Raw genomic sequence first — 288,358 nt, 5'->3', positions numbered from 1 at the left:
GGACCAGCCCGCACGCTGCGACTGGGGTGGCCCTGGCTGATATGCTGATGGGACGGAGACTTTGGACTCACCTTAGCATGGTCTTCCCTGACATAGGTGGGAAGGTGTGCCACAACCAAGACCTGCAAGGGCTCAGGCCCTTTGTACCATGTGATGCAATGTATGTCCAAAACTTTGCAGACGGCACCCAGAGGATCTCTGGGATCATAATTCACCAGACAGGGCCAGTTTCCTGACAAGTGCAAATCCAGGATTGAGAGATGCGTAAGCATGTGGATCCCATTAGGTCCAGGCGACCAATTGTTCGTAAAATTCCTCATCACCAAAAAGTTCTTGTTCAGCCAAACCTGATGCCTGAGCGGCCTAGATCAGTATCCTAAGGGATCAAGATGCTGACATGAGAGAGGTCGTCTCCGACGGAGAGTCCACAGTGCAACAACCTCCGGCAGAGATTCTGATTCAGCGTTCCAGTCGGAAGCGACATTTGCCTTCCCGGTACACATCCACCAATCCTACGCCGCGAGTGCATGACGCACAGCCCGAGACGAAGTGAGTCCGGCACCCTCTATCACCATACTCATTGGAGGACTCTTTGGGCTTTGGAGGAGGGAGGGGTGTCCTAACCTGCGCATGACTTACGAAGTGGCAATTATAAACTCCCCGTGAGCGTCACTGAATATGAGCTTCACTGAACATGAGTGGAAGTAGGACTCCCTTCATGGCCTGCTAAACCCTCCAGGATGAGTGGACTTGGTTGTGAGGATAAAAAGTTTCAAATCGGGGGCAGCACGGTGACCTAGTGGTTAGCACAGCTGCCTCACACGCTGAGGTCCCAAGTTCGATCCCGGCTCTGGGTCACTGTTCGTGTGGAGTTTGCACATTCTCCACGTGTCTGCATGGGTTTCGCCCCCACAACCCAAAAATGTGCAGAGTAGGTGGATTGGCCACGCTAAATTACCCCTTAATTGGAAAAATAATTGGGTAATCTAAATTTTTTTAAAAGTTGAAAATCTGAAACAGGAATGCGACCCACCTCAAACCCACTCATTGATTTTAACAGAGTCAGGGGATGATGGTAATTTGTTCTCAGGTGGTAGGCCAGTGGTTGAAACTTTTTAAGGAGGCAAAATGTTTTCACTTTCACAAGACAATTATTTTAACCTATGCTGTCTGAGTTTTCTAGGCCTTGGTAAACTCAACAGGTAAATCAAGCGAGAATGAATAGACCCATAAAGTAAGATGGGGTGGGGATTGGGGGAGGGATCGACAAAAGATGTAACAAAGCTAAACATAATGTCATGTGAGAGTATCTTTAAGACATGGGTGTTTAAGCAATGTACCTTTGAGAAAACTGATGTCAGAGAGTGGGTGGAACTGGGCTTTAGATCAGCATTTTTGCAGTTTTTAGTTTCAGTTTGAAAAGAGCTTGGGAGTGTCTGTGTTTGCAGTGAGCTGGATCTCTGCCATGAAAGACTATCTCTGGATCATTTGGGTGATTTAAACTCATAATAGTAAAGCCTTTAACCTGATGTGATTCTGTTTAAAGGTGTTAAGTCTCTTGGAAGTTTGAAGGAACATTTTGAGGAATTATTTACTGTTGCAATATTTTCGGAGTTATCTTTGAAGTAAGGGGTGTTAAGAGATCCAATGTTTATTTAACATGTTAAGTTGAGTTCATGGAATAAACATTGTTTTGTGTTTAAAAACCCACGTGTCCATAATTGTAATCCCACACCTCGGGAACAAGCCGTGTGCTAGGAAAAGCAATAAATACATTAAAGGGGGAGGCTGGTTGAACTCCATGATACATTTTGGTGTTCTGAAAATGCCTCGCACATAACAATAAGCAAAGGACAGACGAAAGTAAGGGAGGATATAAATGCATGTAAAAAAATTGGTAAAATAAAGTGTGAAGCACTTCTATCGAGAAATTAACAAAACCTCTGTAAAGCAATGTATATAGTATCCATGAGAGTGGCAATAATACCTTGAGAAGGACCAGTTGTTGAGATATAGTAAGGGGAAAATCAGAAATGGGAATGAAGCATTGCAGGATATAACAGGTTTAGAAAAAAGATAGAGAGGGAAATGGGGAAGGTGGGCAGCTGTATTTAACAGAGATAATTTAATGGCAGTGGAAGAAAGAGATGCAGTCATCAGCAAGACATAAACAGAACCCCTGTGAATACAGATACAAGATAATAAAGTATCAATTATATGAATAGGATTATTACAAAGAACAAAGAAAAGTACAGCACAGGAACAGGCCCTTCGGCCCTCTAAGCCCGTGCCGACCATGCTGCCCGACTAAACTGCAATCTTCTACACTTCCTGGGTCCGGATCCCTCGATTCCCATCCTATTCATGCATTTGTCAAGATGCCCCTTATATGTCACTATTGTGCCTGCTTCCACCACATCCTCCGGCAGCGAGTTCCAGGCACCCACTACCCTCTGTGTAAAATACTTGCCTCGTACAGCTCCGCTGAACCTTGCCCCTCGCACCCTAAACCTATGCCCCCTAGTAATTGACTCCTCTACCCTGGGGAAAAGCCTCTGACTATCCACTCTGTCTATGCCCCTCATAATTTTGTAGACCTCTGCAACATGGCTTCATTGGCCGAGGCATTGAGTATAAGAATTGGCAAGTCATGTTCCAGCTGTATAGAACCTTAGTTAGGCCACACTTGGAGTATAGTGTTCAATTCTGGTCGCCACACTACCAGAAGGATGTGGAGGCTTTAGAGAGGGTGCAGAAGAGATTTACCAGGATGTTGCCTGGTATGGAGGGCATTAGCTATGAGGAGCGGTTTAATTAACTCGGTTTGTTCTCACTGGAACGACGGAGGTTGAGGAGCGACCTGAAAAGAAGCTTTGCACGAGTCAAGGAGACACAGCCGGAGTGAGACACATCCAGAGTGGGAATTTGGAACTTGGTAACTTGGTAATTTGGTGCGGTGAGGTAATTCGGTGCAGAGTGGGAGAAGGTGGTTTTTATCTACTGTTTTGTTCTCTCTCTTTCTTCTGGCCTGTAGCTTTCAATCTGCAGGGAGAGAACCAAAGAGCATCTGAGACCCTCGGAAGGTAAGTAAGTGATTTTTATTCATTTTTACTTTTATTATCTTTTCAAATTGTGTGTGGGGGGGGAGGAAACTGAAGTGACATCACAGAAAAGCTGTGACCTGATTGGCTTGTTGGGAATCTACACTAAATTAAAAAAATTAAGCATTGTTAAACTAATTAAACATAATTACTTATTACTTCATTATAATTTAGAGGGGTATCTAAGCCAGAGATCGGAGAGTACTGTATTTAGCTTTCACATTTATAGTAGAAATCTAGTGCTGGGAAACATATAGTTAATAGTGACTTTTTAAAAAACGTTTAAATTTAATTTACTAAATAATTGACGAAATGTCAATTAGAGGGGTGCAGTGCTCCGACTGTGAGATGTGGCAGGTCCGGGAGGCTTCCTGCAGAAAGTGCACCCAACTGGAGCTCCTCACAGACCGCATGGTTCGGTTGGAGCAGCAGTTGGATGCACTTTGGAGCATGCAGGTGGCAGAAAGCGTCATAGATAGCAGTTATATAAATGTGGTCACACCCAAGGTGCAGGCAGAGAAATGGGTGACCACCAGAAAGGGCAGGCAGTCAGTGAAGGAATCCCCTGTGGTTGTCCCCCTCTCGAACAGGTGTATCCCTTTGGATACTGTCGGGGGGGATAGCCTATCAGGGGAAAACAGCTGCAGCCAGAGCAGTGGCATCACAGCTGGCTCTGATGTTCAAAAGGGAGGATCAAAGTATAGAAGAGCAATAGTCATAGGGGACTCTATAGTCAGAGGCACAGATAGATGCTTCTGTGGACGTGAAAGAGACTCCAGGATGGTATGTTGCCTCCCTGGTGCCAGGATCCAGGATGTCTCCAAACGGGTAGTGGGCATCCTGAAGGGTAGGGCAAACAGGCAGAGGTCGTTGTACATATTGGTACTAACGACATAGGCTGGAAGGGTGATGAGGTCCTGCAGCAGGAGCTCAGGGAGCTAGGCCGAAAGTTAAAAGACAGGATCTCTAGGGTTGTAATCTCGGGATTACTCGCTGTGCCACGTGCCAGTGAGGCTGGAAATAGGAAGATAGAGCAGTTAAACACGTGGCTAAACAGCTGGTGTAGGTGGGAGGGTTTCCGTTATCTGGACCACTGGGAGCTCTTCCGGGGCAAGTGTGACCTGTATAAGAAGGACGGGTTGCATCTAAACTGGAGAGGCATAAATATCCTGGCTGCGAGGTTTGCTAGTGTCACACGGGAGGGTTTAAACTAGTATGGCAGGGGGGTGGGCACCGGAGCAATAGGTCAGAAGGTGAAAGCATTGAGGAAGAACTAGGGAACAGGGCCAGTATGGCTCTGAGGCAGAGCTGACAGGGAGAAGTTGCTGAACACAGCGGGTCTGGTGGCCTGAAGTGCATATGTTTTAATGCAAAAAGTATTACGGGTAAGGCAGATGAACTTAGAGCTTGGATTAGTACTTGGAACTATGATGTTGTTGCCATTACAGAGACCAGGTTGAGGGAAGGACAGGATTGGCAGCTAAATGTTCCAGGATTTAGATGTTTCAATTTGGATAGAGGGGGATGTAAAGGGGGTGGCGGAGTTGCATTACTGGTTCGGGAGAATATCACAGCTATACTACGGGAGGGCACCACAGAGGGCAGTGAGGCTATATGGGTAGAGATCAGGAATAAGAAGGGTGCAGTCACAATGTTGGGGGTTTACTACAGGCCTCCCAACAGCCAGCAGGAGATAGAGGAGCAGATAGGTAGACAGATTTTGGAAAAGAGTAAAAACAACAGGGTTGTTGTAATGGGAGACTTCAAATTCCCCAATATTGACTGGGACTCACTTAGTGCCAGGGGCTTAGACGGGGCAGAGTTTGTAAGGATAATCCAGGAGGGCTTCTTAAAACAATATGTAGACAGTCCAACTAGGGAAGGGGCTGTACTGGACTTGGTATTGGTGAATGAGCCCGGCCAGGTGGTAGAAGTTTCAATAGGGGAGCATTTCGGGAACAGTGACCACAATTCAGTTAAGTTTTAAAGTGCTGGTGGACAAGGATAAGAGTGGCCCTCGGGTGAATGTGCTAAATTGGGGGAAGGCTAATTATAACAATATTAGGCGGGAACTGAAGAGCCTAGATTGGGGGCAGATGTTTGAGGGTAAATCTTCATCTGACATGTGGGAGGCTTTCAAGTGTCAGGTGAAAGGAATTCAGGTCCGGCATGTTCCTGTGAGGAAGAAAGATAAATATGGCAAATTTCAGGAACCTTGGATAACGAGGGATATTGTAGGCCTCGTCAAAAAGAAAAATGAGGCATTTGTCAGGGCTAGAAGGCTGGGAACAGAAGAAGCCTGTGTGGAATATAAGGAAAGTAGGAAGGAACCTAAGCAAGGAGTCAGGAGGGCTAGAAGGGGGCACAAAAAGTAATTGGCAAATAGGGTTAAGGAAAATCCCAAGACTTTTTACACGTACATAAAAAGCAAGAGAGTAGCCAGGGAAAGGATTGGCCCACTGAAGGATAGGCAAGGGAATCTATGTGTGGAGCCAGAGGAAATGGGCGAGGTACTAAATGAATACTTTGCATTAGTATTCACCAAAGAGAAGGAATTGGTGGATGTTGAGTCTGGAGAAGGGTGTGTAGATAGCTTGGGGCACATTGAGATCCAAAAAGACGAGGTGTTGAGCGTCTTGAAAAATATTAATGTTGATAAGTCCCCAGAGCCTGATGGAATCTACCCCAGATTACTGAAGGAGGCTAGAGAGGAAATTGCTGAGGCCTTGACAGAAATCTTTGGATCCTCACTGTCTTCAGGTGATGTCCCGGAGGACTGGAGAATAGCCAATGTTGTTCCTTTGTTTAAGAAGGGTAGCAAGGATAATCCAGGGAACTACAGGCCGGTGAGCCTTACGTCAGTGGTAGGGAAATTACTGGAGAAAATTCTTCGAGACAGGATCTACTCCCATTTGGAAGCAAATGGATGTATTAGTGAGAGGCAGCATGGTTTTGTGAAGGGGAGGTCATGTCTCACTAACTTGATAGAGTTTTTCGAAGAGGTCACAAAGATGATTGATGCAGGTAGGGCAGTGGATGTTGTCTATATGGACTTCAGTAAGGCCTTTGACAAGATCCCTCATGGTAGACTGGTACAAAAGGTGAAGTCACACGGGATCAGGGGTGAGCTGGCAAGGTGGATACAGAACTGGCTAGGTCATAGAAGGCAGAAAGTAGCAATGGAAGGGTGCTTTTCTAATTGGAGGGCTGTGACTAGTGGTGTTCCGCAGGGATCAGTGCTGGGACCTTTGCTGTTCGTAGTATATATAAATGATTTGGAGGAAAATGTAACTGGTCTAATTAGTAAATTTGCAGACGACACAAAGGTTGGTGGAATTGCGGAAAGCGATGAGGACTGTCAGAGGATACAGTAGGATTTAGATCGTTTGGAGACTTGGGCGGAGAGAGGGCAGACGGAGTTTAATCCGGATAAATGTGAGGTAATGCATTTTGGAAGGTCTAATGCAGGTAAGGAATATACAGTGAATGGTAGACCCCTCAAGAGTATTGAAAGTCAGAGAGATCTAGGTGTACAGGTCCACAGGTCACTGAAAGGGGCAACACAGGTGGAGAAGTTGGTCAAGAAGGCATAGGGCATGCTTGCCTTCATTGGCCGGGGCATTGAGTATAAGAATTGGCAAGTCATGTTCCAGCTGTATAGGACCTTAGTTAGGCCACACTTGGAGTATAGTGTTCAATTCTGGTCGCCACACTACCAGAAGGATGTGGTGGCTTTAGAGAGGGTGCAGAAGAGATTTACCAGGATGTTGCCTGGTATGGAGGGCATTAGCTATGAGGAGTGGTTGAAATAACTTGGTTTGTTCTCACTGGAACAACGGAGGTTGAGGGGCGACCTGATAGAGGTCTACAAAATTATGAGGAGCATAGACAGAGTGGATAGTCAGAGGCTTTTCCCCAGGGTAGAGGGGTCAATTACTAGGGGGCATAGGTTTAAGTTGCGAGGGGCAAGGTTTAGAGGAGCTGTACGAGACAGGTTTTTTACACAGAGGGTAGTGGGTGCCAGGAACCTGCTGCGGGAGGAGGTGGTGGAAGCAGGGACGATAGTGACATTTAAGGGGCATCTTAACAAATACATGAATAGGATGGGAATAGAGGGATACGGATTCAGGAAGTGTAGAAGATTGTAGTTTAGCTGAGAAGCATGGTCGGCACGGGCCTGGAGGGCTGAAGGGCCTGTTCCTGTGCTGTACTTTTCTTAGTTCTTTGTATGCCTTCTTGACTACCTTCTCCACCTGTGTTGCCCCTTTCAGTGACCTGTGGATCTGTACACCTCGATCTCTCTGACTTTCAATACTCGAGGGTTCTACCATTCACTGTATATTCCCTACCTGCATTAGACCTTCCAAAATGCATTACCTCACATTTGTCTGGATTCAACTCCACCTGCCATCTCTCCGCCCAAGTCTACAAACAATCTAAATCCTGCTGTATGCTCTGACAGTCCTCATCGCTATGTGCAATTCCACCAACCTTTGTGTTGTCTGCAAACGTACTAATCAGACCAGTTACATTTTCCTCCAAATCATTTATATTTACTACGAACAGCAAAGCTCCCAGCACTGATCCCTGCGGAACACCACAAGTCACAGCCCTCCAATTAGAATAGCACCCTTCCATTGCTACTCTCTGCCTTCTATGACCTTGCCAGTTCTGTATCCACCTTGCCAGCTCACCCCTGATCCCGTGTGACTTCACCTTTTGTACCAGTCTACCATGAAGGACCTTGTCAAAGGCCTTACTGAAGTCCATATAGACAACATCCACTGCCCTACCTGCATCAATCATCTTTGTGGCCTCTTCGGAAAACTCTATCAAGTTAGTGAGACACGATCTCCCCTTCACAAAACCATGCTGCCTCTCACTAATATGTCCATTTGCTTCCAAATGGGAGTAGGTCCTGTCTTGAAGAATTCTCTCCAGTAATTTCCCTACCACAGGCTCACCAGCCTGTAGTTCCCTGGATTATCCTTGCTACCCTTCTTAAACAAAGGAACAACATTGGCTATTCTCCAGTCCTCTGGGACATCACCTGAAGACAGTGAGGATCCAAAGATTTCTGTCAAGGCCCCAGCAATTTCATCTCTAGCCTCCTTCAGTATTCTGGGGTAGATCCCATCAGGCCCTGGGGACTTATCTACCTTGATATTTTTCAAGACGCCCAACACCTCATCTTTTTGGATCTCAACGTGACACAGGCTATCCACACGCCCTTCTCCAGACTCAACATCCACCAATTCCTTCTCTTTGGTGAATAATGATGCAACGTATTCATTTAGTACCTCGCCCATTTCCTCTGGCTCCACACATGGATTCCCTTGCCTATTCTTCAGTGGGCCAATCCTTTCCCTGGCTACCCTCTTGTTTTTTATGTACGTGTAAACAGCCTTGGGATTTTCCTTAACCCTATTTGCCAACTTTTCGTGACCTCTTCTAGCCCTCCTTACTCCTTGCTTAAGTTCCTTCCTACTTTCCTTATATTCCACACAGGCTTCTTCTGTTCCCAGCCTTCTAGACCTGACAAATGCCGCCTTTTTCTTTTTGACGAGGCCTACAATATCTCTCGTTATCCAAGGTGCCCGAAATTTGCTGTATTTATCCTTCTTCCTCACAGGAGCATGCCGGTTCTGAATTCCTTTCAACTGACATTTGAAAGCCTCCCACAGGTCAGATGTTGATTTAACCTCAAACATCCGCCCCAATCTAGGTTCTTCAGTTCCCGCCTAATATTGTTATAATTAGCCTTCCCCATATTTAGCACATTCATCCTAGGACCACTCTTATCCTTGTCCACCAGCACTTTAAAACTTAACTGAAATGTGGTCACTGTTCCCGAAATGCTCCCCTACTGAATCTTCTACCACCTGGCCGGGCTCATTCACCAATACCAAGTCCAGTACAGCCCCTTCCGTAGTTGGACTGTCTACATATTGTTTTAAGAAGCCCTCCTGGATGCTCCTTACAAACTCTGCCCCGTCTTAGCCCCTGGCACTAAGTGAGTCCCAGTCAATATTGGGGAAGTTGAAGACTCCCATCACAACAACCCTGTTGTTTTTACTCTTTTCCAAAATTTGTCTACCTATCTGCTCCTCTATCTCCCGCTGGCTGTTGGGAGGCCTGTAGTAAACCCCCAACATTGTGACTACAACCTTCTTATTCTTGATCTCTACCCATATCGCCTCACTTCCCTCCCGTAGTACAGCTGTGATATTCTCCCTAACCAGTAGCGCAACTCCACCACCCCTTTTACATCCCCCTCTATCCCACATTGAAACATCTAAATCCTGGAACGTTTAGCTGCCAATCCTGTCCTTCCCTCAACCAGGTCACTGTAATGGCAACAACATCATAGTTCCAAGTACTAATCCAAGCTCTAAGTTCATCTGCCTTACCCGTAATACTTCTTGCATTAAAACATATGCACTTCAGGCCACCAGACTCGCTGTGTTCAGCAACTTCTCCCTGTCTGGTCTGCCTCAGAGCCATACTGGCCCTATTCCCTAGTTCTCCCTCAATGCTTTCACCTTCTGACCTATTGCTCCGGTGCCCACCCCCCTGCCATACTAATTTAAAGCCTCCCGTGTGACACCAGCAAACCTCGCGGCCAGGATATTTATGCCTCTCCAGTTTAGATGCAACCCGTCCTTCTTATACAGGTCACACCTGCCCCAGAAGAGCTCCCAGTGGTCCAGATAACGGAAACCCTCCCTCCTACACCAGCTGTTTAGCCACGTGTTTAGCTGCTCTATCTTCCTATTTCTCGCCTCACTGGCACGTGGCACAGGGAGTAATCCCGAGATTACAACCCGAGAGGTCCTGTCTTTTAACTTTCTGCCTAGCTCCCTGAACTCCTGCTGCAGGACCTCATGCCCCTTCCTGCCTATGGCGTTCGTACCAATATGTACAACGACCTCTGCCTGTTTGCCCACCCCCTTCAAGATGCCCGCTACCCGTTCGGAGACATCCTGGACCCTGGCACCAGGGAGGAAACATACCATCCTGGAGTCGCTTTCACCTTCTGACCTATTGCTCCGGTGCCCACCCCCCTGCCATACTAATTTAAAGCCTCCCGTGTGACACCAGCAAACCTCGCGGCCAGGATATTTATGCCTCTCCAGTTTAGATGCAACCCGTCCTTCTTATACAGGTCACACCTGCCCCAGAAGAGCTCCCAGTGGTCCAGATAACGGAAACCCTCCCTCCTACACCAGCTGTTTAGCCACGTGTTTAGCTGCTCTATCTTCCTATTTCTAGCCTCACTGGCACGTGGCACAGGGAGTTATCCCGAGATTACAACCAGAGAGGTCCTGTCTTTTAACTTTCTGCCTAGCTCCCTGAACTCCTGCTGCAGGACCTCATGCCCCTTCCTGCCTATGTCGTTAGTACCAATATGTACAACGACCTCTGCCTGTTTGCCCACCCCCTTCAAGATGCCCGCTACCCGTTTGGAGACATCCTGGACCCTGGCACCAGGAAGGCAACATACCATCCTGGAGTCTCTTTCACGTCCACAGAAGCGCCTATCTGTGCCGCTGACTATAGAGTCTCCTATGACTATTGCACTTCTACGCTTTGACCCTCCCTTCTGAACATCAGAGCCACCCGTGGTGCCACTGCTCAGGCTGCTGCTGTTTTCCCCTGATAGGCTATCCCCCCCAACAGTATCCAAAGGGGTATACCTGTTCGAGAGGGGGACAACCACAGGGGATTCCTTCACTGACTGCCTGCCCTTTCTGGTGGTCACCCATTTCTCTGCCTGCATCTTGGGTGTGACCACATTTATATAACTGCTATCTATGATGCTTTCCGCCACCTGCATGCTCCTAAGTGCATCCAACTGTTCCTCCAACCAAACCATGCGGCCTGTGAGGAGCTCCAGTTGGGTGCACTTTCTGCAGATGAAGCCACCCGGGACGCTGGAAGCCTCCTGGACCTGCCACATCTGCCCGTCAGAGCACTGCACCCCTCTAATTAACATTGCGTCAATTAATGAGTAAATTAAATTTAAAAGTTTATTTTAAAGTTACTGTTAACTGTATGTTTCCTAGCACTAGATTTCTACTATAAATGTGAAAACTAAATACAGTACTCTCCGATCTCTGGCTTAGATACCCCTCTAAATTATAATGAAGTAATAAGTAATTATGTTTAATTAGTTTAACAATGCTTAATTTTTTTAATTTAGTGCAGATTCCCAACCTAGCCAATCAGGTCACAGCTTTTCTGGTAATGTCACTTCAGTCCTCCCCCCCCCCCCCCCCCCCCCACACACACAATTCTGAAAAGGTAATAAAAGTAAAAAGGAATAAAAATCACTTACTTACCTTCCGAGGGTCTCAGATGCTCCCTGGTTCTCTCCCTGCGGATTAAAAGTTACAGGCCAGAAGAAAGAGAGAGAACAAAACAATCGGGAAAAAGCACCTTCTCCCACTCTGCACCAAATTACCTCACTGCACCAAATTACCAATTTCCAAATTCCCACTCTGGATATGTCTCACTCCGGCTGTGTGTCATTGACTTGCACAAAGCCTAGTTAGCGGAAGGGAGGTGGAGATAAATATTCATATAGGGGTACCGACCACCTACCTAGTGAAAGGTAGAAGTACAAATATGTAAACAAGCTGGGAAGTGAGTAAGACACATAGAAGAATAATCATGGGGGATTTCAACTACCCAAAAATTAATTAACCAGAAGCGATAAGTAGAGGGGATAAAGGAATAGAGTTCCTATAATATGTAGAGGGGCTGGTTAGCTAGATGGCTATAACGTAGTACTGAAAAATGTCATCAGAACTGATGTGTTGGGTACTCTGCTAAACAGACCAACCAACACGGTTGCGAGTGGTACAACTCAGTTTTATTGCTAACATTTATTTACAGTGGTAAACTGGTTACTGAGGTTCGATCATAACCCTAGAATCTGTGGACCTATTCCTAATACTATCTTGTAGTGGCACTCAGCACATGGTGGATGTCTGAGTGGCTTGCTATGAGCTCTGTGCCCTGAGCTGTCTCCTGCTGGAATCCCAGGAAGTGTCGTGTTCCCTGTTTTGTACTGTGTATGCTCTTGCCTGTGATTGGCTGTGGTGTTGTGTGTGTGTTGATTGGTCCGTTGATCTGTCCATCAGTATGTATGTGCTATGATGTTCACCTGAATATCATGACAAGAACAGGTTAATTCTCCATACTAGTTGCAGTAGTTTTTGTGCCCTACCTCTTTATCTTGGACCATAGTAGTATCATGTGTTACGGCCAGTTGAGGAGGAGTGAACTGGCTCCCCTTTATTCAACCGCCTCAGTTGGTCGCAACAAAGGTTTGTTTATTTCTTTTCCCTGCAGATGCCTTTTCCAATCCAAATGTACTTACTTTTTAAAAAGCAGTCAATTGGATTGGATTGGATTGGATTTGTTTATTGTCACGTGTACTGAGGTACAGTGAAAAGTATTTTTCTGCGAGCAGCTCAACAGATCATTAAGTACATGAGAAGAAAAGGGAATAAAAGAAAATACATAATAGGGCAACACAACATATACAATGTAACTACATAAGCACTGGCATCGGATGAAGCATACAGGGTGTAGTGTTAATGAGGTCAGTCCATAAGAGGGTCATTTAGGAGTCTGGTGACAGTGGGGAAGAAGCTGTTTTTGAGTCTGTTCGTGCGTGTTCTCAGACTTCTGTATCTCCTGCCCGATGGAAGAAGTTGGAAGAGTGAGTAAGCCGGGTGGGAAGGATCTTTGATTATGCTGCCCGCTTTCCCCAGGCAGCGGGAGGTATAGATGGAGCCAATGGATGGGAGGCAGGTTCGTGTGATGGACTGGACGGTGTTCACGACTCTCTGAAGTTTCTTGTGGTCCTGGGCCGAGCAGTTGCCATACCAGGCTGTGATGCAGCCTGATAGGATGCTTTCTATGGTGCATCTGTAAAAGTTGCTAAGAGTTAATGTGGACATGCCGTATTTCCTTAGTTTCCTGAGGCAGTATAGGCGCTGTTGTGCTTTCATAGATTATCATAGAATTTACAGTGCAGAAGGAGGCCATTCGGCCCATCGAGTCTGCACCAGCTCTTGGAAAGAGCACCCTACCCAAGGTCAACACCTCCACCCTATCCCCATAACCCAGTAACCCCACCCAACACTAAGGGCAATTTTGGACACTAAGGGCAATTTATCATGGCCAATCCACCTAACCTGCACATCTTTGGACTGTGGGAGGAAACCGGAGCACCCGGAGGAAACCCACGCACACACAGGGAGGATGTGCAGACTCCGCACAGACAGTGACCCAAGCCGGAATCGAACCTGGGACCCTGGAGCTGTGAAGGAATTGTGCTATCCACAATGCTACCGTGCTTTCTTGGTGGTAGCGTCGACGTGGGTGGACCAGGACAGATTTTTGGAGATGTGCACCCCTAAAAATTTGAAACTGCTAACCATCTCCACCTCGGCCCCGTTGATGCTGATAGGCGTGTGTACAGTACTTTGCTTCCTGAAGTCAATTACCAGCTCTTTAGTTTTGCTGGCATTGAGGGAGAGAGTGTTGTCGCTACACCACTCCACTAGGTTCTCTATCTCCCTCCTGTATTCGGACTCGTCGTTATTCGAGATCCGGCCCACTATGGTCGTATCGTCAGGAAACTTGTCGATGGAGTTGGAACCAAGTTTTGCCATGCAGTCGTGTGTGTACAGGGAGTAGAGTAGGGGGCTAAGTACGCAGCCTTGCGGGGCGCCGGTGTTGAGGACTATTGTGGAGGAGGTGTTGTTGTTCATTCTTACTGATTGTGGTCTGTTGGTCAGAAAATCGAGGATCCAGTTGCAGAGTGGGGAGCCAAGTCCTAGGTTTTGGAGCTTTGATATGAGCTTGGCTGGGATTATGATGTTGAAGGCGGAGCTGTAGTCAATAAATATGAGTCTAATGTAAGAGTCCTTGTTTTCGAGATGCTCTAGGGATGAGTGTAGGGCCAGGGAAATGGTGTCTGATGTAGACCGGTTGCAGCGGTATGCGAATTGCAGTGGATCAAGGCGTTCTGGGAGTATGGAGGTGATGCGCTTCATGATCAACCTCTCGAAGCACTTCATTACGACTGAAGTCAGGGGCACTGGTCGGTAGTCATTGAGGCACGTTGCCTGGTTCTTCTTTGGTACCAGTATGATGGTGGACTTCTTGAAGCAGGTGGGGACCTCGGAGTGGAGTAGGGACAGGTTAAAGATGTCCGTGAATACCTCTGCCAGCTGGTCCGCACAGACTCTGAGTGCATGACCAGGGATCCCGTCCGGGCCCGTCGCCTTCCGAGGGTTCACTTTCAGGAAGGCCAATCTGACTTCGGAAGCTGTGATGGTGGGTATGGGTGAATTATGTGCTGCTGGGGCACTCAACAGGGGAATGTTGGTTACCTGCTCGAGCCGATCTTAGAATGCATTGAGTTCATCGGGGAGGGGTGCGCTGCTGCCAGAGATACTGTTTGGCTTCGCTTTGTAGCCCGTTATGTTGTTTAGTCCTTGCCACAACCGCTGAGACTCTGTCTGTGACTCTAGCTTGGTTTGATATTCTCTCTTGGCATCTCGGATGGCTTTGCGGAGGTCGTACCTGGATTTCTTGTATAGGTCAGGGTCGTCTGCCTTGAACGCCTCAGATCTGTCCTTCAGTAGGGAGTCAATCTCACGATTGCGCCATGGTTTCCGGTTGGGGAACGCACGTACTGCTTTCTTTGACACGCAGTCATCCACACATTTGCTGATGAAGTCTGTGACGGTGGTGGCATACTCATTTAAGTTGGTTGCTGAGTTGTTAAATATGGATCAGTCCACTGTCTCTAAGCAGTCACGTAAGAGCTCTTCTGTCTCCTCGGACCCGCACCGCACTTCTTAGCGGGATTCTCCCGCTTGAGTTCCTGCTTGTATGCCGGGAGAAGGAGCACCGACTTATGGTCTGATTTCCCAAAGTGCGGTCGGGGGATGGAACGGTAGGCGCCCTTGATTTTTGAGTAGCAGTGGTCAAGAGTGTTGTCGCCCCTGGTGGGACAGGAGATGTGCTGGTGGAATTTTGGCAGTACACTCTTGAGGTTGGCCTTGTTGAAGTCTCCGGCCACGATGACCAAGGCCTCCGGGTGTTCTATTTCGTAGTTGTTTATTACTGTGTATAGTTCGTCCAGCGCCTTCCTCGCTTCTGCCTGGGGTGGGATGTAGACCGCTGTGATAATGGCTGAAGTGAACTCACGTGGAAGATAATATGGGCGGCACTTCAGGTTTCCTGGAATCAGGTTTCCTCGAGCCAAAAATATTTATTAGTTACAGAGCCGAAAAAATATAATTAACACACACATACACACACACATGGCGTAGATTGTTGAACATTGCAGTTGTTTGAAATCTTGGAGTTGAATTGAAGTTTAAGTAACTGCACCTTGCTGGAGTCAAGTTAAGCTTCAGAGTGAGAGAGTAAGTGAGCAAGAAAGGGACAGGGAGAGATTCCTGACTGCTCAATTCAAATTTCAGATTGCACCTCTTCCAGGTGACTCTGATTTTTCTGTTTCTGGCTTGGAAAAAACTACTCTTAAACCTCCCATCTGTACATTCCAAGAAGGAATTCAGTTAACATGTATTTCAGTTATTGTTGTAGAACAAGTTAACGGATTGGGATAACATGTGGGAGGCATTGAAGGCGGTAGTAAGGTGGAATGTATTTTGATTCAGGCACATAGGGAGCCAGTGAAACAGGAGGAGATGCTGAGATTAGTTCAGGACATCCTGAGGGTAGACCAGAGGTATTCAGTGGCGCCAGAGGAGACGTTGCTAAAGGAGAGACATGGGTTTCAGATGGAGTTTGGGCTCGTGTCCATGGGAAAGGCGGTAGGGTAATTGCGGAGGGCCGGAGGGGCGGTTTATGAGTACTGGGAAAAAGCAAGCAGGATATTGGCGCATCAGTTGAGGAAGCAGATAGCAATGAGAGCTGTGGTGTTGGGTGCTCTGGTGCACAGATGAGCCAACACAGTTGTATGTGGTACAACTCTATTTTATTATAACTCTTATAATACAGTTCGTTCTGGATACTCTGCACGTGCTGTCTCCCTGAGTGTGTTTGGCAATAGATGTGTCCTGGTTCTCCTCTGCAGCTAATACTGACCACCGGGGGTCGTGTCTGTGCTTTTATATCTTTCTGTCATTGGTTGTGCTGTTGTGTGTTCTGATTTGTCTGTTGGTGTGTCTATCATGATGTGTGTGTTTGAATATCATGACATCCCCCCTTTTTACAAAGATAAGTGCCTACGTGGTTATAAATATAATTGTGTCGTGAGTGCATCTAAGAGTGTGTGTGTGTGTTGTGTACAGCGTGTGTTTATGACGTAACTATTTACATGGGGCGATGTCGGGTGCGTCACACTAACAAGGTTGTACCATAACAAAACTTGGATGCGAGAGAAAAAAAAAAACTTGAACATTGGTCCGGTCAGACGATATCTGGAACAATAAACAACAACAGGTTATAATACAGAAGCGTTTGACTTTTTGAACGTATGAACAGCGTTATAAGTCCAGTCTAATGGGTGACCGCCTCAAGAATGGGCTGGTCCTCAAGCCGGTTCAGCTGTGGAGATTTGGGGTCACACTGGTTCACCTTGGACTGTTGGAGGTGATGCTGTTGCCGAAGTCTCTACTTTACCATTTGTTGTACTTCGTGTAGTGCTTGGTTTTTTCATTCGTGCAAATATAACATTCAACATCTTTGTTAGTGGTGCCCTGGCTGTGGTTTGGTTCTGGTGGCGATGGAAGGGGCATGATCCGTGGCATCTCCACGAAGTCATCCTTGGGAACCAGTGGAGGGTCCGGCGTGTGCGTACGGTGCAGTTGCGAGCGTGGAAGGCGGCACAAAGCCCGCTGATTGCGTCTACGCACCAATCCATCCGCCCTGCATGCCAGGAACAAGGTGGAGTCTGTTTTCTTTTTATGTTTGTGGTGGACGGCATCTTGTAGCCGATGGGTCGTTGCCATCGAAGTAGCACCATCACTAATATCATGCAAGGCGATGACTGTGCCAGATGTGGAAGTTGGCCGAGACCGTGTACGCTGGTTCCGGCCACCTGCTGTGCCGGAAGGGCGACTCCGCAGAGAAACGTCGAAGCATGTCGCCTTGGAGAGAGAATTGTTGCTCGCATCAACGTCTGGCGATGGCGGGAATTGGTGTGTCCATCTTGGACCGCCGGTGCTGGTTGCCACTGCCGACCCAGTGGGACTGCCACGCGATCCATTCCCTGTCGCCGTGGCATCTGCCGTCACCCTGAGCGTGCCATCACCGAGGCCGCGACACCGCCCGTCCGGAGCAAGGTCTGGCGTGCGCAAATCAGAGTCGGCGCTTGGCTGCTCCCCATCTGGAGTCCGGTCTGCCTTCCGTCGATGCCCCCCGTCCGGAATCCCAACAGGTTCACTGGAGGCAGCCGAGATTCCCTGAAGCTGCACTTCTGGAGTCGGAACATGCAGGAATGCACCAACCAGTGGAGAGGCTCGAGCCATCGAGGGTGGAAGCGGTGCGCCGCCACCGCAGTCGTCAGTGGTCCCACCGTGATCGTCGAGTGCCTCGGTACGCACTAGGCGAGGTCTGTCACCTTGCACCTTTTGCATGGGAAGTGGGATGCTGTCGTCACTCGTCTCACATCCCGTGGATAGATCGTCATTAGCAGCTTGCTGTTCACTAGGGTTAGGTAAATTGTCAGAGTTTTCATCTGGTGGTGCACACCATGTCGGTGGACTGTCATTGTCTTGCCATTGTCCTTCATTTGGGCTTTTCTTCTTTGGAACTTTAAATCTTCCCCCAGACATTGCAGAACCTTGTTTATTACCCCCAAATTCTCCCATATGTATGGTCTCGAATATAGGATCCACTGTTTCTATCGACATTGTACCATTTTCCAAAGAACATTCCGTTTCACTTTTCTTCTCAGGTACCTCATATGTAACTTTGTTTAATGTACATGCCTTCATGGTCTCTGGGTCTGATTTTGCTGGGACTGGCATGGTCACAGTCTCTCTTTTACTGTTCTCAATTGCCCACATTATACTCCCCATACATAACTGCTTAATCACTGGGGTTAGTGTGGTACAATGGATAATCGGGTCGACCTGATCTGCATCTTCACCATTAGTGGAAAGCACACTTGGTTCACTTGAAACTGCTGTGGGTTTTAAATTCGTTATCTGGCTACTCGATGTCGGTGTCCTCAGGATTCTTGCTCCAATGTTCTGCTCAATAATCAGTGGAGTGTGTATAGGTTCAATGCAATTAATGTTCCCCTCAAGGTTTGAAGAGTCATTACTGACTAACTGCTGGTCTCCGAAGTTGGGATTTTGCGGCATTGTGTTGAAGGGAGACATTTGTCCCTGCTGTAGATATGATTCAGGTTGTGTTATTTCCATTACCTGAGGATCAATGTCTTGTCCATTTTTTCGATCCGTACTAAAACACTGGCAATTCTCAGTCTGCTCCTTGCAAGTTAAACATTCAATTAATTTCGTTAGCAAATCCTCAGCATCCTTCTGTGGCCGTGCAGCATTATTAATCTCTGTTCGGCTACAATGATCCTGAAGGTCAGCGCATAAACCTTTTTTCTTCGGGCTTGGACGAGGCGATTCCTTTGGCTTGTCTTCAGTTGGGCTTGAACAGTCTTCAGCGCTGTGCCCTTCATTGTAGCATGAGAGACCGTCATGGTCATGCTGCTGTGTAGTGGAGCATGGTAGGCTGTTATAGCCTTCTTGCTGTTCACGTGAGCATGGCAGACTTGCATCGTCTGCCGCTGGTTGGTCAGGAGAGGTTGCTAGACCCTCATGGTCTTGTTCCTGCAAGGACTGCGCTCTGGAGTCTTGCGTTCCTTCCATCGTGGAGTCCGTCCACGAGCTCTCTGTGGAGGCTTGTGACACTGGAGTCACTTCTTGTTCGTGCAAGGACTGCGCTCTGGAGTCTTGCGTTGCTTCTATCGTGGAGGCTGTCCACGAGCTCTCTGTGGAGGCTTGTGACACTGGAGTCACTTCTTGTCCGTGCAAGGACTGCGCTCTGGAGTCTTGCATTTCTGCAATTGTGGAGTCTGTCCACGAGCTTGCTGTGGAAGCTTGTGACACTGGAGTCACTTCTGGTTCATGCGAGGACTGCACTCTGGAGTCTTGCATGTCTTCTTTCATAGAGTCGGGAACGTTGAGCGGGACGTGGACCACGCTCTGTGTGGCAGCAGGGCACTCTCCGTGTGCTTGCACCGCTCCCTGTCTGTTAATGTCAGGCTGCAGCATCATCCGGTACTGATAAGTTGGAACGTCATATCTGCTGGATTGAAGATCCTCAAATCCGAAAAATGAATCCGCATCTGCGTCGGATTCAATGTGGGGGCCGCCAATGTGCAACACGAAAGGTTCGTCCGAGTCATAGTCATATAGGACCACGGAGCTATCATTGGGCTCGCGAGGTCCGGAAACACTGTAAAAATCGTCATCGAAGTATTCAAGGTCGGAATCATCGGCTTGTGCGTAGGTAACTGCTTGTCGGAGGGTTCTTCGGAGGTCAAATTCATCTCCTGGGTCAATTTGCGGCACTGTGCTGTCATTCCAGGTGAGGGAAGGTTGTTTTACAGCTTTAACAGATTTTTGTTTTTTTGATTTGGGACATTTCCCTTTTAAATTGGATTTGGGACATTTCCCTTTTAAATTGGTGCAGTCTGGGGCCTCTGACATCCTGACGCTCGGTATGTAGCACGTAGGAAGCGACTGCGCATGCTCAGATCGCTGTTCCTTTACCGATGGCCGTTTTCTTGACTGCGCATGCGCAGCATCTCGCGCATGCGCAAACGAAACTTCCGGTTCTGCGCACTTCTCGCGCAACTGTGCTAGCGTTATACCTTTAGCAAGATGGCCGCCGACCTCGACCCAGCCTTCTCTCAGGCCCGGGATTTCGGGCTCCGGGATCCCAGCCACGAGGTGAGTACTGCAGCTTTTCTTACCTTTAAGTGCCCATTGGATTGCGTATTCTTCACAGTACTTGGAGAATTTGCCCAGGACTGCCTGGTAATCGTACCTTTGCTGCCTCCTGAAGAACCTGAACCTTCTGAATATTTCTCTTGCCCTTGCACCGGCGACGGTGAGGAGAAATTCAATTTTTTCCCTATCATCCAGGTCTTTGAGTTCAGCTGCCACCAGGAACAATTCGAAATTTTGCCGGAATCGCCGCCAGTTTTCGTGGAGGTCGCCGTGGCACTGGAGCGCCTGCGGAACCGGGAGCTCGTACATCATGCCTGGGCACTGCTGGTTGTCTGTGTACACTGAGGTATGCCGGCAGGTATCGATCCACTCCTGTACCATGTGGTGTTGGGTGCTCTGGTGCACAGATGAGCCAACACAGTTGTATGTGGTACAGCTCTATTTTATTATAACTCTTATAATACAGTTCGTTCTGGATACTCTGCACGTGCTGTCTCCCTGAGTGTGTTTGGCAATAGATGTGTCCTGGTTCTCCTCTGCAGCTAATACTGACCACCGGGGGTCGTGTCTGTGCTTTTATATCTTTCTGTCATTGGTTGTGGTGTTGTGTGTTCTGATTTGTCTGTTAGTGTGTCTATCATGATGTGTGTGTTTGAATATCATGACAAGAGCGATTGAAAGGGTGAGGGATGAGAAAGGCACAGTGGTGTCAGAGCCAGATGGGCTGAATGGGGTCTTTCTTTGAGGTTTCTAGCAAAGGCTGTATGAGTCAGCGCCTCCAACCGGGAAGGAGGGAATGAGGCGATTCTTGGACGGTCTGGAGTTCCCAAGAGGGAAGGAGGAGAAGGTGCAGGGATTGGGCTGAGGGAGGTGATGGACTGTGTCAGTTCAATGCAGAAGGGGAAGGCACTGGAAACAGATGGGTTTCCAGCCGAGGTTTACAAGAAGTTTGGGTCGGAGCTGGGGCCTCTGCTTGTTGGATGATAGTGAGTCGCTGGTAACGGAGGGAACTCCTCCCATTTTGTCGCAGAGGTCCATATCACTTCAAAGAAGGACAAAGAGCAAGACCAAGAGCAGTGTCCGATTTCACTGTTAAATGTGGATACAAAGTTGTTGGTAAAGGGTTGATGTCGTGGATAGAGGGTTGTGTGTGGGTGTGACAGGAGAGGACCAGACAGGGTTTGTAAAAGTGCGACAGCAGTCGGCGAATGTATGCAGGCTACTCAACATTATTTTGATGCCCTCAGAGAGGCAGGAAGTGGAAGTGGTGAGGGCATTGGACGCGGAGAAAATATTTGACTGGATTGACCGGGCATATCTGGTGGAGGTGTTGGGTGGGTTTGGGCAGGGATTTGCGAATTGGGTTACACCAGGAGGCGAGGCAGGGTTTCCTGCCCTCCCAGCTGCTTTTTGCTCTTGGTATAGAGCCGCTGGCAATGGCGCTTAGGGCGTCAGGGGGTGGAGGGGGATTGAGCGGGGTGTGGTTGAACACAAGGTCTCTTTGTATGCAGACAACGTCCTGTTGTACATTTCCGACTCGGTGGAGAGTTTTGATAGGCTCCTCGGGATCCGGGCAAGTTTGGCCGTTTCTCATGATATAAACTGAATATGGGGAAAAGCGAGGTGTAGCCGATGTGGAGAAGGTCAGACGCAAGTGGGAGACAGAAATGGGATGGAGTTGGGGACGGGGTATGGAGGGAGGGAAGCCCTGCAGAGAGTGAATGCTTCCTCATCGTGTGTGAGCTTAAGCTTCATCCAGTTTAATTTGGTCCACAGAGCCCACATGAAGGTCTCGAAGATGAGCCGGTTAGGTGCCGGCAGTATGTGGCAGGGCCGGCGAACCATGTGCATATGTTTTGGGCGTGTCTGTGCTTGAGGGGATTTTGGAAGGGGTTAGTGGATGTAATGTCCAAAATGCTGGGCGTAGATGTGGCTCCAAGTCCGGAGATGGCGATATTTGGAGCGTCAGGAGATCCGGGAGTTTATGTAGGGAGAGAGGCCGATGTCTTGGCTTTTGCCTCCCTGATAGCAGAGAGTTGGATTTTGTTGAGTTGGCAGGACTCAGAGCTGCCAAAGATGAGGGTATGGGTGAGTGACCTGGCAGAATATTTGTACCTGGAAAAAGTTACGTTCGCCATATGTGGAGCAGAAGAGGGATTCGCCCTGAGGTGGAAGCCATTTACCGACTGTCATGATATCCACATCAGCATATCATGGTGCAATCACACACACACTGATGGACAGGCAGTTGGACCAAACAGCACACACATAACATTGCAGCCAATCACCAGTGAGAGCACACGCACTATAAAACAGGGAACACAACAGTTCCCGCTCATTCTACCAGGAGATAGCTCAGAGCACAGAGTTCACAGTGTGCCACTCAGAAATAGACCATGTGCTGAGTGCCTCACTAAGATAGTGATAGGGCTGGGTCCACAGGTTAGCTGGTGAAGCACGTACCCAAGCCAGTAGTTAGTTGTTACCGTTGTGTAGACAGTAAAACAGAGTTGTACCATCTACAGCCGTGTTGGGTCATTTGTGCATCAGAACACCCAACATGACATGATACCAGTAGTGGACGCAAACCAGCGTTTATGAGACCTACCTGCACCCTTTCAGAAAACAGCCATCCTGCTCTATGGAAAACATCAGCCCGCCACAGCCGCTCCGAATCGCGGGAAATCCCGGCGTGAACTGGAAGCTGTTTAAACAGCGCTTCCAGCTATTCCTCGAAGCCACAGACAGGGAGAATGCATCGGAGACCAGGAAGATCGCCCTTCTCTCCACGGCAGGGCAACACGCCATCCACATCTATAACTCCTTGGCATTCGCGGAGGGCGAGGACAAGACAAAATATAAGACGCTGCTTCTGAAGTTCGATGAACACTTCAGCGTGGAAGTCAATGAGAGCTTCGAGAGGTACCTATTCCAGAAGCGCCTGCAGGGTAAGGATGAGCCTTTCCAATCTTACCTAACACATCTCCATATCCTCGCGCAGTCCTGCGGCTATGGGGCCACCTCCGACTCCATGATACGGGATCAGATAGTTTGTGGGGTCATCCCGGACACCCTACGCCAGCAGCTCCTTAAAATAAAGCGCCTCACCCTAGCGACTGCCATCGAGACCTGCGTCCTCCATGACATCGCGACCAGCCGGTACTCCCAAATCCAGGCGGCTGAAACGGCACGGCACGGCACGGGTCCCACGAGGCAGAGCGGGTCCAGTCGATCGAGTTCCTCCCGGCTCACGGCCCGGATGAGGGCGGCCATTTTGCGCGTTTTCCGAGGCCTCCCGCGCTTGTATGCGCCAAAAGAGGGGACGTTGACGCAGAGGTACGTGATGCGCAGGCGCGCTCTACACAGGACCGCACCGCGCATGCGCGGTGGCGCAACGAACGCCATGATGTCACGACGTGCGGCAACTGTGGCTCCGCCCACATAAAGCGGCAATGTCCGGCCAAAGTGCGACAATGCCTTCGATGTGGCAGGATGGGCCACTATGCTGCCTGCTGTCGAGCAGCTCAACCTGCCAACTGCCAAAAATTCCGCCAGCTTCTCAGGGACGTGCGGGCGATTCAGCCCTCCTACACTGAGTCATATCCAGATAGTATGCAGACCAGCGATACCGAAGACAGGGAGCCCTTCCCCGTTGCGGTAATCCACAAGAACCGGATGTCCCCAAGTCGGAACCACCAGCCGCTGCCAGTGCACAGCATTGATCCGGGCGATGAGTGGTGTGCCACCCTAACGGTCAACCCAAATTCGTCTCCCACCTGAGAGACTTGACTTATGATCCTGTTAGCACATTGGACTCACTGAATTGTTTTACAGTACTGTTAACGAGTTTTTTTTCTTGTCGTTCATTGTTCCAGAAGTTTCCTCTCGTCGTTTGTTAATTGCATTTGTTCTGTTATTGGTGCAACGTTGTTGTTCTGTTGCACCTGACACCTTCCTCTGTATATAGTTTAGCCCCATGTCCATGTTGTAAATATTGCACACACATACTCAGATGCACTCAGTACACATTTCTATTTATTATCATATAGGCACATATCCTTTGTGAAAGGGGGAGATGTCATGATATCCACATCAGCATATCATGGTGCAATCACACACACACTGATGGACAGGCAGTTGGACCAACCAGCACACACATAACATCGCAGCCAATCACCAGTGAGAGTACACGCACTATAAAACAGGGAACACCACAGTTCCAGCTCATTCTACCAGGAGATAGCTCAGAGCACAGAGCTCACAGCGCGCCACTCAGACATAGACCATGTGCTGAGTGCCTCACTAAGATAGTGATAGGGCTGGGTCCACAGGTTAGCTGGTGAAGCACGTGCCCAAGCCAGTAGTTAGTTGTTACCGTTGATTAGACAATAAAACAGAGTTGTACCATCTACAGCCGTGTTGGATCATTTGTGCATCAGAACACCCAACACGACACCGAGTTCTTTAAAGTGAATTGAGGCATCAGCTGGGAGGGGAGGGGGGGCGGGGGGGGGGGGGGGGGGGTGAGTTATGGATGTTTTGTTTTGTTTTGTTTTGGTGGGTATGAGGCGAAGGGAATAAAAGAGGCCAGCTTGGGGTGACAGGGAGGTGGAGAGTTGGAGGGTAGGTTGTTAGTTTTGTTACTGGTTGCCAAGGTTTGGCTTTTGTATATATGAAAAATGGCTTCAATAAAAATATTTATTTCAAAAAACCAGAGTTAAGTTGTCCACCTGAAGAAAACTCTTAGTAGCTTCCAGAGCCATCCTGTTATATCACTATAAACCTGGTGTCTTTGTTTTAAGATATTCTGTAACCCAAATTCGCTGTCTAACGTTTCAAAAATCCCAGACTCGAGGCTCCAATTTATGTTACGACACTCTGGGCTAGTTCGCGGTCAATTGATGCTTTCTCCAGTGCACTCAATTCACAATGTGAGTGTGGTTTAAAGTCTCTGGATTACAGCATGTAATGATCTTCTTTGCAGCTTGGCAGTATCTTACTCACAGTCTCTGACCCCACCACTAGCTGTTCTTAGAGAGGGTCATCAGAATCTGGTCTCTGCTTGCACATGAGCCTGTTTTCAGAGAGAGGGTTATCAGCTGCTGGGTTCTGTATGCACAGTCAGTTCACCAGAGAGAATTATCAGACTTTGGACTCTATTTCACACCTTCTTTGAAGTGAGAGAGAATTCATCACTTCCTTGAGAGAGGGAGTTAGAGCAACACCAACATGGCTTCAGAACCAAAAGTGAAATGAACCTCAGTTATATATCACTAAGAAACATGTCAGAACCAATTATCACTGGCTTTTGGGCAAAGCACAGCATTTTGAGCCAGTTCATTGGCCACCAGCCAAGTCCATCAATCCGAGTCATCAGTGTTGACAGTCTAAAACAGCCTTCTGGGATCTGCTTGTTTGTATTAAAGGCAGGAGGCCATGGCTTCCTTAAAGTCTCAGATCCTTTAAACATCAATGAATCAAAATAGTAATAACAAAAATAAAAGAAAAGGAGAAATATATGGGAATAGACAGGAACAAACAGGAGGGCCCTTGCACCGTCTCCAACAAGAGAGGATTTAACCATTTCCCTTTGACATTCAATAGGATTACCATCACTGAATCCCCCACTATCAACATCCTGGGGGTTACCATTGACCAGAAACTGAACTGAACTATAAATACTGTGGCTCCCTGTGGAATGTAGGCCCATATCACTATTGAACATGGATGTGAAAGTATTGGCTAAGTTGTTGGCGGGGAGGATGGAGGAGTGTCCCCCCGGAGTGGTGGCAGAAGATCAAACAGGCTTTGTGAAGGGCAGGCAGCTCGCGAGTAATATAAGACGGCTGTTGAATGTGGTGATGGTACCAGAGGTGGTGGTGTCCATGTACACGGCATTTGATCAGGCGGAGTGGCGGTACTTAGAACATAGAACATAGAACGATACAGCGCAGTACAGGCCCTTCGGCCCACGATGTTGCACCAAAACAAAAGCCATCTAACCTACACTATGCCATTATCATCCATATGCTTATCCAATAAACTTTTAAATGCCCTCAATGTTGGCGAGTTCACTACTGCTGCAGGTAGGGCATTCCACGGCCTCACCACTCTTTGCCTCTGACCTCTGTCCTATATCTATTACCCCTCAGTTTAAAGCTATGTCCCCTCGTGCCAGCCATTTCCATCCGCAGGAGAAGGCTCTCACTGTCCACCCTATCTAACCCCCTGATCATTTTGTATGCCTCTATTAAGTCTCCTCTTAACCTTCTTCTCTCCAACGAAAACAACCTCAAGTCCATCAGCCTTTCCTCATAAGATTTTCCCTCCATACCAGGCAACATCCTGGTAAATCTCCTCTGCACCCGCTCCAAAGCCTCCACGTCCTTCCTATAATGCGGTGACCAGGACTGTACGCAATACTCCAAATGCGGCCGTACCAGAGTTCTGTACAGCTGCAACATGACCTCCTGACTCCGGAACTCAATCCCTCTACCAATAAAGGCCAACACTCCATAGGCCTTCTTCACAACCCTATCAACCTGGGTGGCAACTTTCAGGGATCTATGTACATGGACACCTAGATCCCTCTGCTCATCCACACTTCCAAGAACTTTACCATTAGCCAAATATTCCGCATTCCTGTTATTCCTTCCAAAGTGAATCACCTCACACCTCTCTACATTAAACTCCATTTGCCACCTCTCAGCCCAGCTCTGCAGCTTATCTATGTCCCTCTGTAACCTGCTACATCCTTCCACACTGTCGACAACACCACCGACTTTAGTGTCGTCTGCAAATTTACTCACCCACCCTTCTGCGCCTTCCTCTAGGTCATTGATAAAAATGACAAACAGCAACGGCCCCAGAACAGATCCTTGTGGTACGCCACTTGTAACTGAACTCCATTCTGAACATTTCCCATCAACCACCACCCTCTGTCTTCTTTCAGCTAGCCAATTTCTGATCCACATTTCTAAATCACCCTCAATCCCCAGCCTCCGTATTTTCTGCAATAGCCTACCGTGGAGAACCTTATCAAACGCTTTACTGAAATCCATATACACCACATCAACTGCTCTACCCTCGTCTACCTGTTCAGTCACCTTCTCAAAGAACTCAATAAGGTTTGTGAGGCATGACCTACCCTTCACAAAGCCATGCTGACTATCCCTAATCATATTATTCCTATCTAGATGATTATAAATCTTGTCTCTTATAATCCCCTCCAAGACTTTACCCACTACAGACTTGTTCGAGGTTTTTGGAAGGTTTGGGTTTGGGCTGAGACTTGTGGCATGAGTATGGTTGCTATATGTGGCACCAATGACGAGGGTGAGGATGAATGATATGAACTCACGAAGCTTTGACTTACACAGGGGTACGAGGCAAGGGTGCCCATTGGCGATGGCTCTCAGGGGGTCGGCAGAGTGGCGAGGGATTATGAGGGGATCGAGGGAGCATTGGGTATCGCTCTATGCCGATGACATCTTGCTGTATGTTTCAGATCCGTTGGAGAGTATGGGAAGGATTATGGGCCTGCTGGGAAGGTTTGGAGGGTTCACAGAATACAAGCTGAATGTAGGGGAAAGCAAGGTATTCCCGGTGAATGACCTAGCACACCGGGCTCATTTAGGGGGGATGCCATTTACGGTAGCGAGGGATAGGTTTAGGTATGTGGGGATTCAGGTAGCGAGGGAATGGACTCGGCTCCTTAAGTGGAATTTAACGAAGCTGGTTGGGGAGGCTAGGAAGGATCTTAAGAGGTGGGATACACTGAACTTAACACTGGCGGGGAGGGTCCAAGTGGTGAAAATTAATATTCTGCCGAGGTTCCTGTTTATCTTTCAAACTCTCCCGAGCTTTATACCAAAGGCCTTTTTTCAGAAAGTGGACACAATAATTTCTGACTTTGTATGGGCGGGGAAAATGCTGAAGGTGGGGAGGAGCCTGCTACAGAGGCAGAGGCAGCAGGGGGGGATGGCATTGCCGAACTTGCTTCATTATTATTGGGCGGCGAATGTGGACAAGGTGCGGTGGTGGTGGGAAGGAGAAAGGGTTAGAGTGGGTTAGGATGGAGGAGGAATCTTATAAGGGGTCTTGTTTGAGGGCTATGATGACAGCAGTGTTGCCAATGGCTCCGAGTAGATATTCAAGGAGCCCGGTGGTGCAGTCCACAGTGAAGATATGGAATTAGTTGAGGAAGCATTTTAGGGTTGAAGGGATGTCGGTGCTAATGCTGTGCGAGAATCATGGGTTTGATCCGGGGGGGATGGATTGTGTATACTGGAGGTGTAGGGAAGTGGGGCTGGTCAAGGTGAGGGATCTGTATTTGGAGGAAGGGTTCGCCAGTCTGGAGGAGCTAAGGGAGAGGGTAGAGCTGCCGAGGGGAGTGAGTTCAGGTGCCTGCAAGTTAAGGACTTTGCTCGAAAGGTCTGGAGGGGGTTCCCTAGGTTGACGGGATACACCCTGCTGGAGCGACTGCTGCTTCCGGATGCGGAATGGGAGGGAAAATTTGGAGACATATACAAGTGACTGGGAGAGCAGGGAGGCAAGCGGGTGATGAAGATCAAGGAGAAATGGGAAGCAGAGTTGGGACGGGAGATCAATTGGGGAGTATGGAGTGAGGCACTGCGTAGGGTAAACGGGACCTCCTCTTGTGCAAGGATGAGCCTGATACAGTTTATGGTGGTGCACAAGGTGCATATGATTTGGGCAAGAATGAGTGGGTTCTTTCAAGGGGCTAGCAGATGAATGTCAGAGGTGTGGCGGGGGCCAGCGAATCATGCGCACATGTTTTGGGGTTGTGAAAAATTGGGAAGATTCTGGGGGGTAGTGTTCGCAGTCTTAGACAGGATAGTGGAGGAGGAGTTTGACCCGGACCCTTTGGTGGCGATATTTGAGGTTTCAGAGAAGCCGGAGCTCATGAAGAGGAGGAAGGCCGTTGTCTTGGCCTTCGCCTCTCTGACTGCACGGTGCCGAATTTTACTGGAGTGGCGGTCGGCATCACCATCGGGGGTAGCGGCTTGGTTGGGTGTCCTGTACGGCTTCCTGTGATTAGAGAAGATAAAGTATGAGCTAAGGGGCTCTTCAGGGGGGTTTGAGGAAAGGTGGGGGATGTTTGTGACCGTGTTTGAGGGGATGTTCTTCGCGGGGAGGGGGCAGGTGAAAAAAGGGAAAAATCTGTACATACTGTAAAGTTGATTGTTGGGAAGTATGTTTCCCAGGATGTTTATTCGCTGTAACCTGTTTTGATACATGTTTGTAATAAAATACATTTTAAAAAGTAAATAAATACTGTGGCTACAAGAGGCCAGGTTAAAGGCGAGGAATCCTATGGCAAGTAACTCACCTCCTGAATACCAAAGTCTGTTCACCATCTGCAAGGCACAAGTCAGGAGTGTGATGGAATACTCTCCCTTTGCCTGAAGGAGTGCAGCTCCATAAACAATCAGGAATTTTGACATCATCCAGGACAAAGCAGCCCACTTTCACAAACATTCAATCTCTCCACCACCAACAAACAGTGGCAGCCGTGTGTACCATTTACAAGATTCCTTGCACCAAGGAACCTTCCAAACCGATGACCACCCCATCAAGGCAAGGGCAGCAGATACCCCATCAAGGCAAGGGCAGCAGATACATGGGAATACCACCTCCTGGAGGTTCCCCTCCGAGTAACTCACAATCCTGACTTGGAAATATATGGCTGTTCCTTCACTGTCGCTGGGTCAAAATCCTGGAATTCCCTCCTTTAATAAGGACATGGGGAGTCCACACCAAGTGAAGTAAAGAACAAAGATTTATTTACAGTACGGTATTTATACTGCCCAGTCGATCCCTACTGGGTTCCTCTCTGCAGGTTGGTGGCTTTCTGCCGGCCTGTTATACAGTGGGTAATAGAGATCCCCTGCCCCTAGCAGGGGAGCTTGTACTCCGCCAGAATCATGGGGAAGACAATCATTCACACCCCATAAGTCCCAAGCGGGATATTACACCTCCTTAACAGTATTGGAGGTGTACCTACACCTCAGGGACTGCAGCAGTAACACACTATCACATCCTCAAGGGCAACTAGGAATGGGCAATAAATGTAGGTCTAGCCAGCGACAACCACATTCCATAAATTAATTTTTAAAAAGGCAGGATGTGACTAGTAGCTGACATAGGTGGCATTGTAAACGGTGTAGATGGAAGCAGAGAGATATTTATAATAATAATCTTTATTATTGTCACAAGTAGGCTTACATTAACACTGCAACGAAGTTACTGTGAAAATCCCCTAGTCGCCACATTCCGGCACCAGTTCGGGTACAAAGAGGGAGAATTCAGAATGTCCAATTCACCTAACAAGCACGTCTTTCAGGACTTGTGGGAGGAAACCGGAACACCCGGAGGAAACCCATGCAGACACAGGGAGAACATGCAGACTCCACACAGACAGTGATCCAAGCGGGAATCGAACCTGGGACCCTGGCACTGTTAAGTAACAGTGCTAACCACTGTGTTATCGTGCTGCTCATAATAGATTAGGTGAACATTTGAGAATTTGACTTTAGACTAACCACTTTGAACAGAAAAATGATAGAGTAGAGTGCTTGGTGACCAAGATGAGTGCATTGCATGGAAAACTTCTTCAGTGAAATAGATAAGCTGGGAAGGTGTTGAGCAGTGAAATTAAGAGCTCTAGACTTAACCAGATGAGAGGTTGTTGTGCAAGTACTTCTCTCAGAGCATGCTATCAACAATTGACAAGTGATTGCTAACTTTTTAAAAGGCACTTTAACTGTCTAACATCTCACTCATCTTTAGCTTTACTTCCCTGATGCCTGCTTTCACTAAGACATGGCAGCAGTATATGCAGTTATAACCTGCACCTCTGGTGAGAGGCAAGAGCAGAAGCAACATTACCAACATGAACACGAAAGGAAACAGAAGCAACAAAAGCAGCAGCAGCTTCTGCTTTCCACTCCAAGGACAGAGGTAATAGACACCAAGACCCAGCTGGAAAGAGACAGGATCCCCTATATAGGGCTTAAAGGCAATGGATCAGCACGTCTTTCAGGACTTGTGGGAGGAAACTGGAACACCCAGAGGAAACCCATGCAGACGGGGAAAACATGCAGACTCGCATAGACAGTGACCCAAGCGGGAATCAAACCTGGGACCTTGGTACTGTGAAGCAACAATGCACACCATTGTGCTACCATGCTGCCCAACTTGAGGGCGGCCCTGCAGCACCACCTATCCCCCTCCCTCATTATCCCCAACCCCTCCACAGTCTTTGCTTCTTGACAAGATGTGTCCTCTCTTCTCCAAGAACAGAAAGCAGAGATACCTTGGTATTGGTAATGCCTCATGAAAAGTGGAGGGTAGGACACCATTTGTGGAAGGTGAACTGAGGCATGGGTGCAAAAGGGCAACAGGCTGAGGATCAGTGAGTGTTGGCTGCTCAGATGAAGATGTGAGCTATCTGTCGAGAGAGGAATGACTGCAACTGTGCAACTTGTGTTGTCCTAAGGAGTGCTTTATCAAAACGTATTCTTTTACAGCATATGGGCATCGCTGGCTAGGTCAGCACTTGTTGCCCATCCCAAGTTGTCTTTGATAAGGAGGTAGTGAGCCACATCCTTGAACTGCTGCAGTCTACATGCTGTAGGTATACCTATGTTGCTATTAGGGAGGGAGTTCCAAGATTTTGACTCAGCGACAGTGAAGGAACAACAATATATTTCCAAGTCAGGATGGTGTGTGACTTGAAGGGGAACTTGCAGGTGGTGGTGTCCCCATGTTTCTTTTCTCCTTGTACTTCTCGGTAATAGAGGTTGTGGTTTTGGAAGGTGTAGCCACAGGGGCGTTGGTGAATTGCTGTTGTGCATCTTGTAGATGATATGCACTGTGTCAACGGTGAACGGAGTGAATGCTTATGTTGGTGGATGGAGTGTCAATCAAGAGGGCTTCTTTGTCCTGGATGGTTTGAGTTCCTTGTGTGTTGTAGCAGCTGCACTCAGCAAGGCAAGTGGAGAGTATTCTATTACATTTGTGACTTGTGTACTTATATACAGGCTTTGGAAAGCCAGGAGGAGTTACCCATTGCAGAATTCCCAACCTCGCACCTATTCTTGAAGCCACAATATTCATATGGTTGGTCCAGTTCAGTTTCTGGTTTACGGCAGCACAGTGGGTAGTAATGTTGCTTCACAGAACCCAACCTGAGCGTCAGTAAACAGGTTATATCTGGAAAGTGCCACTTGATAGCATTGTCAATCATACCTTCCATCACTTTGCTGATGATTGAAAATCAACTATTGAGGTGATAATTTGCCAGGTTGGATTTGTCCTGCTTTTTGTGGGCAGGACAAACCTGGGCAAATTTCCACATTGCCAGGTAGATGCCAGTGTTGCTGCTGTTCTTAAACAGCTTAGCTAGGGGCATGGCTAGTCCTGGAGCACAAATCTTCAGGACTACTGCTGGAAAGGGGCTGGTTTAGCACACGGGCTAAATAGCTAGCTTTTAAAGCAGCCCAAGGCAGGCCAGCAGCACGGTTCAAATCCTGTACCAGCCTCCCCGAACAGGTGCCGGAATGTGGCGACTAGGGGCTTTTCACAGTAACTTCATTTGAAGCCTACTTGTGACGATAAGCAAATTTCATTTCATTTCATTCATATTGTTATGGCCCATAGCCTTTGTAGTATTCAGCACCTTCAGCTGTTTCTTGATATCACATGGAATTAATCAGATTGGCTTAAAATTGGCTTCTGTGATGCTGGGGACCTCAGAAAGATAATCCACCTGGTACTTCTGTCTAAAGATAGTTGCAAATGCTTCAGCAATGTCTTTTTCACTGATGTGCTGGGCTCCCCATCATTGAGGATGAGGATATTTGTGGAGCCTCCTCTTCTGGTTAGTTAATTAGCCAACATTTGAAAGTTGCACAAAATGTGATGAAACGGGTAGCGGAGAAGAAATCCAAAGTTTGCAGTTTTGCCAGTGGAGATAAAGTTTTAGTGTTGTTACGCGTGGTAGGTGAGCCTTTAAAAGCAAGCTTTTGTGGACCTTATCAGATTGAAAGGAAATTAAGTGAGGTGAATTATGTGGTAAAAACACCAGATAGAAGGAAGACTCACCGAGTGTGTCATGTGAATATGCATAAAAGGTACTTTGAAAGGGAAGGAGAGAAAATTGAATGTATCCTAATGTGCTCATGTTTGAAGGTTGGTTAAGTCTTTTGGGTGTCAAAAGGACAGCTGGAATGATTACTTAGTCTTTGGGTGTTATCTTTGAATTAATGGGTGTTAAGATATTCAATGGTTGTTTTAAAAAAGGTTAACTTGAATTGATAGAATAAACATTGTTTTGTTTTAAAAAACACTTGTCCATTTATGCTGTATCACACCTGTAGAGTGTGCCGTGTGCTCCCCACACCATAATCTATTAAAAGTTGTGGGTCAGTTGAACTCCATGCTACACTTTGGGATTCTCTAAACTCTGACCCATAACAATTGGAGGCTCGTCCGGGATAAAAGCCTATCGATTGGATTGGCTTAACAAACTTAAAGACAGTGAGGGGTGAGCATATTGTGGTTGCTTTTCAGGTGTGGTATTTTAGTTTAAGTGGGGAGTGTGTTGTGGACAATGGCTCTTTCAGAGGCTCAGAGGTTTTTGGGGGTGGACACGGGAACACGCAGTACCTTACGGACAGAGACGAAAAGCAGACTGTTAGATTTGGCAAAAACATTGCAGTTCACATTGCCTGGCAAAATGCGAAAAGGTGAGGTACTTACCGCGGTAGCTGAGCATTTACATTTGCCTGAGATACATTCTGACTCATTAAAAATGGCAAAGCTCCAGTTGCAGATTAAACAACTTGAACATGAAAAAGAATTAAAGCAACTTGAACATGAAAAAGAATTAAAGCAGCTTGAATATGAAAAAGAATTAAAGCAGTTTGACGATGCAATGAGAGAAAAAGAAAGACTAGCCCTGGCAGAACAAAAAGAAAAAGAAAGAATAGCCGTAGCAGAACAAAAAGAAATAGAAAGGGAGCTACAGATCAGGGAAAAAGATAAAGAGAGAGAGTTTGAACTTCGGAAAATGGCCATGATACATGACAGTCGGTTAAAATTGGCAGATGTAAAGGGAAACGTACAGTTGGCTGAGATTGATGAGGATAGTGAGACAGAGTATCATAGTCGAAGAAGGGGTGGGAATCTATTTAAATATGTCCAAGCATTGCCAAGGTTTGACAAGAAGAAGGTAGAAGCCTTTTTCATTTAATTTGAGAAGGTAGCTAAACAAATGAAATAGCGACAGGACATGTGGGTATTACTGATTCAAACAAAGCTGGTAGGTAGAGCTAGTGAAGTGTTTGCATCATGACCGGAGGAGGTATCTGAAACGTATGAAGAGGTGAAAAAAATCTATCTTAGGTGCATATGAACTAGTGTCTGAAGCTTACAGACAAAGGTTTAGAAATTTAAGGAAATAACCTGGTCAAACATACATGGAGTTTGAAAGGCTCACACAGAGTAATTTTGATCGGTGGATAAGGGCTTTGAAAATAGACAAAACGTATGAAGCTCTCAGAGAAATTATACTTTTGAAGGAGTTTAAAAATTCAATTCCTTATGCAGTGAGAACTCATGTGGAAGAGCAGAGGGTTAAAACTGCGAGATTAGCAGCAGGAATGGCAGATGATTATGAATTAGTTCATAAATCAAAGCTTGGTTTCCGACTTCAGTTTTAGTGTGAGGGATAGAAACTGGGGACATGAGAAATACTCAAGTGATAAAGGTAAAAGTGATCTGATGGGAGATAATACGGAGAGTGTACCTCAGATTAAAAAAGAAATCCAGGAGGGTGGAAGAGAAATTAAAAGTTTCAAATGTGTTCACTGTAATAAACTAGGACATGTAAAGTCACAGTGTTGGTGGTTGAAGAAAAGCACTGGGAAGGCTGATGTGGTAAAACAGGATAAGACAGTGGGGTTTGTTAGAATGGTAAAGGAAAGCCCAAGGGAAGCGAAGGAGGTGCAAAAGGTTGTACAGCCTGATCAAGAGGTGATTGATAAGAAGGTGCCAGATGTCTTTAAAGAATTTACTTGTGTGGGTAAAGTTTACTCATGTGTATCAGATAAAGAAGTCACAATTTTAAGAGATACAAGAGCTAGTCAATCTTTAATGGAAAGAGGAATTATGTAGTTTGGGAAGAATGTTGTCAGAAAAGGTGGTAATATGTGGAATTCAGGGTGAGAGGAGTAGCATTCCATTATATAAGGTAAGGTTGGAAAGTCCAATGAAGAGTGGTCAAGTGGTAGTAGGAGGAAGAGAAACTATCTTGTCCAGGTATACAGTTTATCTTGGGTAGTGATAGAGCTGGATCGCAAGTGGGAATGATGCCTACTGTCGTTGATAAGCCAGTGGAAAATCAGACAACTGAAGTGTTGAAGGATGAATATCCTGGGATTTTTCCGGATTGTGTAGTAGTAAGGTCGCAAAGTCACAGGTTAAGACAAGAGGAGAAATCAAAGAGTGAAGATGAAGTTGAAGTGCAATTATCAGAAACGATTTTTGATCAGATGGTTGAAAAAGAACAAGAACAGGTGGAGGATGAGACGGATATTTTTAGTTCAGGAAAATTGGTGGAGTTAAACCAGAAAGATGTAGAAATAAAACAGATGTTTCAGGAAGCATATACGGAAGAGGAATCTGAGTGTTTACCAGAGTGTTATTACCGTAAAAGTGATGTCTTGATGAGAAAATGGAGACCTGTACATATGCAGGCGGATGAAAAGTGGGCAGAAGTTCATCAAGTAGTATTGCCGGTAGGGTATAGAAAGGAGGTGTTGCGAGTTGCACATGAGGTACCAGTGGGAGGTCATTTGGGGATAAGGAAAACTCAAGCTAAAATCCAGAAACATTTTTATTGGCCTGATGTAGGTAAAGATGTAGTTAAATTTTGTCAATCATGTCACACATGTCAAGTGACAGGGAAACCTCAAGCAGTGATAAAACCAGCACCCTTAATACCCATTCCAGCATTTGAGGAAACTTTTACAAGGGTCCTAATTGATTGCGTAGGACCGCTTCCTAAAACAAAAAGTGGGAGTCAATATCTTTTGACTATAATGGATGTGTCTACTGGGTTTCCAGATGCCATTCCAGTACGTAATATTACAGCTAAAAAGATTGTGGAGGGGTTCTTTACTAGATATGGACTACCCACAGAAATACAATCGGATCAAGGATCAAATTTTACCTCAAAGTTATTCAAAGAAGTTATGGATAGCTTAGGAATAAAACAATTTAAATCAACTGCGTCCCATCCAGAATCGCAGGGAGCGTTAGAAAGGTGGCATCAGACATTACAGACAATGCTAAGGGCTTATTGTCAAGATTATCCAGAGGATTGGGATAAAGGAATTCCATTTGTACTGTTTGCAATGAGGGATGCACCTAATGAGTCAACCAAATTTAGTCCTTTTGAGCTAATTTTTTGTCATGAGGTAAGAGAAGCACGGTATCATTGTGGATAGCACAAATGCTTCACAGCTCCAGGGTCCCAGGTTCGATTCCGGCTTGGGTCACTGTCTGTGCGGAGTCTGCACATCCTCCCCGTGTGTGCGTGGGTTTCCTCCGGGTGCTCCGGTTTCCTCCCACAGTCCAAAGATGTGCGGGTTAGGTGGATTGGCCATGATAAATTGCCTATAGTGTCCAAAATTGCCCTTAGTGTAGGGTGGGGTTACTGGGTTATGGGGATAGGGCGGAGGTGTGGACCTTGGGTAGGGTGCTCTTTCCAAGAGCCGGTGCAGACTCGATGGGCCGAATGGCCTCCTTCTGCACTGTAAATTCTATGATAATCTATGAACCACTTAAATTGATTAAGGAAAAATTGGTGGGTGAGAAATCGGAAATTACATTATTGGATTACGTGTCAAATTTTAGGAAACGATTAAATAGAGTAGGTGAATTGGATAGACAACATTTGAAAGTTGCACAAAATGTGATGAAACGGGTAGCGGACAAGAAATCCAAAGTTTGTAGTTTCGCCAGTGGAGATAAAGTTTTAGTGTTGTTATCAGTGGTAGGTGTGCCTTTAAAAGCTAGGTTTTGTGGACCTGATCAGATTGAAAGGAAATTAAGTGAGGTGAATTATGTGGTAAAAACACCAGATAGAAGGAAGACTCATCGAGTGTGTCATGTGAATATGCTTAAAAGCTACTTTGAAAGGGAAGGAGAGAAAAAGGAGGTTTTAATGATTCTAACTCAAAGTGATGAACCAAATCCAGATGACTGTGAATTTGACATACCTCAAATTAAATTGGAAAATGAGGATATCCTTAAAAATTGGGATAAATTGTTAAGTTACCTTCCAGAGGAAAAACAAACTGACATGAAAGAGTTATTGATATCACATGGGCAAGTTTGTAGAGATACATTGGGAAGTACTAAAATGGCTACACATGATGTAGATGTGGGAAATGCTGCTCCTATCAAACAACATCCATATGGACTTAATCCTTTAAAATTGGCACAGGTTAACAAAGAGATTGAGAGTATGCTTAAAAGTGGCACAATTGAAGTGGGTTGCAGCCAATGGAGCTCACCCATAGTGATGGTACCTAAACCAGATGGTACCGAACGGTTGTGTGTGGACTACAGAAAGGTGAATGCAGTTACAAGAACGGACTCTTATCCTATCCCATGTTTGGAGGAATGCATTGAGAAAGTGGGACAATCCGCTTTTATTTCCAAATTGGATTTACTTAAAGGTTACTGGCAGGTACCTTTATCCGAAAGGGTGAAGGAGATTTCAGCTTTTGTGACTCCAGATCGTCTCTACCAATTCAGTTATGCCATTTGACATGAAAAACGCCCCAGCCACATTTCAACGGGTAACTAATACAGTTGTTTCAGGATTACCCAATTGTGCGGTATACATCGACGATCTGGTAATTTCAGCCAGACATGAAAAGAACATTTACAACATCTGATGGAGTTATTCGATCGACTTCAGGAGGCACGTTTGGTGATAAACCTAGCCAGAGATGAATTTGGAAAGGCCCAAATCACTTTCATAGAACATAGAAAATTACAGCGCTGAACAGGCCCTTCGGTGTTGCGCCGACCTGTGAAACCACTCTATAGCCCATCTACACTATTCCCTTATCATCCATATGTCTATCCAATGACCATTTGAATGCCCTTAGTGTTGGTCCACTACTGTTGCAGGCAGGGCATTCCACGCCCTTACTACTCTCTGAGTAAAGAACCTACCTCTAACATTTGTCTTATATCTATCTCCCCTCAATTTAAAGCTATGTCCCCTCATGCGAGACATCACCATCCGAGGAAAAAGGCTCTCACTGTCCACCCTATCCAATCCTCTGATCATCTTGTATGCCTCAATTAAGTCACCTCTTAACCTTCTTCTCTCGAACGAAAACAGCCTCAAGTCCCTCAGCCTTTCCTCATAAGATCTTCCCTCCATACCAGGCAACATTCTGGTAAATCTCCTCTGCACCCTTTCCAATGCTTCCACATCCTTCCTATAATGCGGTGACCAGAATTGCGTGCAATACTCCAAATGCAGCCGCACCAGAGTTTTGTACAGCTGCAACATGACCTCATGGCTCCGAAACACAATCCCTCTACCAATAAAAGCTAACACACCGTACGCCTTCTTAACAACCCTCTCAACCTGGGTGACAACTTTCAGGGATCTATGTACATAGACACCGAGATCTCTCTGCTCATCCACAGTCAAGAATCTTACCATTAGCCCAGTACTCTGTCTTCCTGTTATTCATTCCAAAATGAATCATCTCACACTTTTCTGCATTAAACTCCATTTGCCACCTCTCAGCCCAGCGCTGCAGCTTATCTATGTCCCTCTGTAACTAACATCCTTCCGCACTCTCCACAACTCCACCGACTTTAGTGTCATCTGCAAATTTACTCACCCATCCTTCTACGCCCACCTCCAGGTCATTTATAAAAATGACAAACAGCAGTGGCCCCAAAACAGATCCTTGTGGTACACCACTAGTAACTGGACTCCAGTCTGAACATTTCCCATTAACCACCACCCTTTGTCTTCTTCCAGCTAGCCAATTTCTGATCCAAACTGCTAAATGACCCTGAATCCCATTCCTCCGTATTTTCTGCAGTAGCCTATGAAACGCTTTACTGAAATCCATATACACCACATCAACTGCTTTACCCTCATCCACCTGTTTGGTCACCTTCTCAAAGAACTCAATAAGGTTTGTGAGGCACGACCTACCCTTCACAAAACCGTGTTGACTATCTCTAATCAAATTATTCCTTTCCAGATGATTATACATCCTATCTCTTATAAACCTTTCCAATATTTTGCCCACAACAGAAGTAAGGCTCACTGGTCTATAGTTACCGGGGTTGTCTCTACTTCCCTTCTTGAACAAGGGGACATTTGCTATCCTCCAGTCTTCTGGCACTATTCCTGTAGACAAAGATGATTTAAAGATCAAAGCCAAAGGCTCAGCAATCTCCTCTCTAGCTTCCCAGAGAATCCTAGGATAAATCCCATCTGGCCCAGGGGACTGATTTATTTTCACACTTTCCAGAATTGCTAACACCTCCTCCTTATGAACCTCAAGCCCTTCTAGTCTAGTAGCCTGAATCTCAGTATTTTCCTCGGCAACATTGTCATTTTCCTGTGTGAATACTGATGGAAAATATTAATTTAGCACCTCTCCTATCTCCTCGGACTCCAAGCACAACTTCCCACTACTGTCCTTGACTGGCCCTACTCTTACCCTAGTCATTCGTTTATTCCTGACATATCTATAGAAAGCTTTAGGGTTATCCTTGATCCTACCTGCCAAAGACTTCTCATGTCCCCTCCTGGCTCTTCTTAGCTCTCTCTTTAGGTCCTTCCTTGCTAACTTGTAACTCTCGAGAGCCCTAACTGAACCTTCATGTCTCATCTTTCCATAAGCCTCCTTCTTCCTCTTGACAAGTGTTTTGACTGCTTTAGTAAACCACGGTTCCCTTGCTTGACCACTTCTTCCCTGCCTGACAGGTACGTACTTATCAAGGACACGCAGTAGCTGTTCCTTGAACAAGCTCCACATTTCCATTGTGCCCATCCCCTGCAGTTTTCCTCTCCATCCGATGCATCCTCCGTCATGCCTCATCGCATCATAATTGCCTTTCCCCCAGATATAACTCTTGCCCTGCGGTATATACCTATCCCTTTCCATCACTAAAGTAAACGTAATCGAATTGTGGTCACTATCACCAAAGTGCTCACCTACCTCCATATCTAACACCTGTCCTGGTTCATTACCCAGTACCAAATCCAATATGGCCTCGCCTCTCGTTGGCCTATCTACATACTGTGTCAGGAAACCCTCCTGCACACATTGAACAAAAACGGACCCATCTAAAGTACTCGAACTATAGCGTTTCCAGTCAATATTTGGAAAGTTAAAGTCCCCCATAACAACTACCCTGTTGCTTTCGCTCCTATCCAGAATCATCTTTGCAATCCTTTTCTCTACATCTCTGGAACTTTTCGGAGGCCTATAGAAAACCCCTAACAGGGTGACCTCTCCTTTCCTGTTTCTAACCTCAGCCCATACTACCTCAGTAGACGAGTCCTCATCAAACGTCCTTTCTGCCACCATAATACTATCCTTGACTAACAATGCCACCCCTCCCCCTCTTTTACCACCTTCCCTGCGCTTACTGAAATATCTGAACCCCGGCACCTGCAACAACCATTCGTGTCCCTGCTCTATCCATGTCTCCGAAATGGCCACAACATCAAAGTCCCAGGTAACAACCCATGCCGCAAGTTCACCGACCTTATTCCGGATGCTCCTGGCATCGGAGTTTCAGACACCCTCAAGACGAAGGGAAGTAATGCAATTTCTTGGCATGAGTGGATTTGATCGAACCTTTGTGCAAAAGATTTGTAGTGTGGTTGCTTCACTGATGGACTTTCTGATGAAACGTCAAAACTTTCAATGGACAGCGGACTTTCAACAGGCATTTGACTGCCTGAAAGCTGTGGTAACCGATGCTCCTGTATTGGAGAATTGTAAGGAACTCTGTGATCAGATTGAACTGAAGTATCTAACTTTAAAAAGAAATGCCGAGGCATAGAGGAATGGATTGATCATGCAGAGACTTTCTTGTTCAAAGAGACTGTCAATCGAGAAGGATTTCGGTTGGAGGAAGAAGAATGAAAAAAAATAAAAAAATGGACTATAATATATCTGTTTGCGTGTGTTGTTTTTTTTTGAACCGTTAAGTGTTTTTACTGTGTGCATTTCTTAATTGATGATGCAAAGGTGAAAAATGAAACCATCTTGAAGTTGATGGTTTATTTTTTTTTCTTGGGGGAAGGTGCCTTGTGAGAGTACCTTTAAGAAATGGATGTTTAAGCAATGTACCTTTAAGAAATGGAGCTGATCATATTACTGAAGTGATGTCAGAGGGTGGGGGGAGCTGAGCTCACTTCTGCTTTTTGAGTTTCAGTTTGAGAGAGCAGCTTGGGTGTGTGTGTGTGTGTGTTTCCAGTGAGCTGCATGAAGAAAACAAAGGGGCAGTAGCTGAAGTAACCAAAAGTAGCAGCACGGTTGAACCCTTTCTCACTATATATATTGAATGTAACCTAATGTGTTCATGTTTGAAGGTTGGTTAAGTCTTTTGGATGTTAAAAGGACAGCTGAAACGATTCCTTAGTCTTTGGGGATTATCTTTGAATTAATGGGTGTTAAGATATTCAATGGTTGTTTTAAAAAGGTTAACTTGAGTTGATAGCATAAACATTGTTTTGTTTTAAAAAACACTTGTCCATTTATGCTGTATCACACCTGTAGAGTGCGCCATGTGCTCCTCACACCACAATCTATTAAAAGTGGTGGGTCAGTTGAACACCATACTGCACTTTGGGGTTCTCTAAACTCTGAGCCATAACAAGTGTTGTTGCTAACTTTTGGTTGGCCCTTAATTTGGCTCTATTTAATCACGTTTGCTCAAGAGTTGCCAGGTATCTTTTGACAACGCCACAAGGCTCAGAACCGAATACTAATCAATGACTCGATACACCAGTTGGTAAGGTCAAAAGCAATCCTCATTTATTTACACACAATCAAATCTACTCATGCATAAACTCTACAAACTAAACTACCACTATTACTAAGGCCTATACTTAGCTTCGGGCGCCCACTCAGTCAGAGGAACAATGGCAGTTGCTCGGTTCTGAGGCTGCTGGGTTGAGCTGTTTACAGGGTAGCAACTAGGAGCGTCTATCCCGTAGTGTGCGTTGACTTGGAACTTACTTGGTCTGCTGTAGCTGCTCGGCTGGTCTCTCTCTTCGCTGAGAGCCAAAGCCAAAGGAGGAAGATTCTCCCTTGGGTGATACCTCTTATACTGCAAAGGGCTTTGTGCTCTTTTGGGCGGGCCTTGAACTCGGCCTCAACTAATTGGGTCTTTCCCAGTCGTTGGTATCGATTTTCCTCCAATAGAGGGGTGGTTCCCTGATCACTGGGCTTGTCCTGGTGACTGTCTTAGCTTCTTCTGATTCCGGGGAGTCTGTCCTAACATTGTGTCTCCCTTTTGTCCCCGGAGATGGCTCATTAGCATGTAAATCGTTTGGTAGTTTCTGTCCTGTCTGAGCGTTTAAGGTTCTAATCAACAGACAGAGCTTGCACCAGCTTGTTTCTTAGCATTGTCCAATTTTCCCTGCAGTCTTTGCAAGTGTCCATTTTGTAATCGGGACGTGGCCATCCCAGATGGCTACAGCGTACTTGCTGCAGTTGCAGTCGAGCAGTTATGTCTTTCATGAGTCTGTTGCTCAGTCAGTAGTGGTGCTACCGAGTCACTCTTGGTGATGGACATTGAAGTCCCCCACCCAGAGTACAATCTGTCCCCTTGCCACCCTCAGTGATTCTTCCAATTGATGTGGAGATACCGGCATTAGACTGAGGTGAGCACAGTAAGAAGTCTTATAACACCAGGTTAGAGTTTCAAACACTAGCTTTCGGAGTACGAAGTTGGTAGTAATCAGCCGAACGTTTCCTTGCCCGTGTTTGACCTGACGCCATGGCATTTCATGAGATCCAGAGTCAATTTGAAGACTCTCAGGCAACTCTATCCTGACTGTATACCACTGTATCACCATCTCTGGTGGGTCTGTCCTCCTGGTGGGACAGGACATATCCGGGGGTGGTGGCAGTGGTGCCTGGAACATAGTCTGTAAGACATGGTTTAGTGAATATGACTCTGTCATGCTCTTGCTTAACTAGTTTGTGGGACAGTTTTCCAAATTTCGGAACAGGTCCCAGTTGAAGAGTCAACAGGACTGAATATACAGTTTCATCTGCGGTGCCTTGGTCGATGCCAGGTGGTCCACCCAGTTTCATTCCTTTTCGACACTGTGGCAGTTTCATACAACTAACTGGCTTGCTAGGTTATTTCTGAGGCCATTTAAAACTCAACCATATTGCTGTGAGTCTGGAGTGACATGTAGACCAGACCAAGTACGAACAGTAGATTTCCTTCCCTGAAGGACATTAATGAAGCAGATGCAACAATCAATCATGGTTTCATGGTCACCAATACTGAGATGAACTTTACAATTCCCAATTCTGTTAATTGAATTTAAATTCCGTCAGCTAATGTGGTGGAATTTGAACCTGTGGCCACAGAGCATTAGCCTGGGCCCCATGATTACCACTCCAGTGATATTACCACTGCACCAGTGCCTTTCTACTTCCCGCTATGCAGGAGCATACTGTTAAAGTCAGATTGTGAAGCTTGGTACCTAATAGTGTTAGTGTTAGTCACTCACCTTTCATGCCCTTCTGAGGTGTTGGATCCTCTTGGTGCATTGTCTCCAGGTTGGAGGAGTCACACTTCTACTGATTTTCTCAGCCCTTAACTATGCCTCCTTGGTTGGAGAGGCTGTCTTTTTGCTTCCAGCCTCTCTTGATTGTTACGTTGGTTTCCCTTGACCTACAGCAAAGTCTGATCTCCAACCATCTCGGATTTCTCAGCCACTGGGTCAAGACCTCACTCCGCTTGGACTGTGTGGTGGTTGGTGTGCAATGACCACCCCACGTTAAAAGAATCTTCCAACGCAATCCAACCCCACCCAACCTTCTGGACAACAGCAACAGCAACAGACTTGAGCGTCGCACTGCCATTATAGCTCAGTAATCCAACGACACATGATCGACATCGCCGCCTTCAGCGAGACATGACGGGCAGGAGAAGGCAAGTTTAAAGAGCAAGATGGTAATTTGTAGGGGCCAGTACCAAATGGCACCAGGCTGTGGTCTCCTCGGCAAGACCGATAGATGCCGGGTAAGCTTTAGACCCAGCGGCAGCCCGGCTAAGTGGATTCTTAAACTCACTTAGTCATGCAAGACTGAATCCCACCACAAGATCCCGACGTCTTGCAAGATCTGATTAGACCTGGCCAGACACAACCGCCGTCAGAAATCTCGGGCCAGGCCTCTCCCAGGATCCACTGGCAAGCAACCAGCCAAAGCTGCAGAATGCCCACTGCACCTTGTCTGGCTTAAAAGCCACCATTATCATCACTTGTGAGGAGATGCTCAGGCTCTCGACCAGGAAATTCCAAGACTGGTTTGACAAGAATAATCCGGAGATCCTTGACCGCAAACGCAAGGCGTTCCTGAACTGGCAGCTCCACCAAAACTCGAGTGAAAGGAAACAAGCCTACAGGCAGCCAAAGGCAGATGTACAACAAAGAACATATGACCTGAAGAACAGATGATGGCTGGAAAGTGCAGGAGACTCAGCAACTTGCCGACAACCACAGTGTGAACAGCTTCTTCAGCACAATTAAAATCATCTACGTCCAACTACCCAGGGACCCACCACACTGAGAGACAAAAATAGAGAGGTGCTCATCAAAGACAGAGAGGCAGTCAATGCCCGCTGGAGAGAGCACTTCGAGGACCTCCTCAACCAAGACACTGCCTTCAACACAAATACCCTTGACACCATCCCGCAACACGCTATCGCCAGTATTTCAGCGCAACCCCAGCTCGCCGTGAGGTCGAAAAAGCCATCTGACAGCTGAAAAACAACAAGGCCTCTGGCATAGATGGAATCCCCGCAGAAGTATTAAAATGTGGCAGAGAGACACTCTTGACAAAATCCACCCTTGTCTGGAAAGAAGAGAGCATGCTGGGTGATCTCAGAGATGTCTTAATTGTGACCATCTTCAAGAAAGGAGACAGGTCTGACTGCAGAAATTACAGAGGGATTTCCCTACACCCCAGCCCGAGAAGGTCATAGCGAGAATACTCCTCAGCCACCTCCTCCCAGTGGCCGAAGAGCTCCTCCCTGAGTCAAAGTGCGGCTTCCGCCCATCAAAAGGCTCAATGGACATGATTTTCAGCGTGCGACAAATACAGGAAAAGTGCAGGGAGCAGCATCAACGTCAGTACATGGCCGTCAGGAATCCTGTGGGAGGCAAGTCGCGCAAAGGCCTTTGACTCTGTCAACCATGAGGATTGTGGACAATCTTCCTCAAATTCGGCTGCCCGTAGAAATCCGTCACTATTCTCCACCTGCCCCATGATGACATGCAAGCCGAGATCCTCACCAACCGAACGACCACAGACCCAATACATGCGCAAATTGGAGTCAAACAGGGTTGTGTCATTGCACCAATGCTCTTCTCCACCTTCATTGCAGCAATACGCCACCCTTTCACCCTGAAGTTCTCCGTTGGAGTGGAGCTAACCTACTGGACAAGCGGGAAACTGTTCAACCTCTGAAATGTCCAGGCCAGTACCAAGACCACCCACCCAATGCCATTGAGCTGCAGTACTAGACGATGCCTGTGTGTGTGCACAGTAAGAGTCCGAGCTACAAACCATCGTCGACGCATTCACCGAGCCATATGAGAGAATGGGTCTCAGACTAAACATCCAGAAAACAAAGGCCCTCTACCAGCTTATTCCTGCCACACAAAAGTACCCCCCAACCATCGGGATCCAAGGTGAGCTCCTGGACAATGTGGATCATTTCCCAAACCTTGGGAGCCTCCTCTCGGTGCGAGCAGACATTGATGATGAAATCCAGCATCAACTCCAATGAGCCAGTGCAGTCTTCGGACGTCTGAAGAGTGTTTGAAGACCAAGACCTCAAATCCAGCATCAAGCTCATGGTCTACAGAGCAGCCGTCGTCCCAGCACTCCTGTATGCATCAAAAACATGGACGGTATAGAGCAGACACCTCAAATCCCTGGAGTGATATCACTAACGTTGCCTCCGCAAAGTCCTGCAAATCCACTAGCAGGATACACGTACCAATGTGAGCGTCCTCTCTGATGTGTTGGGTGTTCTGGATCACATACAGGTCACCAACACTTGAAATAGTGCGACACTATTTTATTGAATCATTAACTGTTTAAACATACTCAGACTGTGGGTTAATACGATACTAGCTTTAACTAAAGACCTTTGCCTTGTGCTAACCAGTCGATGCACTCAGCACATGGTGAATGTCTGTGTTATAGGCTGTGAGCTCTGTCCTCCTAGCTAGCTGCAACTCGAATGACCGGGAACTCTCATGCCCCCTGTCTTTATAGTGCGTGTGCTCTCACTGGTGATTGGCTGCAGTGTTGTGTGTGTTGATTGGTCCCACTGTGTGTCCATCAGTGTGTGTCTGCACCATGATATACTGGTGTATATTATGACATCCCCCCTTTTATAAAAAATGTCCTTGCATGGCAATAAATAGTGTGTGGTGAATGTTCCTGACTAGGTGTGTGCAAAATATTTACAGGACTATGTACATGAAAACTAAGCTTTTTACATGGGAATGTGCAGAAAAACAGTGTGTCACAAGAATAACGAGATGAACACTACATACAAACCACTTGAACGATTAAACGGAAGAACAGAACAAATCAGAAAGTCCATAAGTCCACAAAGTTCACAAATTAAGTCTCTGAGGTGGGCGACGAATTCTGGTTGACCGCCTTAAGGGTGGGTCGGGAGCCGCCGGCTGAGGAGCGGGCTGGACTGCGTCAGAGTGAGGAGGATGCAGAGTGACCGGAATCTCTGCATAGTACAGGTCAGGGTCAACAGGAGGGCGTGGCAATGGTGGAGGATCACGTAGCAAGCGCGGAACGAGACGAGGGCACGTCGATTGCGGCGCAGAATGGAGCCATTCAGTAGACGAACCAGGAACGAGCGAGGAGCCACCTGCCGAAGAACCACAGCGATTGCAGACCAGCCGCCATCTGGAAGATGGATGCGGACATTGTCATCTGGAGCCAGAGCAGGGAGAGCAGCTGCACGGGAGTCATGAGCCGCCTTGTGCTGTGCCCGAGACAGCGGCATTCGTTGAAGGACCGGGACGTGGTTGAGGTCTGGGACATGAATGGCACCGTCATCCTCAGGGTGCAACCCATGAGCAGCTGGGCTGGCGACAGGCCAGTGGACAGTGGGGCCGAGCAATAGGCCAGCAGGGCGAGGTAGAAATCGGACCCAGCATCGGCAGCCTTGCAGTTTGACTATGTGGACGCCCTTCTCGGCTTTGCCGTTAGATTGGGGGTACAGGGGACTGGATGTCACATGCACAAAGTTGTACCTCCTGGCAAAGTTGGACCATTCCTGGCTTGCAAAGCAGGGGCCATTGTCCGACATCACAGTGAGTGGGATGCCGTGTCGAGCAAAGGTGTCCTTACAGGCACGGATGACTGCAGACGATGTGATGTCGTGTAAACATACCACCTCCGGGTAGTTTGAAAAGTAATCTACAATCAGGACATAGTCCCTGCCCAGCACGTGGAACAGGTAGATGCCCACCTTGGTCCAAGGGGATGTGACCAGCTCATGGGGCTGTAGGGTCTCACAGTGGTTGGGCCGGCTGGAAGCGTTGACAAGTGGGGCAGTTGAGCACTGTGTTGGCGATGTCGTCATTGATGCCGGGCCAGGACTTCCGGGTGCGGCTATGCAGAGCTAGGTCGCATATTCGGTAGCTCCCGCTTGGGACGGACTTTTGGGCTCTTTTGCAGGGCCCCCACGGCATTTGTTTGACATTTCCCGGTGTGGCAAGAGGACTGCAACACTCCCCTGACGGTGTCCCCCAGGAGTGTTGTGTCTTTTGGCTGCCAGGCCCGGCAGAAGCAGTGGAAGATTTGGCTGCAACAGGATAAACAGCATTTGCAGCAGTTTGCAGCATGCAAGCGGGGGAAGGGCAAGCTTAAAGCTGCAAACAGTCCTGAGGACCTTTATCAAAAGTGAATTCTAACAGCAGAGGGAACAACTGTGAAAAGATCTCACTAGGGCCACTGAAGAAGCGGGGACGAGGCTTCCGGTGGCGGCCACGGAGGAGTAGGTCACGCATTCGGCAGCTCCCGTCTGGAACGGACACTTAGACCTTTTTCAGGAGTTTCCACGGACAATTTGGGGCAGATTGGTGAAGCGAACACTGCCAAAAGGATTCCCTCTCGAGACTTTTGGGCTCTTTTCAGGGCCCCAAGGGCACTTTTTCGACGTTTCCCGATGTGGGAAGGAGTTAATAATAGTTCCCCGTCAGTATATGGCTTTAACTAGGAGCGGGGTGACAAAAAAGGTGGTGGTGGACCAGAAGAAGGGAGGGAAGAAGGACAAAATGGCGGCGGGCGGAGACCAGGCAGCATGGAGGCAGTGGGCGGAGGAGCAACAGGAGGGTATCCAGCGCTGCCTCAGAGAGATTAAAAAGGACCTGCTAGAGCTGATGAAGGCTTCTATTGATAAGCTGCTGGAGACACAGACGGCCCAGGGGGTGGCGATCCGAGAGGCTCAACAAAAGATCTCTGTCAATGAGGACGAGATCTTAGTCCTGGCGGTGAAGGTGGAGGCGCACGAGGCACTCCACAAGAAATGGCAGGAGCGGTTCGAGGAGATGGAGAATCGGTCGAGGCGGAAGAATCTGCGGATTCTGGGCCTCCCGGAGGGGCTGGAGGGGCCGGACGTGGGGGCCGATGTGGTCACCATGTTAAACTCGCTGATGGGAGTGGGGTCCTTCCAGGGGCCCCTGGAGCTGGAAGGGGCCCATAGAGTGTTGGCGAGGAGGCCCAAGGTTAACGAGCTTCCGCGGGCGGTGCTGGTGCGGTTCCATCGGTTCGTCGATCGGGAGTGTGTGCTCAGGTGGGCCAAGAAGGAGAGGAGCAGCAGGTGGGAGAACGCGGAGGTTCGGATATATCAGGACCGGAGTGCGGAGGTGGCGAAGAGGAGGGCCGGGTACAATCGAGCGAAGGCGGTGCTGCACAGGAAGTGGGTGAAGTTTGGCATGTTGCAGCCGGCGCGATTGTGGGTTACCTACAAGGACCGGCACCATTACTTTGAGTCTCCAGAGGAGGCATGGGCCTTTGTTCAGGTCGAGAAGCTGGACACAGACTGAGGGTCAGGATGGGCGATTGGGGACTGCGGTGGATATGTTATGCCTATTTTTGGTTCAGGCGGGGGGGGGGCCTTTGCATTGTTTTGGGTTTCTTTTTCTCTGTGTTTTTCTCTTTCGGGTTGGGGAGGGTGGATGGGGTGGGTTGGGCACTGTTTTGGTTGGTGGCGGGGCCTGGTAGGTGGAGAGGTGGAATTGAGTTGCTGCTGCTAAGATCAAGGAGGAGCTGGAGCGAGTGGGGTGGGTCAAGACGGGGGTATGCCGCTGTGGGGAACGGGCCGGGTGTGGGGTGCAGGCGCGTGGCTGGCCGAGGAGGGGTCATGGCTAGTCGACGGGGGAGGGGGGGCGGGTAGCCCCCTAATCCGGCTGATAACCTGGAATGTAAGGGGACTGAATGGGCCGGTTAAGCGGGCCCGCGTGTTCGCGCACCTGAAGGGGCTCAAGGCGGATGTGGTTATGCTCCAGGAGACACACCTGAAGGTGGCAGACTAGGTAAGACTGAGGAAAGGGTGGGTAGGTCAGGTGTTTCACTCGGGGCTAGATGCCAAAAATCGAGGGTGGGAAAGATCTTGCGATCTTGGTGGGAAAGAAGGTGATATTCGAGGCGTCGAGCATTGTGGCAGATAATGGCGGTAGGTACATAATGGTAAGTGGTAAGTTGCAGGGAGAGAGGGTGGTACTGGTCAATGTGTATGCTCCGAACTGGGACGATGTGGGTTTTATGCGGCGTATTTTGGGTCGGATCCCAGACTTGGAAGTGGGGGGCCTGGTAATGGGGGGAGTCTTTAACATGGTGTTGGATCCTGCACTGGATCGCTCCAGGTCTAGGACGGGTAGGAAGCCGGCGGCGGCTAGAGTGTTGAGGAGATTTATGGACCAAATGGGAGGGGTGGACCCTTGGAGATTTGCAAGGCCGGGGGCGAGGGAATTTTCATTCTTCTCACATGTCCAGAAGGCTTATTCTCGAATCGACTTTTTCATTTTGAGTAGGGCGCTGAAAGCGAGAGTAGAGGATACCGAGTATTCAGCAATAGCCATTTCGGACCACGCCCCGCATTGGGTGGACTTGGAGATGGGGGAGGAGAGGGACCAGCGCCCGCTGTGGCGCTTGGAGGTGGGGCTGTTGGCGGACGAGGAGGTGAGCGAGCGGGTCCGAGGAAGTATAGAGAGGTACTTGGAGACCAACGACAACGGGGAGGTCCGAGTGGGGATGGTATGGGAGGCACTGAAGGCGGTGGTGAGGGGAGAGCTGATCTCCATCAGGGCCCACAGGAGTGGGGGGGAGAGGGAGAGGCTGGTGGGGGAGATGGTGAGGGTAGACAGGAGGTATGCGGAAGAACCTGAGGAAGGATTGTTGAGGAAGAGGCGCAGCCTCCAGGCCGAATTCGACCTGGTGACCACCAGGAAGGCGGAGGTGCAGCGGAGGAAGGCCCAGGGGGCGGTCTACGAGTATGGGGAAAAGGCAAGCCGGATGCTGACGCATCAGCTTCGGAGGCGGGACGCAGCTAGGGAGATGGGGGGAGTTAAGGACGGGAGGGAGCGTGGTGCGGAGTGGGGTTGGCATCAATGGGGTCTTCAGGGACTTTTACGAGGAATTGTACCGATCCGAGCCCCCACGGGAGGAGGGAGGGATGGGCCGTTTCCTGGACCAATTGAGGTTTCCAAAGGTGGAAGAGGGACTGGTGGCGGGACTGGGGGCCTCGATTGGGCTGGAGGAGCTGATCAAATGGATAGGAAGCAGGCAGGCGGGGAAGGCAGCGGGGCCGGACGGTTTCCCGGTCGAGTTCTATAAAAAATATATGGATCTGTTGGGCCCGCTGTTAGTTAGGACCTTTAATGAGGCAAGGGGGGGGGGGCTTTACCCCCGCGATGTCCCGGGCACTGATCTCCTTGATCCTGAAGCGGGACAAGGATCCCCTGCAATGTGGGTCTTACAGACCGATTTCCTTGCTGAATGTAGATTCCAAGGTGCTGGCGAAGGTCTTAGCCACGAGGATTGAGGATTGTGTGCCGCAGATCATCCATGAAGACCAGACGGGGTTTGTGAAGGGGAGACAGTTGAACGCGAATATGCGGAGGCTTTTGAACGTTATCATGATGCCGGCGAGGGAGGGGGAGGCGGAGATAGTGGTGGCGATGGACGCTGAGAAAGCCTTCGATAGGGTAGAGTGGGGGTACCTGTGGGAGGTGCTGAAGAGGTTCGGGTTTGGGGAGGGGTTTGTCAGGTGGGTTAGGCTGTTGTACGAGGTCCCGATGGCGAGTGTGGCCACAAATAGGAGGAGGTCCAAGTACTTTCGGTTGCACCGAGGGACAAGACAGGGGTGTCCCCTGTCCCCCCTGCTCTTCGCACTGGCGATTGAACCCCTGGCTATGGCACTGAGAGAGTCGAGGAACTGGAGGGGGTTGGTGCGGGGTGGGGAGGAGCACAGGGTGTCGCTTTATGCAGACGACCTGCTGCTGTATGTGCCGGACCCGGTGGGAGGAATGCCAGGGGTAATGAGGATGCTTAGGGAATTCGGGGACTTTTCGGGGTACAAGCTCAATATGGGGAAGAGCGAGCTGTTCGTAGTTCAGCTAGGGGACCAGGAGAGGGGGATTGGCGAGCTCCCACTAAAAAGGGCGGAGAGGAGTTTCAGATATTTGGGGGTCCAGGTGGCCAGGAGCTGGGGGGCCATGCATAGGCTTAACTTTACAAGGCTGGTGGAGCAAATGGAGGAGGAGTTCAAGAGGTGGGACGCGTTGCCGCTGTCCCTGGCGGGTAGGGTGCAGTCAATCAAAATGACGGTGCTCCCAAGGTTTTTGTTCCTGTTCCAGTGCCTCCCCGTGTTTATCCCGAAGGCTTTTTTCAGGCGGGTTAACAGGAGTATAATGGGGTTTGTGTGGGCGGGAGGGACTCCGAGGGTGAGAAGGGTGTTCCTGGAGCGGAGTAGAGATAGGGAGGGGCTGGCGCTGCCCAACCTCCGTGGGTACTGTCGTGCGGCTCAACCCATGGATCCTGCACATCCCCGACAATCTCGCAGACAAGTCAGGACCGTCCAGCCCACGCATCAAGACTTCCAGTTAAGCGATGCAGATGACCAGGATGCCTTCCGCGTTTCCGTCATCGATGTCAACAAGGTCAATGCCACCAATCCAGCCGATGAGTGGTGTGCCACCCTGACAGTCAACCGATCGCGCGTCACCTTCCGTCTGGACACCGGCGCATCCGCCAACCTGATTGCATATTCTGAATTCCAGGCCATGAAGGTCAAACCACCCATCACGCCATCCCGGCTCAAGATGGTTGATTATAACGGGAACGTCATCCCGTCCATAGGATCTTGCCAGCTACAGATAACTTACAAGACGCACACTGCCACACTCCCCTTCGAAGTTGTCGGCTCATCAAAAGACTCGTTACTGGGCGCACAGGCGTGTAAGGTCCTTCACCTGGTACAGCGCATTATGTCTCTCTCTCCAGATGAGATTTCCGACTTCCCGGATGCTGAGTTCCACGCAAATCTCCATTCCCTCCTTGCTCACAACCAGGAGGTTTTTGAAGGCATGGGGACATTGCCATACACGCACAAGATTCGACTCAAACCGGACGCCATCCCTGTCGTTCACGCACCTCGCAGGGTTCCTGCGCCACTCAAAGACCGCCTCAAGTTGCAACTGCAGGCTCTTCAGGACCAAGGGTTCCTATCCAGGGTCACGGAGCCCACGCCATGGGTCAGCTCCATGGTCTGTGTGAAGAAGCCCTCTGGCGAGCTCCGCATATGTATAGATCCTAAAGATCTGAATAACAATATCATGCGGGAACACTATCCCATCCCGAAACGAGAGGAACTCACCAGCGAGATGGCGCAAGCCAAAATATTTACCAAATTGGATGCGTCCAAAGGATTTTGGCAGATCCAATTGGACCCGGCCAGCCGAAGGCTATGCACGTTCAACACCCCTTTTGGCAGATTCTGCTACAACCGGATGCCATTCGGCATCATTTCAGCATCTGAAGTTTTCCACCGCATTATGGAGCAGATGATGGAAGGCATCGAAGGGGTATGTGTATATGTGGACGATATCATCATTTGGTCCACCACTCCGCAGGAACACAGGCAGCGTCTACGACGCGTCTTCACCCGCATACGACAAAATGGCCTGCTTCTCAACCGCGCCAAGTGTGCCTTCGGACAGACTGAGCTGAAATTCCTCGGGGACCACATCTCACAATCAGGAGTCCGTCCCGATGCAGACAAAGTTAGCGCCATCACAGCCATGCCACGGCCGGCTGACAAGAAGGCTGTCCTAAGATTCTTGGGCATGGTCAACTTCCTTGGGAAGTTCATTCCCAACCTGGCTTCTCATACAACGAATATGCGCCATCTCGTAAAAAAATCAACAGAATTCCACTGGCAACAATCGCATCAGCTGGAATGGGAGGAGCTCAAGCACAAACTGGTCACGGCACCAGTGTTGGCGTTCTTTGACACGGCTCGCCCTACAAAGATCTCAACGGATGCCAGCCAATCTGGTATTGGAGCGGTACTCCTGCAAAAAGACAGCACGTCGTCATGGGCCCCGGTTGCATATGCCTCACGAGCCATGACCCCTACCGAACAGCGCTACGCGCAAATAGAAAAAGAATGCCTGGGCTTGTTAACTGGACTGGACAAGTTCCACGACTATGTGTATGGTCTTCCACGATTTACGGTTGAAACTGACCACCGCCCCCTGGTCAACATCATTAACAAAGACCTGAACGACATGACCCCTCGCCTCGCATCTTACTTAAACTCAGGAGGTATGATTTCGAACTGATCTACTCTCCGGGGAAGGATCTCATCGTGGCGGACACGCTCTCCCGAGCAGTGAGCACACCACCAGATGCGGAGGGGTTTGTGCATCAAATTGAGGCACACGTGACTCTGACAGCAGCAAATCTGCCAGCTGATGACCCAAGTCTGGCCCACATACGCGCAGAGACGGCGACTGACCCCCTTCTACAGCGAGTGATGCGCCACATGGCGGAAGGGTGGCTCAAAGGGCAGTGCCCCCAGTTTTATAATGTGCGAGATGACCTTACCAACATAGACGGGGTCCTTATGAAATTAGACAGGATTTTTATTCCGCACAGCATGCGCCAGATGATACTTAATCAACTACACGAAGGCCACTTGGGCGTCGAAAAATGCAGACAAAGGGCCCGAGAGGCGGTATATTGGCCGGGTATTAATGAAGACATAGCCAACATGGTGCTCAATTGCACAACCTGTCAGAGGTTTCAGCCGGCGCAACCTCTGGAGACGCTTCTACCACACGAGTTGATGATGTCCCCCTGGGCGAAGGTGGGTGTTGGCCTATTTCACGCGCTCGGCAGAGATTACATCATTATTATAGATTACTTCTCAAACTACCCGGAAGTCATGCCTCTACATGATCTGACGTCGTCCGCAGTCATTGGGGCCTGCAAGGAAACATTTGCTCGCCATGGCATTCCAAGGACTGTCATGTCAGACAATGGACCCTGTTTCGCCAGCCGTGAATGGTCGTCCTTTGCCGCAGCATATGGTTTCACTCATGTGACATTCAGCCCCCTACACCCACAGTCGAATGGGAAGGCTGAGAAGGGCGTCCACATTGCCAAGCGGCTCCTGTGCAAGGCGGCTGCTGCCGGATCGGACTTTAACCTCGCCTTGCTGGCCTATCGATCGGCCCCCCTTTCCACGGGTCTCTCGCCAGCGCAGCTCCTGATGGGTCGCTCCCTCAGGACGACGGTACCATCCATCCTGGCACCAACAACGGTTCTTAATAACATGCAAATGCAGCGTGATCGCCAGAAAAGTCAGTACGACACACGAGCGACGGACCTGCCCCCCCTGTCCTCCGGAGACAAAGTACGCGTCCATCAACCATATGGTGGCTGGTCAGCACCGGCCGAAGTCCTCCGACGTGTGGCTCCCCGCTCGTTCCTGATTCGCATGCCGGATGGTTCAGTGCGTCGCCGCAATCGGCATGCCCTTCGCCGACTTCCACGCTCGCAGCCACACAGTACACACACGCCAGAGGATGACTTTGTGGAGCTGCCGCAGATCACGCCCTCTCCATCGCCACCCATGGCCACGCTTGCACATCAGCCGGTGGTTCTTGACCCACCCTTGAGGCGGTCAACCCGAACTCGTCGCAAGCCCATTAGAACCTGTTGTTGTTTATCGTTCCAGATATCGTCTGACTGGACCACTGTTCAAGTTTTTTTTCTCGTTCGCATTCATGTTCTGTTATGGTACAACCTTGTTGATGTGATGCACCCGACATCACCCCATGTAAATAGTGACATCATATGCACATGCTGTACACACCACACACACTCTTAGATGCACTCACGACACGATTATATTTATTACCACGTAGGCACACATCTTTGTAAAAAGGGGGGATGTCATGATATTCAAACACACACATCATGATGGACACACCAACAGACAAATCAGAACACACAACACCACAACCAATCACACACAAAGACAGGAACCATATAAAAGCACGAATACGACACCTGGTGGTCAGTAGGTCTGGGGACAAGGACACGGACATGACCTGTTTTAACATCACAAACAGGGAATCCCCACGCGCAGAGTATCAAGACAAAACTGTACATAGAAAGTTTAAATAAAATAGCGTTCTACCATATACAACTGTGTTGGCTCATCTGTGTGTCAGAACGCCCAACACCACAGGTACTACTGGGCCGCCAATGCGACAATGGTGCGCAAGTGGGTGATGGAGGGGGAGGGGGCTGCATGGAAGAAGCTGGAGACGGCGTCCTGTGTGGGTACGAGTCTGGGGGCGCTGGCAACGGCGCCGCTGCCGCTCCCTCCAAGGAGGTATACCACGAGCCCGGTGGTGGTGGCGGCCCTCAAAATTTGGGGGCAGTGGAGGTGGCACAGGGGGGGAAGTTAGGGCCTCGGCGTGGACCTCATTACGGGGGGAACCACCGGTTCACCCCAGGAAGAACAGGCGGAGGGTTTTCGGGGTGGCACAGGGCAGGCATACGAAAGTTAGGGGACCTGTTTGTGGACGGGACGTTCGCGAGCTTGGGTGAGCCCATAGGCTCGCAACATCTGCGCATGTAGTGCGCGCCGCAAAATATTTGCACATTTTAGGAGGCAATAAGTTGGGTTACGGTTAGGGTTAGGGGTGTGCAAAAAGTGTCAAAATATCTTTTTTTATTTTTGTTGATTTTTAAAAAAAAATATTTTTTTAATTTTTAAAATTTTTGTATAATTTTTTTTTTTAATTTTAATTTTTTTTAGGATCTTTACTCACAGAGAGTTGGTATTGTGGTTTGTAACAAGTGTTTGGGTTTGTAACAAGTTTTTGGATTTGTAACAAGTGTTAGGGTTGGGTGAGCTGGGTGAGCTGGAGGAGAAGTACGGGCTCCCCCCGGGGAACACCTTCAGGTACTTACAGGTAAGGGCGTTTGCCAGACGGCAGGTGGTGGAATTCCCACGGCTATTGCCACACACAGTACAGGACAGGGTGCTCTCGGGGTGGTGGGTGGGATTGGGGAAGATCTCGGAAACTTACCATGTGATGCAGGAGGAGGAGGAGGCCTCGGTGGTGGAGTTGAAAGGTAAGTGGGAGGAGGAGTTGGGAGAGGAGATCGAAGAGGGGACGTGGGCAGATGCCCTAGGGAGGGTGAACTCTTCCTCTTCATGCGCGAGGCTCAGCGTCATACAGTTTAAGGTGCTGCACAGGGCACACATGACCGGGACAAGGATGAGCAGGTTCTTTGGGGGTGAGGACAGGTGTGTTAGGTGCTCAGGGAGCCCAGCAAATCACACCCATATGTTCTGGGCATGCCCAGCGCTGGAGGAATTTTGGAAGGGCGTAGCGAGGACGGTGTCGAGGGTGGGAGGATCCAGGGTCAAACCCGGGCTGGGGGCTCGCAATATTTGGGGTGGCAGAGGAGCCGGGAGTGCAGGAGGCGAAAGAGGCTGGAATTCTGGCCTTTGCGTCCCTGGTAGCCCGGCGGAGGATTCTCCTTCAGTGAAAAGATACGAGGCCCCCAAGTGTGGAATCCTGGATCAGCGATATGGCAGGGTTCATTAAATTGGAGAGGGTGAAATTCGCCTTGAGAGGGTCGGCACAAGGGTTCTTTAGGTGGTGGCAACCGTTCTTAGACTTTCTGGCAGAACGCTAGACATTGGTCAATGGCAGCAGCAGCTCGGAGGGTGGGGGGGGGGTTACTTTATTTTTGTTTATGTTCTTTACACTGGAAGGGTCTGACGGGGTGTATACACCTGTTGTCTTAAGTCGGGGTGTTAATGTTAATTTATTATTTAGGTACGGGGGGGAGGGGTTTGGGGGGTTGCTTTTTTAGATTGTGTTTTGTACTTACCCCTGTTGGGTTCTTTTTTCTTTCTCATTTTGTTATTGATATTTTATGAAAACCTTTAATAAAAATTATTATATATTTTTTTAATTGATGCCGGGTCAGTACACGGCCTCTCGGGCCCGTCGGCGGCACCTTTCCACGCCAAGATGGCCCTCGTGTCGCAGTTCCAGAACGAGTTGGCGCATGCTATGCGGGATGACAATGCGGTCCAGTTTCAGGAGAACACCATCTACTACTGCCAGATCATCTCTGACGTTATAGAACTGCGTGCATTGCCCCTTGAGCCACCCGTCTGTTAGGTGGCGCATGACACACTGTAGCAAAGGGTCAGCCGCCGCCTCGCGGCGAATTTGGACGAGGCATTCATCCGTGGCAGGTAGATTGGAGGCCACGAAGGCCACATGGGCGTCAACCTGGCAGACGAATCCCGCTGGGTCACATGGAGTGTTGACTGCCCTGGAGAGAGCCTCGGCAATGTTGAGGTCTTTGCCTGGGGTGTATACAGCTGGAAGTCGTATCGTCGGAGCTTGAGCAGAATACGCTGGAGGCGAGGGGCCATGTCGTTCAAGTCTTTCTGTATTATATTGACCAGCGGGCGATGGTCGGTCTCGACGGTGAATTGAGGAAGGCCGTACACATAATCGTGAAACTTGATGACACCGGTCAAAAGGCCCAGGCACTCCTTTTATATCTGCACGTAGCGGTGCTCCGTGTGAGTCATGGCGCGTGACGCATATGCAATGGGGGCCCATGCTGAGGCCACATCGCGTTGCAGGAGCACTGCCCCAATGCTGGATTGGCTGGCATCGGTCATAATTTTTGTCTCTTTCGCTGGATCATAGATTATCATGGAATTTACAATGCAGAAGGAGGCCATTTGGCCCATCGAGTCTGCACCGGCTCTTGGAAAGAGCACCCTACCCAAGGTCAACACCTCCACCCTATCCCCATAACCCAGTAACCCCACACAACACTAAGGGCAATTTTGGACACTAAGGGCAATTTATCATGGCCAATCCACCTAACCTGCACATCTTTGGACTGTGGGAGGAAATCGGAGCACCCGGAGGAAACCCACGCACACACGGGGAGGATGTGCAGACTCAGCACAGTCAGTGACCCAAGCCAGAATCGAACCTGGGACTCTGGAGCTGTGAAGCAATTGTGCTATCAACAATGCTACCGTGCTTCAAAGAAGGCTAAGACGGGGGCCATGGTGAGTTTGGTTTTGAGTTCTCTCCATTCGCGCTTGTGGGCAGGGAGCCATTGGAAGTCTGTTGTCTTCCTGACCAGGTTTCTGAGAGCCGTGGTACGAGAGGTGAGGTTAGGGATGAACATCCCTAAAAAATTGACCATGCCCAGAAATCGGAGGACCGCCTTCTTGTCCTCTGGCGTTTTCATGGCTGTGATAGCAGCCACCTTGTCCGCATCCGGCTGCACACCCAACTGGGAGATGTGGTCCCCTAGGAACTTGAGTTCTGTCTGACCAAATGAGCATTTGGCTCTGTTGAGGCGTAGGCCCTGCTCACATATGCGTTTGAACACTCGCTGGAGGCGACTGACATGCTCCTGCGGGGTGGTGGACGCGAACACCTTCAATGCCTTCCATTATTTGTTCCATGATCCTGTGGAATACTTCTGAAGCCGATATGATCCCAAACGGCATCCTGTTGTAACAATATCTGCCAAAGGGGGTATTAAAGGTACACAGTTTCCTGCTGGATTTGTTGAGCTGGATTTGCCAGAATCCTTTCGAGGTGTCGAGTTTGGTGAAGAGCTTGGCGGGAGCCATCTCACATGTGATCTCTTCGCGCTTGGGAATTGGATTATGCTCCCTCATGATATTGCGATTCAGATCCTTGGGATCAATGCAAATTCTCAGCTCGCCGGAAGGCTTTTTTACACACCCCATGGAACTGACCCAGTCGGTTGGTTCCGTAACTCTGGAGATCACTCCTTGGTCCTGGAGGTCCTGCAGCTGCTGCTTGAGGTGGTCCTTAAAGGGTGCTGGGACTCTGCGAGGTGCATGCACCACAGGCATGGCATTCTGTTTGAGTAGGATCTTGTAAGTATATGGGAGCGTGCCCATGCCTTAGAAGACGTCGCGGTGCTGGTCGACGATGGCATTGAGTTGCGCCCTGAAGTCAGTGTCCTGGAAGGCATATGTGTCATCAGGAGTGAGAGAGTGAACTCTCTGAACGAGTTTCAACAGCTTGCATGCCTGTGCGCCAAGCAGGGAGTCCTTCGAGGAGCCCACGATCTCGAAAGGAAGGATGGCTTTGCGTGACCTGTGCGTCACTTCAAGTTGGCATGAGCCGCTAGCAGGAATGATGTTGCCATTATAATCCAATAGCTGACAGGCTGATGGAAGGATGGCTGGTTTGACACAAAGGCTTTGGAAATCAGACCACGCCATGGGATTAGCGGAGGCACCATTGTCCAGGCGGAATCATATTTGGGACCGGTTGACCATCAGGGTGGCACACGACTTATCGTCTGGATCGATGCTGTATACCGACAGCAGCTGGTGTCTTTGCTTCGGGGACAGCCTGTTTTTCGTTACGACACCAACTCGAAAAGGCGCCTTCGGATCCTCGGAGTCACTGCTGTGGGAGGTCCACATCGGACTCGGTGACCGTGGGTTGAATTGCCCAAACATTCCCGCGAGGCTGGCTGAAGCGATATGAATTGGCAGGCTGAGCTGCTCGACAGAAGGCAGCATAGTGGCCAAGTGTGCCACATCGTAGGTATTGTCGAGATTTTGCAGGGCATTGCCGCTTTAAATGGGCGGAGCCACATTTGCTGCACGTCGTGACGTCGGCACATTCGCTGCTCCACCGCACATAAGCGGTGCGGGCGTGCGTGCTGCGTGCCTGCGCATTACGTTCCTCAACTTCACCGTCCCCTCGTTTGGTGCATACAAGCGCAGGAGTCCGCAAAAAGCGCGCGAAATGGCCGCCCTCATCTAGGCTGAGGCCCTGGAGGTGCTCAATCACTTGGACCCGTTCCGCCTCATGGGGACCTTGGCTGGTCATTTCAGCCGCTTGTATATGGGAATACCGACTCGTGGCGTTTTTGTGTACGACACAGGTCTCGATGGCGGTCGCTAGGGTGAGTTGCTTTACTTTGAGGAGCTGCTGACGTAGGGAGTCTGACTGAACACCGAAAACGATCTGGTCGCGTATCATGGAGTCGGAGGTGGGCCCGTAGCTGCAAGACTGCGCAAGGATGCGGAGGTGCGTGATAAAGGATTAGAAAGATTCATCCTTAGCCTGCAAACGCTGCTGGAACACGTAGCGTTCAAAACTTTCATTCACCTCTACGCTGCAGTGAGTGTCAAACCTGAGGAGGACCGTCTTGAACTTTGTTTTATCTTCATCATCCGCAAAGGTGAGAGTGTTGAAAATGTGGATGGCATGGTCCCCGGCTGTGGAGAGGAGAAGAGCAATCTTCCTGGTATCCGAGGTGCCCTCCCTGTCTGTGGCTTTGAGGAAGAGCTGGAAGCGCTGTTTGAAAATCTTCCAGTTGGCCCCGAGGTTGCCGGCGATGCGGAGCGGCGGCGGTGGGCTGATGTTGTCCATGTTGCAGGATGACGGAATGCTGGTGGAACACAGATCACTTGCAGGTAGGTCTAAGAAGTGCTAATATCCCACCACTCCTGGTATCATGATGTGTTGGGTGTTCTGGATCACATACAGGTCACCAACACTTGAAATATTGCAACACTATTTTATTGAATCATTAACTGTTTAAACATACTCAGACTGTGGGTTAATACGATACTAGCTTTAACTAAAGACCTTTGCCTTGTCCTAACCAGTCAATGCACTCAGCACATGGTGAATGTCTGTGTTACAGGCTGTGAGCTCTGTCCTCCTAGCTAGCTGCAACTCGAATGAGCAGGAACTCTGATGCCCCCTGTCTTTATAATGCGTGTGCTCTCACTGGTGATTGGCTGCGGTGTTGTGTGTGTTGATTGGTCCCACTGTGTGTCCACCAGTGTGTGTCTGCACCATGATATACTGGTGTATATTATGACACTCTCCCAGGCCAATACCCCGAATATCGGGGCACTGGTTACGCTCAATAAGCTGTGATGGGCCAGCCACATTTCCTGCATGCCCGACACAAGACTCCCGAAACAAGTACTCTACTCCGTGCTGCGTAAAGGCATGTGATCACTAGGAAGGCAGAGGAAACGCTATAAGGACACTCTAAAAGCCTAAATAAGTGCAACATCCCCATCGACATGTGGGAATTGCTTGCCTTAGAACACACAAACTAGAGGAGCATCTGCGAAGGCACTACTCAAGTCGAGTCACAGGGTGGAGCACACGGAAGCCAAGCTTAAACAGCAGAAGGTGAGCGCAGAATCCAGAGCATCCCACCCACCTACCTCATCAAACACGACCTGCCAAACCTGTGGCAGAGTCTGCGGATCCAGGATTGGATTATAAAGCCACCGCAGAACTCACCTCCCCAGAGTGGAAGCAAGTCACCCCCAACACTGAGGGACTGCTCAAGGAGGTCTCCTTCAAGTGTTACCCCAGATCCATTGAGCACTACCCGTCTCCCTCAATTGTTGCCCGGCCTCCCTCGACTGTTACCCTGGTCTCACTCATATCAAGCCTGGTCTCCCCCTAGTCAAGCCTGCTGTCCCCTGAGTCAGAACTGGTATCTCTGAGGCAGAGCCGGTACCCCCAATTCAGACCCCGGTACTCCCAATTCAGATGCCGGTCCCCGAGACAACCCTCTGAATACGTGGAGCTGCTCCATGAGCGTTGTGTTCACTGTGATATTATCAGAATTATCAGAACTGTCAGGGTTAAGGAAGTGTCAAGAGTAGCCACTAGATGGAGCTACAGTTACAACTATATCAGGCAGTGATGCTGAGCCTTGTGGGTGAGTATGTGCAGGAGTTAGCTAGAGAGTCAGAAGTACAGATAGTGTAAGTGAGTGCAGATCATAGTTTAAATCTGTAGTGAGATTAGCTGTAAATGAGTGTAGTTTAAATGTTATTAATCAACTGTGTATTCTTCAGGAGTATGTGTTGAATCCAAGTTAGTAGTGTTAATACATTTATAGCTGTTTAAGTTAAAGCTATTGTGTAGTCTTTGTGAACGCTACGCCAACCATCCTGAAATAAGCAACACAAAGAACACCACACTCACCTCTGAGATCCCCTCGGATGTGTGCTACCAGATGCATGCCTTTTGAAGTCAGTTGTGATTCATGCCATTCTGACAGCATGCCGCCTTTGATGGATTTTTTGACGGGTGTATGATTCCGGTGTATGGGCCTGATAATGAGATGCAAATGTACTATAATGAGGTTCTCAATGAATGGCAGGAAATGCGGCCCACCACTGAACCCTCATCAGGGGATCAAGAGGTCGACAGCAGCAAGCTTTCAGACCAACGTAAAGCATGACTTTAGACTGCTTGCGATATTTTCTGATCCCATCGATGAACTCACCCGACATGAACAGGAGTGGAAAATCACAGGCAGCACGGTGGCGCAGTGGGTTAGCCCTGCTGCCTCACGGCGCCAAGGTCCCAGATTTGATCCTGGCTCTGGGTCACTGTCCGTGTGGAGTTTGCACATTCTCCCCGTGTTTGCGTGGGTTTTGCCCCCACAACCCAAAGATGTGCAGGGTAGGTGGATTGGCCACACTAAATTGCCCCATAATTGGAAAAAATGAATTGGGTACTCTACATTTATTTTTTAAAAAGGAGTGGAAAATCCCGGCCTCTGTTCTGCATCTCCAAAGATGCTGCCAGACTTGCTGAGTATTTCCAGCATTTTCTGTTTTTACATCAGTGTATTTGTTATATATTTATTAGCAAAACTAACATTTTACAGAAGTTTGATAATGGATCTTGCTCTTCTAAGAACATAGACTGCATTAGCAGCAAACTGTTCAGATTTTTAATGTTATGAGATACATTAGGAATTAATATAAAAGAGGGGTATTGGTCTTTGACTTACCAACTTTGTTCCTAGTCGGCTTTTCGATATTCCAGGCATCATTCTAAGTGCTTACAAATTATAATTTTCATTTAATCAAATAACACCTTCATCGTGTTGAACCACTTCATGGATAACATTTGTGCCAGAATCCCTGTGAATATGGACTAGGATGCATGTATTTTTATGTTCCAGAAAGTTTGCTGACTCTTGCTAAATTGCTTTTAACAAGATTTTCACTGAAAATTGAACAATGTCCACAATTGAGTGGAAACAAATTGAATACATACTGGCAGGATAAGAACACACCAATTGATTTGGTGTGTTTTCAAGTTATGTGCCAGATTTTCTGGAATATTGCAAGAAAATATTGCCTGAGGTAAAAAGGATCAATGGCTCAATCAATATTGTCACGTTTTGATTGTCAGTCCCTGATACCACCTTCCTCGGAGACTGCACAAAGGAAAAAGTGTAAAATATTGGATTGGATTTGTTTATTGTCACGTGTACCGAGGTACAGTGAAAATTGATATTGACTCTTGCTAAAATGTCCAATTTAACATCCAAAGAGCTTCAATCTAGGTATCAAGCACAGGAGGACTCCATCAAAGCAGCACAAGAGAGAACAGATGGTTGACAATCGCAGAATGGCATGAATCCAAAGGAAGAGGATTTTGCATCCAAAAAGTTACTGGGCTATAAGCCATATGCCCTCAGTTATGCAGATGGGTGAGACTTTACACATTGCCTCACAGACCAGTTGCACATTCTGGCACCTTTTTTGGAAAGACAGTTTCATTATTAGCAGGTGATGTGACAGCATATGCATCATCGACTGAACCCAGAACATTCAGTACTAAATCGAACATGTGACGCAAGTGCCATTTGTCTTGCTGTTGCTGCTACATTGACTGTGAGAAACTAGATATCAGGCCACGCTTACCTGACAAGTGCATCTGTCAGTGAGATGACAACTGAGACATGGGTGTCTGGATGATATCAGCTGAGTCTCCATTAATGCCTCAAGATAACTTGAGACAGCGCACAAAATACTGCTATTAGGGAACAGAAGGTCTTGCAGTACTGAACTCATACTTACCCAGAGTTTACTAAAGGTTCAAAGCTGCCATCAAATCCAGACACCTGACTACCTTTGTGATGATTTACTTCTGCAAGGTATCATGGCATGAAAACACTTTCCTGTGCTGAAATTCATGAATCAATGTTGGAAATATTACAATGTCATTTTGCTATGATTTCAGAGTTATAGAAAGAAGAATTTATATTTTATAATACTCATCAGGGGCACAAAAGTGTCCCAGAGTACTTTACAAGATGGCAGACACTGGCTAGACAGAAAGGTCAAGAGCAGAGACATAGGCACGGGTAAGCGAAGGGCCAATGACGGGATGCGCTGGAAGATTCTGGCCTTAGAATGACAGTAAACAAGCCAAGAATGATAAATCAGATTATGAATTTGTACAAGTATATAAAAGTTAGCAGAGTAGCTAAAGTAAATATTGGTCTCTTAGAAGTAGAGGCAAGGGAAAGTTTCATTGAGAGTGAGGGAATGGCAGGGACATTGAACAAATATCTTGTGCCTTTCTTCACTGGAGAAGACACAAATTAAATACCAAAAATTGACGGTAAGCAAGGGACTAATAAGAGTAAGGAACTATAACATAATTAACACCAGCAGATAAGCCATATTAGAGAAACGTAAGAGACTAAACATTGGCAAATTCCAACTTATACCCTAGATTTCTAAACAGGGTCCAGGAGAGGGGGTGCATATAATGTCAAACACTGGTGCCCGGGGGATGGGGTAGCGGGGTTGGTGTTGCAAACAACATCCTGATTGAGCAGCCAGACTTAACAGACCAGCTTTGCAAAGAAAATTGGAATTGTCAGCTTGACAGCTCTGATTTTAAAAAAAAGTATTTCGGGTCAATTTCATTGAGTTGCTATGTTGCTGCTTCAAATTTACTTCAAATTAACTTTTTTGAAAAGCCTGTCAGAAAACTGCAATGCTGTTGGAAGGTCAGCAGCAGCAGTTTCTATTTGCAGAAACTGTGACGAGAGTGCTCTCTGTTGAATGCTTGAAAAGTGGTAAGTGTCTGGAATAATTCTGAAACTGATTGGATGTATGGGGGTGCTGGTGGAAGTTGGGATGAGGGGGTGGGGTGGATGGTGGTGACGGGTAGGGTGGAGTGGTTGGGGTTGGACGTCGAGATGGAGTGGGTAGGTTGGGTGGTTGGTGGGGTAGGGTGTGGTAGTAGGTTGGACAGTCGTTTTTTAAATTTTAGTGCCACAAAATTGAATACTGCACATTTCTCAAAATTCTCTTTTCAATTTAAACCAGCATATGCTCTAAAGTAGACACAATTCTGATGATGTGCTGTCTTAATGTAACAGAGGCTTGAGAATCTTGGTCTTTATCAAAATAAATGTCAGAAACAGAAGCTAGTGTATTAACTCACTATCGCCCATTATATCAGTCTTTCAAAGTCTGGGAATTAAATTACTATTTGTCACTAGGAGATTGTTTAAAGAAAGGTTTTACAAATTTCTATTCCATCCTAGGTTCACTCCAGATAGTCTGTAAACTCACAAAGTGCAGCACAATATTTATGACAGCTTCTGGGGGAAGAGGAAACAATCCACATGTTGGGTTAAGGCTGTACTGAATATATGTATTATATCTCATTATTTTCTGAAAAATTCAGATCAAAAATTCAATCTATATTTTTCCTGAGCTGCTAGTACATGTCTGACTGACAAACCCTGGGGATAATGTCATTACCAAGAAATGGGCAGATACCATTTATGGTATATTGTGCCAGAGAACTCAGAATGGTAAGGTGGTATTAGCTACAGAGTTGAATTGTTTTGTAAATATCGTGATTTCTTTGTAGCTGCGTTCCCAGCAATTGATTGTTATGATTATCCTTGGAGAATCAGCTTTGGGCCTCCAATTTTACCATTGTTACAGTCACTCTGCTTATTGTATGCAGGTGTAATGAACTAAAAGCAGCACCTTTCATAATGTCCAAACTCACTTGACAGCCAATTCAGTAATTTAGACTTGTAGTCACTGGTATAATAAAGGCAATGTTATCAAATGGTAGATCAAATCAAGCAAGCTCAAGGGGCTGAATGGTTTGCTCCTGTTCTTCTTCTGTATGTTTATATGTTTGTATGCCATTCTGTATGGCTGGGTTGAGCTGCACTAGATGGCCTTTCATTAGCTTGCGAACAGTGAGTGGAGTCATGGCTGGAGCATTGTTTATTTTGTTGCTAATGGGAGTTTACTGTGAGCAGGATTTGAGAGGTGAAGTTGCCAGGACAGGAATGCAATATGGGCTCATAATGAATCAGTAAGATATTTTACACTGCACATGATTCTCGAGTCTTTTTCATTGACTTTGATCTTGACCTTTTGCCTACCTACCTATTATCCCACTCTATCTTGATTCCAGCACGATTCCAACAGATTGGACATTAGCACATGATAAAATTGTGTTGCAAAATAGATATTGAAAATATTTTGTAGTGAGAAGCAATCATCAGTCTTCTCACTTGCAGTCGAAGAAAAGACATATACACTTATGAACCATTCAGTCTTTGCCCTCTGGCCTCTTAAAAGTTGTGTCGCATAGAGACATTTGAGGGCTCCAACGCTTCTCACTGACACTTCAGTGAAGACCTATGTTGTTCAATCATTTATTTTGTTGCTTCGGAGTAATTTGATCTTTTGATCCCGTAATATTACTGGTAAAATAGAATCCAATTTGAACACTTGTGTGAAATAATTCCATTGAACAATACCATGAACCCAGGCAATGTAAGTTTTCTATTTCTTCTATAGAATGGAAAAGACTTTGTGCAGTTTATCTGGGTTTCAAGTAATGACTCTTTTCCTAGAATATGAATTTATTGTCACCATGTCAACATGGAGAGGTGGTGGCATAGTGACTCTTAACTGCCTCCTCAAGGGCATTCAGGGATGGGCAATAAATGCTGGCTCAGTCAGCAACCTCCACATCCCATGAACGAATAAAAAACAAAATGGTGCAATGTGCAGAACATATTAATAAGGGCTGAGGCAGTCATTAAAACCAATGTTTTCATCTGCACTAACTAATGGGACATTTTCCTATCAAATTAACAACAATGCTGTTAAAGTACAATTTGTATTTTCTGGTGTATGTAATAGTTACAGTGGGATCTTCTACAGGGTGCACACAAATTAACAATGCATTACATTATTGCTGCTCTTAATATTAATGACCCATGCTATATATATATATATATATATCGGGCTGGGTTAGCACAGAGCTAAATCGCTGGCTTTTAAAGCAGACCAAGGCAGGCCAGCAGCACAGTTCAATTCCCGTACCAGCCTCCCCGAACAGGCGCCGGAATGTGGTGACTAGGGGCTTTTCACAGTAACTTCATTTGAAGCCTACTTCTGACAATAAGCGATTTTCATTTTCATAACCAAATGCTAACAATGGGCACTATCATTTTCCAAGGACTCTTCTGTGATTATTTGGTGAATTGATCAATGAATCTTGAAAGGGGAATAAATATTGGGCATGATTGAGGGAGAGGGTTAGCGGGGTGCAAATAAGGGGCCTGGAAACAGGAGAACTATCAGGGTCTATGATTTCTCTCCCTGGCCTTGGTTCTAAAAAGGGTAGCTGCAGAGATAGTGGTTGCACTGGTTTATGACATTTTAAAGTTCACTAGATTCCAACACGATTCCAACTGATTGGACATTAGCAAATCAGTAATAACGAGGCTATTCAAGATATGTGGGGGAGAGCAAACAGGGAACTATAGGCCAGTTAGCCTGACATCAGTTGTTGGGAAGATAGTCAAATCCATTATTAAGGAATTCTTAATGCAATTAACATATCATAATATGATCTGTCAGAATCAACATGGTTTTATGAAAGGGAAATTATGTTTGACAAATGCGCTCAGGTATTTGAGGATGTAACTAATAAATGGAGCAGGCAGATGGAGTATAATTGGATTTCCAAAGGAATTCAATAGTGTGCCTTACAGAAGGCATGATTAGGAACTCAGAATTGGAGCTAATATATTAATATGGATGGAGGATTGATTAATAGAGAGAAGCAAAGAATAGGGATAAGTGGCACATTTTCTTTGCAGGGTATGCCTAGTGGAGTGCCACAAGGATCAGTGGGGCCTCAGCTATTTATAATATATATCAATGACCTCGATGAAGGGACTGAGTGTAAGGTATTGAAGTTTGCTGACAACTCAAATCAGAATTTCTTATACAAAGATGGAACTTCTAAATGTTAATTTTCAGGGAGAGTTGAATGTACTCCTACAAGGAACACAGGAAGTTAGTACTCAGGTATAGCAAGCAATTAGCAAGGCAAATCACATTTTGGACTTTATTGCGAAGGAATCAGAGTATAAGAACAAGAAAGTCTTGCTGCAAATATATAGCATTTATGTGAGACCATACCTTGATTACTACGCTGTTTTGGTCTTCATATCTAAGGATGTACTTACGTTGGAGACAGTACAGAAAATTGCAGTTAATGAGGTTAGTTCCTGGGATGCTTTTCTAATTGGAGGGCTGTGATTAGTGGTGTTGCTTTTCTAATTGGAGGGCTGTGGCTAGTGGTGTTCCGCAGGGATCAATGCTGGGACCTTTGCTGTTTGTAGTATATATAAATGATTTGGAGGAAAATGTAACTGGTCTGATTAGTAAGTTTGCGGACGACACAAATGGTTGGGGGAATTGCACATAGCGATGAGGACTGTCAGAGGATACAGCAGGATTTAGATCGTTTGGAGACTTGGGCGGAGAGATGGCCGATGGAGTTTAATCCAGACAAATGTGAGGTAATGCATTTTGGAAGGTCTAATGCAGGTAGGGAATATACAGTGAATGGTAGAATCCTCAAGAGTATTGAAAGTCAGAGAGATCTAGGTGTACAGGTCCATAGGTCACTGAAAGGGGCAACACAGGTGGAGAAGGTAGTCAAGAAGGCATACGGCATGCTTGCCTTCATTGGCCAGGGCATTGAGTATAAGAATTGGCAAGTCATGTTGCAGCTGTATAGAACCTTAGTTAGGCCACACTTGGAGTATAGTGTTCAATTCTGGTCGCCACACTATCAGAAGGATGTGGAGGCTTTAGAGAGGGTGCAGAAGAGATTTACCAGAATGTTGCCTGGTATGGAGGGCATTAGCTATGAGGAGAGGTTGAATAAACTCGGTTTGTTCTCACTGGAACGACGGAGGTTGAGGGGCGACCTGATAGAGGTCTACAAAATTATGAGGGGCATAGACAGAGTGGATAGTCAGAGGCTTTTCCCCAGGGTAGAAGGGTCAATTACTAGGGGGCATAGGTTTAAGGTGCGAGGGGCAAGGTTTAGAGGAGATGTACGAGGCAATTTTTTTACACAGAGGGTAGTGGGTGCCTAGAACTCGCTACCGGAGGAGGTGGTGGAAGCAGGGACAATAGTGACATTTAAGGGGCACCTTGACAAATACATGAATAGAGGGATATGGACCCAGGAAGTGTAGAAGATTGTAGTTTAGTTGGGCAGCATGGTCGGCACGGGCTTGGAGGGCCGAAGGGCCTGTTCCTGTGCTGTACTTTTCTTTGTTCTTTGTTCTTTGTTTGAAAAGGCTGCCCTATCATGTAATACTGAATAAATTGAGCCCATATTCACTAAACTTTCAATGAGAGGTGATCTCATCACAATATTCAAGATTCTGGAGGGGTTTGACAAGCTGAACACTGAAAGATTATTTCCTGTGGCTAGGATAATGGGGGTACTCTCAAGATAAGGGATTGATCTTTTAGGATTGAGATGAGGTTATTTATTTATTTAGAGGGATTCATCTTTTGAATTTTCTATGCTTGACGGTTGAGAAATTCAAGGCTGAGGGTTCAGATTTTTGGTTATTGGGGAATCAAAAGATATGGGGAGCTTCAGGAAAAGTGGAGTTGAAACAGAAGATGAACCATCATCATGTTGAATGGTGCGATGAATGTAGGAAATGTTTAGATATTATATTTTATATTTTGTTGTAGTAATGTCATTAAAAACCGTGGGCGAAATTCTCCACTCCCGCACCGGTTGGGAGAATCGCCTGGGCCGCCAAAATTACCCCGGACGCCGGTCCGACGCCCTCCAATGATTCTCCCAAGCGGCGGGAACGGCCGCGTCGAGTTCCACGTTCCGCAGGCCGGAGAATCGCCGGAGACACCCAAAATGACGATTAGCGGCACCCCCGCTAATCTCAGGCCCGGATGGGCCGAGCGGCCACGCCAAAACGGCGGGTTCTCCCCCGGCGCCGTCCACACCTGGTCGCTGCTGTCGGGAACAGCGCGGGAACACTGGGGGGGCGGCCTGCGGGGGGAGGGGGGGGATCCTGTACCTCAAATGTGGGATGGCCCGCGATCGGTGCCCACCGATCGTCGGGCCGTCCTCTCTGAAGGGGGACCTCCTTCCTTCCGCGACCCCGCAAGATCCGTCCACCATCTTCTTTCAGGGCGGACTCGGAGAGGACGGCAACCACGCATGCGCGGGTTGGCGCCGGCCAACCCGCGCATGCGTGGGTGACGTCAGTTATGCGGTGCCGGCCGCGTCATGTATGTGGCGCCGCCTTTACTCGGCGACAAGGCCTGGCGCGTGTAGATGACGCGGCCCGATCCTAGCCCATTATCGGGCCCTGAATCGGTCAGGATAGGGGCCTTTTCGCGCTGTCGTGAACCTCAACGGCGTTCACGACGGCGTGGGCATTTCGGCGCGGGAGTGGAGAATCCCGCCCCCTGTGTTCAAATACATATAAGCAGTTTGTGTGCTTTAGGAGTCATAAAGGTGAGGTAATCATAGATTTTAATCATTTACTTGTTTCCAGAGAGGTGGCTAATGGAATATTGTTTATGTTTAGGAGGTTCCCTGGGGTGTGGATAATTCATCAGGGATTGTGTTTAGCCCTAGCTAAGCAGGTCATGGACATCTTATTGGGAAGATATTGGAGAATGCCTTCTGTTTGGGATACAGATAATGTAATTAATGGGAAGAGCCAGGTCCATCTGTAGTTTTGTAGTTTGCATAGGAATTGAGTCTGACAAGACAGAAAGATTTTCAGGTTCTTCCTGAAATGGTCTCTCTCCAAAGGTCTGCACAGCGAAGCAAGTACTTTGATGTTAATTTTATTTTTAGTGGCATTTAAACTGTATTGGGTTGCTTATTTTGAATATATAGTAGCAGGTGTAGATAGAGCATTAACGTTTATTTCCCTGTTATTTAAGAACTACTTTAACTGTTTATTGGAAAGCTATTACTGTGTTGCTAATGTGACTAATTCTATATTTAAATTAAAGTTTGGTTGAACATAAAAAATACTTATTGGTCAGTGCTATAGCTCTTGTGGTTTAATAGTCTTCCAACTTGCAAATTGTTGGGATTCTCGTAGAGGAGTCCTAACAATGGTGAAGCAGGCTAGCCGAGCCATATGCTTCACTCCTGATCCTATTCCCTATGTTCTTAGATTCTCAATGATACAAGGCAGGAGGCTATTCAGCCCATTGGTTCTTTGGTAGAGCTAGATAAATGGTGGTACACCCCAACTCTTTCCCCATAGCCCTGCAAATCTTTTCTTTCAGTACTTATTCAATTTAGTTTGAAAGCTACTATGGGACCACCCTGTCTGCCAGTGCATTCTAGATCACGATAACTTCCTGTGTAAAATATATTTCCTCATGTTGCTTCTGGTTCTTCTGTGAATTATCTTAGATCTGAAATTTTTGGTTACTCACCCTTCTGCATTCATGATTTGGAATACACCTTTCAAATCTCCTCTTCATCTACTTTACTTTAAGGAGAACAATCTTAACTTCTCCATCTTTCACAGAACTGAAGTCCCTCATCCTTAGTAAATCTGTTTTGCACTTCTTCGAAGGCCTTGACCTCCTTTCTAAAGTATGGTGTCCAGAATGAAGCACAATACTCCAGCTGAGGCCGAAGCAATATTTTGTAAAAGTCCTCTATCAATTTGTATTTTCTCAAAATTACATCCTAGTTAGATGCATATTACCCGGTCTTTATAATATCGCTTTTTGATATCTCATATCAGCTTTGGGTAGCTACATTAGGGAATGGCTCTGATTTTGCTCGAGCAGAGATTTTGGTTCTTTGCTTTATCTAGCCTCTGAGTTCCCTCAAAAGCTTCTCCAATTCAGACTGCCTCAACAACTGCTCATCTCCCAGTTGCTCAAAATCTTCTCCTGAGACTGTGTCCCACTGGATTCATAAGGGGCTGCATTCTAGCATCTCATCACCAGCACAATTCCAGGTCACCAGGTACTCTTAGCAGACCACATTTCACGAGCATTCCTTTGCCCCATCTGCCATCTTTACTGAGCTAACATTACCCTGGGCCTCTCTGACATCCAATCTTAGCAGCATGGAACTATGGTACACAGGCCTTCTCTGAGCCCTCAGCTCCTTAAAGGTAACCATAGCACTTCAGCTATATCCAGCCTGCCACTTTCTCCTATGCCTGCTCCTGACTGTTTGCTAAATTGCTATTCACTGACCCTTGAACCAATCTGTGTGAATTACTAAAATATTCAGAACGGCTGTCCCTCGGCAGAATTGAATGTAACAATCATTGGAACATTCCGTGCCTTGAATGTTACAATTTTCAGTTAAACAACTGCCACTCTCAGCAGGTGATAATTTACAAGAATATGGGGACAAATAAAGTTAAAAAAAGATATCATCGCAACATGGATAGAGCATTGATTAGCTAACAGGAAGCTGAGAACAGTGATAAATGGGTTATTTTTAGACTGGCAAGCTGTTACTAGTGGAGTGCCACAGGCTTCAGTGTTGGTTCCTCCACTATTTACAATCTATATCAATGACTTGCTTGAAAATTCTGAATATGTGAGTTAAATTTAATGATGATACTAAGATAGCTAGGAAGTTGTCAAGAGGACACAAAAAGTCTACAAAGAGATTTAGACAGGTTAAGTGAGTGGGCAAACTTTTGGCAGATGGAGTATAATGTGGGAAAATGTGAACTTGTGTACCTCGCTGTTGAGGCACTATCAATTACGGTCAGATAAGAGTAGAGAGTAGTCGAGGCTTTATTACGCAGAGATGTGGAGCCTCCCGCAGCTGCCGCCAAACCGGAGAGCCCACACATTTATACTCCGCCTACTGGGCGGAGCCAGCAGGCAGGGATCTACCCCCGTACCTGTAGTACAGGGGCCTTACCGTAATACCCTTGTATGCAGTATATACAATACAACAGTGGTGACTACCACATTCACCTCTGTTAAAAATGTATCCAGCGGGGGAGGTGGAAAACTATTTACATACAGGTTGTTTAAAATTTAAGGACGAGATTACAAATTTGGATGATCAGGCGCCTTGATCCGTCGTTGCGAGCACCGCAGTTTTGGTGGCGATTCAGGCGTCGGTCGGTCGTCGGTGACTCCGGGAAGCGTGTCAACCTCATCTTCATCCCCGGGTGGGACGAAGGCGAGGACGGACTGTCCTGGAGCGGGGGCTGTGGTGGAGTGCGCCGGGCGGAGGGAGGGTGGCGCCGGGGCAGAGTGGGGGGGGGGGGGGCCAGCTGGCGCCAGGTCCCTGAGGGAGACTGTGTCTTGGCGGCCGTCGGGGTACGCTACGTAGGCGTATGCGGGTTCGCGTGGAGTAGCTGTACCTTCTCAACCAACGGGTCCGCCTTGTGGAGCCGCATATGCTTGCGGAGGAGAACGGGTCCTGGAGCTGCCAGCCACGTTGGGAGCGAAACCCCGGAGGTGGACTTCCTGGGGAAGGCAAAGAGACGTTCATGGGAGTTTTGTTAGTCGCAGTGCACAGGAGCGATCGAATGGAGTGAAGGGCGTCAGGGAGGACCTCCAGCCAGTGGGAGGCTGGGAGATTTCTGGGCCGTAGGGCCAGCTGGACGGCCTTCCAGACCGTCCAATTCTCCCGCTCCACCTGCCCCTTTCCCCGGGGGTTGTAGCTGGTCGTCCTGCTCGAGGCAATGCCCCTGTTGAGCAAGTACTGGCGCAGCTCATCGCTCATGAATGAGGATCCCCAGTCTCTATGGATGTAGGCGGGGAAACCGAACAGAGTGAAGATGGTGTTGAGAGCTTTGATGACGGTGGGAGACGCGGGGCCTGGGATGGCGAAGGGGAATCTTGAATATTCGTCGACCACATTAAGAAAGTATGTGTTGCGATCGGTGGAGGGGAGGGGCCCTTTGAAGTCCACGCTGAGGCTTTCAAAGGGGCGGGAGGCCTTCACCAGGCGCGCACGGTCTGGCCGGTAGAAGTGTGGTTTACACTCCGTGCAGACCTGGCAGTTTCTGGTGATAGCCCTGACTTCCTCGATGGAGTAGGGCAGATTGCGGGCCTTTATGAAGTGATAAAAGCGGGTGACCCCTGGGTGACATAGATCGTCGTGCAGGGTCCGGAGTTGGTCCACTTGTGCGCTGGCACATGTACCTCGGGATAGGGCATCGGGGGGGGGCTCGTTGAGCTTACCGGGGCGATATAAAATCTCATAATTGTAGGTGGAGAGCTCGATCCTCCACCTCAAGATCTTATCATTTTTGATCTTGCCCCGCTGTGTTGTTAAACATGAAGGCCACCGACCGTTGGTCAGTGAGGAGAGTGAATCTCCTGCCGGCCAGGTAATGCCTCCAATGCCGCACAGCTTCAACGATAGCTTGGGCCTCCTTTTCGACTGAGGAGTACCGAATTTCGAAGGCATGGAGGGTGCGGGAAAAGAATGCCACGGGCTTGCCTGCCTGGTTGAGGGTGGGGGCCAGAGTGACATCTGATGCATCGCTCTCGACTTGGAAGGGGAGCATCTCGTCGACCGCATGCATCGCGGTCTTGGTGATGTCAGCCTTGATACAGTTGAAGGCCTGGTGAGCCTTGGCCGTCAGGGGAAAAACTGTGGAGTGGATGAGTGGGCGGGCCTTGTCCGCATAGTTAGGGTCCCACAGGGTGTAGTACGAGAAGAACCCCAGACATCGTTTGAGGGCTTTGGGGCAGTGGGGAAGGGGGAATTCCATGAGGGGACGCATGCGATCGGGGTCGGGCCCTAGAACTCCATTCTGAACCACATCGCCGAGGATAGCTAATAGGTTCGTGCTGAACGCGCACTTCTCCTTGTTGTAGGTTAGGTTTGGCGGTGTGAAGGAATTTGGAAAGGTTAGTGTCGTGGTCCTGCTGGTCGTGGCCGCAGATGGTGACGTTATCCAGGTACGGGAAAGTGGCCCGCAGTCCATACCGGTCAACCGTTCGGTCAATCTCCTGTTGGAAGACCGAGACCCCGTTAGTGACGCCGAAGGAAACCCGAAGGAAGTGGTAAAGATGGCCGTCCGCTTCAAACGCACTGTACTGGCGTTCTGCCTTGCGAATGGGGAGCTGGTGGTAGGCAGATTTCAGGTCCACTGTCGAGAAGACCCCGTACTGTGCAATCTGATTGACCATTGGGCAGCACGGTGGCATTGTGGATAGCACAATTGCTTCACAGCTCCAGGGTCCCAGGTTCGATTCCGACTTGGGTCACTGTCTGTGCGGAGTCTGCACATCCTCCCCGTGTCTGCGTGGGTTTCCTCCGGGTGCTCCGGTTTCCTCCCACAGTCCAAAGATGTGCAGGTTAGGTGGATTGGCCATGATAAATTGCCCTTAGTGTCCAAAATTGCCCTTAGTGTTGGGTGGGGTTACTGGGTTTTGGGGATAGGGTAGAGGTGTTGATCTTGGGTAGGGTGCTCTTTCCAAGAGCCGGTGCAGACTCGATGGGCCGAATGGCCTCCTTCTGCACTGTAAATTCTATGATCTGTATCAGATATGCGTGGGAGGGGGTACGCGTCGAGCTGCATGTACATATCGATGGTCTGACTGTAGTCAACGACTGTCCTGTTTTTCTCCACAGTTTTCACCACTGCCACTTGGGCTCTCCAGGGGCTGTTGCTGGCCTCGATATTACCTTCCCGCAGCAGGCGCTGGACCTCAGACCTGATGAAGGTCCTGTCTTGGGCACTGTACTGTCTGCTCCTGGTGGAGGCGGGTTTGCAATCCGGGGTGAGATTCGCAAACAGGGAAGATGGGTCGACCTTAAGGGTCTTGAGGCTGCATACAGTAAGTGGTGGTAGGGGCCAGCCAAATTTCAGGGTTAGGCTCTTCTAGAGGTTGCACTGAAAGTCCAGGCCGAGTAGCAAGGCAGCGCAGAGGTTGGGGAGGATGTAGAGCCAGAAGCCGCTGAACTCTACGCACTGGATGATGAGGGTGGCGGTGCAATACAGACGGATCGCCATGGAGTGAGATCCGGAGGACAGAGAGATTCTCTGGTTGATGGGGTGTACCGTGAGGGAGCAGCGTTTTACCGTATCGGGGTGAATGAAGCTCTCAGTGCTCCCGGAGTCCAGAAGGCAGGATATCTTGTGCCCGTCGACCTTAAGTGTCCTCGACGCGGTCGCGGGGTCGTGATGGAGGCCAGACGTGGCTGGTCAGCGGCGGTTGCAGGCGATGAGCGGCCCGATGAGGTGCCCAACGAGCAGGGGTCCTGAGGCGGGGAAGATGGCGATGCCCACGGGCCGCACGTGTCCTGAGGCAGGCAAGATGGCGGCGCCCATGGACCGCACGTGTTGTGAGGCGAGCAAGATGGCGGTGCCCACGGCCTGCACATGTTGTGGGGGGAGCAAGATGGCAGCGCACACGGACCGCACATGGTCTGAGGCGAGGAAGATGGCGGCGCCCGTGGGTCGCACATGGGGGGTGCCGGGACAATAGCGGCGACCGAGCGGGCCTGGCACACAGCAGCGAAATGTCCTTTCTTCCCGCAGGCCTTACAAAGCGCGCTCCGTACCGGGCAACGCTGTCGGGGGTGTTTTGAGTGTCCGCAGAAGTAGCACTTAGGTCCCCCCGGGTTGGTTGGCTGCTGCGTGGTGCAGGCTGGGGTTGGCTGGGGGAGGTCGCTGATGGGTTCCATGGTGGGGTGTTCGCTGGCGGGATCCACGATGCCCAGGAGGGGTGGGCCGTGCGGTCAGGGGCACACGTCTGTATATTGCGTGAGGCGACTGTGAGCGAGAGCACTAGTTTCTTGGTCGCCGCGAGGTTGAGGGTAGCCCCTTCTAAGAGGCGCTGGCGGATGTAGGCCGACCCTATGCCCGTAATGAACGCGTCTCTTAAGTAGCAGGTCAGAATGCTCAGCGGCTGAAACGGCCTGGCAATCATAGTCTCTCACTAGGACATGCAGGGTACGCCAGAAATCTTGCACAGAGGAGTTGGTGCCGCGTGGACAGGAGGTGCCTGGCGTAGATTTTGTTAGCCTGCTGAGTGTAGTTCTCCTTCAGTAGCGCCATGGCTTCAGCGTAGGTTGGTGCGTCCCAGGTGAGGGGAAAGATATCGGAGCTCAGCCGCGTGTAAAGGATTTGGAGCTTCTGTGCCTCTGAGGGTGGGTCTGTCGCAGATCCAATGTATGCTTCAAAGCGAGCTAGCCAATGTGCGAAGGCCGACTTGGCATTGTCTGCTTGAGGGTGCAGCTGCAGGTAATCAGGATTGATGCGGAGATCCATCGTTGTAAAATTTCTGCGTAATAAATTGATGCACTATCAATTACGACAAGAGTAGAGAGTAATCGAGGCTTTATTACGCAGAGATGTGGAGTTTCCTGCAGCTGCTGGCGAAATGGCTGCAGCTCGGAGAGCCCACACATTTATACTCCGACTACTGGGCGGAGGCAGCAGGCAGGGATCTACCCCCGTACCTGTAGTACAGGGGCCTTACCGTAATACCCTCGTATGCAGTATATACAATACAACAGTGGTGACTACCACAGCTGTTTCCTGCCCAAATGCTAATTCTCTATCTATGCCAATATACCTCCTCCAACACCATGGGCTCTTCTCTTATGACTTAATCTTTTTTGTGAGGTACCTTGTTGAATACCCTCTGGAAGTCCAAATGCAACACATCTACTGAGCGGTAGGGTAGCACAGTGGTCAGCACTGTTGCTTCACAGTGCCAGGACCCGGGATCAATTCCTGGCTTGGATCACTGCCTGTGCGGAATCTGCACGTTCTCCCCTTCTCTGTGTGGGTTTCCTCCGGGTGCTCCGGATTCCTCCCACAGTCCAAAGATGTGCGGGTTAGGGGGTTTGGCCACGCCACATTGCCCCTTAGTGCCCAAAGATTAGGTGGGGTTACTGGGTTACGGGGATAGGGTGGAAATGTAGACTTAAGTAGGGTGCTCTTTCAAGGGCCGATGTAAACTCAATGGGCCGAATGGTTTTCTTTACACTGTAAATTCTATGATACTGGTTGAGACTTGCTCAAAAAACGCAAAGAAATTAGTCCGACACAATCTCCCTTTCATGAAGCCATGCTGACTCTGCCTGGCAGTAAGTTAAAAAAAAAGTTGATACAGAGAGGTCTGAGTGTCCTGTCACATGAATTGAATCACAAAAGTTACTATGCAGGTTCAGCAAGTAATTAGGAATGCAAATGAAATGTTGGTATTTATTGCAGGGGGAATCAAGTTTAAACATAGGGAAGCGTTGCTAAATCTGTACAGGGCTTTAGTTGAACAGCATCTGGAGTACTGTGTATAGTTTTGGCTCCTTACTTAGAAAGGATATAATTGCATTAGAAGTAGTTCAGGGCAAGTTCACTCGGCTAATTCCTGGGATCAAGGGTTCTTTTACGAGAAAAGGTTGAGCAGGTTAAGCCTATATCCATTGGAATTTAGAAGAATGAGAGTAGATCTTATTGAAACATGTAAGGGCCTGAGAGGTCTTGACAGGGTGGATGCTGAGAATGTTTCCTCTTTTTTGGGAGTCTAGAATTAGGCAACACTAGGCTGAGAATTCTCTTCCCAAAAGAGCAGTGGAGGCTGGCTCAGTGAATATATTCAAGGTTGAGTTAGATAAATTTTGATCAACAAGGGAGTCAAAGGTTAGGGAGGCAGACAGGAAAGTGGAATTGAGGCCATAATCAGATCAGCCATGATCATATCAAATGGCAGAGCAGGCTCAAGGGGCTGAATGGCCCACTCCTACTCCTAATTCTTGTGTTCTTGTGTAACGTCATGGCCCAGTGTATCCCTCACTCTACCAGAAACACCAAGCCAGGGGATCAACCCTGGTTCAGTAAGAAGTGTAGGAAAGAATGCCTACAACAGGCATACGCAGGAATGAGGTGTCAACCTGGTGAAGCTACAATGCACGATTATATGTATGTCACATAGCAGAAGCAGCATGCTATGAACATAATCAATCAATCCCACAACCAATAGATCATATCCACATTCTGCAGATATATTACATTCAGTCATGAACAATTAAACAGTTCACTGGAGGTGGAAGCTCCTAAAACATTCCCATCCTCCATGATGGTAACGCCTAGGATGTTAATGCATTGACAAGGCTAAAGCGTTTACAAGCATCTTCAGTCGGAAGTGCCAAGTGGGTGATCCATCTTGGCCTCCTTCTGAGTTCCCCAGCATTATGGATGGCAGTTTTTAGTCAATTCACTTCACTTCACATGATATCAAGAAATGGATGAATGCACTGAATAAATCAAAGGCTATTGGACTTTACTACATCCCAACTATGGTATTGATCATAGAAAGATCATAGAATTTACAGTGCAGAAGGAGGCCATTCGGCCCTTCGAGTCTGCACCAGCTCTTGGAAAGAGCGCCCTACTTAAGCCCACACCTCTATCTATCCCCGTAACCCAGCAACCCCATCTAACCTAAGGGCAATTTACCATGTCCAATCCACCTACCCCACACATCTTTGGACTGTGGGAGGAAACCAGAGCACCCGGAGGAAACCCACGCAGACACGGGGAGAACATGCAGACTCCGCACAGACAGTGACCCAAGCCAGGAATCGAACCTGGGACCCTGGAGCTGTGAAGTAACTGTGCTAACCACTGTGCTACCGTGCCGCCCACATTGAGGACTTGTGTTCCAGACCAAGCTATGTCCTTAGCCAAGCTGTTCTAGTACAGCGATAACACTGGCATCTACTTGACGAAAATGAAAAATTGCCCAAGTATGTTCTGTTCACAAAAAAGCAAGACAATCCATTCTGGCCAATTATCATTAGTACACAATCAATCAACTGTGCTATATCAATCAAGTGGCATATTTTGGACACAACCTGTTCACTATTCGTTGGTTTAGATTCCACCAGGAGTACCAGCTATAGGGCGCGATTCAGCAGACAAATGTGAAAGTCCACTTTTGGGTGAGTTTAGAGGGGTGTTTCTTGGCAGCTATAGTGCTGAGAAGCACCCTGCTATTCAATGCCACTTTGCCTTTAATTTTGGCCTTGGGGAGTTTCTCCCCACCGAGGCCGCACTTAGAGGGACCCCCCGCCCTCCAGTTGGCAAGGTCCCTACCCTGACCCCTTGCACTGCAGCCTGGCAGTGCCCCAGGCACCCTATCAGTTCCACCTGGGCACCCGAGCAGTGCCACCCTGGCACTTCCAGGGTGCCAGGCTAGAAGTGCCCAGGTGCTGAGGGAGTGCCAGGGTACTACCCTGTCCTGTTCCCGACCACCGGGGGTCTCTAATGCCCAGCAAGAGCCCCCAATGTGCTGTTATGTCTGGTCCATGCTTGTGTGGACTAATACTAAACCACATCCTGGCAAGGTCTCACAGGCGTGACCGTTGAGACCCTGGCGCCGGGTGAATCTGGCGTCCAGGTAGTTAAATCAGCCATCAGACTCATTTCAATATCCAGATCACGCCAGGCAGAGTGAGTCGGGGTGACTTGCAATCGGCCTGGCCCAGAGAGCTCTCACACGATTCACCTGTTGCACACAGATCCACGCCGGGCACAAAGGAGTCACTGATTTGTGCCTTTAGACTTTCTTACAGGCTAGTTTAATCAAAAGAGTTGAACCCCAGAAGTGAGATGAGAGTGACTGCCCATGACATCAAGGTAGCAATTGACCAAGTTATCAAGGAGCCCTAGCAAAACAGAAGTCAGTGGGAACCTGGAGCAAATTCTCCACTGGTTGGAATCATACCTAGCGCAAAGGAAGATGGTTGTGGTTGCAGGAAGCCAATCATCTCATCCCAGAACATCGCTGCAGGAGGTCTTCAGGATAGTGTCCTATGGTCAATCATCAATAACCTGTTGTCCATCGGAATCCTCCAGCAGTAACATCCTGGCGGTTATCATTGACCAGAAACTTAACTGGAGCTACAAGAACAGGCCAGAGGCTGAGAATTCTTCCAGGGATAACTCACCTCCTGACTCTCCAAACCCTGTCCACTATCTGCAAGAACCAAATCAAGACTGTGATAGAATCTTCTCTGCTTGCCTGGATGAGTGCAGCTCAAACAACATTTGTTCTTTATTGAATAATTAATGCATTTTATACAGGACCTGTGTGGTTCAAGCTTGAAACTGTAAATTCCATCAGCTGATTAGGCTGTGTGATGTCTGGATAGAGGCCTTTCATGGTGTCTCAGGGTATACAGGTGCCCATAATCATTCTTCACTATGTCAGTGGGCCATGCGGGAAGTGACCAGGAGCACAATCCACTTGCTAAGCAGTGGAAGATGCTCTGCCAATCAATTTTGCAAACCATAAAATAGTTTATTTATATAAAATACACAAATGAACTGTATGCAATAAGCACCATGAGTATAATTAATGTCCCTATGTTCCTTTACTATGGAAAATGATAAAGATGCAAATAACTAAATTTGAACATTATATATCTTCTCTAGTTATGCTTTTTAAATTATTCATGTGGTAAGAGCATCGCTAATTGTCCTTGAGAAAGTGGTGATGAGCAGCCTTGAACTACTGTAGTCCATCCAGTGGACAGTTTGTTGCAAAGGGCAGTTTTGACCCAGCATCAATGAAGGAATGGCAATTTAGTTCCAAGTCAGGACGCCCACCAGATGCGGAAAGCCTCAAGCGTACCAGTGGACACCATGTACTCCCTCTTCAAGGACACCTGAATGCTGACATAGGCGTCTAAGAGAGAGAGAGAGAGACAGGCAGTCAGGCCAAATTACCCCCTCAACCGCTCGCTGCTTGGACCTGTTGAGAGCCTATTCTTACTTATAACTTTTTTGAAGAAAATGTAATCAATTGATTGCCCATTTAAAAGAGCCACTAATACCCCAATCTAAGAAAAACAAACAAAATTTTAAAGGAGGTATAATAAATTAAAATAACATCCCCAGAGTTATTCTGTAGGCCAACTGCCTGTTGATAACCTATTATTATTTATAAACTTTTGTGGTTCCACTTCGGGAAAGTGTGTTCTTATTTACAGGAACACAAGTGAATCCTCAGTTAACCCCCACCACCTTTATACAATTTAACATAATTAATATATTAAAAACCTTTACTGAATATAACTGTGTGTATTCATGGCAAGAAAATGATCCAGTTTGACTATAATGCCCAAAGTTAAGAAATTGAATTGAACTGAATTTGATTTATTGTCATGTGTACAGAGGTACAGGAAAAGTAGTGTTCTGCGTACAGTCCAGGCAGATCGTTCCATACATGAAAAAAACATAGCACCTGGATAAATACACAATGTAGTGAGCATATGGAGCGCAGTACTACTCAGTAGAGAAGATGTTTGAAGAGATCAGTTCAGTCCATAAGAGGGCCATTAACAGCGGGGAAGAAGTTGTTTCTGAAACAACCTACAGAGAATATACAGTGCAGGTCATTTGGCACAACCAGTCCCATCTCCTTCATATGCTTATCTAGCTACCCTATAAATGCACCTTTTTGTCTCAACCATTTCTTATGGTAGAAAGTTCCACATTATTACTAATCTTCAGGTAAAGAGGTTTTGCTTATCCCAATTTTATTTGATCTTATACTGATGGCCTCTCCTTTTGCTCTTCCCCATAACTTAAATTTATAAAGTGCCTATCATGATTTTTTTTTAATTCAAGCAATGTGGGTTTTGCTGGATAGGCCAGCATTGATTTCCCATCCCCAATTGCCCTTGAGAAGATGCTGGTAAGCTGCTGCCTTGAATTGCTGCAGTCCATGTGGTTCAGGTACAACACAGTAGTTAGGGAGGAAGTTCCAAGATTTTGACCCAGCGATAGTGAAGGAACGCCGATATATTTCCATGTCAAGGTGGTGAGTGGCTTCGAGAGGAACTTCCAGGTGTGATATTCTCATGTCTGCTGTCTTTGTTCTTCTAGATGGTAGTGATCTTGGGTTTGAAAGGTGCTGCCTATGGAGCCTTGGTGGGTTCCTTCAGTGCATCTTGTCGATCATACACATTGCTGCAACTGTGCGTTACCTGTGGAGGGAGTCTGGCACATCAATGCAAAAGGTAAGGTTGAAGCATTTGTTGCATTCTTCAGCAAGAAATGCCAACTAGATGATTCATCTTGGTCTTCTCCAGAGGACCCCAGCATCACATGTGTCAATCTGCAACCAATTTGATTCACATCATGCAATATCAAGAAATGCCTGAAGGATACAGCAAAGGCTATGGGCCCTGACAATATTCTGCCAATAGTACTGAAGACATGTGCTCCAGAACTTGCCACATCCCTAGCCAAGCTTTTCCAATACAGCTACAACACTGGCATCTATCTGGCAATGTGAAAAATTGCCCGGGTTAGTCCTCTACACAAAAAGCAGGGCAAATCGAACCTAGCCCGACCCTCAATCATCAGTAAAGTAATGGGTCATCAACAGTGCTATCAAGCGGCAATTTCTAAGCAATAACCTACTCACTGACGCTCAATTTGGGTTCCACCACAGCAGAGATCTCCATTGGAAATCCCTCTAGGGAGTGTTATGACATCCTGGGCTAGTGCGTGGTCCATTCCAGCCCCACAGGCCTCCCGAGTCCCAACATGTGAATTAACCAATAATTTGTATGTAGTTTTGGAGATCTTTGACCCTTGACTGCTCCAATGACTTACAGGCACCAGATTTGTAGGTGAAACACAAAACACTCATGCAATAATAATAGAACAGCAGCCAACTAACATATTACTTCCCCCCCCCTTTATCGTCCCACCCTTTACCCAAACACACACAGAGGAAAGGGAAAGAGGTAAAATGATAGAGATTAAAATGGAAGAAAGCGAGATGAGTGTCCTTGTTGCTGATGCTGAGATCGTTGAGGCCAGCTATCTTCTTGGGACATTGAGTGCTGAATCCACCAGTTGTTTTTTTGGATCTTCTGGCTGGACACTCAGGCCAGTCTCTCAGGCTGTGGGATTTCCTCTCGGGAGTCACTTTAACTTGTGTTAACCTGGGCCTTCACACGGAAGATGCACTTCAGGCTGTTCAATTTCTTATTTGTTGCCAGCTTCAGCAGACTGACCAGCTTATCTCAGTTCAACAGAATATCAGAGAGGCAGCTTCCACGAGGCCTTAGTGATCTGGTAACCATATAGGTAAAGGAAGCCGGAAAGTCCCCCCCCCCCCCCCCCCCACCTATCCCACCCCCCCCCCCCCCCCCAGCTCTGCCTTCAGGCTTTAAACACTCACCAGTTGGGGAGAGAGAGAAAAACACTGGCTGCACCGTTTACCTGGAGTGAGCCCAGCTGAGGTATTAGGGAGAGAGTTCCACCCTTTCTGCAAGAGACATTTCATAGATTAATCATAGAATTTACAGTGCCGAAGGAGGCCATTCGTCCCGTCGAGTCTGCACCAGCCCTTGGAAAAAGCACCCATCTCAAGCACACACCTCCTCCACCCCATCCCCTTAACCCAGTAACCCCAATTAACCTTTTTGGACACTAAGGGCAATTTATCATGGCCAATCGACCTAACCCCCACATCTTTGGACTGTGGGAGGAAACCCGGGCACCCGGAGGAAACCCACACACACATGGGGAGAACATGCAGACTCCATACAGACAGTGACCCAAGCCGGAAATCGAACCTGGGACCCTAGAGCTGTGAAGCAACTGTGCTAACCACTATGCTACCGTGCTGTCCAAAGAGTTTAAAAGAGTTATTCTCAGCTCTGAGTTCAAGTCGAAAATGAAAGCATAAACACTCAGTCTCACAGGTAAGGGACATTTTGGAACGATCAGCACAATCAGCATCGATGATCTTTAAGTCCCAGGAATTTAAAGTAACTGGTTGGTGGCCAGCCAAGTCCATCAAGATGAGTTACCATTGGACCAAACAAAGCAGCATCCCTCACCGGGAGGGTGTCTTGAGGTCAGACCCACTAGCACATCTGCCGGGGGTGTCCAGTTTGTTTTTAAAATGGTCAGACCCACTAGCAGTCCATCTGAAAGGCATGAGTCCCAGCAACCGTCCAGGCACGCAAGTTTGTATAAAAGCAAAGAATAATAGAAAATAAAGGGAATACACAAAGACAATCAGGTTTAAACAGGAGGATCCTTACAGGAGGAGTCCATTCCCTTAAAATCAGGGACCTGGGGTGGAGGGTGTTGCACGCAGCGGTCTCATATAATCGTAGGCTGCATTGATTCACGAACTGCCCTTTATGGGCCTTGTGGAGTCTGTGGACCATACGTATATAGGTTGCTTTAGGCTGCACTCGCTTTTAAGTTATTTTAAAAAACCTTTTGTTAGTTTTGTTTGCACTATAGCCCCATGCTCCTGATCTACGGACACCCCATGCGGAAAAGGGCAGAGACGGAGGAGAGCCTCCTCATGAACCTGCTCCTAGCCAAACTTGCCATCAACAGATCCAGGCAGCGAGCGCCAAGGGCATCATCCAACTCAACTGTCAGCCTCTCTACCACAACTATATTCATTGCCAGATGTCCCTACAGAGGTCACATGCGGTGCCCACTGGCACCCTCGAGGCCTTCTGTGTCTACTGGGCACCGCAAGGACAAGGGTGCCTTATGGACTCTTAATCACATTTTAGTTTTGGTGATTTAAGTTTCATTTGTAATTTGTATTTGTTTAAGGCTGTATCTCTTTCAGGAGCTGCTCCTTTTACTTTATCCTTCAGTTCGTTTGATTTAGTTTAATTTGTTTCAGAGAAAATAGTTCAGTCCCAACCACACTTCAAGGAGCTGTTTCCTCTATGGGCTGCTGTTGCACACCCTTCACTTGACCTCGCCCATCAGCTGGACATGCCTTGGCATGCCTTGTTGCCATCTGGCAATGGTGATCTCCAGTGGAGGTCCCCTTACGGAGGAGTTCTCCCCCTTAACATCAGGGACCTGGGTTGGAGGGTGTTGCATGCAGCAGTTCCATGCAACTATAGGTTGCATCAATTCCAACCAATGAACCCCAATGCTCGATCAAGAGTTTACATCACACAGGATGCTCTGAAGTGACCCCCCAAAGCAAGGCTTCATGGTTAAGTCTATGATCACTTACACCTCACATGTCATGATGAGGGCCTTATTTTAGGTGCCCCTGAGGATGCAGACAGAGATCCCATGCATCCACCCAACAGCTCTTTCACCCAGTGCAAGAGGAGGGAGGGCGGGAGGGTTAACCTTGGGATGGGATTTGGAGAATGGCTGTGCTTCCCCCCCCCCCTTCCGTTCTACCCGTTGTTGGCTTCGAATAGGTCTTGGAACAGGCTGATGAATGGACCCCAAGCTTTGTGGAAGCCATTGTCCGATCCTCAGATTGTGTATATGATCTTCTCCAGATGGGGAAATTCCAATTGGTCTGCCAGACAGTCTGCAGCTGTATGTAGTTCGGCTGATCGCCAGCCGAGCAGGATTCTCCAGCGGGTGATTGGGAAGCAAATGCAAGGGCGTCGGCCCTCTACCCCATATGATGCTCTGGCTGGTCCAATACCCCGAAGACTGCCAATCTTGGGGCGTTATCCTCACCCCAACACCCTTAGACATCGCCTCAAAGAAGGCTGTCCAAAACCCGATGAGTCTGGGGCAGGCCCAGAACATGCTCATTCGGGTTCTTGGCAGGTGGGCTCTGTGCACCATGTTAAGCTGCATGAGGCTTAGCCTTTGCAGGAGGAGGTGGAGTTGGCCCTGTTCAGTGCTTCGTTCCAGAGTCCCCACCATACTTCTGTCGCTAATTCTTCCTCCCATTTCTCCCTTGTTCCGTCCAGTGGGGAATGTGTCCTTTCTAGAAGTCATCTGTATATGTCCCCGCAGTTCCCTTTTTCCATACTGTCCACATCCAATAGCTTCTCCAACATTATGTCTCTTGGGGCCCTAGGGTGCCACATCGTATCCTTGAGGAGAACGTTTTTGATCTGTAAATGTCGGAGTTCCTGTCCATTCAGTAGTTCCAGTCTCTCCGTCAGCTCTTCTAAGGTTGCACATCTGTCCCCTCTGTAGAAGTCCCTAACCGCTGGAGTGCCCATATCCTGTCTCTACCTCTTAAAGGTGACATCAAGCATGGCTGGTGGAAACCTGTGATTGCCACAGATGGGGGCCATGGTGGACACCTTGGTTAGACCGAAGTGCTGTCTCATCTGGTTCTAGGTTCTTAGTGTTGCTACTACCACTGGGCTGGTTGAGTGTTTTGTGGTGGGGATGGGAGCTCTGTCGTGGCGAGGGCTCAGATGGTCATTCCCATGCAGGAGGATACTTCCATCCTCATCCATTCCATGTTTGGTTCCTTTACCCATCTCCTCACTCTCTTGGCTGTGACTGCCTAGTGGTAATATTGCAAGTTCGGAAGGGCCAGGTCTCCCATGCTTCTTCTACGTTTCAGTATTGTCTTAGGGATTCTTGGATTCTCTCCCCCCCCACCTCCCACACACTCGCACAAACACCCTAATCATTTTGTCTATTTTTTTGGAAAAAGGGATGAAGATCGGTAGGGATCTAAACAGGAAGAGGAACCTGGGCATTACGTTCATATTGACCGCCTGCACTCTTCCAGTCTGGGAAAGGAGAAGTGCATCCCATCTCTGTAGGACCTTTTTTACTTCCTCCACCATACTGGTCAGATTCCCCTTGTGGATCCGTGTCCAATTGTGAGCTATCTGGATCCCTAGGTAGCAGAATTTGTTTTGGGTTATTTTAAATGGGAGAACTTCCATCTCGTGTTTTGCAGGGCGATTGCCAGCGGTTCAATTGCCAGGGCGAACAGGAGCGGGGACAGTGGGCATCCCTGCCTTGTGCCTTTGTGCAACTGGGAGTATTCAGAGCTGGTGGTGTTGGTCCGAACACTCTCCTTGGGGGGGTGTACAGGAGTTTCACCCATGAGATGAACCCTGTCCCCAGCCCAAACCACTCCAATACCTCAATGAGGTACTTCCACTCTAATCTGTCGATGGCCTTTTGTGTCCAGGGAGACGATCACCTCTGGTGTTCTCCTCCCAGATGGAGTCAGTATCACATTTAGCTGTCGTCTGATGTTCGCAGTTAGCTGTCTACTCTTGACAAAGCCTGTCTAGTCCGCTGCGACCATCTCTGGTACGCAGTTCTCCAGTCTCCTGTCCAGGACTTCAGCGAGTATTTTTGCATCTACAGAGAGCAACAAAATGGGTATGTATGATTCTCATTCAGATGGGTCTTTGTCTTTTTTGGGTATCAGCGGTATGGTGGCCTGTGTTAGCGTTGGAGGCAGGCAGCCCCTTGCTGCGTCTGCGAACATCTCCTGCATGTGCAGGGCGAGAGCTGGTGCAAATTTTATGTTGAACCGGTGCTTCCAGCTGCCCCGTCTGTTCTATTGGTGCTTCCATGCTCCCCCGTCTGTCATCCCCATGACTGGCTTGTCCAGTCCATCGAGGAACCGTTTCATTCCTGAGTCCCCGTTGGGGGGCTCAAAGGTGTAGTCCCCAGTAGAGGCCCTCAAATGCTTTGATGACCTTTTTTGGTTTGGCTAGCAATCCGTCTCTGCTGTCCTTTACCTGTGCGACTTCCCTCGTGGCTGCCTGCTTTCTCAGCTGGTGAGCCAGCAGGCGGCTGGCCTTCTCTCCATGTTCATAAAAGGTCCTCCGTGCCTGGCGGAGTTGGTGCGCTGCCTTCCTGCTTGATTCACCTGAGGAAGGACCAGTGCTCCGAAAGCTAGAGATTCGAAACAAACCTGTTGGACTTTAACCTGGTGTTGTAAGACTTCTTACTGTTCCTGCTTGATAGCAGCTTAAAGTCCAATTGTAGCTTCTTCCTCTCTGCCAGACGCTCTACAGTTGGGGCCTCGGAGTACCGTTGGTCGACCTCCAGGATGGAGTCGATCAGTTGCTGCCTAGCTGCCCTCTCTTCCCTGTCTCTATGAGCCTTGTAGGCTATAATTTCTCCCCTAATCACTGCCTTTAGTGCCTCCCAGAACGTGGAAGGTGAGACTTCCCCATTTTGCTTATTCGTAACGTACTCGCCGATAGACAGTGATGTTTTCTGGTCGAAAACCTTGTCGGCCAAGAGGGCTGTGTCCAACCTCCATGGGTGGTATTGGGCATGGCTCGTCTCCAACCTCACGTCCACATTAAGTGGAGCATGGTCGGTGATTACAGTCACGGTGTTCCGCCCTGACTATTTCTGGAAGCACCGATTTCCCCACTGCAAAGAAGTTGATGCAGGTGTAGACCTTATGTACCAGTGAGAAGAACGAGAGTTCCTTCTCACCTGGCTGCAGGAACTGCCATGGGTCCACTGCCCCCATCTGTTCCATCAACGTTCCCAGTTCCCTAGCCATGTCTGTCGTTTTCCCCGTTATGGGGTTTGATCGGTCCATCAATGGGTCATGTACACAGTTAAGGTCCCTCCCCATGATCAGTCAGTGCGAATCTATGTCGGGGATTTCCACCATGGTCTTCTTTATAAATTCCGTGTCGTCCCAGTTGGGCTTGTTTACCAGGATTACAAGTGCCCCGTCTAGGACACCGCTGACCATGACATACTGTCCCCCGTGACCGTCTTTCTCGCCGTGAACACCATCCTCTTACTTACCAATATTGCTACCTCCCTAGCGCTCTTCCCATAGCAGGAATGGTAAGTCTTCTCCAACCAGCCCTTCCTTGCCCGCAGTCGGTCCTTCTCGCTCAGGTGCGTCTCCTGGAGGAAGACTATAGGGGATGTTTAGCACAGGGCTAAATCGCTGGCTTTGAAAGCAGACCAAGGCAGGCCAGCAGCACGGTTCAATTCCCGTAACAGCCTCCCCGAACAGGCGCCGGAATGTGGCGACTAGGGGCTTTTCACAGTAACTTGATTTTCATTTTCATGTCGGCTTTTAAACTTCTCAGGTGGATGAAGACTCTGGATCTGTTCACTGGGCCATTAAGTTACCTAACGTTCCAGGTGACTATCCTGGTGGGGGATTTCTGACCCCCCTTCCTGCAGGATCACCTTCTGGATGCTCCCCTGCACTCCGGGGTGTCCCTTTGTTAGGGGGGCATCCAAAATGGCCGTGGTCGCCGTTCTCACCATGAGGCCAGGCCCCTGTACTTCAGGTTTCCCTTTGTCCAGGGGCCACCCAACATGGCCGCCAAATGTGTGTATGCCATGTGGGTGAGCCCCTGTACTCAGGGGTTTCACTTTGTTTAGGGACCCTCCAAAGTGGCTGCTTACTGTGCCATCTTGTTCCATCAACCCAAACCTGACCTGCTGAAGCCAGTTTGGAGCCCTTCCGTTCCTTATTATTATGCTCTCCCCATGGTCCCCCTTCTCCCCTCTGTCCCCTTTCTACCCTCCCCTGCCCCCCACATGCCCCCCATCTTCCCCTCCCCTATCCCTGTGGTTTCCCCCCCCCCCAACCCCAACCAGGCACTTCCTTCCGCTGGAAGATGCTCCGCCGCCCCCCTCTCTTTCCATCTCCTGGCGCCAGCTATCCCTGCTAGTGTGGTGGCCCCCCTCCCGGTGCTGATCTTTCCCCCTTCTTGTGCCCGATCAATTGCCATCAACTCTTGACTCCTCTTCATCCTTGTCTGCGCTCCGCTACCCTCGACCCTTCCTTCCTGTGGGCTAGTGCTCTTGCTCAAAGCGAAGCAGCACCATCCAGCGCAAAGGTTGTTCATGTCCATAACTTTTCTTTTCTCTCCCTGCGTCTTCATCGCTGCTTTGTCTGCCTTTTGGCTAGGCCGTACCTCCGCACAAACTCGTCCACCTCTGCCTGGGTGGTGAAATAATGTTCTTTATTATGGAATGTCACCCAGACCTTTGCTGGGAATAACATCCCAAATTTTATACCGTTCGTGTAGAGGGCCGATTTCATTTGGTTAACCTCGGCCCCAATGTCATGGTACACCTGCATTCCGTGTCATTCCCAATTGCTCGCTTTGGTCTGCCGAGCCCAACACAGGATATTCTCCTGAACCTGGTACCTGTGTAAATTGGCGATTATCGCCCTTGGCTGCTCCCCGGCCTTGGGCTTCGGTCGGAGTGACCCTTTCAATCTCTGGTGGCTTGGGGAAGTTGTCCCTTCCGACCAAGTTGCCCAGCATCTGGGCCACATAGTCAGTCGGGTCTCTGCCCTCGATCCCTTCTGGCAGGCCCACTATTCGAATAATTTGCCGCCAAGACCGATTCTTCTGGTCGACTTCCCCCTTCAGGCTCCCTTTTGTCACCGCAACCTTTTTATCTCTGCTTCCAGAGCGACGATCCTGTCCTTTTGGTTGGTCGACACCTTTTCGAGCTCCTGGATTGTGTTTCCCTGAATCTCTAGCTTCTTCCCCCTTCCATCGAGCGCCGTCTGCATGGCGACCAGCGCCTCTGCCACTTTGACCACCACCTGGATCTCCACTTTGATCTCTTCCAAGGAATGTCTTCCATCCTTCTACAGGTGCGGGGGGTGGGGGTGGGGGGGAGCGTGGAAGCCCATTGTCCGGGTCATTGGTCTCCCTCTCTGACGGCTGGCTGGAGACTCCTTGCCTTGTGGGTCCGCCAACTCGCTTGCTCGCAGCTCCTGCCCTTTTCAACCACTTCTGGCTCCCCTGCGGCCTCTTGAGCTATTGCTTGCTGGATATTTGCTCAGGCTAACTTTGGCAAAAAATGCCTGTTTTAATGTATTCTGGAGGAAACCCACCTGATGTGCGGCTGCTCAGCACTTCCCCATCACCAGAAGCCCGCCCCTGCCACTCTCACACTCCACAGGGATGAAGCATCAGGGGTTTATGGAGCATGGCACCATGAAATTACAGGGTGGATCATCTGGTGGTGAACAAAGTGATGTTTATTTACAAGTGTCTATTTATAGTGGTGAGCTATGTTAAATAGTGCCTATGTTCACACGTTCCCCTTAGGTGCCTCCAGTTTCTTACTTTTCCTCACCCTCACACTATGTCTAGGTATCTGCCCAGGATCCACAGCTGAGGTTGAGGCGGTCTGTTGCCATCCACGCGCTGTTGCCTGAGATGACTTTGGGGGCCTGGACCTTAAGGATCCGGGCGTACCTTTGAGCAGCACAGGTGTTGCAGTGCTGCCCTTCTCGGTGTGTAAGGCTGGAGGTGTGTCGCTCACAGGGAGGGGGGTGTCCACTGGGCTGGACATCCCCGGGATCCCTTGGGTGCAGAGCTGCGGGTTGTCATTAATATATCGTGGGGGATAAATCGTGAGGAATGACAGTTTGTCTTTCTGGTTCTGATTTTTGCCCCCACTTCACTAACAGCACAGGCACGGTCAGGCTCCTCACCGGCCAGCTCAAGGACTCTTTCCTCATGCCAGTTCCAGAGCTCCTGCATGACACTGGGTGGCTGTGCCCCCTCCCGTGGTTGCGCTCAGGTTTGTCCTGTGGAGACACAGATGGGGAGAGTGCAGGCGGGAGTCCTGCCAGTTCAGCTAGTTGAGGAGTGGCATTCGTGGGACTGGAGTGGGAGCAATCCGCGAGGTGGCTGGCTGAAAGATCACCTTAGAGGTGCGAGTGATGGGTGAGAGGATGCAGTGAGAGACTGAAGATGGCAGACTTACCCTGGCCGCTCAGAGGTCATTCATCTTCTTCCTGCCCTGCTGCCCTATCCTCTTCTGGAGAGTGCTGGCACTCCCGGACAGGGGTGGAAAACCTGATGGTGGGCCACCTTCCAGATTGCGGGTACAGGACTTCCCGTCTCTGCTGCACACCATTAGGGATCTGGTTGGGGTCCCTCCATGAAATGCAGTGCTGGCTTTCCTGCTACCACTCCCTCTCATGGATCTGAAACAAGTGCTGAGCAATGCTGGGGAAGGGTTCAAATGGAGCTCCCCAGTTATTGCAATGATTAGGTTTCCCCGGGGGCGAGTGAATCAGCGGGAGGGCACCAAGTGTACTGTGTGATTCTCCTGGGGAGAAAAACCTTTAAGAGGCGTAAGATTCCATGAGAAATCCTGCTGACCAAGCCACTCCATTTTTCTCACCGGGCCTGATACTTGTCAAATGTTTGGTAAGGTTTCACCCCATAGCTTGTAATGCTTTTAATTATGGACAGTAGTGCAAAGTTACTGAAGGAAACTTCTAAATCTTTTTGACCTATTATATAAAGCACTAGTGAGAAATCAGGTATTCTATGACTGTACACAATCTGCTGATTGATACTTTTATGTTTGATATTTATATTCTTAATAAAATTAGTTTTCAGCACAATTTCTTCACATTTTATACTCCACTGATTTTGGAGAGGTCAAGAATTAATGGGAGAACCCACGCTGTTTCCCATGTACAAAGCAACAATAAAAATGTTCATTGTGCACTCCGGCACATTATGTCCTAGATAATGTGTGCATAAGGTTACACTTCAATTCATAAGGAGCCAGGGCTTGTATCTGGAAATTGACTTTTGCATGAGGCTGGTGTAGAAATTATCAGAAGAAAATGGAATTTTAACAATTTAGTGCATAGAATCACAAAAAAAAAGCCATGAAGTTTATGTGGCATAGAGGCAGAGAGTGCTGGAAATACTCAGCAGGTCAGGCAGCATCTGTGGAGGGGAAACTGAATTAATAGCTGGAATTTTATGTACCTTCCCCACCGAGGAGGGGGCTGGCAGGCAAGGAGGTGGTGCTAAATCAGATGGCATGGTGGAGGGATGCCATATCTGTCACCTACCTGGCTCTGCCAGACCTTTGTCAGCAGCAGTACATTTTTAAATTCAGAATTTCACCAAAACATTTAACAGAATCAAAACTTCTCACTCCAAAAAAAGCGACATAAAGCTATCCAAGTGTATAAACAGGCCTGAGACTAAAAGTGCAAATATGTCAAGGGTTTACCCTTGTCTAGCATATGACAGTCTAATTGGGAACTGTTTTCTCCTGAGATGAAAAGACAGGGTCACATCTGATGGGCTCAATATTAACTGCAGAATAAGCAATATTTCCTGCATCAATTATAATTTCATCATCTAGCATTGAAGCAAACAACTTCTTAACTCCCAATCTTGTTCTATGACAAAGTCCTTCTTTAGCATTCAAATTTCGTAGCACTATTACAACTGTCCCTTTCGTGAATCTAAGTTTGTGCTGTTGCATGCCAATTAGACTGTGTAGAACCTCGGGAAGGCAAAAGAAAAAGCCTATAATGTGGCAAAGAGTAGTGGGAAGTCAGAAGATTGGGAAGACTACAAAAACAAACAGAGGATAACAAAGAGAGAAATAAGGAGAGGATCAAATATGAAGGTAGGCTAGCCAGTAACATTAGGAATGAGAGTAAAAGTTTCTTTAAATACATTAAAAACAAACGGGAGGCAAAAGTAGACATTGGGCCGCTCCAAAATGACGCTGGTAATCTAGTGATGGGAGACAAGGAAATAGCTGAGGAACTAAATAAATACTTTGCGTCAGTCTTCACAGTAGAAGACATGAGTAATATCCCAACAATTCAAGAGAGTCAGGGGGCAGAGTTGAATATGGTAGCCATCACAAAGGAGAAAGTGCTAGAGAAATTAAGAGGTCTAAAAATTGATAAATCTCCGGGCCCAGATGGGCTACATCCTAGAGTTCTGAAGGAGATCACTGAAGAAATAGTGGAGGCGTTAGTTATGATCTTTCAAAAGTCACTGGAGTCAGGGAAAGTCCCAGAGGATTGGAAAATCGCTGTTGTAACCCCCCTGTTCAAGGGAACAAGAAAAAAGATGGAAAATTATAGGCCAATTAGCCTAACCTCGGTTGTTGGCAAGATTCTAGAATCCATCGTTAAGGATGAGATTTCTAAATTCTTGGAAGTGCAGGGTAGGATTAGGACAAGTCAGCATGGATTTAGTAAGGGGAGGTCGTGCCTGACAAACCTGTTAAGAGTTCTTTGAAGAGATAACAAATAGGTTAGACCAAGGAGAGCCAATGGATGTTATCTATCTTGACTTCCAAAAGGCCTTTGATAAGGTGCCTCACAGGAGACTGCTGAGTAAAATAAGGGCCCATGGTATTCGAGGCAAGGTAGTAACGTGGATTGACGATTGGCTGGCAGGCAGAAGGCAGAGAGTTGGGATAAAAGGTTCTTTTTCGGAATGGCAACCAGTGACAAGCGGTGTCCTGCAGGGTTCAGTGTTGGGGCCACTGCTGTTCTCTTTATATATTAACGCTCTAGATGACGGGACTGGGGGTATTCTGGCTAAGTTTGCCGATAATAGGTGGAGGGGCAGGTAGTATTGAGGAGGTGGGAGGCTGCAGAAAGATTTAGACAGTTTAGGAGAGTGGTCCAAGAAATGGCTGATGAAATTCAACGTGGGCAAGTGCGAGGTCTTGCACTTTGGAAAAAAGAATAGAGGCATGGACTATTTTCTAAACGGTGACAAAATTCATTAATGCTGAAGTGCAAAGGGACTTGGGAGTCCTAGTCCAGGATTCTCTAAAGGTAAACTTGCAGATTGAGTCTGTAATTAAGAAAGAAAATGCAATGTTGTCATTTATCTCAAGAGACTTGGAATATAAAAGCAGGGATGTACTTCTGAAGCTTTAAAAGCACTAGTTAGGCCCCAGTTAGAATACTGTGAGCAATTTTAGGCCCAACACCTCAGGAAGGACATACTGGCACTGGAGCGGGTCCAGCGGAGATTCACACGGATGATCCCAGGAATGGTAGGCCTAACATACGATGAACGTCTGAGGATCCTGGGATTATATTCATTGGAGTTTAGGAGGTTGAGGGGAGATCTAATAGAAACTTACAGGATAATTAATGGCTTAGATAGGGTGGACGTAGGGAAGTTGTTTCCATTAGCAGGGGAGACAAGGACCCGGGGGCACAGCCTTAGAATAAAAGGGAGTCACTTTAGAACAGAGATTAGGAGAAATTTCTTCACCCAGAGTGGTGGGTCTGTGGATTTCATTGCCACAGAGGGCGGTGGAGGCCGGGACGTTGAGTGTCTTTAAGACAGAAGTTGATAAATTCTTGATTTCTCGAGGAATTAAGGGCTATGGAGAGCGGGTAAATGGAGTTGAAATCAGCCATTATTGAATGGTGGAGTGGACTTGATGGGCCGAATGGCCTTACTTCCGCTCCTATGTCTTATGGTCTAAGGGATAGACTTTTTTGCAAGTTCTTCTTCAACTGAGTCAATGGTAATATAGTCTTTCAATTCATCTGCCAGATGTTCATTCAAATCCAGTGAACCTTCATTCTTAACAGAAAGAATAGCTTTGGAATAATAATTTTAACAAATTAATTGTTCCCACCATTGTGCCACACTTAACCAATTCTATCATCTCATCCAACCCTTCCCTGCCATCTCGGGCAGCACGGTAGCATTGTGGATAGCACAATTGCTTCACAGCTCGAGGGTCCCAAGTTCGATTCCGGCTTGGGCCACTGTCTGTGCGGAGTTTGCGCATCCTCCCCGTGTGTGTGTGGGTTTCCTACGGGTGCTCCGGTTTCCACCCACAGTCCAAAGATGTGCAGGTTAGGTGGATTGGCCATGATAAATTGCCCTTAGTGTCCAAAACTGCCCTTAGTATTGGGTGGGGTTACTGGGTTATGGGGATAGGGTGGAGGTGATGACCTTGGGTAGGGTGCTCTTTCCAAGAGCCGGTGCAGACTCGATGGGCCAAATGGCCTCCTTCTGCACTGTAAATTCTATGATAATCTCGCCAGTCCTTCCCATTTTATCCTTCTTTTGCCAACTTCATTCCATTCCTTCTATTCCTCCATGCCATCCTCATCTCTCTCGTGCTATTCCAACCCATTAATCTCATTCAGCTCTCACAGAATCAATCTCTCTAGCCACGATAATTTTGTTATGTTCCCCTTACCTTCTGCTGTTTTTGTTCTCCACCAATGCACCCCCCTTCCAACTGTGCCATCACCATTATAAAATGTTTGGCATATGCAAAAGGTCATCTGGACTCAAAACGCTAGCTCTTTTCTCTTCCGACAGATGCTGCCAGGCCTGCTGAGATTTTCCAGCATTTTCTCTTTTGGTTTCAGATTCCAGCATCGGCAGTAATTTGGTTTTATCAAATTATTATAGATTTTTTCTCCTAATCCTTTCCACTCATTGTGAAAACTTTGTGATTGGCGCAGCTCCACAGAAGAAGTAGGACAGTCACAGGAAATAAATTAGCATTTTACACTTTCAATGTTAAATTTTATATTTGACGCACATTAACATTGATAAAATTCAGTGTAGTTTTTTAATTTACCGTAATTATTTATTTTTAGATGTCACAAAACTTGGGAGCATTGTGAACCATGAGAATAGTGATAAGCGCAAAGAGACTTTAGACAGGTTGGTCGAATGAGGAATATGTGGCAGATAAGTAACTATAGACCGGTTAGCTTAACTTCTGTAGTGGGGAAAATGCTTGAATCTATCATCAAGGAAGTAATAGTGAGTCATCTGGATAGAAATTGTCCCATTGGGCAGACACAGCATGGGTTCATGGAAGGCAATTCATTAATTTGCTGGAATTCTTTGAGGACATTACCAGCGCAATGGACAACGGGGAACCGGTGGATGTGGTGCATCTGGATTTCCAGAAGGCATTCGACAAGGTGCTGTACAAAGGTTGTTGCAGAGATAAAGGTGCACAGCATTACGGGTAATGTATTAGCATGGATAGAGGATTGGTTAACTAACAGAAAGCAAAGAGTGGGGATAAATGGGTGTTTTTCTGGTGGGCGATCAGTGATTAGTGGTGTGCCTTAGGACTCAGTGTTGGGACCGCAATTGTTTACAATTTACATAGATGATTTGGAATTGAGGACCAATTGTAATGTGTCAAAGTTCGCAGATGACACAAAGATGAGTGCTAGAGCAAAATGTGCAGAGGACACTGAAAGTCTGCAGAGGGATATAGATAGTTTAATTGAATGGGCAAGGGTCTGGCAGATAGAGCACAATGTTGGTAAATGTGAGGTCAACCATTTTGGTAGGAATAACAGCAAAATGGACTATTATTTAAATGGTACAAAATTGCAGCATGCTGCTGTGCAGAGGGACCTGGGTGACCTTGTGCATGAATCTCAAAAAGTTGGTTTGCAGGTGCAGCAAGTAATTACATAGAACAGTACAGCAGCAGCACAGAACAGGCCCTTCGGCCCTCGATGTTGTGCCAAGCAAAGGCAAATGGAATTTTGTCCTTCATTGCTAGAGGGATGGAGCTTAAAAACAGGGAGGTTATGTTGCAGCTGTATAGGTTGCTGGTGAGGCCACACCTGGCTAGCACAATTGCTTCACAGCTCCAGGGTCCTAGGTTCGATTCCGGCTTGGGTCACTGTCTGTGCGGAGTCTGCACATCCTCCCCGTGTGTGCATGGGTTTCCTCCAGGTGCTCCGGTTTCCTCCCACAGTCCAAAGATGTGCAGGTTAGGTGGATTGGCCATGATAAATTGCCCTTAGTGTCCAAAATTGCCCTTAGTGTTGGGTGGAGGTGTTGACCTTGGGAAGGGTGCTCTTTCCAAGAGCCGGTGCAGACTCAGTGGGCCGAATGGCCTCCTTTTGCACTGTAAATTCAATGATAATCTATGATTAATCTAGGACAAAGGTTCGGCACAACATCGTGGGCCGAAGGGCCTGTTCTGTGCTGTATTTTTCGATGTTCTATGTGCCACCGTGCTGCCCTGCCTGCCCAGTGAGTTGAGGCTACCTCGTTAAATGTTTTTAAGGCAAAGATAGATTTTTGAACAGTAAAGGGTTATGGTGAGCAGACGGGTAAGGAGTTGAGTCACAAAAAGATCAGCCAGGATCTTATTTAATGGTGGAGCAGGCTTGAGGGGCCAGATGGCCTACTTTTGTCCTAGTTCTTATGTTTAAGTATAATGCAGAGAAATGGCAAGTGATTCATTTTGTTAGGAAGGATGAGGAGACACAAGATATAGCAACGGGTACAGTTCTAAAGTGGATGCAGGAGCAGAGGGGCCTGGGAATATTTTCACACATCATTGAAAGTGGTAGGGCACATTGAGTGGTAAGTATCTGATACATACAGCATCTCAGGCTTTATGGAGAAAGCAGGATATAAAGGATACACCATCCTGGGCTTTATAAATGCAGGCAGAGTACAAAAGCATGCAAGTTCTGATGAACCTGTATAAAACCCTGTTTCGGCTTCAACTGAAGTGTTGCTCTTTTTAATGAGTGGAATACTATCCCACCAGCATCACCAATAATGTTGCTAATCGGCACCAATAATGTTGACAAATTAACTAGATATGGCAGTTATTAATGATAATATTGCTTTTCAGAGTCGCCAGGTATCAAATGATCCCACCACAAGGCTTTACCGGATATCGATCAAAGACCATAGAACAGTACAGCACAGAACAGGCCCTTCGACTCTCGATGTTGTGCCGAGCGTTGTCCGAAACCAAGATCAAGCTATCATACTCCCTGTCATTCTGGTGTGCTCCATGTGCCTATCCAATAATCGCTTCAAAGTTCCTAGTGTCCGACTCCACTATCACAGCAGGCAGTCCATTCCACACCCGATACACTCTCTGAGTAAAGAACCTACCTCGGACACCCCTTCTATATCTCCTACCCTGAATCTTATAGTTATGCCCCAATTGTAACAGCTACATCCACCCGAGGAAATAGTCTCTGAATGTCCACTCTATCTATCCCCCTCATTATCTTATAAACCTCTATTAAGTCGCCTCTCATCCACGTAACAACCAGTTAGTCAGTTCAAGTCCAAAGATAGTTTATTTACACACAAGGATAAGCACTACAAGTCAAACTACACCTAACTACAATAATCTATACTTAACTTCAGGCAACCAGCTCTTTGCAGATGAACAAGGCCTTTGTTCGGATCTTGCGTGGCTGGGTAGAAGTGGCTTCGTTTCTGCTGGGCTCATCCGTCTGGTAGCGATCGGTGGTCTTGAACTTGTCTTCGGGTCGTAATGCTACACTTCGTTTTAGGTGGAGGCCGGGGCCAAGAGAGACCGAACACATGGCTGTGTCTCTTTCTATCCCTCTGGGATTTTGCGCTCTTTGGGGCGGTCCTTAGCTTTGGACCCAATAATTCGACAGGCTTCGATCACTGCCTTCAATTTTGGCCAATAAAGGGGCGGGTGCCTTGATGGCTGGGCGTGTCCTGAGCGGTCATTGACCTTGGCTGTTTGGGCTTTCTTCGCAAAGGGAGTGGCGCCGGTTAGTCTGTATCTGTATCGGTTACCTGAGTACAGTCCTTTTGTTCTGGGGAAATGGGCCATTAGAATGCAAACGAGCGGGGGTTTCGGTCGCATCTAGCAATCTGGGTTGCAAATACACACACAAGCTCCTAGTGTGTCTGAGTCCTGGGTTGGCCATAATTCCCATGGTCCTTTGCAGGTGGCCATCTGAGATGGCTACATCCCGTACTCTTGATCCTGAACGTGAAGCATGGTGGATCACACTGTTGATCCCTCATCCGTCCTTGGTGTGCCGGTTACCCTTGGTCAAGGACAGGCTCTACACTACTCTGACCAATGTTTTGGAGCATTTACCTAAGTTTCATTAACTCATCATACATTCATAATCTCTAAGGGGTCACTATAAAACATTTAACTATTACACATTTAACTTATTCACACAAGGGAATATCTAACTATCACTATCTAAGCTACTCTCATGCTGCTGGCAAATATAAAAAGGAACTTATGTACAATACAACATTTTTAAACCAACGACAGCATCACATTTCTACTTAACTTATCAACGTTACAGAGGTGTACAATCTTTATTTTTATCGGTGGTTACACTGTTTGTTGGGTTGGGTGAATTCCGAAGAATGGGGTTCGGAGTGTGTATATCGGGGAGCAGGAGGCTCTTTTTCGCCATTTGCGGAGTCTAAGTGTCGAGATGACCCTGCAGATTATCGCTATCAGCAGAAGGGCCACTACTGTGTAGGAAAGGGAATACCATTTAACAATGTTTTCGCACCAAGTGGGGGTATCAGTGTTTATCTCTATGTGTGGTGTGGTGTCCGGGCTAGGGGTATCATGTTGTGTGGTCATGTTCGGGGCTGGTGTGATGTAGGGTACAAAAGTTTGTAACGCGCGCAGTTGTAGGAGTCCAGAGATGATCACAATGTAGGTCATCAGTCCTCTCTTCATCTTGTCTTCTGTTCTTCGTTTTTCGTATATTCCTGGGGGTGCAAGCATAATATGTTATTATCGTTGGTTAACATCTCGTTTTGTTTGTCTTTGTCTCCTTAACTTCAATTACCCATTAGAATCGTCACCATGTGTGACTCCCTCATTTTTTTTTGAAATACCATTTTTAGAGACAAGAAATTAAAACTTTTAAAGTACAGAGACTCTCGCAGCTTGTGGTCGATGCTTGGAGTGGGCGGACAATTTCTTCGACCAGTCTTTCTTACATCACAGCTATGGGAGGTTGAGGCTTATCTTAACTAGCCGAATTTTAGGGCGGCTAATTTTATAAAGTTTCTTCGTCCCAGGGTCCAGAGGTAGTTCGCGTATAGCAGCATATGTGTGGCAACCAAGTGTGTCAAACATGTAAATAGCAGGTGGGGAAGCGACCAAAGAGTCGTGGAAGGGAAAGGGATGAGTGTACAGAGGCAAAGGACATTCTTAAAACCACAATAAGAGCAGAGAAGGGAAAACTAAGACCTGCCAAAGACAGTGAAAAGTGTAAAGAACCATTCCAGACGACTTGAAGGGACGGGAACATGAGGTGCATGTGGGCAAGAATGGGTGGAATTCCTGGGTAGGGCGGTGATCAGTGCCGTTGCTCTACTACCCGAGTTTAACTGACCGGATGCATTTGGGGTCCTCAGGTAGGGTGGGGATTAGTGGAGTTGCTCCCTACCTGGGTGACCGAAACGAACGGAAAGAATTTGCAACACATGTGAGATCCAACAATTGTTCCTTTAACGGCCATTGGTCAGTAAATGGCGTCGGAAGAGTAGCTATGATAGTATAAAGAAATTGGGTGTCAGGCTGACATTAATTAAAACCATGTGGCAATAAGAAAGAAAGAAGGAAAGAAGGCGGGCAGGCTCCATCAGTAAATAGGATACCGTAAATCTCATGCGGTTCCTTTTTCTCATCATTTGGACACCTCAGGGTTCTGTATCGAAAAGTGTTGTAAAAAGGTTACCGTATCGGGAGTCAGACTCGGAATCGTCACCATCTCCCGGTTGCCAGACTCGTGTCTGCCGTGGCCGCGTGGGCTGTCGTGGAATCCAAGTCGTCATGTCTTACCAATCTACAAGAGTTGTCGCGGTGCCAAAAATGGGTTCGTTTATCATGAGGGGCGGTCATGATGTGGAGATGCCGGCGTTGGACTGGGGTGAGCACAGTACGAAGTCTTACAACTCCAGGTTAAAGTCCGACAGGTTTGTTTCGATGTCACTAGCTTTCGGAGCGCTGCTCCTTCCTCAGGTGAATGAAGAGGTCTGTTCCAGAAACACATATATAGACAAATTCAAAGATGCCAAACAATGCTAGGAATGCGAGCATTAGCAGGTGATTAAAGATCATCATTTGGACACCTCAGGGTTCTGGATCCTCTGGATCTGTAAAGATTTAATCACCTGCTAATGCTCGCATTCCTAGCATTGTTTGGCATCTTTGAATTTGTCTATATATGTGTTTCTGGAACAGACCTCTTCATTCACCTGAGGAAGGAGCAGCGCTCCGAAAGCTAGTGACATCGAAACAAACCTGTTGGACTTTAACCTGGTGTTGTAAGACTTCGTAATGAGGGGCGGTGGCAGTGAAGGGCAAATTACTGTTGTCGGGAGGTGGCAGTGGCTCTGGCTGTGGAAGGGGCTATGAGGGCCAGACATGTCCTGGTTGTGGTTCCAGGGGCTGGAGTGACTGGAGCCGGGGAGGTTGTACCAGTGGTCAGTGATCGTGGTCAATTCGGGAAGGCTGGCGCTATCGTCTGAATCAAGCTCAAGGTGGAAAGTCGTACTTGTGGGCGGAGACATGGTCGGGTCTGTGGGTGTGGTCGTGCTGTCATGGCTGGGGGAGGATTGGACTAGGTTGTCGATGGGCGGGGCGGAATCATCTGCTATTGCCAGGGAGATGTGATGGGAGTGGCTAGACTGGGTTCCATAGACTTTGAGCTGGTCGATGTGGAACCAACCAGTTTTACCATTGGGGTACGTTATCTTGTACACAGAGGGGCTCACTTTGTCCGAAATGGAGTAGGGTCCTGCAAATTTAGGGGAGAGGAACGGACTGGGATTGTACAGGGAAACCATTACTTGCTGACTGTATACTCTACGGGGTGGACTGTTTTATCAAAGCAGGCCTTACTCTGCTTTTTCCTAGCGCCTAATCGGACAGCTGCAGCGAGCTGTGCTGCTTTAATATTTTCCGTGACTTGTTGGACTGCTTTTTCATGGATGAGGGCAGTGACTGTGGGGCTTGCCAAATCGAGACCTAATAAATATTCAGTTCCTTTCATGGGCCGTTCGGTCATGAGACTGTGGGGGGTGAAACCTGTGGAACTGGATACTGTGTTGCTAATAAACATAAGGGTGAATGGGAGGACTTTGTCCCATGTGATGTTATGCTGTTGCACCATTTTTCTAATGGTCGCTTTCAAGGTGCGATTCATTCGTTCAACAATGCCGCTGGATTGGGGGTGATACGCTATGTGAAATTTTTGCTTGATTCCAAAAATCGTTAGGACATTTTGCATGACTCTGCCGGTGAAATAGGAACGTTTGTCTGACTCAATGCTGCGGGGAAGACCCCAGCATGTAAATATCTGTTGGGCCAAAATCTTAGCTGTGGCTTTCGCTGTGTTCGTCCGGGAGGGAAATGCTTCGATACATTTTGTAAAGGTGTTGATTACTACTAATACACATTTAAAACCATTTCTGCAGGGGAGGAGGGGACCAATGTAGTCGAGCTGTAAATTTGTCCATGGGCCAGTAACAGGTCGGGTGTGTCTCAATTGTCCTTTCTTGCAATACCTTTCAGGATTGTTCTGTGCACAGATTAAACAATTCTCAACATAATGCGTGATGTCTGCTTTTAAATCGGGCCACCAGCACAAAGGTCTTAAATGGGCAATGGTATTGTCTATCCCCTGATGTCCGTGTCCGTCATGAAACTGGTAAATTATCTGGTTTCTGTCCTGGGTGGGGACCACATAAATTCCATTTTTCAAAACTATACCGTCCTGTACCGTCAGTGAGTCCTTGAATTTGTCATAGGGGGCTGGGAAGTTACCGTCTAAAACTTGCTTAAGAGTGTCTTCTGCCTTTTGGGCCTGGGCTAAAACTTCGATATTGGTCTATGAAACCTGGAATGCGTGTATCGGTTCACTTTCGGGGGGTTGCCAAAAGTGTCCGTGGCATGACCCTGACTTGGCTAAGGTGTCTGCCTTTACATTACCAGGTGGGGAGGAACGATGATGGCTTCTCACTTTGATTATGCCCTTGTGTGGTCTTTTGCTGTCTTAAGGATATGCTTCAACAAAGGGGCTGAGGGTAGGGGTTTACCATCAGCGGATACGAATCCTCGAGATTCCCACAGGGGCAGGAATTCTGTCAAACTATTGCAGACATATAAACTGTCCGAATGTATGTCCGCTGGGGTCGGAAAGGAATCTGGGTGCTGCACTACATATGCTATAGCTGCTAATTTGGCTGCTTGTGATGCTAGATGGGCGTGCAATTTTAAAGATATTTCCTCTAATGCGCGTCCCTGTGCGTCTTCCACATAAATTCCACAACCAGTTATTCTCTTTCCATTTTCTATGGTGGAGGAACGGTCCACATAAATCTTTAAAGCGTTGTCTGTGGTTGTCTGGGGATTCTGTGTTCTGATGCCCGCTCGTGTGTGTAGTGACTTCGGAATAAAGGGTCCTGTGTGGTGTTTGGCTGCAATGATCTGGCACTCATGTGGGGTTCCTGCATACTGAAGGTTGTCTGTTAAAAATGTGTGGGTCTTTGTACATTTAACTGTAATGTCCCTTCCTTGTAACAACAGTGTCCAGCGAGCTGCTCTATTCTGGCTGACTGAACCGTCCTTTAACCTACCATCTAACAATAGCTGCATTGGGGTGTGTTCGGTTAAAATCATTACTGGGTTAAGGCCTGTGATATATGCAAAATACTGCACTGCCCAAAAGACTGCGAGCAAGTGCTGTTCGCAGGCTGAAAATCCTTGCTCTACGGGATCCAAAATTCGTGAGGCACAGGCTACGGGTCCTAAGCGGTCATGTCTTTCCTGTAGGAGTACTGCTGATCGAGCTCGGTCGGTGGTCGCTACTTCTATGGCATAGGGAGAGTGTGGGTCTGGAACTTGCAAAGTGGGGGCTGTGCCTAGGGCACGTTTTAATTCATCGATGGCGTCCGTTTGCTGAGGAAGCCATTACCATGGGGCGTTCTTTTTAAGGAGCTCTGGGAGTGGGGCTGCTTTTGTGGAAAAACCATCTATATGGTTCCTACAATATCCAACTAATCCTAAGAATGACCGGAATGCAGTGACATTGTGGGGCAGGGGCAATTTAACTATTGACTCAATTTGTTTGTGTTCTCTTCCCGTGGGTGATAATGGTGCCTATATAAAGGACCTTTTCTTTTGGGATCTGGGCTATTTTCGGGTTAACCTTGCATCCAATTGATTGTAAGAGACCTAGCAATTCTGAAAGAAGCTTAACATGCTCTTCCTTTGTGTCTGTCTGTAGGAGTAAGTCATCCACATACTGAATAAGGCATTCGGGGCGGGAACATTTGGAAAGTCCGTTGGCCAATTGTAGGTGGAAAATGGAGGGGGAGTTGTTGAATCCTTGCGGGAGGCATGTCCACGTATACTGCTGCCCTTGAAATGTGAACGCAGAACGCACACTTATACTGACAGGCCTTATCTAAGGGAATGGACCAGAAGCCATTGCTAATGTCCAGCACTGTAAAGTACTTTGCTTGTACTCCCTGCTTGAGCATGATTTCGGGACTTGTGGCAACGGTGGGGGCTGCTAATGGGGTGACCTTGTTGAGCTCTCGGTAGTCAATGGTTAATCTCCATGAACCATCGGGTTTCTTTACAGGCCAAATTGGGGCATTGTTTGTTGAGACTATGGGCCGAATTACTCCTTGATCTAGTAAGCTATTGATGACTTTTGAGATCTCACCCTCGGCTTGCTGTGGGAAACCGTATTGCTTCTGGGGCTTGGGATCGGGACCTGAAATTGTGACCATGCCTGGGATCTTCTCACAATCGTGTTTGCGTTGGGCGAAAGATGCTTTATGTTTTCTGAGGACCTCTCTAATTGTCTGGTCAGTACTAATTGTTTGCGGATCAAACCAATAGTCTCCTACTGAGTAAATCCTATGTTCGTAGTCCCCTACTGTGAGCGTAGCGGTGGGGGGGGGGGGGCTCTCGCTGTTTTGGCCATTTTCCATACACACTTATTCACGGGGTCAAAGGAAAGGTAGTGGGAGCTCATAAAGTCGATTCCTAGAATGTGCTTGGCTGTTTGGGGCAAGTCGACGAAAACAACGGGGTGCCTGGTGTTTATGGTTCCTATCTGAATATCTACGGGGGCTGTAATGTATCAATGCTGTACATGTCCTGTAAATCCACTAAGGATGATGTTGTCTGTGGTGGGCCATTTGTCGTGCTGAAACATTGTGAAGGAGTTTAAAGTGGTGCGGGACCCTCCTGTGTCCCAAAGGAACTCTACTGGATGTCCCCGGACTGTGCCTGTGACTACTGGTCTGCCTGATTGGTCCCAGAATGTGTTGCAAACCCAAGTCGGGGATTCCGAACACCATCAATCTATGGTGTTGATGAAAGAATTATCTGTTCGGGTGCTAATGCCATGTATGGGCCTAACATTGCCTCTGCCCTTTCCTAATCTGCCTTCCCGTGTAGGGATTGTTCCCAAGCTCTGGAGAGTCGCTTTAAAACCAAAACTTCATTATGTGTGGCATTTGTGGGGTCATAATTTACACAAGCCTTTTGACCTGCTTCTGTGGCATGAAGACTAAAGTGCGGGCCCATTTAGTTTTATCGTCGTTATCTAACTGTGCGCGGTTCAAATCCGCAAATACTGCTTTAAAATGGATCCAAAGGCGACCTGCAAATGCAGTCGGATGCTCTCCCTTCTTTTGCCTACAACGGTTCAAACCTTCTACTGGGTCTCCCTTGTTGTCCCCAATCACATCTAAAATAGCCATTTTCATTTCTTGTAGGCTTCCTCCTCCTACATTCTGGGGTTCTGGTAAAGCTGAGCTAACGGACGGGTCAAGGCTCATGACACTATTGCCATCGGCTTACGAACTTTCGCTGCATTCTTCTTATGTCCTTGGTTCGGTTGTCCCACCAGGGTTGTCCTATGCTCCCTGGACCTGACTCATCATTTGAACAAAACTCGGACCAAAGGGGCCATCCTTTCCCCATCAAATACTTCCTCAACTCTTCTTCCCATATAGGGCACTGCTCTGCTCTGTTGGTCGCTGCGACCTCGGGTTCCTGCGGGTTCATTAGCTGTTCCATCGCTTTTGTGGCCATTGCTACTATTACCTCTGTTTTCCTACCGTTAATCTGTTTTCCTACCGTTAATTTGGGACAGGGGGAATAAGGCGGTGATTCGAACAGTGGGTATGGCCTCGGCTATTTTCCGGTTCACAATACTCCTGATAGTTTTACGCGAAATCTAACGAGTTTACCTTAAATCCCGGTTAGTACACATGCAGGTTAATACACACTTCCGAAACTTGGTGATTTGATCGATACGGGCTTTACACTTCTGGTTTCTTTCACTTTTCCTCAATTGGATTTCTAATGCAAAGTTTTGTAGGTTCTCTCAGAGTGGCAAAATCACTTCTAGGTCGAGTCCCGTCAGATGTCGCCAATAATGTTGCTCTTTTTAATGAGTGGAATACTATCCCACCAGCGTCACCAATAATGTTGCTAATCGGCACCAATAATGTTGCCAAATTAACTAGATATGGCAGTTATTAATGATAATATTGCTTTTCAGAGTCGCCAGGTATCAAATGATATAACCACAAGGCTTTACCGGATATCGATCAAAGACCAAACAACCAGTTAGTCAGTTCAAGTTCAAAGATAGTTTATTTACACACAGGGATTACTTCGACATGCAACATAAAACACTACAAGTTAAACTACACCTAACAACTACAATAACCTATACTTAACTTTAGGGCAACCAGCTCTTTACAGATGAACAAGGCCTTTGTTCGGATCTTGCGTGGCTGGGTAGAAGAAATGGCTTTGTTTCTGCTGGGCTCATCCGTCTGGTATCGATCGGTGGTCTTGAACTTGTCTTCTGGTCGTAATTCTACACTTGATTTTAGGTGGAGGCCGGGGCCAAGAGATACCGAACACATGGTTGTGTCTCTTTTTATCCCTCTGGGATTTTGCGCTCTTTGGGGCGGTCCTTAGCTTTGGACCCAATAATTCGGCAGGCTTCGATCACTGCCTTCGATTTTGGCCAATAAAGGGGCGGGTGCCTTGCTAGCTGGGCGTGGTCCTGAGCGGTCATTGACCTTGGCTGTCTGGGCTTTCTTAGCAAAGGGAGGGGCGCCGGTTAGTCTGCATGTTACCAGAGTACAGTCCTTTTGTTCTGGGGAAATGTGCCATTAGATTGCAAACGAGCCTGGGGTTCGATCACGTCTAGCTATCTGGGTTGCAAATACACACACAAGCTCTGAGTGTGTCTGAGTCCTGGGTTGGCCATAATTCCCATGGTCCTTTGCAGGTGGCCATCTGAGATGGCTACAGAAGCATGTCAAATTCTGGGATTCATATTTCAAGAAGAATGTGAAGATGAAAGTAGATTCAAACCTTCAAGAGAATTGGATACTTATCTGAAACAAAAGAAAATTTCAGGGCAAAGGTAGGTAAGTAGGACTAGGTGAGTTGTTCTTCAGAGCTGGCAAGATGCACAGAATGGATTCTTTCTGTATGTACTGTAAACATTTTCACAATACTTCTGTTGGAGTAATATCCAGGCATAGCACTTACAAGTCGTTAACCTGCCTCTGCTACACATTCACTTCGGTCAGTGTTAAATCTGCCCTTCCTACATTTCCCAAAATACATGTCACATGGGCAGGGGTGTAAATAAGAACCTCGGTATAAATGCAGAACCGTGATGCACCTTCTGATGCGTGCATATCAAACATTCATTACCCAATAAGTTTTATAACTTTATGGACTCGTTTGATAGAGGGGGTTGGGCGGAGGGAGATAGATGTCCTATGGAAAATTTCTTAGCAATGGGAACATTTCGAAAGCGCGCACACTTGAAGGTTGCCTCAGGTACAATGGGGTTTTGCTAATGAAGTTTACTCTGTGATTAACGGTTTGTTAAAACTACAATCCAGTCCGTGTGAAAGGTGGAACAGGCTGAGATGTTCGGGGACTCGGTGATGCAGCAGCAGGACAGCGGCTGCCGCAAGCAGGAGCGCCTGGGAAATGAGAGTGGCTCGCGGCACCTCGGCTGCTCGGAGGGAGAGGCCGCTGCGAGCACGCGCACCAGGTTTGAGGAAGAGAAGCAGGCGCGAGATCGCCTCTGTTCAAAGACCGAGGCGAAGTGGCTCGACTTTGGCGAGCCGGACTACTTGCTCCACCAGGAAAATGGGACCCGGGAACGTAACCGAGCGGCCGGCGGAAAGCGAGCTTCTTTACCAGAGACTTGTTCCCAGGCTCCAGAAGTGAGAGGCATGGAAAACCAACCCGGCGGCACCGGGCTTCGCGGCGCAATGGGCACCCGGCGCAGGCTGGGCAAGGTCGCCGCGGAGCCGGGCAGCGCCAGCGCCGCTCTCATGCCAGGTGGCAGCGCAGGCGGCTCGCACCGGCGAGCGGCGGAACCCGAGCGCGCGGCTGAGCTCCAACGGCCGCCTGCGGAAGCGGAGGGCGCGAGCGGGCTCTCGGAGGCGAGCGACTGGGCTGTGCGGCGCGTGGCAGCCAGTGACAGTTGGCACCGCCTGGAACCGCGCTGGGAGCATGAGGACCGCGCGGGCGCGCCGCTGGCAGACTGTGACTGCGCGGAACCGCTGCTCAAACGCCCGTGTTCCCAACAAGTAAATAAACAAGTGGACATGTCGCTCACGTACAACACGAAGCCTCCACATGCCAGCACGGAGCACAGTCCTCCAGCTGTGCAAACCCAAATAGCAACATTACTACGCGGAGATTCATTGGATCCACTGAACATCAAAAGTTCAGGTAGTTTAGAAAATGACAGTGAAGTGAAGAGAAAAGATGACGGTAGTGAGGATGAACTACCAAAGTGTTCCAAAGGAGTTTCTAATAACAGAGAGGATCAGTGTCAATTAAAATGCGAATCATGGGTAGTATCTGATATCGTGAATAAACAGATTTGTGCCAAAACTACAAGCAGTAAGAGAATGAACCTGTCAAGGCTGGTAATAGACCATATAGCACCTTGCATGAATCAATATGGTTTATGTTTTGTGGACAACTTCTTGGGGCACAAAGTTGGCGACAAAATTTTGCAAGAAGTTGTAACTCTCTATCAGAGTGGCAGTTTTGAGGATGGAACACTGGCAGGGCAGAGTACCAGTTCAGATAGAGAAGTAACTGCACCGACTGGCACTTCCAATAAAACTATTCGTGGAGACAAAATAATGTGGGTTCAAGGTACTGAGCCTGGCTGTGCTTCTATAGGACTTCTTATGCAAAGAATGGATAAACTTATATTGCATGCTGACGGGAACCTTGGGCACTACAGAATCAGAGGAAGACACAAGGTCAGTAATTAAAATTTGTAACTAATCATCGGATGCGTGGTCCAGTATACCAGCATGTTCTTTTCAATGTTTCAGTGGAACAAAATTTATTATTTTCTGCAATCAAAACATATCTATGCAACCATTTGTTTGCAGCAAAAGTGTATTTTGCCATTTTGGTGGCATCATTAAATTGTTCAATTCTGTCTATTAAACAGACATTGTCCATTGAATAAAATATATATGATTCATTAATCTATATTAGTTTTAATAAATAACAAGTGACTTTTATGAAACTAGAATGTTTTCTGTTAAATTAGAAAGTTATCAGGGCTCCGAAGAAGAGTCATATTGGACTCAAAATGTTAACTCTATTTCTCCCTCTGCAGATGCTGCCAGGCCTGCTGAGATTTTCCAGCACTTTCTGTTTTTGTTTCAGATCTCCAGCATCCACAGTTTTGCCTTTTACATTATCATACTACAGGTATCGCAGAGCTCCCTCATTAGCAGGGAACAAATCTGGACATAAAAACCATGGCCCATGTTTGGGTTTCACTTCACTGTCATGCGGCTGCGGGAGTCCCTTCAGGGAGTGATGGGGTATAGAGTTTTCATTCAACGTTTAAATAAACTTTTGTATCCTTTACACTCCCGTGTGGTCGGTCCTTGGATCCAACACTGGCGACGAAGGTCATGGAGTTGCAGACAGTACCATTTCCGCAGTACTCGGCCGCTTCTCCATACCCCTTTGGCAGTTGTTTCAACAGCCACTGACATGCCAAACTTTGGGAAGCTTGAGACCGACGACTGGTTGCAGTACGTTGAGTGCGTGTGTAATTTTTTACGAGTGAATGCCATTGTCGGGGATGAACGCCAGACCATTATCCTGTTAATGGCCTGTGGTGCGCCCACCTTCAGCATAATCAAAAGTCTAACGTACCCCACCAGACTCGAGGTCATTTGAAGACTTAGTCGCCCTGATGGCAGGGGAGCATTTTTTTAAAAACTAAATTTTATTGTTACAAATAGGCTTACATTAACACTGCAATGAAGTTACGTGAAAAGCCACTAGTCGCCACATTCAGGCGCCTGTTCGGGTACACGGAGGGAGAATTCAGAATGTCCAAATGACCTAACAGCACGTCTTTTGGGACTTGTGGGAGGAAATCGGAGCAGCTAGAGAAAACCCATGCAGATACGGGGAGAACATGCAGACTCTGCACAGACTGTGACCCAAGCCGGGAATCTAACCTGTAACCCTGGCGCTGTGAAGCAACAGTGCTAGCCACGGTGTTACCGTGCCATCCATCGCCCGACTTCAACCCCAGACTGTCCTATCATTGTCCAGTGCTACCGTTTTAATATGGCTAAACAAACCCCTGGAGAGTCTGTGTCGGAATATTTAGCGTGCCTCCGGAACCTCACAGAGTTTTGCACATATAAAATCGCCCTTTCAGAGATGTCGCAAGAAAGACTGGTCTGCGGAATCCGCAACACAACGTCCCAGTGAAAATTGCTCGCTGAGCCCCAGCTGGACCTCAAAAGGGCCATAAAGATAGCCCTATCGTGGGACAGTGCAGAGCAGGGCGTGCAATACTTGCAGGGGATGGAGGTCCTCAATTGAGGCTGTCCCTCCTCGTGGAGAGCGATCCCGGCTGCCGGCCCTGGACGACTGCCTACCTGGAGTCGGACCAACCACCATGGACCCCGGGAGCTGGATGAGACAGACCTCGGTTATTGCAGGACATGTAGTCGGTGTGGTCACAGAGAGCGATGTTCATAGGATGGCCCTTCGCTCAGCCAGGTCTGGCCTCCCTTCTCGGTCCTGCACCTTTGTGGGGGAACCCGAGGACGATTGCCAGCAGCTGTACGGCATTTCCTCAACCATAGTCGTGCCCATTAGGATCAAGGTCCATGTCAACGGTCATCTGATCCAGATGGAATTAGACACCGGTGCTGCCGTCTTGACTGTCAGTAAGGGCACTTTTGACAGAAAATGGGCAGGGGTTCAGCCTCTATCGTTGCAGGACACCGAGGCCCGGTTGGCCACCTACTGCGGGGAGCCGCTGAAGATCGCAGGAACTACGATGGTCCCGGTTGTCTATGGGCAGCAATCTGTTTTTATCAACTCTTGGTTGTGGTAGGTGGCAATGGCCCCAGCTTGCTTGGCCAAGATTGGTTGCAACACCATCACTTCGATTGGCAGCAGTTGTCCGGGATGAGTTATGGGGGCCCACACGTGGTGCTGACAAAGTACCTTGCGGTTTTCAAAGCCAGACTGTACACTATCCATGGGTCCTCCGCGAGGATTTACATGGACCCTGAAGCACAGCCGAGGTACATAAGAAGAGCATAAGTACGTAAGAACTAGGAACAGGAGTAGGCCATCTGGCCCCTCGAGCCTGCTCCGCCATTTAATGAGATCATGGCTGATCTTTGTGGACTCAGCTCCACTCTCCGGCCCGTACACCAGATCCCCGAATCCCTTTAATAAGAACATAAGGTACATTTGTGTTCGCCCTGTTCCGTACACACTGCGACCTAAAGTGGACACAGTGTTTGACTGCCTCAAAGGCTTTGGTATTATCCGCCCTGTGAAGTTGGCGGATTGAGCAGCGTTGGGCGTCCCCGTCTTGAAGCCCGACTGCATGGTGCGCCTTTCTCGCAACTATAAGGTGACCATGGATCGGGCCTCCAAGCGAGACCATTACCCCATGCCAAGGATCGAGGACCATTACACAAGCTCAGTGGGGGATACCCGTTCACCAAGCTCGACATGAGCCATGCATACCTCCAGTTGGTGCTCAATCCGAAATGGTGGATGTACGTGACGGTAAATACTCACCAGGAGTTGTACGAATATACCAGGTTGCCATTCGGGATCTCATCGGCCTGTGCTATTTTCAAGTGTGAAACGGAGAACATATTGCGGTGCATATACCAAATATGGCCCTTCTTGAGGAGTTGTGCAGAGGGGCCAACATTGTCGCCAAGTTCGGGATGAACCTAACGTAATAATTAATGAGTCCCAGGAACGAACGTAGTTTCATAGCCCCCTCAGGAACGGGCGCCTGCCGGATGGCCCGAACCTTATCTTCGACCGGGTGAAGGCCATCTCGGTGCAAATAGTAGCCTAAGTAAGTCACCCTACAAGCTTTGAAAACACACTTCTTCCTAGGGAGGCGAACACCAGAGGCTGAGATACGACAGAGCACCTCGTTGTGGTTATCCAGATGTTTTTAGTCCGACATCCCGGTGACCATAACATCGTCCAAAAATAAACCGCCACCTTTGTTAGGCCCCGCAATGTGCCTATGGAAAACTAACTATAAACAGATCAATTGTTAGGAGAAACAGTTCTACATAATTATCTCATTTTAAATAAAATAAGCACTCACTTTCAGATAGGTTCTATTCAGAGGTGTAATTACAGTTAGTAAGGCCCTGTGTTCACCATACCTGCTCCCCCAAACCTAATTTCCATCATCGCATTTCTCTTCATCCTCAGAAAATTGGACTTGTGAAGTTTTCTACCTGCTTTCAGCCTCCAAACTCAAACACTTTTTTCCAATTTTCCATATTATCTATGTTTTCTGTTTTTTTTAGTACAAAATATTTTATGCCCAGTGAAACATATTTTGGCCATAAGGCAGTATCTTCAGGGTAGGTTTTTCCCCTCAATTTAACAGAATCAGCGATATCTCGCAGTTCCGTTGTCATTTCAGAGTTCACTTGTTCAACATTTGCAGTCAATGTGGCATCTCCGAAAATAGGCAAGTCATCAAGATAATTTGGCCATACTTTTGGATGAATGTGAACTGTTCAATTCTTTGAGATTTTAAAAATGAAATGACAAACTGTCTTTTTGCTTAGCTTTGTCCTCTTGCCTCGCCTTAATTTTTCTGCATTTTTGACTGCCAGATTGATAGTGTTGCTTCATATTACTAAAGAAACTGATCCTGATTTTACGAAGCTAATAAAGTACCTAAATGAGCAGGCGTTCATACAGTCAGTCCCACATTTTTTATCAGGTTCCAAATTACAAAAATGGCTCCACAAAAATTGATTATTTTTTTAACTATGAAACTGTGATTCTGATCATGGATTTCAAACAACACTCAGTCTACTCATTCCCTCCTCACAAACTCTCCCTCTCCGCAACCCCCTCACAAACTTTCCCTCACCACAGCCCCCTCGTATTCTCTCCTTCCCTGGAACCCAACCCCCTTACATTCCTCCTCCCTCCGCACCCTCACACTTTCACCTCCTTCCCCTCAGAGTCACCCTCCATCCCTCATACTTTCCCATTCTAATCTCGCTCACCTGGGGTTTCGAGGCACCCTGCCTCACCCATGCTGAGACCTCGCCGTGGCCGCTGCGCCTCTCCCTTGCCTTGAGGCATTGCGTGACTGCTGCTGGCCTGGGGGGTGGGAGATCTGCTCTGCTGCCTTACACAGACCTCTGCTTCCCCACGCTGTGTTCTCGTTGTGCCCTCCTTTGGCTCATGGTCTCGCACGCACCTTCTGCCAACTGTTACTTATGTTTCTGCTCTTTGGTTCTCATCCAATCAGAGTCTGATTTCGCTCTGCATTTACTGCTGATAGACTCACGTTTGAGCCTATCTGCAACAAATACAGGGAGTAATAAGCCTCTGATTGAATGCCCTGCTAACTATCTGGCCACGTTGATGTCCACTCCAACTGAGCTGACTCTGAGTGTTCCAGTACCTGGTCCTTCAGTACAACAGGGTTGCCAGAATTGGGGCCCCCCGTTGGTTGAGGCCCTGCGCCTAGGCACGGTGTGTTTCATTGTAAATCCATCCTCGTTACTATCCCTTTTAATGCCTGTATGTATTTTTGTTTGCTTGGCACTAAAATGCAGCCAAATTAGATTGTTATTTTGCAGTGCATTTACACCTCAAGTTTAAGGTCAGCTTTGCCCTCCAAATGCCTTTCCAGTATTTTTTATTCATCTACAGGATGTTGGCATGCTGTCAAAGCAGCATTTATTACGCATACCTAATTGCTCTTAAAGCTGGTAATGGGACACCATTTTCATAGAATCTCTACAGTGCAGCAGGAGGCCATTCGGCCCATCGAGTCTGCATCGACCCTCCGAAAGAATACTCTACCTAGGCCCACTCCCTTGCTCTATCCCTGTAACCCCACACATTGATCATAGCTAATCCACCTAAGCTGCATATCTTTGGACACTAAGGGGCAATTTAGCACAGCCAATCCATCTAACCTGCACATCTTTGAACTGTGGGAGGAAACTGGAGCAACCAAAGGAAACCAACACAGACACGGGGAGAACATGCAAACTCCACACAATCATCCAAGGCTGGAAACGAATCCGGGTCCCTAGCACTGTGAGGCAACACTGCTAACCACTGTGCCACCTTTGAACCACTGCTTGGTAACCACTGTGTAATTAAAATATTTTCCACTGATGGAACAGCAACACAATTCCAAGTCAGGATGGTATGTGACTTGAAGGAGAACTTATGGATCATGGTGTTCGCTTGTGCTTAGGAGATGCAGATCATGGTTTTCTCATGCTTAGGAGGTGCTTTCGAAGAAACCTTGGAGAGTTGCTGAAGCACAGCTTGAAGAAGGTACACTTTGCGGCCACAGTGCACTGATGATGTGGGGGGGGTATCAGTGAAGCAGTTTTCCCCCCTTTAGGACCCCCCTTAAAGCCAGCTACATGACCAAAATTTTAGTCAGTCCCTTTGGTTAGGCATCATTTATTTTTCTGATTACACTTATGCGGAGCACCTGGAAATGTTTTCATCCATTAAATCTATTACATAAATATCAGTTGCTGCTACCACTACTCAAATTGTTGGTTCCAGTCTGGAGACAAGACAAAAAACAGCACCAAAGTGAAGCAGAGAGACTCCATTCACCAAGTAATTTCACTTTGTTCTCCTCTGGTGCCCTTACTCTGGATTCAGATTGCATCTGCACCGTAATTGGAGAGTTGACGTGAATGGAACAAGTTATAACGTGAATGCACTTTTAAGTTTGGTTTAAATCTAATTATTTAATCAAAACTTCTTGACTCTGAAACTTCTTTCTTTATTACAGTACTTATATTTGGTGATATCTGCTAGTTCCTTCAATTTCTGTCATCGACAAAAAGCGGCGCACTTGAATGAGTACGTTTCATGATTCAGTCACATTAATGATTTTCAATTAAATGTCACGTGCAGGGTTTTCCAGCCATAAAGAAAGAGACCGTGAATATGTCACCGGAAAACTGTGCCCATTTTCTTTTCTCGCCTAATATTTCTGCGTACTGATGAAAGAGCTGTTGGCTAACAGGCTGGCACCGTGCAACCCTGCCTACATGCTATGCTGGAATTCCTCAATGGCGGCGGGGCAGTGCCGGCCCAGCCTCTTCCCAGCTCCTCCCACCCACACTCGGCACGTCGCCGGCCTGCTGTTGTGTAATCAGTGGATGGTGTAAGTTCAAGAGCGTTGGTGCCAGAAGGCCAGTTTTAAGAAGTACCGATGTGCAGGGAATTGAGGTCCGAATGTTTCTACGACAGAAAATATTAATTATCTGAGTCAAAGGCGGAAACAGCGATATTACTCAGTGAGGTCAAGAACTCTTGCAAGCTCATTGGTCAAAGGTTTCTAAAAAAACTTAAGTTTAAAAAAAATAGTAACCCTGGATCCTCTGATAGGATTCGATTTGCGCTTTGCTAAGATGTTTTCAGACCTCGAGAAACAAGTGAGGGAATGCATTGTTCCTCGTTTAATCGAACACGGCTATTATTATATTGACAACTTTTTGGGAAGTATAGTCGGAGATTGTATTTATGAAGAAGTTCGTAACTTGTATTCTGTTGGAGCGTTACGAGATGGACAGTTAGCTGGTCAGAGAACTGGTTACTCCAAAAGACACCTGCGGGGTGATCGGATCGCTTGGATCAGAGGAAATGAGGACGGATGTTATGCAATAAACTTCCTTCTTTCGTTACTAGATAAGCTTATTATTCTTTGTGGAGGAAAACTTGAAAATTACAACATAAAACACAGATCCCAGGTAAGTTGTCTGGTTACGTTTTTCAATGTGTATACATTTGGTTGACAGCAAATTAAACAATGGTATAGGTTCAAATTGGCTTGTTGAATTAGGACAAATATTTGAAGTATTAAGTGTGTTTTGAGAAGCTGTCACCAGCTGCAGTGTTTAGTTTACTATCTTGTAGTTTAAAATATGCGTTGTGTAGTGCAATACCGTAACCGTCCTCATACGTTCGCAAAGAGTTTTTATGGCCAGATTACTTTTTGGATTTAAATATGGAAACTGAGATTTCATGATCGGGGAGGGACGGAGAGAGACATTGTCTTTTTATATTTAATTTGTATTGCAACACTGTGTGGTTGGTACACACGCCTGCAGAAACATAGAACCAGCCTTTGCAACTGCAAAAAGTAATGGCCACCACCAACCATTTAACTGCTGTTAAATTCACCAATTGATGTTTATTTTCTGGCTTGTTGGTTGTGTCAGACAGCGCACGTGCTGGGAGATATCACTTCATGTACAATTTCCTTAGAGCCAAAGTAACGTCATACAAATCGATCGTAAGTGTTCGGAACCAGAATTTAAGTGAAATGTTAGAAAAACATTTTATATATTGAAAGGAGATGTGAAGTATACTAAATAGTTGTGGTGGTATGTATTAGGGGTAATACGGTACACCACGTGTCGACAGGCTATTGGTGGAGGGATGCCAGGTCCTGATAGGATCTGCCACCTACTGGACTCCACCCAGAAATGCAGGTATAAGAACCCAGTTTTTCCCTCCATTTCCCTCAGCAGCTGCATTCTGTAACCACGCTGCTGGGGATAAAGTTCTGCTTAATAAAGCCTTCAATTGACATTACCTCAACCTGCCTCGCGTCATATTGACGGTGCTACAATTTATTAAGCAGAATTTAAATTGAAGAAAACGACGTGGGAACATGGAGCTCCGAATCACTCCGGAGTGCCTGCGCATCGCACCCCAAGCAGCTAACTTGGCCTCTATCTTCAAGCACTGGATGGCATGCTTTGAGGGCTACCTCCGAACGTACCCCGGCACACCGACAGACGAACAAAAGATGCAGGTCCTCTATTCCAGGGTGAGTCCTGACGTCTACTCCCTTATCGAGGACAAGGACGGTTTCACCGGTGCCATCGCCGCGCTGAAGGATATCTACATCCGGCCCGTCAACCAGGTTTTTGCTCGCTACCAGCTTGCCACACGACGGCCTGATTACGATGCTCAACTTCAACAACCACGTCTGGCTTCGACGACCCTCGACCAGTCGCGACCCCGGACGCTCCAGACTGCACCACTACAGTCCTAATGAATGGCTACGAGACGCCGTGTCTTATCGACTCTGGGAGCACAGAGAGCTTCATTCATCCGGACACGGTAAGGCGCTGTTCCCTCGTAATTCGGCCAAGCACCCAGAAAATTTTCCTGGCGGCGGGATCCCACTCCGTTCAGATCACGGGGTTCTGCATCGCTAACCTAACGGTGCAGGGGAGGGAGTTCCGAAATTACCAGCTGTATGTCCTCCCCCATCTCTGTGCGCCCACACTCCTAGGGTTGGACTTCCAATGCAACCTCCAGAGTTTAACATTTAAATTTGGCGGCCCTATACCCCCACTGACTGTCTGCGGCCTCGCGACCCTCAAGGTTGAACCGCCTTCCTTGTTTGCGAACCTCACCCCCGATTGCAAACCCGTCGCCACAAGGAGCAGACGGTACAGCGCCCAGGACCGAGCATTTATCCGGTCAGAAGTCCAGAGGCTGCTGAAGGAAGGCACCATCCAGGCTAGCAACAGTCCCTGGAGAGCCCAGGTGGTAGTTGTTAAGACCGGGGAGAAACAGAGGATGGTCATCGACTATAGTCAGACCATCAACGGGTACACTCAGCTAGATGCGTACCCTCTCCCCTGCATATCTGACATGGTCAATCGGATTGCACAGTACAAGGTCTTTTCCACCGTGGACCTCAAATCCGCCTACCACCAGCTCCCCATCCGTCCCGGTGACCGCAACTATACTGCCTTCGAAGCAGACGGGCGGTTATACCACTTTTTAAGGGTTCCATTCGGCGTCACGAACGGAGTCTCGGTCTTCCAACGAGAGATGGACCGAATGGTTGACCAGCACGGTTTACGGGCCACATTCCCGTATCTCGACAACGTCACCATCTGCGGCCACGACCAGCAGGACCACGACGCCAATCTCCAAAAATTCCTCCAGACCGCTCACGCCCTGAACCTCACAACAAAGAAAAATGCGTGTTCCGCACCGATCGTCTAGCCATCCTGGGCTACGTAGTGCGTAATGGAGTGATAGGCCCCAACCCTGAACGCATGCGCCCCCTCATGGGAGATCCCTCTCCCCCACTGTGCCAAAGCCCTGAAACGTTGCCTGGGCTTCTTTTCTTATTACGCCCAGTGGGTCCCCCAGTACGCAGACCAGGCCCGTGCACTAATCCAGTCCACTATTTTTCCCCTGACCACAGAGGCATGCTAGGCCTTTAGCCGCATCAAAGCGGATATCGCAAAGGCCACGATGCGCGCCATCGACGAGTCCCTCCCCTTCCAGGTCGCGAGCGACGCATCGGATGTAGCTCTGGCGGCCACCCTCAACTAAGCAGGCAGACCCGTGGCCTTCTTCTCCCGAACCTTCCACGCTTCAGAAATCCGCCACTCCTCAGTGGAAAAGGAGGCACAAGCAATAGTGGAAGCTGTGCGACACTGGAGGCATTACCTGGCCGGTAGGCGATTCACTCTCCTCACTGACCAACGGTCGGTTGCCTTCATGTTCGATAATGCACAGCGGGGCAAGATCAAGAACGACAAGATCTTGCGGTGGAGGATCGAACTCTCCACCTTCAATTATGAGATCTTGTATCGTCCTGGAAAGCTGAACGAGCTATCAGATGCCCTATCTCGCGGCACATGTGCCAATGTACAAGTGGACCGTCTCCAAGCCCTCCACGAGGACCTCTGCCACCCGGGGGTCACTCGTTTCTACCACTTCCTTAAGGCCCGCAACCTCCCTTACTCCGTCGAGGACATCCGAACAGTCACCAGAAACTGCCAGATCTGCGGTGAGTGCAAACCGCACTTTTTCAGGCCAGATAGAGCGCACCTGGTTAAGGCCTCCTCGACCCTTTGAACGCCTCAGTTTGGATTTCAAAGGCCCCCTCCCCTCCACCGATCGCAACGCGAACTTCCTGAACGTCGTTGACGAATACTCCCGTTTCCCTTTCGCCATCCCCTGCCCCGCCATGACAGCGTCCACGGTCATTAAAGCCCTCGGTACCATTTTTACACTGTTCGGTTTCCCTGACTATATCCATAGCGACAGGGGGTCCTCCTTTATGAGTGACGAACTGCGTCAATTCCTGCTCAGCAGGGGCATAGCCTCGAGCAGGACGACCAGTTACAACCCCCGGGGGAACAGGCATGTAGAAAGGGAGAATGGAACGGTCTGGAAGGCCGTCCTGCTGGCCCTCCGGTCTAGGAGCCTCCCAATTTCCCGCTGGCTGGAAGTCCTCCCGGATGCCCTTCACTCTATCCAGTCCCTGCTGTGCACCACCACGAATCAAACGCCTCACGAGCGCCTCCTCCTCTTTCCTAGGAAGTCCTCCTCTGGAACGCCACTTCCGACCTGGCTAACAGCTCCGGGACCCATTCTGCTCCGGAAACGTGCGCCCGCGCACAAGTGAGATCCGTTGGTGGAACGGGTGCATCTCCTTCACGCCAACCCGCAATACGCCTATGTGGAGTACCCCGATGGCCGACAGGTCACCGGTCTCCCTGCGAGAGCTGGCGCCCGCCGGAGCTACCCTCCCCCCCCCCCCCCCCCCCCCCCAACGCCAATCACCCCCTCCTCACTCCCGCCAGTTCATCCTTCATCCCGCAGCCACCCTATTCCCGGGGGGTTCGATTCTCCTCCCAGACCCGCCCAGGAGTAAGGACACAGGGGACAGCGCTACGCTCCCAGAGTCGATGGGACTCGAGCCAGCGCCATCACCACCACGCCCGAGACGATCGGAAAGGACGACCAGGGCGCCCATCCGGCTCATCGAATCACTTTAACTCTCAACGTTTTCAGTTATTGTGTCTTGTTATAGTTATGGCATCATGCCGACCCTGTTTGGCCCGTTGGCCCAGTTTTCAGTTATTGTGTCTTGTTATAATTATGGCATCATGCAGACCCTGTTTGGCCCAGTTGAAGCGATAATTTTGTGTTTTGTTCAATGTTACGGCACAGTACCAACTCTGCAAACCCCTACCACCATGCGAACCACCATCCCGCTGGTTTTTTTTCAACAAGGAGTGAATGTGGTGGTATGTATTAGGGGTAATACGGTACACCACGTGTCGACAGGCTATTGGTGGAGGGATGCCAGGTCCTGATAGGATCTGCCACCTACTGGACTCCACCCGGAAATGCCGGTATAAGAACCCAGTTTTTCCCTCAGCAGCTGCATTCTGTAACCACACTGCTGGGGATAAAGTTCTGCTTAATAAAGCCTTCAATTGACATTACCTCAACCTGCCTCGCGTCATATTGACGGTGCAACAATAGTCTGGAGAAAGTAAACCCAGAAAACCGTTTCAAACTAAATTGACAATTAAAGCAAGTGAACAAGATTTCGAACGAGTTAAAGACAAACTTCGACAAAAGCCTGGATGACCTCTGGATGGAGTAACAGGTGAAAACTATGTAACAAATCTTGACCTTCTAGCTTCTAAATACCCTTTTGGCCTAACATGTCAAGGCATTCCACAGTTCATTATCAGTCAAAATTTGACACTCAGCCACATAAGGAGATATTAGGGCAGTTGTCAATGAAGACTTGGTTAAAGGAGGAGAGTGAAATAGGGCAGACAGGTTTATGGAGGGAAGTTTTTATGTTTGTATGATTCCGTTCCAGACAGTATAAACATGACACCATGTGGCTGGAACCCATTTGGAAGCTGCCTGAAGATTAGGATGGCAATGGGGGCAGACCGGGAATGAAAATACCTGCGCAGGCTGCCTTGCCACTAGCAACTTTCACAAGATGGGGAGAGGGCAGCCCCAAGAGCCTGCCCGATCTGTTGCCGACTGCACTTAAAGTTGTTAAAGAGTTAATTGAAGACTGGTGGCTGCGTGCTGGGTTAGGGGCAGAATGGGCATATGGAGGCAGATACACAAAGGAGTCAGCCATGAACACCCCTAGAAAATTAGGTGGGCCTACAAAAGGAAGATGGGTTCAGAGGGGATTTGGTTACTGGCACACTGGTGCTTGCACAGGTTGTGGGGAGAATGGCCACCAAGTGCTTGGCAGTGCAGGGATCATCATCCTTCTAACATCATGGGGCAAACGAAGAAGGGGAATGGCTTCCTAACACAATTGGGAGGCTACCCAAGTGCAAGGGGGACAGCGATTGACACTGGAGGCACAGCTTTCCAATTTCAGATCTGATGGAAATAAGGAGGAAAGACAGATCCCTGGATCTAATGAGCAGCAGTAAGGCAGCGGAAGCCATACTCACAATGTGGCATGTATCTCCCCACAGGGGACAACTATCTAGACATGCCAAAGAATCGGTGCTGCAGGAGGCTGCAACACCAAGCAGATAGTCACAACGACTTACGGCCTTGTTGCGGAAGACCTCAATTCTTACAATATGGTTGGCCATGCCTGCCAGTAGCCATCAGCCACTGTGACCTTGATCTTTTTTGCCTCTGGCTGCATCCAAGGATCAGCAGTGGATCTTTTGTGGCAATTTGCAAATAGCTGCACACACTTGCAGACAGATGGACCCCGCAAGTGCAAAGGGCAGTGGGTTTCACCTTCATCACTGGATTCTCCCAAGAACTGAGCATCATTGATTATGCCCATGTGGTCATCGGGGTATTTAGTGATCGTCCAGTGATATTCATCAAGAGGAAAGACATTCTCATTCAATGTTCAACAGAGCTGTTATTATCATAACAAGAGCTTCCTGCCTGTATGCACTCATGTTCTGGCAGCTACCAAAACTCCCATCATCGTCTATGATGCTGCAACTCTTCATTCCATGCCCCAAACTACGTGCATGGATTCTAGGGTGTAAGGGACATCCTTTTGAAGAGATGATTACATCTTTTTACGAGAACCTGAGATAAGAGACACCGATTTAAACGGTTCAACTCTTTCTACTAATGAAGGGTGTACGCTGCCCTGATGTTTCGCTACCATTGTTCATACACTCTTGTCTCCCTTCACTACTTTTTATGTTTCAATATTTACAGTGCTCAAAAAGGGCTCATTACAGGTGGTAGAAACCCTAATGACCCACTCAGTCCTCTAGCTGACGCAGTGACCTTGGCTCTGTCACTTCTATATTGTGTTCCTCTTGTGACATTGGATAAGGTGGAGGCTGCCTCTCCAATTAGTGTGCCTTGCGACTGAGATGCATGTGGCAATTGTTCCTGTTTTGGAGGTGCCTATGGGGGTGGGGGTATCTCGCCCCAAGTAGCTCTTTTTACTGGCATCACTGCAGGACTAGTCTCTGTCACCTGGGCCTTGCTGCACAGATAATCGTTCAAAGGAGCCAAGGGGGTACATAATGGGTGGTGATAATGTGTAGAAAGGAGACTTCCGGTTGCGGCTATGCCTAGGTAGGTCGCACGTTTGGCAGCTCCCGCCGGGAACGGACTTTTGGGCTCTCCAGATGGGCCGCAACGGCAATTGTTCGACGGCTTCCAGTGTGGGAAGGTGACAGCAAGGCCCCCCCGACATTATATGGATTGGACCAGGAGTGCAGCGGTTTAAAAAAGTGATCCTGGGGCAGCGAAAAGTGCGAGGGAGGAAAAGCAAGATGGCGGAGGATGGAGACCAACCAACGTGGGTGCAGTGGTCGCAGGAGCAGCAGGAGTTTCTTAAACGCTGCTTTGAGGAGCTGAAGACAGAAATGCTGGCGCCAATGAAGGCGGCGATTGAGAAGCTTGTGGAGACCCAGAAGGCCCAAGGGGCGGCGATCCGGGAGGTGCGGCAAAAAGCCTCGGAGAACAAGGATGACATCTTGGGCCTGGCGGTGAAGATCGAGGCGCTGCACAAGAGATGGGCGGAAAATTTCGAGGACCTGGAGACCTCGAGGAGGAAAAATCTTCGGATTCTGGGTCTCCCTGAAGGAGTGGAGGGGCCCGATGCCGGGGCATATATGAGCACGATGCTCAATTCGCTGATGGGCGCGGGAGCTTTCCCGAGGCCCCTGGAGCTGGATGGGGCTCATCGGGTCCTGGCAAGGAGACCCAAAGCTAACGAGCCGCCAAGGGCTGTAGTGGTGAGGTTCCACCGCTTTATGGACAGAGTGTGTCCTGAGATGGGCCAAAAAAGAGCGGAGCAGCAGGTGGGAGAACACGGAGATCCGAATTTACCAGGACTGGAGTGCGGAGGTGGCCAAGAAGAGAGCTGGTTTCAATCTGGCTAAGGCGGTGCTCCATTGGAAGGGGGTGAAGTTCGGTATGCTGCAGCCAGCATGATTGTGGGTCACGTTCCAAGATCGGCACCACTATTTTGAAACGCCCAATGAGGCATGGAACTTTATACAAACTGAAAAGTTGGACTCAAATTGAGGGTTTGTCGTGGGGGGATGTTTTCCTGTGTTCACTGTGTTTATTACGTTTGGGGAATGTTCTCTTGGTTTGAGTGCTGGGTGGGGATGGGTGAATAGATTTGATGTGGGAGAGTGTGGGCGTCGGTGTTGGAGGGGCAGGCCCCCACAGAGGAGGAGGGGGAGTGGAGGCCCAGGGATGGGGAGTTGGGGTAAGGCCGCAAAAAGGAGCTGCGCCAGAGGGGTGGGGCCTGCTCAGGAAAGCGCGGGCTTTTTCCCGCGTTAGGGAAGGATAGGGGGCGGGGGGGCGGTGCTGGAGAGGAGCGCACACTGACTGCCAAGGGGAGGGGGGATTCTCACACTGGGGGGTCGATGGAATGACGGGAGAGGCCGGGGTCAGCAGGAGTCAGCTGACTTACGGGAGTGTCATGGGGGGGAGCAAAATGGATAGATGTGGATCTAGCGGGGGGAGGGTGGGAAAATAGGGTTGCTGCTGCATTGACCAACGGGGAGCTGGAAGTAGGAGAGGTAGTCGGGGCGGGGGTCTACCGCCTGGGGGACGGGAGGCGTGGGCACGTGGCTGACCTAGAAAAGGAGATGGCTAGGTTGGGGGGGGGGGGGGCGGGGCGGCGGCGGCAAGTAGCCCCCCCCAATCTGGCTGATATCTTGGAATGTGAAGGGCCTGAACGGGCCGGTCAAGAGGGCCCGGGTGTTCGCGCACTTAACCACGTCTGCCTTCAGTCCCTTTATGCTCCAGGAGACACATCTGAAGGTGGCAGATCAGGTTAGGCTGAGAAAGGGATGGGTAGGACAGGCTTTCATTCAGGGCTGGATGCGAAGAACAGAGGGGTTGCAATACTGGTGGGGAAGCGGGCGTCGTTTGAGGCACTGAATATTGTAGTGGATAATGGGGGTCGATATGTGATGGTGAGCGGTAGGTTGCAGGAGGTGTGGGTGGTACTGGTGAACGTATATGCCCCGAATTTGGATGATGCCGAATTTATGAAAAGCATGCTGGGTTGGATTCCGGATACAACACGGTGCTGGACCGTTCTAGATCCAGAACGGGTAAGAGGCCGGCTGCGGCCAAGGTGCTCAGGGGGTTTGTGGACCAGATCCATGAGTGGATCCATGGAGGTTTGTCAGGCCGCTGGCCAGGGAATTTTCCTTCTTTTCCCACGTCCATAGAGCCTACTCCTGGATAGATTTTTTCATTTTGAGTAGGGCGCTAATCCTGAAAGTGGAGGGAACGGAATATTCGGCCATTGCCATCTCGGACCACACCCTGCATTGGGTGGAGCTGGAGTTGGGGGAGGAGAGGGACCAACTGTGGCGCCTTGATGTGGGACCAGCTGTGCCGCGTTGATGTGGGACTATTGGCGGATGAGTGGGTGTGCGGGCGGGTGCGGGGGTGCATTGAAGGATATTTGGAGGCCAACGACAATGGGGAGGTGCAGGTGGGGGTAGTCTGGGAGGCGGTGGTCAGGGGAGGGCTAATCTCCATTAGGGCGCACAAGGAGAAGAGGGAGAGGTTGGTGGGGGAGATTTTAAGGGTGGACAGGAGGTATGCGGAGGCCCCCGAGGAGGGGCTACTCGGGGAGCACCGGAACCTCCAGACGGAGTTCAACCTGTTGTCTACGGGGAAAGCAGAGGCACAGTGGAGGAAAGCGCAGGGGGCGACGTATGAGTATGGGGAGAAGGCAAGTCGGATGCTGGCACATCAGCTTCGTAAGAGGGAGGCAGCGAGAGAGATTGGTGGAGTTAAGGATAGAGGGGGGAATACGATGCGGAGTGCGGTTAGAATAAACAAGGTATTTGGGGACTTCTATGGGGATCTGTACAGGTCTGAGCCCCCAACGGGGGAGGAGGGGATGCGACGATTCCTGGATCAGCTGAGGTTCCCGAGGGTGAAGGAGGAGGAGGTGGCTGGTTTGGGGGCACCGATTGGGCTGGAGGAGCTGGTTAAAGGATTGGGGAGCATGCAGGCGGGGAAGGCCCCAGGACCGGATGGATTCCCGTTTAAATTCTACACAAAATACGTGGACCTGCTGGGCCCGTTGCTAGTGAGGACTTTCAATAAGGCGAGGGACGATGTCTAGGGCGCTGATTTCTTTGATCCTGAAGCGAGACAAGGATCCACTGCATTGTGGGTCGTATAGTCCGATCTCGCTCCTCAATGTGGATGCTAAGTTGCTGGCGAAGGTGCTGGCTACGAGAATTGAGGACTGTGTCCCGGGGGTGATTCATGAGGACCAGACAGGATTTGTGAAGGGTAGGCAATTAAATAAAAATGGGCGGAGGCTCCTCAATGTGATTATGATGCCCCCGGTGGAGGGGGAAGCGGAGGTAGTGGCAGCTATGTTCGCGGAGAAGGCCTTTGACCAGGTGGAGTGAGAGTATCTTTGGGAAGTGTTGAGGAGGTTTGGGTTCGGGGAGGGGTTCATCAGTTGGGTCGGGCTGAGCCCCGGTGGCGAGTGTGGCTACGAATCGGCGGAGGTCGGAGTACTTTCGGCTGTACTGGGGGACGAGGCAGGGGTGCCCCTTGTCTCCCTTGTTGTTTGCACTGGCAATTGAGCCTCTGGCCATGGCACTGAGGGAGTCCAGGAAATGGAGGGGACTGGTCCGGGCGGGAGAGGAACATCGGGAGTCGTTGTATGCTGACGACCTGTTGCTGTATGTGGCAGATCCAGTGGAGGGGATGGCGGAGGTCATGCGGATCCTAAGGGAGTTTGGGGACTTTTCGGGGTATAAACTCAACGTAGGGCAGCACTGTAGCATTGTGGATAGCACAATTGCTTCACAGCTCCAGGGTCCCAGGTTCGATTCCGGCTTGGGTCACTGTCTGTGCGGAGTCTGCACATCCTCCCCGTGTGTGCGTGGGTTTCCTCCGGGTGCTCCGGTTTCCTCCCACAGTCCAAAGATGTGCAGGTTAGGTGGATTGGCCTTGCTAAAATTGCCCTTGGTGTCCAAAATTGCCCTTAGTGTTGGGTGGGGTTACTGGGTTATGGGGATAGGGTGGAGGTGTTGACCTTGGGTAGGGTGCTCTTTCCAAGAGCCGGTGCAGACTCGATGGGCTGAATGGCCTCCTTCTGCACTGTAAATTCTATGGTAGGGAAGAGTGAGCTCTTTGTGGTGCATTCAGGAGACCAGGGAAGGGGGATAGACGAGCTACCGCTGAAGAGAGCGGAAAGGAGCTTTCGGTATCTAGGGATCCAAGTAGCTAGGAGTTGGGGGGGGCCCTGCACAGGCTCAATTTGACGCGGTTGGTGGAGCAGATGGAGGAGGATTTTAAAAGATGGGATGTGCTGCCACTCTCGCTAGAGGGTAGGGTGCAGTCGGTCAGAATGACGGTCCTCCCGAGGTTTCTCTGTGTTCCAGTGCCTTCCCATTATGATCCCCAAGGCCTTTTTCAAATGGCTAAGTAGGAGCATCATGGGTTTTGTGTGGGCGAATAAGACCCTGAGAGTGAAGAGTGTTTCTGGAGCGTAGCAGGGACAGGGGGGGAGCTGGCGCTGCTGAATTTGTGCGGCTATTATTGGGCAGCCAATGTGGCGATGATCTGTAAGTGGGTAATGGAGGGAGAGGGGGAAGTGGAAGAGGTTAGAGATGGCGTCCTGTGTGGGCACGAGCCGGAGGGCGCTGGCGACGGCACCGCTGCCGCTCTCGCTGACCAGGTACACCACGAGTCCGGTGGTGGCGGCGACGCTGAAGATCTGGGGGCAGTGGAGGCGACACGGGCGAGGTGGGAGCCTCGGTTTGGTCTCCGATTCGAGAGAATCATCGGTTCGTCCTGGGAAGGATGGATGGGGGGTTTCGGAGCTGGCGTCGTGCAGGGATGAGAAGAATGGGGGACCTGTTCATCGATGGGACGTTTGCGAGCCTAGAGGCGCTGGAGGAGAAGTTTGGGCTACCCCCGGGAAACGCTTTCAGGTACATGCAAGTGAGTGCGTTTGTGAGGTGGCAGGTGAGGGAATTCCTGCTGCTCCCGGCACAGGGGATTCAGGACAGGGTGATTTCGGGTGTATGGGTTGGAGAAGGCAAAGTTTTGGCGATTTACCAGGAGCTGAAGGAAGAGGAGGAGGCCTCGGGGGAGGAGTTAAAGGGCAAGCGGGAGGAGGAGCTGGTGGAGGAGATGGATGAGGGTCTGTGGGCTGATGCACTGAGTAGGGTTAATTCTTCCTCCTCTTGCGCCAGGCTCAGCCTAATACAGTTCAAAGTTACTCACAGAGCACATATGACAGGGGCGAGGTTGTGTAGGTTCTTTGGGGTGGAGGACAGATGTGGGAGGTGCTCGGGAAGCCCGGCAAATCACGTCCATATGTTCTGGTCGTGCCCGGCACTGGATGGGATTTGGAGGGGTTTTGCGAGGACTATGTCCAAGGTGGTGAAAGCCCGGGTCAAGCCGAGCTGGGGGTTGGCATTATTTGGGGTAACTGACGAGCCGGGAGTGCAGGAGGTGAAAGAGGCCGGTATCATAGAATTTACAGTGCAGAAGGAGGCCATTTGGCCCATCGAGTCGGCACCGGCTCTTTGAAAGAGCACCCTACCTAAGCCCACACCTCCAACCTATCCCAGTAACCCCACCCAACACTATCGGCAATTTAGCATGGCCAATCCACCTAACCTGCACATTTTTAGATTGTGGGAGGAAACCGGAGCACCCGGAGGAAACCCACGCACACACGGGGAGAACGTGCAGACTCCGCACAGACAGTGACCCAAGCCGGGAATCGAACCTGGGACCCTGGAGCTGTGAAGCAATTGTGCTAACTACCGTGCTGCCCAAATTTTTGGCCTTTGCGTCCCTGGTAGCCGGCGGAGGATCTTGCTACTATGAACATAAGAACATAAGAACTAGGAGCAGGAGTAGGCCATCTGGCCCCTCGAGCCTGTTCCACCATTCAATGAGATCATGGCTGATCTTTTGTGGACTCAGCTCCACTTTCCGGCCCAGAAAGATGCGAAGCCCCCTAGTGTGGAAGCTTGGATCAATGACATGGCAGGATTCATCAAGCTGGAGAGGATAAAGTTTGTCTTGCGCGGGTCTGTGCAGGGGTTCCTCAGGCGGTGGCAACTCTAGACTATCTCGCGGAGCGTTAGGAGGAGGTCAGCAGCCCACGGCCGGGGAGGGGGGGGGGGGGGGGGGGGCGGAGGCGTCATTGGGCGCTGGACCCAGTTCCTATGGACCACAATCTTGTCAGCTCACTGCCTCGGCCACCCGAATCCAACCTACTTGGTCTGGATGGGTGACACTTTTCCCTGAGACCCTTTGGAAACAAGACCACCCCATCACCCTCACTCCCTTGAGGAGGATCTTCCAGTCAGCATCCACAAAGCAAGAGGCTAGGTTCTAGCCCCCTCTCTCTACTGTTCCATCGGTTACAGTACCAAATTATTCAGTGAAACAGGAGCTATGGTTGTGAGTCTTCATCAGGCTGTGCTCAGTTTAAATCAGGCCTGCTCTTTTTTGGACATGTTTCAGTGGCCACTAATTGACCACTCCTATTCCACCTTCCAACCAATTAACAGTTCGCCCCTATGAAAATCACCAGTCTCTCCTAAGAGTGAGATCGAGACCCTGAAACATCCACTTCCTGCCCCTGAAAGGAAGATTCTGCCCAAATAGTAGTAATAAACATTAATTCTTTTAAGAAAAAGGAAAAATAGCATTAAAAGTGACAACCTTTCTTTTTCAAATTTCAGCTAACTGTGCAAGAATTAAGTTTTATTTTTTGAGTGACGCCTTCATCTATTAAATATTTCCAAGCATCCTAAGTAGTCTCAACGTTCTCAAAACTCAAATTGAGCCTTTTTGTTTAAGCTAACAGGTATTTTGTTATGCACCTTTATCTTAAAAATATGTAAAATTACAAGAAGGCTTTAAGTAATATTTTAATTGTGTTAATTTCCAGATTAAATGTCAGACTTCTATGAGGAAAGAATTCTTCAGTTTTTGATAGTGAAACATTTGTAGTAGAACAGTTTCAGCCTCAGCACTTTATTTTATAGTGATTTCCTTCTGACATAAATTTTCAAACTGGATGCTTGCATTCAAAGGGTGATTGGATTTCTGTTCAGTTGCCATGAATTTTTTGTATTTGTTGACTGCAAATGATTTTTGTTATTGTGTATATACTAATTTTAAAAAACAACTGCAGTCGTTGATGACTCTGGTTTTCTTTGGATAGATGTCATTTTGCAAAAATTAGGACAGGAGGATTCAAGAACATCAACATGAGTGAGCAATACTTGTACAGGACTACATAAATAGTACAGTTTTAAGTCTACACAAATTCTAGAGCAGGGATTCCCAAACTGTGTGTGGGTCATGACCTTTCTGAGGAGCGGCCTGCCAAAATTGGCATGGCTGCAGCCCCAATATGGTTGCTGCCTGCCTTTGTTGCCAGCACGAGACAGGCAGCTTCTGCCTCCTCAAGGCACTCTAATGTTAAAATCATTGAAGTTAAGAAAGTTCCTCTGCTTTTCTGAGAATACTTTATAAACTTGATTTTATGCAACCACCATTAACAGCTGGTATTTGTGATGTGAACCAACCTATTCTAGGGAGGGAATTTAATGCCCTCTCCCATGGTGAATTTGATTGGGGGGGTTCACATTTAAACAGGTGAGAGGGTGGCAATGGGGGGCCCCACCAACTTCCTGCCCCCAACACAGTTAAATTCATAGCAGGAAATCCCATGGACAGCTTTCCCCGCCACCAAATTGAGGCCGTTAAGTGGCAATTAACACCAGCGGCGTGTGGTTAATGTGTTATGTGGAAAGCTTGAGAAGCAAACACTTGCTTGTGAGCTCCTGGGGTGTACCTTGTTTAAAGGCACTTGGTGGATTACACTGAGACACCTCTTTCCTTGTTGCTGATTTTTCTTCCCCTACCCTGTGACCGCCTGCCATCACTCATTGTGCCTGGGTCCATCAAACCCTAGGGCTGCGATGGGTGTAGTATTGGCAGAAGTCACCACCTCCCTGGTGACACTGGCCATTCAGTGAAGAGCTACCAGCCTCTCTGGCTCACTGTCTTTGATTTCAGAAAAGTCCTGCCACTGCCCTGCTTCGTGCCTGTCCTATTAGAGGTGATGAGCATTTGCCAGCTCTCCAGACAGTGGGCGAGACCCCCGTTGTCTCCATTTAAGTACCACCCCAGGTGTTCTTAACATGTAGCTAAACTCTATTCTGCTGAGTCCATTTAGATTGCACTGCATAATTTGCTGAAATTACTTTGCATAAATGCAACATATCCATTTGTTCATGTACCTGTCACGCTCTGCTCCAACTTCTTTCATTTTCTCAGCACCAGCCAAAGTCCTACACTATGACTCCAGAAATATTGTTTACTATCTCTCCTTGTCCTTCTCAAGAAAGTTCAATATCATTGACCACTAAGTTAACACTGGCATTGTTCAATTTACAACTTGTCTGTCTGAATGCAGCCAGCACATGGCAGCAAATTCCATTAATTCTATGGAAATTGGGCTTAAGTAGTGATAATTGGTTTTTCGCCAAGCTATGGCGAGCTTCCGATTTCACACCTATGCCTCTTTCCTGAAATTGCCTTCAAACATAACTGCTTCCAGCTTGGACTACGATCGCATTCTGCTTGCTGTTTTCTCACTCTCCATAAACCGTACCTTGTCCAAAAACATTGGTCCGATGGTGTGTTTCTGGTGGCTTGCCATTGGTGTCTGGCAGGATCTTCCAGGCCTGCCTGCCAGAGGCCATCTGATGTTATTTGACGGCTGTGAATGTTATAGTTAATGAATTCTTCCCTGGTCTTGGTCCACCCTATCTTTGAAATATCCAGCATCCCTAGTTCCAAATACTCAATTTCTCTAACTTAAAACTTGCAGTCATCTCTCTTCTTATTCCTTCGGTCGCAGACATGTCTACTCGGCCAGACTCTTTGGAACTCCTTCCAAGCACTTTCCATCGCATCTCTTCAAGATCCATATCTTCAATCACGGGGTGGGTGGGGCCTTGGCTGTGTTGTTTGGGGGGGGGGGCCTTGGCTGCGTTTGGGGGGGGGGGAGCCTCGGCTGTGTTGGGGGGCGGGGGGGGGAGCCTCGGCTGTGTTTTGGGGGGGGGAGCCTCGGCTGTGTTGGGGGGGGGGGGGGGAGCCTCGGCTGTGTTGGGGGGGGGGGGAAAGAGAACCTCGGCTGTGTTGGGGGGGGGAAGAGAGCACCTCGGCTGTGTTGGGGGGGGGGGAGAGCCTCGGCTGTGTTGGGGGGGGGGGGGGAGAGAGCCTCGGCTGTGTTGGAGGGGGGAGCCTCGGCTGTGTTGGGGGGGGGGGTGGGGGGGAGCCTCGGCTGTGTTGGGGGGTACCCTCCGGAGGGGTGGGCTGTCATGGGAAGAGGGGAAGGCGATTGCGGGGAGGGGGGGTGGCAACAGCAACTGGCACCAGCATGCCAACCCCTGGGGCATGCCTAGGGGCCATCCCACTCCATGGGACTGGTCCGGGTTTGCACCCAGGGGCACCCGTCCTGCTGGGTGCCCATAGGGCCCCGGGGTTCGCCACGGGGTGCAGGGGCTGCTGGTTTGATCCCCGGCTACCCCTGCATCATCTGGCTCTGCCAGCCCTGGATGCACCAAGGTGTCAACGCCCTCGGTAATGCTCCTCCGTGATTGGGGCATGCTCTGCAGCGTCTCGGCAATACCCATCTGCAACTGGGACAAGCTCCGCAAAGCCTCGGCCGTTCACATCTGAGAGCGGGACATGTCCCGCAGCACCTCATCAAGGTCGGCCTGGTACTGGGTCACATCAATAGTGAGTCGGACATTCTGCCGAGACCCTCCATCATGGCTGTCACCGACTGTGCAGTGCTTTGGACACCTTCACTAATGGTGCCAACGTTGTGCACCAGGCTCTCCACTGTGGTTGCCACTCTAGCATTGTTAGCCTCAGTGCCATGCATTGCCTGTGTCTGTAGCCTCCAGGACTCCTCCAATCGGCTATGGACCTGCAGGAGTGTCGCTGACATCTCCTCTGAATGTCCCAGCCGCACCCTCACCCTATCACTTCCATCGGCTCTGGGTAACCCTGTACCAGAGGTCAGCATCAGGCTGGGACCCAGCTTGGTCCTGGGATCCATTGGACCTCCAACTGTCTCGCCTGGGGGTTCCTGCCTCCACCTCATGTGCATCAGCAGCTGTGTGGTGCTCATTAGATTGTGCCCCAGAAGCCTGACAAACATTTTCCACCAAGGTATGTGTATCTGCACTGGCAGAGAGTGGGGATGACAGCTGTGACGCATCAAAGTGTTCTCCTGGGAGGCTGGAGAGAGTGCCACCTGGGATGGACTGGCACCATCGGCTGAAGGACCTGCGGGCGAATGAACATGTGGTCAGTGAGAGGGATGGGCCAGTCAGTAAGGCAATAACAACTCTTATTACACAGGTCCTCCGGTTGGGGCCTGGTAGATCCTTACCTCTGCAGCTTCTGCCAACCACCACGTTGGTGACCACTCTGTCCTCTGCTATCCCCGCCACCTTTTCATTTCATTCATTTCATTTCATTTCACCTCCAGGCCCTGTTCCTCAAACGTGGTTAGGATTCTTTAGTCCGGTACGCCTCCGCCAGTCTAAGCCCTCTCTCGCCGACTATGCAAGAGCTTCTCCTGCGGAGACACAGTGAGGGCATTCTTAGCCACATGCGTGGTTCACCGTGGTGGGAGCGGGGTGTGATGGAAGGGTTAGGGGGAAATGAAGGGAGAGGAGGGTAAAGGGAGGATTGGGGGCCGCATGGAGAATTGGGAGGAATGTGGATACTCACATGGGGGCGGAAGATCTCGGGGGTTGGTGGAGTGGTGCTAGGCATTTGTGTCAACTCATGTGCTGCCCGATGTAGGCCATTGACCTTCTTATGGCACTGGAGTCCAGTCCTCCTAGTCACGCTCACTGAGCTTACAGCGGCCACCACCTCCTTCAGGTGTCACTGACTGCCCTGTGGCTCACCCTCCGGGACCCTCGGAGGAACAGGACATCCCACCTGGCCCAACCACATTTAGGGGTCCTCATTGTCGAATCTTGGACCAGTCTTCTCGGCACCATTGCTGCGAGCTGACTGGATTGGTTGTGCAAATGCTGTTGTAAGTGCTACTCAACTTTGTTAGCGGATGGCTGGCGAGTGCAGTGTTGGCAAATTGGCTGGTTTACAGCAAGAAGCCCGTGGGGGCCTCGTTTTGTGGACCAATTAACGTTGAGTAGCATTGCTGACCTTGCAGGGTTGAGCGTTGGGAACCTCACGGCAGTTCCCGCTTACTACCGGAGAATCGCTCCCTCAATGACTTAGCATTCATAAACCCCTCGAGTAGAAAACTCCAAAGATGCACAACACTTTGAATGAAGAATCGTTTCCTCATCTTGGCCAAAATGGCTGTATTTTATGCCGAGATGATGCCTCTTAGTTATAGATTGTGCAGCCAGGGGAACCTGCTGCTTAGCCCCTCTACCCTATAAAGCATTCTGAGAATCATGGGCGCAATTCTCTGATCGCGGGGCAGAGTGTCTGCGCAATCGTGAACGCCGACGCGTTTCACGATAGCGTGAAACGGGGCGTGGGCAGTAACGATTCTGTCCCCCACAGGGGGCCAGCACGGCGCTGGAGCAGTTCACGCCGCTCCAGCCTTACTTCCTGGTGCGCACTGGGGGCGGCGCCAACCCGCGCATGCGCAGTGGCGACCCGCCAACCCGCGCATGCGCGGTGGCCTTACTGAATGCTCCGGTCATGACGCAACATGGCGTGCGGGTCCTGGGGCCGGGCGCGTAACAAAGTAGGCCCTGGGGTGGGGAGTGTAGAGGCTGGCCCGCCAATCGGTGGGCCCCGATCGAGGGCCAGACCCCATCGGAGGCCCCCCTGGGGACGGGGCCCTCCTCTTTCTCCGCCCCCCCGCCCCCTCCCCTGCCGCCCCCTGATCCTTCGCGCAGAGTTCCTGCCGGCAGCGACCAGGTGTGGACGGCGCCGGCGGGACTCTGCTTTTTACAGCTCGGCCCATCCGGGCCCCGCCACGTACAACAGCCTGCGACTGGCACCACGCCAAACGCGCCGGCAAATGACGCCGATTCTCCGCACCTCGGAGAATCGCGCGCCGGCTTCTGGGTGGCGTGGCGCGGTTGCGGCGATCCTCCGGCCCGGCGTGAGGCTGGGAGAACCGCGCCCCTTATGCTTCAAATTCTAAACTCCAGAGAACATAGGCCCATTCTACTCGATTGCCTCTCATGGGACACTAATCTCATGGATCAATCTAACTGGACCTTTGTTGCACCCCCGCTAAGGAAAGTATAAGCTTTCTTAGGTACTGGGATCAATGCTGTATGTAGCACTCCACGTGTAGTCCTGCCATAACACAATATAATTGCAATAAGACTTGCTTCGTCTTGTATTCCAATCCACTTGCAAAAAACACAACATACCAGTTGTTTTCCTATTTATTACTTGCTACATGTGTTTAATGTACAAGGCCTCCCAAATCTCTGTGAGGACCAACATTTAATAATTTCTCACCATTCAAAAATATTCAGTTTCCTTATCCTTTTCTCATCCTTCCTAGCAAGTGAACAGTGACCCATATTGTATCCCAAATACCCCTTGCCCACTCACGTAACCTACCTATATTCCTATGTAGATTCTTTGTATCCTCCTCACAGCTTAGTTTCACATGTTGCTTTGTATCATCACCAAATGTTACTCTCGGTCCCTTCATCAAAGTCATTAATATAGATTGTAAATCGCTGAGGTCCCAACACAGATGCTTCCAGCAATCCACTAATGACAATCTGCCAATCTGAAAATTATCCATTTATTCCTATTCTATGTTTTCTAACTTTGACCAATCCTCTTCGCAAATACATTATCAAATTCATGATACTGTGATCAGCCTTACCCAGAGAATTCCTTACTTTGAGATTGCGAATTAACACCGTCTCACCTCTCAACTCAATATCTAAAATAGCTTCTTTCCTTTTTTTGGTTTCTTGGGAGTATTATTGGGAGTTGTCTTGAGTGCACTCCATGAGCTTGTCCTCCAAAATAATTTGACCAATTAGATTTGTCCAGTCTATATGAACATTTATTGCATTTTGTTTCTTACATAGTCCTTGTATCTACTGTTGGTGTTTTCTGCCCTTCATTATTTCTTCAGCCATGTTGATTGTACTGCTGCACGCCAATGTCCTTTCTCATTGGAGCTACTGTGCTTTTGTTTCCGAATGTCAAGAACCCGTGGAATATTTAATTCCCAACTGTAGTCACCATGCAGCTTTGTCCCTGTAATGCATTTTTCTGTATTTGTGGTATTAATTTTTGTTTATCTTGTTACAAATGCATTTTGCATTCAGATATAATCAATGAATACTTCCAAGCCCATGGACTCCACAGCTACTTACCACATTTCCTCCAATCCCACGGCAGAATGTCCACGCCGTCGTAAATGCCGTCATGTTTTACGACGGCGTGAACAGGCCACTCCCAGGACTAATTCTGGCCCCTACAGGGGGCCAGCACGGCGCTGGAGCGGTTCGCGCCACACGATCCACGCCTGCGCAGTGGCACCGGCGCCAACGCGTGCATGTGCAGTGGCCTCCTTCAAGGGGCCGGCCCCCGACGCAACATGGTGCAGGACTACAGGGGCCAGCGCGTAGGAAAGGAGGCCCCCAGCCACAGAGGCCGGCCTGCTGATCAGTGGGCCACATCGGAGGCCCCCTCCGGGGTCGGAGCCGCCACCCGACCCTTCAATGCCGAGGTCCCGCCGGCTCAGAGCAGGGTAGAACGGTGCCGGCAGGACTCTGCTCTTTTATTATGGCCGCTCGGCCAACCAGGCCGGAGAATCGGCAGGCCGGCCGCAGAGAGCGGCCCGCGATCAGCGCTGTGCCGACCGGCGGCAACGGTGCCGATTCTCTGCTCTGCGGAGAATCGCGTGCCGGCGTCGGGGCCCGTTCGCGGGGATTGTCCGGCCCAGCCCAGGGCTGGGAGAATCCCGCCCCCTGTTTCTTGCAATTGCTCTATTATCATTCTCCCAGTTTCTCTGTCTCTATATTATTTATTTATTTAACAATATAATCTTACAAGCTAGCTTTTCTTGTATGTCTTCATTTTACTTAAATTGAGGATTTCTTCTAGCATGGTTCCCTTTCTCTCCAATGTGTTTGATCTATTTCATGTGCACCTGCTCTCACTGCTCCATGTTGTTGTCTTTGTGCTTGCATTCCACCCACCAGGCTTTATATTCAATAGGTCTTGAATATTTTTAAGCAGAGGTAAATAGATTCTTGACTAACAAGGGAGTCAAAAGGGTTTGAGGGTAGGCAGGAAAATGGCATGAGGTCATAATCGAATCAGCCATGATCTTGCTGAATGGTGAAGCAGGATTAAGAGGCTGGATGGCCTTCTGTGTATGTTTTATTCTTATGGATTATCTTACACCATTTCCACCACCTCTTGTGTGATATCACCACCACCTCTTGTGTGATATCACCACCAAACACATTTTCCCTTCCCTCCACTTCCAGCATTTCGGAGGAACCGTTTCCACCATGTTACCATGGCCCTCCATTCGCCATTAGGTTCTTCCACTCTCTGCCTAAAGACAGGTCCAACATACAGTGCTGCGATCTCCACCATGGGTGGGTAAGGAGACGTTCCGAATCTGCACCAGGCTTCTAGCCAATTGAGCACACTGCCTTCTCCCCCCCCCCCTCCCCCAAGGAGTCTGACTTTATATGGCAAAATGCATGTTGTAGTCCAGAGTTATGAATATGATGACTGAGGCTCCAATTTCCATTCCATCACATGTGACCAGGAATCTCTCTCATTTCTGTTGAAAGGTTTTTGCAGCTTGCTAGTCAATCTGTGTGGCCACATTATGGTTGCACCTTTCTTGGCAATCAAGTCCTGGAGTGAGACTTGAACCTGGAGCTTCTGGCTTAGAGGCAGGGATGTTACCCACTGCACCTCAAGACCTCTCCCACCACCAGCATCCACTTCCTTCCCTGTGGCACCTGTCCATGCAAGTCCAGAGATGCAATATCTTCCCTTTTACCTCCTACATGTGTGATATCATCAGGTTGGGTGTACAGCACAGTTTGTGGGCTTCCATCTGTACTAATTGTGCTTATGTACGTTTCCAATAAGTTGGCTCTGTACATTTCTCATGTTACTTGGCATCTTTCAGGAGGCTGTCATTATCTTGACATGTCAAATATAATCATTCTATTTGAGAATTCCATTGGTGCAAGTAACATTGATGGATGTCAAAAATCAAAACTTTCCCAGATGTGTGTTACCATTTACACACCTCTACAAGATCACCAGCTAATTTTCTCTCTGTTTGGACTGTAATGTTTGCTTTCCTCTCCATACTACAAGACTTTTTTTCTGGCTAGATTAAAACATTTGCTTTATGTCCTGTAGAACTCCCCACCGATGTTTGTTTCCAGGATTTTCAGAAATGCATTTATGTCATTGTTAGGCCTACTAGCCCAGCTTTTCTGCCGCATGTCCAGGTATCAAAACAGGCTGCTACAAGCCCAGAAGATGGCACCGTATCTGCAATGTCACCAGTAGTGGGCGCTAAGTCTACATGTGCACAGCTCTCTGAGAAAGTAGGTCCAATGTTTCTAATGATATTAGAGAACCTGTGTATCGCCTGCAAATATTTTCCAAATGTGCCCCAACCAGAAATCTGGAACACAGGAGCTTTATGACAGCAGTCTTGCCATCGTTCTGAAAGCTGCTCATGCGGCCTCTATTATGATGATGCATGCTACAGATATTCCTGAAACTGCCATTTAAACTGCACTACTTTTCAGTTGTCTTCCTGTGTGCTGCACAAGCTACTAACAAAATCTTCCATTGTTTTTTGCAAAAGGCAGAGCATGCAACTTCCCGATCCGTATGACTCTGCTCAGCAATGATGTCTTGCTTGTGTCACTACCAGATGCTGCTCCTCACTCATGACCTAAAGCATTAAACATTGTTTCTCTCTCCATCTGTTGAGTGTTTCCAGCAATTTTTATTGTTATTTCATGCTTCGTGTATATTTCAAGAAGATATAACTGAACTCTTGGATCTTGCCTGTGGTGTTGGGTGCTCTGGTGCACAGATGAGCCAACACAGTTGTATGTGGTACAACTCTATTTTATTATAACTCTTATAATACAGTTCGTTCTGGATACTCTGCACGTGCTGTCTCCCTGAGTGTCCTTGGCAATAGCTGTGTCCTGGTTCCCCTCTGCAGCTCTTACTGACCACCAGGGGTTGTGTCTGTGCTTTTATATCTTTCTGTCATTGGTTGTGGTGTTGTGTGTTCTGATTTGTCTGTTGGTGTGTCTATCATGATGTGTGTGTTTGAATATCATGACATCCCCCTTTTTTACAAAGACAAGTGCCTACGTGGTTATAAATATAAATGTGTCGTGAGTGCATCTAAGAGTGTGCGTTTGTGTTGTGTACAGCGTGTGTTTATGACGTAACTATTTACATGGGGCGATGTCGGGTGCGTCACACTAACAAGGTTGTACCATAACAAAACTTGGATGCGAGAGAAAAAAAAAAACTTGAACATTGGTCCGGTCAGACGATATCTGGAACAATAAACAACAACAGGTTATAATACAGAAGTGTTTGACTTTTTGAACGTATTAACAGCGTTATAAGTCCAGTCTAATGGGTGACCGCCTCAAGAATGGGCTGGTCCTCAAGCCGGTTCAGCTGTGGAGATTTGGGGTCACACTGGTTCACCTTGGACTGTTGGAGGTGATGCTGTTGCCGAAGTCTCTACTTTACCATTTGTTGTACTTCATGCAGTGCTTGGTTTTTTTCATTCTTGCAAATATAACATTCAACATCTTTGTTAGTGATGCCCTGGCTGTGGTTTGGTTCTGGTGGCGATGGAAGGGGCATGATCCGTGGCATCTCCACGAAGTCATCCTTGGGAACCAGTGGAGGATCCGGCGTGTGCGTACGGTGCAGTTGCGAGCGTGGAAGGCGGCACAGAGCCCGCTGATTGCGCCTACGCACCAATCCATCCGCCCTGCATGCCAGGAACAAGGTGGAGTCTGTTTTCTTTTTATGTTTGTGGTGGACGGCATCTTGTAGCCGATGGGTCGTTGCCATCGAAGTAGCACCATCACTAATATCATGCAAGGCGATGACTGTGCCAGATGTGGAAGTTGGCCAAGACCGTGTACGCTGGTTCCGGCCACCTGCTGTGCCGGAAGGGCGACTCCGCAGAGAAACGTCGAAGCATGTCGCCTTGGATAGAGAATTGTTGCTCGCATCAACGTCTGGCGATGGCGCGAGTTGGTGTGTCCATCTTGGACCGCCGGTGCTGGTTGCCACTGCCGACCCAGTGGGACTGCCACGCGATCCATTCCCTGTCGCCGTGGCATCTGCCGTCACCCTGAGCGTGCCATCACCGAGGCCGCGACACCGCCCGTCCGGAGCAAGGTCTGGCGTGCGCAGATCAGAGTCGGCGCTTGGCTGCTCCCCATCTGGAGTCCGGTCTGCCTTCCGTCGATGCCCCCCGTCCGGAGTCCCAACAGGTTCATTGCAGGCAGCCGAGATTCCCTGAAGCTGCACTTCTGGAGTCGGAACATGCAGGAATGCACCAACCAGTGGAGAGGCTCGAGCCATCGAGGGTGGAGGCGGTGCGCCGCCACCGCAGTCGTCAGTGGTCCCACCGTGATCGTTGAGTGCCTCGGTACGCACTAGGCGAGGTCTGTCACCTTGCACCTTTTGCATGGGAAGTGGGATGCTGTCGTCACTCGTCTCACATCCCGTGGATAGATCGTCATTAGCAGCTTGCTGTTCACCAGGGTTGGGTAAATTGTCAGAGTTTTCATCTGGTGGTGCACACCATGTCGGTGGACTGTCATTGTCTTGCCATTGTCCTTCATTTGGGCTTTTCTTCTTTGGAACTTTAAATCTTCCCCCAGACATTGCAGAACCTTGTTTATTACCCCCAAATTCTCCCATATGTATGGTCTCGAATATAGTATCCACTGTTTCTATCGACATTGTACTATTTTCCAAAGAACATTCCGTTTCACTTTTCTTCTCAGGTACCTCATATGTAACTTTGTTTGATGTACATGCCTTCATGGTCTCTGGGTCTGATTTTGCTGGGACTGGCATGGTCACAGTCTCTCTTTTACTGTTCTCAATTGCCCACATTATACTCCCCATACATAACTGCTTAAGCACTGGGGTTAGTGTGGTACAATGGATAATCGGGTCGACCTTATCTGCATCTTCATCATTAGTGGAAAGCACACTTGGTTCACTTGAAACTGCTGTGGGTGTTAAATTCGTTATCTGGCTACTCGATGTCAGTGTCCTCAGGATTCTTGCTCCAATATTCTGCTCAATAATCAGTGGAGTGTGTATAGGTTCAATGCAATTAATGTTCCCCTCCAGGTTTGAAGAGTCATTACTGACTAACTGCTGGTCTCCGAAGTTGGGATTTTGCGGTATTGTGTTGAAGGGAGACATTTGTCCCTGCTGTAGATATGATTCAGGTTGTGTTATTTCCATTACCTGAGGATCAATGTCTTGTCCATTTTTTCGATCCGTACTAAAACACTGGCAATTCTCAGTCTGCTCCTTGCAAGTTAAACATACAATTAATTTCGTTAGCAAATCCTCAGCATCCTTCTGTGGCCGTGCTGCATTATTAATCTCTGTTCGGCTGCAATGATCCTGAAGGTCAGCGCATAAACCTTTTTTCTTCGGGCTTGGACGAGGCGATTCCTTTGGCTTGTCTTCAGTTGGGCTTGAACAGTCTTCAGCGCTGTGCCCTTTATTGTAGCATGAGAGACCGTCATGGTCATGCTGCTGTGTAGTGGAGCATGGTAGGCTGTTATAGCCTTCTTGCTGTTCACGGGAGCATGGCAGACTTGCATCGTCTGCCGCTGGTTGGTCAGGAGAGGTTGCTAGACCCTCATGGTCTTGTTCCTGCAAGGACTGCGCTCTGGAGTCTTGCGTTCCTTCCATCGTGGAGTCCGTCCACGAGCTCTCTGGAGGCTTGTGACACTGGAGTCACTTCTTGTTCGTGCAAGGACTGCGCTCTGGAGTCTTGCGTTGCTTCTATCGTGGAGGCTGTCCACGAGCTCTCTGTGGAGACTTGTGACACTGGAGTCACTTCTTGTTCGTGCAAGGACTGCGCTCTGGAGTCTTGCGTTGCTTCTATCGTGGAGGCTGTCCACGAGCTTGCTGTGGAAGCTTGTGACACTGGAGTCACTTCTGGTTCATGTGAGGACTGCACTCTGGAGTCTTGCATGTCTTCTTTCATAGAGTCGGGAACGTTGAGCGGGACGTGGACCACGCTCTGTGTGGCAGCAGGGCACTCTCCGTGTGCTTGCACCGCTCCCTGTCTGGTAATGTCAGGCTGCAGCATCATCCGGTACTGATAAGTTGGAACGTCATATCTGCTGGGTTGAAGATCCTCAAATCCGAAAAATGAATCCGCATCTGCGTCGGATTCAATATGGGGGCCGCCAATGTGCAACACGAAAGGTTCGTCCGAGTCATAGTCATATAGGACCACGGAGCTATCATTGGGCTCGCGAGGTCCGGAAACACTGTAAAAATCGTCATCGAAGTATTCAAGGTCGGAATCATCGGCTTGTGCGTAGGTAACTGCTTGTCGGAGGGTTCTTCGGAGGTTAAATTCATCTCCTGGGTCAATTTGCGGCACTGTGCTGTCATTCCAGGTGAAGGAAGGTTGTTTTACAGCTTTAACAGATTTTTGTTTTTTTGATTTGGGACGTTTCCCTTTTAAATTGGATTTGGGACATTTCCTTTTTAAATTGATCCAGTCTTGGGCCTCTGACATCCTGACGCTCGGTATGTAGCACGTAGGAAGCGACTGCGCATGCTCAGATCGCTGTTCCTTTACCGATGGCCGTTTTCTTAACTGCGCATGCGCACCATATTGCGCATGCGCAAACGAAACTTCCGGTTCTGCGCACTTCTCGCGCAACTGTGCTAGCGTTATACCTTTAGCAAGATGGCCGCCGACCTCGACCCAGCCTTTTCTCAGGCCCGGGATTTCGGGCTCCGGGATCCCAGCCACGAGGTGAGTACTGCAGCTTTTCTTACCTTTAAGTCCCCATTGGATTGCGTATTCTTCACAGTACTTGGCGAATTTGCCCATGACTGCCTGGTAATCGTGCCTTTGCTGCCTCCTGAAGAACCTGAACCTTCTGAACATTGCTCTTGCCCTTGCACCGGCGACGATGAGGAGAAATTCAATTTTTTCCTTATCATCCAGGTCTTGGAGTTCAGCTGCCGCCAGGAACAACTCGAACATTTGCCGGAATCGCCGCCAGTTTTCGTGGAGGTCGCCATCGCACTGGAGCGCCTGCGGAACCGGGAGCTCGTGCATCATGCCTGGGCACTGCTGGTTGTCTGTGTACACTGAGGTATGCCGGCAGGTATCGATCCACTCCTGTACCATGTGGTGTTGGGTGCTCTGGTGCACAGATGAGCCAACACAGTTGTATGTGGTACAACTCTATTTTATTATAACTCTTATAATACAGTTCGTTCTGGATACTCTGCACGTGCTGTCTCCCTGAGTGTCCTTGGCAATAGCTGTGTCCTGGTTCCCCTCTGCAGCTCTTACTGACCACCAGGGGTTGTGTCTGTGCTTTTATATCTTTCTGTCATTGGTTGTGGTGTTGTGTGTTCTGATTTGTCTGTTGGTGTGTCTATCATGATGTGTGTGTTTGAATATCATGACATTGCCTACCTAATAAGATCACCAAGCTCCACCTTGCAGTGTGTGCGTTATAGTGACCATACTTACAGGAATGGGTAATTCTCACCGTTATCTCTGATTTGCTCTTATCGGCACTTTCCAATTTTCATTCCAAATAGCGTGACCCTAACTTCCTGTCGGAATACTTCTGTATTTGTCTCAGCAACCCTGAAGATGTACATTTTGCAATTGGTCTTCCGGATGGTCTATGCAATAGATTATTGTGATTACCAACAAGGATGGTGTATAAAGCCTGTAACACAGTGATGGGCAACCTACAGCCCATGGGCATATGCGATCCACCTGGGTTCTGTGTGGCGCTTACGAGACATTTTGTTGACCATTACCCAAGTGCAGAGTTTCCACATTCTGCTGATTTCCGTCCCCGTAGTTTTTTCCGACTGGGATGACTGAAGTGATGCACGTTAAAGCAAGGACAAGTGAAGTCAGGTGCATGTTTATTGCACATAACATTGACTGAGAGCTGTGCACTACCTCTGCTTCCAAAGTGATAATATTTATTTTGTTTTTACAGCTTCCTTCAGCTCTATAGGGATTCTATGATTCTAATGGGGACAGGACATGGATTCTTGGTTGCCCTTGTCCTGTGAATGCCTGCTGCTTGGTTTAAAAAAAAAAAAAAAATGGCCGGCACAGTGGTTAGCACTGTTGCCTCACAGCTCCAGGGTCTCGGTTCAATTCCAGCCTCGGGTCACTGCTTGTGTGAAGTTTGCACTGTCTCCCATGTCTGCGTGGGTTTCTTCCCACAGTCAAAAGATGTGCAGATTAGCTGTAATATCCATGCTAAATTGCCCCTCAGTGTCAGAAAGTTTAGTGGGGTTACTGGGTCACGTGGATAGGGTGGAGGTGTGAGCTTAAGTAGGGTGCTCTTCCAAGGGCTGGTGCAGACCTGATGGGCCGAATGGCCTCCCGCTGCACGGTAGGAATTCTATATTATGATCCCAGTTGATTTTATAACTCGGCTGGGAAAATCCCAGAATGGCTCAAAACGATAACTTTTTAAAAAATAAAACATGGAGGAACAGTCACAGGATTGCTCATTAATTTTAACAACAAAAAACATTTATTAAACACGAAAAGTTAGATTATTATACAATACTCCCTTAGTTTAACAATTACACACAAGCTTTAGGAATAACACAGATTGCAAAGTGCTTCGTAATCTACAATAGTCTAATCAACACACAGTCCATTTTAAGCACATAAAATGTTTGTGGTCAAATACACAGACTCCACTCTGAACCCAAGTTAGTGTCTGTGGATTTCTCCTCGGAATCCCCCCAGATGATTGTCAGGTGAGAGTTTCCAAACTCCACTCCCAAAAATACGCTTTAAAATCTTTTCTCCTAATATTACTTTCCCTTCACTATTGGCATTACAAAATTCAAGCCAGATTTTCCAAGTAACGTTTTTAAACCAAGCTTCCACTCCACTTTTAACAGTCAATCCAATCCAATTTTACTACAGCCTGTGGAAGGCGAGTTGAAGTAACTATGGAAATTTGTGGCGGGATCTAAATTTAAAAGGAGGTGGTGAGTGAATCCAATCCTGGATTCACTCAACACCTCCTTTTAAATTTAGATCCCGCCACCAATTTCCATAGTTATTTCAACTCACCTTCCACAGGCTGTAGTAAAATTTCACACATCTGAAGATCACTTCAGATATCGTTCTGGCAGCTTAGCCTTCTTCTCAGCTCTGTTGATCTTCACCGAACAGTGCTCTGTTCTACTACCATAATCTCGATTTCCTGGAAAAGTCTTTTGATTTCTCCAGTTTCCTTAACTAGCTGCTCTTCCAAGCAAAGCTGAGAGAGATATTCCCGCTCCAGCCTTCTAAAGCCAACTGCTTCTAGCAGAGGTGCAAGAGCTTTCTTCTCTCTCCATCTATCTCCCACTGCAATCAAATAAGCTAAACTAAAACTTGAAAGCTTCTTTTCCTTACAAGGCCACAGTAGCACAGTGGTTAGCACTGTTGCTTCACAGCGCCAAGGTCCCTGGCTTATTCCCAGCTTGGGTCACTGTCTGTGTGGAGTTTGCACGTTCTCCCCGTGTCTGCATGGGTTTCCTCCCACAAGTCCCAAAAGACATGCTGTTGGGTAATTTGGACATTCTGAATTCTCCCTCAGTGTACCTGAACAGGTGCCGGATTGTGGTGGCTAGGGGCTTTTCACAGTAACATCATTGCAGTGTTAATGTAAGCCTACTTGTGACAATAAAGATTATTATTATATTGCGGAGCAACCTCTGCTGGTTTATTTATTTTTCACGTCGTAGCCTGCTCTAAGCACAATAGAAACTCCCACTGCAATGTAATAAGCTAAACTAAAATTGAAAACTTCTCCACCTTACAAGGCCCGAGTTGCTGAGCAACCTCTGCTGATTTATTTATTTTTCACATCGTAGCCTGCTCTCAGCGCAACTCCTACACATGCAAATACTTTTGACCAGAATGGATCTGGTTATAGGTTTTACCCTTCCAAGGACAGAAATATTAAATTAAACCACTTAAACCTGTACCTTATTTCTAATGTTTATCAATACAAATATAAATCCCTTAAAACTATCTTTGTTTTCCAAACCATGAAGTTGATGAAAGTTCTATTAATATACATGTATGATTATGCATTTGCTATGGCTTGTTATGAAATACTTGCCATATATTAAATGTATTTAATTTTATTCATGAAGTCATGATTAGTGAACAAGCCTGATTTAAATCTTACGGCCCACTGAAATGAAGGAGGGCCGCATGTGGCCCACTCATTAGCCTAGGTTGCCCATCACAGCATGTCTGTTCCACCTCTAATGGGCAAGTTCTCAGTGAGAATCTTGGTTGAACCCTTAGCTGAGCCCCACTTTGCCACTTCGGGCCAGGTACATCTTATGAGGCCAGACCTGTGAGCTCCAATGATACAACTGGTCTTGACTAAAGGTATGGGGAAGGAGCTCCCTTCCCTCTCTCCGTCCCCTGCCACTCCATTAACATTTGAGGTTGGGCAGAGGTTTCATTCTTGCAAGTGGACATAATGGACTTGTGAAACCAGCTTGTGGTGGTTCTGGTGGATGCTGTATCAATTAGCAAAATCTGTTGAGGAACAATCACAGATTTCTGGATCATGACATTAAATCAATCAGCATTTGTGTTCCTAGGAATATCATTCATTAACATGGTTTCATGAACACTCGGCACAAAATCACAGTAAACTGCAATGAAGAAAAGCCATGTCTCCCATGTTTTTCCCATCTTTCATTTAAACACCTTCAAAGTCAATCCCTGTTAAATGCAATTACTATGCCATCATAAACCAAGTAATCTAAATTAGACCTTTAATGTACTTTTTAGTACATTGCATTCATGCAAATTTGAATATATGAATAACTGGGATACATATTTGGAACTGATGACTGCTTTTTTTTGTGCAATTCTTGAAACTAGCAACCTTGGTTTGTTTTTAAAACTCACAACAATCTTCAAAACATCCTGTTCTTAGCTGCAATTTAGATAGTTTAGACTTGCTCCATTCAGTATCTTTTGGCATGCAAGTGTAGTATCTGCTCGGCCTTTTGGCTAAGATTTGGTGTGTCTCTTGTAGGGACCGCTAATTGGATTCAATTTGAGTTTGAATTGGTTTTTGGAGCAGGCAAGGGGTTCGCCCCTGTCCATATTCTGAGTTCTGACTTTGTAACTCTGAAAAAGTAATACATTTTAAAAAAATACTGCGGTGTATCTACAAAGATGTTGATGTAGTTCAGCCACTTCAGCGTGTCAAGGGAGCTGTCGGAACTTGTGGCACAGCACTTCCGAGGAGGGACTAATTGAGGGGCCATTGTGCCTGATTTTTCAATTAAATTAAACAACCTTTAGATGTTGCTGATCATTAAATGCCAGATTTTTGAACCTGTAATAACTTTCTGAAAACTAAATATAAAACACGTGGTCATATCAGGGTGTGTAAACTGGTTTAGGAAGGTGAACTGATTGCTTTTCCTGATTTCACTACCCAGGCTTTAAAATTACTGTTAACTAGTCCCAGAATGGGCACTCTTATTTATTTGCAGCACTGCACTATCAAGTTCTGCTTTGATTGAGGTGTTTGCTTGTACAATAACTTACTTCACTGGAGTTTGACTATCAGTGTGTCCACGTTCTGCACGTAGCACTGTCGTTAAATCAACAAACAATTGGCTCAGAGCCAAAACTCACCGGAAACAGCTATCCTGCTCCCAAACATTTCTGTTCATGATGATGTTGCAAATTATATGATATAAATTCCATCTAAATCAAATAATTATATTCTTTACATTATTTCTTAAATACATGTATTTAATATTTTTACATGCCTTCTTTGTTCCATTTAGTTGTACTTTTATAGGATTTATAGCTAAGATATTTATAGGCTGAACAGGTTCCCTCCATCTAGAGCTGATTACATCTCATTCTTGAGTTGATGTTTATTACTTCTAGGAAGTTTGATTTCTCTGGTCGAGTGGAGTTTGTAGTGGGAAGCTGCTGTGTTTGTTTATAGATTTCACTCTAGATTTATCCAAGTTTATAAATTACATGATTTGTGAGTGGACATAGTGGTAAATTTTAAGATGAAAAAGCCACATCTGCCACCATGATTTTAGTTTTCCTCATAAGACATAGGAGCGGAAGTAAGGCCATTCGGCCCATCGAGTCCATTCCAACATTCAATCATGGCTGAGTTCAACTCCATTTACCCGCTCTCTCTCCATAGACCTTAATTCTTCGAGAAATCAAGAATTTATCAACTTCTGTCTTAAAGACACTCAACATCCCAGCCTCCACCGCCCTCTGTGGCAATGAAATCCACAGACCCACCACTCTCTGGCTGAAGAAATTTCTCCTCACCTCTGTCCTAAAGTGACTCCCTTTTATTCTAAGGCTGTGGCCCCGGGTCCTAGTCTCCCCTGCTAATGGAAACAACTTCCCTACGTTCACCCTATCTAAGCCATTCATTATCTTGTAAGTTTCTATTAGATCTCCCCTCAACCTCCTAAACTCCAATGAATATAATCCCAGGATCCTCAGACGTTCATCGTATGTTAGGCCTACCATTCCTTGGATCATCCGTGTGAATCTCCGCTGGACCCACTCCAGTGCCAGGATGTCCTTCCTGAGGTGTGAGGCCCAAAATTGCTCACAGTATTCTAAATGGGGCCTAACTAGTGCTTTATAAAGCTTCAGAAGTACATCCCTGCTTTTATATTCCAAGCCTCTTGAGATAAATGACAACATTGCATTTGCTTTCTTAATTACGGACTCGACCTGCAAGTTTACCTTTAGAGAATCCTGGACTAGGACTCCCAAGTCCCTTTCCACTTCAGCATTATGAATTTTGTCACTGTTTAGAAAATAGTCCATGCTTCTATTCTTTTTTCCAAAGTGCAAGACCTCGCACTTGCCCACGTTGAATTTCATCAGACATTTCTTGGACCACTCTCCTAAACTGTCTAAATCTTTCTGCAGCCTCCCCACCTCCTCAATACTACCTGCCCCTCCACCTGTCTTTGTATCATCGGCAAACTTAGCCAGAATGCCCCCAGTCCCGTCATCTAGATCCTTAATATATAAAGAGAACAGCTGTGGCCCCAACACTGATCCCTGCGGGACACCACTCGTTACCGGTTGCCATTCCGAAAAAGAACCTTTTATCCCAACTCTCTGCCTTCTGCCTGACAGCCAATCGTCAATCCATGTTACTACCTTGCCTCGAATACCATGGGCCCTTATTTTACTCAGCAGTCTCCCGTGAGGCACCTTATCAAAGGCCTTTTGGAAGTCAAGATAGATAACATCCATTGGCTCTCCTTGGTCTAACCTATTTGTTATCTCTTCAAATAACTCTTAACAGGTTTGTCAGACACGACCTCCCCTTACTAATCCATGCAGATTTGTCCTAATCTGACCCTGCACTTCCAAGAATTTAGAAATCTCATCCTTAACGATGGATTCTAGAATCTTGCCAACAACCGAGGTTAGGCTAATTGGCCTATAATTTTCCATCTTTTTTCTTGTTCCCTTCTTGAACAGGGGGGTTACAACAGCGATTTTCCAATCCTCTGGGACTTTCCCTGACTCCAGTGAATTTTGAAAGATCATAACTAACGCCTCCACTATTTCTTCAGCTATCCCCTTTAGAACTCTAGGATGTAGCCCATCTGGGCCTGGAGATTTATCAATTTTTAGACCTCTTAGTTTCTCTAGCACTTTCTCCTTTGTGATGGCTACCATATTCAACTCTGCCCCCTGACTCTCCTGAATTGTTGGGATATTACTCATGTCTTCTACTGTGAAGACTGACGCAAAGTACTTATTTAGTTCCTCAGCTATTTCCTTGTCTCCCGTCACTAGATTACCAGAGTCATTTTGGAGCGGCCCAATGTCTACTTTTGCCACCCGTTTGTTTTTAATATATTTAAATAACTTACTATCATTCCTAATGTTGCTGGCTAGCCTACCTTCATAGTTGATCCTCTCTTTCCTTATTTCTCTCTTCGTTATCCTTTGTTTTTGTAGCCTTCCCAATCTTCTGACTTCCCACTACTCTTTGCCACATTATAGGCTTTCTCTTTTGCTTTGATGCATTCCCTGACTTCCTTTGTTAGCCATGGCTGCCTAATCCCCCCTCTGATAACCTTTCTTTTCTTTGGGATGAACCTCTGTACTGTGTCCTCAATTACTCCCAGAAACTCCTGCCATTGCTGTTCTGCTGTCTTTCCCACTAGGCTCTGCTCCCAGTCGATTTTCGTCAGTTCCTCCCTCATGCCCCTGTAGTTACCTTTATTTAACACCTTTACATCTGATTCTACCTTCTTTCTTTCAAATTGCAGACTGAATTCTACCATATTATGATCACTGCCTCCTAAGTGTTCCCTTACTTTAAGATCTTTTATCAAGTCTGGCTCATTACATAACACTAAGTCCAGAATGGCCTGTTCCCTCGTGGGCTCCATCACAAGCTGTTCCAAAAAGCCCTCCTGTAAACATTCAATGAATTCCCTTTCTTTGGGTCCACTGGCAACATTATTTACCCAGTCCACCTGCAGATTGAAATCCCCCATGATCACTGTAACTTTGCCTTTCTGACATGCCCTTTCTATTTCGTGGTGCATTTTGTGCCCCTGGTCCTGACCACTGTTAGGAGGCCTGTACATAACTCCCATTATGGTTTTTTTGCCTTTGTGGTTCCTCAACTCTACCCACACAGACTCCACATCATCTGACCCTATGTCGTTTAGTGCTATTGATTTAATTTCATTCCTAATTAACAAGGCAACCCCGCCCCCTCTGCCCACCTCTCTGTCTTTTCGATAGGTTATGAATCCCTGGATGTTTAAATGCCAGTCCTGAACCCCCTGCAGCCACGTCTCTGTGATGCCTACCACATCATACCTGCCAGTCACAATCTGGGCCACAAGCTCATCTACCTTGTTCCGTACACTGCGGCATTTAAATATAGCACCTTTAATTCTCTATTGACCGACCCTTTTTGTTTTCTTAGTGTGGTGGACCTTGGTTTACTGAGCCTTTCCATGTACTGTGTCATATTTTGTGAGATGGGGACTATCGTAACCTCTCCGGAGTTCTGTCTTTTCGTGCTTTTTTGTATTTCTAAGCAGCTACGCTTCCCACTGATTACTTCACCTCTTGGTTCCCTGACTTTCACTTCCCCCCCCCCCCCCCCCCCTAGTTTAAAGTCCTATTGACCACCCTATTTACTCTTTTCGCCAGAACACTGGTCCCAGCTCGGTTCAGGTGGAGACCATCCCCCCCTGTCCCAAAACTGATGCCAGTGTCCCATGAAAACGAACCCCTCTTTCCCACACCACTCTTTCAGCCACGTGTTAACTTCCCTTATTCTTGCCTCCCTATGCCAATTTGCACGTGGCTCGGGCAGTAATCCGGAGATTATGGCACTTGAGGACCTGTTTTTTAAATTTGAATCCTAGCTCTTTATAATCTCTAAACAGGTCCTCTTTCCTAGACTTGCCTATGTTGTTGGTACCGACATGGACCACAACAACTGGATCCTCCCCTCTCTCCAGTATCCTTTCAAGCCGGTCAGAGATGTCCTGCACCCTAGCACCAGGCAGGCAACATACCATGCGGGACTCTTTATCCTGCTCACAAAGGATACTATCTATCCCCCTGATAATAGAATCCCCTACAACTACAACTTGCCTATTTACTCCCTCCCCTTGAATGGCCTGCTGAACCATGGTGCCTTGGTCAGCTGACTCATCCTTCCTGCAGCCCTGTTCACCATCCACACAGGGAGCAAGTGCCTCGTACCTGTTGGACAGGGTCAAAGGCTGTGGCTCCTGAGTTCCTGACTGATGGTTCCCTTTACCTGCCTGACTTGCAGTCACACCCTGCTGTCCCTGGCCACTGGCAGGATTTAAACTACTTACTCTGACAGGTGTGACTGCCTCCTGAAACACAGTGTCCAGGTAAGTCTCCCCCTCCCGGATGTGCCTCAGTGTTTGAAGCTCAGACTCCAGCTCATCAACTTTGAGCCGGAGCTCTTCGAGCAGCCAACACTTACTGCAGATGTGGTCGCTTTAGCTCGCAATGAGATCTGCCAGCTCCCACATCAAGCAGCTCAAGCACATCACCTGACCAGCCATCTCTAATTAATTAATTCGTTTAATTTAAGTTTACGAGTTTAGCTGTGTTTTTTTTAAATTTGGGGCAGATTTGCTTTCAACCAATCAGATCACAGATTCCCTCTGACGTCACTTTTGAAGAAAAAAAAGGTGGAAAACAGGAAGTTACCGTTAGGTTTTTATACTCACATAGAGACTGCTCCTCCTCCTCCAAACGGCTCCCGAAACTAGGCCCGAAGAAAGAGAGAACAAAACAGTAGGGCAAAAGCACTTTCTCCCGCTCTGCACCGAATTACCTCACTGCACCAAATTACCAAGTTTCAAATTCCCCACTCTGGATGTGTCTCACTCAGGCTGTGTCTCTTTGACCTGCGCAACGCATCATTATCTTGCAAATTTCTTTCACTTTCAGGTCCTATTTTAAAGGTGTTGACTCCTTTAAGAGTTGCAGGCTCACATGTATGCCCCGTTACCCCACTCAAGTCATTCCTCAGAATACACCATAAATATTGACAGGCTATTCATGATGGCACAGTGGTTAGCACTGCTTCCTCACAGGACCAGAGACCTGGGTTCAATTCCAGCTTTGGGTAACTGTCTGATTGGAGTTTGCAATTCTCCCTGTGTCTGCATGGGTTTCCTCCGGATGCTCTGGTTTCCTCCCACAGCACAAAGAAGTGGAGGTTAGGTGGATTGGCCATGTTAAATTACCACTTTGTGTCCAAAGATGTGTAGGTTAGGTGAGGTTATGGGGATAGAGCGGGCAAGTGGGCTTAGGTAGGATACTCTTTCAGAGTGTTGGCACAGACTCGATGGGCCAAATGGCCTCCTTCTGCACTATAGGAATTCTAATTATGAAGGCAGAATAACGGATCGCAATTTTATCCTTGTATCTTTCATGAATCTCTGATAACTTTCATGTATCTCTAATAACTATCGGATGTGGGATCCTTGGCTGATTGGCCACTAACTAACAAAGGAAGTCGAAGACTATTGCAGAACACTTCCCATCAGTCTAGTTCACAGAATGGCCCCTCCTCGCTGTAACATTCGGCCTGTCATGTCTGTCCTGGTGTTCTGAAAGAGCAATTCACCTAGTACCACTCCACACTACCTCTCCACAGCCCTGCACATTCTTCCTTTTCAGATAATAAACTAATTCTCCCTTGAATATCTTGATTGAGCCTCCCTCCATATGTTCTCAGGTAGCACATTCCAGATCCTAACCACTTGCTGCTTGAAAATTTTCTTCATGTCTCCATTGCTTCTTTTGCCAATAACCTTAAATCTGTGCCTCTTGTTCTTGATCCTTCCACCAATGCAAATATTTTTTCCCCATCCAATCTGTCCAGACACCTTGGGCTGGATACTCCGCCCCGCCGCTCCACACCTGTTTCACCCCACCGGCGGGATGCTCCGTTCCGCCGGCTGGTCAACGGGGTTTCTCATTTTGGGGCAGCCCCGGGGTGCTGGCAAAACGGAGCATCCTACCGGTGGAGAATCCAGCCCCTTAATTTTGAATATCTGTTAAATCTCCTCAACATTCTCTTCTCCAAGGAAAACAGTTCCAACTTCTCCGACCTATCCAAGTAACTGAAGTTTCTCATCCCTGGAAACACGCTTGTGATTTTTTAATGCAATCTCTCCAATGCCTTCAGGTTCTTCCTCAAGTGTGGTGCCCAAAACAGGATGCAATGCTCCAGTTGAGGCCCAACCAGTGTTCCATACAAGTTTAACATATCTTCATTGTTTTGTACTCCACGTCCCTTTCAGTGAAGCCGAGGGTGCATTATGCTATATTAACCATCTCTCCACCTGTTCATAGAATCATAGAATTCCTACAGTGCAGAAGGAGGCAATTTGACCCATAGAGTCTGCACCGCCCTCTGACAGAGCGCCCTACTAAGGCCCAATCCCCTGTACTATCGCTATAACCCCACCTAACCTCTGGACACCTGGGGCCAGTTTAGCATGGCCATCCACCTAATCTGCGCATCTTTGGACTGTGGGAGGAAATTGGAGCACCCACAGGAAACTCAGACAGGGGAGAATGTACAAACTCCACAAAGACAGTCACCGGAGGTCAGTATTGAACTGGGGGAAGCACTGCTATACCTCTCTGCCACCTTCAATGATTTATGCATATTTACGCCCATGTTTCTTTGCTTCTGCACTCACTTAGTCTCTCCACATTCATCCTACCAAAACAAATCCCTTCGCATTTCTCTGCATTAAATTTCATCTGTCACTTGACTGCCTATTCCAGCAACCTGTCATGTCCTTTTCTTAAAGTTCTATACTATCCTTCTCACTGTTTACAATACTTCTAAGTTTCAGATAAATCCCAAATTTCAAAATTGTGTCCTTTTGAAGGTTTCAGTTCTTAATATATATCAGGAGGAATAGGGTCCTGATACCAACCCCCGTGGAACTCGACTATAAGCTTTTCCCCAAGCAGCTAAAGACCATTACTCTGTTTCCATTCACTTGGCCAATTTCATATCCACTTTTCTACTGTCACTTTTATTCTGTAAGCTCTAACTTTGCTCACAAGTCTGTTCTGCGGCATTTTATCAAAAACCTTTTCGAAGTCTATGAATACCATATCAATGTTACCCTCACCAGTCCTCTCTATTACCTTATCAAAAAACTCAGCATGTTAGTTAAACAAGAGTTGCCCTTAAAAATACATGCTGGCTTTCCTTAATTAACCTGCAGTTGACCAAGTGACTTTACTTTGACTGAAATTATCATTCCTAGAAGCTTCCCCACCACTGACGTTAAGTTGACTAAGCTGTAATGTTTAGCTTATTTTTACACCCTTATTTTGAACAAATGTGTAGCGTTTGCAGCTCTGCAGTCCTTTGCCACCACCCTGAGCAGAAGGAAGATTGGAAAATTATGACCAATGCCTCCACAATTTCTGCTCTCTCTTCCCCAGTATCCTTGGATACATCTCATCTGGTCCTGATGTCATCAGCTGACTCAGCACAGGTTTGGAATCTTCCTGTACTGTTAAAATTATAGAATTTTGTTTTTTCCATTTAATTTCTCCATAACTGAATATGCTCATGTTGGTCAGGAGGTAAATAAATAGTGAGGAGGATGGCCATAGACTGCAGAAGGATATCAGTGGACGGGCCAGGTGAGCAGAGTGGCAAATATAATTCAACCTGGAAAAGTATGAGGTAATGCACTTGAGAAGGCATATCAAGGCAAATAATTACACTATGAATGGAAAGTACTTAAGATCAGAGGAACCTTGGATGTATATCCATAGATCCCTGAAAGTGGCAGCGCATGTAGAGAAAGGGGTTAAGAAGACATAGAGATACTTGCTTTTATTAGCTGAGGCATAGAATACAAGAGCAGGGAGGTCATGCTGGAACTATATAAAATGTTGGTTAGGCCACAACAGGAGTACTGCGTCCCAGCCTGATCACCACATTTTAGCCAGATGCAATTGCATTGGCGAGGGTGCAGAGGAGATTTACCGGACGCTACCTGGTCTGGGGGGTCAGCTATGAGGGGAGATTCGATAAGCTGGGGTTGTTTCCCTTGAAGGTTAAGAGTGGACCTGAGAGAGGTGTATAAGATTAAGGGGCATAGATAAGGTGGATAGAAAGGCACATTTTCAATTAGTAGAGGGGTCAATAACCAAGGGGCATAGATTTAAGGTAAGAGGTAGAAGGCTTAGAGGGGAGTTGAGGGGAAAAGTTTCACCCAGAGCATGGCGCGAGTCTGGAATTCACTGCCTTAAAAAGGGTGGTTGAGTCAGAAACTCTCTTAACATTTAAGAAGTATTTACATATTCACTTACACTGCCATAACCTCCAGGGCTACTGGGCTAAGTTCTAGAAAATGGAATTAGAGTCGTCAGACCTTTGTTGATCGACGTGTACTACCCGGTGTGCAGACTGGCCTTTTTTCGCCCCTTTTTTATAAATGTGCATTTTATTCGACTTCAGCAGAAATAGCAAAAATGTTTCAGTTTTTAAAAATACGTTACATTTTCAATTAAAGTCACTGGGACATAAGTAGCACAAAACAATTTGGATTATAACCTCAAGAACCTTGCTAGTGTTTGAATTGGTTTTAGTGTTCACAGCATCGAAAATCACTCTGCTTTCATTTTCCAAAGTAATGCTCTGCGGCCACTTTTCTTTAACACAATCAAAGCAGATACTACCACAAACATTCAGCAGGTTTGGGAGCATTTGTATAGAAAGAAACAAAATTAACTGGCAGGATTTATAGACCAACCTACCACAAGGAGGCCGGCCAATTGCTGGCTGCAGGATCTTCTGGTCCACTGTCATCAACAAGATTACCCATTGAACGTATCCCCTGCTGCAGGGGTGCACGTTTGGTGGGACCAGAAGATCCTGCCAGCGTTAACAGCCGGACAACTTTGCCCAATGTTTCAGGTCAATGACCATTAGTCATAACTGCTTCTCTCTCAAACTATTGAATGAGCATTTTCTGTTGGAAAGTTTTCCAGCACTGACTCCAGCAATGTTCAGTAGAAAACCGAAGCAGTTTGTGTTGTTGCCCAGTCACCTATCAGGCATTTCAGACCAAAGTTACACCATCCGGCCAATAGAATGTAAACGCATTAGAGCCATAGTCAAGAGTTTTGCTGTAAATGTCTATGAATCTATGTATCCATTGATTAGCTCAGAGTCAGAATCTGTGTGAAATCGGTCACACCAGTTATCTGGCAGTCCAGTGAAGCAAATAACAAATAGATGTAATGCCCTTGATTGAATGCCAGTGTGCATTTAAATCAGTGCAAAACATAGCAATGTATGCGTAAATAACCATTAGGATGAAATCACTTTTTCAACTCCGCATTCCTGTTGACTCTTCCAGATCGTTAGTAAATTGAAATTGTCACAATCACTTTTTATTGTTTTAATTGGGCCTGAAACTCACAAACAACAGAAGGCTGTGGTTATTAGGGAAGAGTTGAAGGGAGTAGTTGGAGGAAATTGGCTTGTTGATAAGCGGTGCCCAACGAAATATTTGGAAGGGGTCCTCAAATGAAAATAAGGGCCCCTATTTGCAAATTCCATGGATACCCTAGTGGGATCTTTATCAATATTTTGGGCAGTGCACTTGCGTGGAATGATCTCGCATATTGCCACTTGCCATGTTGCATTTTGTACCTATCCAGGCACACGCATTTGAAAATGAAAATGAAAATCGCTTATTGTCACAAGTAGGCTTCAAATGAAGTTACTGTGAAAAGCCCCTAGTCGCCACATTCCGGCACCTGTTCGGGGGGCTGGTACGGGAATTGAACCGTGCTGCTGGCCTGCCTTGGTCTGCTTTCAAAGCCAGCAATTTAGCCTGGTGCTAAACCAGCCCCTTTGTGCATTGTCTGGATCATGTTGAGCAAGTAGAGCTGTTATTGCTTACCCCTGTTACAAATGGGTTGTTTGCCATGCTGCTATCCACGTAAGTTGCATTTCAACCAGATTGGATAAGGATATTGGAACCAGTTGGATATTTCAACAATTCACGTCTTTTTTTAAATTTCCAGATTATTCTTTTAAACTGAATTCAAATTTTTCAGCTGCCATGATAGAATTTGAATTTACAATCACTGGTTTAATAACCTAGGCCTCTGGATCATCAGCCCGTTAACATTGCCGCACTCTGATCATACCTATTTGACTTGTAATCTGAATATAATGTTACCCTGGTAATAGGTATAATAGAATTGCACTGATTTATTTTTTTTAAAAAAAATTTTGTAAAGGGTTATAAACTTTTTCTGTATAGCAAATTTTTTTAATGGTTGCAACAATTTTGTTCATTTTAAGGTATGCGGTAGCACAGTGGTTAGCACTGTTGCTTCACAGCACCAGGTCCCAGGTTCGATTCCCACTTGGGTTACTGTCTGTGCGGAGTCTGCATGTTCTCCCTGTGTCTGCGTGTGTTTCCTCCGGGTTCTCTGGTTTCCTCCCGCAAGTCCCGAAAGACGTGCTTGTTAGGTGAATTGGACATTCTGAATTCTCCCTTTGTACCCGAACAGGCGCTGGAGTGTGGCGACAAGGGTAACTTACACAGTAACTTCATTGCAGTGTTCATGTAAGCCTACTTGTGACAATAACAAAGATTATTATTATACCTTGAAATTTTCAAACCTATAGGTCATATTGACATGAGCTCCACTGGAATAGAGCCAGTGAAGCTGACAATTCTGCTCATAACAGCGCTGAAGGAGCACAGATTCCAGGAGCAACAAGTGGCCATATCCAAAGTGAGGGCTGAAAGGTTTAGGTGGGGTTTGAGGAAAAGCTTTTTTACCCAGAGACTGGTGACAGTCTGGAATGCACTGCCTGGGAGGGTGGTAGAGGCGGGATGCATCACATCCTTTAAAAAGTACCTGGATGAGTACTTGGCAATCAATAACATTCAAGGCTATGGGCCAAGTGCTGGCAAGTGGGATTAGATGGGCAGCTCAGGGCGTTCCATGAATCGGTGCACACTGAATGGGCCGAAGGGCCTCTTCTGCACTGTAGTATTCTGTAGGGTGCTAGATTTGGATTGTCGTTGTCGTTGTCTACCTCATACGCTGCAGGAAAGGATGTCCCGAAGCATGGTACATTGGCGAGACCATGCAGACGCTGCGACAACGAATGAACGGACATCGCGCAACAATCACCAGGCAGGAATGTTCCCTTCCAGTCGGGGAACACTTCAGCAGTCAAGGGCATTCAGCCTCTGATCTCCGGGTAAGCGTTCTCCAAGGCGGCCTTCAGGACCCGCGACAACGCAGAATCGCCGAGCAGAAACTTATAGCCAAGTTCCGCACACATGAGTGCGGCCTCAACCGGGACCTGGGATTCATGTCACATTACATTCATCCCCCACCATCTGGCCTGCAAAATCCTACCAACTGTCCTGGCTTGATACAATTCACACCTCTTTAACCTGGGGTTACCCCATCTCTGGATCTGTAAAGATTTAATCACCTGCTAATGCTCGCATTCCTAGCATTGTTTGGCATCTTTGAATTTGTCTATATATGTGTTTCTGGATCAGACCTCTTCATTCACCTGAGGAAGGAGCAGCGCTCCGAAAGCTAGTGACATCGAAACAAACCTGTTGGACTTTAACCTGGTGTTGTAAGACTTCGTACTGTGCTCACCCCAGTCCAACGCCGGCATCTCCACATCAGATTTGGATTGGGTAGCATTGAAACTCTGCATTACATGGTGTTTGGCAATCTGGTACTTTCTGAAAATATTAAACAAGTACTGTTATTCATTGAGCGCTTCTCTTGTGGTCAGTGGCTCTGTTTGTCTTTTGAATAGATGTCAGCGTATAAGGTGACCTTTTGAAGCATTGAAATCCCTCCCAAAAACAGGAGCTGATGTATGCGTTGAGTTTTTTTTAAAAACGAGAACCACATGGTGTGGGTGTTTGCCATTTTGTCATTCGCCACATGGTATCTACTCTATGTCGGCATGTCTTAAACTCCAATGCATCTTTGTGACATAGCCCATTTTGCCTACTTGATCCCTTGGACCCAGTTATATAAGGCACCAGTAAGTGAAAAATTGAGGCAGACTACTATTGTGAGTATAGTATGTCATGGATGAAAAGTGAGGTCAAGTTAATTGCCCAAGTAAATGTGAAAACATGATTTTGGGGGCGAAAGAAAGGCACACATTATATGACAGATTAACTTGGACACTGCGAGTTTCCATGTCGTCTCAAAACAAAACCAGTAGTCTGTATATTTATGGTAATGATTGGTCTCTGAGCTCTGCTGTCTGTTTTTACAGAGCCAAACTGAAGTATAAATTATTGGAATGAAATCAGTAGTTTTGCAACTGCTGTGGCTTTCACTTCATGACTGTGAGCACGTACTTCACTGTACACTTAAGGCATGAAGTATTTGAAGATCCACGCAGAGCATAACAGTGACCTCATTCCATTCAGCTTACTTGCCAACAGAAGCTGTTCTTTCAGTAACAAGATAAGGCTGGAACATTTGTGTTATGAAGAAAATACTGCACTGATTATTGTGCAGAACTTTAATTACATGCAGGATGTGTGATCAATATTTGTAATATTAACTTGAGGCACATTGGTTAGCACTGCTGCCTCACAGCTCCAGGGTACCTGGTTAAATTCCAGCTCGGGTGACAGTGTGTGTGGAGTTTGCACTTTCTCCCCATGTCTGCGTGGATTTCCTACTGCAGTCTAAAGATGTGCAAGTTAGGTGGATTGGCTCTGCTAAATTGCCCCTTAGTGTCCAAACGGTTAGGTGGGGTTACTGGGTTACGGGGATGGGGTGGAGGTGTGGGCTTGAGTTGGGTGCTCTTTCTAAGGGCCATTGCAGACTTGATGGACTGAATGGGCTCCTTCTGCACTGTAAATTCTATGATTCAGTGATGTTGTTGGAACCCCATGCACACTAAGCAGACCATTAAATTAATCTGTCATGCAGCAAGGCATTATTCATGTATCTTCCAAAACCTTGGGTTAAATAAATATAGCTGCCAATTTTAATTACATATTTCTGTACTTTTTTTTATTTGCTGCTTTCTAAGATCTATTTTCTCAATACATTTATGAAACATTAGAAAAAATTTAATGTTTACTGTATATCATGTATGCAAAATCCACCTCTGCTGGGGATCTCCACTGAGATGAGAAAATGATTGCAAATTACTGATGGCATTTGCCCTCTTGTTACCAAGTAATTAAAATCATTGAATCAATTGTCTGAATTCAATGAGTGTAACTTTTTTCAAACTATTAAAACCACTCTTTTAATTATGATTCCATTGCCCGATTCTATTTTAACACAACTCCGTTATAAAGTTTCACTGTCTGAGACACACTACTAGTAAAACTGCCTTCTGTTACTTTACTTAGTAGAAACTTCCTCTCCTCCCATGTGCAGTCCAATATTTTCTATCCTGGGCGACACAATGCCAAAAGAGCAGATGTGTGACTAATTACAATCCTATGCTAGATAGTACATCTGAATAGGTTGGGTAGGATAGCATCCTGACAGGGCAGAAGGAGGCCATTTGGCCCATCGAGTCTGAAAGAGCACCCTATCTAAACCTGCTTCCCTGCCCTATCCCTGTAATTCCGTGACACCATCTAACCGACACATCTTTGGATTGTGGGAGGAAACCAGAGCTCCTGGATGAAACCCCTGCAGACACTGGGACAGAATGTATAAATTCCACGTAGTCACCCACGGCTAGATCAAAATCGGGTCCCTGGCATTGTGAAACACCAGTGTTAACCACTGTGCCACAATGCCACATGGTCTTTCACAAATTGTACTTAAAATTCAAAAGTGTTGCACATTCCTGGTAAAAGACTGTTTTACCTTTTTATTACATTAAATGTGTTGGGACTTTTTGCTAGAATTCTACGCCTGCCTCTCACACCAGGAGAATGCTGGGAGGTTGGGACAGCATAAAATCGGATAGATCATGGGGCACTTCGACCAATCTGTCTGATTTGGTCCTGATTTCATTTGAGGTTGAGGATGAACTGCACTTTCTTGTTGTTTGATAAGGAGTGTCTTCCATTGGGTAGTAATAGAGATTCTATTTGTTTTTGGTTCCTTGTCTCCATCTGATCAGGATGATAAGTCCAAGGCTTTTTGGTTCCTCATATTTCCTTGGTCTTTTTCAATTCTGCTATGTTGTCGAACTCTTTCTATTACTGGCCTTCTCTTTATTGGTCTCATATACACACTCTCTTCCTGGGCTGTAACATTTTAAAGTTTTGTGCTGTGTGTCTGAAGTTGAAATTGAGTTTATTTGTGTCTTTGCTGCTCTTTTATGCTTTCTAATTCTCATGATAATCTGAGGTAATGTTAGGTTGTAGTTTTGTGGTCGAACTGGATGTTGTGTTCACACATGTCTTCCCATCAATAATTCTGAAAGTGAGAACCCGTCTGTAGTTAAGGGCTAAGTTAATAGCTTTGTTCCTTTTCATTAATTCCTTCAAACTCTTCGTCTCTTTCTGCCTCTCTGTTTGACTGAGGACATCTCAGTCTAATGTGAACTAGTCACATTAAGCCATATTCCTGCACAAGGTTGTGGAACAGATCGTTAGAAAACTTGAGGACCACTGTCTAACACCACAATGTCCGTGATGCTATGTGCCATGAAGATTCTCTTCAGTGATATAATGATTGCCTCTGCTGTGATAGAACATACAGTGCAGAAGTAGGCCATTCGGCCCATCGAGTCTGCACCGACCCACTTGATCCCTCGCTTCCACCGTATCCCCGTAACCCAACAACCCCTACTAACCTTATTTGGTCACTAAGGGCAATTTATCATGGCCAAGCCACCAAACCTGCATGTCTTTTGGGCTGTGGGAGGTAACCGGAGCACCCGGAGGAAACCCACGCAGGCACTGGGAGAACGTGCAGACTCCGCACAGACAGTGACCCAGCAGGGAATCGAACCTGGGACCCTGGTGCTGTGAAGCCACAGTGCTAATCACTTGTGCTACCGTGCTGCCCAAGTTGTTCTATAGTCTACTCTCTTCAAAACCATCTGGAGTATTAATCAATGACTGTGATGAAAACTTTGTTTTTTAACTCCAATCAATCCATTCCCAGGCATTCCCAATGCCCCAAAGGAAAAGAGGAGAGTGCTTGTGGTTCACCCTGCTATTGGCTATTCATTGCACACAACAAGACAATTCAAGATTAACTCTTAAATGGAATGACTAATGCCTGGCTACCAGACTGGCTGCTGGGCTCTTGCTCGGCAGTTTGGTATCACCAAGTGGCTTTGATAGATATCAAAGTGTTTCAGAAATGGCTGGTCTGTCTGTCATTTAAAAAGTAAGAAATTATCAATGATTGAGGTTTCTTCTCAGTTGGAAGTGTTGGGAGTATAATCTGGTCATCCATCTGTCGATACTCTTTTATTTGGGTGTATCATCATCCTGCTGTTGTGCTTGCTTAATCTCTTTCCATGGCTGTAAGTGTTCCGTAATAAATAGAATATATGCTTCCACTTCCTCAATAAAATTCAAATTCTCCAGTTTGACTCTTTCCGCTGATATTCTTGATGGTGAATCATTTTTCAACTGCAATTGCTGAGTGCTTTTTCTTGAAAGTACTCCGTAATTGAATCATATCTCAAGAATCAGTCTAAAACATTGAATTCTAGGTGACATTTTTGTAATCTCCTTTAGGCTAAGAAGAGTAACCAAAGACTTGTGATCGGTTTCCATTTTAAACTTGATGTTGTTCTTCTTTTGCAAACCTGAAGCTGTTCTGTATCTGGAGAATTTCTTCCTATAATTGTCCCAGTGTTAAGCTTTTTGTGAGGCTTCAGTGCTTTGGAAAGGTTCCAGTAGTGGCAATGCAAACTCCACCTTTGTCCTAAGTTCTGGCTCTGTTACTGCTTCAGAGGTTTGAGGGCTGGGGGTGCATATGGGAGGCTCCGTTGACAGCCTTTCCAATCCTATTTAACACACCTCTGCATCCTCGCGCAATCCTGCGGCTACGGGCCCACCTCCGACTCAATGATACGCGACCAGATTGTTTTTTGGGTCATGTCGGATGCCCTGCGTCAGCAGCTTCTTAAAGTTAAGCAATTAACCCTAGCGACTGCCATCGAGACCTGTGTCCTGCATGAGACTGCCACCAGCCGGTACTCCTGGAGGAGGGCGGCCATTTTGCGTGCTTTCCGAGGCCTCCCGCGCTTGTACGCGCCAAACGAGGGGATGGTGGCGTGGAGGAATGCGATGCGCAGGCCCACACCACGCAAGGCCGTACCGCACATGCGCGGTGGCGCAACAAACGCACTGACGTCACGACGTGCCGCAACTGTGGCTCTGCCCACTTAAAACGGCGATGCCCTGCAAAATCGCGACAGTGCCTATGCTGTGGCAGGCTTGACCACTATGCTGCCTGCTGTTGAGCAGCCCAGCCTGCCAACTCGCAACGATTTAACCAGCCTCACAGCACTGTTCGGGGAATCCAACCCATCTTCACCGAGTCCGATCCTGACTTCATGCAGACCAGTGACACCGAGGACAGGGAGCCTTTTCGAGTCGCTGTCATAACCAAGAACAGGCTGTCCCCGAATTGAAAGCACCAACCGCTGTTAGTGCACAGCATTGGTCCGGACGACAAGTGGTGTGCCACCCTGACGGTCAACCCAAATTCGTCGCCCACCTCAGAGACTTGATTTATGAGCCTGGCCATGTTGGACTCAATGCTTTATTCTTTCACCCTGTTTAAGCATTTCACTAGTTTGTTTATAGCATTCGTTATTAGTTTTATTGTTGGTGTTTTTCTTTTCTCTGCACCAGGCACCTTCCCGTGTATATAGACTAGCCTCATGTACATAGTTATGTAAATACTGCACACACATGGTCAGATACACTCATTACACATTATTTATTCTCACATAGGCACATGCTCTTTGTAAAAAAGGGGATGTCATAATAGACATCAGTACATTATGGTGCAATCACATACACACACTGATGTACATGCAGTAGGACCAACCAGCATACATAACACCGCAGCCAATCACCAGTGAGAGCACAAGCACTATAAAGACAGGGGACAGGAGAGTTCCTGCTGATTCTAGCAGCAGCCAGCTCAGAGCACAGAGCTCACAACCTGCATCACAGACATTCACCATGTGCTGAGTGCCTCACCAAAGCTAGTGATAGGAGAGGGTCCACAGTTAAGCTGGTATTGCTTATACCCACATTTACAATATGTTAGCATAGTTGAACAGTTAATAAAATAGCGTTACACCACTTCCAGCATTGTTGACTTGTTTGTGAACCAGAACACCCAACACGACAGAGGGCATAAGGAATATGATCTAACAACCAGGTACAAGACTGAGGATGATGTCCTAGTGAACCAAGGTGGGCCTTCTAACCAGTCCACTTTGCCATCCGCACACTTCTTATGCCACTTCTGACCTGCTTCTGGGGCGTTTCTGACTGCAGCCTGACCCTGGCAACCAGAGCAAAGCCTTGTGGAAGTTGCCTAACTTTCGTGAATGCAGCTTTGGCAAATGGCCCAACTTATAGTTCCCAACTCTTTACGGGGAAACTCCAGCCTGGAATTCTTTAGATAAACTTTTGAGAAGCATTTTATTCTTACCTGAAACTTCTATGGCAAAGCAGCTAAGTCCTTTTATATATGAATATATTCTTATTCTTGCATTCTTGCAATAAAGCAAAGTTTTTATGTACGTAGAACCGATTTGAGCTAGGTATAACCTGCCTGAGCCTTGGGACCTGAAGCAGATGTTCAATGAAATTCCATTTCACTCGTAATATGTATTCTCGGGTCCCATTAATAAGGCATTAGGTAATCCTAATTTTCAGTGCACATGTGAAACTTAACATTTGCAGTTAACAAACTATTACAAATTTTGGTTTAATATTAGCTTCTAAATAGAATCAACCAAGTGCAGGAGTAGGCTATTCAGCCCATCCTGTCTCCTATTAAATCTGTGTCATAGAACATTACAGCGCAGTACAGGCCCTTCGGCCATCGATGTTGCGCCGACCTGTGAAACCACTCTAAAGCCCATCTACACTATTGCCTTATCCTCCATATGTCTATCCAATGACTGTTGAATGCCCTTAGTGTTGGTGAGTCCACTACTGTTGCAGGCAAGGCATTCCACGGCCTTACTACTCTCTGAGTAAAGAACCTACCTCTGACATCTGTCTTGTATCTATCTCCCCTCAATTTAAAGCTATGTCCCCTCGTGCTAGACATCACCATCCGAGGAAAAAGGCTCTCACTGTCCACCCTATCCAATCCTCTGATCATCTTGTATGCCTCAATTAAGTCACCTCTAACGAAAACAGCCTCAAGTCCCTCAGCCTTTCCTAATAAGATCTTCCCTCCATACCAGGCAACATTCTGGTAAATCTCCTCTGCACCCTTTCCAATGCTTCCGCATCCTTCCTATAATGCGGCGACCAGAATTGCACGCAATACTCCAAATGCGTCTGCACCAGAGTTTTGTACAGCTGCAACATGATCTCATGGCTCCGAAACTCAATCCCTCTACCAATAAAAGCTAACGCACCGTACGCCTTCTTAACAACCCTCTCAACCTGGGTGGCAACTTTCAGGGATCTATTTACATGGACACCGAGATCTCTCTGCTCATCCACACTGCCAAGAATCTTACCATTAGCCCAGTACTCTGTCTTCCTGTTATTCCTTCCAAAATGAATTACCTCACACTTTTCTGCATTAAACTCCATTTGCCACCTCTCAGCCCAACGCTGCAGCTTATCTATGTCCCTCTGTAACTTGTAACATCCTTCCGCACTGTCCATAACTCCACCGACTTTAGTGTCATCTCCAAATTTACTCACCCATCCTTCTACGCCCCCCTCCAGGTCATTTATAAAAATGACAGACAGCAGTGGCCCCAAAACAGATCCTTGTGGTACACCACTAGTAACTGGACTCCAGTCTGAACATTTCCCATCAACCACCACCCTTTGTCTTCTTCCAGCTAGCCAATTTCTGATCCAAACTGCTAAATCACCCTGAATCCCATGCCTCCGTATTGTCTGCTGCAGCCTACCGTGGGGAACCTTATCAAACGCTATACTGAAATCCATACACACCACATCAACTGCTTTACCCTCATCCACCTGTTTGGTCACCTTCTCAAAGAACTCAATAAGGTTTGTGAGGCACGACCTACCCTTCTCAAAACCGTGTTGACTATCTCTAATCAAATTATTCCTTACAGATGATTATACATCCTATCTCTTATAAACCTTTCCAATATTTTGCCGACAACAGAAGTAAGGCTCACTGGTCTATAGTTACCAGGACAAGGTGACAACATTTGCTATCTTCCAGTCTTCTGACACTATTCCTGTAGACAAAGATGACTTAAAGATCAAAGCCAAAGGCTCAGCAATCTCCTCCCTAGCTTCCCAGAGAATCCTAGGATAAATCCCATCCGGCCCAGGGGACTTATCTATTTACCCACTTTCCAGAATTGCTAATACCTCCGCCTTATGAACCTCGAGCCCTTCTAGTCTTGTCGCCTGAATCTCCGTATTCTCCTCGACAACATTGTCTTTTTCCTGTGTGAATACTGATGAAAAATATTCATTTAGCCCATCTCCTATCTCCTTGGACTCCAAGCACAACTTCCTACTACTGTCCTTGACTGGTCCTACTCTTACCTTAGAAATTTGTTTATTCCTGACATATCTATAAAAAGCTTTAGGGTTATCCATGATCCTACCTGCCAAAGACTTCTCATGTCCCCTCCTGGCTCTTCTTAGCTCTCTCTTTAGGTCCTTCCTAGCTAACTTGTAACTCTCGAGCGCCCTAACTGAACCTTCATGTCTCATCTTTACATAAGCCTCCTTCTTCCTCTTAACAAGTGTTTCGACTGCTTTAGTAAACCGCGGTCCTCTTGCTCGACCACTTCCTCCCTGCCTGACAGGTACATACTTATCAAAGACACGCAGTAGCTGTTCCTTGAACAAGCTCCACATTTCCATTGTGCCCATCCCCTGCAGTTTTCCTCTCCATCCGATGCATCCTAAGTCATGCCTCATCGCATCTTAATTGCATTTACCCCACATATAACACTTGCCCTGCGGTATATATCTATCCCTTTCCATCACTAAAGTAAACGTAATCGAATTGTGGTCACTATCACAAGTGCTCACCTACCTCCAAATCTAACACCTGTCCTCGTTCATTACCCAGTACCAAATCCAATAAGGCCTCGCCTCTCGTTGGCCTATCTACATACTGTGTCAGGAAACTCTCCTGCACACATTGGACCAAAGCGGACCCATCTAAAGTACTCTAACTATAGCGTTTCCAGTCAATATTTGGAAAGTTAAAGTCCTCATAACAACTACCCTGTTGCTTTCGCTCCTATCCAGAATCACCTTTGCAATCCTTTCCTCTACATCTCTGGAACTTTTCGGAGGCCTATAGAATACCCCTAATAGGGTGACCTCTCCTTTCCTGTTTCTAACCTCAGTCCATACTACCTCAGCAGACGAGCCTTCATCAAACGTCCTTTCTGCCACAGTAATACTGTCCTTGACTAACAATGCCACCCCTCCCCCTCTTTTACCACCTACCCTGAGCTTACTAAAATATCTAAACCCCGGCACCTGCAACAACCATTCCTGTCACTGCTCTATCCATGTCTCTGAAATGGCCACAACATCGAAGTCCCAGGTACCAACCCATGCCCAACCCTTATTCCGGATGCTCCTGGCATTGAAGAAGACATACTTTAAACCACCTTCCTGCCTTCCGGTGCACTCTTGCAACTTTGAAACCTTACTCATAACCTCACTACTCTCAACCTCCTGTATACTGGAGCTACAATTCAGGTTCCCAAGCCCCTGCTGAACTAGTTTAAACCCTCCCAAAGAGCATTATTAAATTCCCCCCCAGGATATTTGTACCCTTCTGGTCCAGGTGTCGACCATCCCGTTTGTAGAGGTCACACCGACCCCAGAATGAGCCCCAATTATCCAGAAATCTGAAACTCTCCCTCCTGCACCATCCCTGTAGCCACGTGTTCATCTCCTCTCTCTTCCTATCCCTCGTCTCGCTATCACGTGGCACAGGTAACAACCCTGAGATAATAACTCTGTTTGTCCTAGATCTAAGTTTACACCCTAGCTCCCTGAATTTCTGCCTTGCATCCCTATCCCTTTTCCTACCTATGTTGTTGGTACCTATGTGGACCACGACTTGGAGCTGCTCCCCCTCCCCCTTAAGGATTCCGAAAACACGATCCGACACATCACGCACCCTGGCACCTGGGGGGGCAACACACCAACCGCGAGTCTCTCTCGTTCCCACAGAATCTCCTATCTATCCCCCTAACTATGGTGTCTCCAATGACTAATGCTCTACTCCTCTCCCCCCCTTCCCTTCTGAGCACCAGGGACAGACTCTGTGCCAGAGACCTGTACCCCATGGCTTACCCCTGGTACGTCCCCCCCGAACAATATCCAAAGCGGTATACTTGTTACTAAGGGGAACGGCCACAGGGAATCCTTGTACTGACTGCTTCCTCCCAGCCCCTCTCACCGTCACCCATCTATCTTTATTCTTCGGAGTAACTACATCCCCAAAGCTTCTATCTATGACCACCTCTGCCTCCCGAATGATCCAAAGTTCACCCGGCTCCAGCTCCCTAACGTGGTTTCTGAGGAGCTGGAGATTGGTGCACTTCCCACAGATGAAATCAGCAGGGACACTGACGGCGTCCCTCACCTCAAACATTCTGCAGGAGGAACATTGCACTACCTTCATTGCCATCCCCTCTGGATAAAAAAAGAAAAAGAAAGAAAGAGCTTACCTGTTATTCGCTCCCCTTCTCAGCAAGCACTCACTCAACAACCTCTGCGCCCCGCGCGATAACACCTGAGGGAAAATAAAATAAAAACAATTTACCAGTCACCAGCCAACCCCTTACCTGCAGGCTGTGACGTCATGGTTCAACTTCTTTCTACTTCCACCTGCCCTCGAGCCTTCCTCTTGATCTTTACAGCGGTTGGTTTTTTTTTGGTTAGAAGAGGGGGTAGGAAGGGAAACACTGAAGAAGTGTTTCGGGTTTAAGTGTCACTTGACAACAGCTCCTCCACAAACCACCTTCAAATTAGTGTGAACACACGGACCTATGAAGATTTCACCCGCAACAGCCAATCAGCATCTCCGCTCTACTGCCCTCTGCTGGATGCTTGTCTTCACTTGAACAGCTAGGATCTCTTGCTCAGGTACACCTTCTAGTTAGGGTGAGCACACGGACGTATGCAAATTTCCCCCCCAAAAGCCCATCAGCTAGGGTCTCTTGCTGAGGTACACCTTCCAAGTTAGGGTGAGCACACGGACGTATGCAAATTTCCCCCGCAACAGCCAAACAGCTAGGGTATCTTGCTGAGGTACACCTTCCAAGTTAGGGTGAGCACACGGACGTATGCAAATTTCCCCCGCAACAGCCAAACAGCTAGGGTCGCTTGCTGAGTTGCACCTTCCAAGTTAGGGTGAGCACACTGACGTATGCAAATTTCCCCCGCAACAGCCAAATCAGCAGCTCCGCTCTACTGCCCTCTGCTTGATGCTTGTCTTCACTTGAACAGCTAGGTTTTAGTGTCTGCCACATTCTTTGTCATTCTGGAGTATTCTAGGCATTCATTTCAGCAAACTGTTCACATGTAGACTTCATGATAGCTATATTACTAGAGAGTAAAGAAAATGATTGAAAAGCACAGTCCACTTCGAAGACTGCTTGAAAACTGGTTACAGTGATAATGTGAATGAAAATAAGAAAATAATAGACTTGTTGGATAATTGTATTAGTTACATAGAACAGTCAGTGCAGAAGGAGGCCATTCGGCCCATCGAGTCTGCACTAACCCACTTAAACCCTCACTTCGATCCTATCCCCGTAACCCAATAACCCCTCCTAACTTTTTTTTTGGTCACTCAGGGCTATTTATCATGGCCAATCCACCGAATACTATAAGTATCAGTATTTACAATACAGGAAGCGGATACCATGCTGGGCATCCCATGGAAAGGAATATCCCGTCAGGGGCAGAGTCTCGGCAAAATTAACGCAAGTAAAATAACAATAATGAAGATAATAGTGTTAAAGAGTGACCACCCTTAAGCCAGGTGGTTTCCATCCCAGGATTTTAAAGAAAGTAGGTGATGACGTTCCAGATGTGTTGAATAATATCTTCCATTGTTATCTCGGTTTGGGAACAGTTCAGGTAGATTGGAAAGGTGAGGTAAAATCCGACCAGTTCGTCAAACACATGTTGTACAACAGTTACCAGGGTTGCATTTAACTTTAAAAAGGATAGTTTTTGGCGAGATTCAAGACTCCAAAATCTGTTTCTCGCTCTAAATGTGCTTCAAAACCATCCATTTCCAGCATTAATTGAGCCAGAAGTTGGAAGGGCGACATACTGAATCCAAGAAGGCAGGTTGGATCTTTAAATAGGACATGGAGCTGCAAGGTTCATTGTCATTCTGCTTTTGAAATGAAAGACCTGTTGGTCAGGTTTTTTTGAGTGTCTGGGAACCTGGCAGCTTCCTCGAGATGGGAACTGGGTCGATTCAGGAGTCAAGTGCCTTCACACTGGTGATGTTGATCTGACACCAGTAACTTTTATAAAATAAGAAATCTGATATCTCAGTTATTTACTGTAAAAATGAAACCACAAGATTCCACGGGTTAAACAAAATATTTTTTACTATACAAGCGTCAAATGAAGACAAATACGCAATACTATTGGATAATCCCCTGTACTCTCAAACCCAGAATCAAAGCAACTTAAACTAGAATTAACAGATTGCAGTTGATACTATCAATTACACATTGAGCGATTTAACGCGTAAAAATAGGGTCCCAGTTTGGGTGCTGCTCAGTTCGTCAGTGCAGGAAGAGATTGGGGCAACATTTTTAAAAGCCGCCCAACATTTCGAGGCTTCCCCTCAGAATCCCCATCACAGCATCCGGATCTCTTCCCCCACCCCCCACCCCTGCCCCCCCACTGCCCCAACGTATCATTTTGGGGTCCTCGAGCCCCCCGCCTCTTAAGAGCAAGTCACCGATGTGCAGTGCCAGGATGCCCAGAGCTCAACTACCCGGAAATAGCTGGGGCCCTGGCAATAATTTTCAATTCACTTCTGGCCACAGGAGAGGTGCTGGAGGACTAGGATAGCCAATGTGGTATCATTATTCAAGAAGGGGGAAAGGGATAAACCAGGAAGCTTCAGGCCAGTAAGTCTAGCCTGGTGGGGGAAACTATTGGAAGCAATTCTGAGAGACTGAATTAATCGGCATTGAGAAAGGCAGGGTTTAATCAAGAACAGTCGTCATGAGGAGGTCGTGTCTGACCAACTTGATAGAGGTGACCAGGTGTGTAGATGAGAGCAATCTATTTGACATGGTCTGTTTGGACTTCAGCAAGGCTTTTGATAAGGTCCCACATGGGAGACTGATAACAAAGGTAAGAGCCCATGGGATCCAAGGAAATTTGGCAAATTGGATCCAGAATTGGTTGAGTGGCAGGAAGCAGAGGGTGATGGCCGATGGGTGTTTTTCTGACTGGAAGCTTGTGTCCAGTGGGGTCCCGCAGAAATCCACATTTTTGATTGGAGACTGGACAGGCGAGGACATTTGTCTTTGCAGCGTAGGAGACTGAGGGATGATCTTACAGAGGTGTATAAGATTGTGAGGCATGTGTTGCTCGTTTTAGCCTTGGTTTATTTGCTCTAATTCTGTCACCTTTGCTCATGAGTCGCCAGGTATCTTTCTGATACCGCCACATGGTTCAAGTCCAAGTAATGATTAATAGTGCAACACACCGCTTAGTAAGAGTTAAATCAATGCTCATTTATTATATACAGCAATTAATACTTATACAATAATTCTACTTCTAGACTACTACCTACCACTAAAGGCCAATACTTAACTTTGGAAATGGCCCACCAGGTCAGGGCAACAAATGGTCTTTCGAATTGGTTCTGAGCCTGCGGGATTCAAAAGCTGGTACAAGTCGATCGTCAGGAGTGCCTATCTGGTAGCGATCGCTGGAGTAAAACTTACGGTTTCTTGTAGAAGGGTCTTGAAGGTTGCGAGCAGGAAAAGAAGGGTCGTGTTGAACTTGGCCCCTATTCTTATAGTCCCCAGGGGCTTCCCGCCTCTCGGGGCGGACCTTGTACCTGGTTCCAAGTGATTGGACTTGGACGCAATCACTTGGTTCGATATGCTCCAATACTGGAGCGATTCCTTGATTGGGGGGTGGTCATTTACCTTTCTTCGTGTTAGCCCCTGCTGGCGCCGAAAGGTCTGGGTCGGCTTTGAGTTGCTAATTTGTAGCAATTGTTCCCGGGGATGGCTGCTTAATATGCAGGTGGCTGGGTTGTTGTGATGTTGATGGCTGCAGGTATCAGTCTGGACTGACTTCCCCAGAGGCGAATACACTGTTTTACCTGCAGCAGTCCGTTTGAGTCCTGTTGGCTGATTTTCCCATCAGCCTCTTTCGTTCGCCATTTTAGATCGGGTTTTGACCATTCTAATCAGGAGTCAGCCATTTTATATGGCTACACATGGATAGGGTGAATGCACTCCGTCTTTTCACAGGGTTGGGGAATCGAGAACTGGAGAGCACAGGTTTAAGTTCAGAGGGGAAAGAATTAATGGGAACCTGAGGAACAACATTTTTACACAAGAGGGTGGTACGTATGTGGAATGAGCTGCCGGAGGAAGTGGTTGAGGCAGGGACATTGACAACATTTAAAAGGGATTTGGACAGATACATGGATAGGAAAGGTTTAGAGGGCTATGGGCCAAATGCAGGCAATTGGGTTAGCTTAGATGGGCTTTTTGGTTGGCATGGACCAGTTTGGCCGAAGGGCCTGTCTCTGTGCCGTAGATTCTATGAAATCAGTGTTGGGGCCCTTGCTTTTTGTGGTTTACATAAATGATTTAGAAATTAATGTAGGAGGGTTGATCAGTAAGTTCGCAGATGATATGAAAATTGGTGGGTGCTAAATAATGAGGATAGCCTGAGATTACAGGAGGATTTAGACGGGCTGGTCAGATGGGCTGGTAAGTGTGAGGTGATGCACTTGAGCAGGACCAACAAGGCAAGGGAATACATGAATACGGCAGAACCCTGGGAAACACTAGGATCAGAGGGAACTTGGTGTGCATGTACACCGTGTCCTTTAAGGTAGCAGGGCAAGTGGATACAGCGGTATAAAAGGCATATGGTATAATTGCCTTTATTAGCCAAGGCATAGAGTTAAGAGCAGGGAGGTTATGCTGGAACTGCATAAAACATTTGTTAGGACACAGCTACAGTATTGTGTGCAGTTCTGGAATCCACATAATAAGAGGGATGTGATAGCAGAGAAGATTTATTCTCATAGAATTCCTACAGTGCAAAAAGAGGCCATAATGAGTCTGCACCAACCCTCTGAAAGGGCACCCTACCTAGGCCCACTCCACTGGTCTATTCCTGTCACCCCACCTAACCTGCACATCTTTGAACACTAAGGGGCAATTTTAGCATGGCCAATTCACCTAACCTGCACATCTTTACCAGGATGTTGCTTGGGCTGGAGAGTTTTAGTTGTGAAGAGCGATTGAATAGACTGGGGTTATTTTCCTTGGAGCAGAGGAGACTGAAGAGGGGACATGATTGCGATGTATAAAATGATGAGGGCCATAAATAAAATAGACAGGAAGAAACTTTTCCCCTTGGTGACCAAGGGGCAAGAGGTTTAGCGGGATGTGAGGAAAACCTTTTCCCTTGGTGGTGGTGGGAGTCAGGAATTCTCTGCCTGAAAGAGAGGTGGAGGCAGAGACCCACCTAAAATTTAAGAAATACTTAGATGTGCATTTGCGATGTCAAGGCATACAAGGCTATGGGCCAAGAGCTGGAAGATAGGATTAGAATACTTGGATGATTGTTTTTGACTGGTGCAGATGCCATGGGCCAAAGGGCCTTTTCTGTGCTGTAGACCTCTATGACTCAGTCACAAAGCTCTTCAAAACTCTGTCATCCTGACAAAGAATTTCAGCTCCTTCTAGGATTTAGTATGATCCTCAACCCACAGCAGCACACTACCAACCCAAGTTCCAGAGGCATGTTCTTCACCTAGACTAGCACATGGGTTTGTAGAAGCACCTCAACTCTGCTCACATTGGTCTGTACAGTGCAGATCCACCAATAAATAACAAAGACAAAGAACAAAGAAAAGTACAGCACAGGAACAGGCCCTTCGGCCCTCCAAGCCTGTGCCGACCATGCTGCCCGTCTATACTAAAATCTTCTGCACTTCCAGGGTCCGTATCCCTCTATTCCCATCCTATTCGCGTATTTGTCAAGATGCCCCTGAAACGTCACTATCGTCCCTACTTCCACCACCTCCTCCGGCAGCGAGTTCCAGGCACCCACTACCCTCTGTGTAAAAAAAACTTGCCTCGTACATCTCCTCTAAACCTTGCCCTTTGCACCTTAAACATATGCCTCCTAGTAATTGACCCCTCTACCCTGGGAAAAAGCCTCTGACTATCCACTCTGTCTATGCCCCTCAAAATTTTGTAGACCTCTAGCAGGTCGCCCCTCAACCTCCGTCGCTCCAGTGAGAACAAACCGAGTTTATTCAACCTCTCCTCATAGCTAATGCCCTCCATACCAGGCAAATCTCTTCTGCACCCTCTATAAAGCCTCCATATCTTTCTGGTAGTGTGGTGACCAGAATTGAACACTATACTCCAAGTGTGGCCTAACTAAGGTTCTATACAGCTGCAACATGACTTGCCAATTTTTATACTCCATGCCCCTGCCAATGAAGGCAAGCATGCCGTATGCCTTCTTGACTACCTTCTCAACCTGTGTTGCCCCTTTCAGTGACCTGTGGACCTGTACACCTAGATCTCTCTGACTGTCAATATTCTTGAGGGTTCTACCATTCACTGTATATTCCCTACCTGCATTAGACCTTCTAAAATGCATTACCTCACATTTGTCCGGATTAAACTCCATCTGCCATCTCTCCGCCCAAGTCTCCAAACTATCTAAATCCTGCTGTATCCTCTGACAGTCCTCATCGCTATCCGCAATTCCATCAACCTTTGAGTCATCTGCAAACTTACTGATCAGACCAGTTACATTTGCCTCCAAATCATTTGTATATACTACGAACAGCAAAGGTCCCAACACTGACCCCTGTGGCACACCACTAGTCACGGCCCTCCAATCAGAAAAGCACCCTTCCATTGCTACTCTCTGCCTTCTATGACCTAGCCAGTTCTGTATCCATCTTGCCAGCTCACCCCTGATCCCGTGTGACCTCACCTTTTGTACCAGTCTGCCATGAGGGACCTTGTCAAAGGCCTTACTGAAGTCCACATACACAACATCCACTGCCCTACCTGCATCAATCATCTTTGTGACCTCCTCGAAAAACTCTATCAAATTAGTGAGACACGACCTCGCCTTCACAAAATCGTGTTGCCTCTCGCTAATACGTCCATTTGCTTCCAAATGGGAGTAGATCCTGTCTCGAAGAATTCTCTCCAGTAATTTCCCTACCACTGACGTAAGGCTCACCGGCCTGTAGTTCCCTGGATTATCCTTGCTACCCTTCTTAAACAAAGGAACAACATTGGCTATTCTCCAGTCCTCCGGGACATCCCCCGAAGACAGCGAGGATCCAAAGATTTCCGTCAAGGCCTCAGCAATTTCCTCTCCAGCCTCCTTCAGTATTCTGGGGTAGATCCCATCAGGCCCTGGGGACTTATCTACCTTGATATTTTTCAAGACGCCCAACACCTCGTCTTTTTGGATCTCTACATGACCCAGGCTATCCACACACCCTTCTCCACACTCAACATCCACCAATTCCTTCTCTTTGGTGAATACTGATGCAAAGTATTTATTTAGTACCTCGCCCATTTCCTCTGGCTCCACACATAGATTCCTTCGCCTGGCCTTCAGTGGGCCAACCCTTTCCCTGGCTACCCTCTTGCTTTTTATGTACGTGTAAAAAGCCTTAGGATTTTCCTTAACCCTATTTGCCAACTTTTCATGACCCCTTTTAGCTCTCCTGAGTTCTTGCTTAAGTTCCTTCCTACTTTCCTTATATTCCACACAGGCTTCATCTGATCCCAGCCTTCTCGCCCTGACAAATGCCTCCTTTTTCTTTTTGACGCGGCCGACAATATCTCTCGTTATCCAAGGTTCCCGAAATTTGCCGTATTTATCCTGCTTCCGCACTTGAACATGCCGGTCCTAAATTCCTTTCAACTGACATTTGAAAGCATCCCACGTGTCAGATGTTAATTTACCCTCAAACATCCGCCCCCAATCTAGGTTCTTCAGTTCCTGCCAAATATTGTTATAATTAGCCTTCCCCCAATTTAGCACATTCACCCTAGTGTTATGGGCTAGGGTTTAGAGAACCCCAAAGTGTATCATGGAGTTCACCTGACCCACAACTTTTAATAGATTGTGGTATGGGGAGCACACGGCCCACTCTAGAGATGTGGCACAGCAGAAATGGAAAAGTATTTTTTAAAGCAAAACAATATTTATTCTGTGAACTCAAGTTAACCTTTTTAAAACATACAGTGAACATCTTCGCAACCATTAATTCAAATACAACCCCCAAAGAATACAACACGAAGGAATCCTTAACTTCCCAAACAACATCCCGAAGTCAGAAAAAGCACCTTTCAACAGAAGCACATTATGTTTACATTCACTAGTGTGAATATTTATAATTCTGAATTCACCAAATGATCAAGAGATAGTCTTTTGATGGCAGAGAGAACAGTAGTACACCTGCTTGGTCTGGCTTCAGCTCCAACACTGAAAACAAAACTAAATCACACCCTGCAGCCTGCTCAAAAACGAAAGTAAAAAGTTGACAGACAGCTCAGCTCCACCCACTCTCTGACATCACTGCAGTAGTAAACACCCATTTCTTAAAGGTACTCTCACGACAGATATTTATATACACACCCATTTATAAACACCCATTTCTTAAAGGTACTCTCACATGACACCTCCCCACAAGAAAAAAATAGAAACCATCAACTTCAAGATGGTTTCATTTTTCCCCTTTTCACTATCCTTTAAGAAATGCACACAGTAAATAGACTTTTTCATTTCAAAAAACAACACACGCAAACAGGTATTATAATATAGTCCTTTTTTTCATTTTTCTTCCTCCAACTGAAATTGCTTCCGTTCATCACATTCGTGACAAAGCATCGGCTATCATGTTTTCTTGTCCCGCCACATGTACTATTTTTAAATGAAATGGCTGCAACAATAAACTCCAGCGAAACAGCCTTGCATTGTTATTCCGGAATGGCTCTAAAAAGTCAACGGATTATGATCAGTATATATAACGGTGTCAGACGGATTGCTGGTCACATAAATGTGAAAATGTTGCAACGCCAGCAGCAAACTCAAAGTCTCCTTCTCAATCGTGGAATACTTTTTCTGGTGGAATTCAATTTCTTTGAAAAATAACCAATAGGCCACTCTAGCCCTTCGTCATCGTCGTCTTGTAGAAGCACCGCACCTACACCCACATCACTCGCATCGACCGTCACTTTGAATGGTTTCGTATAATTTGGTATGGCTAACACAGGAGCAATGGTTAACACAGCCTTCAGGCCATCATATGCCTGTTGACACTCCACTGTCCACTGGAATTTGTTACGCTTCTTGAGCAAGTCCATTAGTGGTGCGACCACACTGCTAAAATTAGGTACAAATTTCCAGTAAAATCCACTCGTACCAAGAAATCGCATTATTTCCCGTTGTGTCGAGGGTATCAGAAACTCCCCAATAACTTATGTTTTCACATCCCGTGGGACCATTCAACCCTGTCTGATTGTATGGCCAAGGAAAGTGACTGGTGCCTTTCCAAATTCACTTTTGGCTAGGTTTATCACCAAACCCGCCTCCTGAAGTCGATCGAATAACTCCATCAGATGTTTCAAATGTTCCGTCCATGTCTGGCTGAAAATTACCAAATCGTCGATGTATACCACACAATTGGGTAATCATGAAACAACTTTGTTAGATAACCGTTGAAATGTGGCTGGTGTGTTTTTCATGCCAAATGGCATAACTTTGAATTGGTATATACCATCTGGAGTCACAAAAGCTGAAATATCTTTCGCCCTGTCGGATAAAGGTACCTGCCAGTAACCTTTAAGTAAATCCAGTTTGGAAATAAAAACTGATGGTCCCACTTTCTCAATACAGTCCTGCAAACGTGGGACAGGATAAGAGTCCGTTCTTGTAACTGCATTAACCTTTCTATACTCCACACAGAACCATTGGGTACCTTCTGGTTTTGGTACCATCACTGTAGGTGAGCTCCATTGGCTGCAACCCACTTCAATTATGTCATTTTAAGCATACTCTCAATCTCTTTGTTAACCTGTGCCAATTTTAAAGGGTTAAGTCTGTATGGATGTTGTTTGATCGGAACAGCCTTTCCCACATCTACATCAGGTACAGCCATTTTAGTACTTCCCAATTTACCTCTACAAGCTTGCCCATGTGATATCAATAACTCTTTCAGGTCTGTTTGTTTTTCCTCTGGAAGGTAACTCAACAATTTATTCCAATTTTTAAGAACATTCTCGTTTTCCAACTTAATTTGAGGTATGTCAAATTCACAGTCATCTGGATTTGGTTCGTCACTTTAAGTTAGAATCATGAAAACCTTCTCCTTTTTCTCTCCTTCCCTTTCAAAGTACCTTTTAAACATATTCACATGACACATTCGGTGAGTCGTCCTTCTATCCATAATTCACCTCACTTAATTTCCTTTCAATCTGATAAGGTCCACAAACCTAGCTTTTAAAGGTTCACCTACCAATGGTAACAATACGAAAACTGTATCTCCACAGGCAAAACTACAAACTTTGGATTTCTTGTCCGCTACCCGTTTCATCACATTTTGTGCAACTTTTAAATGTTATCTAGCCAATTCACCTGCTCTATTTAATCGTTTCCAAAAATTTGACACACAATCCAATAATGTAATTTCCGATTTCCCACTCACCAATTTTTCCTTAATCAATTTCAGTGTTCCTCTTACCTCATGACCAAAATTTAGTTCAAAGGGACTAAATTTGGTTGACTCATTAGGTGCATCCCTAATTGCAAACAGTACGAATGGAATTCCTTTATCCCAATCCTCTGGATAATCGTGACAAGCCCTCAACATTGTCTTTTTATGTGTGATGCCACCTTTCTGACCCTTCCTGCGATTCTGGATGGCACGCAGTTGATTAAAATTGTTTTATTCCTAAACTATCCATAACTTCTTTGAATAAACTTGAGGTAAAATTTGATCCTTGATCCGATTGTATTTCTGTGAGTAGTCCATATCTAGTAAAGAATTTAAGTAACTCCTCCACAATCTTTTCAGCTGTAATATTACATACTGGAATGGCGTCTGGAAACCTAGTAGACAGATCCATTATCGTCAAAAGATATTGATTCCCACTTTTTGTTTTAGGAAGCGGTCCTACGCAATCAAATAGGACCCTTGTAAGAGGTTCTTCAAATGCTGGGATGGGTATTAAGGCGCTGGTTTTATCACTGCTTGAGGTTTCCCTTTCACTTGACATGTGTGACCTGATTGACAAAATTTAACTACATCTTTATGTAGTCCAGGCCAATAAGAATGTTTCTGGATTTTAGCTTGAGTTTTCTTTATTCCCAAATGATCTCCCACTGTAACCTCATGTGCAACTCGCAACACCTCCTTTCTATACTCTACCGGCAATACTACTTGATGAACTTCTGCCCACTTTTCATCCTCCTGCATATGTAAAGGTCTCCATTTTCTCATCAAGACATCACTTTTACGCTAATAACACTGATGTACATTCCTATTCCGTGTATGCTTTCTGATACATCCGTTTTGTTTCTGTATCTTTTTGTTGTAACTCTGCCAATTTTCCTGAACTAAAAATATTCGCCTCAACCTCCAGCTGAACTTGTTCCTTTTCAACTGATCAAAAATCATTTCTGATAATTTCACTCTTTGATTTCTCCTCTTGTCTTAACCTGTGACTTTGTGACCTTGTTACTACACAATCCGGAAAAATCCCAGGATATTCATCCTTCAACACTTCAGTTGTCTGATTTTGCACTGGCTCAACAACCACAGTAGGCATTACTCCCACCTGCGATCCAGCTATATCATTACCCAAGATAAACTGTATTCCTGGACAAGATAGTTTCTCTATTACTCCTACTACCACTTCATCACTCTTCACTGGACTTTCCAACCTTACTTTATATAATTAAACACTACTCTTCTCATCCTGAATTCCACATATTACCACCTTTTCTTGCAACATTCTTCCCAAACTGCATAACTCCTCATCTCTTACCATTAAAGATTGACTAGCTCCCATATCTCTTAAAATTGTGACTTCTTTACCTGCTCCTCCTGATACACATGAGTAAACTTTACCCACACAATTAAATTCTTTAAAGAGATCTGGCACCTGCTTATCAATTGCCTGTTGATCAGGCTGTACAATCTTTTGCACCTCCTTCGCTTCACTTGGGCTTTCCTTTACCCCTTTAACAAACCCTACTGTCTTATCCTGTTTTACCACATCAGCCTTCCCAGTGCTTTTCTTCAACCACCAGCACTGTGACTTTACATGACCTAGTTTATTACAGTGAAAACATTTGACATTTTTCATGTCTCGTCCACCCTCCTGGATTTGTTTCTTAATCTGAGGTACACTCTCCTTATTATCTCCCATCAGATTACCTTTACCACTTGAGTATTTCTCATGTCCCCAGTTTCTATCCCTCACAGGCTGAAACCGATGTCGGAAACCAAGCTTCGATTTATGAACTAATTCATAATCATCTGCCATTTCTGCTGCTAATCTCGCAGTTTTAACCCTCTGCTCTTCCACATGAATTCTCACTACATCAGGAATTGAATTTTTAAACTCTTCCAAAAGTATAATTTCTCTGAGAGCTTTGTACGTTTGGTCTATTTTCAAAGCCCTTATCCACCTCTCAAAATTACTCTGTTTGAGCCTTTCAAACTCCATGTATGTTTGACCAAATTCTTTCCTTAAATTTCTAAACCTTTGTCTGTCGGGTTCAGGCATTAATTCATATGCACCTAAGATGGATTTTTTCACCTCCTCATACGACTCAGATACCTCGTCTGATAGTGATGCATACACTTCAGCCCTACCTATCAGCTTTATTCGAATCAGTAATATCCACATGTCCTGTGGCCATTTCATTTGTTTAGCTACCTTCTCAAATGAAATGAAAAAGGCTTCCACCTCCTTCTCGTCAAACCTTGGCAATGCTTGGACATATTTAAATAGATTCCCACCAAGCCTTCGACTTTGACTCTCTTTCTCCCTATCCTCATCACTATTCTCCAACTGTACGTTTCCATTTACATCTGAAAATTTTAACTGACTGTCATGTTTCATGGTCATTTTCTGAAGTTCAAACTCTCTCTCTTAAGCTTTTTCCCTGATTTGTATCTCCCTTTCTCTTTCTTTTTGTTCTGCCAGGGCTATTCTGTCTGTTTTCCTTTCTTTCCTCTCTTCCTCTCTCTCTCTTTCCCTTTCTTTTTCGTCTCTCTCTCTTTCGTCTTGAATTCTTTCTCATGTTCCATTTGTTTAATTTGCAACTGAATCTTTGCTATTTCCAATGAGTCAGACTGTATCTCAGGCAACTTTAAATGCTTAGCCGCCACCATAATTACCTCATCTTTTTGCATTTTGTCAGGTAATGTTAACTGCAATGTTTTTGCCAAATCTCACAGTCTGCTTTTAGTCACTGTCCGTAAGATACTACTTGTGACCGTCTCCACCCCCAAAAACTTCAGAGCCTCTGAAAGAGCCATTCTCCACAACACACTCCCTACTTAAATTAAAATACCACACCTGAAAAGCAACCACAATATGCTCACCCCTCACTGTCTTTAAGTTCACTAAGCCAATCCAATAGATAGACTTTTATCCTCCTCGAGCCCCCAATTTGTTATGGGCCAGAGTTTAAAGAACCCCATAGTGTATCATGGAGTTCTCCTGACCCACAACTTTTAATAGATTGTGGTATGAGGAGCACACGACCCACGCTATAGGTGTGGCACAGCAGAATTAGAAACGTATTTTTTAAAGCAAAACGATGTTTATTTTATGAATTCAAGTTAACCTTTTTAAAACATACAGTGAACATCTTAGCAACCATTAATTAAAATATAACCCCCAAAGAATACAACACTAAGTAATCCTTTGTAACTTCCCACACAATATCCAGAAGACGGAAAAAACACCTTTAAACAGAAGCATATTAGGTTTACATTCACTACTGAACATTTATAATTCTGAATTCACCAAATGATCAAGAGATAGTTTTTTGATGGCAGAGAGAACAGCAGTACACCAGCTTGGTCTGTCTTCAGCTCCAACACTGAAAACGAAACCAGAACACACCCTGCAGCCTGCTCAAAACGAAAGTAAAAAGCTGACAGACAGCCCAGCTCCACCCACTCTCTGACATCACTTCAGTAGTAAACACCCATTTCTTAAAGGTACTCTCACTACAGATATTTATATACATAACAATTTATAAACACCCATTTCTTAAAGGTACTCACTACAGATATTTATATACGCACCCATTTATAAACATCCATTTCTTAAAGGTACTCTCACATGACTGGTCTGATTAGTAAGTTTGCAGACGACACAAAGGTTGGTGGAATTGCGGATAGCGATGTGGACTGTCAGAGGATACAGCAGGATTTAGATTGTTTGGAGACTTGGGTGGAGAGATGGCAGATGGCGTTTAATCCGGACAAATGTGAGGTAATGCATTTTGGAAGGTCTAATGCAGGTAGGGAATACAAAGTGAATGGTAGAACCCTCGAGGATTGAAAGTCGGAGAGATCTAGGTGTACAGGTCCACAGGTCACTGAAAGGGGCAACACAGGTTGAGAAGGTAGTCAAGAAGGCATACGGCATGCTTGCCTTCATTGGCCGGGCATAGAGTATAAGAATTGGCAAGTCATGTTGCAGCTGTATAGAACCTTAGTTAGGCCACACTTGGAGTATAGTGTTCAATTCTGGTCGCCGCACTACCAGAAGGATGTGGAGGCTTTAGAGAGGGTGCAGAAGAGATTTACCAGAATGTTGCCTGGTATGGAGGGCATTAGCTATGAGGAGCGGTTGAATAAACTCGGTTTGTTCTCACTGGAACGACGGAGGTTGAGGGACGACCTGATAGAGGTCTACAAAATTTTGAGGGGCATAGACAGAGTGGATAGTCAGAGGCTTTTCCCCAGGGTAGAGGGGTCAATTACTAGCGGGCATAGGTTTAAGGTGAGAGGGGCAAGGTTTAGAGTAGATGTACGAGGCAGGTTTTTTACAAGAGGGTAGTGGGTGCCTGGAACTCTCTACCGGAGGAGGTGGTGGAAGCAGGGACGATAGTGGCATTTAAGGGGCATCTTGACAAATACATGAATAGGATGGGAATAGAGGGATACGGACCCAGGAAGTGTAGAAGATTGTAGTTTAGTCGGGCAGCATGGTCGGCACGGGCTTGGAGGGCCGAAGGGCCTGTTCCTGTGCTGTACTTTTCTTTGTTCTTTGTTCTTGACACTAGGATCACTCTTATCCTTGTCCACCAGCACTTTAAAACTTACTGAATTGTGGTCACTGTTCCCGAAATGCTCCCCGACTGAAACGTCTACCACCTGGCCGGGCCTATTCCCCAATTACAGGTCCAGTATAACCCCTTCCCTAGTTGGGCTATCTATATATTGTTTTAGGAAGCTTTCCTGGATGCTCCTTCCAAACTCTGCCACATCCAAGCCCCTAGCACTAAGTGAGTCCCAGTCAATATTGAGGAACTTAAAGTCTCCCATCACAATAACCCTGTTGCTTTTACTCCTTTCCAAAATCTGTCTACCTATCTCTCCTCTATCTCCTGCTGGGTGGCCTGTAGTGAACCCCCAACATTGTGACTACACACTTCTTATTCCTGATCTCTACCCATATAGCCTCGCTGCCCCCTGAGGTGTCCTCCTGCAGTACCGCTGTGATATTCTCCTTAACCAGTAGCGCAACTCCTCCACCCCTTTTACATCCCCCTCTATCCTGCCTGAAACATCTAAAACCTGGGACGTTAAGCTGCCAATCCTGTCTTTCCCCCAACCAGGTCTCTGTAATGGCAACAACATCATAGTTCCAAGTTCAAATCCAAGCTCTAAGTTCATCTGCCTTACCTCTTATACTTCTTGCATTAAAACATATGCACTTCAGGCCACCAGTCCCGCTATTTTCAGCAACATCTCCCTGTCTGCTCTTCCTCCGAGCCATACTGGCCCTATTCCCTCAAGTTCCTAAGTTTTTCACCTTCTGACCTATTGCTCTGGTACCCACCCCCTCTGTCATACTAGTTTAAACAATGTTCTGTTCAAGTAACAGAGCTGCAACAGCTATATCTTTGCTTGAAGCGAGGAGGTAGACCTGGAGACAGACGGCAGTACTTTTTGAGCGGGTGAGAAGACCCCAAGATAGACATCAGTGCCTAAAAGCAGAAGTGAGAAAGATCCGGAGTCGGACAGCAGCATCTAAAAGAGTTATCCAATCCATGGCTCCAGACGGTAACTCAGGGTCCCAGGTACGATTCCCGGCTTGGGTCACTGCCTGTGTGGAGTCTGCATGTTCTCCCCATGTCTGCGTGGGTTTCCTCCGGGTGCTCCGGTTTCCTCCCACAAGTCCCGAAAGACATGCTTGTTCGGCGAATTGGACATTCTGAATTCTCCCTCCGTGTACCCGAACAGGCGCCGGAATGTGGCGATAAAGATTAAAAGATAATAGAACAGACCGGCCACAGTGAGAAAAAAGCGAATAGTGACATCCCAGGGAAACGGGTAGTTTGATTGGTGAGCATTTTTCGAATTTACCTTTCAAAATTCGAGTGATTGTGAGGTTTTATTAGTAGAAATGTTTAGTAATAATAGCAAAACTGATTTGCTGATGAATGTTTCTGTCTTATCTTAACCTAGGTAGTTCCAATCGGGGTATGTAGAACATATATTGAAATAATATTAGCACAGGCAGGACTAGTCATTAATTAAAATCTAATCAGTAAAATAATTAATTCAGCACCAAGTTGCAGTGCAGGCGATGTGTGGCGGCCGGAAAATGTTTTTAAAAAGAAAATATTTGCTCATGGGATGTGGGTGTCATTGGCTAGACCAGTATTTATTACTAATTGCCCTTGAGATGGTGGTGGTGGTGGTGAGCTGCCACCTTGAACAGCTGAAGTCCACGTAGTGTAGGTAAACCCACAGTGCTGTTAGAAAAGATGTTCCGGTTTCCGGGTGCGGCGATGACCAGCTAAGTCGCACGTTTCGGCAGCTCCCGTTGGAACGGACTTTTGGGCTCTTGATAAGAGCCCCAACGGCAATTTTAAACGGCCAAAATCACTGTGCGGTGAAATAGAAGGGAATCCCCCCCGGATATTGATGGAAAAAGGAGAGGATAGCGGCAGGATTGCAGTGGATCCTTCGGAGCAGCGGCAAGAAAGGGAAGCTCGAAGCAAGATGGCGTCGGAAGGTGGCCGTTCGATATGGGGCCCGGAGCAACAAGAGTTCCTGCGGCGCTGTGTGGAAGAGCTGACGAAGGAGATGTTGGCCCCGATGCTACAGGCGATTGAAGTGCTAAAGGAGGCGCAGAGGACCCAGGAGCTGGAGCTTCGGGTCGTGAAGGCAAAGGCTGCTGAAAATGAAGATGAAATTCAGGGCCTGGTGGTGAAGACAGAGACGCACGAGGCGCAGCACAAGAGGCGTGTGGAGAGGTTGGAAGCCCTGGAGAATAATTCGAGGAGGAAGAATTTAAGAGTCTTGGGTCTTCCCGAGGGCGCAAAGGGGGCGGACGTCGGGGCATATGTGAGCACGATCCTTCACTCGCTAATGGGATCGGAGGCCCCGACGGGCCCTTTGGAGGTGGAGGGAGCTTATCGAGTTATGGCGCGAAGACCAAGGGCAGGAGAAATACCTCGAGCCATAGTGGTGAGGTTTCACCGCTATAGTGACAGAGAGATGGTCCTAAGATGGGCGAAGAAAACTCTGAGCTGCAGGTGGGAGAACGCGGTGATCCGCGTATACCAGGATTGGAGTGCGGAGGTGTTTCAATCGGGCTAAGGCGGTGCTTCACAAAAAGGTGAAATTTGGAATGCTGCAACCGGCGAGACTGTGGGTCACATACCAAGGGAAGCACCACTACTTTGAGACGGCAGGAGAGGCGTGGACATTCATAGTGGACGAGAAGCTGGAATAGTCTGGCGAGAGAAAGAGCTTCTGGGACAAAGTGGTGGGATGACTATGTGGGACGAGGAAGGGGGGGGGGATGATTTTTCAATTGTTAACTCTTTAATCCTGTAAATTTTCTCTCTTCCCTTCGTTTGGGGGGGGGGGCGGGGGGGGGGGGGGGGAGGAGAGTATGAGGAACTGTGGGCGCCGGTGGGTAGGAAAGCGGGGCTGAGTGGGAAACGCGGGCCTCGTTCCCGCGCTATGGTAGTTATGGCGGGAACAGGGACGCAGGAAGGTGGGGGCCTCGCACAGTGAGAGGCCGAGGGCAAACGGGGAAGCCGAGGTCAGCCAGAGTTCGCTGACTTCTGGGAGCAACATGGGGGGTGTAATTAGGCTAGAGGGGGATCTAGCGGAGGGGGGGGGGGGAGGGAGCTAACTGGGTTGCTGCTGCTAAGGGGAAGGGGGAGCTGTTATGGGGCGGGGTGGTCAAGACGGGAGGGCACAGTCGGTGGGATATACGGGTACGTGGGAACCGGGTGAGGAGCTGGGGTAAAAAAGGGGATGGCTAGTCGACAAGGGGGGGGGGGTAAAGAGCCCCCCAACCCGGTTGATCACATGGAACGTGAGAGGGCTGAATGGGCCGATTAAAAGGGCGCGGGTACTCGCACACCTAAAGAAATTAAAGGCAGATGTGGTTATGTTGCAGGAGACGCACCTGAAATTGACAGATCAGGTCAGACTACGCAAAGGATGGGTGGGACAGGTGTTTCATTCGGGTTTGGATGCGAAGAATAGGGGTGTGGCTATTTTAGTGGGGAAACGGGTACTGTTTGAGGCAAAGATCATAGTGGCGGACAGTGGGGGTAGATACGTGATGGTGAGTGGCAGACTGCAAGGGGAGGCGGTCGTTCTGGTGAACGTGTACGCCCCGAACTGGGATGATGCAAACTTCATGAGGCGTATGTTGGGGCGTATCCCGGACCTGGAGGCGGGAAAGTTGGTAATGGGGGGAGATTTCAATACAGTGCTTGATCCAGGGCTGGACCGGTCGAGGTCCAGGACCGGGAGCAGGCCGGCAGCGGCCAAGGTGCTTAAGGACTTCATGGAGCAGATGCGAGGAGTAGACCCTTGGAGATTTATCAGACCTAGGAGGTAAGGAGTTCTCATTCTTCTCCCATGTTCACAAGGTATATTCACAGATAGACTTTTTTGTCCTGGGAAGGGCACTGATTCCGAAGGTGACAGGGACGGAGTACACGGCCATAGTCATCTCGGACCACGCTCCACACTGGGTAGATCTGGAGGTAGGAGAGGAAAAGGAACAGCACCCACTCTGGAGAATGGATATGGGCCTGTTGGCGGATGAGGGGATATGTCTAAGGGTGAGGGGGTGTATCGAAAGGTACTTGGAGCTTAATGACAATGGAGAGGTTCAGGTGGGAGTGGTCTGGGAGGAGTTGAAGGCGGTGGTCAGAGGGGAACTGATATCCATAAGAGCACATTAAGGAAAGCAAGAGAGTAAAGAAAGGGAGCGATTGCTGAGAGAACTTCTGAGGGTGGACAGGCAATATGCAGAGGCACCGGAGGAGGGACTGTACAGGGAAAGACAAAGGTTACATGTGGAATTTGACCTGCTGACCACGGGTAAGGCAGAGGCACAGTGGAGGAGGGCACAGGGAGTGCAGTATGAGTATGGAGAGAAGGTGAGTCGGTTACTGGCCCAACAATTGAGGAAGAGGGGAGCGGCGAGGGAGATAGGTGGGGTGAGGGATGAGGAGGGAGAGACGGAACGGGGAGCGGAGAGAGTGAATGGGGTGTTTAAGATATTCTATGAGAGGTTGTATAAGGCTCTGCCCCCGGAAGGGAAGGAGGGAATGATGCATTTCCTGGGTCAGCTGGAATTCCCGAAGGTGGAGGAGCAGGAGAGGGCGGGACTGGGAGCACAGATTGATGTGGAGGAGGTGGTAAAGGGGATTGGGAGCATGCAGGCGGGGAAGGCCCCAGGACCGGATGGGTTCCTGGTGGAATTTTATGGGAAATATATAGACCTACTGGCCCCGCTTTTGACGAGAACCTTTAATGAGGCCAGGGAAAGGGGGAAGTTGCCCCCGACTATGTCGGAGGCGACAATATCGTTACTTTTGAAGAAGGATAAAGACCCGCTGCAGTGTGGGTCCTACAGGCCCATTTCCCTTTTAAATGTAGATGCTAAGCTCCTGGCCAAGGCAATGGCGACGAGGATAGAGGATTGTGTCCCGGGGGTGGTCCATGAGGATCAAACTGGGTTCATTAAAGGGAGACAGCTGAACACGAACATACGGAGGCTGCTGGGGGTGATGATGATGCCCCCACCAGAGGGGGAGGCGGAGATAGTGGTGGCGATGGATGCCGAGAAAGCATTTGACAGGGTCGAGTGGGACTACCTGTGGGAAGTGTTGAGATTTGGTTTCGGTGAAGGGTTCATTGGATGGGTACAGCTGCTATATAGGGCCCCGGTGGCAAGTGTGATCACGAACAGGCAGAGGTCTGACTACTTCCGTCTTTATAGAGGGACGAGGCAGGGGTGTCCCCTGTCTCCGTTACTGTTTGCATTGGTAATTGAGCCCCTGGCCATAGCACTGAGGGGCTCCAGGAAGTGGAGGGGAGTACTCAGGGGAGGAGAAGAACACCGGGTATCATTGTATGCAGATGATTTACTGCTGTATGTTGCGGATCCGGTGGAGGGATGCCTGAGATAATGCAGACGCTCGGGGAGCTTGGGGAATTCTCGGGATACAAATTGAACATGGGGAAGAGTGAATTGTTTGTGGTACATCCGGGGGAGCAGAGCAGGGGAATAGAGGATTTACCGCTGAGGAGGGTAACAAGGGATTTCCGGTACTTGGGGATCCAGATAGCCAGGAGTTGGGGAACCTTACATAGGCTTAATTTAACACAATTGGTGGAACAGATGGAGGAGGATTTTAAGAGATGGGACATGGTGCCCCTGTCACTGGTGGGGAGGGTGCAGGCGGTCAAAATGGTAGTCCTCCCGAGATTCCTTTTTGTGTTTCAGTGCCTCCCGGTGAGGGTCACGAAGGCTTTTTTCAAGAAGATCGAGAAAAGCGTTATGAGTTTTGTGTGGGCTGGGAAGACCCCAAGAGTGAGGAGGGGGTTCTTGCAGCGTAGCAGGGAGAGGGGGGGACTGGCACTACCGAGCTTAAGTGAGTACTATTGGGCCGTCAATATTTCAATGGTGTGTGAGTGGATGGGAGAAGTGGAGGGAGCGGCGTGGAAGAGATTGGAGATGGCGTCCTGCAAAGGAACCAGCCTACAAGCACTGGTCACGGCACCGCTGCCGTTCTCCCCGAAGAAATACACCACAAGTCCAGTGGTGGCAACACTGAAAATTTGGGGGCAGTGGAGACGGCATAGGGGAATGACGGGAGCCTCGGTGCGGTCCCCGATAAGAAATAATCATAGGTTTGCCCCGGGGAGAATAGATGGGGGATTTGGAGCATGGCAGAGAGCTGGGATTGTGCAACTGAGGGATCTGTTCTTGGACGGGACGTTTGCGAGCCTGGGAGCGCTGACGGAAAAATATGGGTTGCCCAAGGGAATGAATTTCGATACATGCAACTGAGGGCTTTTGCGAGGCAACAGGTGAGGGAATTCCCGCAGCTCCCGACGCAGGAGATTCAGGATAGAGTGATCTCAGGGACATGGGTGGGGGATGGTAGGGTGTCCGATATATACAGGGAAATGAGAGACGAGGGGGAGAACATGGTGGATGAGCTGAAGGGAAAATGGGAGGAAGAGCTGGGGGAAGAGATTGAAGAGGGGCTGTGGGCAGATGCCCTACGTCGGGTAAACTCTTCGTCCTCGTGCGCCAGGCTTAGCCTGATACAATTTAAGGTTTTACACAGGGCACATATGACCGGCGCAAGGCTCAGTAAATTTTGCGGGGCAGAGGATAGGTGTGGGAGATACTCGAGAAGCCCAGCAAACCACACCCACATGTTTTGGTCATGCCCGGCACTGCAGGGGTTCTGGGTGGGGGTGGCGAAGGTGCTTTCAAAGGTGGTGGGGGTCCGGGTCGAGCCAGGCTGGGGGCTGGCTATATTCGGGGTTGCAAAAGAGCCGGGAGTGCAGGAGGCGAGAGAGGCTGATGTTTTGGCCTTTGCGTCCCTAGTAGCCCGGCGAAGGATACTGTTTATGTGGAAGGAAGCCAAGCCTCCGGGCGTGGAGACCTGGATAAACGACATGGCAGGGTTTATAAAACTGGAACGGATAAAGTTTGCACTAAGGGGTTCGGCTCAGGGGTTCACCAGATTGTGGCAACCGTTCATCAATTCCCAAAGACCCTGGGATCTCCTGTGCATGCTTCAGCTAGGGAAGGGGCTGCACATAATGTGGTTTGGAGTGTTTTATGTTGGTAATCTGAACTATGCATGCGCCAGCCATGAAGGGGCCACATGCGCAGTTCTGATTTTTTACAATGGTTAGGCCCATGCACATGCGCCTTGCCAATATAAATCCGAACTCTGCGCATGTGTGCCTCATTCCCAGCCGGTGCATGTATGGGAGGCCTGAGATACATTGTGACTTGGAGTTGCAAACTGTGGAGCTGAAAACTAAGATTAAATTTACTTTATTTTCATTAATGTTTAATCATTTTGAATCTTATTTTGTGGCACACTTGTGGAGCCGCCGCAACACATCAGTTGGGAGCCTCTAGCCTCAAGAACAGGCTATTTTAGATCTAAGTGTTGAGCAATGAAAAAGGGCTAATTAATAATCTTGTAAAGGAGTTTCTAAAGGCTCAAAATCACGATTAACAGCTTTTTTACACAGCGGGTGGTTAGGAATGCACAACAGGAAATTGAATAAGCACCTGAAGTGAGAAGAAGTTTGCAGGGGTGTAGGATTGGCTGATTTTGCCCTTGCAAAGAGCTGGTACAAACCCAATGGGTTGAATGGCCTCCTTATGTGCTGTAACTATTCTATGATTCTATCCATACATTGTTGCTGACTAATGTATAACTAATAATGAAGAAAAATTGCTTGCAAGTAAACTTTTTTCCGTTCCTTTTCAGGCAATGGTAGCCTGCTACCCAGGGGATGGGACAGGGTATGTTCGACATGTTGACAACCCAACTGGTGATGGTCGTTGTGTGACGTGTATTTATTACCTGAATAAAAACTGGGATGCAAAGGTATGAAATATTCCTTTCCTCCTCGGAAAATTGGAAGAAAGCTGCTCTAAACAATTTGTTTATGCGGATTTTATTTGTATTATTTCAGACAGCACTTTCAAACGGAACAGACTTATAAAGTTATTAAAAAGGTCTATTATTATTCATTTTGGGGCTGGTTTAGGACAGGGCTAAATAGCTGGCTTTTAAAGCAGACCAAGGCAGGCTAGCAGTGCGGGTTCAATTCCCATACCAGCCTCCCCAAACAGGCGCCGGAATGTGGTGACTAGGGGCTTTTCACAGTATCTTCAATTGAAGCCTACTTGTGAGAATAAGCGATTTTCTTTTCATATTTCATTTCATTTTCATGTTGTGTCATATAAGTAGCTGCATCAGCAACTGTACTTTCAAGACTATTTTGAAAGTGTTGGATACAGTTCTGAATTGCATCATACAGTAAACAATTTATTTGATGGTAACACAGGTTGAATGCATCAACTCAGGAGCTAACGATTCATGATATCTTGGTTAAAACCCATTTGCCCCAACACACCGTGCTGAAACTTTGATTTCCATTATATTGCTGCAGGGAAAAATGCAGCCGAAATCAGGAAAGTTAAGTTAGAGATTGTCATCAGTATTTTACCCTTGCACAGTGTGTACCGATCACCAATCCTAGTGTTGCTGAATGTTTTAAAACCAATCACACTATCCTTGTGATGATCATGGTAATAGAAAGAAGGACAAAACGTGATCAGGTAATCTAACTTTAATATCCCATTTTGTTCAGATGACATTGTTTGTTCATGAAATGGCACATGGGGCAGCATGGTAGCACGGTGGTTAGCACTGTTGCTTCACAGTGCAGAGTTCCAGATACGATTCCGGCTTGGGTCACTATCTGTGCGGAGTCTGCACGTTCTCCTCGTGTCTGTGTGGATTTCCTCCGGGTGCTGCCGGTTTCCTCCCACAAGTCCCGAAAGACGTGCTTGTTAGGTAATTTGGACATTCTGAATTCTCCCGCTGTGTACCCAAACAGGTGCCAGAATGTGGCGACTAGGGGCTTTTCACAATTTCAAGCCTACTTGTGACAAAGATTATTATTATTTGGGGAGCCTTTCAGTTGCCGACCGTCCATTTCTCACTTTCAAAACAATTGACATTTGTAAATCTGAGGAGGATCTTGTGCTTGTATTTGCCAGCTTCAAACAACTTTCAAAAAGGCAAGAGGTTGTTTGTGTAAACCAAGATCCTGTGCCTATTGTAAAGATCCTAATTGAAAATTTCAAGCTGAAATGTGTAAAGCATGCATGTTGCGTTCCAGTTCCACTTTCTTTCTTTCTCCAGGTGTTGAAGACTGCTGGAGATCTCCCCTAAAAAAGTCACTTTCATGTTTTCTAAATTTTTTTGTGGGCCAGGAAGAGCAGCATTACTGTAAAGTTGCATGTGTGTGTGCACACACAGCATCCCAAATATGCCATGCCAGCTGGCGTTCAGTGGCTGGATGATCTTCCTCCTCACTGAAGTGACAGGCTGCAGTGATGTGCCCACTTGTGAAGGAACGGAGTGTACTGTAAATTTGCTGATGACACTTAAGATGGATAGGAAAATAAGATGTCAAGAGGAGGTAAAGGATCTGCAAAAGACTGTATATAGGCAGGTGGATAAAAATATGGCAGGTGAAGTATAATGTGGGAAATTGTGATCTTGTTCACTTTGGCAGGAAGAATAGAAAAGTAGTATACTCTTCAAATGATGAGGTTGTAGAGCCCAATGGTCTAGATGGATCAGGATTACCTAGTACATGAATCACAAATGTATGCAAGTACAGCAAGATATTAGGGAGGCATATGGAATGTTGGCATTTCCTTCAGGGAAAATGCAATATAAAAGTAGGAAATACTGCAGCTGTACAGGGCCTGGGTGAGATCATGTCAGGAATGCTATGTACAGTTTTGGTCTCCTTGTTTGAAAAAGGATATAATTGCATTAGACGCAATTTGGAGAAGGTTCACTCAACTCATTTCTGGGATTAAGGATTTATCTTATGAAGAAAGGTTAAATAGGTATGGCCTATCTGCACTGAAGTTTAGAAAAATGATGGATGATCTTACTGAAGATTTGAGGGGTACTTAACAGGGTGGATATCAGGAGGATATTTCCTCTGGTTGGGGAGGCTAGAACTAGGGGGCACAGTTTAAGAATAGGAGGTCTCCTTTTCAAGACTAAGATGAGAATTTTTTTCCATTCAGAGGATGTGCAATTCTTTCCCCAGAAAGCAGTGGAGGCTGGGTCATTGAATTTACTCATGCGGAGCTAGGTAGTTCTTGGATAGACAACAGAATCAAAGGTTATAGGAAAGAGACAGGAAAGTGGAGTTTAGATCACAATCAGATCAGTCACGATTTGGCAGTACCTTTCAAACCCACTACCATCTAGAAGGACATGGGCAGCAGATACATGGGACTACCACAACCAGGAGGTTCCCATCCAAGTCACTCACCATCCTGATTTGGAAACATTTTGCTGTTCCTTCATTGTTGCTAGGTCAAAATCCTGGAATTCCCTCCCAAACAGGAGTATCTGGGACTGCAGCAGTTCAAAAAGGCAACTCCCCACCATCTTCTGAAGGGCAGCTCGGGTTGGGGCAATAAATGCTGGCCTAGCCAGCGGCGCCCACATCCTGTAAAACAATAAAATGATTTTATTGAATGCAAAATATGCTTGAAGGACTGAGTGGACTACTCCTACTCCATGTTCTATTTGGCGCCTGCAGCCCACCAAGGAAATTCTGAACGTGCAAGTTTCTTAGTTGCTGAATGCAGTGTTGGCCAAGCAGGATGGGCACACCGCCAATATTGCAGCATTCCTAAAAGTTTCCCCACTATGTATGGACGACCAGAAAAGATCAAGCTATTTTGAAAACGTGATAACTTGCATATTGCCAATGCTTATACTGTCAGGCTCTATCTGAGTTGGAGATCTGCCAGCGCTTGCTATGGCTGATTACTCTTGCTAGAAGACTGTGTACTTATTTCAGGCTATGACCCATGTCTTTATGTATAATGGGAATATATTATATTTTCTATTTAAAAGCACTTTAGATTGGTTTTCATTGTACTTGTTGTTTTACTTCTGTTAACTTTCAGCCATTGTTTCTCTTTAGATAATAGTAATCATAAAAACTATTGTAGCAAAGTGTATTACGATTAAATATGCTAGAATTGCCTTTCAAATGGGATATTTCTTAGCTTATCTATTGAAACTTATGCATTTTTTTCAGGTTGATGGTGGTATTCTTCGAATATTTCCAGAAGGAAAGTCCTATGTAGTTGACGTTGAGCCAATGTTTGATAGATTGTTATTATTCTGGTCTGATCGAAGAAATCCACACGAAGTGCAGCCAGCATATTCTGTCAGGTATGTCCCTGTTCGAATCCCTTTAGAGATAACTGTAACGAAACCATACCAAGATACCCAACCTGCAAAATGTTTAGTGTAGTTTGTCCAGTTGGTTGTCGATAAAACGTCAAAATTATTTTGCAATTCCAAAGCAGAACTGTAATCTATTAGAAAAATTATAGATGCTTGATGGTCCGTTTCAACTGATGATGGTCCACTGAATGCAATTATATTTTTTGATAAATTAAGTAACCCAGAAAAACTATGGGTGGGGGGGGAAAAATAGTCACCAACACATCTCCATTAGTTAGATTTTTAAAGTCTGGCTGCACATTTGTGCTAATAAATTAGCAGCACAGTAGCATTGTGGATAGCACAATTGCTTCACAGCTCCAGGGTCCCAGGTTCGATTCCGGCTTGGGTCACTGTCTGTGCGGAGTCTGCACATCCTCCCCGTGTGTGCGTGGGTTTCCTCCGGGTGCTCCGGTTTCCTCCCACAGTCCAAAGATCTGCAGGTTAGGTGGATTGGCCATGATAAATTGCCCTTAGTGTCCAAAATTGCCCTTAGTGTTGGGTGGGGTTACTGGGTTATGGGGATAGGGTGTAGGTGTTGAACATGGGTAGGGTGCTCTTTCCAAGAGCCGGTGCCGACTCGATGGGCCGAATGGCCTCCTTCTGCACTGTAAATTCTATGATATGATATGAAATTGGTGGCCAAGAGGTTCATGCTTATTCCTGGTCTAGGTCAAATGTGCGTTCACAGTTTCTGGTTAGTAACGTCAGTGGTACCCTGTTATAGACTGTGAAAGCCAAAACTCTATTCAGAGGTCCCCAAAAGTCAAAACTCAGAACTTTAATTTTTTCATTAGGATTTGAGCATTGAAAGAAATTTTACACAAATATTACTGTACAACTGAGCACTTGAAACCCTTGACATCGGGGCGGCAGAGTAGCACAGTGGTTAGCACTGTTACTTCACAGCACCAGGGTCCTAGGTTTGATTCCTGGCTTGGGTCACTGTGCGGAGTCTGTACGTTCTCCCCGTGTCTGCGTGAGTTTCCTCCGGGTGCTGAATTCTCCCTCAGTGTATCCGAACAGGCGCCGGAGTGTGGCAACCAGGGGCTTTTCACAGTAACTTCAATGCAGTGTTAATGTAACCCTATTTGTGACAATAAAGATTATTATTATACGTAGGCCAGATATGAGGATTCACCAAGTTATAGGAATGATCCCAGATATCATTGAGATAATGATGAGATTCAAAAGAAGGTATGGGAATGAAAATAATATTGCTCGCAACTTCCAATAGCCTTTGCTGCTGTCTGAACTTGGTCTAAATCAGACCAGTGGTCCTTTGGTCAATTCAACCAGAAGAGGGCTCATCAGGATTCCATCAAGAATCTGCATCCCTTTATGCTGATTATCTGCTGTTATATATTTCTAATCCAGGCTCCTCAGTGGAGGACTTAATGGGACTGCTTAGGAGATTCAGGACTTTTTCAACTGCAAGTTAAATTTGAGGAAAAGTGAGCATTTTGTAGTGTCTTCTCCAGGGGCAGGAGCTGAGGGGGGGGGGGGGGGGGGCAGGGGGTTGCCATTTCGAGTGGCAACAACCCACTTTAGGGATCTGGGAGTGCAGGTGACTCGGGACTGGGCTTGGGTCCATAAATTGAACTTTACAAGTTTGGTGAACAGGGTTAAGGAGGATTTACTGAAGTAGGTTAACCTTCCCTTATCATTGGCAGGCCAGGTGCAGGCGGAACTGTCTCCATATTTTCAGCGTGGCCATCACTACTGGACTCTCCAAATACCTCCCTGGGGCAAACAGAAGCGGCAGGCGATTAAGATGAATATTTAGCCGCGGTTTTTATTGTTGTTATCTTATTGCTGAAGTCATTATTTATGGGGGTGGAGAGGCTGTTTTCATTGCTGGTGTTAGCAAGGATTAGGAGAATGGTGCTCCAGAGAATATGCCAGTCGGGTGGGGGGGACTTAAGTTGGGGGTGGGTTCGAAGTTGATAATCAGTATGAGCCTGGGAGGATGGACGCAAGGTTTTGAGAATGAGAGGAGCAACGGATAGTGGAAATAAAGGATCTGTTTCTAGAGGACACTTTGCGTGTTTGTAGGAGTTGGGGGCGACATTTGAGGTCCTGCGCAGGGAAGGGATTTGGGTATGTGCAGGTGCAGCATTTTGATAAAAGGTTTGTCTGGTGGCACCGTCCTCCTCGTTACTGGAGAGGGTGTTGTCGGTGATTGGGTTTGGAGGACGGACAGTCTCGGCGATTTATGGGAGGATTTTGGAGGAGGATAGGGCGTCTTTGGAGGGAGTTAGGTCCAGCTGGGAAGAGGAGTTTGGGATGGTGCTGGAGGAGGGATTGTGGTGTGAGGTGCTCTGGAGGGCTTTGGGGTCGTTCTTCGGCAACTTAATGGTGATCCTGCATGTAGATTTAAAGCCCAGTCCCCTGGGGACCATAATCGGGGTGTCGGACTGTCAGAGTTGCAGACGGGTGCGGGGGCAAATGCTTTAACCTTTGCCTCTGATCGCTTGTAGGCGGGTCCTGTTGGGGTGGAGCTCAGCTTCACCATCCTGTGCTTCAGTATGCCTGGGGAATTTAATGGAATTCTTGTATTTGGAAATAGTGAAATTTGCTCTGAGGGGGGTGAGTGAGGGGGGCAAGTCCACAAGAAATGGGGGGTCTGTTTGTATTGCATTTCAGGGAGCTGGTTGCTGCTAACTGCTAGTAGGGAGGGGTGCAGGAATGATTTGGGGGGAAGGGGGTCCGGGGGGTTGTTTTGGGTTGGTTTTATTTTGTAAATGTGTGGTTTATGTGTTTAATTGTTTTTTTAAAATATTTTAATTAAAAATCTTAGTACAAAACCTACAAAAACACAGAATTACAATTAAACAGTAAGAATCCCCTCCAGCACCCCCTCTCGTCCCTTACAAAAGTAAAACTTACTCACTAAGTCCCCCACCCACCCTGTTCCTTACCACCCTTCCCATAGCTAACAGTGACCAGCTCTTTAAAGTACAATATAAACGTCTGCCAATATAAACCTTTCCACTGACGCTCTCATGGTAAACTTAACCTTCTTGAGATGTAAAAACTCCATCAAGTCACCCGGCTACACCGAAGCGCTTGGCGGTGTAATCAACCTCCAGCACATCGGGCAAAGACCAGGACAACTGCCCCCGTCTGGAGTTCCGGCACAACCAAAATAATAATAATCGCTTATTTTCACAAGTAGGCTTCAATGAAGTTGCTGTGAAAAGCCCCGAGTCGCCTGTTCGGGGAGGCTGGTATGGGAATTGAACCAGCGCTGCTGGCCTTGTTCTGCATTACAAGTCAGCTGTTTAGCCCACTGTGCTAAACCAGCCCACAAATCACTCAAATAAACCCAGTCACTAGACGGTTAAGTTCTGGAACAAAAACCTTGGGTAAGAATATCGAAAGACACTGGAATAAGAAAGGAAATCTCGGTAAGGTGTTCATTTTAACCGATTGCACTCGGCCCGCCAGGGATAATGGGGGACCGGCCCGCCTTTGCAAGTCCACTTTGACCTTTGCCACCAGATTCATATCAATCAACCTCCTGAGTTTCCCCCACCCAAATATCGAAAATGACTTCCAGCTAGCCAGAACTGCAGTCTCTCTCTCTCTCTCTCTCTCTTCCCCTCCCCTCCCCCCACCGCCTCATCACCACAAAGTATTCACTCTTTCCTATATTTATCTTATAATCGGAAAAGGCCCTAAAATGCTGCAAGACTCCCATAATGTTGACGCTGCCGCATTCCTCATATATAATAGTAATTTGTCAGCGTACAGTGAGACCCTGTGTTCCACCCCACTTCTACCTATTCCTCTCCATGTATTTGAGGATCTCAAGGCCATGGCTACTGACTCTATTGCTCGCACAAAAAGCAAAGGTGACAACGGACATCCCTGCCTGTTACCTCGGTAAAGACGAAAGGGGTCGGAGGGTTCTTTGTTAGTGCAAATGCTGGCAAATGGGGCCATATATAACAGCTACACCCACGCTACAAAGCCCAACCCAAATCTTTCTAAAACCGCAAACCGATAATCCTGCTCTACCCAGTCAAGAATGGGATTATGATCTCCGAGCCCCGGCCCAACTCTCCCCCGAAGCAAGCATCACATTTAACAGTCGTCTCACGTTTGCTGTCAACCTCTGCCCCTTAACAAAACTCTTTTGGCCTTTCCCCACCACCTGTGGCAAACAAGGTTCCAATCTTATTGATAGCACCTTAGCTAACAGTTTTGTGTCCACATTTAGTAGGGATATTGGACGATAGACCCAAAGTCCAAGGTGTGCCCTTGTCTTTTTTCAAAAGCGGGGAAATCAAAGCCTGTTTCGGTGTCTGTGGCAAAGTGCGTTTCTCCAAGGAGTTCCTAAACATCCCTAACAACAGAGAGTGACTAGATCTATGAATTTTTAATAAAATTCCACCAGGAACCAGGCCTTCACCAACTGTCTGTATAAATTTCATCGCCTGCGTAATCTCATCCACTTCTCCTGCACCGTGGGACACTCCAACACACCCAGGAATTCCACCATATTTTTCGCATGTATAACCTGTATAAATTTGGGTAAAAGGTTTTAAATACCTTATTTACCTTCTCCTGATCCGAGATCAGCCCCCCATCCCGTGTCCTAATCTGGATAATCTCCCTCTTAGCCTCTGTCTCTCAGTTGATATGCCAGGAGCCGACTTGCCTTCTCCCCATATTCGTAAATAGCCCCTTTAGCTCGCCTTAGCTGTCATACCACTCTGTCTGTAGTGATCAAATCAAACTGCGTTTGCAGTTTCCTTCTCTTGGGATGGGGTGTCTGCATAGATCTACCTCATCTCCAAGTTTTACCTGCTCCCTCCTCGCCTCCAGTTCTACGTGGACCTTAAAAGATAATAATTTCTCCTCTAATTACAAACTTCAGTGCTTCCCATAGTGTCGAGGGAGAGACCTCCCCATTGTCATTGTTCAGAATATATTCCTTATTAGCCCCTGAGATCCTTGCACAGAACCCAATATTCGTTAGCAGACCCACATCCAGCTGATGTCCCATTTCGATGCCCCTCACATACCCCCAACTCCAGGTCCATCCAATGTCGGGCATGGTCAGAAATGACCACTGCCGAGAACTCCGATTGCTTTACACCTGCCATTAGCGATTGGCTTATGACAAAATAGTCAATCCTGGAATAAACGGAGGAGAAGAACAAGAACTTCTTTTTTTTTTCCCCCGGGCGACCGGACCGCCAGGAATCTGTTTTCCAACCCCCCCCCCCCCCCCCCCCCCCCCCCCAGTTTCTTCCATAAAAGTAATTAATGCTTTTGCTATACCCCTCTGGCCTAGTGATCTTGGCCTAGAACGATATACCCTTGGGTCTAACATAATAAGCTTTTGGGTGTCTTGATCCGGTATCCTTGCCAACAAATGTTTGATGAACATTGTATCATCCCACTTCGGGGCATAAAGGTTCACCAACACCACTGGTGTCCCTTCTAACACCCCTATTACTATAACATACCTCCTTCCCACATCTGCTAATACCTTCTTCGAGCAAAACCAGATTTTATTAATAAGGATCGCCACCCCCTGGGGCCTACTGTTAAATTCCAAATGGAAAACATGGCTCTCCCAAGCCTTCTGAAGCCGCACATGATCTTGCTTGCACATGTGGGTCTCCTGGAGGAATGTCACATCGACTCCCAAGTTCTTTAAATGAGCAAAAACCCACTCTCTTTTGACTGCCCCTCCCCCTCTCCCCCAGGCCCTGCACAGTCCAGGTGACCACCCTTATAGGGGGTCACTTACCCCCTCCCTGCCCCGAGCCTTGAACAGTCATAACCACGCAAAATGTCATAGACTCACCGATGGTACCCAGGCCGTAGGGCCACATAAGATGGTGACCCATCCCACCTGGGTGGTGGACCAGAAAAACATAACTGGTCATTGTCAGTTCTCCCCCTCCCCCAGTCAACAATAGCTATCATCTCTTCAACCCCCTCCCCATCCTTCCCCAAATTTAGGAAAGATATCTTCATCCCCCTGGCATCCCAGGAACAATGAAGCCCATAAAGAAGGAAAATCTTTTTTTTTTAAACCGAATAGAGGAAACAACCCCATCCAAACACCTCCACCATTAACCCAACTCATCCTCATCAACATGAACATTAAAAGCAGTAAAATATTAACATCCCAAACCGACCAACCTCCTGCCCGCATCCCTCAAGCAGTGTCTAGACCATAATCTTTGATCAAGTTCTCCACCTGTTCGGGAGTTTCAAAATAGAAATCTTTTGAGTCAAATGTGACCCTTTAATGTTGCAGGGTACATAACCCCAGATTGCAGTCTTCAATTGGACCGTCTTCACCTTATTAAAGGCCACCTGTCGTTTTTCCAGATGTGTGCCAATGTCCTGGTAAATCCTTACCATGTTGCCAACCCAGTTGATGTTTTGGGCTTCCTTGGCCTACTCCAGGACCCACTCCTTTCCCTAAAAACTATGAAACCGCGCGAGGTGGCTCATTCAATCGCAGTTTCTGCCTCAAGGTCCTGTATGACCTGTCGAGCACCAGCGCAGCAAATACCACATCACTGCTCGTCAATTGGGAAAACTTCAAAGCGGAGTATCGGGTTGGCTTTGAGCCCTCCACTCCCTCAGGCAGACCCATCAGCCTCAGGTTCATGTGCCTGGACCTATTTTCTAAATCATCCAGCTTCACCCTGAAGCCCTTGTTCCTGTCTCCGATTGCCAATTCAGCCTCCAAGGACGGAAGTCTGTCTTTGTGCTGGGATAAGGCCTCCTCCACATTGTTCAGTTTCTCTGCCTGCGTGACTGCCACTTTAATTGTTTTGCTCAGTTGCTGCCTTACCAGATCCAAAGCTTCGTCCACCGTGGTTTTAAATGAAGCCTTCACTTCCTGACCGTGTTTCTTGAAGCGCTCATCCATATCTCCACCAAATTTCTTCAATTTTCTGACTACCACCCTCCTGCCATCATTTGATGCGTCGCTGGGGCTCAACGTTTGCAATTTCACTCCTCTCCCTCTTCAATGTCAGTTTCAACATTGTGTTCTTTGTGGTCAGTTTCACTGCCTGTAAAGTCCGGTTTTAAAAAGATTATTGCGATGGGGCCAACGAGCCCAAGTGCCGTAGCCTGCATGGGAGCTACCCAAGATGCGGCCGCTACTTCATGCCACCACACTGGAAGTCCGTGTTTAATTGTTAAAATGTTAAAATATATTTTTTAAAATCTGCTTTAAGATCAAACTAGTGTTCAAAAATCTGAAATTTAGCTTCAGGTGTTCAGCAGTTGGGGGAAACAAAGTTTGCATTTATTTAGCACCTTATCACATCAAAACGACTTGACAACCAACAAATTTAAAAGTACAGTCCTTATTGTCATATAAGCAAACACAACAGCTAATTTGTTGTCCTGCATTAGTTGAGGCATTTATCCACACACCAAAAACTCCAAAGGTGCAATTTTCTCCAAATTGCACAGTGTATTGGATCAGGTGAGAAAGGCTGTGTGAAACACGCCAGCTTCACAGGCGCCTTTTCTCACCTGATTTAACAACATTCTGCAATTTCAAAGTGCTGGCGAAGATCTCACAGCCGGCTGGAGGAAGCGGGCCCTGAACACATTGGCAATGTCAGGTGCCAATCCCACACACACATCAGGACACATTCAGTCATCAGGTGGACAAGGGCAATCATGGGGCACTGCCAAAGTGCCAGTGGGCAATGCCCAGCCATATCACTCAAGCCCCAGGGTCTCCAGACACCCTGCGCTCTTGCCGTGGTCATCACGAGTGGTCTTCGCTTTTGAAAACCAGTAGTGATTCGTGCTGGCGGTGAGGGAGAGGGAGGGGGAAGAGTTGATTGGATGCTATGGCGTCATGCCCTTTGATAATATGTCAGTATATTAGAATGTATGGAAATCAAGGGTATGAATCTGATTACATCACCGGGGGAGGGCTGGAGGGAGAAGAGAATCTCAAACTAAGATCTCATTGGCGCAAATCCCATTTTTGGCCATTCATGCGATTTTAGCGACTATAATTCATAAGGAAGCTATTGTTAATGAAGCTTAATTTATTTACATATTTATAATGGTCTGCGTGATGCAGCATCTCACTCCCAGTGCAGTTGCTGGGTTATAAGTAGCGAAGGGAAAGACGTCTGCCTTCTTCCCCTCAAGAAGCTTCGGCAATCCAACACCTCAAAAATCACCAAAAGTGGACACGGCTCCAGCCTGACCCCCACGATCTCTGACATGGTCTCAAAGAATGAGACCCAGAACTCAATCAATTTTGGGTTGGACCTGAACATGTGCGAGTGGTTCGCTGGCCCCCTTAGGCACCGTTCACACCTGTCCACTGCATTGGGGAAGAACCCACTCATGCGTGGTCTAGTCAGGAGCGACCAATGGACTTCTTGGCTCAGCCCGGCGCAAGAGGAGGTGGAGTGTACCTTCACAAGGTCTCACTCAAGATCCCTTCCTCCAGCCCAGGCCCAATTCCTCTTCCCACTTCCCCTTTATTTCTTCTAACTGAGCCGTCCCTGTCTCCAGCATCCATCCATGCAGATCAAATATCTTCCCTTCTCCCATCTCATCACAAGATAACATCCTGTCCATCAGTGTATGTCTCGGTAACTGGGGGAACGAAGAGAGTTTGCGAACAAAGTCCAACACCTTCAGCTACCTAAACGTGCTCCCCCTTGCTGGTTGATATTTTTCCATCATCTCCTCCAGTCCTCGAAACCTACCTTCCACAAACAGATCCCTGAACTCTCGAATCCTCCGTCTTCCAAATCTTGTACGTTGCATTCATCCCCAATGGTGCAAAGCTATGGTTCCTGCAAATTGGCAGCAATAATGACATGCCACCCAATCTAAAATGCCTACTGAATTGGTTCCAGATTTTTAGAGACGCCACCAATACTGGGCTCGTTGTGAATCTGGCTGGAGAGAATGGGAGCGAGGGAGTAACCAGTGCCTGTAGACACAGTGCTACACCTCTTCAATCTGCCCTGACTCCCCGAACCACCCTTGCATCTTCTCCATATTCGCCGTCCAGTAATAGAACATTTAAGCCCTCCCGTACGCCATCCTGTTCCTGTCTGTAGTTAGGCTCTTCGAATCCTGGGAATCTAACCCGCCCACACAAAGGCCGAGATTAACTTGTCCACCCTAACAAAAACAAATCTGGGGAGGAAGATCAGGAGAGACTGGAACACAAATAAGAATCTCTGCAGAATATTCATTTGAATCATCTGCACCCTCCCCACCAAGGAAAGCGAGACGGAACCCCAACTCTTCAGGTCTCCTTTCACCCCCTCTACCGGGCTGACCAAATTCAGTTGATGCAACAGGGCCTACCTGAATCCCTAGATATCTAAACTTAGTCTTGGCCAGCTTGAACAGCAGCGTTCAAATATGCCCCCCCTCCCCAGGAGGTTTATGGAAAACTTTGATCTTGCCCACATTTAGTTTGTATCCAAACTTCGTCAGCAGATCAATTATCTTTCCCACACTAGATAAAGGGTTTGAAACGTGCAACAGCAAATGGTCCACATAAAGGGACATCATGTGCTCTTTGCCCCCTCTTTCAATAGTTCTCCACCCATTGACGGCCTAAGCTCGATGGCCAAATATTTGATTGCCAGTGCAAACAACAATGGGGACAGCGGCCATCCCTGCCTCGTGCCCTTGTACAACTGAAAATACCCCGAGCTCATCATATTAGTCTGGACATTCACCGTGGGAGCACTATCAACAGTCTCATCCAGGAGATGAATGTTGACCCAAACCCAGATCCTCGAATAGGCACCTCCACTCAACCCGATCAAAAGCGTTCTCTGCATCCATGAAGATGATTACTTCAGATACCTTCAGATGGGGACATGACCATATGCAACAGTTGTCGGCCAATATCCAATGGGAGGAAACCGGAGCACCCGGAGGAAACCCACACAGAAAGGGGGAGAACATACCACCCACCCACACAGAAAGTGACCCAAGGCTGGAGTTGAACCTGGGTCCCTGGCACTGAGGCAGCAGTGCCAACCACTGTGCCATCCTTAATGCTTATGTAGGTGGACGATTACCGCCTGCAGTGGACCCCTGGATCTCGACTTTGGTGCAGTGACCAGTGGGCCCGGTCCACCTGGAGAAGCCAATTAACCTCCGTTATTTGCTCCCACCACAACATCCCTTTTCTGGGTAAAAGGGGCCAAATACCAAGGCCGCGATTCTCCCTTACCGCGTCCACGTTCCGACACAGCGTCTAAATCAGCGTGAACGACTCCAGCGTCAGACCCAGCAAAAGTGCCTCGAATTCTGCGCAACGGAATGGGCCAGCACGGGCGAAACGGGAAACACAACCCAGAACGGTGTCACCGACTGTTAAATTGACGCCATCAGCAGAGAAACGGCATCGCTGGAAGATGGCCGCCCGACACGCAGCGCCGAGATTCCAGGACGGGGACATCGAAGCGCTCCTGGACACCGTGGAGTGGAGGAGGGAGGCCCTGTACCCCGGAAATGGCCGTAGGGTCGCTGCGAACACCAGCCACCGCCTGTTGAGGGAGGTGGGAGAAGCCGTCAGCGCTGTGGGGATAACCCCCAGGACCGGAAACCAGTGCCACAAGAAGGTCAATGACCTAGTCAGGGCAGCCAGGGTGAGTACCCATGGCCCCAACCCCCCCCCCCCCCATATGTGGCACTACGCCCCCCATCCGCATGATGGGTGGTACAGCAGTAGCTGAGACATACAGGACTGCAGCCACCCATGCACGCTGCATTGGCAGGATGGCCTCTGAGCTTATGCCAAGATACAACCAACCGCTGGACTGCCAAGTATATGTCCGCCTAACAACGATATTTCTCCCCTCACCCCCCAGGAGAAGCTCGCCTATAACAACCGGGAGTGTGCCAGGACCGGAGGGGGTCCACCTGAATTGCGGCCCCTCACCATTCATGAAGAGAGGGCATTGGACCTCGCAGGCGGACCCGAGGACCGGGAGGTTGCGAATGCAGAGATCGGGGGCGCACCACCAAGTGAGATGCCCCATCTGCGTATCTAACCCTGCATGTCGTCTTGTGTATTGCAGGACAACACGGTGACCCACCCATCCCTGCGGTTGCAGGCCGTGCCAGGGCGACCACAGGCCAGGTTCGACCCGGGCCATCCGGCGTAGGCCGCCTCCATCCAGTGCCTGGGCCAGCACAACGTAGGGATTCATCCAGCGATGGGGAGGGCAGCCACACCAACAGCCCCCCTCCCAGTCGACCCAAGACACAGCGACACAGCACACCCAGGGCACACGAACACAGGACACACCACCCCAGGGGACCCTGGACTTCGGCTGCGATGAGGACATCGACGGAACGCCACTGCTATCTTCTGCACCCTCCACCATCGCAGAGACTCTTACCTCGGTTGGGCACTTCAATGATGAGGCCTCTTTGTCACTCACTGGTGCGCACAATACAGCTGTACCGGTACAGCAGGTGGAGGTTAGAGCAGCCGAGGGGCGGACGATCAGAGGGCAGCCCGTCCACAGCAACCAGCTGCCGCCCAGACGGGTTCCTGGAGTTCCCACCCCCCCCAATGGACCGATGCAGTCAGGAACCCTGGGACAAGTGGAGGGGATGACAGCCAGCTTGCAGCTGCAGGTGAAGGAGTCCACCTACCTGCAGGAGCAGCGAGTGGTGCCGGTCATTGCCGACACCGCACAGGTGGCATCCGTGGTGGAGGCAATGGATGCATCGGTGTGGGACATGGCCAGCAGTATGCAAGGCCTGGGGCTTTCCGTGCAGGCGGCGTCCGTGGCCCATGACATGGCTGCCCTCTCACAGGCAGTCATGAGCGAGAGCCAACTGCAGACCGCAGAGGCACTCAACGCCGTGGCCCGGTCCCAGCAGGCCATGGCCGAGTCTCAGCAGGCCACCGCTGAGGGCATCGGCGCCATTGACCAGGTGCTGGCCGGCGTCCCACGGACACCGACAGGGTGGCCAACTCCCTGAGCTCCATGGCTGCAAACTTGCAGACCTTTGTCAGTACCAGGGCGGGCCTCCCAAGACGGGCAGCATCAGGTGCCGTGGGTGCCTCCGGTGCTGGATCCGTTCGCATCTCTGTCCCATGGAGAGCCTCGGGCACCCCGAGGGAGGAGGAGATGCTGCAGAGAGGTTCCGTAAGACCGCAAGGTCCCCCTGCAGAGGAGGTTCCGGAAGACCGCGACACCTCAGACTCTCCCACCCTCCCTTCCGTCCCAGGTGCATCTGGTGGGCAACGTGCAGAACAGGCTGGCACCACGCCATCCCGGCTGCCCGAGCCGCAGCCTGGCCCATCCAGGCCAGGCTGCGCCAGGAAACGGACACCAAAGGGGACCCTAGTCACAGGGCAGGAATCACAGGAGTCCACCTCCAGAACTGCTGTACGTTCTGGGGAAGCACCCTGGCGTAGACGCAAGGCCAGAAAATTAGACACTGAGTAAGTTGGCATGGGTGCAGGGCATAATCTAGTTATAGGGGCTAGGGCACATGTCTGATCCATTTGTCTGATCCACTTTCACACCTACACAAGCTGCCTCTGTGCTCTGTCCGATGCTTGCGGGGTGGGGTGCGAAGTGATCGCCAGTGTGTGTGTGTGTGAGGGATGATAGGAGGTCGAGCTCAGGTGAGTGTGGCGTGCATCCCCAACGCCCTGCGTCGCCCTTGCCACCCCGCCCCCGGGCAGACGAGGGACCTTCCAGGTGGAGGGTGTTACTGTGGCCATGAGTCAGACATTGTCTAACAATGTGGAGCCCAGAGCTCATCGCAGAGCAGGTTGTCATCATCCTCCACGCCATGCAATAGACCTGCTTCCACTGGCGACCGTATGAGCAATGCCCATTGTGCTGCAGAGGTGGATGTGTAATGGAGGGGTGGTGTGCATGCGGGTGGTTGTTGATGGGCAGGGTGAGGGTGATGGGCGGGGTGGTTGTTGGTGGAGTGGTGCGGTACTGTGCTTCCTGTGCTCATGCTCAGCGATTCTTCTCCCCACCCCCCCCCCCAGTCTGTGAACCGTGCGGCTATCAACTCTTCCTGTGCTCGCTGGCCCAGCCGGTATCAGTGGGCAGCCTCCCGTCCCTGACCAACCCGTATGTCCCGTGCATTCCCACCCCCCTCCACGTTGCCCTCATCTGGGGAGGTGTGCACATCGTCGTCTTCCCCCGCCACCTCCTCCTCCTCCTCTGCCTCTGCTCCAAATGCTGTTAATAATCGCCCCTCTGCTGGACTATATTGTGCAGGACGCAGCAGACCACAACGATGCGGCCGACCCGCTCAGATGGGTACTGGAGGGCACCTCCAGAGCGGTCCAGGCACCTGAAGCACCTCTTCAGCAGCCCAAAGCAGCTCTCGACCACACCCATGGCCGCTGCATGGGTATCATTGTAGCGGTTCTCCGTGTCGGTCCGTGGCCTCTGTATAGGTGTCATCAGCCACAGCCGGGGTAACCCTTGTCGCCCAGCAACTAGCCCCTCAGCCAGGGGTGGAAGGGGGGGGTCGTCCCTCGAACATGGCGGGGTTGAACAATTGTGCCAATATGAACGAGTCATGCACACTGTCCGGCTATTTGGCGCAGACGTGCAGGATCTTCATCCGGTGGTCGCAGACCACCTGCACGTTCGTGGAGTAGGACCCCTTCCTATTCGTGAACACTGCCCTGTTATCTGCTGGTGGCCGCAGGGCGACGTGCACCCCATCGATCGCCCCCTGGACCATGGGTATCCTGGCCACGGCAGCGAAGCCTGCTACCCAGGCATCCCGGTGGGCGCGGTCCACAGGGAACTCAATGTAGCGCTCCGCGATGTCATAGAAGGCGTCAGTCACTGCACGGGTGCACCGATGTCTGGGAGATGCCGGACAGGTCCCCACTCGGCGACTGGGACGACCCCATGGCATAAATGTTTAGGGCCACCATCACCTTGACGGCCACCGGGAGAGGGTGTCCTCCCCCAGTCCCACGCAGTGCCATCAGGTAGCAGATATGGGTGACGGTTTCCAGCGTCACCCGTAGTCTCCTCCTGCATGCCCTGTCCGTGAGGTCCTGGTACGCCGCGCGCCGCCGGTATACACGGAGCCTCGAGGCACCACCTCCTCCTCCTCGTCCTGTCAGGCGGCCGGACGTCTGACCTGACCTGGACGCCTGCCACTTGCCCCTCTGTGGCACTGCTCCTCTACGGCAGCCTCCACCGCCTCCCTGGGTCGCCCCTGCTCCAGCTGCCATAGGGCTACATGCATGACAGCAGCCCCCGCCACCAACATCACTGGGTGATTGCCAAACATAATGGTCTGCAGGTGGTGGGGGTAGACTACATATCATCATTGCTCATACCCACCTTTGCAACCTGGTGCCATGGGCTGCATGGTCGCCACTGTTGACCGGAGGCACCTGGCCACGCAAAACAACCCTCCCGTCCCCCAATCCCCACCCTCCGCAGACACCAGCCCAGACCCTCCCTGGCCGGCCTCCACCCCCGCCAAACGCAACCCCCCCCCCCAAGCCACGACACAGCTGTCATAGCATGTGGCAGCCCCCCCCCCCCCCCACACCGACCCCTACCACCTCCTTCGCCGGCGTCAGCCAGCACGACTGGTTGACGTCGTTAAATACCATGATTGATTTACGCCGGCGTGAGCTGTGGTCACGTCGGTTGGACTTCGGCCCATCCGGGCCGGACACTCTCACCAGGTCCAGGGACCAGCACGTCGCGCCAGGTCTGCCGATTCTGCGGGCCACGTGGCGCAATCCCCGTTGGCGAGCTTTTTCCCGGTTCGGAACATCGCAGTTTCGGCTTCGGCGCGGCGGGATTCACGCGGCCCCCTCGGCGATTCTCCGAGCCGGCCCGGGCCCGGATAATCCCACCCCAGCTCTCCAAGTGGAAGCCACCTCGTGCACGACCGCTCAACTCATAGCCGCCACCGGAGGTCAAATCTAAACTCCAGCCAGATTCTTGACAGCGGCAAAGGACTCCCTGCCCCACACTTTTCTTTTTTTTTTTTTTAAATCTGAATTATCCGGACAATAGAAATTTACTTCATGGAATTCCTGTGCCCTGAAACATATGCACTGTTGCCAATTTTCTCCTTGGTTCAATTGCTCTGTTTTATTACCTTTGCTCTCGAGTCGCCAGGTATCTTTATGATACCGCCACGAGGTTCAAGTCTGAGTAATGATCAATAACCCAATACACCAATTAGTAAGATTTAAATCAAAGCACATTTATTATACACAGTAATCGCTACTCATGCACAAATTCGATGTCTAAGCTACTTCTACAACTAACAGGCCTATACTTAACTTTGAACTGGCCCACCAGGTCAGGGGAACAAATGGCCTTTTGTTCGGGTTCTGAGTCTGCGGGATTCGAAGTTGGTACAGATTGGTAGCTAGGAGCGCCTATCTCGTAGCGAGCGTTGAATTAAGACTTACGAGTTTGATGATCACTGGAGTCACTGCACCGGTCACGTCAATGTTGGTTCATTGTTGCTGGGTGACCCGGGCAGGAAGAAGAGCGTGAAGAAAGCGAAGAGGTGAAGAAGAGAGCGATTTGAACTTGGGGCTCAATTCTTCTAGTCCCCAGGGGCTTCCTGCCTTTCGGGGCGGACCCTGTACCTGGTCCCAAGTGATTAGACTTTGTCCCAATCGCTTGGTTCGATTTTCTCCAATACTGGAACGGTTCCCTGATCGATGAGAGGTCTTGAGGTGCTCGTTCACCTCCTTTGTTTTGGCTCCTGCTGGCGCCGAGGAGTTCATAAAGTATATTCTAGGATTGATTTTTTAAATCTTGAGCAGGGACTGTGTAGGGGAGGTAAAGAATACGGAATACTCGGCAATCACTATCTCTGACCATGCCCCTCACTGGATGGACCTGCAGGTTGGGGGGGGGCGTGAATTATCAACACCCGAAATGGCGGTTTGACGTAGGACGTTTGACGTCGGAGGAGGGGATATGTGAGAGACTTCGGAAGTATATGCAAAATTACTTGCAGGTGAACGATACGGGGGGAGGTTTCAGCAGCGACCCTGCGGGAAGCGCTGGAGGCAGTAGTGAGGGGGGAGCTGATCTCAATTCGGGCTCACAGGGTCAGGGCGGACAGGACAGAAATGGACAGATTGGTTAGGGAAATTCACCAGATAGACGAGGAGCATGCAGGGTCCCCGGGGGAGGACCTACTCAGGGAGAGACGGAAACTGCAGGCGGAACTGGGGATGCTATCCACGAGTAGGGCCGTGGAACAACTTAGGAAGGCGAGGGGAGTGGTGTATGAGCATGGGGAGAAGGCCAGCAGATTGCTAACGCAGCAACTCAGGAAGAGGGAGGAAGAGGGAGGCGGCCAGGGAAATAAGTAGAGTGGTTGATGGGAGGGGAGCAGAGTGTAGGACCCGGCAGGACTGAATAAGGTATTTCGGGACTTCTATAGTAAGCTGTACACTTGAGAACCCCCGGAAGAGCCGGAGGAGATGAAAAGGTTCCTGGATGGACTAACCGTCCCAAAAGTAGGCAGGGGACTCGTGGACGGGCTAGGGGGCCTGATTAGAGCGGAGGAGGTATTGGGGGGCCTAAAGGCCATGCAGTCGGGGAAAGCCCCGGGGCCGGATGGATACCCAGTAGAGTTTTACAAGAAGTTCTCGGAGATAGTGGGACCGGTCCTGACTAGGGTTTTTAATGAGGCAAGGGACAGAGGGATCCTGCCGCCGCCGATGTCGCAAGCCACCATCTCGCTGATATTGAAGCGGGACAAGGATCCGGAATCCTGCGGGTCATACAGGCCAATCTCCCTGATCAATGTGGATGCCAAGCTCCTGGCCAAGGTCCTGGTGATTAGAATTGAGGACTGCGTACCGGATGTGATTGGGGACGATCAGACAGGGTTTGTGAAAGGCAGGGTTTGTGAAAGGCAGGCATCTGACAGCTAACTTGAGAAGATTGCTTAATGTGATCATGATGCCCCCGACGGGCAAGGAGGTGGAGGTAGTGGTGGCAATGGACGCTGAGAACGCCTTCGACCGGGTGGAGTGGGGCTATTTGTGGGAGGTGCTTGGACGGTTTGGGTTCGGGGAGGGACTGGTTAATTGGGTCAGACTATTTTACCAGGCCCCAAAAGCTAGCGTTAGGACGAACAGGATAATGTCAGATTATTTCTGACTACATCGTGGGACCAGACAGGGGTGCCCACTCTCCCCGTTGCTGTTCGTGCTGGCCATCGAGCCATTGGCGATGGCGTTGAGAGCTGCGAAGGGGTGGAAGGGAATGACGGGGGGGGGGGGGGGGGGGGGGGGGGGGGGGTGGAACATAGGGTCTCTCTCTATGCGAACGACCTGCTCCTGTACGTGTCGGGACCCACTGGCCGGGATGGAAAATATACGAGAAACATTGAGGAAGTTCGGCCGGTTTTCAGGGTACAAATTAAATATGGCCAAGAGTGAGATGTTTGTGGTGCAGGCAACTGGCCAGGAGAATAGACTGAAAGAGCTGCCATTTATGCTGGTGGAGGAAAGTTTCCGGTACTTGGGGATACAGGTGGCACGAGACTGGGGCAGGTTGCATAAGTTAAATTTGACTAGAGTGGTGGAACAAATGAAGAGGGAGTTTCGGAGATGGGATGCACTCCCGCTGTCACTGGCAGGGAGGGTGCAGACTGTAAAGATGACAATCCTCCCTAGATTTCTGTTCATCTTCCAGTGCCTCCAGATCTTTATCCCACGGTCCTTCTTCAAAAGGACTGGCAAAATGATCATAGCTTTGTCTGGGCGGGGAAATCCCCGCGGGTGAAGAAGGCGATGCTTGAAAGGAGCCGCAGCGAGGGGGGACTGGCATTGCCGAGTCTGATCAACTACTACTGGGCGGCTAACATAGCCATGACAAGGAAGTGGATGGTGGGTACGGGGTCTATCTGGGAGCAAGTGGAGGCGGCTTCATGCAGGGGCACCAGTTTGGCAGCCCTTGTCACGGCTCCCCTACCACTGTCGCCGGCCAGGTACTCCACCAGCCCGGTAGTGGGGGCGGCCCTGCGGATATGGGGCCAGTGGAGGAGGCATGTAGGGGAGGTGGGTGTGTCTGTCTGGGCTCCAATATGTGATAACCATCGATTCGCCCCCGGGAACATGGATGGAGGGTTTCGAACATGGCGGTGGGGGGGGTGGGCGATATGTTCCTGGAGGGGAGCTTTGCGAGTTTGAGGGGCTTGGAGGAGAAATTTGGGCTGGTATGGGGAAATTACTTTAGGTACTTACAGATGCAGGACTTTGCACGCAGACATGTCCCATCCTTCCCACGCCTCCCGCCAATAGGGATCCAGGACAGAATAGTCTCTAGAGGAGAAGGAGGAGAGGGTAGATTCTCCGATATCTACAAGGTGCTCATGAAGGGGGAAGTGTCCCAGACGGAGGAACTGAAACTGAAATGGGAGGAGGGGCTTGGCGGGGAGGCGGAAGCCCTGAGTAGGGTAAACTCAACTGCAACATGTGCCAGGCTCAGCCTGATTCAATTTCAGGTCGTTCACCGGGCCCACATGACAGTAGCTCGGATAAGCAAATTCTTTGGGGTAGAGGACAAGTGCACTAGATGCGCAGGAGGACCAGCGAAAACCACGTTCACATGTTTTGGGCATGTCCTAAGCTTCGGGGGTACTGGGAGGGATTTGCGTGTGTCATGGCCCGGGTGCTGAAAACCAGGGTGGTGATGAGTCCAGGGGTGGCAATTTTCGGGGTTTCGGAAGACCCGGGAGTCCAGGGGGAGAAAGAGTCAAATGTTCTGGCCTTTGCTTCCCTAATAGCACGGCGGTGAATACTGCTGGCATGGAGAGACTCAAAACTCCCGAAGACTGAACAATGGCTTTCGGACATGTCATGTTTTCTGGGTATGGAAAAAATTAAGTTCGCCTTGAGGGGATCTGTACTGGGGTTCGCCCGGAGGTGGCAACCATTTATCGACTTCTTCGTGGGAGAGCGAACGTCAGCAGGGCGGGGGAGGGAGATTACAGTAGAGTAGGAGGGCTAAATAGGCGGGTAGTGTCTAGGGGAGAGGAGCGGGTATGTGCAGTATGGTCTGCTTGAAGTATTGGTTTTATATTGCTGTTTGCACATTTCTGTTATCTGAAACTGTCTACAATGCCAAAAAATAGCTCAATAAAATTGTTTAAAAAAGAAAGTAAATCACTGGCAGGACAGGAGGCCCAGCAAGTGTTATGTAACCACTGGGGTAAAGACCTGTTATCTCATCACCCATGTGAAGATGAACCCTTGGAGTACAAAATAATTTTCTAAATTGTTGAGGGCAAAGGTATTTGCAGAGAAATTTGTGAAATTATTTCTACATAGTATTTTTCTGTTCTAGATATGCCATTACTGTATGGTATTTTGATGCAGCGGAAAGGGCTGAAGCCAGAACTAGGTACCGTAATCGAGCAGGTATGATATGAATATTAATTATCCTTTTTTTTAAATGATTTTGGATAATTTGCATTAACACATTTTTACATTAATTTCCTTTTATTTGTCTCCAGCTCCTGGACAAGCTACAAGCTTTTCATCATGACGATAATAGCAATGAAACTTGACCAATGAGCTGAGTCCTTGACTGGTGGCAATTCACATGATCTTTTCATCTGCTCCAAAGAGAAGTGTCCCGCCAACATAATCCCATTTAATGCCATGCTTTTGAATAATAGTTGTATGTTAACTTCTACTCTTATCCGTAAAGGAGATGGTACTGGCTGCTGTATAGCCTACCTTTCAATGAAATTTATTTCAGCACTATTAATCTGTAAATCAATATTGCACAAAATTGAATTCCATGTCAATATGATTATACTTAATGAATATAGTAAGAGTGACAAGATGTATTAAATATTATGACCATTTCAAATAATTAGGTCTAATATTGCACTTTATACAGATTACTTCCAGATTGCAACAGCGCTGCTTTCAAATAGTTTTTTTTTGTTCTTCTATTTAAAAGCTGTTGAACAATTTTATTTGCAGCAAATTTTCTATCTTTCATCATTTGAGGGTGCTTGATCTTCACCTACTGATTGTAATTAAGAATATTTGTTCCACATTTGTGCACCATGTAAATGAAGCTGATAACCTTGCAGCTTTATCTGACTTTTCTCTATTTATATGGAAGCTAAATATATTGTTGTGCAAAAATACACTTCTTTTGATGTTACTATGAATAATCTTCATCACACTTGTAATTAATCTTATTGAGTCTTTTCCTTTTATCCTCCAGTGAATTGGAATTTGCTCTTGTTTATGAACACATTGTGCATTACTATATCAAACTTGTGTTAACTTTGTCCGAAGAAAAAATACAACATTATATGTGAAATTATTTCTGTTGCTACCTTTAATAGGGAGTATAGTTTCATGGGAATTCCTAAAATAACTTGAATATGTGAGCAACAAAATGACGGAGTTTACAACTGGATGCTACCTTGTATGCTGGTCAACAAATTGGCAATCCAGTAGTGGCAATAAACAAGTTGTACTGGAAGGTATCTTTGAAAACTATAAGACTTATCGCTAGATAATAAAATGGTCCCTGCAACCAGGACAAAGATATCGTTTTGCACAAACAGGGTTGCGTGTATTTTTTTTCTCTCCTCACTGCAATGTTATTAAATAATGGTTGACTCTTCTACACTTCTGGTTTCTTGCAACCAATTAATACTTTAAACAGTCAGGCTTATTTTCAGCCTTCCTGTGTCACATTATATAGTGGAAAAACATGGATTTTCACAAAAAATATTGTTTTATAAAAGTTTCTTAATTACATATCTGGCATCTTTTTAATATTTGACCAAGTATTTCTCTGAATTCATTACTGACTGTGATGTACTGTGACTGGGAACTACTTGAATCTGCACATGTTAAATGAGATATTAGCCTGACCTAGAATTTACAATACAGTATTTGGCTCAACTAGCCCATGCCGGTGTTTATATTTGAATGCGCTTTAAAAAACAATGTTTATTCCATAAAATGGCTACATTTAGGGACTTTTTACTGCATCTTAAATGCTATTGAGCACTATTGAGAAACAAAGGCGGCTTTGAACCAAGTGTTTTTTTCTAAAGAGTATAATTTTTCCATTCCATGCAGAACACTGGGAAACATTGCATTAGAAAAATAAACATCAATTAAAACATGAGATAAACATTATTTTTGAGATCAAATACTAATCGTCGCAAGGTACTTGAATGAAATGAAAATCGCTTATTGTCACAAGTAGGCTTCAAATGAAGTTACTGTGAAAAGCCAAGTTTCCGGCGCCTGTTCGGGGAGACTGGTACGGGAATTGAACCGTGCTGCTGGCCTGCTTGGTCTGCTTTAAAAGCCAGCGATTTAGCCCAGTGTGCTAAACCAGCCCTTGAAATACAAATGATAGTATTGGGTATTTATCCTTCAGAAATGTTGCTCCTATCACATAGCAATGCTCAGAGTTATCCATCTGTATAGCTTTGGACAAAGAATGCTGGCATGACCTGTTCCCACTTAATAATATTCATTTCTGAAACAATCTTCATTACTGAACACCGTTATAAAGTGGAAATGAAAACTGAAAGTAGTTGCAGTTTTTCAGCAGTTCTTCCAGTAAGGTTTGCAAACACAACCATTCCTAATCAAATATTTGATTAGAAAGGGACTTATCTGAATAGTGTATTTCTGATAAAACTTGTTGCTGTGTTTCAGAGTGGAAATGTTGGACAACTTTTACAAAAGCCATTGTAGACCCTCCGCAAGAGCAGGAGGGGAGGAAGGGGGGGATTGGGTGGCATTCCCATCACCTACATGCCTCCACTGGAATTTTACCAGGGAGGAGGAGTAGGTATTGGGCAGCCCATCCCACTCTGGTATCATTTGAGGCCAATTAATAGCCATTTGAACACCTGCTCCCACCACTGCTGGTATTTTACCAGTGCTGGAGGGTACCCTACCACCTGTTAAACCCTGGTAAGCTGGCTGTGGGATTGAGGGGGCTGTGGATGGCTTCTCTGCACTTATTAGAGGCTGCCCTAAAGGTGATTTCCTTGCTTCTTTGACTAGCCCTCCATAACTACCTCAATTATCTTGGAGTGGGGCACTCAGCATCAATACTCATGGGGGACTGCTGCAGTCCCAGCAGTGGTCACCACTTCTGGTGGTTCTATTGGGAGTGAAGAGCTGCTGGTCATTTGACTGGTTTACAGCACTCAATGTTGGACTTCCTGCCAGATGGGTACAGAAGCTACAATGCGAGCCAATTAGCAACACTGGCCGTTAAATCAGGTTGGGGCTCCCCAGCAATGCGAAAGTAGACTCGCCCCTGACTTTTTAGGCAGAACCACCACTCCACATGAATTCTGGCCAATTTAGTTAACAGGAAATTTAATAGTTCTCTGATCCCAGATTCTACACAGCTGCAATAGCATAGCTCTGTCCAAAGCATGGCATTTGAAATCTGTACAAAATTCCTTGAGCTGCTGTCAATAGTTACGCAAATTCACTGAGAACATACTGTGCAATGCATGATTTATATGCATGAAAGAAACAAGCGAATAAGTATTATGTTGCATTGTGGACTGCATGTTCAGAAGAACATGAGGCTTTGGAGAGGGTACAGAAGTATGTTTCCAGGGATAAAAGATTACAATTGAATGGTTAGACTGGAATAACTATGCTAGTTCTCTGTAGAGCAGAGAAGACTAATTGAAGATTTAATGGATGTCAAAAGAAACTGATTGCAGTGGCTGAAGGGGTGATAACTAGTAACCGCTGATTGGCAAAAGAGCACGATAAGGTTTTTTTTTAACACTATTACAGATTTTAGAAATGGATCGTAGAAACATACACAAGTAAAGAGGATGCTTGTGAGTGCATACTTCTGTGTTAATGTTATTGCAATTACACAGCTCTTGCTTGAGGCTTTTCCCTGCCTAATTGATACTCTTAACTGCAAAGGTGGGGTAAAAAAGCTTCCACCTCACTTGGGGTTGTTTCGGGCCAATTTCCATCCAAAAATCTACTCCGACAACTCTGCTCACATTTTGACAGCTATGACAAAATGACCACAGCAGATGAGTCAATCCGCTACTACTGAAACAATCCATAACATTCTAAAACCGTCAACAACAATCTACATAAAACAAATTTTTGCATAGCCAATCTACCTAATCACATCTTTGGACATCTCATAAGTAAAATCTTCTTTAAAAATTAGCCCCATCTCTCAATGTTAACGGATTCTTTAAAAAAATCACAAGGTGCGGATCTTGATATCCATCCATTCATTTTTTGATATATAATGTTTCCAGACACACAGATTAACGAACAAGAGAGACAACATTGGGTGGGATTCTCCGAGCCCGCCCGGGTGTGAATCCTGCCACACTGCTCCGACGCCGATTCTCCGGCCGGTGGAGAATGGGCGGCAATCGTGCCGGCGCAGTCACCACGGCCCCGGTCGGAAGGGGTGAATGACTGGGCCTAGAGGCCCGTTGACGCCGGCATCGTTCGGGACGGTTTTGACGCCGGCGTCAACACTTGGCCGGGATTTCGGAGAATCCCGGCCATTATCTCCCCTCACCTTTAGTGATGGAATTAATGATGGTTTGCAAGAGGGAATAGGATAAGTAATTGGAAGGAAATTTTATGGATATAGTGAAAGAGCGGGGTGGTGGAACGAACTGAATTGATGGGCTTTCCCATACTCAATGGGCTAAATGATCTCCTGCACTGTGCTATCTTATTCTAAGACATTACATAGCAGTCTTTCCATAGAATCCCGACAGTGCAAAAGGAGAACATTTGGCCCATTGTGTCTGCATCGACTCTCAAAGAGCACCCCGCCTCGGCCCACTCCCCCACCGTATCCCCATAACCCCACGTAACCTGCACATCTTTGGACATGATGGGCAATTTTTGCACAGCCAATCCACCGAACCTGTACATCTTTGGACATTCCATAAGTGAAATCTGCCATTTTCAGTCCTGATGAATTCATGCATCCGTTTGATGTGAATGTTCTATAGTGCCGCAGACTTTCGTTAATTAAATTGTTGAGCGATAAAGATCTTGACTTCAACTAATCAACAGACTGAGAACTGTAGACAATCAACTGTTTCTGTCAACAGAATTTCTCCAAATAGGTGTTGATGTCAACAAAGAACAAACAAATGTACAGCACAGGAACATGCCCTTCGGCCCTCCAAGCCTGTGCCGACCATGCTGCCCGACTAAACTACAATCTTCTACACTTCCTGGGTCCGTATCCCTCTATCCCCATCCTATTCATGTATTTGTCAAGATGCCCCTTAAATGTCACTAACGTCCCTGCTTCCACCACCTCCTCCGGTAGCGAGTTCCAGGCACCCACTACCCTCTGCGTAAAAAACTTGCCTCGTACATCTACTCTAAACCTTGCCCCTCTCACGTTACACCTATGCCCGCTAGTAATTGACCCCTCTACCCTGGGGAAAAGCCTCTGACTATCCACTCTGTCTATGCCCCTCATAATTTTGTAGACCTCTATCAGGTCTCCCCTCAACCTCCTTCGTTCCAGTGAGAACAAACCGAGTTTATTCAACCGCTCCTCATAGCTAATGCCCTCCATACCAGGCAACATTCTGGTAAATCTCTTCTGCACCCTCTCTAAAGCCTCCACATCCTTCTGGTAGTGTGGTGACCAGAATTGAACACTATACTCCAAGTGTGGCCAACTAAGGTTCTGTACAGCTGCAACATGACTTGCCAATTCTTATACTCAATGCCCCGGCCAATGAAGGCAAGCATGCCGTATGCCTTCTTGATTACCTTCTCCACCTGTGTTGCCCCTTTCAATGACCTGTGGACCTGTACTCCTAGATCTCTTTGACTTTCAATACTCTTGAGGGTTCTACCATTCACTGTATATCCAATGAGAATCCAATGTCCAATGAGATTTTAAGCTTGCACACCCACATATGGGAGGTACATTTACATCTAATTACCAATTTTTAAAAAGATGGACATGGTTTTCATTTATTCATGATGAGGGCTATTATAGATTTGAAGGGTGTTGTGATCGATTTCAATGAGCCACCCATTAACAGCTACAGAGAAATGAATGAAAAATTGAAGTGGAAACAAGAATAGATTTCAGCATTGAGTTAGAGAACCTGGAACGGTAGTGTTTCGAGAATTCAATATAAAGAGAAAATTAAAATGCTCCTTCAAGCATAGAATGGAAGCAATCGCAGTATGTTTTAATTACATCCAATGGTGAGCATTGACACAAAACTATATTTTTCAATTTCACTGAGTTAATGAGCTAAAACATTCTAGCTCCATGAATCATACAGTATTTTTGTAGGTTTATGCTACCCCTGAAACTTTTTTTAAGAAATCTGTTACAAAACGTGTTCAGAGTTACCATGACATATGTCCTGTTTATTTGATAATCTTTGCTACTTACAAATGAATAGACCCAAACAAAATCATTCCATTTTGCCTACACACAATATTGTGATGTATGGCACAGTCTTTCAGTAAATTAATGGGAGTAAATCAACAAAACACTTATTCTTTGAAACTGATTATCTATGTTGCAGAAATAAAATATATTGAGGTATGTCGGCTGAGGAAGTTCCAAAAGTCCCACAGAAGGCAGAAGAGCTAGTGAGGATTAAGGAGACTATTGGAAAGCCACTAGAATTTAACAAGAGCCAGGTTACAGCCTGCAAGATCTAAGAAAGCCAGAGTAGAGCTTGTTAATGTGGCCAAAATAGGGGCAGAGAAAAGCCAAGGTGCTGGAATAGGAGCAGCAGAGTTTGAAAGAAACTTAGTAGAAATAGGGTGAGGACCGACCTCCTTCCTAAACAGGGACCAGAGGAGTTACCAAACAGATGATCAGAAAGTGAAGAAGATGCCTCACCTAGTCAAAGTGCCGCTATGCAATGCAGCTAAAGCTGGTCATCTACTTATGAACAGTGGTGTTCAGAGGACATGGAACAGTTTGGGGAGAAGCCCATTTCTAAGGTGCAAGGAAACTAACACATCCCAAAACGAGCCAAAGGGCGGCATGATGGCGCAGTGGTTAACACTGCTGCAAAACAGCATCAAGGATCCAGGTTCAATTCCCTACCACAGTCCAAAGATGTGCAGGCTAGCAGGTTATAGTGTGGGGGCCTGACCTGAGGTAGGATGTTCTTTCAGAGGGCTGGTGCAGACTCGATGGGCTGAATAGTCACCTGCACTGCCGGGAATCTATGATTATATGAGTGCCCCTTGTGGAAACCACAAGGGGAATAAAAGTGAAAGCACTTTATTCTCTTTTAAGGGCAGAAGATTTTTATTTATTTAGGGCATCATGATCGGCACAGGCTTGGAGGGCCTGTTCCGGTGCTGTACTCTTCTTTGTTGTCAATGTGGAAATACCCATTGGCAAATGAAATGGTCAAGTCCAAATTTCAAATCTTACCAACCCAGCAATGCAGCTTTAGAACCCTCTAATGTTAGGGTGCAGGAGGTGAACCCAGACACCACACAGGTATAAGCAATTTATCACACACTGTCACTTTAGAAGTAAGAATTATCAGTGCACCAGAAATGGTATTGTTAAATGGTTTGTACTGCAGTTGAGAGTTAAGAACTTCACAGGCAGTGCAACTATGCAGGAACAGAAATTAGCAAAGTACAAGCTTTCAATCTTAGCAACCTGTGAAATGTGGGGCGCGATTCAGCGGACTTGGAACGTTTGACGGGGTGTTTGGCAACAACCGAATTGGTAAGATCACGGCCTGTATTCATCCACACTTAGTCCCAAAAAGGAGCCCCCATGTGAATCTCGCCATGCCTGGCACCCTCGCCGTCTGACTCGCGTGTCAGCAGCTCGCTGCCACAAGGAGGGGCTGTTTTTAAACGATCCCTCACCACACTCTCCCAGTCAACAGACAAGGGTGGCAGTGCGGAGACCTGCTCCTCGCTTTGGGGATGCTGAGTGATCAGACTTCGCGATGTCGTCAATGAGAGGCGGGGCACACTGTTCCCCCAAGAGGGTCAGAGAACCAGCAGCAGGGTCAGCAATGCCGCCTGGGAGGCAGTGATAGCTGCAGTGAGTGCAGGCAGCATGACCTGGAGGTCAACCGTCCAATGTTGGAGGTAGACGAACGTTCTCTAACACGCTGCAAGGGTAAGTCACCACCTCTCTCCTGGTACCAGTTCCACCTGCCAACTACCAATTTCTGAAACCGGCTTCTTCCCCCCCACCCCCCCTCCCATCCACTGGCTGACACCCCGCACCTGCCCAACATTCGATCTTCAGGCTTGTTCCTGGCACCCCTTCATGTCTGGTAGCGGTGCCACCTGGACATTGCAGCGGCGCACCAGAGCGTGGTCCAGTCAAAGTGGGTCATGGCTGAGGGTTTCGGCGGCATTACCCGGGCGCTGGCTGACCTGAGCCAGTCACAGAGGAAGATGGCACAGTCACTACTGACTGATGTGGCACAGTCCCTGAGGGAGGTGGTCCACTCACTGCAGACCCTGCCCCCGCATGTCTCCTCCTCAATCCCCACCATCACCCCTGGCTGTTCCCTTGGCACTCTGCCCTCTGCACCCCTGGCCCCATTGGTGCCTGGCACCATGGGAGCCTCTGGTCCTGGTTCCCGTCCCTGCTGCCAGGGGTACCATTGGCTGGCATTATCCATGCCAGTGTTATGTTCCATGACCCCCCACCTGGCCCCTTCCTGTTGTTTTCCAATTTTTGAAACCACAAGTGAAACTCTCCGTCGGTAATTCTGGAGGTGGAGCATCGCGGAGACCCCGGAGTGTATTGGGTCAGGCCCGTGAATGATATGCGGGTGGCGTTTACTGTACATGCAGAGTAGAACGCATTGATGCTGCTGTTGAGGCACTGGAGCATGGTTTTCTGGCGGTGGCAGACGCCCGGTGCCAGCCACAACCTTGGCTTCATAACCGATTCTCCATCCAATATTCTTTCCCAATTCCGACATCAGCTGACGGAGAATCCCGCCCCAAGTCTGCAAAGACCCAATAATGACAACGACCTCAGGAGAATATATGTAAGCCACACACCCTGCCCTCATTGGCAGGGCATCACAGCAATCATCTGGGATTGTTGGGTCCTTTGCTGTTTGTGGTTTGTGTTTATTAATGATTTGGACTTAAAGGTAGGTGGTGTGGTTGGGAATTCTGTTGACACAACATTGGCTGTGTAGTTGATCATGAAATGGATAGTTGTTGTCTCCAGAATGATACCAATGGTTTGGTTGAGTGGGCAGAAAAGTGCCAAATGGAATTCAATCCATAGAAGTGTAAGGTAATGGGAGAACAAACAAAGGGCAGACTTCTCCCAACCTGCCCATGGCACATTCGATGGCGGGTGGGCGCAGAGAAGCTGGCGGAAGCCAAAAATTCGGAAACCCGCCGGTATAAAATCTCCCAATGGCAGGTTAATGGCCATCCTGTTGGCAGGTGGCGTGAAAGCCATTTGCATCTCATGGATGTTTATTAAAACAGCTGCCCGCTGGCATCCCGTCAAGCTTCAAGTCTTGCATCACGCCAGCAGAAAATCAAGTTGGCATCAAACCCGATTGCTAAAGTGTGGCGTGTATAAGGCGGCCCCCAGTTCTCAGAGCCATTGAGGTGAGCGCAACAAAGCCTAGCTGCCATGGTGTTGCTCTGCTTCTGATGCACTGGGCCAATCGGTCCCTGCCCTCCATCTCCATGCTGAGCTGGTCTTCATGGATAGCATCATGCTGCTGGAACCAGGGATCCTACTGTGTCACCGTCTCAGTTCACTACTGCACCTAGGATTGGGGAGTACAGGGGGCTCCTTCCCCCTGGTGCCACACGCCAGTATCTATCTGAACAGCACTGCTCAGGCACTCATGCAGCCAATGCAACATAGGTCCACAGGTCAATCAGGGCTAAGGTGCGAGGTGAAGGCAGGGTGGTGCAGTGTGGTATGACAAAGACAAGCAATGGGGGACAATGTGGAAGGAAGGCTAGCTAAGGAGTGGGGTGGGGAAAAGTGAGGGCTTTTACTGTCAGGCAGAAACTATGGGAGGCGGAGGAAAGCAGGACACTAACAAGAGGGGGCCAAAGGTATAGCACTGGTAGAAAGGGATGACGGAGACTGGAGAACATGGGGTGGGGGATTATTAATGTGGCACAGTCGGAAAGTTTCGCACAAACATTGAACAGGTCAGGACTGCATGGTTTGTGAAGGTAAGTTTTGTCCATTGTCCTCTTTGGAAACGGGAACCATGTAAACACTCCCATTTAAGTTTGGGGGCTGGCAGACTGGAATCACACAGTGTAGACATTCCTGCTGTGGACTGGAAAGGAGTCACAGATGATAGAAAGTCTAGGGGTTATGTGGACCTCACGGTCTGAAGTCAGAAGTATGGGAGGACTGCTAAGCTGGGGCTCCTTCTTGGAACACACACTTACTTGTTGGTGCTGCTACAGTGGACAGGATCCAGGTCAATTACACAGGTTGCACACCCTGTTGCCCTGGAAGCAGCATCAAAGCAGATTGTTAAATTTGTGCTCTTAAAGGGATAGGCACAATTAAATGGCCTCATTTCAAAATTGGAAAAGCTACATCGTGGAAGACAATAATGCAGTCTTGGAGAATGAAGTGGAGATGCCGGCGTTGGACTGGGGTGAGCACAGTACGAAGTCTTACAACACCAGGTTAAAGTCCAACAGGTTTGTTTTGATGTCACTAGCTTTCGGAGCGCTGCTCCTTCCTCAGGTGAATGAAGAGGTCTGATCCAGAAACACATATATAGACAAATTCAAAGATGCCAAACAATGCTAGGAATGCGAGCATTAGCAGGTGATTAAATCTTTACAGATCCAGAGATGGGGTAACCCCAGGTTAAAGAGGTGTGAATTGTATCAAGCCAGGACAGTTGGTAGGATTTCGCAGGCCAGATGGTGGGGGATGAATGTAATGTGACATGAATCCCAGGTCCCGGTTGAGGCCGTACTCATGTGTGTGGAACTTGGCTATAAGTTTCTGCTCGGCGATTCTGCGTTGTCGCGGGTCCTGAAGGCCGCCTTGGAGAACGCTTACCCGGAGATCAGATGCTGAATGCCCTTGACTGCTGAAGTGTTCTCCGACTGGAAGGGAACATTCCTGCCTGGTGATTGTTGCGCGATGTCCGTTCATTCGTTGTCGCAGCGTCTGCATGGTCCCGCCAATGTACCACGCTTCGGGACATCCTTTCCTGCAGCGTATGAGGTAGACAACGTTGGCCGAGTCGCACGAGTATGTACCGCGTACCTGGTGGGTGGTGTTCTCACGTGTAATAGTGGTATCCATGTCGATGATCTGGCACGTCTTGCAGAGATTGCCATGACAGGGTTGTGTGGTGTCGTGGTCACTGTTCTGAAGACTGGGTAGTTTGCTGCAAACAATGGTTCGTTTGAGGTTGCGCGGTTGTTTGAAGGCAAGTAGTGGGGGTGTGGGGATGACCTTGGCAAGATGTTCATCGTCATCAATGACGTGTTGAAGGCTGTGAAGAAGATGACGTAGTTTCTCCGCTCCGGGGAAATACTGGACGACGAAGGGTATTCTGTCGGTTGTGTCCCATGTTTGTCTTCTGAGGAGGTCGGTGCGGTTTTTCGCTGTGGCGCGTTGGAACTGTCGATCGATGAGTCGAGTGCCATATCCTGTTCGTACGAGGGCATCTTTCAACGTCTGTAGATGTCTGTTACGCTCCTCCTCGTCTGAGCAGATACTGTGTATACGGAGCGCTTGTCCATAGGGGATGGCTTCTTTAATGTGTTTAGGGTGGAAGCTGGAGAAGTGGAGCATCATGAGGTTATCCGTGGGTTTGCGGTAAAGCGAAGTGCTGAGGTGACAGTCCTTGATGGAGACGAGTGAGTCCAAGAATGCAACTGATTTTGGAGAGTAGTCCATGGTGAGTCTGATGGTTGGATGGAACTTATTAATGTCATCGTGTAGTCGTTTCAGTGATTCTTCGCCGTGGGTCCAAAGGAAAAAAATGTCATCGATGTATCTGGTGTATAACGTCGGTTGAAGGTCCTGTGCGGTGAGTAGGTCCTGTTCAAACTTGTGCATGAAGATGTTGGCGTATTGGGGTGCGAATTTGGTCCCCATGCCTGTTCCGTGCGTCTGGATGAAGAACTTGTTGTCGAAGGTGAAGACGTTGTGATCCAGAATGAAGCGGATGAGTTGCAGAATTGCGTCTGGAGATTGGCAGTTGTCGGTGTTGAGTACTGAGGCTGTTGCAGCAATGCCGTCGTCATGGGGGATGCTGGTGTAGAGTGCCGAGACGTCCATTGTGACGAGGAATGTTCCTGGTTCAACTGGTCCATGGGTGCTGAGTTTCTGTAGGAAGTCCGTCGTGTCGCGACAGAAGCTGGGTGTACCTTGTACGATGGGTTTCAAGATGCCCTCGATGTAGCCAGAGAGGTTCTCACACAGGGTCCCATTGCCTGAAACGATAGGGCGGCCTGGTGTGTTGGCCTTATGTATTTTCGGGAGGCAGTAGAGATCTCCAATGCGGGGAGTACGTGGGATGAGAGCATGTAGGGTGCTCTGAAGATCTGGGTCCAAGGTCTTGATCAGTCTGTTAAGTTGGCGGATGTGTTCCTTGGTCGGATCTGCGGGTAACTGTCTGTAGTGTTCTTGGTTGTTCAGTTGTCGGCATACTTCTTTGCAGTAGTCCGTTCTGTTCAGTACGACAGTGGCCCCCCCTTTGTCTGCTGGTTTGATGACGATGCTGCGGTTGGTCTTGAGAGCGCGGATGGCATTGCGTTGTGCTTGGGTGACGTTCGGGGCTGTCTTGTGAATGCGACTGATGAATCTGGCATTGACGCGACTCCTGACGGCTTGAGCATACATGTCGAGTCTAAGGCAGCGGCCTTCCGGAGGGGTCCAATTCGACTCTTTCCTCTTCGGTTGCCGCACCGCAGACCTCTCGGTCTGCTGTTCCGGTTCATTGGTAGTCTGCTTGGGTTCGCTGTTGGCCTCTTGGGGCCACTTGATACAATTCACACCTCTTTAACCTGGGGTTACCCCATCTCTGGATCTGTAAAGATTTAATCACCTGCTAATGCTCGCATTCCTAGCATTGTTTGGCATCTTTGAATTTGTCTATATATGTGTTTCTGGATCAGACCTCTTCATTCACCTGAGGAAGGAGCAGCTCTCCGAAAGCTAGTGACATCGAAACAAACCTGTCGGACTTTAACCTGGTGTTGTAAGACTTCGTATTGGAGAATGAAGGTTATAGAGAAGGGAGCACAATTGCCTCAACACTGACATCCCTTCAGTGAAGCGGAGAGTCAGGGGTTAACAATTCAGGTAATTCACCAGTGGCCAAACGGATTCCATTCATTTACCATGAGAAAACGAGTGCTCATAGTTATGCCAAGTCAATGAGTGCAGGTCAAAGCCACGTTGGTTCAATAATGTAATTCACAAGTTCTGCAGAGAAGACTGGCAACACCAAGGGTCTATCGTCCATGAGTCTTTTCTACAAATGAGTTTAAAACAATGTAGAGCAAGTCTGTGATTGTCCAGAGATCTGGTGCACCAAATATACCATATGCTCTGAGTCCGAAGCATTTCATGACTCCTGAGGGAATAGCCAAACCATCGTTGGGAGGACGAATTGCATTCACACTTGGGCCTTAATAGATCACCACTCGCAAGGATTAGATCTTAGCTGTGGTCATCGGTGCCCTGCTAATGCGCTCACTCTGTCAACTTTTTTTTTAACAAACAATTTTAATGAGGTATTTTTGGCATTCCAAACAACAGTATAAAAACAATGTACAAAGAACAAGAAACATAGTGCAATCACCGACTCCCATCCCGCCAAGACCCGCCTAATTGACCCCCTATTCTACACTACCCTAACCCCCACCTCCTGCTGACGATGAATTTTCCACAAAGAAGTCGATGAATGGTTGCCACCTCTGGGCTAACCCTAACAGTGACCCTCTCAAGACGAACTTAATCTTCTCTAGGCCGAGAAAGCTCGCCATGTCGGTTAACCAGGCCTCCGACTTCGGGGGGCTTTGAGTCCCTCCATGCTAGTAATATCCGCCTCCGGGCTACCAGGGAAGCAAAGGCCAGAATGTCAGCCTCTTTCTCCTCCTGGATTCCCGGGTCTTCCAACACCCCAAAAATCGCCACCACTGGACTCATTGCCACCCTCGTTTTCAATACTCTGGACATGATGTCCGCAAACCCCTGCCAATATCCCCTAAGTTTTGGACACGCCCAGAACATGTGGACATGGTTCGCTGGTTCTCCCGCACATTTTACACACCTGTCCTCCACCCCAAAAAATCTACTCATCTGGGCCACTGTCATGTGGGCCCGGTGGACCACCTTGAATTGGATCAAGCTGAGCCTGGCGCATGTTGTAGTCGCGTTGACCCTGTTCAACGCGTCTGCCCATAAGCCATTCTCCATCTCACCACAAGCTCCTCCTCCCACTTATGCTTCAGCTCCTCGGTCTGCGTCTCCTCCGCCCCCATGAGTTCTTTGTAGATGTCTGAGACTCTCCTATCCATCCTCTAGACGCTATCCTATCCTGGATCCCCCTTAGTGGCAGGAGTGGGAAGGATGATACCTGCCTGCGCAGAAAGTCTCACACCTGTAAATATCTAAATTCGTTCCCCCTTGCCAACCCAAACTTCTCCAGCGCCCTCAAGCTAGGGAAGCTCCCCTCTAAGAACAGGTCCCCCATCCTCTCAATTCCCACCCTTCGCCATACTCGAAACCCCCCATCCAAGCTCCCCGGGGCAAACCGGTGATTGTCACATATTGGGGACCAGACCAATGCTCCCACTGCTCCAACCGTACCTCCTCCACTGACCCCAGATCCTCAATGCCGCCACCACCACGGGACTGGTGGAATATCTCGACGGCGGGAACGGCAGAGGTGCCGTTACCAACACCCCCAGACTGGTGCCCCTACATGAAGCTGCCTCCATCTGCTCCCAAACCGACCCCGCCCCCACCACCCACTTCCTTATCATGGCTATGTTAGGCGCCCAGTAGTAATTACTGAAATTCGGTAGGGCAATCCCCCCCTCCCCCCAATTCCGCTCGAGCATCACCTTCTTCACTCGCAGGGACTTACCCGCCCACACAAAGCCCAGAATGATTTTGTTAACCCTCTTAAAAAAGGACCGCAGGATGAAAATTGGGAGACACTGAAATACGAATAAAAATCTCAGTAGTGTAGTGATCTGTACATCTGTACATAGATCTGCACATACACCAGGGACTGCAGCACAGATGTGACAGCCACAGCATCACTCGAGGGAGCATCAGAGATGGGTATAAAGGGTCGAGCCCAAGGCAGGATCCTCCTCTTTTAGAAGCACAGAGCTAGTGAGCAGCAGCACACAGGGATAGCTTAGCATAGGCAGTTTACCTTGGTTTCACTGGTGAGACCTCTTGACTGTTTTACATCTAGTTGTGCTCTGGAAGCAGAACGAACCCTTTGAATAAAGTGTTTGTGTTAACTGTAAGTCTACAGTCGTTATTCAGAATTAGAGAATAACATATAGTACCAGGAGTGGTTTCAGCAAGCTAGCTAGACACTAGCAGGAGAAGAGAACTTAAACCAGACATTCGTCCACGGAAGGCCTCGCAGCATTCAGACCCTTCAGATACCAATCAGCACGATGGACCCAATCCAACCTCCACGCCTGCTCAAGACCACTGGTAATATGCATTCCAATTGGAAACTTTTCATACAACAGTTCAAAATATATCTAGAAGCTAAGGATCTAACCTCAGCGTCTGATGCCAGGAAGATAGCCTTGCTCTTATCCCTGGCAGGTCCGCAGGCATTAGAAATATATAATTCCTTTACCTACCTGGAAGGGGAGGACAAGGGCAAGCTGGAAATAATCATCAAAAAACTTGAAACCCACTGTCAATCTGAAGTCAATGAGATATTTGAAAGATTCAAGTTCACCAGGCGTTTGCAAAAACCGGGAGAACCTATCAGCAGTTTTGTAACTGATTTATAATTACTAGCTCAATCCTGCAACTTTGAAAACCTCCGTGACTCCCTCATCAGAGACCAGATAGTCAATGGTATATCTGATGAGGGACTTAGAAAATCCTGATTAAAACGAAAAGACCTAACCCTAGAAACAGCCATGCAAAGATGCTCTACTTATGAAAAAAGTAAAGAAGAATATGAGGAGTTTACTTACCGGGACCAAGGCCTTCAACACGAGGTCGAGCCCGTCAAAATGGTGGCCCAGGCGTCCAGAAGGCGCTCCTCTAGCGGCAATCCCGCGCGAGTGAACCTGGATGCAGGCCACACGCATACGCAGTTCTACCGAAGATTTGACACGGAAGAAAGGCCTACTGCGCATGCACGAGCGTGGAGGGACAGCGTCATGACGTGTCCCCGCTGCGGACACGCCCACTTAAAAGGGCAATGTCCAGCTTCTGGAAAACAATGTTTAAAGTGTGGCAAATACAACCACTTTGCCTCACAGTGCAGAGCTGCACTGTAAATGAAGACAACAAGACAGAAACACATGAACTTCAACATAAAAAGCATAGACTAAATGGAGCACAAAAAACCCAATGATGAGTATTCCTCGGATGAGGACAACCTCGCTTGCGACAACTCGTTTGTCATGGGCACGATCGAGACAATTGAAGAGCATGACGCATCAATCGCCACGCCTCACCCGGTCAACAGCATTGATTCCAGCAGTGAATGGACTGCGACTGTGCAAGTCAATGACTTTCCATTAGTTTTCAAGCTTGACACTGGGGCCTCCGCTAACCTCCTCACTAATAAGAATCTCCATTCGATTCCAGGAGACTATGAAATAATACCCACTGCATGTCGGCTGAAGGACTACAATGGCAATCAGATCACCTCAAAGGGATTGTGCCATCTCCGGGTGGACAACAAGACGATACGCAAGCAGCTACGATTCGAGATTGTAGACGACAATAAATCATCGCTGTTAGGCGCTCAGGCCTGCAAAGACTTGCGGCTGGTGCAACGCATTTACATGCACACCCAGGATCCATCAAGCCTGGAAGCTAAAATCCACAGCATGCTACAAGAATACCCCGACATATTCAAAGGCATGGGCACCCTACCCTGCCAATACAAAATCATGCTGAAGACAGACGCCAAACCCGTCATTCAGCCGCCCAGGAGGGTTCCAACTCCACTGCGGGAGAAGATGAAAGCGGAACTCAACAGACTGCAGTCACAAGGCGTAATATCGCGAGTCACACAGCCGACTTACTAGGTTAGCTCCATTGTCTGTGTTAAAAAACCTTCTGGAGATCTTCACATATGCATAGACCCGAAGGACCTGAACCAGAACATTCACCGGGAACTCTACCCCATCCCCAAGCGTGAAGAGATCACATCTGAGATGGCGAATGCTCGTATCTTCACCAAACTCGACGCCTCGCAGGGATTTTGGCAGATACAGCTCGATGACTCGAGCAGATCACTGTGTATGTTCAACACGCCATTCGAACGTTTCTGCTTCAATCGCATGCCCTTTGGCATTATCTCTGTGTCAGAGATCTTCCATAGGATAATGGAGCAAATGACCAAGGGCATCGAGTGTGTCAGAGTTTATGTGGATGAAGAAGAACACCTCTGTCATCTGAAGAAAGTGTTTCAGAGGATTCAGAAATAGGGTTTGAAACTGAACCAGGCAAAATGCACATTTGCGAAGGAGTCTGTAACATTTTTGGGTGACACCATATCATCTCAGGGTGTCAGCCCTGATGAGACGAATATCGCTGCAATATGGACCATGAAGACGCCACACGACAAGAAGGCGGTGCTACGATTTCTGGGCTTCGTCAACTTCCTCGGCACGTTCATCCCAAACCTGCCCGCACGGATGGCAGCTTTACGCAATCTCCTCTGAAAGACCACTGCGTTTGAGTAGACACAACGTCACCAAAATGAATGGGTGGATCTCAAACAGCAACTAACGAGGGCACCGACCATTGCTTTCTTTGACGCAACCAGACCCACCAAGATCTCCACTGACGCCAGCCAGGACGGGTATGGTGCCTTTCTCCTCCAACAGGCCGACCAGTCTGACTGGGTCCCGGTGGCATACGCGTCCAGGGCCATGACCGCAACTGAGTGCAGATATGCACAAATCGAAAAAGAATATCTCGGACTCCTCACTGAGATTCTGAAGTTCCATGACTATGTGTACGGCCTGCCCACGTTCATAGTGGAAACCGACCACAGACCGTTGGTCCATATCATAGACAAGGATCTCAATGACATGACACCTCTTCTGCAGCGCATCATGATGAAACTGCGAAGGTATGATTTCACCCTAGTATACCCTCCGGGAAGAGATCTTGCCATTGCCGATGCACTGTCCCGATTAATTGGCACTGACAACGCACCATCAGCCCCTGTCAGAGAAATCGAGGCCCCCACACAGTTATGCATGGAGAATTTGCCTGCTTCGGATGAGGAGCTTTGTTTAATCCGACAGGAGACGCAGAAAGACGTAACCTTACGGAGGGTGCTGCACCTACTCCAGCACGGTTGGATGAGGGGACAATATCCACAATTTCAGAATGTCAAGTCAGAACTGATTGAAGTTGACGGCTTGCTGCTACGCAATGCGCAAATTGTGATTCCGGCCACACTCCGCGTCGAGATGCTACGTAAGATTCATGAAGCCCACCTAGGAATTGAGAAATGCTAAAGGCGAGCACGACAGGCTGTGTACTGGCCCGGCATGAATCAAGACATAACGGATATGGTCATGACATGTGACACCTGTCAAAGACATCAATCCGCACAGTGCAAAGAACCGCTGCAGCAACACAAACTCACAATGGCACCGTGGACAAAAGTGGGCATTGACCTATTTCATGCCACAGTGCGCGATTACGTCTTGATCATGGACTAATACTCAAACTATCCGGGGGTACTGAAACTCCATGATCTCACGTCTTCATCTGTCATCAAGGCGTGCCAGGAGACATTCGCGCGACATGGAATCCTGCGTGTGGTGATGTCAGATAATGGTCCCTGCTTCGCGAGCTGGGAGTGGAAAGAGTTCTCAGACCGCTACAGCTTTCGGCATGTAACATCCAGTCCGCGCTACCCACAGTCAAATGGGAAAGTGGAAAAGGGTGTCCACATTGTTAAACAACTTATTAGCAAGGCAATAGATTCACGCTCGGACATCAACCTAGCGCTGTTGTCCTACCGAGCAACCCCATTGAGCTCAGGACTGTCGCCAGCGCAGATGCTCTTCGGCAGGGACATCCAGACAACCCTACCGGCGATTTAATTCCGAGACTCCGATAACGCTCTGGTACTCGACAAAATGCGGGTACTACGGTCCAAACAAAAACAATACTACGATCAACATGTGATCCCACTCAAGCCACTGAACATGGGCGACATCGTCAGGATCAGGGACCCAGAAGGCGGATGGTCTGAGCCAGCCACGGCGATGAGGCAGAAGGCACCGCGGTCCTACATTGTCAAGCCGTCAGCGGGAGTACTCTCTCGCCGTAACCGCCGGGATCTATTAATGCTTCGGCCTACAACACCGGTGTTTCCCACACTGGACTTGACTAAGTCCATTAGTCCACAGGACGTTCCTCGCCACTCAACGCCAGCCAGTACTCTTGATAACATCAAACCGTCAACCCCACCACCACCGTTAAGACGCTCCAGCAGAAGCCATAAGGCACCCGGTAGGCTAGATTTGTAACAACACTTCAACACATCCACAAGACAAATACGAACATTTCTCACGATGGACTCTCTCCCAGCCAACGACAGCGGGAGCGCATCCCATCTCCGAAACTCGCCCTTCATCTGTTCAACCAACCGAGACAAGTTCAACATGTATAACCGGCCACAGTCGCGCGCCACTTGTATCCTGAAGTACCTGAAACTGTCCCCTACTAACCAAAACGGCAGCTCCCTCAGCCGACCCTCCTGACCCCTCGCCTGGACTACAAACATCTCACTCTTTGTCATATTCAGTTTATACCCTGAAGACCGGCCAAATTCCCCCAAAATAGCCATAATTTCACCCATACCTGCCCCTGGATCTGATACGTATAAGAGCAGGTCGTCCGCGTACAGCAAGACCCTATGTTCCATCCCCCCCAACCCGAACCAGCCCCTTCCAGCCCCTTGAAGCTCTCAGAGCAATTGCAAGCGGCTCAAAGCTAACGCTAGGGGGCACCCCTGACTTGTCCCCCAGTACAGTCTAAAATAGTCTGAGGTCGTCCTATTCGTCCTTACACTAGCCTCCGGGGCCTGGTACAACAGCCTGACCCAGTCGATAAAGCCCCTACCGAACCCAAATCATCCCAGCACCTCCCATATATAATCCCACTCCACCCGGTCGTACGCCTTTTCCGCGTCCATGGCCACAACTACCTCAACCTCCCTACTCTCCGGGGGCATCATGATCACGTTGAGCAGCCTTCTAATATTGGCCACCAACTGCCTGCCCTTGACAAACCCGGTTTGATCCTCCATAATCACATCCGGCACACAATCTTCAATCCTGGAGGCCAAAATTTTGGCCAGCAGCTTGGCGTCCACATTAAGCAGTGAGATCGGCCTATATGACCCGCATAACTCCAGGTTCTTGTCCTGCTTCAATATCAACGAGATAGTGGCCTGCGACATCGTCGGGGGCAGCACCCCTCTATCCCTTGCTTCATTGAAAACCTTGACCAGCAACAGCCCTAAAATCCCCGTGAACGTTTCATAGAACTCCACCGGATACCCGTCCGGCCCCGGGGCTTTACCCGACTGCATTGCCTTCAAGCCCTCAACTATTTCTTCGGCCCTAATCGGGGCCCCCAGCCCATTTATCAGCTCCCTACCCACCCTTGGGAAGGTCAGTCCGTCCAAAAAGTGTCTCATCCCCTCGGGCCCCGTGGGGGGTTCCGAGAAATAGAGCCTACTGTAAAAGTCCCTGAACGCCCTGTTTCGCCCTGCCGACTCCCCGACCACGTTCCCATCCCCATCCACCACCCTCTCTATTTCCCTGGCCGCCTCCCTCTTCCTAAGCTGCTGTGCCAGCTATCTGCTGGCCTTCTCCCTGTGTTCGTAAAAACGGACGCCTTGCCTTCCTAAGCTGCTCCACTGCCTTACCTGTGGACAGCACCCTGAGCTCCACCTGCAGCCTCTGACGTTCCTTTAAGAGCTCCGCCCCGGGGTCACCGCATACCTCCTGTCTATCTGTAAGATCTCCTTAACCAGTCGGTCCGTTTCTGCCCTGTCCGTCCTGCCCCTATGAGCCCGGATTGAAATCGGCTCCCGTCTCACCACTGCCTTCAGCACCTCCCAGACGACTGTTGCTGAGACTTCCCCCGTGTCATTAACCTGCAGGTAATTCTGCATACACTTCCTCAGCCTCTCGCACACCGCCTCATCTGCCACCAAGCCCACGTCCAATCTCCATTGCGGGCACTGGAAGCTCTCCTCACTGACCTGCAGTTCCACCCAGAGTGGGGCATGATCCGAAATAGTAATGGCCGAGTACCCCGTGTCCACCACCCCCGCCAGCAAATCCCTGCTCAAAATGAAAAAGTCAATCCGGGAATACACCTTGTGAACATGCGATTAAAAAGAAAACTCCTTCCCCATCGGCTGCCTAAACCTCCATGGGTCGACCCCCCCTCCCCCATCTGCTCCATGAACCCTATCAGTTCCTTTGACATTGCTGGCACCCTCTATGTTTTCGAACACAACCGGTCCAGGCCGGGGTCGATGACCATATTAAAATCCCCTCTCATAACCAACTTGTGCGAGTCCAGGTCAGGTATCTTCCCCAGCAACCTCTTTATAAATTCCCCATCATCCCAATTTGGCGCGTACACATTAACCAAGATTACCTTCCTCCCCTCCAGCTTACCGCTAACCATGACATAATGGCCCCCCCCTGTCTGAGACTATACTGCCCACCTGAAATTGCACCCGCTTGTTGATCAAAATCGCCACCCCTCTAGTCTTGGTGTCCAGCCCCGAATGAAAGACTTGACTGACCCAACCCTTCCTTAGCCTGACTTGATCCGCCACTTTCAGGTGTGTCTCCTGTAACATTGCCACGTCCACCTTCAGAGCCCTCAGATGCGCGAACACACGTGCCCTCTTGACCGGCCCATTCAACCCTCTGACATTCCAGTTGATCAGCCTAGTTGGGGGGCACTGCGCACCCCCCCTCCGCCGATCAGTCATTTTCCTGAGCCCACCTCCAGCCCATGCGCCGCGCCTCCATCGGCCCGCCTCCTGGCAGCCCCCACCCCCGACCTCCTCTCTGTCCTGAAACCTAAGTCCCTCCCTCGTCAGCAGAGTAACTCCCCTCCTCCCCCCCCCAGCAACACCACTTTGTAACCTAACCCCTGCCATATATTAATCATATGCACACCCCCCACTGTGCTTCCGTAGACTAGCTCACCCAGCTAGCCTGGTGGCCCTCGCCTCCGGCACCAAGAAGTCTCCCACCTATTGTTCCCCAACTCCCCTCCCCCCGGCCCATCGAAACCGCTTCCTTAACCAACTGACCCCAAAAATTCGCCCAATTACCATAAGCGACAACCCGAAATGAAAAACCCACAAAGAACCCCCCCAATAGTGCAAATCAAAGTAATAAAAAGTAAAAAGCCCCACCAGCCACCCCACTAAAACACCAAAAACCCATAGAAACCGAATAACTTTTACTTCCCCCATCTTCAACCAAACTCAAATACAGAAGAGAAACAACAATCAAAACATATAAACATGACTCAAAAAAGTTAGAACTTAAAACAATAAGTTCTCAGTTGAGCACCAGCCCTTTCTTCTTGGCAAAGTCCATTGCGTCTTCGGGCGACTCAAAATAGTGGTGCTGGTCCTCGTGTGTAACCCAAAGACGCGCCGGGTATAGCAGCCCAAATTTCACCTTCTTCTTAAACAGGATCGCCTTAACTTGATTGAAGACTGCCCTCCTTCTGGCCACCTCCATGCTCAGATCCTGATAAACACGCAAAATGCTATTGTCCCATTTGCAGCTCCGCATACGCTTGGCCCACTGGAGAACACACTCCTTGTCCAAAAACCTGTGGAACCGGACCACATCACCCTTGGGGGGTCCCCCGGCCGTGGCTTCCTCGCCTGTGCTCTGTAGTCCCTGCCCACCTCCAACGGTCGGGAAAAGCCCCCGAGCCAGCCAGTGGGAAGCAGAAAGAATGAGAGGCCCAGAGCCAGCCTAAAGGTGGCAAGGTAGACGGGCGTAAGAGAAACTGCTGGTGGGGTTTTAAAGCTCTATTGGCTGCTTGAATCTCCGAAGGATTTTCTTTAGTTGGTACCATGGAGAAGGGCAGCTCTCTGTTGTTGGTGATGTTGAGTGGGGGGGGGTGGGAAAGTTCTGTTGTTGGTGATGTTGAGTGGGGGGAGGGAGTTCTGTTGTTGGTGATGTTGAGTGGGGGGGGGGGAGTTCTGTTGTTGGTGATGTTGAGTGGGGGGGGGGGAGTTCTGTTGTTGGTGATGTTGAGTGGGGGGGAGTTCTGTTGTTGGTGATGTTGAGTGGGGGGGGGAGTTCTGTTGTTGGTGATGTTGAGTGGGGGGGGCGAGTTCTGTTGTTGGTGATGTTGAGTGGGGGGGGGAGTTCTGTTGTTGGTGATGTTGCGTGGGGGGGAGTTCTGTTGTTGGTGATGTTGAGTGGGGGGGGGAGTTCTGTTGTTGGTGATGTTGCGTGGGGGGGAGTTCTGTTGTTGGTGATGTTGCGTGGGGGGGAGTTCTGTTGTTGGTGATGTTGAGTGGGGGGGGGGAGTTCTGTTGTTGGTGATGTTGCGTGGGGGGGAGTTCTGTTGTTGGTGATGTTGAGTGGGGGGGGGAGTTCTGTTGTTGGTGATGTTGAGTGGGGGGGAGTTCTGTTGTTGGTGATGTTGAGTGGGGGGGGAGTTCTGTTGTTGGTGATGTTGAGTGGGGGGGAGTTCTGTTGTTGGTGATGTTGAGTGGGGGGGGAATTCTGTTGTTGGTGATGTTGAGTGGGGGGGGGGGAGTTCTGTTGTTGGTGAGGTTGAGTGGGGGGGGGAGTTCTGTTGATGGTGATGTTGAGTGGAGGGGGGGGGGAGTTCTGTTGCTGCTGATGTTGAGTGGGGGGGGGAGTTCTGTTGCTGCTGATGTTGAGTGGGGGGGGGGGAGTTCTGTTGCTGCTGATGTTGAGTGAGGGGAGTTCTGTTGATGTTGACTAGAAGGTGTGGTCTCACCAAGGCCCTATATAACTGCAGTAAGACATCTCTACTTCTGAACTCAAAATCTCTTGCAATGAAAGCCAACATATAATTTGCCTTCCTAATTATATTAGGAATTATATTGGCTTGCTGCACCCGCTTCTCCACTTTCATTGACTGGTGTACAAGGACACCCAGATCCCTCTGTACATCCACACTTCCAAAATATCACCATTTAAACGATACGCTTCCTTTTTGTTTTTCACGCCAAAATGCATACTTCACATTTAGCCATGTTGTACTGCATCTGTCATGTGTTTCCCCATACACACAACTTGTCTAATTCACCTTGAAGCCTCCCTGCATCCTCCTCACAACTCAGTCCAGTTTTGTGTTGTCAGCAAAGTTGGAAATGTTACATTTAGTTCCCTCATTCAGGTCATTTATATATATCGTGAACAGCTGGTGCCCCAAGCACTGATCCCTGCGGTACCCCACTAGTCAATGCCCGCCACTCGGAAAAGGATCCATTTATTCCCACTCTGTTTCCTGTCTGTCAACCAATTCTCTATCAATGCTAACACATTAACTTAATCCCATGTGCTTTAATTTTGCCCACTAACCTCTTATGAGGGACCTTATCAAAAGCCTTGTGAAAGTCCAAATGCACCACATCCACTGGTTCTCTCCCTTCCATTCTACTAGTTACACCCTGAAAAAACTCCAGTAGATTTCTTAAGCATGATTTTTCTATCAAAAAACCCATGCTGTCTTTGCTCAATCCCAGTAATGCTTTCCAAATGTTCTGCTATCATTTCTTTTATAATAGACGCTCGCGGGGACTTCCGGTGGCGTTCTCGAACGGAGCGGCCGCAGCAAAGAGGCTCCCGCAGATCCACAAAATCACGGCTTTTTTCGGGGTTTTCCCGGTGGGTTTTTTAAAAATTAAAGTCCCGCGAAATCGGCCCTGCCTCCCTCGCCCTGCCCAGGCGCCAAAGCTCCGTTCCACGGAGCTGAAGAGAAAAAGAAGAGGAGAGACTGGTCCTGGACAGCGGAGCAGCTGCACATGGAGGAGGAGTGGGGATCGCAACAGGAAACTGCCTCAAAGTCGGAGCAAGGAGAAGAGGAGACAAAAACAAAATAATAATTTTTTTATTCAACCTTTTGTTTTCCTCGCCTGAAAATTTAAAAAACTTTAAAAAAAAAAAAATTTCTAAAGAAGAAAATTCCTTCCTATTAAAAAAATCGTTTTTAAAAGGGGAAAAAACCTTGGGGGGGAAAAAAAAGAATTTCTATTTCACACCAAAATCCAGGAAAGAAAAAGAGAAAGGCACATAACAGGAATATGCCTGCAAATAATAAATTGGGGGGACGGTGAGATGTAAGGAGGAGCAGCAGCGAAAAAAGCAGGAGCTGCGGCCGTGCAGGCAGACGACCCCACGGGGCAAGGCGGAGGTTTAGGCGAACCAGGAAGCGGAAAAGCTGGCGAGCCGAGCAGCGGAGCAGGAACAGGACGCAGCCCCCCGCCGCACAGGGGGAGGAATGGAGAAGCATGCTGAAAACGGAGATAAACGCCATGAGGGAGGTACTCAGGGCGGAGCTCCACACAATGATGAAGGAGATGCTGGCGGAGACAACAGACAAAATGCAGCGAACCATCGATGGCCTGGAAAGGAAGGTGGAGACGCAGGAGAAAATGATTCTGGAGTTGGAGAGGGCCGCCTCAGCCCAGAGCGGCAGGATTGTAACTCAGGAAGCCGGGGTGAACAGGAAAATAGGTCCAGGCGGCAGAATGTTAAAATAGTGGGTCTGCCAGAGGGGATGGAGGGCAGGGGCCCAATAGGCTACTTCACCCAAATGCTGGGCAAGCTAGTGGGAAGGGAGAATTTTCCAAACCCCCCAGAAATCGACAGGGTGCACAGGTCACTCCGACTCAGGCCCGAAGCCGGGGAGCTGCCCAGAGCGATTATCCTGAAGCTGCACCGGTTCCAAGACAGGGAAAAAAATCCTAAATTTGGCAGGCGAAATCGAGCACGTGGGAACGGAAGACCATAAGGGTGTACCAGGACATTGGGGCTGACCTGGCCAAAAGAAGGGCTGAATTCAACAGGGCCAAATTAGCACTCTACAAAGGTAATGTGCAATTTGGGATGTTATTCCCGGCCAAACTCTGGGTAACATGGTCCTCTACTTTCCCTCTTCAGCTACCCTGGGTCATTATCAGCCTCTGGGTAACATTTGTGGGGAAGGAGCTGTTTTTTAACACCCCAGCGGCAGCGGAGGTGTTCGCTAGAGCGATCAAACTGGGGGAGGGACAGCCGCAACGGCCATCATGAAAGCGACGGTGGAAAAGAAAGGAAGAATCGGAACAAAGAGTGGAGGGCAGACCGCAAACAGAGACAATAAGATCACAAACTGTAGACACGTGTTTGGTGTATTGCGCGGGACTGTGCTGACTCGTTCCCGGGTTCGTTCCATCTCTCAATGCAATAGGGGGGAGCGAAGCAAGGTGAATGAGGATGAGAAAGGCGGACAGGAGGGCGAGACAAGGGCTAGCAAAAGGAAGGTAAAACAGGATCAGAGTAGGGCAAGTACTGGGAGGGGGGCCACCGTGCGAGTGAGGAGGGCTAACACAGGAGGGCAGGAAGAAAGTAGGGCCGCGGCATGCTTCTCAGGGGAGAGGGAGAGCGCAGAACAAAAGAGAAGCAAAGGGAAGGGTGAGGTAGATAAGCATCTTTAGGGGGCAACAGGAAGCTACTAAAAAAGCTATAAAGAAGAGTAAGATAGATTATAAGAGTAAACTTGCTCAGAATATAAAAACAGATAGTAAAAGTTTCTACAAATACATAAAACAAAAAAGAGTGGCTAAGGTAAATATTGGTCCTTTAGAGGATGGGAAGGGAGATTTAATAATGGGAGATGAGGAAATGGTTGAGGAACTGAACAGGTTTTTTGGGTCGGTCTTCACAGTGGAAGACACAAATAACATGCCAGTGACTGATGAAAATGAGGCTATGACAGGTGAGGACGTTGAGAGGATTGTTATCACCAAGGAGGTAGTGATGGGCAAGCTAATGGGGCTAAAGGTAGACAAGTCTCCTGGACCTGATGGAATGCATCCCAGAGTGCTAAAAGAGATGGCTAGGGAAATTGCAAATGCACTAGTGATAATTTACCAAAATTCACTAGACTCTGGGGTGGTCCTGGCGGATTGGAAATTAGCAAACGTGACACCACTGTTTAAAAAAGGAGGTAGGCAGAAAGCGGGTAATTATAGGCCAATGAGCTTAACTTCGGTAGTCGGGAAGATGCTGGAATCTATCATCAAGGAAGAAATAGCGAGGCATCTGGATGGAAATTGTCCCATTGGGCAGACACAGCATGGGTTCATAAAGGGCAGGTCGTGCCTAACTAATTTAGTGGAATTTTTTGAGGACATTAACAGTGCGGTAGATAACGGGGAGCCAATGGATGTGGTATATCTGGATTTCCAGAAAGCCTTTGACAAGGTACCACACAAAAGGTTGCTGCATAAGATAAAGATGCATGGCATTAAGGGGAAAGCAGTAGCATGGATAGAGGATTGGTTAATTAATAGAAAGCAAAGAGTGGGGATTAATGGGTGTTTCTCTGGTTGGCAATCAGTAGCTATTGGGGTCCCTCAGGGATCAGTGTTGGGCCCACAACTGTTCACAATTTACATAGATGATTTGGAGTTGGGGACCAAGGGCAATGTGTCCAAGTTTGCAGACGACACTAAGATAAGTGGTAAAGCAAAAAGTGCAGAGGATATTGGAAGTCTGCAGAGGGATTTGGATAGGCTAAGTGAATGGGCTAGGGTCGGCAGATGGAATACAATGTTGACAAATGTGAGGTTATCCATTTTGGTAGGAATAACTGCAAAAGGGATTATTATTTAAATGATAAAATATTAAAACATGCTGCTGGGCAGAGAGACCTGGGTGTGCTAGTGCATGAGTCGCAAAAAGTTGGTTTACAGGTGCAACAGGTGATTAAGAAGGCAAATGGAATTTTGTCCTTCATTGCTAGAGGGATGGAGTTTAAGATTAGGGAGGTTCTGCTGCAATTGTATAAGGTGTTAGTGAGGCCACACCTGGAGTATTGTGTTCAGTTTTGGTCTCCTTACTTGAGAAAGGACGTACTGGCACTGGAGGGTGTGCAGAGGAGATTCACTAGGTTAATCCCAGAGCTGAAGGGGTTGGATTACGAGGAGAGGTTGAGTAGACTGGGACTGTACTCGTTGGAATTTAGAAGGATGAGGGGGGATCTTATAGAAACATATAAGATTATGAAGGGAATAGACAGGATAGATGCGGGCAGGTTGTTTCCACTGGCGGGTGAAAGCAGAGCTAGGGGGCATAGCCTCAAAATAAGGGGAAGTAGATTTAGGACTGAGTTTAGGAGGAACTTCTTCACCCAAAGGGTTGTGAATCTATGGAATTCCTTGCCCAGTGAAGCAGTAGAGGCTCCTTCATTAAATGTTTTTAAGATAAAGATAGATAGTTTTTTGAAGAATAAAGGGATTAAGGGTTATGGTGTTCGGGCCGGAAAGTGGAGCTGAGTCCACAAAAGATCAGCCATGATCTCATTGAATGGTGGAGCAGGTTCAAGGGGCCAGATGGCCTACTCCTGCTCCTAGTTCTTATGTTCTTTATGTTGTTATGAACACTGGCCTCGGCAGGCATGGAGCAGGGTGAGGAACCAAGATGGCGCCACAAACAGCCACTCGAGAGGGCTTCAGGGCAAAAGGAGACCGTGGAGTGCAGGGGCGCAGCCACGTGGCCTACACATAGCTGGCGGCCATGTTGGGTGCCCCCTGGAGAGAAGGAAACCCCGGGGCCCTAGGGCCCGACCTCATGGCGAGAGCGGCGACCGCGGCCATAACGAAGGGTAACCCCGGAGTGAAGGGGCGCGTCCACCAGGTAAGTATGGGTGATCCCGCAGGACCAGGGGGTCAAAAAAAAACCACCAGGATTGTTACCTGGAATGTAAGGGGACTCAACAGCCCGGTGAAAAGAGTCATCACCCACCTAAGAAGCCTAAAAGCAGACATAATCTACCTACAAGAGATGCACCTGAGGGAGAAGGACCGACTGCTGGTAAGAAAGGGTTGGGTGGGACAGACATACCACTCATGCTACGGGACAAGGGCTAGGAGGGTGGCAATATTAATTAGCAAGAGGACGAGGTTTACGGAAACCAAGACAGTTACGGACCCAGGGGGACGGTAGGTCATGGTCAGCGGTGTCCTGGAAGGGGCACCGGTCGTACTGGTAAATGTGTTTGCTCTCAACTGGGACAACTCAGAATTCATAAAGAAGACCATGGTGGAAATCCCCGACCTTGACACACACCGACTGATCATGGGGGGGCGACTTCAACTGTGTACAGGACCCACTGACCGACCGATCAAACCCCAGAGCAGGGAAAAAGACTGGCATGGCTAGGAAATTAGGAGCATTTATGGAGCAGATGGTGGCGGTGGACCCATGAAGGTTCCTGCACCCGGGAGAGAAGGAATTTTCATACTTCTCACAAGTACACAAGGTATACACCGTATCAACTTCTTTGCAGTGGGGAAATCGGTGCTTCCAGGGATCACAGGAACGGAGCAATCATTATCTCTGACCACGCTCCACATTATATGGATGTGAGGTTGGAAACAGGCCGTGCCCAGCGCCCCATATGGAGGCTGGACACGGACCTCCTGGCCGACAAGGCCCTCTGTCAAAAAACATCACAGGCCGTAGGCGACTAGTAACAACCAAAACGGGGAGGTCTCACCCTCCACGTTCTGGGAGGCACTGAAGGCCGTGATTAGAGGAGAGATCATAGCCTACAAGGTAAGCAGAGATAGGGAAGAGAGGGTGGTAAGGCAACAACTGATGGACTCCATCCTGGAAGTCGACAGAAAATACTCCGAGGCCCCGACCGTAGAGCTGCTGGCGGAGAGAAAAAAGCAAAATGGACTTTAACCTGCTAGCCACCAGGAAAGCAGTGTACCAACTCCGCCAGACACAGGGGACCTTCTATGAACACGGAGACAAGGCTGGCCGCCTATTGACTCACCAGCTGAGAAAGCAGGCAGCCACGAGGGAAATAGCACAGGTTAAGGATAGCAGAGGCAGACTGGTAACAGAACCAAAGGAGGTCAATCGGGCATTTGAGACCTTCTATCGGGGACTGTACGGCTCCGAGACCCCCAACGGGGGCACGGGGATGAAACAGGTGCCTGCCTCAGAGAAATGGCAGAAAACCTCCTCTAATCTATTCAGGTGTTCCTCCCACTCTTGGAAGTCCTTGGAGAATGCTCTCCATAACCCACTGGACGATCGCACAGGCAGATGATACTCCGAATGGAAGCCTGGTTTATTCATACCCTGTGGGAATTGCTGGTCACATATAGCCTGGATTCCACAACCAATTCCAACTGGAGATATGCGTGGCTCATGTCTGATTTGGTGAAGGAGTGACTCCCCAGCCAACTTTCCATAAAGGTCCTCCATGCGTGGAAACGGTTAGCCATCCCACCGGGAGGCTTTGTTCGGCATCAATTTGAAAATGGCACAAAGGGGAACTTTTGTTTCTGGCTGCAGCACCGGAACTACAGGCGCAATGCCTGTGGGCAACCCACTCCACGAACTGCACAGGACGAATAATCCCAGACCTTCCAGCCGGCTGAGCTCGTTGTCCACTTTCAACAACAGGGCATAGGGAACTGGGAGGGCCCTGACACACTTTGGCTGGGCTTCTGGGATTACATAGATTTTGGCCACGACTCCCTTTATTTTCCCCAGGCCATCCTGGAAAATTGCCGCGCATTTACTTAAGACCTCATACAGCCTGCCTGTTACCATTTTGAAAATCTGCTGCTAATGCAGGTGGAGCCAGTCTGCAGCCAGTCGCGGCCCAACAGACTGGGACCGGGTCCCTGTGCCACTATCAATGGCAAACAAATGGATTGCTGCCGGTAGGTAACCGGAGTTGTCATTGTGCCAGTGGTGGCCAGCGGTGCTCCAGTAAAGTCGCCAATCATGCCTTAGTGTCCCTTACGTCCAGGCGTTGGATCCCTGTACGGACATTCCGGTACATTTTGTTGCTGATTTTCTCCTTGGTTCAATTGCTCTGTTTTATTACCTTTGCTCTCGAGTCGCCAGATATCTTTATGATACCGCCACGAGGTTCAAGACGAGTAATGATCAATAATCCAATACACCGATTAGTAAGATTTAAATCAAAGCACATTTATTATACACAGTAATCGCTACTCATGCACAAATTCTACGTCTAAGCTACTTCTACAACTAACAGGCCTATACTTAACTTCGGACTGGCCCACCAGGTCAGGGGAACAAATGGCCTTTTGTTCGGGTTCTGAGTCTGCGGGATTCGAAGTTGGTACAGATTGGTAGCTAGGAGCGCCTATCTCGTAGCGAGCGTTGAATTAAGACTTACGAGTTTGATGATCACTGGAGTCACTGCACCGGTCATGGTCAATGTTGGTTCGTTGTTGCTGGGTGACCCGGGCAGGAAGAAGAGCATGAAGAGAGGGAAGAGGTGAAGAAGAGAGCGATTTGAACTTGGGGCTCAATTCTTATAGTCCCCAGGGGCTTCCTGCCTTTCAGGGCGGACCCTGTACCTGGTCCCAAGTGATTAGACTTTTTCCCAATCGCTTGGTTCGATTTTCTCCAATACTGGAGCGGTCCCCTGATCGATGGGCGGACTTGAGGTGCTCGTTCACCTCCTTTGTTTTGGCTCCTGCTGGCGCCGAGGAGTCTGGCTTTGCTTTGTGTGTCAAAATGTTACTTATTGTTCCCGGGGATTGCTCATCAGTATGCAGATGGCGATTCACTTTGTTATGCTGATGGCCGCTGGTATCAATGTTGTCTGGTTTTTGCAGAGGTAAATACACAGCAAACCTGCAGCTGCTGGTTTTTGTCTTGTTGGCTGACTTTCCCATCAGCCTTTGCCGTTCGCCATTTTAAATAAGGAGTTGGTCAATTTATGTGGCTACATTTCCTCCTTGTGATCCTAACGCGAAGCGTGAAGGATCACATAACTATGTTTCTTTCCATTCCCTGACCTGGGGGGGCACTTCCTTCATGGCCTCTACACTGACCATACCTATGCAAAAAAATTTTAACTGACAATTCTAAGGGCGCTATGTCAAACAGGGACATGCATTACAAAACAATAAACTGGGAACCTCTAACTATTCTTGATACACTACACTCATTTAACCATTTCATCATTCTACCTTCCTCAACCATACAACAAAATCATAGCAGTTTATACACATTTTTCCTGGCTTGGCAGTCAAGCTCAGGATCGTACAATTTACTCATGAACATTTCTTTACATTTTTTTATTTACAATAAAACCGCAAATGAATGGTCTTTATTATAGATCGCGGGGGTCGGGGGTCTGGTCGTATCTGATAATAGGGGATCTGATCCTATATACCGGGGTTCGAGCGGGGTAGGCTCTCCTTCTCCATTTCCTTAGACGCACAGTCTGCACAATGCAGCAGAGTATCGCCAATACCAGTAAGGTTTCTATTACATATGACAGAGAGTACCAGGTTATAAACCTGGCACACCAAGATGGTGTGGTGTCGTTGGTGACTGGGCTCTGGGTACTGTGGGGAAGTGAAACATTAACGGCTGGGGGGGCTTGGAGTCATGGGGTTCGTGTTCACTCGCAACCAAATGTCCATTACTATGATGCTGATCCATGTGGGAAGGAAGTCCTCTCTTCTCTTTTCTTTTCCTCTCTTCTCCGGTCCTGGAGCTTCTGGAGTTCTGTGGAAACAAGCATAGTGTCTGTTACTATCTTGGTTTAACATCTCGTACAATAGTCTGTCTGTCCTTTAGTGTCAATTACTCCCTTTATAATTGGTCACTATGTGTGACTCCCTCATTTTGTTTTCTCCAAAAACCGAATTTTAGGACAAGACACACTTCCAAATAATGAACCAGTGCGAGCCGTCTCGCAGACTGTGAAATTTACCATCCAAATGTTTCAGGATGTAAATAGCATGTGGTTGGCAACCTAAGGGTTACCTGAAACAAAACAAAACTTTTTGAACTAAAATTTCCAAAATGAGATGCGTATGGGCCGCGACGGGTAAGAGCTGGATGGAGTCCCCGGGTAGGACAGCTACCAATGCCGTGTCTCCCCTACCCGAGCGTAGTTGACCAGAGGGGGGGTTCCCAGGCAGGGCGGGTCCCAAGCCGTTTCTCCACTGCCTGAGCAACCAACAAGAACGGGCAAGAAATGTAGTCATCGTGGTGGGGCTGCCGTAGTGGTTCTTTCCTTCGAACCAGAAGGGCAGTTATGAACGGGCATCTGGTACCTTGACAAGTCTCTGCAGACAAGCTAGTTCCGCTGAACTAGTGTCTGGCAATAGTGAGTCTCTGTGGGCAAGTCCTCAGAGGTTTCGGCCGAAAGGGCGTGGGGCCGTGAAATTTTTTTTCAGTCTGACAAACAACATTTAACAAACTTACAAACAACATAAAACATGCGGCAGGTTGCAGCAGAAAGGACACCACTTCTCCCAAGCGGTTCCTTTTAAACGTCATCTGGACACCTCAGTTATCGGTTGCGAACAGGGTCGCAAAGGGGTTCCCGGTTTGGGAGTCAGACCCAAGGTCGTCATCTTCTCCCGGGTGCCAAACTCTTGAGTGTATCAGGGCTGAAAGGGCTGCATGGTGTGAGGTGGGGTCGATCTCGTCGTTGCGGACGAGTCGGAACGAGTTATCTCGGTGCCAATAGTTGGTGTCTAGCTGTGTGGGGACAGAATCGGGGTCATCAGTGTAGTTCTGTGGTCGGTGGTGGGGTTTGTTTAGGAAAGTGATCATGAAGGGATCGCTTGGATCGTAGTCGGAGTCGCTGGGTGTGGGTCCTGTTGCATGGGGATAGTAGGGAGGGGTGCTGTGGCTATCGTCCGAGTCACAGTCGCTGTCTCTGCTGCAGTCTGTGGGCGTTCCGGGGCGGAGTGTATATTTCGGGGGTGGAGTCGAGGTTGAATCCGTGGCTGGGCTGGACGTGTTGGGGGGTGGTAGGGTTACGTTGGCTGTGGGCGGGGCGTGGTGTGCTGCGTCGAGCATGACGTGGTGTGCGTGGTTAGACTGTGTTCCATATGCCTTCAGCTGGTTGATATGGAACCACGCAGTCTTACCGTTGGGATACTTTATTTTACACACGGAAGGGCTTACTTTGTCCGCAATGGAGTATGGACCCGAGTATTTTGGTGACAGGAATGTGCTGGGGTTATATAAAGAGAGCATAACTTGCTGTCCTATACTGTACTCAGTCGCATGCACTGTCTTGTCAAAACAAGCCTTGCTCTGTTTCTTTCTGGTGCCCAATTTTACTGCGGCTGCTAGCTGAGCGTTTTAACATTTTCCACTAATTGTTCTACTGCTTTCTCGTGTGGGAGGGCCGTCACTTCGGGGCTGGTCAAGTCTAAACCTAACAAATATTCTGTGCCTTTCATGGGACATCCGGTCATGAGGGTGTGTGGGGTGTAACCTGTGGAAGTTGAAATTGTATTATGCAAAAACATAAGCGCAAAAGGGAGGACTGAGTCCCAAGTGGTGTTGTTTTACTGGACCATTTGTCTGTGGGTGGATTTTTGGGTCCGATTCATGCGCTCCACGATACCACTCGACTGTGGGTGGTATGCTATGTGGAATTTTTGGGTGATGCCAAATATCGTTAGGACCTTCTGCATGACACATCCCGTAAAATGGGAACCTTGGTCGGATTCAATGCTGCGGGGGAGTCCCCACCTTGTAAAAATGTGGTGGGTCAAAATCTTGGCTGTGGTTTTTGCCATGTTTGTGCGGGCTGGGAATGCTTCCACCCATTTCGTAAATGTGTCAATTGCCACAAGTACATATTTATAGCCATTCCTGCAAGGGGGCAATGGTCCTATAAAACCGATCTGGAGGTTAGTCCAGGGGCCATTAACGGGTCGGGCGAGGTTGAGTTGAGCCTTTTTGGCATATCTGTCCGGATTATTCTGGGCGCAGATAAGACAATTCTCGATGTAGTGGTTTACATCTTCCTTTAAATTCGGCCACCAACAAAGCTGCTTGAGATGGGCAATAGCGGGATCGATTCTCTGATGTCCATGACCGTCATGGAACAAACAAATCAGTTGATTCCTGTCCTGTTCAGGAACCACATAAAGGGTGTCTTTTAACACCACACCGTCATGTGTGGTCAGTGCATCTTTGAACCTCTCATAGGGAGCTGGATATTTTCCTTTTACAATCTCCCTGAGATTGCTGTCCTGCTTCTGGGTCTCCACTAGATCCTCGATCTTTGTCTGTGAAACCTGAACTGCACTCACTGGTGCGCCTTTGGGGGGTGTCCAAAGGTATCCATGCCTGGAACCTGCTTTAGCCAGTGCGCCGGCTTTCACATTTCCAGGGGGGGAGGAACGATGGTGACTGCGAACTTTGATTATCCCAAAAGTCCTGTTCTGTGCTCTCTCTAATATGTGGCGGAGCAATGGGGCTGAGGGGAGGGGTTTTCCGTCTGCAGAAACAAATACTTTTGCTTTCCACAGGGGCAGGAATTCCGTGAGGCTGTTGCAGACATAGAGGCTGTCCGGGTATATGTCTGCTGGGCTGGGGAAGGAATCTGGGTGTTCCACTATATACGCGATGGCCGCGAGCTCTGCTGCCTGCGCGCCTAAGTGGCCTGGCAGTTTTATCGATATTTCCTCGAGGGCGCGTCCCTGCACGTCCTCGACATAGATACCGCAACCTGTTATGCGCTTCCCATCCAAGACTGTGGAAGATCCATCCACATAGATCTTTATGGGCTCACACGTGTCTGTGTGGGGGCTCTGGTTGAACTACCTATCTTTCTGGGGGGTGTTTTAGCGATAAAGGGGCCTGTGTCGTGGTGTGGAGAGATAATTTCGCATTCATGGGGGGTTCCGGGGTACTGTAAGTTGTCGGCTAAATAGGTGTGCGTCTTTGTCCTTTTCACAGTGATGTCCCGCCCCTGCAAGAGAAGAGTCCATCTAGCTGCTCTAATCTGGCGAACTGTACCGTCCTTGAGTCATCCATCCAGTAAAAGTTGGGTGGGGGTGTGTTCGGTGAGAATTGTAATGGGGTTCAGTCCGGTAATATATGAAAAATACTGCACTGCCCAAAATACTGCGAGCAGGTGCCTCTCACAGGCTGAAAGTCCCTGCTCCACAGCATCTAAAATTCTGGAGGCGTAAGCTACGGGCCTTAACGGTCGTGCCGTTCCTGGAGGAGCACGGCCGAAAGGGTCTGTGGTCACTACCTCTATGGCGTAAGGGGAAAGCGGGTCTGGAACTTGTAGTGCGTGGGCTGCTATGAGTGCCTGTTTTAAAGAGTCCACAGCATCCGTATGCTGCGGAAGCCATTCCCAGGGGGCTCCTTTCTTTAGGAGGTCTGAGAGGGGCGCTGCCTTGCTGGCGAAACCGTCAATGTGGTTTCGGCAGTCGCCAACCAGTCCTAAAAACGACTGGAGGGCTGAAACGTTCTGGGGAAGGGGCAATTTAGCAATCGAGTCAATCCTTTTATGCTCGATCTCGCGTTTACCTGTGTGATAATTGTTCCCAAATCTTTCACCTTTTCTTCCAAAACCTGGGCCTTTTTGGGGTTGACTTTACAACCAATTGAATGTAACAGTTCCAGGAGTTCGGACAGAAGCTCAATGTGCTCTTCCTTGGTGTCTGTCTGCAGTAGTAGGTCGTCTGCGTACTGAACCAGACATTCGGGGCGAGAGAATTTGGCTAAACCATTTGCCACCTGTCGGTGGAAAATGGAGGGGGAGTTGTGGAAGCCTTGTGGAAGGCATGTCCACGTGTACTGCTGTGCTTTAAAGGTGAAGGCAAATTTGTACTGGCACGCCTTTGCCAATGGAATGGACCAGAATCCATCACTGACATCCAAAGCCGTAAAGAATCGGGAATTGAGTCCCTGCTTGAGCATGGTCTCGGGACTTGTTGCTACTGAGGGGGCTGCTGCGGGGCTGATTTTGTTGAGTTCCCGGTAATCGATGGTCAGTCGCCATGATCCGTCGAGCTTTCTCACTGGCCAAATCGGGGCATTATTAGTGGAGGCTACTGATCTAAGTACGCCTGCTCTAATAAGCTTTCTATTACCTTGGAGATTTCTCCCTCTGCCTCTTGGGGAAAACCATATTGTTTTGGGAGTCTCGGGCCAGGCCCTGTTATTTGTACGGAGCCAGTCATCGGTCCACAGTCGTGCTTGTGGGTCGCGAATGCTGCCCTGTTCTTTTGCAGAACTGCCCTAATCTGCTTGTCCGTACTAAGCGTGGTCGGGTTGAACCAAAATTTGTCTACGGCGCTAATTTTGTTCGCGTACTCTCCTATGTTGAGCATTGCGGGGGCTCTTGCGGATTCTGCCATCTTCCAGACACACTGGTTGACTGGATCGAATGACAAATGATGGGAATTCATGAAATCGATTCCCAGAATGAGTTCTGCTGTGTGGGGCAGGTCAACTAAAACTACGGGGTGCTTGGTGGTGATGGTACTGATTTGAATGGGTACAGGGGCTGTGATGTGTCCCTGCTGTGAGTGGCCTGTAAAGCCGCTGAGGGTGATAGTGGCTGTAGTGGGCCACGTGTCTTTTTGAAACAGGGTGGAGGAATTTATGGTGGTGCAGGACCCTCCTGTGTCCTAGAGAAATTCGATGGGCTGTCCCCGAATTTTCGCTTCAACTACCGGTCGTCTGGTCTAAGTCTCCAAAGACTGCTGCAAAGTGGATCCACAGGTGTCCAGCGAACGCTGTGGGGTGCTCGGATTTCTTTTGCCTACATGTGTTGAGGCCATCTACGGGGTCACCCCAGTTATACCCGATCGCATCCAGGATCGCGGTATGCATTTCTGCAAGGGTGCCTCCTCCTACATTCTGTGGGTCGGGAAGGGCTGCTGCTACTGAAGGGTATAAACTTAAAACCGTGAGCTTTACATGCTCTTGCTGATCCAGGCCGTACATGGTCACCTGATGCTTGACTGTGGCAAAGAAATGGTGGGGGTCTGAGGTGGTGTGGAACGGTGTGATCTTATCGCACGCGTCCTGTAATTGGGTCACTGTTAAGGGGGTGGAGTATAGAAATTCCGCATCGTCCGATGTGGCTGTGCGGTGGGTGGTTACTGGGTTCATTGGAGCCTGAACTATCTGCTGTGTGGGGGGTTGAGGCGCTTTCCTTTTTAGTGGCTTTCCCTGCACACATGTTCCCTGAACATATCTCTGCGCTGTTTCATTCAATTCTTCCCAATCAGGGCCGTCTTCCTGATCTAATTTTTCTCCAAAGGTTTCCTGGACACCTTTCTGAACTGAAAGCAGCGATTGCAGCTCTGCAATCTGCTTCCGGCACTTTGCATGATCTAACGTGCTTTGTCTTTGTTCTGTGGTGGCAGCATGGAGTGCTCTTAATGCTGCCTTTAGGTCACTACACTGTCTCTGTAATGCCTCTACCTGCTTTTCTGTTTCTTCACGTACCAGGACTGCACGTTGCTTGTCCTGATAGGTCTTTTCATATTGAGACTGGAAGCTGCTTAAGTGCGCCAGTCAAGACTGGTGAGCCCTTTTGGCATCCTCCACCTCTCCATCTTTTGCTGCCAACTTCCTTCTCAATTCCAAATTCTCCTTTTCTACCTCGCTTACATCGACCTTACTCATTCGATGTATACCCCCAATTTATTTCCTGAGCGTCCTGACGACCTCCTCTGTGCCTCACAATTGTGCCAAGCAGGACACGATTGCCATCAGCTTGCAAGCTTTCCCTAAGCTCTTTTTGTGGATCTCGCTCAGGTTCTCCCACCAAGTATGTCCTATACTCCCGGGACCTGATTCCTCGTTGTCACAGAATTCATTCCAAAGGGGCCATCCTTTCCCTTTGAGATATTTCCTGATCTCTTCCTCCCAAATGGGACATTGTCCCATTCTACTGCTGCTGGTTGCTGCGACTGCAAATACCTCTGGGTTCATTAGGCGCTGCATTGCCTGAATTGCCATCTTTCCTATTCGAATGCTGCTCTTCAAATTTTGGGACGGGGTATTAATCCGAATGTTGCTCTTCAAATTTGGAACAGGGGTATTAAGGCGGTGCTGTAAATACGGGTACGGCTTTCGCTACTTTCCGAAATACAAACTTCCGACAGTTTAGTCGGAACAAAAAATCTACCAGTTTTACCTTGTAGCCCTGTTAGTTACGCATGCATACACACACTTCCGAATTATGAGTATTGATCTGAAGTGCTTGAACACTTGTGGTTTTCTGTTTCCAATTGGATCTCTAATTCAAATTCTGGGTTCTCCCGGAGTGGTTTTCCACTTCTAGATCGGGTCCCACCAGAGTTGCCAAATAATGTTGCTGATTTTCTCCTTGGTTCAACTGCTCTGTTTTATTACCTTTGCTCTCGAGTCGCCAGGTATCTTTATGATACCGCCACGAGGTTCAAGTCCGAGTAATGATCAATAATCCAATACACCGATTAGTAAGATTTAAATCAAAGCACATTTATTATACACAGTAATCGCTACTCATGCACAAATTCTACGTCTAAGCTACTTCTATAACTAACAGGCCTATACTTAACTTTGAACTGGCCCACCAGGTATGGGGAACAAATGGCCTTTCATTCGGGTTCTGAGTCTGCGGGATTCGAAGTTGACACGGATTGGTAGCTAGGAGCGCCTATCTTGTAGCGAGCGTTGAGTTAAGACTTACGATTTTGATGATCACTGGAGTCACTGCACCGGTCATGGTCAATGTTGGTTCGTTGTTGCTGAGTGACCCGGGCAGGAAGAAGAGAGCGGTGAAGAGAGCGAAGAGGTGAAGAAGAGAGCGATTTGAACTTGGGGCTCAATTCTTATAGTCCCCAGGGGCTTCCCGCCTTTCGGGGCGGACCCTGTACCTGGTCCCACGTGATTGGACTTTGTCCCAATCGCTTGGTTCGATTTTCTCCAATACTGGAGCGGTTCCCTGATCGATGGGCGGTCTTGAGGTGCTCGTTCACCTCCTTTGATTTGGCTCCTGCTGGCACCGAGGTGTCTGGCTTTGCTTTGTGTGTCAAAATGTTACTTATTGTTCCCGGGGATTGCTCATCAGAATGCAGATGGCTGTTCACTTTGTTATGCTGATGGCCGCTGGTATCGATGTTGTCTGGTTTTTGCAGAGGTAAATACACAGCAAACCTGCAGCTGCTGGTTTTTGTCTTGTTGGCTGACTTTCCCATCAGCCTTTGCCGTTCGCCATTTTAAATCGGGAGTTGGCCAATTTAAGTGGCTACAATTTGCTGTCCTATGACTGAGACAACAGCTCCTGTGTCAATTTCCATCTCTAGCAGGTGGTCAATAACCTGGACTGTGATTTTGATTGGGGGCTATCGTTGGTGTGGAAATGCAGTATAGCTGCATGCATTCGTCCTCCTGGCCCTGGGTAGGCATGTTCCCACCCAGTGCGACATGCTTGTTCTGATGGTTCTGGTGTCACTGGTCCCCACAGGTCCCCTTTGATCACAGGTGCAGCATTGTTGTGAGTCATCCTTCTGGAGGTCAGGGGAGATATCTCCCCAGGCTGTAGAAGCCCTTGGCCAGCAGCCTAGCCCCTATCTCTTCAGTCGTGGCTGGGTCCCACAAGCTTTACTCTGCTCGCCGGAATGGGGGGGGGACCCAACGCTATTCACCTCCATTTCTAGTGAGCTCTGGAATTCCTTGACTCCCTTCTCCATGTTTTCACGTGAGAGAGATAACTCTATGGCCTTTTTAAAAGTACAATGAAGGTTCTGCCAACAACTTACGTTGGGTCGTCCTGTTGTTTATACTGAAGTGTTGGGTGCTCTGAGATACAGATGAACCAACACGGTTGCGATTGGTACAACGCAGTTTTATTCCTTTAAACTATTTATATAACAAACTTGGTACTCAGCACGTGGTGACTGTGTGAGTGCCTGGCTTTGAGGTCCTTGCCCTGTGCCGTCTCCTGATGGACTGCCCAGGAAGTGTCGTGTTCCTTGTTTTGTACTGTGTATGCTCTTGCCTGTGATTGGCTGTCGTGTTATGTGTGCTAATTGGTCCGTTGCTCTGTCTATCATTATGTATGTGTGTATGTGCTGTGATGTTCACTTGAATATCATGACCTATACCACACACGAGTCAGTCCATCAGTATCTCCGGAAGGGATGGCCGACATTCACAATGCCCAGCCGACTTGCGTAGTGTTATGGGCCAGGGTTTAGAAGACCCCAAAGTGAATCATGGAGTTCACCTGACCCACAACATTTAATAGATTGTGGTATGGGGAGCACACGGCCCATTCTACAGGTGTGGTACAGCAGAAATGGAAAAGTATTTTTTAAAGCAAAACAATGTTTATTCTATGAACTCAAGTTAACCTTTTTAAAACATACAGTGAACATCTTGTCATACTATGCACCCATGCACATCATGAGGTAAAAGCAGGCAGTGACAGACACCCAGGTGAGCCAATCAATATACAGAACAGAACACGACCAATCACCAGACAGAACACCAGAAGGGGGCTTCCAACTATAAAACACACGAGGCATCAGCACTCTGCCTCTTTCCACTGGTGATCGCTATAGTGATAGTCAGGGTGTACAAATCATTCAACACCTTCTACACGTGGATCAGAGCTAGCCTGGTCTAGATCGTTAATGTTAGTTTATTTAGAGCAGTAGAGAGTCAACCCACAGGCAGCTGTGTGCTTCGTTACTGAAGTTCAATAAATCTTATTGAACCAACGCCTATGTTTGGTGTATGCTTGATCATTCAACTGCATCTTGGTGCAGTCCGTGTTACCCCAGGGTGAACAACACGACATGATACCAGGAATGGCTGCTGCTTCTAAGTAATTTACCTTCGAAAATTCACTGATGACCAGCAACTGCCTTCCAGCAGCATGGAAAAGATCCAGGCACCTCCACAGCTCCGGATCTCTGGGAACCTTGGCGCCAACTGGCGGGTCTTCAAGCAGAAATTCAGTCTATACCTGGAGGCCTCGGGCCTCGAAAGTGCGTCCAATGCCTGAAAAATCTTGCTGCTACTGTCGACTGCGGGGGACCAGGCCATCCAAATCTTCAATTCGCTCACTTTTGCTGACGGTGAGGACAAGACCAAGTTCCAGACCATCTTATCCAAATTCGACAGTCACTGTGAGGTCGAGACGAATGAAAGCTTCGAGCGTTATGTCTTCCAGCAGCACCTTCAGGGTAAGGATGAGCCTTTCCAGTCTTTTCTCACTCATCTTCGCATTCTAGCGCAATCCTGCAACAACGGAGACACCGCTGACTCCCTCATCAGGGATCAGATGGTGTTTAACGTCCACTCCTACGCCCTGCGGGAGCAGCTCCGAAAAATAAGAAATATGACCCTGCCAGTGGCCATCGAGACACGCAAAGTCCATGAACAGGCGAAAAGTCGCTATTCCTGCCTTAAGTCGGCAGAACGGGATCAACTTGCCTCCCACGAGGCTGAGAGTGTACAGGCCATTGCCCAAATGCGGTGCCTGAGCATCAATGAAGGCGGACATTTTGTGCGCTTTTCCAGGGGTCCCACGCATGTGCACCATGGTCGGGAGAACGAAGCGGCTGAAAACCGCACTGCGCATGTGCGACGACGCACCGAGCATCACAACGTCGACGGGATGACGTGCCCCAACTGCGGCACCGCCCATTTCAAGCGGCAATGCCCGGCAAGAGCCAGGCGATGTCTCAACTGCAAGAAGCTTGGCCATTATGCGGCTTTGTGCAGGTCTGCACCTCCGATAGGGGACCAGCGATCCCAGTTCCGACGCAGACGCGTTCGAAGTGTTCAGCAAGGGCTGCTGGATTTGGAACCTGATCCCATCACGGATCCAGAGGACAACTGCCCGGAGTCCCCATATCGAGTGAGCATCATCACCATGCATGACAAGGCCTCCTCAAACTCAGCAACACACACACCCATCCTCAATGTGGATTATGCGGACGGGTGGCGTGCCACAGTACAAGTCAACGATTGGAGCATCCGGTTCAAGCTGGACACCGGTGCTTCGGCCAATCAAATATCCCAAGCAGATCTTGCTCGTATCCAAAGGCAGCCAACAATTTTTCCGCCGGCCTGCCATGGAAATACTCGACTTCAATGGGAATGCCATCACTGCGTTAGGGTCCTGTCACCTGCATGTACCAACAAGGCCATCAAGGCCACTTTGCAGTTTGAGATCGTCAAGCCCGGCAAGGCTTCTCTGCTTGGTGCCCATGCATGTAAGCTACTCCATCTCGTCCAGCGTGTACATGCCATGTCCTCTGCCAACAGCACTCTTCAGGCCGACATTGAGGAGCTACTATTGCAATACCCGGATGTGTTCAGTGGGATGGGTACGCTGCCCTACCGCTATAAAATTCTGCTCAGGCCTGATGCCACGCCTGTAATCCATGCGCCACGCCGGGTGCCGGCGCCCCTAAAAGACCGTCTAAAGTCGCAGCTGCAGGAGCTCCAAGATCAGGACATAATATCCAAGGTGACGGAATCAACTGACTGGGTCAGCTCGATGGTCAAGAAGCCCTCTGGAGAACTGCGCATTTGTATCGATCCCAAGTGCCTGAACCGCAACATTATGAGGGAACACTACCCGATTCCGAAGCGGGAGGAGCTGACGAGTGAGATGGCACATGCCAAATTCTTTACAAAGCTGATGCATCGCGTGGCTTCTGGCAGAAACAACTGGACAAGTCCAGCAGGAAGCTCTGCACGTTTAATACACCCTTCGGCAGATATTGCTACAACCGAATGCCATTTGGTATTGTTTCGGCCTCCAAAATCTTTCATCGAATAATGGAGCAAATGCTAGAGGACAGTGTGCGGGTTTATGTTGACGACGTCATCATATGGTCCACGACCCCGGAGGAACATATTTCTCGTCTGCAACAAGTCTTCAGGCGCATACATGCTAACGGCCTTGTGGTAGTATGCATTAGGGGTCATGTGGGACTGTGCAGCCATGATGTCATTGGCTGACAGATCCCGGGTCCTGGTTGGACGTTGACCTCTAGCTCCGCCCTGAAGGCGGAGTATAAGTACCTGGAGTCCTCCCCCGCAGGCAGTCTACTACCGAACTGCGGGGGAAACAGTCACGCTTAATAAAGCCTCATCGACTTCACTCTATTCGTCTCTCAGAGTCTTTGTGCGCTACAATTTATTAAGCGTGCCTAAAAAGGACTATGGAGCTCAGGATCATCCTGGAATGCCTGAGGATCAGCCCCCACGCAGTGAATGCGGCAGCAGCTTTCAAGCATTGGCAGACTTGTTTCGAGGCCTACCTCAGAACGGCCACCGGCCGGGTCACAGAAGACCAAAAACTACAGGTCCTGCACTCGAGGTTAAGCACGGAGATTTTCTCTTTCATCGAAGACGCAGAGGATTTCCAGACGGCGTTCGCAGCACTGAAAAGTCTCTATGTCCGCCCAGTAAACCAGATCTACGCTCGCTATCAACTCGCAACGAGACGGCAAAGTCCCGGAGAATCGATAGATGAATTCTACGCCGCGCTACTAATTTTGGGACGAGCCTGCAGCTGCCCGTCGGTGAACGCAATTGAACACACGGACATGTTAATGCGCGATGCTTTTGTGGCAGGTATGAACTCCTCCCAAATCCGCCAAAGACTTCTAGAAAAAGAGTCGCTAGGACTCTCAGAGGCACGGGCCCTAGCAGCCTCCCTAGACATGACCGCGCAAAATACCCGCGCCTACGGCCCCGACCGCGCGGCAGCCCATTGGGCTCCGTACGTACCCGTCGCGACAAACCCACCCCCCCCCCCCGGACACCCCTCAGGCTTGCCCAGTCCAAATGCCAAGTCGCACCGGGGGCGCCCGCTGCTATTTCTGCGGCCAGGCGAAACACCCCCGGCAGCGCTGCCCGGCCCGCGCAGCGATCTGCAAGAGCTGCGGAAAAAACGGCCATTTCGCGGTTGTGTGCCGGTCCCGCGAGGTCGCCGCTGTCCCGGGAGAACAGGGAGCCCTGCACGCCGCTTACGCTCCCCAACCCCCCCAGCGCCCCATGTACGAACCGCAGGCGCAGCCACTCTGGGTCCCGACCACAGCGGTCCCGGGAGAACAGGGAGCCCTGCACGCCGCTTACGCTCCCCAACCCCCCCCCCCCGCGCCCCATGTATGACCCGCCGGCACTACCACTTTGGGTCCCGACCACCACTCTCCACGGAGAAGAGGGAGTTCTGCGCGTCTCTAACGCCCCCCAAACCCCCCCCCCCCGCGCCCCACGTATGACCCGCCGGCGCTACCAATTTGGGTCCCGACCACCGCTGTCCCCAGAGATGAGGGAGCCCCGCGCGTTCCTAACGCTCCCCAACCCCCCCAGCGCCCCATGTGCAACCCGCAGATGCCGCCATTTTGGGTCCCGGCCACCACGAGGGGAGGAAGGGCGCCGCCATTTTGGACCACCCCAGACCTGTACGACGCATGGGGCGGCCATTTTGTCCACCCCGCCGCCATCTTGTGACCCCCCAGCCATGTGCGATGCATGGGGGCAGCCATTTTGTTCATCCCCGACGCCATCTTGGACGGCAACAACGGACCCCAGTGTCGACGGCTCCACGGGGTTCGAAGAAGACGCTCAACTACTACAACCACGTCTCGCTTCAATAACGCTGGACCAAGCTCAGCCCCGGACACTCCAGACGACGACGACAACGGTGCTGATAAACGGGCATGAGACACCATGCCTAGTCGACTCCGGGAGCACGGAGAGCTTTATCCACCCCGACACGGTAAGACGCTGTTCTTTGACCACCCATCCCAGCGCACAAAAGATTTGCCTAGCTGCAGGATCCCACTCCGTACAGATCAAAGGTTTCTGCATAGTTACCCTAACGGTGCAGGGGAGGGAGTTCAAAAACTACAGGCTCCACGTCCTTCCCCAACTCTGCGCCCCCACATTACTGGGATTAGACTTCCAGTGCAATCTACAGAGCCTTACCTTCAAATTCGGCGGCCCAATACCCCCACTCACTATCTGCGGCCTCGCAACCCTCAAGGTGCAACCCCCGTCCTTGTTTGCGAACCTCACCCCAGATTGCAAACCCGTCGCCACTAGGAGCAGACGGTACAGCGCCCAGGACCGGACCTTCATTCGGTCCGAAGTCCAGCGGCTACTAAAGGAAGACATAATCCAGGCCAGCAATAGTCCCTGGAGAGCACAGGTGGTAGTAGTGAAGACAGGGGAGAAGCAAAGGATGGTCATAGACTATAGCCAGACCATCAACAGGTACACACAACTAGACGCGTACCCTCTTCCCCGCATATCCGACATGGTCAATCGGATTGCCCAATATAAAGTCTTCTCCACCGTGGACCTCAAGTCCGCCTACCATCAGCTCCCCATCCGCCCAAGTGACCGCAAGTACACAGCCTTCGAGGCAGACGGGCGATTATACCATTTCCTAAGGGTCCCATTTCGCGTCACAAACGGGGTCTCGGTCTTCCAACGAGAGATGGACCGAATGGTTGATCAACACGGGTTGCGGGCCACGTTCCCGTATCTCGACAATGTAACCATCAGCGGCCACGACCAGCAGGACCACGACGCCAACCCCCAAAAATTCCTCCAGACCGCTAAAGCCTTGAACCTCACGTACAACGAGGACAAGTGCGTTTTTAGCAGCAACCGGCTAGCCATCCTGGGCTACGTAGTGCGCAATGGGATAATAGGCCCCGATCCCGAACGTATGCGCGCCCTCATGGAATTTCCCCTCCCGCACTGCTCAAAAGCCCTGAAACGCTGCCTGGGGTTCTTTTCATACTACGCCCAGTGGGTCCCCCAGTACGCAGACAAGGCCCGCCCTCTAATACAGACCACGAACTTCCCTCTGTCGACAGAGGCTTGCCAGGCCTTCAGCCGCATCAAAGCGGATATCGCAAAGGCCACGATGCGCGCCATCGACGAGTCCCTCCCCTTCCAGGTCGAGAGCGACGCCTCCGACGTAGCTCTAGCGGCCACCCTTAACCAAGCGGGCAGACCCGTGGCCTTTTTCTCCCGAACCCTCCACGCTTCAGAAATCCGCCACTCCTCAGTGGAAAAGGAAGCCCAAGCCAGAGTGGAAGCTGTGCGACATTGGAGGCATTACCTGGTCGGCAGGAGATTCACTCTCCTCACCGACCAACGGTCGGTAGCCTTCATGTTCGATAATGCACAGCGGGGCAAAATCAAATACGACAAGATCTTAAGGTGGAGGATCAAGCTTTCCACCTTCAACTACGAGATCTTGTATCGTCCCGGAAAGCTGAACGAGCCGTCCGATGCCCTATCCCGCGGCACATGTGCCAACGCACAAATTAACCGCCTCCAAACCCTCCACAAGGACCTCTGCCACCCGGGGGTCACTCGGTTTTTCCACTTTATCAAGTCCCGCAACCTCCCATACTCTTTAGAGGAGGTCCGTACAGTCACAAGGAACTGCCACACCCGCGCAGAGTGCAAACCGCATTTTTTCAGGCCGGATGGTGCGCACCTGATTAAGGCTTCCCGCCCCTTTGAACGCCTTAGTCTGGATTTCAAAGGACCCCTCCCCTCCACCGACCGCAACATATACTTCCTTAATGTGGTGGACGAGTACTCCCGCTTCCCATTCGCCATCCCCTGTTCTGACATGACCGCGCCACAGTCATTAAAGCCCTGAACACCATATTCACACTGTTCGGTTGCCCCACATACGTCCACAGCGACAGGGAGTCCTCTTTCATGAGTGACGAGCTGCGCCAGTTCCTGCTCAGCAACGGGATAGCCTCGAGCAGGACGACCAGCTACAACCCCCGGGGGAACGGGCAAGTAGAGAGGGAGAACGGCACGGTCTGGAAGACCGTCCTACTGGCCCTACGGTCCAGGGACCTCCCAGTTTCCCGGTGGCAGGAGGTCCTTCCGGACGCCCTCCACTCCATCCGGTCACTACTGTGTACTAGCACTAATCAAACGCCTCATGAGCGCCTCCTTGTCTTCCCCAGGAAGTCCTCCTCTGGAACGTCGCTGCCGGCCTGGCTGGCGGCCCCAGGACCCATCTTGCTCCGAAAGCACGTGCGGGCGCACAAGTTGGACCCGTTGGTCGAAAGGGTTCACCTCCTTCACGCGAACCCGCAGTACGCCTACGTGGAGTACCCCGACGGCCGACAGGTAACGGTCTCTCTGCGAGATCTGGCGCCCGCCGGCAACACACACACCCCCCCGACACCAATCACCCAACCCCCCCACCCCTTCCTGCCACCGCCGCACCCCGCGACCACCCCCTTCCCAGGAGGATCAGTCCTCCTCCCAGGCCCGACCAGGAATAAAGCCCAAGCTGAAACCGTAAGGCTCCCGGAGAAGATAACACCGGAACAACACCACCACCACCGGGGCCGAGGCGATCGACACGGACGACCAGACCGCCCGACCGACTCGTGGCGTCGATCTAACAGTACAATGTGGACTTTTAACGAGAACTTTTGTCTTTTCCTGACGATTACTGTAAATAGTTTGAAACAAAAAAAAACCTTGTTCATACTGTTATAACATTTGAAAGTTTTCCTCCCAGGACCAGCCTTGTAAACCCTTACCACCATGCGAAGCATCACCCTGCCGGGTTCATTTTTAACAAGGGGTGAATGTGGTAGTATGCATTAGGGGTCATGTGGGACTGTGCAGCCATGATGTCATTGGCTGACAGATCCCGGGTCCTGGTTGGACGTTGACCTCTAGCTCCGCCCTGAAGGCGGAGTATAAGTACCTGGTGTCCTCCCCCGCAGGCAGTCTACTACCGAACTGCGGGGGAAACAGTCACGCTTAATAAAGCCTCATCGACTTCACTCTATTTGTCTCTCGGAGTCTTTGTGCGCTACAGGCCTGAAATGAAATAAAACCAAATGCTCCTTTGGAATGTCGTCAATTAAGTTTCTGGGTGATCAGATCTCCCAGCAGGGCGTGCAACCAGACTCGGACAAAGTCAAGGCCATCAACACAATGAAGACCCCAGAGGACAAGAAGGCGGTCCTCCGCTTCCTGGGGATGGTAAATTTTTTGGAGAAGTTCATTCCCAACCTCGCGTCACACACCACGGCCCTCAGGCACCTGGTGAAGAAGTCCACCACTTTCCAGTGGCTACCCGCACATCAAGCAAAGTGGCTTGAGTTGAAAGCGAAGCTAACCACCACTCCTGTTCTAGCTTTCTTTGACCCAGCGAGGGAGACTAAAATCTCCACAGACTCCAGCCAGGACGGCATTGGGGCAGTGCTCCTCCAGAAGGACGAGACCTCATTCTGGGCTCCAGTGGCCTACGCGTCCAGGGCCATGATGCCCACTGAGCAACGCTATGCTCAAATATAGAAAGAATGCCTGGGCCTTCTCACTGGCATCGTAAAATTCCACGATTATGTCTATGGTCTCCTGAACTTTACAGTAGAGACGGACCACAGACCCCTAGTGCACAATATGCACAAGGACTTAAATGACATGACACCCAGGCTCCAGCGCATTCTCCTTCAACTCCGCAGGTATGATTTTGAATTGGTTTACACACCTGGGAAGGAGTTAATCATCGCGGATGCCCTGTCGTGTGCCATCACCTCGCCATGTGAGCAGGTAGACTTCATACACGACATTGAGGCACAGGTGCAACTGTGTGCCAGCACCCTCCCGACATCCAACGAACGCCTTGTCATCATTCGAGAAGAGACAGCCAAGGACCCTCTTCTGCAGCGGGTCATACATCACCTCACGAATGGCTGGCAGAAAGGGCAATGCCCCCAATACTATAATGTAAAGGAAGACCTAACTGTTGTCGAGGGGATCCTCCTGAAATTGGATCGCATTGTCATTCCGCGCAGCCTCCAGAGCTTGGTGCTCACGCAGATACACGAGGGACACCTCGGTATTGAGAGGTGCAGGCGCAGGGCCCGACAGGCTGTCTATTGCCCGGCATCAATGAGGATATATCAAACATGGTCTTCAATTGCGCGACCTGCCAGCGCTTCCAGCCTGCTCAGCCCGAAGAAATGCTCCAGCAGCACGAGATCGTGACCTCTCCGTGGTCTAAGGTCGGCCTTGACCTTTTTCACGCCAACGGGCGTGACTACGTCCTGATAATTGATTACTTCTCCAGTTACCCCAAGGTAGTGAAACTGTCTGACCTAACATCCAGGACTGACTTAAAGGCCTGCAAGGAAGCATTTGCCAGGCATGGAATCCCGCTCACGGTTATGAGTGACAACGGTCCCTGTTTCTATGGTCAAGAATGGCCCCGCTTCGCAAAGCAATACCACTGTTGTCGAGGGGATCCTCCTGATATTGGATCGCATTGTCATTCCGCGCAGCCTCCAGAGCTTGGTGCTCACGCAGATACACGAGGGACACCTCGGTATTGAGAGGTGCAGGCGCAGGGCCCGACAGGCTGTCTATTGCCCGGCATCAATGAGGATATATCAAACATGGTCTTGAATTGCGCGACCTGCCAGCGCTTCCAGCCTGCTCAGCCCGAAGAACATCACCTCGAGCCCGCATTGCCCGCAATCGAATGGGAAGGTCAAAAAAGGGGTCCACATCGTGAAGCAGATGCTCTGTAAGGCTGCGGACTCAGCTTCGGACTTTAATCTTGCTCTTCTGGCGTACAGGGCAACCCCTCTGTCCAACGGTATGTCTCCGGCACAGCTCCTTTTGAATCGTAATCGGACGACTGTTCCGGCCATTCATGTACCTGACCTGGATCACCTTCCAGTGCTGCAAAAGGTGCAATAGATCAGAACATGGCAAAAGCTAACATATGATGCTCATGCTACTGATCTGCCCGTGCTCTCTCCGAAGGACATTGTTCGCATCAAGTTGCCTGGTGGAGGCTGGTCAGCTCCAGCTGTTGTTGTTCGACAGGCTGCCCCCAGGTCGTTTGTGGTTCGCATGGCTGATGGATCTATTGTCAGGAGCAACAGAAGGGCACTACGCAAACTTGCCTGCCCACCACTGGATCTCACGTTCCCAGGTGTTGTTCTGCCTTATCCGGACACCTCGCTCCACGAGGCCACCAATCTGGCTGCATGCCAAACTGTCAAGAAACCATCATCCCCGCCTCCACCTCTCAGGCGGTCAACAAGAATCCGACGACAACCCCAACGACTGGACTTATAAATAGTTCCTTTGTATCTATATATACTGTTATGTTTCTGCATGCTAGACACCTTACATGCGCATATCCATTCACTCACCAATTGCTGTATACAGTTACTTTTGTAAATATGTTGTATATGCTCTAAGCAGCCGACAATTTTTTTTTTAAAAGGGGGGGATGTCATAATATGCACCCATGCACATCATGCGGTAAAAGCAGGCAGTGACAGACACCCAGGTGAGCCAATCAACATACAGAACAGAACACGACCAATCACCAGACAGAACACCAGAGGGGGGCTTCCAACTATAAAACACAAGAGGCATCAGCAATCTGCCTCTTTCCACTGGTGATCGCTATAGTGATAGTCAGGGTGTACAAATCATTCAACACCTTCTACACGTGGATCAGAGCTAGCCTGGTCTAGATCGTTAATGTTAGTTTACTTATAGTAGTAGAGAGTCAACCCACAGGCAGCTGTATGCTTCGTTACTGAAGTTCAATAAATCTTATTGAACCAGCATCTACGTTTGGTGTATGCTTGATTATTTAACTGCATTGTGTTGCAGTCCATGTTACCCAGGATGAACAACACGACACATCTCAGCAACCATTATTTCAAATACAATCCCTAAAGAATACAACACTAAGTAATGCTTAATAACTTCCCAAACAACATCCAGAAGACAAAAGAAACACCTTTTAATAGAAGCACATTTGGTTTACATTCACTACTGAGAACATTTATAATTCTGAATTCACCAAATGATCAAGAGATAGTCTTTTCATGGCAGAGAGAACAGCAGCACACCTGGTTTGTCTGGCTTCAGCTCCAACGCTGAAAACGATACGAAAACACACCCTGCAGCAAACAGCCTAAAAAGAAAGTAAAAATCTGACAGACAGCCCAGCTCCACCCACACTCTGATATCACTGATAAACATCCATTTCTTAAAGGTACTTTTCTTAAGCATCCATTCCTCACATGACAGTAGACACATCAAGAATTCCGTGACTCAGTGGCTCAGTGGTTAGCATTGCTGCCTCACGGCGTCGAGGTCCCAGGTTTGATCCTGGCTCTGGGTCACTGTCTGTGTGGAGTTTGCACATTCTCTCCGTGTTTGCATGGGTTATGCCCCCACAACCCAAAGGTGTGTGGGTAGGTGGATTGGCCACGCTAAATTGCCCCTTAATTGGAAAAAAATGAATTGGGCACTCAAAATTAGAAAAAAGAATTCTGTGACTGACACTCTTGGGGTTTGTCCAGCCATGTTGAACCTGTACCTTTGTGCTATCACCGACAGTTTGGGGTCATAATGGTCTGCCTCAAGTGCTGCCAGCTTGTCAAAGGTCTTTGATAACGCTAAATGTAGGGCCTCCTGGGGAGAAGGCAGGAGAATGGGGATGAGAAAGTATCAGCCATGATTGAATGGCGGAGCAGATTCGATGGGCCGACTGGCCTAATTCTGCTCCTATGTCTTATGGTCTTATGGTCTCCACAGGCAGTCAGGATTGTCATCTTTTGTTGGTCATCACCTGCAATGGCACTCGTCTGAAAAAAGTAGTGCATCCTATCAGTGTACTGGGTCCAGTCTTCTTCGTTCGCGTAAAAAGCATCTAGCCTCCAGAACAGCAGCATTTTCACATTTATTCTGACTTTGCTCCCTTTCAGCAAAATTCAACCCTGTTTCCGCACATCCAGAATCACAGTCTGTAGTTCCGTTTTTCCTCGTCGCCAGTATAATATTCACAGGAGTCCCGAGAAGGCTTAAACACCCAGGTTTATCCTCTCAAGGGAAAACAAGGCCGCAACGTGGCATGCCGTACAACAGTCTCAGCCAGGACCATCCGAAGTGCCGGTTCCAATCCTGGCCGGCTTTTAGCTGCCCAATTCAATGTGTCCTGTTATTAGGTCTTCGCCCTTCAGTGGGGGAGCTTGCCTTCCAAGAACTCCCAGGGTCATTCCCGAGGGTCCTGTGAAGGTCAATACACAGTCAAATGAGGAATAGGAAAAGAAGGGTGCCATTTCACCTCACCTCACCCGATCATAACAATAATAGAAAGGGGGGAGATTTTGATGGTTTGGTGAAGGTTTTTGTCTTTTTTCAATAATTATAGTAAGTAATGGAAAGAAGAACGAGTGGAAAATGTGAAAACTCAAATCAATAGTCAATTGCAAGTGGAATTGTTATGCTGTTGGACACTAAACATGTTTTGACACCAAACTATGCAAAACATCAGAACATGACCTTGGTTATTATCTAGTCAGTTTTGTTTTCTGGCTGATATACAGCTTTGAGTATAGTTGCTGTTTCATATTTGGCTTCCTATTTGGCTTGCACTTCACACATTAATGCAACCTTTACTTCATATGCCTCTCAACCAAGAAAATAACAGTTCTGACAACAAATCAAAACTATTCAATGTTATTGCGTTGTCAGTTGTAAAAAAGGTTGACTTTGCACTCAGGGCCAGGAAGTGAAATCATAGGCCCTGGTGTTTCTTCTGTTTCCGGGCCCTTACGTTCCCTCTTGACCCCCTTTTGTGAATCTTGCTAAATGCAAAATTGCATGTCAGAATTCCCTGCATAAAAATATTGACTCTGAAAATACTTCAGTAGCTGAAAAGCAGTTTTGTGAAGTTGTGAAAAGCACTCTATAAATGCATAGTTGTTTCTATTTAAAACATGTACATAACACACTTGGACACAAAAATAAGGTGTGTCTGATAGGGCAACAGAAATACAAATGAGTAAAAGTAAATCCACTATAGTCCTAGATGTCCATAGGCTGCTTTCCCCTTTGAGGGGAGAGCTGACGGGTAATGATTTAACCTGAGGATCACCACACCTCAGGCGAGGGGCAACGTTGAGAAGGCGTTGATAACTTCATGAATAATCTCAGCACATACAGGAATTGAACCCACACTGTTGGCCTTGTCTGCATCACAAACCAGCTGTCAGCCAACTGAGCTAAGTGCAGCACCAAGTTCAAATTGAGGCACATCGACAAAGAACTGAACAACTATTACTTCTGAAAATTAGCTATACTTAGGACCTGGCGTCGAAAAGAATGCCTGCATCTATGATCTTTTACTTGTAACTGTTGTTATGGGCCAGGGTTTAGAGAACACCAAAGTGTATCATGGAGTTCACCTGGCCCACAACTTTTAATAGGTTGTGGTATGGGGAGCACATGGCCCATTCTACAGGTGTGGTACAGCAGAAATGGAAAAGTATTTTTTTAAAACAAAACAATGTTTATTCTATGAACTCAAGTTAACCTTTTTAAAACATACAGTGAACATCTTAGCAACCATTGATTCAAATACAACCCCCAAAGAATACAACACTAAGTAATGCTTACGCTGTCCTTTTAACATCCAGAAGACTTACAAAAGAAACACCTTTTAACAGAAGCACATTAAGTTTACATTCACTACGGAGAACATTTATAATTCTGAATTCACCAAATGATCAAGGGATAGTCTTTTCATGGCAGAGAGATCAACAGTGCATCTGCTCTGTCTGGCTTCAGCTCCAACACTCAAAATGAAACTAAAACACACCCTGCAGCAAACAGCCTAAAATGAAAGTAAAAAGCTGACAGACAGCCCAGCTCCACCCACACTTTGACATCACTGCAGTAATATGAGCAGCCAAACGTTTCTTAAAGCAACATTCTCATGACACTCTTCACATACCACTTCCTTATTATGTTGCCTAGAATTGGTTTTACCAACAGGAAGAATTTTGGTTATTTTGTTACCTTCCGTATGCAATCACACATAGAATTTGCAGCTTGACTTTGATGCTTGTGTTCTGTCCTTCTCGCCTGCCTAACATGGGAGGTTTCCAGCAGATTAAGCTGGTTAAGCAAGGACAAACACAAACATTTTAAACAGCACACTAAAGCAATGATTAATAGAGCACCTGATTTGCACTGTGGTGAACACCGCAGGATTTTATACCACAGATTTTGTAGTACAATGCCTCTGACATCAAATGCCCAGTGTAACCTCTGAGTTTTGTAAGAATCTTTTCATCAGTGAGCAGCACATGTACATCTTTGTATGTACTACCACTATCAGTGATTCAGAAAGGCTTAGAGTCACAAAGCAGCACCTGCTGCAGCCACATCCTTCGTGTCTGATGATGCCTAAGCTACTTAATTATGCAATTGCTTTGCAACCCAGCTCACCGGCACTGTTTAAAAGCAAGGCCATACATTGCCTCAGCACAATCACAAACCCCTGCAGCTTTTTCAAGCTCACGGTTGTGATATTCTGAATTCAGAGGCAGGCACTTTATCTTGTTTACCTTGCGCTCCAGGTCTGAAGAAAGCACCTACTACATCCTCTACTTGTGCAACAACAAAATCATCACTAACATCCAACAAAAAAAACTTCTCCTCATTCAAGGTGAGCAAAAAGGAAGGACTTTAGAATCTGGTCCATCCGACTCGGCCAATGATTGCTATTGTTCTGGCAATGTCCAAAGCAGCCTGACGGATGGACCATTCGATTGATAGGTATAATTTCTGTTGCTCTGGCAGCGGGCCCAGGACCCTCTAGGACATAGAGCTTGGTGTCTTGCACCATGTGCAATGCCCACTTCCAGTCCTTGTTTGCATTCACTTGGCAATTTTGTGCAATGCATTCTGATTTCAGTAACATGATCTGATCTGCGACCAGAAGGAGCTAGAGAAAGACTACTTGGAGAAAGGTATTTCACCTTACAATTATGCATGCTTGAAGCTACATATATTCACAAACAAATATAATTTGCAAACAAAAAGTACATGTCCATGCATTGCGCCTTTTTCAACTAAACAAAAGCTTGGGGGCAGCCGTTCCCTGGTTCTTCCCCATGACAATCCCTTGACCAATCAGAGTCGAACTTCCTGGTATGAATTTTAAAACTTTTGGCAGTTAACTGGCAGTTAACTGTTCTTTGGTGCAATGCCTCTACCAATCAGAGTCTACTTGCCAACCAATCAGTACCCTCTCTCATAGTATAAATTGTTGTTCCCTTTGAGATTCGGTATTCTTGCAAGTTCGTCCTGATGAGTGGAAGACAAAAAGCTTCAACAGCATGTCTCGTTTATCAGCGATACCTTTTGAATTAGCAATGTGATTAGAACCAGATAATTTGTTTTTGTAATATTGATTGACTGATAATTATTATTTTAAAAAAAATTTTTTTTTAGAGTATCCAATTATTTTTTAGAGGACCCAATTATTTTTTTTTCCAATTAAGGGACAATCTAACGAGGCTAATCCACCTACTCTGCACATCTTTTGGGTTCTGGGGGTGAAACCCACGCAGATACGGGGAGAATGTGCAAACTCACTGACAGTGACCCAGGGTCGGGATTTGAACCCGGGCCCTCAGCGCCGTAGGCTGCAGTACTAACTACTGTGCCATGTGCCACCCTGATTGAGTGATAATTATTGATCAGGACACCAGGGGTAACTCATCTGCTCGTTTTCAAAGTAGCGCCATTGAATCTTTTACACCCACCCGAGAAGGCATAAAGGGCCTTCGTTTCAATATCTCATCCAAACGACAGTGGGCGAAATTCTCAGTTTGGAAGATTAAGGACGGGATTCCCCGCCGGCGAGATTCTCCGTTTTGCCGGCGACCGGAGGTTTCCCGACGGCGTGGCGCTGCCCCACAATGGGAAACCCCATTGCCCGGCTGGCATAATGGAGAATCCCGCCAGCCGGTCGGGGGAGAGATGTGGCGTGGTGGGGCGGAGAATCCCGGCCTATGTTCTCCCACCGGAACTGATTTGAAGTGATTTCCAATCCTTTGCCATGCAAATTTATGCATGGTGAGAGTTGCGAGGGATTGCTGAGGGAATCCCTCTATCGGCCGCCAAACAGAATTAAGTGCTGTCAATTTCCAGCTGACCACTTCAAAATCACTCAAGCAGTGATTAGAAAGTATTTAATTCTGTTTGAAGTGGGCCAGGACCTGTCGATAAAAGCGTGATGTTCATAAACATTGTGGTCAGAGCACTTCTGAGATACTTAGCCGTGAAAGAAGATGAATGAAGCAAAGCTGACAGCTGTATGTGTGTGGAAGCTGTCAATCACAGCCCAGTAAGGGAACTAATGAATGGCTTGCAACTCAAGGCCCTGATGGGGTTTAAACACAGGCCACTGCTTTCTCTTTCAGGAATTGACATGTGGTGCTTCCTGTGCCTGAGCCAGCAGGTGTATGCCCAGGTGAGTGTTATAACAGTAATTTATTTCCCTGGCTCCGCCTGGGCTGCTCTCTAGCTTCCAGACAGGGGTCTCTTTTCTGGGGGGGGGTCTGTGGTGGGGCGGCTTCTTTATTTTGGGGGTCTTGTGGGTGTGGGATGGGTCAGTCTTGCATTTTGGGGGGGACGGTTGCCCTCGGATGGACTTTGGGGGCAACTCCCTTATGGAGTTACCCCCTTGGCTCACAGCGAGGTTCACAAAAACAAGGCCACGCTTGTCCATACCTGTAGTAATTTTCACCCATGTGATTCCTAGCCCAGTGGACCGGCGAACCACACGGGTCTGGAGAAGACGGTGTGCGGCCCGGTACATGGCGCGAACCTTGATCCTGACACCAGCAGGGGGCCGGAGCATTGGAAACAGATTGGTGTCCAGTTTCGGTCCCATTTACTACCTCCACCGGCGGCGCAAGGCGGAGAATTTTGTCCAGTATCTCTATCAGTGCAACACCCCCTCAGAGATGCAGTGTAGTGTCAGCCTTGATTTTTGTGTTCAAGTCCTGGAGTGGGACTTGAACCCAGAATCCTGTACCTCAAGAGGCAATAGCGTTACCAACTGAGCCATGGCTGACATAACAAATGCACAGGGTTACATTTACGATTCTCTGACCCTGTGGGAATTGACGAAAGAAATCCTTATGCTCTTATTGCTTGCCAGCCACCAAGGCAATAGTAATGAAGTGTTAATGCTCGCAAACAATGCATTGGTGACCTGCCAGATTATGGTGCTCACAACTGTTACAGTTGATGTTACCAGAGCAGTTTAAAATTATCCAGAGTTATAAAAATACGTGTTGTACACGTGCTGATGTTGGGCTCCAATACCTCCAATAGGTTCAGGTATGATGTTCTCTTTTAAATAATTGCATGATGCTTCCTGCACCCTCCTCAGGCAGCCACTTTACAGGCCCGCTCCCTTTGGCGAAACCAGGATCCCATTGTGGCAAGTCGAGGTGAGAAACCAATAAACACCACTTAAAGCCAACCTCCATGCCATTAACGGGAATGACCCGCTATCTAACGGCCTCCCCAGCAAGCGGTCATGCGGGTGACAATTAGTATACCCTTTTAAAAATGCGAAGCAGTCGGAATAGCTGCTGTGGAGATCGGAGGAGGTGAGTAACCATCTTTACTCACGGGCAAACAACCTGGGGGCACAGGGGTTGCTGCCCCAATTTTCAGGGCGGCAGGTGGTGGAGCAACCCCCATGGGGAGGTGGCCTTGGTTGGGAGGTCGTCCCTGGGCTGGGGGAGGTGTCTCAGCGCCCGAGGGTCACCATGCCACCCCCTGGATCATCTGTACCTGTTACGAGGGCAACCCCAGCCCCTGCCTGTCTGTCCCACCGACCATCCATAACTCCCATTGACCATACTGCGCGACTGAAGGCAATTGCTATTAAGAAATTGGCAATCATAGTTAAGTGAGCACTTCACAGCTCCCAAGTGGTTTCCAGTGGCTGGGCAGCCATGAAGCTTGTGGGAGTCATTGCCTAGCATCCCAATCAGACCGCAATGCCTGGACACTGTGCCTGAACACTGCGGGAGACAACATCATGGACGCAGTGGTCAACATCCGAATACCCAGGGGCTGGGTCCCAGCACCGGGGTCGTTTCCATGACCAGAGGGTGGGCGTGTGCACCGGGGAGGGGACTAGCGCCCGGTCCAGGAAACGTTACATGAGGGTGCCTGGAGTACAGGGTCTGGAGTCCGATGACCATGGACCCACTGCAGCTGGGGGTATGTGGGCAGGACATATCGGAATGTAGGGGATGGAGGGACGGGGGGGAGAAATGGAGGGTCCAGGTGGAAGACATTGCTGGCTGTCAGTCTCTCATCCTCTCCCAATTCTGTCACGTTGGGTGTTCTGGTTCACAAACAAGCCAACAATGCTGGAAGTGGTGTAACAATATTTTATTAACTGTTCAACTATGCTAACATATTGTAAATGTGGGTATAAGCAATACCAGCTTAACTGTGGACCCTCTCCTATCACTAGCTTTGGTGAGGTACTCAGCACATGGTGAATGTCTGTGATGCAGGTTGTGAGCTCTGTGCTCTGAGCTGGCAGCTGCTAGAATGAGCGGGAACTCTCCTGTCCCCTGTCTTTATAGCGCTTGTGCTCTCACTGGTGATTGGCTGCGGTGTTATGCATGCTGGTTGGTCCTACTGCATGTACATCAGTGTGTGTATGTGATTGCACCATAATGTACTGATGTATATTATGACATCCCCTCTTTTACAAAGAACATGTGCCTATGTGAGAATAAATAACATGTAATGAGTGTATCTGACCATGTGTGTGCAGTATTTACATAACTATGTACATGAGGCTAGTCTATATACATGGGAAGGTGCCTGGTGCAGAGAAAAGAAAAACACCAACAACAAAACTAATAACGAATGCTATAAACAAACTAGTGAAATGCTTAAACAGGGTGAAAGAACAAAGCATTGAGTCCAACATGGCCAGGCTCATAAATCAAGTCTCTGAGGTGGGCGACGAATTTGGGTTGACCGTCAGGGTGGCACACCACTTGTCGTCCGGATCAATGCTGTGCACCAACAGCGGCTGGTGCTTTCAATTCGGGGACAGCCTGTTCTTGGTTATGACAGCGACTCGAAAAGGCTCCCTGTCCTCGGTGTCACTGGTCTGCATGAAGTCAGGATCGGACATTATGAAGGTGTGTTGGATTGCCCGAACATTCCTGCGAGGCTGGTTAAAAAGTTGCGAGTTGGCAGGCTGGGCTGCTCGACAGCAGGCAGCATAGTGGCCAAGCCGGCCACAGCATAGGCACTGTCGCGATTTTGCAGGGCATCGCCGCTTTAAGTGGGCAGAGCCACAGTTGCCGCACGTCATGACGTCAGTGCGTTCGTTGCACCACCGCACATGCGTGGTACGGTCTTGCGTGGTGTGGGCCTGCGCATCGCATTCCTCCACGTCACCATCCCCTCGTTTGGCGCGTACAAGCGCGGGAGGACTCAGAAAGCGCGCGAAATGGCCGCCCTCCTCCAGACTGCGGCCCGGGAGGTGTTTGATCGTTTGGATCAGTTCCGCCTCATGGGGCCCTTGCCGCGCCGTTTCAGCTGCCTGTGTGTAGGAGAACCGGCTGGTGGCATTCTCATGCAGGACACAGGTCTCGATGGCAGTCGCTAGAGTTAGTTGCTTAACTTTAAAGAGCTGCTGACGCAGGGTGTCCGACATGACCCGAAAAACAATCTGGTCGCATATCATGGAGTCGGAGGTGGGCCCGTAGCCGCAGGATTACGCGAGGATGCGGAGGTGTGTTAAATAGCAATACCAGCTTAACTGTGGACCCTTTCCTATCACTAGCTATGGCGAGGCACTCAGCATATGGTGAATGTCTGTGATGCAGGCTGTGAGCTCTGTGTTCTGAGCTGGCAGCTGCTAGAATCAGCGGGAACTCTCCTGTCCCCTGTCTTTATAGTGCTTGTGCTCTCACTGGTGATTGGCTGCGGTGTTATGTATGCTGGTTGGTCCTACTGCATGTCCATCAGTGTGTGTATGTGATTGCACCATAATGTACTGATGTATATTATGACAAATTCCTTACAGATATTACACGGGATGGATGATATTGCACAGTGGGCTAAGACAGCTGGCTTGTAATGCAGAAGAAGGCCAGTAGCACGGTTCAATTCCTGTTCCAGCCTCCCCGAACAGGCGCCGGAATGTGGTGACTATGGGCTTTTCACAGTAACTTCATTGACGCCTACTTGTGACAAAAGTGATTATTATTATTATCTTGGATCCCACATAAGCTGCCCTCGTGGTTCTGCTGGCAGGCCAGGCAGCCAGACGCCAGAGAAGGCGGTGGCAGCAGTGTCGACAGAGACTCGAGGCTGCGGCCTATGCGCAGGGCTCCCCCCCCACACCCTGAAGACCCGGCCACCCATCAGGCTAGGTAGGGACCCAGAGGGGGAGGCCCACGATGGCCCAAGGTGTACAGGCATCACTACTCTTTCGAACTGATGATGGACAGCGTGTGCCGCAGGTGGCTCTGCCTCAACAAGGGAACGGTGCAGCACCTGTGCCATACCCTCGTGGACCTGGCACCACATGCATTAGGAGGAAGATACCCGCTCCCAGTGCCCATTAATGTCACCCCAGCCTTGAGCATCTACGCCTCAGAATCATCCCAGGGCTCGAGCGGGGACACCCAGCATTTCACATGCTACATCCCACGGATGCCCTGTTTGTCCAAGCAGCAAATTAAATAAACTTTGACATGGACCAGGCAGCAGGATTCTCCGTCATCGGCGGGATAACCCAGGTCCAGGGGCTAATAGATGGCGCGCATGCAGCCTGGCGCACACCGTGCCGTCAGGGAGTGCCCTACATCAACATGCTCCCTGCATGTCCAGCTTGTGAACGACCACCGCCTGAAGATCATGCACATGTGTGTGCACGCTTCCCATGGTCTGTGCGTGACAGCTACAGCCTGGAGCAGTCGGATAACCTCGGCCTCCCACCTGAATACAGCAAGCACGTAGCTGATGAAAGTTGTCAAATTGGGCTGGGGGTAGAGGATGTAATATCCCACATGGGACTTACGGGGTGGGAATGCTTATAGTCCCCATGCTCCTTGCAGAGTACTAGCTCCCCCGCTAGGAGCAGGGTATCACAATTAACCCATGCATGAAGGCCTGTCAGTAAGGCACCGACCAAAGTGGAACCGGGTAGGGATTTACCAGGTAGCATATATATCGTTGTGTAACTAAAATGTTGTTTTTATTTTACTCGGTGTGGGCTTCCTGTGTCCTTATTGAAATTGGTGATGAGGAGTAAACTGGTTTACTGTCGACGCTGAACCTACTCGGCTGAACCACTTCCCCAATTTTCTGGATTCCTTTGGTTCGCCATGCTCTGTTTCGGCGGTTAGGTGCATTTGACGCCGATGGAATCAGTATGCTGAACGAATGTGTTATTTCTTCTGGGGAACACCATCACGGAGAACGGGTGGCAGACGATCATACTGCTGTTGGCCTGCAGACCGTATCCGTTTGGGGTGATCCAGAGTCACACGTACCCGGCGACGGCGAATATGCAATCATTGGGCCAGCTCATGACACTTGTGGGGCAACACTTCAACCGAACCCCGTCGATAATCGTTCAAAGATATGGGTTTAATACGGCGGAGAGGTCGACCGCTGAGTCCGACATTGAGTTTGTATCTCAGTTACGGAAGATAGCTGAGTTTTGGAACTGATTTGTCCGATATGCTCCCCGATTATTTGGTCTGCGATATCAATAATATGGAAGCTCAGAAAAAGCTTTTGGTGAAGCCCCTCTAACCTTTCAGTGGGCACTGCAGATCTCCCTATCCCAAGAAAGCGCAGAATGCGGCATCCAAGAGTTAAAAGGGATGGAGGTGAAAGTTTAGGGGTGTCACCCCTCACGTGGTATCCCCGCGGTATGGACCAAACACCATTATGATTCTGGCCTCTGGATCAAGAGCTGGCCGCCAAAACGTGCAACATCCCCGGACTCGGCTGAAGGTGATTCCGGCCCGTGTGCGATGTGTGGACGCCGGTCTAGGTGTACCTGCAGGCGGCAGGAGGGCCAGCATTCCAAGTGTCCTGGTCAAGGTAGGCGTCACGCCCCCAGGGCCGGGCCCTGCATCTGAATGGCCCGGAAGAGGCAGAGGATGAGGCTGAGATGTAGCTGAACTGTTTGACAGTGCTCCATATGGTCCCTATTCGTGGTCCGATACAAGTTAATGGTCATATACTCCAAATGGAACTGGAAATGGGGTGCTGTTTCAGTGGTGACACAGAGCACTTTTGATCTTATCAAATGAGGAGTTCATACTCTTTAGCTGAAACAGCGGCTCTTTTGGCCACTTATATAGGGGCAAGTCTAAATATTGCCAGATCCACCCTCACTCCGGTGGTTTATGGGTGCCAATCTATGCACCTTCCCCTCATTCTGAATTCTCTCTCTGTGTACCCAAATGTGACGGCTAGGGGCTTTTCACAGTAACTTCATTACAGTGCTAATGTAAGCCTACGTCTGACAATGAAAGATTATTTATTTATTTTATTGTTGTGCAAGAAAATGGCCCTAGTCTGTTGGGCCGTGATTGGCTACACCAGCTGCAGTTAGATTGGCAGCATATCCTCCAAGTGGGGTCTGGCAGTTTTTGGATGACACTGAGCAAATACCTGGAGTTTTTCCAGACTGATTTGGGCACTATTAAAGGGGCTGTGGTCAATATCCAGGTGACCTGGAAGCCCAGCCTGAATATTGTCATGCCCACCCGGTTCCCTATGCTATAGTGGAGAAGGTTGAGACTGAACTTCGGTATTTAGAAAGCTTTCGGCCTGTGCATGCGAAGTGTGTGTTTCACGGGATGGATGTGATATTGGGATATTGGGTGGACAGAGACAGCCTACACCTAGTTGCTGAGAAGGTACAGACAATCAAAATGGCCCCGGGTCTGCGAGACGCCATGGAGCTTCATTCTTGGACTAGTTAATTATTATGGACGATTTATTCCAAATTTGGCTAACGTCCTGGCCCCCCTCCACTTGCTCTTGAAGAGGTGCCAGCCTTGGGCTTGTGGCAAGGTCCAGGATATGGTGTTTAAAAAGGTGAGCGGAGGTTATCTTCTTCAGCGATATTGACACATTTTGACTCTTTCAAAGCCGTTGTATGTCACGCACGATGTTTCACCAAATGGCATTGGGGCAGTTCAGTCTCATCGAATGGGCGACAGCCATGACCGTCTGGTTGCTTTTGTCTCCCGAATGCTGGCTGCGGCCGAGAGAAAGTATGTCCAGATTGTCATGTGAGAGTACCTTTAAGAAATGGATGTTTAAGCAATGTACCTTTAAGAAATAGAGCTGATCATATTACTGAAGTGATGTCAGAGGGTGGGGGGAGCTGAGCTCACTTCTGTTTTTCTGAGTTTCAGTTTGAAAAGGCAGCTGGGAGTGTCTGGGAGAGCTGCACAAAGAAACACAGAGCTGGTCTGTTGATGTCTGCAAATCCAAAGACTATAAATATATTGAATGTAACCTATGTCTGTTTTTGAAGGTTTGAAGTCTTTTGGATGTTTAAAGGAACAGTTAGAAGGATTATTTAGTGTTGTAGTCTTTTGGGGTTATCCCTGAAGTAATGGGTGTTAAGATATTCAATGTTTGTTTTTAAAAGGTTAACTTGAGTTCATAGAATAAACATTATTTTGTTTTAAACACCATTTGTCCATAATTGCTGTGTCACACCTGGAGAGTACGCCGTGTGCTTCCCACACCACAATCTATTAAAAGTTGTGGGTCGATTGAACTCCATGAAACACTTTGGGGTTCTGTAAACCTGGGCCCATAACAATTGGGGGCTCAAGGGGGATAAAAGTCCTTCTATTGGATTGGCTTAGTGAACTTAAAGACAGTGAGGGGTGAGCATATTGTGATTGCTTTTCAGGTGTGGTATTCTAGTTTAAGTGGGGTGTGTGTTGTGGACAATGGCTCTTTCAGAGGCTCAGAAGTTTTTTTGGGGGTGTTCACGGTCACATGCAGTACCTTACGGACAGAGACTAAAAGCAGGCTGTTAGATTTGGCAAAAACACTGCAGTTAACATTACCTGACCAAATGCGAAAAGATGAGGGAATTATGGCGGTGGTTAAGCATTTAAAGTTGCCTGAGATACAGTTTGATTCATTGGAAATGGCAAAAATTCAGTTGCAAATTAAACAAATGGAACATGAGAAAGAATTAAAGCAGCTTTAATACGAAAGAGGTAGAGAGGAAAAAGAAAGAGAGAAAGAGGAAAAAGAAAGAGAGAGCGAGGAAAAAGAAGAGCGAAGAAATGAGAAAAGAAAGAATAGCCCGAGCAGAACAAAAAGAAAGTGAAAGGGAGATACAGATCATGGAAAAAGATAAAGAGAGAGAGTTTGAACTTCAGAAAACGGCCATGAAACATGACAGTCAGTTAAAATTGGCAGATGTAAAGGGAAACGTTGGCTGATAGTGATGAGGATAGTGAGTAAGAGCGTCATAGTTGAAGGCTTGGTGGGAATCTATTTAAATATGTCCAAGCATTGCCAAGGTTTGACGAGAAGGAAGTGCAAGCCTTTTTCATTTTATTTGAGAAGGTAGCTAAACAAATGAAATGGCCACAGGACATGTGGGTATTACTGATTCAAACAAAGCTGGTAGGTAGAGCTAGTGAAGTCTGGGACGTATGAGGAGGTGAAAAAGTCCATCTTAGGTGCATATGAACTAGTGCCTAAAGCTTACAGACAAAGGTTTAGAAATTTAAGGAAAGAATTTAGTCAAACATACATGGAGTTTGAAAGGCTCAAACAGAGTAATTTTGCTAGGTGGATAAGGGCTTTGAAAATAGACCAAACGTATGAAGCACTCAGAGAAATTATACTTTTGGAGGAGTTTAAAAATTCAATTCCTGATGTAGTGAGAACTCATGTGGAAGAGCAGAGGGTTAAAACTGCACGGTTAGCAGCGGAAATGGCAGATGATTATGAATTAGTTCATAAATCAAAGCTTGGTTTCCGACATCAGTTTCAGCCTGTGAGGGATAGAAACTGGGGACATGAGAAATACTCAAGTGTTAAAGGTAAAGGTGATCTGATGGGAGATAATAAGGAGAGTGTACCTCAGATTAAAAAAGCGATCCAGGAGGGTGGAAAAGAAATGAAAAGTTTCAAATGTTTTCACTGTAATAAACTAGGCCATGTAAAGTCACAGTGTTGGTAGTTGAAGAAAAGCACTGGGAAGGCTGATATGGTAAAACAGGATAAGACAGTGGGGTTTGTTAAAGTGGTAAAGGAAAGCCCAAGGGAAGCAAAGGACGTGCAAATGATTGTACAGCCTGTTCAAGAAGTAATTGTTAAGAAGGTGCCAGAATTTACTTGTGTGGGTAAAGTTTACTCATGTGTATCAGGAGGATCAGGTAAAGAGGTCACAATTTTAAGAGATTCAGGAGTCAATCTTTAATGGTAAGAGATGCGGAGTTATGTAGTTTGGGAAGAATGTTGCCAGAAAAGGTGGTCATATATGGAATTCAGGGTGAGAGGAGTAGCGTTCCATTATATAAGGTAAGGTTGGAAAGTCCAGTGAAGAGTGGTGAAGTGGTAGTAGGAATAATAGAGAAACTATCTTGTCCAGGAATACAGTTTATCTTGGGTAATGATATAGCTGGGTCGCAGGTGGGAGTGATGCCTACTGTGGTAGATAAGCCAGTGGAAAACCAGACAACTGAAGTGTTGAAGGCTAGAATATCCTGGGATTTTTCCGGATTGTATAGTAACAAGGTTGCAAAGTCACAGGTTAAGACAAGAGGAGAAATCAAAGAGTGAAGATGAAGTTGAAGTGCAATTATCAGAAACGATTTTTGATCAGATGGTTGAAAAAGAACAAGAACAGGTGGAGGATGAGGCGGATATTTTTAGTTCAGGAAAATTGGCGGAGTTACAACAGAAAGATGTGGAAATAAAACGGATGTATCAGAAAGCATACACGTAAGAGGAATCTGCGTATATACCAGAGTGTTATTACCGTAAAAGTGATGTCTTGGTGAGGAAATGGAGACATGTACAAATGCAGGCGGATTAAAAGTGATGATGTGGAGATGCCGGCGTTGGACTGGGGTGAGCACAGTACGAAGTCTTACAACACCAGGTTAAAGTCCAACAGGTTTGTTTCGATGTCACTAGCTTTCGGAGCGCTGCTCCTTCCTCAGGTGAATCAGGATTAAAAGTGGGCAGAAGTTCATCAAGTAGTATTTGCCGGTAGGGTAGAGAAAGGAGGTGTTGTGAGTTGCACATGAGGTACCAGTGGGAGGTCATTTGGGGATAAGGAAAACTCAAGCTAAAATCCAGAAACATTTTTATTGGCCTGGACTACATAAAGATGTAGTTAAATTTTGTCAATCATGTCACACATGTCAAGTGATAGGGAAACCTCAAGCAGTGATAAAACCAGCGCCCTTAATACCCATTCCAGCATTTGAGGAACCTTTTACAAGGGTCCTAATTGATTGTGTAGGACCGATTCCTAAAACAAAAAGTGGGAATCAATATATTTTGACTATAATGGATGTGTCTACTAGGTTTCCAGAGGCCATTCCAGAACGTAATATTACAGCTAAAAAGATTGTGGAGGAGTTACTTAAATTATTTACTAGATATGGAGTACCCACAGAAATTCAATCGAATGAAGGATCAACTTTTACTTCAAAGTTATTCAAAGAAGTTATGGATAGTTTAAGAATAAAACAAATTAAATCAACTGCGTACCATCCAGAATCGCAGGGAGCGTTAGAAAGGTGGCATCAGACATTAAAGACAATGTTGAGGGCTTATTGTCAAGATTATACAGAGGATTGGGATAGAGGAATTCCATTCGTACTGTTTGCAATTAGGGATGCACCTAATGAGTCAACCAAATTTAGTCCTTTTGAACTAATTTTTGGTCATGAGGTAAGAGGACCACTTAAATTGATTAAGTAAAAATTGGTGAGTGAAAAATCGGAAATTACATTATTGGATTACGTGTCAAATTTTAGGGAACGATTAAATAGAGCAGATGAATTGGCTAGACAACATGTGAAAGTTGCACAAAATGTGATGAAACGGGTAGCGGACAAGAACTCCAAAGTTCGTAGTTTTGCCAGTGGAGATAAATTTTTAGTGTTGCTACCAGTGGTAGGTGAACCTTTAAAAGCTAGGTTTTGTGGACCGTATCAGATTGAAACGAAATTAAGTGAGGTGAATTATGTGGTAAAAACACAAGATAGAAGGACGACTCACCGAGTGTGTCATGTGAATATGCTTAAAAGGTACTTTGAAAGGGAAGGAGAGTAAAAGGAGGAGGTTTTAATGATTCAAACTCAAAGTGATGAACCAAATCCAGATGACTGTGAATTTGACATACCTCAAATTAAATTGGAAAATGAGGATGTTCTTCAAAATTGGGATAAATTGTTGAGTTATCTTCCAGAGGAAACACAAACTGACCTGAAAGAGTTATTAATATCACATAGGCAAGTTTGTGGAGATAAATTGGGAAGTACTAAAATGGCTATACATGATGTAGATGTGGAAAATGCTGTTCCATTCAAACAACATCCATAGAAACCCTTTAAAATTGGCACAGGTTCACAAAGAGATTGAGAGTATGTTTAAAAATGGCATAAAAATGGGTTGCAGCCAATGGAGCTCACCCATAGTGACGGTACCTAAACCAGACGGTACCCAACAGATGTGTGTGGACTATAGAAAGGTGAATGCAGTTACAAGAACGGACTCTTATCCTATCCCATGTTTGGAGGATTGCATTGAGAAAGTGGGACAATCAGCTTTTATTTCAAAATTGGATTTACTTAAAGGTTACTGGCAGGTACCTTTATCCGAAAGGGCGAAGGAGATTTCAGCTTTTGTGACTCCAGATGGTATATACCAATTCAAAGTTATTCCATTTGGCATGCAAAACGCCCCAGCCACATTTCAGCGGTTAACTAATACAGTTGTTTCAGGATTACCCAATTGTGCGGTACACATCGACGATCTGATAATTTTCAGCCCAATGTGGACAGAACATTTAAATATCTGATGGAGTTATTCGATCGACTTCAGGAGGCTGGTTTGGTGATAAACCTAGCCAAAAGTGAATTTGGAAAAGCCCTAATCACTTTCATTGGGGAGTTTCCGATACCCTCGACACGACGGGAAATAATTCAATTTCGTGGCATGAGTGGATTTGATCGAACATTTGTGCAAACGTTTTGTAGCGTGATTGCTCCACTGATGGACTTGCTTAAGAAACGTCGAAAATTTCAATGGACAGCGGATTTTCAACAGGCATTGGACTGCCTGAAAACTGTGATAACCAATGCTCCTGTGTTGGAGAATTGCAAGGGACTCTGTGATCAGATTGAACTAAATTATCTGGCTTTAAAGAGAAATGCCGAGGCGTAGAGGAATGGATGGGTCGTGCAGAGACTTTCTTGTTCAAAGAGACTGTCAATTGGGAAGGATTTCGCTTGGAGGAAGAAGAACGGGAAAAAAAATGGACTATATTATCATACCTTTTTGCGTGTGTTGTTTTTATTTGAACCGGTAAAGTGTTTTCACTGTGTGCATTTCTTAACTGATGGTGCAAAGGTGAAGTTGATGGTTTATTTTTTTTTCTTGGGGGGGAGGTGTCATGTCAGAGTACCTTTAAGAAATGGATGTTTCAGCAATGTACCTTTAAGAAATGGAGCTGATCATATTACTGAAGTGATGTCAGAGGGTGGGGGGAGCTGAGCTCACTTCTGCTTCTTTGAGTTTCAGTTTGAGAAGGCAGCTGGGAGTGTCTGTGTTTTTTGCTGAGAGCTGCAGGAAGAAACACAGAGCTGGTCTGTTGATGTCTGCAAAGCCAATGACTATAAATATATTGAATGTAACCTCATGTCTGTTTTTGAAGGTTTGAAGTCTTTTGGATGTTTAAAGGAACAGTTTGAAGGATTATTTAGTGTTGTAGTCTTTTGGGGTTATCGTTGAAGTAATGGATGTTAAGATATTCGATGTTTGTTTTTAAAAGGTTAACTTGAGTTCATAGAATAAACATTGTTTTGTTTTAAAAACCATTTGTCCATAATTGCTGTATCACACCTGGAGAGTACGCCGTGTGCTTCCCACACCGCAATCTATTAAAGGTTGTGGGTCGGTTGAACTCCATGAAACACTTTGGGGTTCTGTAAACCCGGACCCATAACAAGATCATAAAACAAAGTCTGGCTATTGTATTCGGTGCACAGCGATTTCATCAATTTTGTTTTTATAAATTTAGTCTATGGCCACCATTGTTCATCGCAAGCCATTGCTAGGCCTTTTCCCTGAAGACAAAGTGATCCTGCCAATAGCATCTGCAACGCTTCAGCAGTGGGCTCTGTTATTAGCTGCTTATGAATACTGCCCAGGGACCCAGATTGCGCATGCTGATGTATTGAGATTTCCTCCCCTGCAGATCGAGTCTGCGAAGCCTCCTACGGCAGACCAAGTGATTGCTGTCCTGAATTTCATGGACTCCTTGCCCGTCACTGCCTCGTGTGTTTGTGATTGGATGCAAACCAACCCTGTACTTGCCAAGATGCATCAACTGGTGCTATACAGTGGGTAGCATCAGCAGCTACCAGGGAAGTTGAAGGCTTTCTCCTCAAAATCGTCGGAGTTGAGGACTTCCGGTGACGGGAATGTGCTGAGCATCAGACATCAAGTGGCTCTTCTCCGAAAGACAGAACAATAGGCACTTATAGCTGAAACTAGCCCACAAAAACCAGA

The 288,358-nt window shown here is 48.1% G+C and overlaps 1 protein-coding gene and 2 long non-coding RNA genes across 4 annotated transcripts; 1 reads left to right on the top strand and 2 right to left on the bottom strand.

The window, feature by feature from the left end:
- Positions 1–100,782: 100,782 nt before the first annotated feature.
- Positions 100,783–103,507, bottom strand: LOC140399211 (uncharacterized). The gene is made up of 2 exons (XR_011937666.1): positions 102,914–103,507; positions 100,783–102,227 (listed from the first exon to the last, which is right to left on the bottom strand). It is a non-coding gene; the product is annotated as an uncharacterized lncRNA (long non-coding RNA).
- A 5,619-nt stretch (positions 103,508–109,126) lies between these two features.
- On the bottom strand, positions 109,127–110,889 carry LOC140399205 (uncharacterized). The gene is made up of 2 exons (XR_011937664.1): positions 110,731–110,889; positions 109,127–109,907 (listed from the first exon to the last, which is right to left on the bottom strand). It is a non-coding gene; the product is annotated as an uncharacterized lncRNA (long non-coding RNA).
- egln3 (egl-9 family hypoxia-inducible factor 3) lies at positions 110,330–219,029 on the top strand. Of its 2 annotated transcripts, none has more exons than XM_072488547.1 (5): positions 110,330–111,815; positions 194,803–194,922; positions 198,185–198,321; positions 217,725–217,798; positions 217,894–219,029. In XM_072488547.1, the coding sequence occupies exons 1-5, from the start codon at positions 110,454–110,456 to the stop codon at positions 217,923–217,925; spliced, it is 1,725 nt and encodes a 574-aa protein (XP_072344648.1). In that variant the 5' UTR covers positions 110,330–110,453; the 3' UTR covers positions 217,926–219,029. The 2 variants fall into 2 exon arrangements, with proteins under 2 accessions (XP_072344648.1, XP_072344657.1); XM_072488556.1 differs by lacking the exon at positions 110,330–111,815 and adding an exon at positions 118,244–118,850.
- The last annotated feature ends 69,329 nt before the right edge of the window (positions 219,030–288,358 follow it).

Source organism: Scyliorhinus torazame, chromosome 2 (assembly GCF_047496885.1).
Source record: "Scyliorhinus torazame isolate Kashiwa2021f chromosome 2, sScyTor2.1, whole genome shotgun sequence".
In the NCBI taxonomy this organism is placed as follows: Eukaryota; Metazoa; Chordata; class Chondrichthyes; order Carcharhiniformes; family Scyliorhinidae; genus Scyliorhinus; species Scyliorhinus torazame.
This window is presented reverse-complemented; position numbering and strand designations above follow the sequence as displayed.

Bases quoted from the DNA above. Each gene is read 5' to 3' on its own strand.
- egln3 (XM_072488547.1), top strand. From the start codon at position 110,454: ATGTTCGGGGACTCGGTGATGCAGCAGCAGGACAGCGGCTGCCGCAAG. The intron at 111,816-194,802 runs GTCAGTAATTAA...GTTCCTTTTCAG, and splicing joins GAATCAGAGGAAGACACAAG to GCAATGGTAGCCTGCTACCC. The intron at 198,322-217,724 runs GTATGTCCCTGT...TTTCTGTTCTAG, and splicing joins CAGCCAGCATATTCTGTCAG to ATATGCCATTACTGTATGGT.